At 45.0% G+C, this 280,009-nt stretch overlaps 1 protein-coding gene and 1 pseudogene across 1 annotated transcript; both read left to right on the top strand.

The window, feature by feature from the left end:
- Positions 1–36,652: 36,652 nt before the first annotated feature.
- ZFPM1 (zinc finger protein, FOG family member 1) lies at positions 36,653–203,740 on the top strand. Its single transcript, XM_073605709.1, has 11 exons — positions 36,653–38,636; positions 127,285–127,431; positions 128,609–128,710; positions 134,718–134,819; positions 176,303–176,442; positions 188,121–188,220; positions 188,680–188,889; positions 189,978–190,202; positions 192,712–192,807; positions 198,987–199,136; positions 200,003–203,740. Exons 1-11 carry the CDS (start codon positions 38,597–38,599, stop codon positions 202,255–202,257), a joined length of 3,567 nt encoding a protein of 1,188 aa, XP_073461810.1. The 5' UTR covers positions 36,653–38,596; the 3' UTR covers positions 202,258–203,740.
- Positions 135,160–135,313, top strand: LOC141113057 (U2 spliceosomal RNA; annotated as a pseudogene).
- Positions 203,741–280,009: the final 76,269 nt, after the last annotated feature.

The raw sequence follows: 280,009 nt of genomic DNA, 5'->3' as shown, positions 1-280,009 counted from the left end.
TACACACACACACATAGATATATATACATGCACTCCATGGTTTGGTGTACACACATATAGGATGAGTACTCTATATAACACACCACTCCAGTCATGGGTCTCTGAGAGGATTTGGGGAGATATAACCATTACTATATGGCCGGATGTAACGACTGTCACACACAGGCACAGGGCTGACCGGGTGTACAGCGTCTCCTCACCGTGTCGATGCTCCTCCTCTGTCCTCCTCGGGGTCCAGGCTCCTCCTCCGCTCTCCTCACACTCCGCGCAGTGTGAATAAATGGCGGGCGCTCCACCTGCACTAGGCGTCAGGCCACGCCCCCGGGTCTTCCAGCGCTTCCAATAGCTCTATTACTTACTCCAAGCCCCGCCCTAGAGGCGGCTTCCCGCCCTTTTGTGTGTGGTGAAACAGTTGCTATAGTAACTGCTGTATTTAGGCCTCTGCGGAAGGCCTCTATCCTAGTGAATGCCCTCCCCATCAACTAAGAGCTGAGGGCTCCACTGAAGAGAACCTGTCACTGTTGGGAACAGAAGTTTAAACCAGTCACTGAGGGGAGGCTGTGCTTACCTCACACAGGGCCCGATAAGCCTCAGAAGTCACATGACCACTACATGTCTTTACCAAGTTTACATTTTTTGCACATGTTTGAAATCATTTTTTTCCTAAAAAACTGCATAGAACCCCTGAACATTTTTATTTTTTCTGAAAGCAGAGACACTGGAAAATAAAATAGTTTTTTATGTTGCACAATTATGCGCAGTTATATATCAAACGCATTTTTTTTAACCACTTCAGCCCCGGAAGGTTTTACCCACTTCCTGACCAGGCCATTTTTTTGCGATACGGCACTGCGTCGTTTTGACTGACAATTGCGCGGTCGGTAGACGCTGTACCCAAATAAAATTGATGTCTTTTTTTCCGCCACAAATAAAGCTTTCTTTTGGTGGTATTTGATCGCCTCTGCGCTTTTTATTGTTTGAGCTATAAACAAAAAAAGGCAGACAATTGTATATAAAAAAACAATATTTTTTTGACTTTCTGCTATAAAACATATCAATAGAAAATTCTAAAAATCTAATTTCTTCTCAATTTAGGCCAATTCTGTTACATATTTTTTGTTTAAAATCCCAATAAGCGTATATTGATTGGTTTGCGCAAATGTTATAGCGTCTACCGAACAGGGGATAGATTTAGGAACTTTTTATATTGCTTTTACTACTAGTGGCGGCGATCTGCGATTTATAGCGGGACTGTGACATTGCGGCGGACTATCTGGCACTAAGGCAGGCCACACATGGTCGAATTTCGAAAGAATTTTCTTTTGAAAATTAGAAAATTTGTGCGTTTTGTGATCCCATTGATTTAGAAAATTCGGCCTACCAAGCCTTCAATTTCACCTCATGTTGCTACAGAAAAGAATTTTCGTGGCTGGAAATCTTCTTTTCTTTCAGGGAATTTTCTTTCCTTGCACATGCGCATTTCTTTTTCGATTACATTTCTCTCACAATTCTCCCATCATTGATTAGAAAATCGTTTATTTAAAAAAAAATTCCACCATGTCCGATTACTCAAATTCGATGGCCGCACGAAAATCGGCTGTTGCTGCAGCCCACTAATGGTGCGAAATACAAATGAAAATTCTTAGATAAGATTTTGAAAGAAAATTCTTTCGAAATTTAACCCATGTATGGCCTGCCTAATGCCATGTACACACGAACGGACTTTTCCACAGCAAAGGTCAGACGGAACGAATCCGCCAGACAATTCGATCATGTGTGGGCTTCATCAGACCTTTGCTGTTGAAAAATCAGACGGACTTTAGAAATAGAACATGTTTCAAATCTTTCCGACGGACTTGAGTCCGGTCGAAAAATCAGTTCGTCTGTATGCTAGTCCGACGGACAAAAAACGACGCAAGGGCAGCTATTGGCTACTGGCTATGAACTTTCTTATTCTAGTTCCTTCGTACGTCATCATGTTCAAACGAACAGACTTTGGAACGGACTTTAGCCCGTTCGTGTGTGGGCAAGTCCGGTCGTTCAAAAGTCCGTCGTAACTCTGTCGAAAGACCGTCGGACCTTTGATGCTGAAAAGTCCGCTCATGTGTATGCGGCATTAGTGACACTTTTTGAGGACCAGTGACACCAATACAGTGATCAGTGCTATAAAAATGCACTGTCACTGTATTAATGACCCTGGCAGGGAAGGAGTTAACACCAGGGGCGATCAAAGGGTTAAATATTCCCTAGGGAGGTGCTTACTAACTGTGTGGGGCAGTGTCACACTGAAGGAAAAGAGAGATCTGCGATTCAGCTTAGCTGAATCACAAGATCTCTTTCCGTTCCTGACAGATCCGCCGTTTGCCTCATTTACACAGGCAGGCGACTGATCCGTCTCTCCTGTGAACGATTGGCGGGTCGCGGCAGACATCAAGACCTTCGGACCCGCTGATTGGCTCCCGCTGTGTCACAGCAGGAGCGGCGCGCCCAAAACCACGTGCACAAAATCACTTACTCTGTACGTGATTTTCTGCAGCCGGGCCGCCCAGTATATATGCGGTAGGCGGTCTGGTTAAGGAAAAAAATACACTAAGGGCCAGTTCACACCACATGCAGTCCAGTGCGTTTTTTTCTGCATCAAAAACGCATAGAAAGTAGGTTATATTTTTTTCAATGGCATAGTCCACACCAGTGCTTGCAGTTCCAGTGCGTTCCAGTTCCAGAAAAAAAAGTAGAACATGCTGCATTTTTCCTGCACTGGACTGTATTGGAACACTGTTAGGGCCAGTTCACACCATAGAAAAGCAGTCCGGATGCGTTCCAGGTGCTTTTCTGCATGCGCGTTTTTGATATGTTCCAGTGCTTTTTTTTTCCCCCTCTTTTTTCTTAACCTTAAATAAGGACAAGTGTGTTGCAGTGCATTTTTGGTGCATTTAGGTGCGTTCCATTGCATTCCAGTGCGTTTTTGATGTGTTTTACAGTGTTCCAGTACAGTCCAGTGCAGAAAAAATGCAGCATGTTCTACTTTTTGTTTCTGGAACTGGAACGCACTGGAACTGCAAGCACTGGTGTGAACTATGCCATTGAAAACCATAAAACCTACTTTCCATGCATTTTTGATGCAGAAAAAAACGCACTAGACTGCATGTGGTGTGAACTGGCTCTAAAAAGCATCAAAAACTCACGGGAACGCACCTAAATGCACCAAAAACGCACAGGAACACCCATGTTCTTATTTAAGTTTAAGGGAAAAATGCACTGGACTGCATCAAAAACGCACTGGAACGCATCAAAAACATGCATGCAAAAAAGCATCTGGAGCGCATCTGGACTACGCTTCTATGGTGTGAACTGGCCCTTAAATAAGTTTTCCTGCACACAAACACAATATTAAGATGATGTTGCATCGACTGAATAGCTCCCAAACATGTAAAGATTGAAAATTGCGCACACCTGTGGAGTCGCCAAAAAAACTATACTTTTACAGGTCATCAGTTTACAGTTAACTGTAAAGACTGGCCCTAGAAATGATTGCTCTCACTCCAACATTCGCAGCGATTCCTCACATGTGTGGTGGGATCGCTGTTTACATGTGCGTGTCGGACCTATGTGAGTGTTTACATTTGTACATGCAGGGAATGGGGTGCTTTTACATTTTTATTTTTTTTAATTATTTTATATTCTTTTTTTTTACACTTTTACACTTTTTACATTTACTTTTTTTAAGAAGCCCCCTACGTGACAATTTTTTTTTTAAATTTGTTTAACCACTTCCGGACCAGCCGCTGCAGTTTTACTGTGGCAGGTTGGCTCAGCTGGGCAAATCGACGTTACCTTATGATGCTTTTCCTTTTGGCCACTAGGGGTGCGTGCCGCATGTGCCCGGAGCTGATGCGAGTGCCCGGCGGGCGCGATGACTGCCGGGCACCCGCAATCGCTCGTGACAGAGCGAGAACTGGGATCTGTGTGTGTAAATACACAAATCTCGGTTCTTTCAGGGGAGTAGAGACAGATCGTGTGTTCATACTAAGTATGAACACCGATCTCTCTCTCCTCCTAGACAATCCCACCCCCCCCCTATGGTTAGAACACGCTGAGGGAACACAGTTAACCCCTTGATCGCCCCCTAGTGTTAACCCCTTCCCTGCCAGTGACATTTATACAGTAATCAGTGCATTTTTATAGCAATGATCGCTGTATAGTTGACAATGGTCCCAAAAATGTGTCAAAAGTGTCCAATTTGTCCGCCGCAATATCGCAGTCCCGCAAAATCGCAGATCGCGCCATTACTAGTAAAAAAAAAAAAATAATAAAAATGCCATAAATCTATCCCCTATTTTGTAGACGCTATAACTTTTGCGCAAACCAATCAATATACGTTTATTGTGGGGGTTTTTTACCAAAAATATGTAGAAGAATACATATCGGCCTAAACTGAGGAAAAAATTAGTTTTTTTTAAAAAAAAAGTGGGATATTTATTATAGCAAAAAGTAAAAGATATTGTGTTTTTTTCAAAATTGTCGCTCTTCTTTTGTTTATAGCACAAAAAATTAAAACTGCAGAGGTGATCAAATACCACCAAAAGGAAGCTCTATTTGTGGGGAAAAAAGGACGTCAATTTTGTTTGGGTACAGCGTTGCACGACCGCGCAATTGTCAGTCAAATCGATGCAGTGCCGTATCGCAAAAAATGGCCTGGTCATTGAGCAGCCAAATCTTCCGGGGCTAAAGTGGTTAATTTAAAATAATAAAAAATTTAAAGTCACAGTGTAAAAATATACAAAATTTCAATAAACAAGAAAAAACATTTTTAACGCCCCACCCCTCCATGCTCGTGCGCATAAGCGAACGCATACGTAAGTCGCACCCGCAAATGTAAACAGTGTTCAAACTACACATGTGAGGTATCGCTGCGATCGTTAGAGTGAGAGAAATCATTTTCAACCTCCTCTGTAACTCTAAACTGGTAACCTGTAGACATTTTAAAAGCATCGCCTATGTAGATTTTTAAGTACAGTAGTTTGTCGCCATTCCAAGCAATTTTAAAGCATGACATGTAACATCATCTTCCACATTATACAAAAAAATTGGGCTGACTTTACGGTTTTGTTTTTTTTTAATTCATGAAAGTGTATGTCTTCCAAAAAATTTACATTTGAAAGACCGCTACACAAATACAGTGTGACATATGATAATATATATATAATGGCAATGATCGCCATTTTATTCTCTAGGGGTCTCTGCTAAAATAAATATAAATCATTTTTGGGGGGTTCTAAATAATTTTCTAGAAAAAATACTGATTTTTAACTTGTAAGCAACAAGTGTCAGAAAAAGGATGAAATCAGATGAAAGGTTTAGTGCTGGAAAACACTTTCTGATAGATAAAAAGTGCATTTTATATACAACTATATAGATCAGACCAGAATGAGGGACAAATGAGGAGGAATGAGGGACAGAGGGACATTGCTCCAAATCAAGGACAGTCCCTCGAAATCAGGGACAGTTGGGCGCTATGAGCTAGTATGCGATACTAGCTCATTATACCTTTGTCTTGCGGGGGGGGGGGGGGTGTTCGGAGGTTTACAACCTCTGTAAGTACAATAAACTCTTGGATTGTGAGTAACTTGGTCTGGTCTGCGAGTTTTTTACAAGACAAGCAAAACATTTTAACTCGTTAAATGAGCGAGGTCTTGCAATACGAGTAGCGTCACATCCCAACTGAGTATTAGCCTCGGTTCACAGTGCTGCGACTTGGGATCCGACTTGTGAGACTCCAAGTCGCATGACGTGAAATCCCATGTTAGTCAATGATAGCGGTCTTAATTAGCACTACTGATGTCGCTCCAACTTTAGAAAAAGTTCCTTTTTTACTTCAAGGCGGCTTTTATCTGACTTGTGCCCATAGATTTTAATGGAAGTTGCCTCCAAGTCAGATACTTATCTTAATTGATGAGATTTGGATCTGACATTACAGGAAGATTAACCAGGGATTCCCTGAAGTTGCCTGGCAAAGTTGTGCCGACTTTCAGGTCGCAGCAGTGTGAACCGCCTCTCTTCTCTTTTATACTCTGTAGCTCCTGAAGGTTAATTTGTGTTATTTTTACAGTACACTTTATATTGTTTTGTTGTAATCATGTTATATAAATAAATGGTTGTGGAAGGAATCATCTGATTTTCCATTATTTCTTATGGAACGAATTATGCTTGCAATCCAAGGTCTTACTGTATTTCAGTTTTTGTCCTGAAGGTGGCAGCACTATAATTAGAAATGTCTGCACTCCTCTATTACTCTCTTCTACACCAACCTTTTTAACACTCCATTGAAATAACATTCAGGTCTCAGAGAACCCCTGCTAATAATTATTATATTACACCTCACAGGACATTAACATGAAAGTGTTATTAAACCCACAACAGTAAAATCAGTCTATATATACAGTAAAGCATGCTTGTTATACTCACTGTGGAACCTAAGGGGTTAATCCTCTGCATTATGTAAAAAGGCTGTTTGATCCTGTCTTCTCTGATCATCACCCTTCCACTGTCCCCAATCCATCTCCTGATAAGACAGAGCCATTGGGGTCACTCTGCACATGCTCAGTTTGGTGTGTATCGCTAGAGTTTTTCTTTTTTCTTGGGAGACTGCATGTAATCAGCACAGGGGGATAATCAGCACTTTCCAGACAGAGGTTTTGGGGGTCCTGCAGACTCATAGGATAGTCAGAGGAGAATGAAAACTCCTCCTACAAGCTTTAACTAGTGCTCGGACGGGCACTGATAGAAGTCACAAGACTGCTATATACTGCTGATGAGAAAAGGTATTTTGCAGTATATATTTACTAAAATAATTGCATTTCCATGTTTTCTGTACTGTGGGAGACCAGACATAGTGAATCCAGGGTCCTGGGTTTAGTATCACTTTAAGTTGTGGACAGAAGAATAAAGGAAAGAACAAGGGCTTGTATGTGCAGTTCTCCAGTGTGGAAACACACAGGTGATTACAATGACAAAATAATAGTTTTCCATGTGGCATGTTCACACTACAAAACTGAATTTTTAATTGTGCATCTAACAGGAAGAGGAATTAAAGTGGTACTAAACCTAAAGCCAAAGAAAGGATATAATGCATTACTAATCTTTAGATGTGGTGGCTGCATTTGTTTTCTTTCATTTAGGCTTTTTCCCCTCAGTTTTTTTCCCCCGGTGATCTGGCCAGTAACACACCTCCTGTATTAGAGCGCCCCCGCTCTGGATGAATGAGCACAGGGGGCACCTTTGAACAGCAAAATTGTCAGTCTGGGGGGAGGGGAGTGTTAGACCTACTAGCAGATTTGGATACACTAAAAAATAATTAAGCCAAACTCCATCCAACACTTTATAAGAGATTACAGCAAACAGCTTTTTTTCATTTTAGGATACAGGCTCATCGTGGCTCCCGTAACTGGATTTAATGCTCACTCAGGACACGCTATAGACGCTGTAGACGATCCCAGGAGATTTGATCTCCCATGAGCACACCATTCCTTGCCTTGATGTAAGTGTTGGATATTTTGTACTACTGCATATTAAATATTGCACTCAGAGGTGCTTTTCTGTTTCTTTCTATGTTGATATCCAGAGTTGGCTTCACTCCTGAGAAAAGCTGTGCCCTTAGTGTATGTCTTACTTCCAAGATACCATTCCACACCATCATCATCATCTCCAAAGAAACATCATTGTAATTTTAATTGGACATTTTAACACTTACCCTTGGACTTTTCTTATAATTTACTTTTTTGCCCTGTTTTTATTGTTGTCTTTTAAACTTGCATCCTGAGCGCTAGCATTTGTCTGCTGTTACTGATAATGGGGTACTTTGACGCAGTAGTGGGCTTAGCACTATATGGCCATATGGTGAGACCAAATCCCCATATTTTTGAATATGTTCAGGTGTTTTAAACAGCCTTGCAGGATTCAATGTCATTTTTGTATGTGTGCGCTATAATCTATTTTGTTCTGTTTGTCGGTCTTATAGCAGCACCATCTTGAAAGTAAACGCATTTTTAGGGTGTGCCCCCCAAGTCTGTTGTTTGTATTAGGGGGATAAAATGTAATAAAATGTAGGTTCACCTTCAGCAAGATTTAAAAAAAACCCTATGTAATTCCATTTCTTCTTAATAGTACATACCAGCACTCCTCCTTTTGCAAATGCTGTACCTCCTCATTACATATGCAGCTGTAGGTGTGGGGGGGGGGTCCTCCACACAGAAATTGCTGGCCCCTCAATCCCCCTCTGTTCTGCACGGGCTGGTCATTATAATTGTGTGCCCCCTAGTGTCCACTCTGGGCTATTCAAACTGTGCAGGTGCACAGTGCGCACTTCCCTTTTCCAGCTGAGCTCAGTAGCCGCCTCTCTGGGCCATTCAAATTGTGTGTACCTGAGCTCAGCTGGAGGAGGAGAGAGCACATGCGGAGCAGTGTAAAAGGCCCAGAAAGGCCACTAGTGAACTCAGCTGGAGAGGGAGAGCACGCACCTGTGCTGTTTAAAGAGCCCAAAAAGGCAGCTACTGGGCTTATCTGGAGATGGAGAGAGCGCAATTGCGCAGTTTGAATGACCAAGAGAGCCCGCTCATACCTCCCAACTTTTTGAAATGGAAATGAGGGACACCAATTAGCAAAAGTATTTAGGAATAGGACACACCACCTGCCACACCGGCACACCCCCTTAAAGGAGAATTATACAAAAAAAAATTAGGCTAGGAGGAGCTCTACCCAAAAGGGGAAGCTCCGCTTGTTTGCACTCTCCCCCCCCCCCCCCCCCTCCACTGCCACATTTGGCACTTTTTGGAGGGAAAGGGGAGAGCAGGTCCTTGGTTTTGATAGGTACCCGCTCCCACTTCTGGGTACGATCGGTGATCTACAACATTTCCAGACCCACTTCCTTCCCCCCACTGTCTTCTGGGACACATACAGGTCCCAGGAGAAGGTGGGACCATTCAGAAAGCACAGTGCGACTCGTGCATGCGCAGTTGGAAACCGCTGCGAAGTCTGAAGGCTTCACTGCTAGTTTGTCTTACTTGCAAAGCCGGCACCTGCACCCGAAGCCGACTGACGAATCGGCTAGGGGTGCTGACATTGTGGGATCCCTGGACCAGTGGCTTCACTAGAGGGGGCAGAGGGGGCCATGGCCCCACCAACATTATACTGCGCCCCCTCATGTGCCCCCAAATTAAAATGCCTTTTTTTGTGTAGCGGGTGCCACCCTCCGTTAGCTGCTGCAGACACAGGGCAGCAGCACTGAAACTGACAAAAACTTGTGAAGGGACACAGACAGAACCACACCCACCCCTCCTTTTCTGCCGCCTGGCAATGCCCGCTCCTATTGGCCGCATTCAGGGCCAATGGGAAACTAACACCTAGAGGATTATGGGACATGTAGTCCCCCGGATACCAGTGGACCAAGGACGATTCCCTGGGAGTCTACTGCAGCCCCCAGCATGCAGAGCGGGAGGGGGTAGAGGGACCATGAGACTGTCGGGTGGAGGGAGCCAGAGAGAAAGTGCCAGTGATTCTTTTATCCTCCAAGGTAAGAACTTACCTGGGGGCAGTGTGAAGGCTTCCATAGAGGGACAGGACCTTATCACTGGTGTGACTGTGTAACTCTTCCACCTGGCTGCTCCACCCTGTCCTCCCCTCCACCTGGCTGCTCCACCCTGTCCTCCCCTCCACCTGGCTGCTCCACCCTGTCCTCCCCTCCATCTGGCTGCATTCATCCTGTCTGCCCCTCCACCTGGCTTATTTCATCATGTCCTCCCCTCAACCTGGCTGCTCCACCCTGTCCTCCACTCCACCTGGCTGCTCCACCCTGTCCTCCCCTCCACCTGGCTTGCATTCATCCTCTCCTCCCCTCCACCTGGCTGCTCCACTCTGTCCTCCCCTCCACCTGGCTGCTCCATAGAGTTGCCACCTTATCCCTTTAAACCCGAACACCTTTGGAATACACAGGTTCTGAGGCTAATTAAATGCAGATAAGGCACCAAGTGAGTTTAATTACCACCTTAATCAGCCACAGAACCTGTGTATTATTTAATATGTGTTCGGGTCTAAAGGGATGAGGTGGCAACCATACTGCTCCACTCTGTCCTCCCGTCCACCTTTTTCAAGGTACTGTGTATATGTATATACGTGTGTGTGTACATATACTATATTTTATAGTTGGCACTCTTACTTTTGTCCCTGTCCCTCCATGTGCCCCCCCTAAATATGGAAACTGGAGACGCCACTGCCCTGGACAGGTAAGTGTCCTTATATTAAAGTTAGCAACTACACTGCTACAGTATTTGTAGCAGATGATGACTTTTAATTTTTTTTACAGACTTTAACCCACAAGTTTTTTTTTTTTTTTTCTACCACTACTATTCCTTTATACAGGCATTTGAAATTTACAAATGCAGCAATTTAGAATTTTAATGAAAGGTTTAGCACTGGGAATCAATATTTCAAAGAAAAATGCATTTCATATACAACTATATAGATAAGACCAAACTGAAGAGGAAAGAGGGACTTTGATCAAAATCAGGCACAGTCCCTCGAAATCAGGGACAGTTGGGAGCTATGCCCGCTACTGAGCTCAACTGGAGCAGGAGAGAGCGCACGTGCACAGTTTGATAAGTCCAGAGAGACAGAGCTGAAGATGGAGAGCGCACACGTGCAAAAGTCTGGAGGGGCCACTAGGGGGCTCACAGTGGTAATGTCCAGCCCATCCTGCAAACGACAGGACACAGGGGGATCTAGGGGCCAGCAGTGTGTGTGTGATGGGAGCAAGTGCAGCATTAGAAACAGGAAAAGCTCTGGTATGTAGGATTTAAAAGATATGGCATTGTATTGGGGATTTTTGCAAAACCTTGGAAGAAGGTGAACTAACACTTCATAGCTCCCAACTATCCCTGATTTTGAGGGACTGTCCATGTTTTGGAACAAAGTCCCTCTGTCCCTCATTCCTCCTCATTTGTCCCTCATTTTGGTCTGATGCATATACCTGTATATAAAACATATCCCCCAACATTTTGAGATGGGAATGAGGGACATCTATCAACAAATGTATGTAGGCATAGGATACGCCCCCGCCACACCCTATTAAAGGAGAATTAACCAAAAAAAAGATTAATTAAATTCACAAGCACTTTTTTCCACTACTATTCCTTTATATTGGCTTGTAAAATGTACAAATGCAGCAATTTAGAAATTGGATGAAAGGTTTAGCACTGGGAAACACTTTTTGAAAGATTAAAAAGTGCATTTTATATACAACTATATGGATCAGACCGAAATGAGGGACAAATGAGGTGGAATGAGGGACAGAGGGACATTGTTCCAAATCAGGGACAGTCCCTCGAAATCAGGGACAGTTGGGAGCTATGTATAAAGTGCACTATTTATCTATCAAAAAGTGTTTCCCAGTGCTAAACCTTTCATCCAATTTCTAAATTGTTGCATTTGTACATTTCAAAAGCCAATATAAAGGAATAGAAGTGTTTAAAAAAAAAAAAAAGCAGTTGTGGTTTTAACTAATAATAATTTTTGTCTAATTCTCCTTTTAAGGGGTGTGGTGGGAGGTGTGTCCTATGCCTACATACTTTTGCTAATAGGTGTCCCTCAATCCCATATTAAAAAGTTGTGAGGTATGACACTTTAACAATTTGTCTCATGCCTGCCATAGGCCACTCTACAAGTAATGTAATCATCTGGAGAATAAATAAGCCTGTGAGTAGAGACAGAGCAATGCTCTGCAGGAAGACTAGTAAAAAATATTTTGCAGACCTTAAAGGGGTGCACCATGAAAGAATAAAAATTTGAGTTTCATGACAGCGAAAGTTCACAGTTTGATAACTTCAGGCAGGGGACTCGACGTCTATTTCTTCTATCTCTCATTGCCCAGGCAGCAGCTGCGGTAAGAACGGTTGAGGCCGCAGCTGGCTTTTATACTTGACAGCCTGAAAAGGAATTAAGTCCTCTGCGCGATGCACACACCAACCAACCATAACATTCCTCAACCAGCTCCACTCCGTTCTCTAGCAATATCAGCTCAGACTAATTGGCTCCCGGTACAAGTCTGCGAAATTATGTAAGAGGTGTCAGGGAGAGCACAATAGGCGCTGCGGTTCCAGCCGTATTATCTCCTCCCTGCAGACCTGCGACTCATTTTTTTTTCTGCAAAAACGCAGTATTTATTTCCTCCTCTGCGAACAATAGCCATGCAGATAGGAGTGCAGGAGGAAAAAAAAAGAAAAACACAGCAGTGGGATTAACTGTTGCCACAAAGAAGCAATATATCTTAATAGGCCTTTGCATCCCATTCATCGTAGGGAAAAGTCATTAGCGCAAGCACTCAAACAAGAAAAAAATAAACGAATGGAATCAGCATAGTGTACCTATTATCATAAGAAAAAAAAAAAAATCACAAAGTGGAGTTTTCTTCAGTCACGTTCTATTTCGTATCCTGGCGGCACTTACGCATTTTTCCATTAAACAGTCTGGCCACGCCTGACACTTAAGGATCTGTCTCTAGAGACAACACTCTAATATGATGGATTGTAATTTTGTTTTTCTTGTGATATCGTGAAGTTCTGGATTCACTTACTCTTCTTATTGTATGAAACTATGGGGTTGATTTACTAAAGGCAAATCCACTTTGCACTACAAGTGCACTTAGAAATGCTATCGCTTTAGATCTGAGAGGAAGATCTGAAATGAGGGGAAGCTCTGCTGATATCATCATCCAATCTTGTACAAGCAAAAATGCTGTTTTTTTATTCTCCTTGCATGTCCCCCTCGGATCTACAGCGACTGCACTTCCTGTGCACTTGTAGTGCAAAGTGGATTTGCCTTAAGTAAATAAACTTCCCAGACTATGTCATGTGTGCAATTCCCATACATACTTACATTTTGTATGTTTTATAATTGACAACTTGCTGGCTCTGTTGCTTATGTTTTAATGACAATTAAGCTTTTGTGAAAAAAAAAAGGCTGGCCACAGGACCCAAACAGAATTTGGTACAAACAGTTCAACCAAAAGGGGTTGATTTACTAAAGGCAAAAATACTGCACTTTGCAAAGTGCAGTTACACGCTGCAAGTGCATTTGCTCCAGAGCTTAGTAAATGAGGTAATGATTCACTTTGCAAAGAATACCCAATCATGTGCAAGGAAATTAAAACAAAACAGCATTTTTGCTTGTACGTGATTGGATGATGGAAGTCAGCAGAGCTTCTGCTCATTTACTAAGATCTGGAGCAACTGCAAAGTGCCCAGTCTATTTGCCTTTAGTAAAACAACCCCTTTGGGTATGTGCGTGTGGCCAGTTTTTGCTGGATCTATCATCGGCCTGTGATCAATTGCTGCACCGAGGGAACCATGGAGTGCAATGTATAATAGCGATTACTGGCCAATGAAAAGTCGATGCTCTAAAGCTGTGCAATTGATTCCTGCATGTAAAGCAATTGCATACCTCCCAATGTTCTAAGATGGGAATGAGGGACACCTATTAGCAAAAGTATGTAGGCATAGGAAACACACCCTGCCACACCCCCTTTAACCTCCCTGATGGTATTCCTGAGTGTGGCTCGGGGTTAAATTTCAGCACCATTAGCGGTAACCCCGAGCCACACACGGGATTGCATTGCAGGATCCTGCGATGTCCCCCCCGCTGTGTCCGTGGGCTGTGTCCTCTGCCCCAATGTCCTATGTGCAGGGCTCCGTTCCATGTGAGCGCCACGATGCACGGGGGCGGAGTCTGGCGGCAAATTCAAAAAAGTGATAATTCATAACACATACAGTACACTGTAATCTTCCAGATTACATTATTGTATGAAATCATTTCACATCCCTTTTGTTCCCAGTGCTTTGTCCAATGCCCTGCATGCAGTTTTATATAATATATACTATTCTTTCTGCCTGGAAACTGGAGATTGTCCATAGCAACCAGAAAGTGTTCCTTTACGTCAAAAGTGGTTTTAGACCAGCTAGAAAACAGCGATAGTAAATTGGAACACCTGCAGAATTGAGCGATAGTGAATCGTGGGGACATTTATTTTATCATTATTATATTATTATTTTTTATAATTATAATTTATGATTTTGTGTTTCAAACTTCATCATAGCCTGGGGATATACTAGACTCTTGGTGGACAGATCTAAGTGTGTTAATGCTCAGGCCTACAATATAAAATGCCAAATTTCTATGCAAAATAATTGTACCGATTTGAGACACAAAAATCTGAAATAATCATACAAAAAAAGAATTAAAAAAGAATTGTACAAAAAAAAAAACCAATTGCTTAAATCCACAAGTGCTTTTTCACCACTACTATTCCTTTATATTGGCTTTTGGAATGTACAAATGCAGTAGTTTAGAAATTGGATGAAAGGTTTAGCACTGTGAAACACTTTTTGATAGATAATTAGTGCATTTTATATAAACTATATAGAGGGACAGAGGGATTTTGTTTTTCGATTTAGGGACAGTCCCTCGAAATCGATATTCATGGGCAGGTGCAGTTAGCCTTCCCACCTGTAGATGGCCTTGTGTGTAGATGGACTCCTGTACAAGTACTCACCTTATGTTGCACTTTTGAATTTGTGTGTATATGGGGGTGACAGGTCTTCTTTATGGAGACATCAGAGGTCTATTAGACCCCCATTTTCTCTCTTGCCCACCAATGCAGCTAATCAAGCCAGGTTGTGCTTGATTAGTGGAATCCTAAGCTACCGTAGCCAAAGAATAACAGCTGTGAACCCAGAAGTGTCATAATAAATGTTGCTTCCAGGTTCATCAGTTCGGGGAGGATCAGGAAATGGATGTTCCCCTAACACCTCCTGCTCTCGCTGTGTCTCATGATCCCAGGCTCCCCAGAGAAACAAGAGATCTTGGGAACCCATAGGCTTGGAGGAGGGAGGGTCCACCTTCAGAGCCACCTGAATCACTTTTATCTGAAAACTCTTAGCCAACTCTAAAAAGAAATATCAGGCTCACAACTGCAGCAGGCAGTTATGAGATGCTTTAAAGTGATTGTAAACCCTCCCTAGTGACTTTTAACTATAGGTAAGCCTAAAATAAGGCTTAGCTATAGGTAGTGGAAATATCTCCTAAACGTGCGCCGTTTAGGAGATATTTCACTTATAGTGCGCGGATGATGTAATCAGTGCATGCGCTGTTAAGAAACGGAACCCGATGCAGTTTCTTCCCCCAGCATGTGCCGTTACTGATAGCTCCCGCGCGCATGCGCAGGAGTGACGTCGCGCAGCTCCGGCCAGTCACAGAGCCGGAGTCCGCGGCCCCCGTAAGGAAGAGCAGCAAAGATGGATGCAGCCTGCACAGGGGACAGCGATGGATTCGTTTGCAGGTAAGTGTCACATAATGGGATAGTATGCGATGCATACTAGCTCATTATGGTTTTAATTTGCAGGGAGCAAAAGAGGCAGTAAAACCCATCAGGTATTACTTCCTCTTTTAACCCCTTGTATACCCGTCTGTTTATAAATGTACATTGATAGAGATAAACCTGTGTGTAGCCACCCCTTGATAGTTTGCCAGTTCTGAGCATTTCTAAACATGAGGAGCAAAAAGGAAATATGACTATAGAGGAAGAATAGGGGTAACAAAGAATATAGTGTGTCCTAAACAAATTGGAGTTTTATGTTTTACTTTACCAATATTGTAACATAGTTCCATAAATTGTTTGTATCAGAACTTATCAGCACTGTTTTTCTTGTTACAGCGTACTGTGCGGTTTCTTATGTTGAATACAATATATGATTTGTTAACTAAGTGGAACTAAAAGAATTTATTTAGAAAAGTAAAAGACAGTTGGGAGTTATACTCACCCTTATGTAAATCTCTGCAGATAAAATACAATTTTACGGATGTCTTCTACTCAAAGAACAAAGTCAGGAGGACCACAGAAGAGTAGAAATCGAGATTTGATGTAAATCTGTGGGCCTGCTATTGCTCTACAGGCAACCATCAGACAAAGGAATCAGCTGACTCGGCAGGAAGCAATTGCTGCTCTTGTGTACATTGATCTGATGTATCAGTGATAATTCCAAGAACAAGCAAATCTCTGATCATTCATTGAAAATGCCGCTGGTTGCTTCAACTTGAGTTAGTAAAGATACTTAATGTATAGATAGTGGGAGGGCAGAGTTTGCATTTGAGAAAATCTCTATCCACATACAACATATAGAACAGACACTTAACACAATGTAGATGGCTAGTCCAGGACAGGTTACTGTATTCTCTTCTGACATATTGCAGAACTCCACTTGGACTCTGCTCCTGGCCTCTCTACCTCTCTGATTTCCTCCGGGATATCTCACCTTCAGCATGACCCTCATAAGGTAGAAAATACTCTGCTCCTGACCTCTGTACCTTTCTGATCACCAACAGGATATTATACCCTATATTACCAAAAGTATTGGGACACCTGCCTTTACACGCACAAGAACTTTAATGGCATCCCAGTCTCAGTCCGTAGGGTTCAATATTGAGTTGGCCCACCCTTTGCAGCTATAACAGCTTCAACTCTTCTGGGAAGGCCATCCACAAGGTTTAGGGGTGTGTCTATGGGAATGTTTGACCATTCTTCCAGGAGCGCATTTGTGAGGTCAGGCACTGATGTGGACAGGAAGGCCTTGCTCACAGTCTCTGCTCTAATTCATCCCACTGGTGTTCTGTCCGGTTGAGATCAGGACTCTGTGCAGGCCAGTCAAGTTCCTCCACCCCAAACTCGCTCATCCATGTCTTTATGGACCTTGCTTTGTGCTAGTGTACCTCCAAAATGACTCTTCATGAGGTAGAAAATAATCTTTCCCTGGCCTTCTCTCTACCTCTCTGATTACACCCAACACCAGGATATCACACCTTCAACATGACCCTTCATAAGGTAGAAAATACTCTGCTCCTGACCTTCTCTCCACCTTTCTGATTACACTCACCTCTAGGATATCACATCTCCAACATGACCCTCTGTAGGATGCTAGAAATTACTCTGAGCAGAATACTGTGCAGGAAGAGTCTGACATTTCTGAAATACCATCCTGCAGGCTTATTCCTGATCAGTAACTCACTAGGTATTGTAGCAAAAGAATGACAGCCCCCGGGTCATAGATCTTATAAGAGGAGCTCCAGTCTGTTAAAAAAAAAAAAAGAAAAGAAAAGTCAGCAGCTACAAATACATTAGCTGCTGACTTTTAATATAAGGACGCTTACGTGTCCAGGGGTCCCACGATGTCGGCACCCCTAGCCGATTCGTCAGTCAGCTTCGGGTGCAGGCTCTGGCATCTGTAGAAAGGGAAACAGGAAGTGAAGCCTCGCGACTTTACAGCCTGTTTCCTACTGTGAATGCGCAAGTCTCGCTGTGTTTCTGAATGGTCCAGCTGTCTTCTGGGACCTCTGTGTGTCCCAAAAGGCAGCGGGGAAAGGAGGAGGGGCTGGAAATGACGTTGATCACAGTGTGGCGATCTTAGCAGGAAGTGGGAGCGGGTACCAGTCAAAACCAGATACCCACTCCCCCCCTCCCCACCACAAAGTGCCAAATGTGGCTGTTGAGGGGAGGAGGGTGTGAACAAGTGGAGCTTTTTCTTTTGGGTGGAGCTCCGCTTTAAGCTCAAGTGACCAATGGCAGCCTTCAGCCTGTTTCACACAGGCTTTAGTTTGTTAAAAGCAGTGTGAACAGCAAGCTTTTACAAAACATTTGCTGAGCTTTCAGAAAGCTTTGAAAGTACCATGCAGCTCCATTTTGTAAATATTGAACACAGAACTTAATGGAAGTGCTGATTGCCACTTTAAACAAGCAGCTAGCAGACGTCAACGCTACTTGAAGCTTATTAAAAACCGTTCTGAAGCCTGCTAGCAGCTTGTTTATAGTGACAATACGCACTCCCATTAAGATCTGTGTACAACATTTCCAAACAGAAGTTGAAGGGTGCTGTAGAGGCTTATGCCGTGTACACACGAGCGGACTTCTCGTCGGACTGAACTCCAAAGAACTTTTCAACTGAGTTCCGACGAAACGGTCTTGCCTACACACGATCCAACCAAAGTCCGATCGTTTCGAACGTGATGACGTACAACCGGACTAGAAAAGGAAGTTCAATAGCTGCTCTTGCGTCATTTTCGGTCTGTCGAACTAGCATACAGACGAACGTTTTTTTCGATAGCAATCAAGTCCGTCGGAAAGATTTGAAACATGTTCTATTTCTAAGGTCCGTCAGATTTTTCGACAGAAAACGTCCGATGAAGCCCACACATGATCGGAATGTCAGACTGATTCGTTCTGTTGCACCTTTTCTGCCGGAAAGTCCGCTCGTGTGTACGCGGCATTAGAAAAAGTTGCTTGAAGCTTGCTGAAAGTTTTATAAAAGCTTGCTGTTCACACTGCTCTTATACAAGCTGAATCCCATGTGAAACAGGCCTTAAAGTTGCATTGTTTACACTGTGGTTGTAATGGACCTGTGAAGCTTTGTCTTTCTTTTTTTTTTGGGGGGGAAAATGTACAACATACTGCACCAGATCCCTAAAGTCTTCAAATTGGTAATCCTAAATACAGGCATATTTTTAAAGGCTTGTAGTTCTCACAGATGGCCTGTTGATGTCGCTGTTACTCTTAGTGTAAGTGCAGCTTCCCTTGCAAAAAAAGTAGCAATTTAATTACTTTTGCAATTTACTATATGAATATACTGTCAGTTTATACATATTTAGCTTTTAGTATAGCAAAAAGCCGCCCCTCTTTTGTAGACAATTCCCTTTCCAATTTTTCTCTTCAAACCTCTCTTTTTAATCTAATGTACTGTATACACTTCTGTAAATAAATGCTTTATATGTCAAATGTGTTTCACTCAGTATTTTGTATTTGATGTTTTCAAACACAATGATAAATAAATTGGTTATTGGTCAAAGAAACATCAATGGATTTTACCAGTCTGTTATCGCTCATTATTTGAATTTAATGTATTCATTACAGATATTCTGTAGAGCCAACAATTTATGCAGCACTTTACATATTGTACACTCACACCAGTCCCTGTCTCAAAGAGCTTACATTCTAAGGCTACATATACATTTATTTTACTTTTTTATTACAGGTACAATCTTACAATCTAAGGTCCCTAACTCACATTCATACATACACATACTAAGGACAATTCAGACGGGAACCAATTAACTTACAAGCATGTTGGCATTTTGTGAATGCATGCAGAACCGTACCGCATTTTTTATCGTAGGGCAGCCCATTGATTTAATTTCCACATGTAACAAATGCTGCAAAGTAGCTCATGCACCATTTAGCTATATGCATTTTATGAAAATGGCACATTCTTTTAGTTTGTCAAACACCTGTCTTTTTTTGCCATGTCATTAACATTGAATGGCAGGTGCCTTTCACGCATTTCACACGGGTTGACAAAAAGCTAATGTGTGAATGCAGCCAAAGTTTCCTATCTCACATGCATACATACACTATATTACCAATAGTATTGGGACACCTGCCTTTACATGCACATGAACTTTTTTTTTTTAATTTACAAATGTAATTACGCACATGAAGTTTAATGGCATCCCAGTCTTATGCTGGCCATACACTATACAAAAATCGGCCTTAAAATCATTCGTATAGACACTTCGTTCGGTTTTCAGCAAGTTAATGGGCACAAATCGATAATCGTTTGTGACGTTTTTGTGGGGAAAAAAACGAACGGCAAGTTTGGAAAATTTCTCCCGAACGTACAATAAATTGCAAGGTTAATGTGTTTCCCGTCCGAACTGTCTGCACTAGGTATATGTAGAAAAACAAACAAAAAATTATTTATTTATGTCCACTGAACGATTTATCAGTCATTACATGATGACACGATCGTTTGCGGTCACGGTCGAACGTTCGTTTTTCGAAAATGTGTTCGGCTGATTTTTCGTATAGTGTATGGCCAGCATTAGTCTGTATTATTATTATTATTATACAGGATTTATATAGCGCCAACAGTTTGCACAGCGCTTTACAACACGAGGGCAGACAGTACACTTCAATGCAGGAGGGATCAGAGGGCCCTGCTCGTTAGAGCTTACAATCTAGAAGGGAGGATCAAGTGGAAACAAAAGGTAATAACTGTGGGGGATGAGCTGATAGAGAAAATGAAAATACAGTTGTTAGGTGTGGGTAGGATAGGCTTCTCTGAAGAGAAGGGTTTTCAGGGATTGTCTAAAAGCTAATACAGTAGGAGATGATGGAACAAATTGGGGTAGGGAGTTCCATAGGACTGGGGAGTCTTTGGAAAAGTCCTGGAGGCGAGCATGGGAGGAGGTGACAAGGGAGCTAGAGAGCAGGAGGTCTTGAGGGGAATGAAGAGAACGAGTGGTTGGTAATTAGAGACTAAGCTAGTGATGTAGCTGGGGGCTAAATTGTGAATGGTTTTGTAAGTAGTTGTTAGTATTTTGAATTGAATTAGTTTGGTGAGCGGAAGCCAGGGGAGGGATTGACAGAGAGGGGTAGCAGACACAGAGCGATTGGTAAGGTGGATGAGTCTGGCAGCCGCATTCATGATGGATTGAAGAGGTGATAGACTATGTAGTGGTAAGCCAATGAGAAGGGAGTTGCAGTAGTCGAGGCGAGAGATTGCCATCGAGTGAATTAAGAGCTTTGTTGTGTCATTGGTTAGAAAGGGGCATATTTTGGAGATGTTGCGGAGGTTGAGGCGGCAAGATTTGGACAGTGATTGGACATGGTGTTTAAAGGAGAGTTCAGAGTCCAGGACTACACCTAGAACCTTGACATGTGGGGATGGGCTTATAGTTGTGCCACTGATTTTGACAGAGAGATCAGGGGAAGGGGCATATGGGGGAGGAAAAATTATAAGTTCGGTTTTGGATAAATTTAGTTTGAGGAAGTGGTGTGACATCCAGACTGATATATCTGATAGTAAATTAGTGATATGTGAAGAGACAGAGGGAGTGAGCTGAGGGGTAGAGAAATAGATTTGGGTGTCGTCAGCGTAGAGGTGGTATTGGAAGCCATGGGAGGCTATCAGCTGACCCAGGGAGGAGGTGTAGATTGAAAATAGGAGGGGTCCAAGAACAGAACCTTGGGGGACCCCAACAGAGAAAGGGAGAGGAGGAAGTAGAGTTGTAAGAAACGCTAAAAGTGCGGTTGGATAAGTAGGAAGAGAACCAGCGAAGAGTACAGTCAGGTAGACCAAAGGCATGGAGTTTTTTGAGGAGAAGGGGGTGGTCAACCGTATCAAAGGCAGCAGAGAGGTCCAGGAGTAGGAGTACAGAACAGTGTCGATTTGGTTTTGGCCATTAGTAGATTGTTTGTTAGTTTTATGCTGCGTACACACAGTTGGAATTTCCGACAACAAATGTTCGATGTGAGCTTGTTGTCGGAAACTCTGACCGTGTGTAGGCTCCATCGGACATTTGCTGCCGTAATTTCCAACAGCAAAAATTTGAGAGCTGGATCTCAAATTTTCCGAGAACAAAATCCGTTGTCGGAAATTCCAATCGTGTGTTCACAATTCCGACGCACAAAATTCCACGCATGCTCGGAATCAAGCAGAAGAGCCGCACTGGCTATTGAACTTCATTTTTCTCGGCTCGTCGTACATGTTGTACGTCACCGCGTTCTTGATGTTTGGAATTTCCGACAACATTTGTGTGACCGTGTTTATGCAAGAAAAGTTTGAGCCAACATCCGTCGGAAATAAATCCACAATTTTGTTGTCGGAATGTCCGATCGTGTGTATGCGGCATCAGGAGAGCAGTTTCTGTGGAGTGTTGAGGACGAAATCCAGACTGAAGGGGATCAAGAAGGCAATTATCAGTGAGGTGGTCGCTCAGTCGGTTGTAGACCAGACGCTTCAGTATTGAGTTGGCCCACCCTTTGCAGCTATAACAGCTTCAACTCTTCTGGGAAGGCCGTCCACAAGGTTTAGGAGTGTGTCTATGGGAATGTTTGACCATTCTTCCAGAAGGACATCTGTGAGGTCAGGCACTGTTGTTGGACGAGAAGGCCTGGCTTGCAGTCTCTGCTCTAATTCATCCCAAAGGTATTCTATTGGGTTTAGTTCAGGTCAGGACTCTGTGCAGGCCAGTCAGGTTCCTCCATCCCAAACTCGCTCATCCATATCCGTATTAAACCTACCAGCTTGTTTTTGGAGTGTGGAAGGAAAGCGGAGTACCCAGAGGAAACCCATGCAAGTACAAGTAGAACATGCAAAGTCCATGCAGATATTGTCCCTATCACAGGCAGTGCAGGGTTGTCCAATGCTTAAAGCGGAGTTCCACCCAAAAGTGGAACTTCCGCTTTAAGCACTCCTGGCCCCCTTACATGCCACATTTGGCATGTAACTTTTTTGGGGGGGGAGTGGGTACCTGGTTTTGACAGGTACTTCCTGTCCCACTTCCTCTTTCCGTCTTCTGGCCGCCTAGGCGACTCCTCCTCTCCCCCAGGCGCCCCTCCCTCTCTGCAATCTTCTGGGACATGTCACAGGTCACAAAAGATTGCCTGGCCACTAGGAGAGCGCAGTGCGACTCGCACATGCAGAGTTCGTGTCCATCTGTGAAGCCACAAGCTGTCACAGCCGGGCGCCCACAGTTGCAATGACAGTGCCGCGGAGAGGAGGGGGAGAGGAGCGAGGCTCCATGCAGCCGCATCGCTGGACCGTGGGACAGGTGAGTGTCTGTTTATTAAAAGTCAGCAGCTACACTTTTTGTAGCTGCTGACTTTTAATAAACTGAAAAAAAATGGAACTCTGCTTTTAGGACTTTAAGCTGAAGTCACAGAACTTTGACATGTGGACATGTATCTTTATTTGTAGTTATGTGACAGTAATCTTTAAATCTCATTGGATGCAACTGAAGATAACTCTTATGCCCCGTACACATGGTCGGATTTTCCAGCGGAAAATGTGTGATAGGACCTTGTTGTCGGAAATTCCGACCGTGTGTAGGCTCCATCACACATTTTCCATCGGATTTTCCGTCACAAAGTTTGAGAGCAGGATATAAAATTTTCCGACAACAAAATCCATTTTTTGTTGTCGGAAATTCCGATCGTGTGTACACAAATCCGACGGACAAAGTACCACGCATGCTCAGAATAAATAAAGAGATGAAAGCTATTGGCCACTGCCCAGTTTATAGTCCCGACGTACGTGTTTTACGTCACCACGTTTAGAACGATCGGATTTTCCGACAACTTTGTGTGACCGTGTGTATGCAAGACAAGTTTGAGCCAACATCTGTTGGAAAAAATCCTAGGATTTTGTTGTCGGAATGTCCGAACAAAGTCCGACCGTGTGTATGGGGCATTACTTTCTTTCTTTTGTAGGGATCCATATCCCTGTGTATTAGATGAACTGAGGCTTTTGTTCTGAAAGGTGTCCTACTTATGTTGGATGGTATACTTTTGTGTTCTGTAGAAGTCCTAAAGGGTAAAACTGACAGCTTGTTATGATTTCGATTACAAAAATGTTGTGTCAACAATTCTCTTAAAGGTCACACTTTCCAGTTGAGCATTTCGTATGAATGTGTCTTTGTGTGACTCTCCTTCACTCTCCATAGGGCGAGGTCACCTATCACTGCATGGAATGCTCGGAATGGGCACAAATATGGGGCCTCCCACCGCAACCCCATGGGCACCTGTATGGAAAAGGAAGTGTTGACCAGACTTGGGAGTGATCTTCCCTACACACAATTTTGCAAAGGAGTAAAATTCCAAAAATTAAACTACACAAGCAATGGCCCCAGATAGTGTCAGACTGTTGGCAGCTGTGTATTTTTTATGCCTTGTATTGAACTGCATGAGGTTATAATTTTTTTTTTTTTTTTTGTAGTATGCTGACATCTAATGGCAGTTTTGGACTCCTCAGCTGTTTTTGGTAACTTCCTCTGTCCTCCTCTCTTGTTTGGGGATGGTTAGTTTAGCCTTAGCCATTTCTTCTATGCTCACTCAGTCAGTTATTCAGACATGGGGCTTAGGAAAATCATTGCACTCCCTTCACTTTACAAGACTGGAAAAATATCCATTGTACTGCAATGAGTAAAAATGGCGTTGGATTCAACTTCTGTGTCTTATTGAAGAGTTATGCTCATAGCTCCCAACTGTCCCTGATTTAGAGGGATTGTCCCTAATTTCGAGCAATGTCCCTCTGTCCCTCTTTCCTCCTTATTTGTCCCTCATTTTGCTCTGATCTATATAATTGTATATAAAATGCACTTTTTATCTTTCAAAGAGTGTTTCCCAGTGCTAAACCTTTCATCCAAAATCTAAATGGCTGCATGTGTAAATTTCAAAAGCCAATATAAAGGAATAGTAGTGGTAAAAAAAAAGCCCTTGTGGGTTTAAAAAATCTTTTTTTTAAAGCTAATTCTCCTTTAAGGGTGTTTGGCGGGGGCGTTTCTTATGCCTACATGCTTTTGCTGGTAGGTGTCCCTCATTCCCATCTCAAAAAGTTGGGAGGTGTGGTGCTGCTTGTGGATAGTACCAAGTCAGCATATGACAATACTGTCTGGGCAGACTGGGTCTAAGGAGGTATGTCAATCATAAAGTGGCATTTGAGACAGAACAATAATCAGTTGACTATTTTAACAAATTGCCGACCAGCCGCCGTCATTATACTGCGACAGGTGGGCACGATCCCACGAGCCGACGTATAGCTACGACGGCTCGCGGGATTGTGCCGACCTGTTGCAGTATAATGACCGCGGCTGGTTGGCAAGTGGTTAAGATAGTCATAGCTATACATCGGCTCCTTTAAGCGGTATAGCAGGCGCGCGCATGCGCCCACTGCACTGCGGGGGTGCCGATGCTTGTGACCGGCGGTTGCGATCGTGGGCACAAGAGGCAGAACAGGGACGTGTGTGTGTAAACACACAAATCCCTGTTCTGTTCTGAGAGGAGATGCAGATCATTCGTTCCTAATAGCTAGGAACCACGATCTGTCATCTCCTATAGTCAGTCCCCTCCCCCCACAGTTAGAACACACAGTCAGGGAACACAGTTAACTCCTTGATCACCCCCCTAGTGTTAACCCATTCCCTGTCAGTGACATTTATACAGTAATCAGTGCATTTTTATAGCTGTATAATTGTCAATCGTCCCAAAAATGTGTCAAAAGTGTCCAATGTGTCCGCCATGTCGCAGTCATGATAAAAATCGCAGATCGCCGCCTTTACTAGTAAAAAAAAAAATAATAATAAAAAAGCCATAAATCTATCCCCTATTTTGTAGACACTATAACTTTTGCGCAAACCAATCAATATACGCTTATTGTAATTTTTATTACCAAAAATATGTAGAAGAATACGTATCGGCCTAAATTGAGAAAAAAAAATATTTATTATAGCAAAAAGTACAAAATATTGTGTTTTTTTTTTTTTTTTTTTTCTTCTAAATTGTCGCTCTATTTTTTGTTTATAGCGCAAAAAATAAAAACCGCAGAGATGATCAAATGACACCAGAAAAAAGCTCTATTTGTGGGGAAAAAAAAAGGACTTCAATTTTGTTTGGGTACAGCGTTGCACGGCCGCGCAATTGTCAGTTAAAGTGACGCAGTGCCGTATTACAAAAAGTGAAGTGGTTAAAGTCTAACTCTGGGCACAATCAAAAAATATCAGCGTGTTGAATAAACAGACCCATGAAGAGAACAGCTGGTGAATAAAAAAAAGGATCAAAAAATTTCAGCCAAAAACGTACTTTTGTAGTGACGTTCTCCTAAGACACACAAACGTGTCTTTATAAGATGTTGGTTTAGATAATTTACCCGTCTGTGTACAATCACGGATCTTTATCTTATGTGTATAGGTATGTGGGAGTTTGTGATCAGAGACTGGTTTATTTATTTATTGTGTATGATTTCTCATAGCAACTAAGTTGAATCAAACAAGAAACTTGAGAATAAAAGTGTGACTGTGATATAGGTCAGCAGATACAATCAGTTTTCAGATGCTAATGCTAACTGTAATTGTTATCTCCATTGTGTCTTGATAGGAAGAGATATCAGTGGTGGAAGATGCTGCAGAATTATTATTATTATTATACAGTATTTATATAGCGCCAACAGTTTACGTAGCGCTTTACAACTTGAGGGTAGACAGTACAAATACAATACAATTTGATACAGTAGGAATCAGAGGGCCCTGCTCCTTAGAGCTTACAATCTAAGATCCGACACTTCCAGGAGTGTCAATCTCTGGTCCTCCATGGCTCCTCCCACTGACCCCTACATCATAACAGGACACAGTAGTGATGCTATGCTTTTTTTTTTTTTTTTTTTTTTTTTTTATTTACAGCTATACATATAAAGCTGACAATTTAAAAAAGAATTCCAGACTAAACCTAACCTAATACCTATGCTGATTAACCTGTGTAAAAAAGATGTATATATTTACCTATTGTCGGCCTGCTCCATTCTGGTCATGTGATCCCCTGTGTCAGCCAGCAGCGGCTGCATGGGAGAGGAGAGAGCACTCAAAATTGGCTAGCATTTATGGGAGTGGCTTCAATAGCCCATCTGTTGTTGGCGTGTCCTCCTCTCCCCTGCAGTTGCTGCTGGCTGACACAGATGAGCCGGATCATGTGACTGGACCAGAGTGGGCTAAAAACGGGTAAGTATTTTTCTTTCTTACACAGGCTAGTCAGCATAGAGCTGAGTGGGAGGAGGAGATGTTTTTAGGACTAGCAAGGTCTAGACTGGAAAGAAAAGATGTAAGAAAGCCCACTACGGCCCAGTCACATGATCCGGCCAGGGGCGGATCCAGAGTCTAGTCTCGGGAGGGGCACTGCCAGAAAATCAGCAATGTCCGCCGGCCACCCTCGATCGCTCCCCACAGAGATAGAACGGTGGTCTGCCTATGTAAATGAGGCAGACTGCCATTCTGTCAGAGATGAACAGAGTGATCTTGTGTTCTTCTAACCAGGAACATGGAGCACTCTGTTCATCTAGTGAATCCATCCCCACACAGTAGCAAGAACCCCCTAGGGATACACTAAGGGCACTTTAATACTGGGGTGTTGGGGGCGTCGGCAGTTAAGTGCCGCTATTTTTAGCGGCGTTTACTGTCGTTTTAGCAGCACTTTTAGGTCACTAGCGGGGAGCTTTTAACCCCCGCTAGCGCCCGAAAAAGTTTTAAAAGCGCCGCAAAGTGCCCTCAAAGCGCCCGCAAAGCGGCGTTTGATTTCAATGGGCGCTTTAGGAACGTTGTATACACCGCCCCTAAAGCGCCTCAAAGATGCGGCTTGCAGGCCTTTTTTTAACTTCCCGCAAGCGCACCGCTCTAGTGTGAAAACACTCGGGCTTTCACATTGGAGTGAGAGGAGAGGCTCTCTACAGGAGCTTTGCAGGCGCTACTTTTAGCGCTATAGCGCCTGTAAATCACCTCAGTGTGAAAGGGGTCTTAACCCTTTGATCATCCCTGATGTTAACCCCTTCCCTGCCAGTGTCATTAGTACAATAACAGTGCATATTTTTTAGCACTGATCACTGTATTAGTGTCACTGGTCCCTAAAAAGTGTTAAAAATGTCAGGTGTCCGAATGTCTGCCGCAATGTCCCAGTCCCGCTAAGAATCGCTGATTGCCGCCATTACTAGTAAAAAATAAAAACAATTTGTAGATGCTATAACTTTTGCGCAAACTATCCAACTATACATCAATATACGTTTATTGCGATTTTTTTTTTTTTACCAAAAATATGTGGAAGAATATATATCAGCCTAAACTGATGAAGAAATTGGTTTATTAAAAAAAACTTTGGGATATTTATTATAGCAAAAAGTACAAAATATTGTTTTTTTTTCAAAATTGTGGGTTTTCTTTTGTTTATAACAAAAAAAAAATAAAAACACAGAGGTGATTAAATGCCACCAAAAGAAAGCTCTTTTTGTGGGGAAAAAAAGGATATCAATTTTGTTTGGGTAAAGCATCGCACGACCGTGCAATTGTCAGTTAAAGCAACGCAGTGCCGTCTCGCAAAAAATGGCCTGGTCATTAAGGGGGTAAATCCTTCCAGGGCTGAAGTGGTTAAAATGGAACAAATGACAATACTAAAGAGCAGTTTTTTTTTTTCTTCATAAATAATTGGCATACATGTATTCTGTGATTTTACACAATCCATTACTTTTTGTACTCACTTTTCCTATACTTTGATGCTCTGGTGGGGGGAGGGGCTTTCAATGACCAAGAGAGATAAATAGGATTGAAGGCAGCATCACCATCACTTCACAAGACACACAGCCATTGCAGCCTTCATGTCGTCTTCATCCTGTCAGTGTCCTCATGTTCACGCTGCGTTGGAGACTTGGAGAAGATCATGGAGGGAGGAGGTGGGTGGAGCCAACCCTCTCACACTAGGCGCGGAGGAGTTAAAAGGCTCTGAATGCGGTGCCTCGTTCTCCTCCCCCTCAGCAGCGGCTGGGACGTGACTGACGGTGATCTGACGTCAGCATTAGAGAGGCAAGGCCAGCGGCACGGCCCCACCTACCTACCTCCGAGTCCTCCCTCCATCTTCTCCAGGCTCCAGCGCGGCATGAAGAGAACCGGGTCTCTTTCTCTTGCCGCCGCCGCTGCTGATGTGAGAGAGACTCGGCCCGGGACGGGAGTTATTAATGTTTTCGGGAGGGGCAATTGCCCCGTTGCCCCCCCCCTGGATCCGCCCCTGGATCCGGCTCACCTGTGTCAGCCAGCAGCAACTGCAGGGGAGAGGAAGAAGCGCGAGCAATGGATGGGCTATTGAAGTCACTCCCATAAATCCCAGCCAATTTTGAGTGCTCTCTCCTCTCCCATGCAGCCGCTGCTGGCTGACACAGGGGATCACCTGACCAGAATGGAGCGGGCTGAAAATAGGTAAGTATATACATCTTTCTTACACAGGTTAGTCAGCATAGGTGCTGAGTGGGAGGAGGAGACAATTTTAGGACTAGCAAGGTTTAACCACTTCAGCCCTGGAAGATTTTACCCCCTTCCTGACCAGAGCACTTTTTGTGATTCGGCACTACGTCACTTTAATCGACAATTGCACCCAAACAAAATTGATGTCTTTTTTTTCCCCACAAATAGAGCTTTCTTTTGGTGGTATTTGATCACCTCTGCTAGTTTTAATTTTTTTCTCTATAAACAAAAAAAGAGCGACAATTTTGAAAAAAAAGCAATATTTTTTACTTTTTGCTATAATAAATATCCCCCAAAATTATATAAAAAAAACTTTTTTTTTTTTCAGTTTAGGCCGATATGTATTCTTTAACATATGTTTTTGGTATAAAAAATCGCAATAAGCATATATTGATTGGTTTGCGCAAAAGTTATAGGGGATAGTTTTATGGCATTTCTATTATTTTTTTTTTATTAGTAATGGCGGTGATCTGCGATTTTTATCATGACTGCAACATTATGGCGGACACATAGGACACTTTTGACACTTTCTTGGGACTATTTATACAGCGATCAGTGCTATAAAAATGCACTGATTACTGTGTAAGTGACACTGGCAGGGAAGGGGTTAAACACTAGGGGGCGATCAAGGGGTTAAGTGTGTCCTAGGGAGTGATTCTAACTGTGGGGGGGATGGGCTACCACTCACATGACAGTGATCACTGCTCCCGATGACATGGAGCAGTGATCTCTGTCATGTCACAAGGCAGAACGGGGAAATGCCTTGTTTACATAGGCATCTCTCGTTCTGCGGCTCCGTGACACGATTGCCGGGAGACCGGCGGACATCGAGTCCGCGGGTCCCGCAGGCACGGTCACGTTGTACACGCCAGTGGTGATTTAATCCAGTGACCTGGAAATAAATGCTTCCAGAAAGGTCAGGACCTGCTGGATCTTTGGTGTTTTCTTTGCGAGGAGACTTTTATTGTAATGTTTCATTTTTAGCTTAAAGTGGTTCCGTTCTAAAGGCCAAATGTTTTTTACCTTCATGCAGTCTGTGAAAAAAGTAAAATCTGTTTGTTTATTTATTTTTTTAATGGATTGCTTGAGTCTCTGTTAGATATACAGTAGGTAGCCAGTAAGTGATTGATTGAAAACCGCAGTGCTCACCCAAAACCCATATATACTTTTTTTGGCTGGACCAGCCTTTTAAAGTAGAATTATAGTAAAATCTTTTTATTTTTATTTTGGATAGAGTAACGGAGGGTTATAATCCCATCATATAATCACATTATATCATCTTTTTACAAAACAGATTACATGTCTTTACAAAGACTTTAACTAGGGCTTATTTTCGGGGTAGGGCTTATATTGCAGCCATCCTCGAAAATCTGTGTAGGTGAAGCTCAGATTAATCTAACTGTCCCTGGCCTTTCATTCATTGGATTTTGGTTCTTTCAACCACAGAGGCTCAACATCACATGTGGGCGTTACCTAGGGCAGTCTGCATGCAAATGCAGCCTGCCTAGGAACACCCACTCTTCCAAACTGACACCCACCCATCAAAATTAGGACATCTGCATAACTCCTCCCAAGAGCCAGCCCACTGCTTGCATCAGGATTGAGGGCTCCTGAGGGGAGTACTGATTCAGGGTGCTAAGATGATTTAAGGAAGCTATATAGACAGGAAAAGGATTTGGGTGGGATTTTAGGGGTGCCAAGCAATGAAATTACTGACAATACATCAAAATGTAAAAAATATAACAAAATTTATTACACAAAGATTTAAAAAATATATATATATTGGCTGTACATATATTACGCAGAGATACACATCTAGTCAAATGATGGAACAAATGGTCACTCAACACTAACATGGAGTGACATATCCCGACATGTTTCGCCTTTTAGGGCTTCCACAGGGGATGTTTGAGAGGTAGATGTGGTACTGCGACTTGATGTTGAGCCAAATAGAGAAGACGGACACTAGGCCGCACACAGAAAGGCTGGCCAAGAAGAGCCCAGGGACAGGGCCAAAAGGCCGGTCTCTGTAGATGACAGAACTGGGTCCATGAGGAGGCCAAGGGTGCCTAGATTATAGGGTGTTATCTCATGAGGAGAGATGTCTCAGCGTGGCAGAACCATCCAGTCACTAGAGATAACACCCTATAATCTAGGCACCCTTGGCCTCCTCATAGACCCAGTTCTGTCATCTACAGAGACTGGCCTTTTGGCCCTGTCCCTGGGCTCTTCTTGGCCAGCCTTTCTGTGTGCGGCCTAGTGTCCGTCTTCTCCATTTGGCTCAACAACAAGTTGCAGTACCACATCTACCTCTCAATAAACATTCCCTGAGGAAGCCCTAAAAGGCGAAACATGTCGGGATATGTCACTCCATGTTAGTGTTGAGTGACCATTTGTTCCATCATTTGACTAGATGTGTATCTCTGTCTGCGTAATATATGTACAGCCAATATATATATATATATATGTAATATATGTACAGCCAATATATATATTTTTTTTAAATCTTTGTGTAATAAATTTTGTTATATTTTTTACATTTTGATGTATTGTCAGTAATTTCATTGCTTGGCACCCCTAAAATCCCACCAAAATCCTCTCCGGGTACAGGTTAGAAAATCTTGCTTGGTCACGGGACCAGCTGATCTCCTGTCGCATTTCCGCACCCATCACACTCTGTATGTGCAAAATGAACATGGCTAACTTTGTGTTGGCAAGCAATTTCCTGAGGTTGGTTGGGTTGGTTGAATCACGGCAGATTGCCCATCCTCCGTTGATTTATTAATGTACCTTTAATTAACGAAATAGGAACTGGGAGGGCGTATAAAGCAGATGGGAGATACGATCTCCAGAGAGATAAGATCTTCTCATGCAAAGTTTTCTGAAGCTGTTTCATCAGCAACCAGAAGATGTCATGAATCAGGCCCACATACACAACAACAGTGCAGAAGGAGATAAGATCTCCCGGAGATAACATCAGACATTGCAAGAGCATGACGCTGCATGTGACAAACAAATTCTTAATGTACTAATAGGCACCTTCTCCTCTTATATACATCAAATCATGTTTTAGAATGTGATGGCAGAGTAATAATAATGCAAGGAGCTTATTATGGGCCGGTCACACACCTGTGTGTCACTGACTGATATATTTACAGTATATACATATAAATGGGATGTCCCGTAGTTGGGGACTCAGACAGTTGCAGAGGAGCCTTGACGGGGCAGCGTGGATTTATGTGTATTTCCAAAAAACTCTGCTTAGAACTTGAAATATTGAAAAGTTTTAAGAATGAGTCCACTTTTCTTTATTGTTCCCTTCCCTTGACCTTACCTAACCTAATCTACCCTCCTCGATCTGATGGCTGAGGTTTTGCTGTTTGTTTATGTAAGTCTTCACTATCTGGGCCACATCTGCATTAGTGCCTCATAGATACTGTATATATAAGCCGTGTCCCAAGGCCAGAGACATTTGGAAGTGATCCCATAGAACTCTATGCCAGGAAAGTGAGGACTTGTGGCACTGGATGTAAACAAACAGCACTAGATGGAAACAATCAGCACTGGAAATAAACAAGCAGCATTGGATGTAAAAAAAAAAGCAGCACTAGATATAAACAAACCAAACTGGGTGTAAACAAGCAGCACTGGATGTAAACAAACAACAATGGATGTAAACCAGCAGAAATGGAACAAGCAGCACTGGAAACAAAACAGCAATGGATGTAAACTAGCAGCAATGGATTTAAACACAGGATGTAAACAAGCAGCACTAAATGTAAACAAACAGTGGATAAAAAAAAGCAGCAATCGTTGATGTAAGTGAACAGCGGAACTGCAGCCCTCAGATGGAGACAAGTATGCATCTCTGGAGGGGAGAGTGGGTTAGGTTAGCGCTGGATGTCAACAAGCAGCAATTGATGTAAGAAAACAGCACTGAATCCAAACAAGCAGCCAATAGATGTCAACCAGCAGCATTAGATGTAAAAAAACAACACTGGGTGCAAACAAGCAGCGATAGATGTGTATGAATAGTGGAACTGCAGCCTTTAGATCGAGGCAAGTATGCATCTCCGGGGGGGGGGGGGAAGAATGGGTTAGCACTGGATGTAAACAAGCAGCACTGGATGCCACCAAGCAGCACTTGTTGTAAATACAATTAATGCAAACAAGCAGCAATGAATGTAAACCAGCAGCACTGAATGTAAACAAGCAGCACTGGGTGCAAACAAGCAGCACTGGATGTAAACAAGCAGCACTGAATGTAAACAAAGATCACTGGATCCAAACAAGCAACAATGGATGTGTATGAATATCAGGACTGCAGCCCTCAGATTGAGGCAAGTATGCATCTCTGGAGGGGAGGATGGATTAGGCTAGCATTTGATGCCACCAAGCAGCACTGGTTGTAAATAAGTAGCAATTAATGCAAACAAGCAGCAATGGATATAAAACAGCAGCACTTAATATAAACAAACAGTACTGGATGCAAACAGGCAGCAATGGATGTATATGAACAGCGGAACTGCAGCCCTCAAATCAAGGCAAGTATAAATCTCCAGAGGGGATGATGGGTTAGGTTAGTTGCTGATGCCATTTTTTCACTGATTATATATTCAAGACCCCCCCCCCCCCCGACAATTGTTTGCATTAATATGAAAATCCATCACATGCATTAATTAAATATTGTCAGTCTAACCAAAAACACTCCCTTATACCAAATTCTTGCTCCTCTTGCCAGTAACAGCTCCTGACTTCCACCCAACCCCACATTCTCCCTGTTGGACTGTATGCTAATTATTTATTTAAGGTACTTATATAGCGCCGTCAATTTATGCAGTGCTTTACATATACATTGTTCATTCACATTGGTCCCTACCCTCAAGGAGCTTACAATCTAAGGTCCCTAATTCACATTCATATACTAGGGCCAATTTAGACAGAAGCCAATTAACCTACCAGCATGTCTTTGGAGTGTGGGAGGAAACCGGAGTACCCGGAGGAAACCCACGCAGGCACAGGGACAACATACAAACTCCAGGCAGGTAGTGCTGTGGTTGGGATTCGAACCAGCGACCCTTTTTACTGCTAGGTGAGAGTGCTACCCACTACACCACTGTGCCGCCCAATAAATGATGAGATTTGCAGCAGATAAAGAGAGACATCCCCTAATGCTCCAGGAAGAGAAACTTCAGGAATGGATGATTAGAGCCGTAGAAGAAAAATATGTAAGCCCATTCACTAAAATCTCATAGAAACTCAATATCGTGACATCACTGCCCCACCACTCCACATCGCCCAATCAGAGAATTCCTTATATCGATTGAAAAGAAAAAAGCGTTCTGTGAATAGCGGAAGTGCCAAATGAGCGCCCCCCTGTGGTCAGTGTGTAGTGGGGCAGCCGATCAGCTCAGAACCCAGAACATTGCATCAATCACTGTAGTAGCGGCATCTACTGCAGTGATGGTCAGCTTGCCCAGCGCTCCCTCAGGTATGAGATCACAGATATAAGAGAGAAGAGCTGGCAACTCCAAAGTCCTTGATGCAAAAATTGATTGGCTACATATGAGCATTAAAAGCCAACACTGACGCGTTTCGTGGTGAGCCTTGGTTTTATCATGAGATTTACAGACTTACACTGTGACTATACAATACAGATCATATCCGGTGTTCAACTTTAACACATTCATATCATTTCAAAAGTTATTTTCAATCCTTTTAAGTCTGCAGCTTTCTTTAAAATTATCCCTGGTGAACCTGCCATGAAGGTCCTTATTGAGGCACTTCCTGTTATAGGGTGTCAACACTCTGTCCGTCTCCTATTCCCCTTAATACATTTGTTATGTTTGTACTTCTCGAATCTCTGTGTGCTTTGTGTATTTAATCCAGATCTGTGCAGTAATCCGGTGTGAGACTTCCTGTAAACAAAGACCGCTCACTGCTGCTCTCTCACCTTGACTGGTCTGGTCTCCGCCCCCTCCTGTAGTTTTCTGTAGTGGGTGGGGCCTGCTGGGTCCCTCCCACACCTCTGCTCAGGCTATGTACAGCACAGTGGTGATGGCACAGATACTTTTAAAAGGTAACATTTAGGTTTGTAGAAGCATTTGGTGACCCAGAAAATGGATTTTAACCACTTCCGGACCGCCGCGCGCCGATATATGTCCTAACTTTGAAGAGGAATATCGTTGTTATGGCAGCAGCTAGCTGCCATAACCCCGGTTTCATTCTTCTTCGGCCGGCGGTCCGCTTTCCGATAAGAGTGGTCTCTGCGGCGGACTCGCCGCAAGATCAGTTTTATCGGTGGCGGGAGAGGGCTCCGGTGCCCTCCGCTGCTTACCGGAGCCGTCGGCAGCGGCGGAGGCGATCAGATGTTACCCCTTGCTGGGTATGGAGATGAGGGAGGGGAAGATGGCCCCCACCCGTCTCCATAACATTGCAGGGCGGAAGCGACGTCAAAACGTCACTTCCGCCCATAGCTCTTACAGGGCCATTTTTTTTTTAAATGACAATTTTTTTTTTTTATTGCATTTTAGTGTAAATATGAGATCGGAGGTCTTTTTGACCCCAGATCTCATATTTAAGAGGTCCTGTCATGCTTTTTTTCTATTACAAGGGATGCTTACATTCCTTGCAATAGGAATAAAAGTGACACAATTTTATTTATTTTTTTAAAAAACAGTGTAAAAAATTAAAAATAAAAGGTAAAATAAATAAGAAAAAATATATATTTTTTTAAATGCGCCGAGCTCGCGTGCAGAAGCGAACGCATACGTGAGTAGCGCCCATATATAAAAAAGGCTTTCAAACCACACATGTGAGGTATCGTTGCAATCGGTAGAGCGAGAGCAATAATTCCAGCCCCAGACCTCTTCTGTAACTCAAAACATTCAACCTATAGAATTTTTTTAAATGCCGCCTATGGAGATTTTTAAGGGTAAAAGTTTGTCGCCATTCCACGAGCGGGCGCAATTTAGAACTGTGACATGTTGGGTGTCAATTTACTCGGTGTAATATTATCTTTCACAATATAAAAAAAAATTGGGCTAACTTTACTGTTATCTTATTTTTTAATTAAAAAAAAGTGTATTTTTTCCAAAAAAAAGTGCGCTTGTAAGACGAAAATACAGTGTGATAGAAAGTATTGCAACGACCGCCATTTTATTCTCTAGGGTGTTAGAAAAAAAAAGTATAATGTTTGGGGGTTCTAAGTAATTTTCTAGCAAAAAAACAAACAAACAGTTTTTAACTTGTAAACAACAAATCTCAAATAGAGGCTCGGTCCTTAAGTGGTTAAATTATTGTACCTGGATCAAATGAAGATGAATTTCCAGGGCAGTGCATGCTGGGACTTGTAGTTCCATAACCTGCAGCTAATCCATTGATCTTTGTGTACACACTGCCTCTCAGTCATCAAGTTTGGACACAGTGGGACCCTGTATAAAAAAACGCCCCCCCTGTTGACACGCCCTTTAGGGGCGTGTAATATGAAAGTCCTCTATTCCCGTCCATACTGCGTGCGTCGTGACGTCGCAGAGGGCGGTAGCAGCGGGTATAGGGGCGTCAGTGGGCGGTGCCCGTGTCTCCGCCTCCTTTCCCTCCGGCGGCCACGCCCCGTTTGGAATGTTGCTCTCCGGCCGCTTTGATACATTTTCAGGTTCCATTGAGAAAGTGAGGATCCCGGAACCCCGCCCACCTTGTGTGCCCAGGATCCCGGAGCCCCGCCCACCCTTGAGCCCGGAGCTGTACTCCTTACTGCCCGGCTAAAGAGCGGAGAGCCTGGAAGAGCGGGCTGGAGGTTTCTGGGCACACCGATCCCACACTGGATGATGGGAGGGCACCCAGACTGGCAGCGCTAATCACAACCAGGAGGGCGACGTTGCGACTCTCCCGGAGACAAGGGAGGGCACCGAGCCTGGCAGGGTCTGTCACTGGAGAGGGGCACAGAGAGAGCACCTACCCCCTACAGGACCTGATCATAGAAGGCTGCGCACCTACCTCCTGCAGGACCTGATCAACCAGGACTAGGCACCTACCCCCTACAGGACCTGATCACCCAGGACTGGGCACCTACCCCCTAAAGGACCTGATCACCCAGGGCTGGGCACCTACCCCCTACAGGACCTGATCGCCCAGGAGTGGGCACCTACCCCCTACAGGACCTGATCACCCAGGACTAGGCACCTACCTCCTAAAGGACCTGATCACCCAGGACTGGGCACCTACCCCCTACAGGACCTGATCACCCAGGACTGGGCACCTACCCCCTACAGGACCTGATCACCCAGGACTAGGCACCTACCCCCTACAGGACCTGATCACCCAGGACTAGGCACCTACCTCCTAAAGTACCTGATCACCCAGGACTGGGCACCTACCCCCTACAGGACCTGATCACCCAGGACTGGGCACCTACCCCCTACAGGTCTTGATCACCCAGGACTAGGCACCTACCCCCTACAGGACCTGATCACCCAGGACTAGGCACCTACCTCCTAAAGTACCTGATCACCCAGGACTGGGCACCTACCCCCTACAGGACCTGATCACCCAGGACTGGGCACCTACCCCCTACAGGACCTGATCACCCAGGACTGGGCACCTATCTCCCAAAGGACCTGATCACCCAGGGCTGGGCACCAACCCCCAAAAGGACCAGATAATTCAGGTCTGCCCTGCTACAATATTCAATCATTGAGGACTGAGCACATAAGGGACTCCTATCGGATCTGATCATATGGACTGGACACACACTGGGCATCTACCCCATACAGAATCTGATCATTAAGGACTCGACAGCAACCCCCTGCAGGATCTGATCACAGGGGACATCTCCCCCCCCCCCCCCCCTTCCAACAGTATCTGATCATAGGGGACTGGGCATCTACTCCCTGCAAGATCTGGTCACAGGGTATCTACTCCGCGCAGGGGACTGGGCACATAGTAGACATCCATTCCCATACAAGATCTGGGCAGACACTGGACATCTACCCCCTGTAGGATCTAATCACAGAGGACTAGACATCTTCTTCCTGCAGGATCCCTTCTCAGAAGACTGGGCATCGAATCACACAGGACCCAGCATCTACCCTCTGTAGGATCTGATTATAGAGGACTGGGTATCTACCCTGGAAAAAAAGCTGACAAAACCAGAGAGTGCTGCTGGGATTATTACCCTTATCATCTACTACAGACAGAGGTACCTTCCATGGATGGTACCACTAAATGGCAGAGAAGATCTCATACCCCTAAATGAAAGAGAAGATAGCTCCGGCATAGCCTGGTGTAGGCTCTCAATAATCCCTTACCCCTGGTGGAGTCTGTGGACATTAATTACTGATCAGCAATTTTTCCTGCTGGAGGTTTTTGGAGAGTAATCACCACCCGAAAGAGTCTGGCAGTTGCCCCTGCAGGAGACGGGGGAATTTTCCCTTCGACAGGAGGAATTGCTCATGGCTGGAAGCTCACTGCCGATGACATATGCTATTGCTGTGGTTTGCTGACAGGGGTTCCACCCCAGTTTGTATATCAGATTGGGGGAGCCTGCCTCTGGAAACCTCTGCTGCCCTGTTTATGCTGAACCACCCTCTCCCTTGAACCTCTGAACGGACTGCAACGCTACTGAGGGCATGAGGAGAACCTGAGCGCCCTCCCTGCCACCCTGACTGCCCACCACAGAGAGATGTCCAGAAGAAAACAGCGTAATCCCAGGCAGATTAAACGTAAGTCAATCTTGACCGCCAATGAGCTGTGATAAAGTTCTTTTTAGATTTAGAGAACTACAAGTCCCAGCATCTCAGGGAATGTTCGGGCTAGTAGTTCTTTAATAGCAAGTGACACTGGATGCCCATTTGTGCGTTTGGGAATGTCACCAACACAGTGGTGCTGATTAATATTGTATTACTGCTTTGTTTACAAGTTTTATGACTCTCTACGGGAGTATTATAAACTTTTCCTGTTAGCGGACATGAAACTGTAGAATTCCAAGGTGGTTCCAGTCAACTTGGATGCCCAGTCCAGGCTGGCACTGGGAGAGTGACAATCCATTTTGATTCTGGAGTCCTACAGAAGGATATCCCCTGCTGTGTGGAGGCATTGATCAACTCCACATCCCAGGAGAAGGAAATGCTGATTCTTGCCCTCAGGTCGTCTACAGATCTGGCCTGTGACACTCTACTTACAAGATCATTAGTGGTCTCACAATTTGTTTTAGGGCAGTCAGTGTCTGGGGACGGTCATAGGGCCCTGGGGCGTGATGCTTCGTGCCAAGTTCGTTGACTGCTTGAGCCATCAGTACAAGCTTTGAACGTTGGCTGATGGTTTTGTTGGGTTGGGATGACCACACATGAGACATTGGTCAGGCCAATGAAGCGATCTATCAAACATTTGAGATAGAGTCAAAAAAATGACCCAACAGATTGAAAACTTCTCTCTGTCAACAGTCAAATTTGATTATTTGTATCAATTTCAAGGGATTGTGTGTTGAGCTTGGGAGGCAGGATGCCACTTTGGGTTGAACTTGGTATCCTATATGAACTCGGTCACCTGAAACCAGTAACCCCAAGTGATCATATGATTAGAATTTTTGATTGATGGCTTGCTGTCATTTTGATGGTTTGATAATCAGCCTCCTTCAACATTGTATCATGTAAGTAGACCCTAAAGGCCGTGATTTCTATGTAACTGTATCAACAACCCTTTTTTTTTTTTTTTTTTACTCCTCTGTTTCCTACCCTTATATTAAAGGGTGTCAACCATAGGGGAGTGCTCTCTGGGGGTTAATTTCCTATTATACTATGGAAATACCCTAAATCCTAGACACACACATACAGTATGGTGAACTGGATAGGCTGGTGGCTTTTTTTAACCTTATCAGCTATATAACTATAAAAGTTTAATTGTGAAGTTCCTGAGATTTTAACTTTAATAACAGTACTGCATAGGGGTGCAGTAACCCCTAACAGCCAATCACAGATCAGTTTTCTGGTGATCCGTGTAGTTAAAGAATTAATGTTGAGCAGTGATTGGCTGCTCGGGTTGATCGGCTAAAACTGGAGAGTTCAAAATCTGGTGAAGCTGTGCATGGTAGCCAGTCGGCCTCTAACCTCAGCTTGTTCGTTTTAAGCTTTGACGAAAAAAAAAAAAAAATGGAAGCTGTACCAGATTTTGCAATCTCCAGCTTTAGTAAATCAACCTCTGTGCTGTACTGCACATGATCGCTCTTTGTACTGTGTTGTATATGATGTCAACCTATAAAAATAGCCCTTAGAATCTGGTGTACTAAAGCGCCATTGGCTCGCACTGCTAAGGAGAAATGCTAATCTAGAACTTTCATAACTGGTACGCTCTTCAGACCTCGATTTTTATCGTTCAGAATCAAGATGGCGGACTCAAAGAAAGTTTGTGCTTTGCAATGTTTGCTCTCGGTTGCATGGAGATGTGGATGAAAGCTGAGGATTTGTTATGGAGAATGAATGAATGAATGAATGAATGGCCCGTTTTAAATGTTTTATCTTTTGTCAGCCGTGCCTAAATTTTTGTTGCTGATTTGCATTATATCTGGCCTTAGAAATGTTTATCATCGCTCACACTTTTCAGTGTGTTGACATGAGGTGTAGTAGTCTATAAAAAAAAAAAAAAAAAAAAAAGTGGCAAATATTTTCTTACTTTTCAAAAACGAGAACCCTAAATTGTATAAACCCTAATACTTCCACTTTTAAGTGTTTCTAATACCAAGAGCAAACTTTTTTTTTTTTTTTTTTTTTTTCTTAACTATATGTTGCTTGTTACCAGTCTTTAGATTTGGTGGCTGCATTTTTTCCCCTGTATTTTTACCTGGTGATGCCAGTAACATACTTCCTGTCCTGTGGTGACAACACTCACTTCACCGCATCAATGGAGGAGCACATTGTCACGCTAGGCCCAGGGTCTCCAAATTTTCTAAAGAAAGGGCCGGTTTAATGTCCTTCAGACTTAAGGGAGGGCCGGACTGAGGCGTCCCCCCTGGTGTCAGTGGGAGTAAACAATGCGCCATCGTTTGGCCAGTGGGAGTAAACAATGCGCCATCGTTTGGCCAGTGGGAGTAAACAATGCGCCATCGTGGGCCAGTGGGAGTAAACAATGCGCCATCGTGGGCCAGTGGGAGTAAACAATGCGCCATCGTGGGCCAGTGGGAGTAAACAATGCACCATCGTTTGTCAGTAGCAGTAAACGATGCGCCATCGTCGGCCAGTGGGAGTAAACAATGTGCCATCATTGGTGTCAGTGGGAGGGAGAGTGCCCCATCATTGGTGTCAGTGGCAGAAATTAAGCCCCACTATTTGGGTCAGTGGGGAGAATGGTGCCTTTTACCAGACTGAAGAATAGTGCCTCAAGGGCCAGATGAATCTGATGAAGATAAGCAAAGGGTCACATCTGGCCCCAGGGCTGCAGTTTGGAGACCACTGCCTCAGGCTGTTCTGATTTGGACTACATCCACATCTGCTCATCTCCACTTCGTAGGAGGGGTTTGTAGTTCACTGAAGATATCTGGAAAAACTGATAACCTTGTTTAAGATATCTGTTCAGAGTACAGCAAGTGACAAGGACCCTGAAATTCTGGCAGGATCAACAGATTTTTTTTTTTTGTACTTCCTGAAATTGTTCTTAGCCTAAAGCCCCATACACACTATCAGATTTTCTGATGATTTTTTCCTTCAGATTTACCAAAACCATATAATATGAGGTCAAACCTTAGGAGTTTCAATTTGTATGCAATCAGGCAGGCCCTTGCACTACATGGTTTTGGTAAATCTGAAGACAAAAATCAGCAGAAAATCTGATAGTGTGTATGGGGCTTTAGAGAAAACAATGCAGCGACCACATCCAAGGCCTGGAAAGCTGCAGTATATTACGTTAATGTTCTTGGGTTATATATTTTTTTTAAACCCACTGCTGATCAAATCTTTGGTGCTAGGTAGCCATGACATGTTATTATTTAAAGTAAAAGTCAGCCTCTTAAGGAAAACAATAAAAAAATGCACCAATATTGCTTAATAAAAAAAAAAAAAAAAAAAAATGTGCATTTGTTTTTTTTAATTTCAGCCTTTACCCTAAGTTCACATCTATGCGGCTCTGGTTAATGCCATTTTTCCGGTGCGTTTTGCGTTGCATTTTTAAACCAGTGTTTTTGAATGCAGTTTTCATGTGTTTTGCATTTATTATTATTATTTTTTTTTCTTTAACAAACTGTGAATAGCTGGTTGTTAAGGAGCGGGCCGGGAAGCCGGACGCCATGTCCTTAACAACCAATGAGTCATGGGGGTTCCCTGCTCACAGCTGAATGTAAAAAATAAAAAGAATTGCCAGCAATCAAAAAATCGTGGGAAAAAAATGGCGTGGCCCCCCACCAAAAGAATGGCACGGGATCCCCCACAAACTCCATGCCAGACCCTTATCCGAGCATGCAGCCTGGCAAGCCAGGAAAGGCAGGGGAAGAGGGAGCACCCTATTCACCAAACAAGTGTAAAAAGTGAGTAAAAACACAACACAAGTTTTCGACAATTCCTTTATTTAAAGGGGTTGTAAAGGTAAATTTTTTTTTTTTTTTTTAAAATAACAAACATGTTATACTTACCTTCACTGTGCAGCTCGTTCTGCACAGAGTGGCCCCGAACCTGCTCTTCTGGGGTCCCTCGGCGGCTGTTTCAGCTCCTCCCCGCAAGCATTAACCACCTTAATGCGAGCTCCCTCGCATGGTGGTGAGTGCTTGCGGGCGCGCTCCCGTGATACAGCCGGCGGCTATAGCCGCTCGCTGTATCACTCGGCCCCGCCCCCCGGCGCGCCGCGTCATCGGATGTGATTGACAGCAGCGCGAGCCAATGGCTGCGCTGCTTTCAATCCATCCACTGCAGCCAATCAGCGACCAGGCTGAGCTGCAATGAAGATGACGAGAACGAGCAGCGAAGATTCGAGGCGTCAGGTAAGTAAAACGGGGGGCTGGGGGCGGCGGTATTGTCAAAAGTTTTTTCACCTTAATGCATAGAATGCATTAAGGTGATAAAATTTTTACCTTTACAACCCCTTTAACAAATAAAAAAAAAAAAAAAAAAAAAAAAAAGTCCCCTCCCCCGGTGTCAATCGTGACGCACACTACCGCCGCCCCGGAAAAGAAAAAAAAAGCTCAGTTTGCGCCGGAGGCCTGCCTGCTTTGCTGTCTGATAGTTCTCAAATGGCTAAAGAGCAGGGCCACCTCGCGGTGTCACTCGGTGGCCCCGCCCCCTTGCGACGTCAGTGGGCCAGTATGCATTGGTCTACGACATCACAGGGGGGCCTAAAACGCACCGGCTGGAAAACGCAGAGATGTGCAAGTGTACCATAGGCATGATTTATGAGTTTGCGGGTTTGCAAAATTTTTACTTTATTTTGCTTTATAGACTTTGTAAGATGGTTCTAAAGCAAAAAAAAAAGCAAACAAAACAAATGCACATTTATTTATTTATTTATTTATTTATTTATTTTTAATTTTAATAGGTGGACTTGGACTTTAGTGATAAGATGCCGTGAGGGAGCATACTGCTACCTAAATATTTTTTTAACTTAATGCAAAGAATTCATTAAGGTAAAAAATGTTTAGGTAGCGCCCCCCCCCCCCCTTCTTAACCTTTTATTCTTACCTTTGCCCCCACTTGATCCAGCGCTGTGCCCGTCTGTAGCGGCTCTCCCCGGTCTCACAGGCTCTTGCTGCTGTCAGTCAAACCTGTGAGGAGGAGTGGGGGGTGGGGCCACGCTATGCTGTCTGTCTATGGGCGTAGGCAGCGCAACTTGGGATCGAGCCTGCAGAAGCGGCTTCCTATGGTGGCATACCAAGAGCACCGACTGGGTACCGGAGAAGAGGAGGTTCGGGGGCCCCTCTTTGCATTTCCATTGCACGGATGAACCTGTCTGTTATTTAAAAAAAATTGAGATTACAATCACTTTAATTCATTGCAGCCTCAATCAGTGGACCATGGGTGAAATGATATGGCTCCTGCAGACTATTCTTCTAGCTGCAGGTTGTGCCAAGGTACAAACCTTCAGTTACAGGGCTGGAGGAGGTATCCATAGACTACAAGTGTGGTGATGTCATTGAACTTGTGCTCCATTGAGAACTACAAGTCTCTGTGATGTCCTTCAAAGAAATGTGGGAACAAATTAATAAGGCTATTAGCAGCGGGGTTTATCAACCCAATTCAGCCACTTGGATTAAAGGTTTTGTGCCTTATCAATGGCCAGATCTGTAAAAGATGTTTGCTAATTGGGTGGATAAAGGCCAGTACACGCACGATCAGAAAATCTTTTGCAGCGATTGTACGATAATCTGATTTTAAGTACATAGCTTTCAAGAGCCGATCACGTCAATTAGTGCGAAATTATCCGATGGGACAAGCAGTAAAATTTTTCTCGTACAACACCAGATTGTAAGATTTTCTTTTAATCAGTTGTTGTCGTTCAAAAATACAATATAATACAATACATTACATCACTTCCGAATTTTTATTCTGTCGTCTGAGAATTTTTGTAAGTTTAGTAACCTCTTAATTTTTGATATGGGACTAGCATGCAAAAAAAAAAAAAAAAAAAAAAACGGAAGATCATTCATCCGATAATCTCATTGTGTGCACCAGGCATTAGGCCAACAAACCTGAGACCAGCCATTTCAATAAGTTAACAGTTGTTGGAGTTAATCCATCCCTTTGGCTGTGGACACCTTCCAAATGTTTTTTTAATTTTTCCAACTGATCATTATTTTGTGGTAAGGTCAGGTCGGAACTTTGTGTCAAGGTGATATGTGTGCAAATGCTTGTGCTATGGCAGGGGTGAACAAATTTATGTGGAAATCAGGGGCCAGTAGAATTTTGTTTGTTTTTTTTAGGAGTCAGCACTACTGACCACAACAACTAGAGATAAGCTCAGATGTTAGGCACCAGCTGTAACTTTGAAGGAGCATTGGCTACATTGTTCCTGGGATCTGTTCCGTCAATGTTGCGGTCAAGAAAAACAAAATCTTTGGTGTTGAAGGCGATGTCCTCCATCTTTGGTCAGCTGTACTAATTTAACCCAGAGCTGTACAAATCACAACCAGTTCTCAAAAGAATTTGTAGCCAGCACCAAGCTTTGTTGACTCTTTTCAGTTGCTGTTGGAAGAACATGTCACCTTGTGTACCATAATTGGGTTCTACACTGGCGTGTGTAGATCTACATGAACTTTCCTATCTCTCTATTGATCCATATACTGTATGTCACAGGCTGGCCCATGAGTGTCCAACCTGGGAAGGAACCGCTTCTTGTGAGGACAATATCTCAGAACTTGCACATAGTTCTACATAAACTTTCATATCTCTGTATTGATCCAAATGTGTCAGGGCAGGCCAATTTTTGTCTAGCCAGGGAAAAAAAATCAAGATGGGTACCCAGTGCTCTTCTTATGAACACAGTTTCTTGGAGCGTGCACATAGTTCACCACAAACTTTCTTTTCTCTGTATGGATCTATATGTGTCCTCAGGCAGGCCCAAGTGTGTCCAACCTAGGAAAGAACCAAAAGTGCCCAGTGCTCTTATGAACACAGTTTTTTGGAGCATGTACATAGTTCACCATGAACCTTCCTGTCTCTGTATTGATCTACAGTATATGTGTCACAGACAGGCCCATGTGTGTCCAACCTAGGAAAGAACCAAGAGTGCCCAGTGCTCTTCTTGTGAGGGCAGCATCTTAAAACTTACACATAGTTCTACAGGAACTTTCCTGTCTCTGTATTAATTCATATGAGTCACAGGTAGGCCAGTGTGGGTCCAACTGGGAAGGAACCAAGATATGTGCCTGGTACTCTTCTTGTGAGGACATTATCTTCAAAACTTTTACCCTCTCTTCTGTTGTCTGCTCCTGTTGTTGGGGGAGAAGCAGCAAGCTTCAAGACTGATTGAAGCATTAGGGTACAGTTGAGCATGCGTCTGCCTACACTGTGTTGGGAGATCTTGTGACAGTAGGTGCAGTAATGTAAAGGAGCACTCTGCCAAAGCAGTTTTGCAAAGAGAAGCCTAGTCGCGATGGATTTTTGCTTTTTCATAACCCTCATCTTTGCTCTTTTTGTTTTAAATTTACCTGCAATTGCTTTATTTGGCACGCACTGTGCAGAGGCTTTTCATGTAGCATTGCACGAGGGCTTATTCTATAGGAAACCAAAAAATAGCCCAACCAGCTTCTACATAGTTTCTGTCCTCCTTGTGAGTTATCATAGGCTTATCTATGCATCAGACTCCTTGTTTTGTGCCCAGAGGGCCGTCTGTGAACCTTCAGACACTTTTTCCAGATTTGGTAGACGATCAGCTGCTTTCTGTCATGTGCAGTTCTTTGTCATGTGCTCCTCGGTAATGGCATTTCAGTTCCCTGTAAGTTCAAGCTAATTTCTGAAAATGCGACTGTATTTGCAGTGATGATGTGATCAACCCTAATGATAGTGATCTATCTGCAGTTCGTAAGAAAAGCTTACAGGAGCTTTTGATGAAGGTGCCAAGCAGGTACACATTCTATAGAGTATAACCAGGCTAATATACAGTATGTTGATTCTGGCAAGCACAATGATAGTATCCCATTTATTGAATGAGAATACCTTCTGCTCACTGTGCAGCTGCATAAGGCCCATTGGTAATTGGGAGCTCCATATAATTTATAAGAGACTCAGTGGCCCTTTGGTGACTGTCTACCACTGGAGGTTGGCTTAATGGCCATTGGGAATGCACACCCTTTTTACACGTGTATGGGAGCCTTATTGTCCTCTTGCAATGGTTATTAGCATTTCAATAGATCATTTGCTGGGATACCTATATTGTGCTCTAATTATTAATACAATGATAACTAAAGGAAGTGTTAATGGTGGGTAAGCGGCCTAAGATAAAGACAGGTGGCATGTCTCACTTGCTTGGTCTTGCCGGATTAGACAATGTTTATCTCACTGCAGTGCTTCAGTATCCTATGACATTGCCTGGCATGCACCAAAACCAGTTTATAGGGCCACCCTGGGCCTATGCATCAATCTAGACAAACTTTTCAGTACAGAGGAACCCAGAATCATTGTTGAAAATGACTATATCTACAATTCTTGGTACATTAGTGTGACGGACAGTGGGCAGAATGCTCCTTACACTTGTAGACATGGGGAAAAAATACCCCCTTACAGATAGCTAAAAAGACCAGTGGTGTCAATGGGAATTTATCTGAGAGGCAGAGATTGCTCAAGGAACCAGTAGCAACCTCCTGGAGGAACCAAAGAGTCCAATGGAACCCTAATTGAGAAACCTTGATCTAGAGTTCTAGACTGATATTGGCCTCTCTCTATAGCCTGTGCATATGTGAATGAGCACTTAATCATTTCCTGAAGTGCTGAGCTGCATAATTATATTGGGTCCTCAATCATTGAGTTAATAAACCAGCCGTTATCATCTAGGGTTCCTCCAAAGGTTGCCAGGGGTTCATTGCGCTATGGCTGATTGACCTTGCATCTGCTGGTGCCTGCATAGTTCCATATCTAGTGCCATATGTATAGTAGATTCAGCAGCATAATACCAATGATCTTTTTAGCTTTCAGTAAGGGTAGCGTTGTGACCACCACTGTAAAGGGTGCATTCTTCACACTGACAACCAATGTAAGGGTCACTCTCTTCCTATTGTCCCCCAATAAATTGATTTTAGCAGGAGTTCCCTGAGACTTAAACCTTATTATTAAGGGTTCCTCTAGGGTAAAAAGGTTGAGAAGGGCTGGATTAAACCATTGAGTTCTTGGTAAACCTTGGATCAGAAATGCCGTGAAATAGTCCAGTACGTTTATAAATTTGCAAAAGCGGTCAGAAACGACGTTTCCTGAAAAAAAATCTTGCTACCGCCTTTTGCGAACAAGACCCCAGAATTTTATTCCTTTTTGCTTTTGGACACGGCACAAGAAAAAAAAAAAAGCTTCCAATCTCCTGGAATATTACATGTACACATGGTCACATGTAGGGCTTATCTTCCCAGCCCAGATATGTGGAGGAGATGGAGGCCGCCTGGACTCCTCCAGCTCATTATTCGCCTCGCTTTTATGCAGATTATTTTGATAGAGGTGGTGGTGGTGGTGGGGGGGATGGGGTGTCGAAAGGTGAGAAGCTGCATCGTTTCTGAAGGCAGCAGCTCCCACCCAGATGCAGAGTGGGATAACAAGCGAGCTCTGATCGCCGGCCAGATAAGCTTTAAAATATTCCATTATGCAGTCAGGTCCTGATAGAATCGCTGTGTCGGGACAGGCCTCAATGCAGATCCTTATCTGCTGTGACTCTAGCATTCATTGTATTAAAAGGATCACGTGTGCAGGAAAGTATTTCTTTTAGAGATCTCACAGCTGCCGTGATCTTATCTTGCCCCCCCCACTAGATATTACTTTGCAGCTAGCAGACATATAAGCTTTTTTTTTTTTTCTAATGATCCTGAACTGAGATAAAAAAAAAAAAAAAAACGCCAAAATTAACCGACTCCTTTCATGGAGAGCAGATGGCAAAGCAGAATTGCGCTTATAGTGAGATGGAAAGCCTTGATAAGGGTTGGCGAGATATATCGAAGGGTCTTCTCTTTTTTTTTTTTTTCGGCCGGGGTTGGAGGTGGTGGGGGCCACCTGTGTCTCCCAGAACTTTCCGTCAGTGTTGGCGGGCACTCGGAGCGCGCTGTTTGCTCGGAAGAGATCTAGGCTGCTGATTGCGAGGCGATTTAGGGTTGTCAGAAATAGCTGGCTGATAAAACTGGTTTATCTGACGGGGGAAGTAATTGCAATCCTCCAGTTCCATCTACCTGTCTGGGTTTTTCCAGAAGCGATTATTAAATTGATAAATCTGAATCTCTATCTCTCGTCCTATTTTTCTTCCTCTGTCTCTCTGTTCCGTATCTCCTCTTCCCACTTTCCAAATCCCTCGACCCACTTCCTTCCCGTCAGCTTCCTCTCCCATTAATCCTTTCGTTGCTGTATTGTCTGAGATGGAACGCGGGAGAAGCTTCAGAGTTCCAAGTTGTGACTTACAATTGTTTTATATTGTGGAGCGTGGGATTAGCAATGAGCCGGGTCTGCCGGTCAGTGGCTTTCTAGCTGTAGGGGAACTACAACTCCCAGCTAGCCCTGGGTAGCTAAAGCTGACTAACCATTGCCCTCCACATCCAACCTTACTGTATTTCACTCCTCCTCCACCTTCCCTTTCACAATTTTGGATTTAGTGTTCCCTATTGCCTATTTTTGGGGAACACATCCCTTGCAGTTCCTGGGTTCTGGCTTAGGCAAGAATTATGTATCGGCTGCCTGTGGCCTCCTGGGATACTTTAGGTCACACATCCCAGGAAGTGTCAGGGTACTCTACAGCGCATGGGTTCCAGGGTTTTCATTTTGGGGTCTGCAATTTCTTTATGGTTCTTGCAGCCAGCCCCTTCCTGATGTGTCACTGCACATGCGTGGCATTGGGTGGCTGGTTGCAGGAGCCCAGAAGAGACAGTCGGCCCCCTGATGAAGTGCCTTGACGCACATGTGTCACCATGTGGCTGGCTGCAAGAACCTAGAAGAGACAGCTGGTCCCCTAATGACATGCCAAGGCACATGCATGTCATGGGTGGCTGGCTGCAGGAACCCAGAAGAGACAGCGGGTCCCCTGATGAAGTGCCTTTGCACACATGTGTCACCATGTGGGTGGCTGCAAGAACCCAGAAGAGACAGCTGAAGCCTTAATAACGTGCCGAGGCACATGCATGTCATGGTTGTTAGGCTGCAGAAACCCAGACAAGACAGATGGCCCCCTGATGATGTGCCTTTGCGCACATTCGCCATCACGTGGGTGGCTGCAAGAACCTGGAAGAGAGAGCTGGCTACCTGATGACGAACTGAGGCACATGCATGTCATGGGTGGCAGGCTGTAGGAACCCAGGCGAGACAACTGGTCCCCTGATGACACGCCTCAACACAAGAGCTGCAAGAACCTGAAATGGACGGCCGGCCCCCTGACGACATGCCAGTGTGCATGTACATCATTGAGTAGCCATCTGCAGGAAAACAGAAGAGACGGGCAGTCCTCTGATGAAGCGTGTGTCATCAGGGGGCCAGCTGCAAGACCCGGCTGAGGAGGCCAGCTTCCTGATGACGTGCATGTGGTGCAGAGGGTGGGGTTGGCTTGTGTCTGCAAGAACTTGAAAGAGACATCCAACTGCCATGAGATGCGCCAATGCTGGCACATTGGGTTCTTACAGCCACCCAATCAGAAGAGACAATCAGCCTCCTGAATAACTGTCTTGGTGCACATGCGTCCACAGGGGGCAGCTGCAGGAACTCAGAAGATACAGCCAGCTGTGACATCAGAAAGGAAGGTGACGGCACAGGAAAGAAAAGTTTTAAATAAATTTTGACTTGATAAACAAGCGATGTCTTGACATACAAGTAGCGTCATGTCACAACTGAGTATAAACATGCACACTGGATGTTTTTGGACGTTTTTACAGCTGCTGTTTTTGGCTTCAGACGTTTTCTACAGTCAATAAACTCTCCAGCATGTTATCCTATGTGTCCATGCACACATAGGCTGTTATCAACTGTTTTTGGCAGGGGCGTTTTTTTGGCTGTAAAAAGAACCCAAAACTAGTGGGTTCTGAGAGGTGTTTCTCAGCTGTAAAAACTCTCTAATGTCAAAAAACGTCGATAAATGTTCAAAAACGGGGCTCACCAGCGTTTTTTAACCTCTTTGATCCATTGGGGAAAAAAAAAGCTCTAACGCTGAAAAACGCTAAAGAACGCTATTGCAAAAACGTTGCAAAACCTGAAAAATTCACTGCAAAGCTACTGGCGTTTTTATAACGTTAATATAACGTCCAGTGTGCATGAGGCTGAAAATAGAAGAGAGGCGCCTCCTAAGTGTAGCAATATGATTACGTTTAATGAAGGTACAACATTTAGCCACTCGCATGGTTGATGATTAAAACAGGCGCATCTAAGTATGCAGGCATCCGGCGTAAAGCTGTTCACATAGACCATAGAGGCGCCTTTCTTCTCTTTTATACTCTGGAGCTCCTGCTGGATTTTGCTTCTAATCCCCTTGTGGAGGCTGCCATTTGTGGATGGACATTTTATGGTTACACAACTTGGTCACATTGCTATAATCTTTTTATATGGATTATAAACTGAAAGACCTAAGAATAAATGGTTGTGGAACGATTCATCTAAGTTTCCATTATTTCCTATGTGGAAATTCGCTTTGATATACAAGTGCTTTGGATTACAAGCATGTTTCCGGGGGAAAACTATGTTTTAAAATTTGCTCCTTCTTTCCTTCTTATCCCTGGTGATCCTGCCATAAAGGGTCTGGGTTCAGGCACTTCCTGTGATAGTGTGACAACGCTCTATCCCTGTCTCCCAAATTGTGCTCCTGTGTTTGCTTTGTGTGGGGGCAGAATGTTTAAATCAATCTTAACCTATTGAAGGTATCATCCCTTTTATAGTATATGCAAAGGCTACAGAGAAAATTGGAATTTGTGTATACCTCCTTAGGTGTAATACAAACAGATGTTATAATCAATCATGTATAAAATTTTAACATTTTATGAAGCATATAGAAAATATTAAAAAGTTGTTAAAATCATGTACACAAGTTAGCCATCCAAGGTTATTGTTCATATGGCCTTAAGATCCGTCTAACAGGTCGATGTGTTTCGCGGGAGGCCCCGCTTCATCAGGACCTAGGATCTTAAAACATGGGTACTGTAATAAATTTACATGATCATTAAAGAGGAAGTAAAGCCTAAAAAAAAAAAAAAATACACCCTGCAAGGCAAAGTCATAATGAGCTACTATGCATAGCATAGTAGCTCATTATGAATAACGTAACTCAGATCGAAGCCCCCGAAGCGACCCTCGTTCGCCTCCTCCGCCATCTATCCCGGAGTGACTTCCGGGCATCGCGGCTCCGGCGCTGTGACTGGCCGGCGGCGCGATGACATCTCTCAGGCGCATGCGCGCGGGTGCCGTCAGTGACGGTATGTTCGCCTTCACTAACGCCATGGTCAGTGCGCCTGCGCCGTTGTCTATGGCGCGCATGCGCCGTTGACAGTGGTGCCCGGTTTTTGTAAAATATCTCCTTAACCGTGTAGGTTAAGGAGATATTTCTTGCACCTACAGGTAAGCCTTAATCTAGGCTTACCTGTAGGTTAAAGTGGTCCCAGAGGGTTTACAACCACTTTAAACAACTTCTCACAAAGACATGTCATATATTACATATCCTATGTCAATCAAATATGGAGCAATATTCATATATGCCATACCCATTCTGAGTATCGAATGGGATGGAATATCAATAAAATCATACATGTGTGTGTGTATATATGACATAGTGAGATTGAAAAGTATGTATCCATGTATCACCTTTGATTGTACTCATAGGGAACTTGGTGGTATGAGGCTGCCAGGCCTGTGGGGAGAAAGCAAATCTCAAAAAACCGCTCCACATCCAATAAAAGGATTACAGTGGATATAAAAAGTCTGCACACCCCTGTTAAAATGTCAGGTTTCTGTGATGTAAAATAAGAGACAAAGATAAATAATTTCAGGACTTTATCCACCTTTTTAATGTGACCTATAAACTGTACAACTCAATTGAAAAACAAACTTAAATCTTTTGGGGGGGGGGAGTTAAAATATAAAAAAACTCAAATAATGTGGTTACATAAGTATGCACACCCTCTTTTATAACTGGGGATGTAACTGTGGTCGGAATTAGGCAATCACATTCAAACTCATGTTAAAGTCAGTACACACCTGCCAAAGTGCCTCTGATTAACCCCAAATAAAGTTCAGCTGTTCTAGTAGGTCTTTCCTGACATTTTCTTAGTTGCATCCTAGAGCAAAAGCCATGGTCCGCAGAGAGCTTCCAAAGCATCAGAGGGATCTCATTGTTAAAAGGTATCAGTCAGGAGAAGGGTACAAAAGAATTTGCAAGGCTTTAGATGTACCATGGAACACAGTGAAGACAGTCATCATCAAGTGGAGAAAATATGGCACAACAGTGACCTTACCAAGAACTGGACGTCCCTCCAAAATTGATGAAAAGACGAGAAGAAAACTGGTCAGGGAGGCTGCCAAGAGGCCTACAGCAACATTAAAGGAGCTGCAGGAATATCTGGCAAGTACTGGCTGTGTGGTACATGTGACAACAATCTCCCGTATTCTTCATATGTCTGGGCTATGGGGTAGAGGGGCAAGATGGAAGCCTTTTCTTATAAAGAAAAACATCCAAGGTAGAGGGAATTATGAACAGTTCCAAATACCAGTCAATATTTGCACAAAACCTTCAGGCTTCTGCTAGAAAGCTGAACATGAAGAGGAACTTCATCTTTCAGCATAACAATAGCCCAAAGCATACATCCAAATCAACAAAGAATTGGCTTCACCAGAAGAAGATTAAAGTTTTGGAATGGCCCAGCCTGAGCTCAGACCTGAATCCAATTGAAAATCTGTGGGGTTATCTGAAGAGGGCTGTGCACAGGAGATGCCCTCGTAATCTGACAGATTTGGAGTGTTTTTGGTAAGAAGAGCGGGCAAATATTGCCAAGTCAAGGTGTGCCATGCTGATAGACCCATACCCAAAAAGACTGAGGGCTGTGATAAAATCAAAAGGTGCTTCAACAAAGTATTCGTTTAAGGGTGTGCACACTTATATAACCATATTTATTTTTATTTTTTTTATTTTTACTTCCCTCCACCTAAAAGATTTCAGTTTGTTGTTCAATTGAGTTGTGCAGTTTATAGGTCACATTAAAGGTGGGAAAAGTTCTGAAATTATTTATCTTTGTCTCATTTTTTTACATCACAGAAACCTGACGAAATTTTAACAGGGGTGTGTAGACTTTTTATAACCACTGTATGTGTGTGTGTGTATGTGTATATATATATATATATATATATATATATATATATATATATATATATATATATATATATATATATATATGTGTAATGAAGTCCATTGTTTAGAAAACACTAGGACGGATAAAAAAAAGGGTGTGTGTGTGTGTGGGGGGGGGGGGGGGGGTAGAGAAAAGAAAGAAGAGAGGGGATAAGGGAAAAAAGCAAGAGGGAGGGGCTGGTGTTAAGACCCAAGGTCCTGATGAAGTGGGGCCTCCCGTGAAATGCGTCGACCTGTTAGATGGATCTCAAGGTCATATCAACAATAACCTTGGATTGGTAACTTGTATACATGATTTTAACAAATTTTTCAATATTTGCTATATGCGTAATAATAAAATGTTCACATTTTATACATGTATCGTCTGTTGGTGTAATTCAAAGTCCCATTTTCTCTGTAGCCTTTCTGGGCTGTCTCAGTGCACATTACTCAGGCATGGTCCAATGTTGTCACCATCAGGAAACCTGCTATGAGGAATGCAATACTACAATCGATGGAATGCATGTAGGGAAGTGGATACAAAAAGGCTGCAGGAGATCAGTGGTATGTAATTAGGGATGAAAAAAAGTGAAAATAAGTATTTGTATAAAAAAAAAAAAAAAAAAAAAAAAAAAAATGACAATCCTTTTTGATATATATAGTGAAATGGTAAACAATAACTGTGTTAACAATTGCTACGTTAAAAAAAGGAATAACTGTTTAAAATTAAAATTATGTGCAAGTCGTTAGGCCTCAGAAATGTTTTGGAGCACATCTAGGTAAGTATGCTTACTTATGGTTCTAGCAAAGTTAGGAACCACAAAAATACATCCTGTGTTTCCTTTTAAAAATGAAAGCAGTATAAGTACCTAAAGATGCTGTTTTTTTCATCCTCCTGTAATCCACTGTACAGCAAAGCTCAGACTGGGAGGGGCATTCAGATGGGCTTCATGAAAATGCACTGACAAGGCACATGCTGGTAGCAGGAGAGATCAGAGGGATGGCCTTGTCAGTCTGCTGTCCTCCTTCACTGTCCAGTCTAAAGGCAGGGCATGGAAAGAAGATATTGCTATATTCCGTTACTGTAAGTGGGGATCATCCACCTCACTGTGCTGTTTGTCAATCTCAAATAGTATGTGAAAGGATGGGAGTGCCACAAGTGCGGAATAAGTCCAGCAAAAGTTTATATTTCACAAAAGGATAGCGAAAAAATATGACAAACGCGTTTCGGGGCTTAAACTCCCCCTTTGCCAGGGCTGAAATATTGGCAATAAAAAAAGAAGGTTGCTGGATACATAATGACAAAGACGTCATCTTCTTTCATGGTGTGTAAATCTCAAGACTGGATGGACAGAAATACAAATTCGTTGGTATGTACAATGCCCCCCCCCCCCCCCCCCCGCCCCGCACCCATATGTATTTAATCTCCAGTGCTAGTCAGTAAAGGGTTATGGAGGCTCCCACTCCTGTGACGTTGCCCGGTTGCCATGCTGTCTGCTGCTGGTGAGTTTCAGAGGCTCGGCCGGTGGAACACAATACTGATCTGGAATGAGATAAGCGATGGGCAGGAAGCGCAGCGTGTGGGTTTCAGCCCAGCTGGTACCGCATGTGGGCACGGTGAGCTATAGTGCTGGAGATGCGCCCACTTTGTATTGTTACTGCTCTGATACTAAGAATTCCCCTAATTGTGTGAAAATGACGTGGCGTAAACCCTTTCTACCAGCTGGGCGTTACAAAAGGTCAGAGCGTCTCGCCAACCGTCAGTGCTGGTGGCATGCTGGGCATTCGGCTGCTTCATTTGTTTCCACTTATGAAGGCTGAGCTTTGCAGCACTTGTCCATCCCTTCTCCATCACCTAGTACAATACCGGAGCCCCCCATACCCAATTTGTAGGGGTCTCCCAGATTTATTGATCGAGGTGACATTTGTATTCTGAGTACCCAGGGTGTAGTGACCCTCCCCCATCCCTGTATACCATAAGGAGGGTGCCAACACCATTTGGAACCTGCAGTTCTGCACAATCCGTGCCACTGCCCCACCCACATCCTGCCATCTGGGCTGCTAGTGATCATCCCCACAGTGGAGATGCGCATTTAGTTTTAGGGTAATGTAGTCCTGTGGACTGGCTGAAATTTTTAATTGCAAAAAGTCAGAAAATTAAGTCCTGCGAAGATCACTTCAGGCTGGCCCTCTTTTGCAGGTATAGCTATATAAAACATTACAAATATGTGCTTATACGGTTTAAAATCCAGTAATACATTGTTTAACCTCGCTCTGCACATGCTCAGTTGTTCTCTATTCTCTGCACTGTGCCGAAAATCGGAGCCACTAGAGGCCAATCTGCTGACAGCCTAATGATTTACTGCTGTTCAGGGGCTCTGAGCTTCAACAAAATGGCAGCCTCCGGCACGAAGAAGCAGTGACAATACTGGAGGCAATTTACAGTACATGAAGAAGTAAGGTAAACTAATGCTCAAAAAACTAAAACTAATAGGTCAACAGAAGCCGCTTACATATGCAAGTGTTACCACACAGCCAAAAATAATAATAATGAATAAATTATGTGGTGCTAACTAACCTGTGTACAAATAGTATCAACTCACAGAAATGAGTCACCACAAGGTGCCGAAAATCGGAGCCACTAAAGGCCGATCTGCTGACAGCCTAATGATTTACTGCTGTTCAGGGGCTCTTAGCGTCAAGAAAATGGCAGCCTCCGGCACAAAGAAGCCGGGACAATGCTGGAGGCAATTTACAGTTCACACTATTTTTGGTAGCATAATTATTAATGTGGAATGTATGCTCCTCGCTAAAGAACATCATTTTCTTTTATCAAGTTCTTATGGGTAAAGTTTCCCTTTTAACCACTTGCCGACCGCCTAACTGTAAATATACGCCATGTTTTTGACATTAAATACCGTTGTTGTGGCAGCAGCTAAAATTGATCCCAGCAGCGGATTCGCAGCGAGATCACTTTTATAGGCAGTGGGAGAGATGCCCCCTTCCCGCCCCTTTCTGGTCGTTTCTGAGCTTACTGGAGCCGCCGGTCAGCCCGGAACTGATCCGATGTGGCCGATGGCTAGACAGAAAATCGAGTGAGGGCAAGTTAGCCCCCACTCAGCTCTATGCCCTTGGAGGACCGGAGCGACCTCCGACGTCACTTCTGGTTCTCGGGCTTAAAGGCATGAATTTTTTTTTTTTTTTCTTATAAGTGTTTCAGTGTTTTTTTTTTTTTTTTCTTTTGCTTTTAAGGGTTATTGAGGGATCTGGGGTCTTTTTGACCCCAGATATCTCAATAAAGAGGACCTGTTATGTTTATTTATATTACAAGGGATGTTTACAGTGATCAAAAAAAAGAAAAGGACAGTGTAAATTAAAAAAAAAAAAAAGCGTCAATTCTCCGGGCTTGTGCGCAAAGTCGAACGCATACGTAAGTCATGTCCGCATATGTAAACTGTGTTCAAACCACACATGTGAGGTATCACCACGATCATTAGGGCGAGAGCAATAACTCTATCACAGGACCTCCTCTGTAATTCTAGACAGGTAACCTGTAAAAAATTTTGATGCATGCGCAATTTTAAAGCATGACATGTTAGGTATCTATTTACTCGGCGTAAAAAAATCATCGTTCACCTTTATACAAAAAAATTGGGTTAACTTTGCTGTTTTTTATTTTATTTTTTTTTGTTTTTTTTAATTCATTAAAGTGTATATTTTCCCCCAAAAAATTATGTTTGAAAGACCGCTGCGCAAATACAGTGTGACATAAAATATTGCAGCAACTCTCTAAAGTTTGGGGGTTCTACGTAATTTTCTAGCAAAAAAATACATATTTTTACTTTTCTAAAGAACAGATGTCAGAAAAAGGCCTGGTCTTTAACCACTTAAAGTGAAGTTTAAAGTTTGAAACAATATCTGTATGTATTCTCTTCCTTGCCTAGATGCTGACATGCCGTTTAAAAAAATTTAAATCGCCGTAATTACCTTTTTATTTTTCTATTCTTCTTTGCACTTCCTGGTTCTCCTCCCGTGGGAGTAGGCGTGTTTCTAGCCTCTCCCAGACTCCTGGGAGCTAGTCTCAGGCTTCCCAGGATGCCACTGAGCATGTGCAGGAACGAGCGGTGAATGCTGGGAGCACAGCATTCACCACATCCAGGAAATAAATGCTTGTGGGCTTCAAATGCCCACAATGAAGATGGAAACCGCCTGCAGTGAATAATATAAGTTATTCTTTCTGACGAAATCTGACACAGGCGGACATATTACACACAATATGTGAGTATGTAATGTTGAGAAGAAAAGTTTGTGAATGAACTCAAAAAAAAAAAAAACGATAGATAGGTGGACCCCCGCTTTAAGGATCGGAAGGAGTTACCCCCTTCCTGACCAGGCCATTTTTTTGCGATTCAGCACTGCGTCGCTTTAACTGAGAATTGCGCGGTCGTGCGATGTTGTACCCGAACAAAATTTATGTCCTTTTTTCCCCACAAGTAGAGCTTTCTTTTGGTGGTTTTTATTTTTTGAGCTATATACAAAAAAGAGCGACAATTTTGAAAAAAAACAATACTTTTTGCTATAATATCCAAAAAACAAAAAAAAAAAAAAAAAAAAAATGTCTTCATCAGTTTAGGCCAATATGTGTTCTTCTACATATTTTTGGTAAAAGTATATTTATTGGTTTGCGCAAAAGTTATAGCTACAAAATAAGGGATAGATTTATGGCATTTTTATTATTTATATTTTACTAGTAATGGTGGCGAGCTGCATTTTTTTTTTTTTTTTATTACGGGACTGCGACATTGCGACGGACAGATCAGACACTTGACACTTTTTTGGGACCATTGACCTTTATATAGCGATCAGTGCTAAATATAGCCACTGATTACTGTATAAATGTCACTGGCAGGGAAGGGATTAACACTAGGGGGGGCGATCAAGGGGTTAACTGTTCCCTAGGGAGGTGTTTCTAACTGTGGGTGGAGTGTAGTGACTGGGAGAGGAGAGAGATCGCTGTTCCTGATCACTAGGAACAGCAGATCTCGCTCTATTCCCCTGTCAGAACTGGGATTTGTTTGTTTACATACACAAATCCCCGTTCTGGCTCTCTGTGGAACGATCGAGGGTGGCCGGCGGACATCGACCAGTATAATGAGGGCGGCTGGTCGGCAAGCGGTTAAGTAAACCCAACATGGATGGCATTTAATCTGCTCTACGCACTGTGTATTGTCAGCATTTATTCTATAAAATCCTTGTTTCTACTTTTTGTTACATCTGTGGTACTGATCTCCTGCAGCCTCTTTACAGCTACTTCTTGTCTACATACACTCTAGTGATGGATGCATGGCATTTCCTAGGGTGGGTTTCCTGATGGTGACAATAGTGGACCACGGCTGCGTAGTGTGCGTGTTTAAAGCAGCAACTTGTGACGGGGGTGACGCACAGTTGGGAGACAGGGACAGAGTGTTGTCACCCCATACCAGGAAATGACCTCCATGGCAGATTTAAAAAAACGATTTAAAAGGCCTTTTGGAAACGGCATAAAATCCTGAACCCAGGACCCCGGCGAGTCGAGGAGGTGCTTCTGACCACCAAGCCGTGTGCTGCCCCGCCGGCCGCCCTTTGCTGTAGACATTCTATAATCGGCGTCTTCAGATGGCGCACAGCTGTTCCTGACGTGTTTTATCCTAATCTTTACTGTCGTCCTTATAAGATTGCACAATTCATGGTTGATGCATCCGTAGCAATTTAATAATGAGGTGTGGGATAACGACTCGAAATGTTCTCCATAGAGGACGCTGTTGGCTTCTCGACAACTGGCTGGAATCTGGATTTTATTTGGATAAATGAGCCAACTTCATAGCTGAAAGTGTATGATATAACTTTTATATCTGGAGAGCGGTGATGTCACTCTTGTATAATATATTTTCTATCTGAAGAGTGGTGATGTCACTATTGTATAATATAACTTTTATATCTGGGGAGCGGTGATGTCACTCCTGTATGATTTAACTTTTAGACCCCTTTCACACTGGGGCGGTTTTCAGGCGGTATTGCGCTAAAAATACCGCCTGAAAACCGCCCCTAAACAGCCGCCCCTGTTTGTTCAGTGTGAAAGCCCGAGGGCTTTCACACTGAAGCGGTGCGGTGGCAGGACGGTGAAAAAAGTCCTGCAAACCGCTTCTTTGGAGCGGGGAAGGAGCGGTGTATTCACCGCTCCTTCCCCGCTCCTGCCCATTGAAATCAATGGGACAGCGCGGCTATACCGCAGTAATACCGCGGCTATAGCCGCGCTGTACGAGGTTTTTAACCCTTTTTCGGCCGCCAGCGGGGGGTTAAAACCGCACCGCTAGCGGCCGAATACCGCTGCAAGAACGACGGTACAGCAGCGCTAAAAATAGCGCTGTTGTACCGCCGACGCCCCCACCGCCCCAGTGTGAAAGGGGCCTTATATCTGGAGAGCGGTGATGTCACTCCTGTATAATATAACTTTTATATCTGGGGAGCTGTGATGTCACTCATGCATAATATAACATTTATATCTGGAGAGCGGTGATGTCACTCCTGTATAATATAACTTTTATATCTGGGGAGCTGTGATGTCACTCATGCATAATATAACATTTATATCTGGAGAGCGGTGATGTCACTCCTGTATAATATATCTGGGGAGATACTTTGGAATGCGGTCAGGCGCTCTCAGCTGTGATTGGTCCTCTCGCTGGGTTTTTTTTTCCTAGGAGCGGCTCCTGTGCGTTGGTCAGAGATCTGTGAGATGAGAGTCGGCTCCGTTTTCCAGACGCTCCTCCTGTTTTCAGTTTGATGCTACTGATTATCGCTGGGAACTGATGGCAATTGGAGATTTCAGTTTTGAAGAAGATAACTATTTCTATATGAAGAATTTTCTTCCCAGTTATCCCCAATAACAAAAAAATATTTGAAACTGCTGACACACCGAAGCTGCCATCTGGTCAAGCTGCCATCTGAGAGAATAAAATGGTCAGCGATGTAAATGGAATTTAATTTTATTTTTCCTCTTATTTTCTTGGACATGCTTTTGAACTGTATGCTTACATACAAGACACAGTGGGGGAGATTTACTGCACTGCCGGCTTCTCTCCTCTCCCGCTAACAGCTGCTACAGGCACACAGGGGGATGTTTCAGGATGGAGAGCGGGGGGGATGGGCCGGGCCGGGAAATATGTCATTTTCTGGTCCCTTCCTTTTCTGAATGAACACCCTGAACGTTCGGTACCAATCACTCCTGTGCCCATTTATCACGGAAGCATAGTAAACTAAATTTACTATGCTTCAGTTTGTAAATGAGCAGGGAACCTCAGTGTGCTTTCTATTCATTCATCTGTACAGCTGAGGTTGCAGAGGTAATAAAAAATCTATGTCCTCGGTCACTTTTGGCCGTGGGGGCCCTGTCAGGCTGTATGGGGCCCCATGATTTTTAACAGCAGCCCTGTGCATTTTTCATCTAGTGTCCCTCCCCCCTACTGAATGTTTTTTAATGTTAAAGCCTCTCGCTGATGTTGTCCTCTTCTTATTCCTGTGGGTGCCTCCTTGCCAAAGCTGTGTGCTATGGGGACACCCATGCGGGCGCACGCCCAAGCAGAGCTGTGTGCATCCATAGACACACACAGCTTGACTCAAGTGAATGACAGCAGCAGGAGTGTATGCTGTCAGGGGGAATGGGGAACAGTTAGTGGGGAGTTTTTCAAACTTAAAGGGGTTGTAAAGGAAGAAGATTTTTTTATCTTAATGCATTCTATGCATTAAGATAAAAAGCCTTCTGTGTGCAGTGTACAGCAGCCCCCCTAACACTTACCTGAGCCCCATCTCTGTCCAGCGATGTCCACGAGTGTCTCAGCCATCCGAGATTCTCCCTCCTGATTGGCTGAGACATGGCAGCAGCCCCATTGGCTGTCGCTGCTGTCAATCAGTCAGCTAGCCAATCGGAGGAGAGAGGCGGCAGGGCCGGGGGTCCGTGCCTGAATGGACAAAGGGAGCTGTGACTCGGCTCGGGTGCCCCCCATAGCAAGTTGCTTGCTGTGGGGGAGCTGAACAGGAGGGAGGGGCCAGGATCACAAAAGAGGGACCCAAGAAGAGGAGAATCCGGACTGCTCTGTGCAAATCCACTGCACAGAGCAGGTAAGTATAATATGTTTGTTATTTTTATGGGGAAAAAAACAAGACTTTATAATCACTTTTAAAGGGGTTGTAAACCATCAAGGTTTTTCACCTTCGTGCATTCTATGCATGAAGGTGAAAAACCTTTTGTAGTGCAGCAGCCCCCCTAGAGCCCCCCTTTTTACTTACCTGTCTTAGGTCCTCAGTGGCTGGATTGATAGCAGCGGGAGCATTGGCTCTCGCTGCTGTCAATCAAAGCCAGTGAAATGGGAGCCGGTGGGCGGGGCTGAGTCCTACTGTCTATGTCAATGGACGCAGCAGCAGGACTCGGGGAGCGCGCCCGCACGAGTGCCCTCAGGGAATGCGGGTCTCTGTGGGGGCACTCGAGAAGAGGAGGAGCTAGGAGCGCTGCTGGGGGACTCCAGAAGAGGAGGATTGGGGCCCCTCTGTGCAAAACCCTTGCACAGAGGAGGTAATTATGACATGTTTGTTATTTAAAAAACAAAAAATAAAACAACTCCTTTTAATGCAAAGAATGCATTAAGGTAAAAAACAGACTTTAGAACCACCTGCTTGTAAAAAAAAGCGGAGCATCCCTTTAAAGCACAACTGAAAACCTCTGCATGAGAATGTAAACATGTTTAAAGGGGTTGTAAAGGTAAAAATTTTTTCACCCTTAATGCATTCTATGCATTAAGGTGAAAAAACTTTTGACAATACCGCCGCCCCCAGCCCCCCCGTTTTACTTACCTGACACCTCGAATCTCCGCTGCTTGTTCCCGTCATCTCTATTGCAGCTCAGCCTGGTCGCTGATTGGCTGCAGTGGATGGATTGAAAGCAGTGCAGCCATTGGCTCGCGCTGCTGTCAATCACATCCGATGACGCGGCGCGCCTGGGGGGGGGCCGAGTGAAACAGTGAGCGGCTATAGCCGCCGGCTGTATCACGGGAGCGCGCCCGCAAGAACTAACCACCATGCGAGGGAGCTCGCATTAAGGTGGATAGTTCTTGCGGGGAGGAGCTGAAACAGCCGCCGAGGGACCCCAGAAGAGCAGGTTCGGGGCCACTCTGTGCAGAACGAGCTGCATAGTGGAAGTAAGTATAACATGTTAGTTATTTTTAAAAATAAATAAAATTACCTTTACAACCCCTTTAAATCCAGATACACAAGCCTCATTAAGCGAACAGAAAAACTTCCCTGACCGAGCTAAATCCTCCTTCATTGATGTCTCTCGCGCTCCCCTTCCCGGGCACTGCAGCTCACAGTGGGAGGGGTTTCGGCAAAGGCAGTGCTGTCAATCCAGAAAGCAGTGGGCAGAACTAGGTGTGGCCAATTGTTGACTGGTAGACCTTTGAAAGCCACGCCCCCTGCAACATAATTTCCTTGCATAGCCTACATGGGGTAGAGTTGCCACCTCATCCCTTTAAACCGGAACACCTTTGAATTACACAGGTTCTGAGGCTAATTAAATGCAGATAAGGCACCAAGTGAGTTTAAGTACCACCTTAATCAGCCACAGAACCCGCATAATTAAGATGTGTTCGGGTTTAAAGGGATGAGGTGGAAAATAAAATAAATAAAAATAAACCATACATGGGGGTGACAACTCTGAATTCAGGAGCAGTGCAGCATCGTTGTCATCTCAACACAGGAAGATGCATTAGGTGGACTGCACTGGCAAGATCAACAGGTATGTGTGGGGTATTGGTGAGGGACTAAGAGAAAACTGTAAGGCCCCATTCGCACCTGAGCATTTCATATTATGAAACTGCAAAACGCTTAGGCTAGGTTTATACCTTGCATTTCATGCATGCATGGATTTGCATGTTTTCGTTTCAGTGGACTGTCCTGCTTGTGGCAAACTTGGGGTTTGCTTGTTTCTTTAACTGTGGGTTTTGATGCATGCAAAAACGCATGTCTGTCTGCCTGCCATGTTTGGGATGCAATTAACAAATTAACAATGAATGGCACCACAAACACGACATGCATTTTGTGCACGAAAAAACGTACACTTTTGTGGGAATGCACCTAATGCTTGGTTGTGAATGCCGCCTGAATGGGGCATTATGGTGTGAACGAGCCCTGAGGCTGGGTTCATAGTGATGCGGTGTGGGAACCATAGCAATTCCTGTTCGGGTTCCCTCCACGCATCAGAATCAGAGGCCGTTCACACTGCGCTCTGCGAAACCGCTGCGGGTGTCAATATAAAGTTAAAGCGGAGTTCCACCGAAAAGTGCAACTTCCGCTTTAAGCACCCCTTGCCCCCTTACATGCCACATGACAGGTACCCAGCTCCCACTTCCGCTCTCGCCGCCTCCCCCTCCCTCCCTCCCTGCAATCTTCTGGGACATGTCACAGGTCTCAGAAGTTTGCCCGGCTACTGAGAAGGCGCAGCGCGACTCGCGCAGTGCGCACCCAGCTGTGGAGCCACAAGCTGTCACAGCCGGGTGTCCACACTTGCAATGCCGGCGCTCCGGGGGGCCGCATCGCTGGACTGTGGGACAGGGGGGTGTCTGTTTATTGTAAGGCTCCATGCACACTGAAGCTAATAAACTGACTTTTTTGGGAGTTTGGGCGTTTTTTTTTTTTTTTAACAGCTCATAAACTCCCCTCTATGTTATCCTATGTGTCCATTCACACATGGACATTTATGGATGTTTATCAGCAGTGGAGTTTATGGGCTGTTTTCTGAACGCCATAAAAGCGCGTTCAGAAGTCGTTCTTCTGACCACAAAAAACGCTAAACGCTGATAAATGCTCAAAAACTTGGCTCACCAGCGTTTAACGTTTTGGTCCATTGAAAAAAAAATGTAAAAAAAAAACAAAAAATGCGGAAAAACGCCAAAAACCGTTAATAAAGGCTGTTGCAAAAACGTTGAAAGACTCACTGCAAAGCTACTGCCGTTTTTATAGCGTTATTCTAACGTCCAGTGTGCATACACTTTTTTTTTGTAGCTGCTGACTTTTAATAAACTTAAAAACGAGTGGATCTCCCCTTTAATGACACCCCCAAATCGGTTCGCAGAATGCAGTGCGAACTGTGGAATCAGATTGCATGGGTCTGAACACTCATGTGATCTGATTCCAGTGCGGAAAAAAAAAAAAAAGGGTCCTGCACCTTTTTGGTGCGGATCCAGCGTGAATTGAGCCATACATAATGTACTACTCAATTCGCACCGCACTGAATGTACATGTCATTTTGTACAGGAATCCGGTGCAACTCCTCTTCAAATGACATGCGCTACACCACGTCAGTGTGAGCCCAGCCTGAATGAGTCCCGGTATCAGCCTCTTGTAGTAGTCCCTGTACAGTAGAGTTCAGACTGAGTGAGGGAGAAGCAGCACAAGGAGCGAATCAGTTCATATGCTGACAAAGCACAGGCTGATAGGAGAAGAGAACGAGTGTGACAGAGTGACAGAGAGATGAGCTCACCAGTCTGCTGCTTCTCCTTTCACTGTCCAGTCACAGTCTAGCAGAGGGACCTATGAGTGTTACTGAACTGCAGCGCTCAGCTTTATCGTTGGTGAGGCGACCTATACATAGATGAACCCCCTGCGACCCACGGTCCGAGCCGCCATGTAAACATCTCTACCTCTCCGCTGTATCTTCCTGCTTCCTCGATGTTGAAGATCTGTGTGTCTGATAAGTGATGCGCCCTCCACCTGAAAATCTCGTAGTTTCACCTGCATGCTGTGCCGCGCCCCTGATGTCACGCTTTGTGTAACGGGCGCTGTGCGATATGTACGGGCCATGCGTTCTCAGCCATCATAAAATCAGAATTCCCCTTTGAGAAGAGAGACAGTGACCTCACCCGGGACTTTCACCTGTTGTCTCCTCTGTATGTGAGAAGTTTTAGTACATTGTATGTCGGCGGTGTAGGTGAAGGCGCTCTCAGGTGAAACGGACGCGCCTCAATACCCGAGGGGTGCAAATCTCCAACTGTGCGGTAAGTGCGGACTCCTTCTTCTCCCGCATCCTGCTATTGGTTGCTGCTAGTAACAGATGGACCAATTGGGGAACTGTATATGGGATGTGCTAGACTTTGTCTCCAGTCTAGATTTGCTTATTGGAAAATCTGTTGAAGGTAGATGGCTGAGAGCGCCTGTATTCCTTCTGTGGTGCCAGTTGAGCAAAGGATTAGGAAATGACAGGTTTGCTTTAAAAGAGTAAAAACTCCTAAAACCGTCTGGTTATGTGCGTTCTGGATTTTTTTTTTTTTTTTGGAAGTATATCTAAAGTCTGAACTTTATTCTGAAAGTTTAAAGCAGTATTAAACCCAAAAGCAAACATTTTATTGCAGCTTACCAATTCTTAGATGTGATGGCTGCATTCGTTTTTCTTTTTTTTTTTTTTTTTTTTTTTTTAGGTGTTCTTTCTTCTATTTTCATCTGGCGATCCAGCCAGTAAGCCTGTTTTTTTTTTTTTTTAAAGAACATACTCTCCAGCAGAATGTATCAGTTATAGAGACGAGACAAACCATTTAGCACTAGCAGGGGTTCTTACAATGATCAGCTTTTATTTGTGTACAACCTTTATCCGAAAGGAGAAAAAAAACTGTTTGCTCTAACTGCTTATAAAGTATTAGCTGCAGTTTGGCTTAAATTTGTTAATGTTTCTAAATCTGCTAGTACATCTAACACTTCCCTCCCCCCCAGACTGGCAATGCTGCTACCCAAATGTGCCCCCTGTGCTCCCTCATCTATAGCAGTGGACTCTAAACTGTGGCCTGGGGGGCTAGATGTGGCCCTTTGATTACCTTTTATCTGACCCTTGAAGCGCTCTTCCTCCCACTGACACCAACAATGGGGCACTAGAACTACCACTGACCCCAACAATGGGGATCTATTGAAGGGACACTATTCCTTCCACGGACACCATGATGTGGCACTAGTCCTTCCCCTGATACCAACAATGGGTCAATAATCCGCTCATTATTACCAATGATGGGTCATTGTTTAATCCCTTTTGACACTGGGGCATTTTCTATTCCCACTGACCACAGTCTGGCCCCCTCAAAGTCTGAAGGACAGTAAACTGGGCCTCCTAATTGGCTAACTGAGTCTGATTGCCTTTGGCTCCCACTGCTGTGTCTCAGCCAATCAGGAGGGAGAGTCCCGGACGGCAGAGGCACTCATGGACATCGCTGGATAGAGGGGGGGCTGCTGCAGACATAAGGCTTTTTCTATGCATTAAGATAAAAAACTTCTGCCTTTACAACCACTTTAAAGTGTAAGTAAAACCCCCTATTTTTCTCCGCCAAGGAAGCTGCCATCTTTGCCTCTGTTTAATCTACAACTGCCACGATGCTGCACATGTGATCAGTTATGACACCAGCCATTGGATGGTTTGACAGTTTGGTTGAGAGCACAACCAATGGGAGTGTTACATTTCCAGCATGTGCCGTATACGAAACTGGTTTTATGGATAGGTTTACTTCCGCTTTAAGCTGGCCATACGTTGTTCAGTGTTTGTTTGTTTTTTTTGTGAGAAAAAACACGTCACCGATTTCCCCATATACACAATCAAGGTGGATGGGAGAATCATTCCTGCTGAGCTATTGTATTCTGACGTTGGGGAGACTCCTCTGCTGTCAGAATACACTTGATCAGTGCTGCAGCCTGCTGCCTGCTGCACCGATTGAGCAGCTTTTGACTGACAGGGTGGTTGAAAAAAAGTAGTGGGAACCTAGGATAAGGTCTGGTTCACGTGTGCGTGGTGTGTTTTTGGCACATCACATTTTTAGGCTCATTTTAGATGAAAGTTCATCAAAGATACAGCATACAGGATTGTGATTCGCTTTCACCAAAGCGCCCGTTCTGATAAAGTTCAATGGCAGCCGCCTAAAAATGTGTGCAAAATGTGACACACAAAAAAAAAAAAAAAAATGCACTGCACACATATCAACTGGCCCTAAATGTGGCCTACACAATATGGGTTGATGCGCCTAAAAAATGCACATACCAGGGTCCTTACACTTTGCAAGTTGCGGTGACTTGTACAATATGCAATAAAGTATGTGACACCTGTGCTGTAGTGTGTATTGCATTACAACTAAAGCATAAGGAGACGAGGGACGCCGCACACCACGAGCTCAACAGGTGAAAAGAAATGTGAACAGCCTCAGCCTTGAGCTTCTTCTGAGCTCCGTCTCCGATGCATTTCGCTCTGCCCATCAGGGCTCAACCTCCCGCCCTATAGCCCGAAAGACAGTTACAACGCAGGCTCGCGTTGTTTATGGATGTCCTCCGGTGATCGCGCTTCCCGCACGCCCCCTGCAGCATGCATCGGCACAGATCCTTTGGACACAGCTGATCACAGATCAGGGTAAAGAGCCAATCACAGCTGATCACAGATCGGGGTAAAGAGCCAATCACAGCTGATCACAGATCGGAGTAAAGAGCCAATCACAGCTGATCACAGATCGGGGTAAAGAGCCAATCACAGCTGATAACCGGCAAATCCTGTTTACACTGTGATCGGCAGTCCTGTAGCGCTGTCGGCGTGAGGAGAGATGAGCCAATAACCGGCAAATCCACGAAGGGGACATCTACACTGATTATCAGGGCACTGATCATTAGTACAGTGCCCACAAGTGCTGGCCATCTGTGCCTCCTCAATTACTTCTTTAGAAAATTTTATAACCTAAACTAAGAAACAATTTATTATTTATTTATTTTTTTTTTCAAACTTTTCAGTCTTTTTTTTTTGTTTGTTTAGAAAAAAATAAAAAAACACATCAGTAATTAAATACCACCAAAAAAAAAACTCTGTCTCAAAAAAATTATAATTTTTTTTTTTTTGGGGTACAGTGTTGCATGACCGCGCAATGGTCATTCAAAGTGACAGCATTGAAATATGAGAATTGACCTGGGCAGAAAGGGGGTGAAAGTGCCCGGCAGGCAAGAGGTTAATTATAGAGATCCTGCACCCTTGTATATTGCTGTGATTTACCAGAGCACCTTGAGCGGCACTGGTATAGTGAGCATTACAACTAAAGCTGGCCATACACCATACAATTTTCTTATTCAATTTTCTTTAGATTTACCTTCAACTATGTAGTATAAGGGCCTGCCTGATTGCATACTCATTGAAAGTGTTTAGATGAAGGAAAGTTAGTACAAGAAAATTGTATAATGTATGGCCAGCCTAAAGCTGCTCGTGGGGGGTTTTGGTGCGTTTTTAACGCCTAGGGCTGCCCATTAACTTAAGTAAGTTTCACTACATGTGAAAAACACCCCAAAGTATCTCCAGAACTTTTTCACATGTGGAGTGCCAGTAGGCAGCGAAACGTGGCAAAACGCGCCTGTTACCTACCTTCGGGGTGCCGTTTAACAGGTAATGCCACCGCAAGCGGCGCCTGCGATTGCATTGGCATCTGTGCCAATCTGTGCCTCCTCAGTGCCCATCAGTGCAGCCTCATCAGCGCACATCAGCGAAGGAGAAAAATTACTTCTTTAGAAAATTTTATAACATAAAGTGGCGCCTGCAATTGCATTGGCATCTGTGCCATTGCATTGCGTTTCGGAGCAGGACAACCTACTTTTTTTTTTTTTTTTTGTCGTGCGTTTTAAGAGAATTGCAGATATGATTACAGCCTAAAGGGTCCTGCACAACTTTTAGGTGCGTCAGGGTGGGTTCATTGTGAATGAGCCCCCCCCCGCCCATAACGCACCTACTTTACCGCACCAGACGGTTCCTGGTAGTCCAGGTCAGACTGGAGTCCCTACCAAGTGGAACAGAAGAGGAAACATGGCGGGGCGTGTGAACGCACAGGGGAGTCGGCAGGCCTGTTTTTCCTCTCTGCTCTCCACTAGATGGAAATAGCAGATAAGAGCCGTGGGCTGATCTGCTCCCTGATAGCGATCTTCCAGGCTGATAACAGCCCCTTATCTGCAGCCAGCAGACGAGGATTCAGCTTATAATAACAAACACTGAATAGAGGCAAAGACACTGGGGCTCCATTCTGCTGGGTCACTGCCTGGCCATGATTGATGCCAGCCTGTCTGCAGGGTGGGGGATGGGGGGCTGTATGTGTATGGGGAAGGGGGGGGGGCCCAGCCCCCCCCCCCCCCCCCCCCCGGCCACCTACCCATCCCCCATTATCAGTCTCATCCTTTAATGAAACCATGGCGCGGCGCCTTTTAATCAGTGCGACTTCTTTTCTCCATTGTGCGCCGTCGCTGCATCGTCGGTCACATTAAAGGAACACTCCTGATTTTGGAGATCAGATTTATAATTAATGGGAGTGGCAGATCTATGAAATCCTAACTTCAGCCGGAGAAAATTGAGTTCTGTCCGCGATACTTTTTTTATTTGCACTAGCATACAATTATTCAGGACAAGCTTTTTGGGGGTACGTCCCCCTTTCTTCAATCACCTCAAGTATAACTTCAGCCAGAAATAAAATAGAATCATCAATGGAGTTTATTTACAAAAAAAATATATATATCTATATATATAGATATATATATCTATCTATATATCTATCTATATCTATCTATCTATCTATCTATCTATCTATCTATCTATCTATCTATCTATCTATCTATCTATCTATCTATCTATATAGATATAGATATAGATATCTATCTATATATATATATATATCTATCTATCTATATAGATATATATATATATATATATATATATATATATATATATATATATATATAGATATAGATATATATATTATATTTTTTAATTGCAACTGGTGTATAAATAGTTAAATTTCCCCCATTACAGCAGCACTCAGCCTGGGAGAGAGAGGGGCAGCTGTGGGAGCCAAAGCGGGTGTCCTGCAAGGCTTGAAAGAGCAAAGAGATGACCTCATCAGTCCTCCGCTGCTCCCCTTCTTCTTTTTTTTTTTTTTTTTTAAATCTCCATCACAGGCTGGGGACGGGGAGCCGACCGAGCTTCGTTGCTTAAATGTAGGACAGAAAAGTGAGATCACCAGGCTGTGCTACGTGGCATGGTGGTGTAAATCTTAGGACTGCCTGGCAAGTGATTGGTCTTATGCCGTGTACACACGGGCGGACTTTTTGGCAACAAAGGTCCGATAGTCCGACATGAACTTATGACGGACTTGTGAACGAACGGACTTGCCTACACATGATCACACCAAAGTCCGACGGATTCGTACGTGATGACGTACGACCGGACTAAAACAAGCTGATAGCCAGTAGCCAATAGCTGCCCTAGCGTCGGTTTTCGTCCGTCAAACTAGCACACAGACGAGCGGATTTCTGGATAGGAACTGGGTCCGGCAAGGTTCAGCCTGCCCATACACGGTTCCTGCAGAACCAGCCGAGATTCAAACCGTGTATGGCCTGCCTAAGCTGCCGTTTAGCCTGCAAAGAGGTCTCGAGGAATGTGGGATCTGTTTGTGCTTTACGGCAGGGGTACCTGGTGGATCTCATGACTTGCCTCCAATTTCCTGCAACCCCATAGGTGAGTGATCCAGCATCTTGACCAATCAGCCAGCTGGTACGTACATTATACCATGTCTATGGTCACCTGAAAGGACAAATTGGGGTAGATTTACTAAAACTGGAGAGTGCAAAATCTGGTGCAGCTCTGCATGGGAGCCAATCGGCTTCTAGGTTTTTTTTTGTTTTTTTTTGTCAAAGATTTATTGAGCAAGTTGAAGTTAGAAGCTGATTGCTTGAAAAAAGACAGATCCACCCAGACCCAATGTCACTTTAAATGTTTCATATTTCCATTAGATTTTCTGAAAAGGTCTGTAAAAATGCTCCCTTTTAATGGTCGCTGGTATTTCAGGATGTCACCTTCCCTGCCGGGAAAGAAATTTTATGTTTTCTTTTGCCAAGAAGCATAATAGCTTTGAGGGTCATTATGAGCCAATGAGAGTGGGGGAGGGGAATACTATTAAAGTGTTCTAAACCCACAACAGTAAAATCAGTCTGTATATGCAGTAAAGCGTGCTTGTTATACTTACTGTGGAACCTAAGGGGTTAATCCTCTGCATTGTGTAAAAAGGCTGTTTGATCCTGTCTTCTCTGATCCTCGCCTTCTTCCACTGTCCCCTAACCATCTACAGATAGCACAGAGCCTTGGGGGCACTCCACACATGCTCAGTTTGGTGTGTATTGCTAGAGTTTTTTTTTTTTTTTTTTCTTGGCAGAGTGCATGTGATCAGCACAGGGCCAATCAGCACTGTGCAGACAGAGGGTCAGGGGTCCTGCAGCCTTATAGGACAATCAGGGGAGAATAAAAACTCCTCCTACAAGCTTTAACCAGACACTGATAGAAGTCACAAGACTGCTATATACTGCTGATGAGAAAAAGGTATTTAGCAGTTTATATTCACTAAAATAATTGCATTTCCATGTTCTGTGTACTGTGGGAGACCAGATATAGTGAATGCAGGGTCCGGGGTTTAGTAACACTTTAAATGTGGGTCACTTCTTCCTCCACTGTGTGTGTCGGGGGGGCTCCTTTAAGCCACAAATTGAATTACTGGTCAGTCTTCCCCGATGTTCTCAAATTATCACCCGGCCAAAAATCCTGCCAGAAAGTGTTTTTGGATGGGAGCCCGGTGCATTCAGATGACATTTGCAGACCGCGTCGTACCTTCCCAGAGTTCCCCCCCTGCTGGGGGGGGGGGGGGGGTCAGTGGGCTGGAGAGCCGTCCGTCCGTCTGTCGGAGTGTCTCTTGTTGTTCATTATCTGAGTGAATTTATTTTAAGTCATCAACCTTGAAAATGATATTTGAGGAACATTGCGTGTCCGCCTGCTGAGCTTTATTTCATGACCGCCCAATCGGGTCCCTTCTCTAATGGGGACAGACCGTTCTACGTCTCAGTAAATATCTCTCCTTGAACTTCAGTCTGGTGACTTTGCCTAGCCCGAGATGAGGTCATCAGTCTGCTGCAGGCAGGAAGAAGCATTTCCTCAGTCTCTCCCCCCCCCCGATCAGGCTGTACATTGTAACTTTGTAGAAAGTCACAAGGTGAGAGACTGCGGCAGGGGCTGATCTGTGTCAGACGTTTGTAAACACAGCCAAGAACTGTCACCAGCATTTACATGATTGTGTTATCCCTGAGGCGGCTTCTCAGTCCAGGATGTAGATCAGGGATATGCAATTAGCGGACCTCCATCATGCCTCTACATCTGGGTGTCATGTTTGTGGCTGTCAGTCTTGCTATGCCTCATGGGAATTGTAGTTCTGCAACAGCATATTGGAGGTCTGCTAATTGCATATCCCTGATGTAGATGGTTACCCTGGATGATTACTGAACAGAAATGGTGAGAAATGCAGATGAAGACATTGGGGTTCATTTACTAAAGGCAAATCCACTCTGCACTACAAGTGCACTTGGAAATACAGTCACTGTAGATCTGAGGGGAAGATCTGAAATGAGGGGAACCTCTGCTGATTTTATCATCCAATCATGTGCAAGCTAAAATGCTGTTTTTTATTTTCCTCGCATGTCCCCCTCAGATCTACAGAGACTGCATTTCCAAGTGCACTTGTAGTGCAAAGTGGATTTGCCTTTTATAAATAACCCCCACTGTCAGGAGTACTGTGGTCTCTGTCAGAGGTCATAAGTACCTGAGCTTCTCAAAATGTGAATTGGAAGATGCAGCAAGTCAGATCGAGCCTCATTTCCTGGCTGAAGGACGTCCAGAATCATCTGGCTCTTTCCTCCCCAGCCCTGCTGTCCCTGGCCTGCCCCCTTCATTCACTAGATGGCAGTTCTTTCACCCATGGAGGCTCAGCATCACTTTGTAGGCCATCTGCATGCAAATACAGCCTGCTTAGGAACACCCACTTATCCCGACTGACCCACCCATCAAGACATTTTAATATTTGCATAACTCCTCCCAAGTGCCAGCCCACTGCTTGCATCAGGACTGAGGGCTCTTCGGCTGCGATCACACCTGAGTGTAGCGTCTTTTGAGTGCTTTTCCAGTGTGTTTTTGTGCTGTACTTGCGCGTCTGTATGCAGCGTTTTTGGGCTTTGGCGTTTATTTTTTTTTTTTAGCCAATAGCGAAAACTATTATCTGTTACATCATTTGTTGCTAGGTATTTCAGCTTTTTTAGCTTTTACATTAGCTTTTATTTCTTCTTTTATTAATATTATTATTATTATTCATTTTATTAGAATGTTTTTTCATTAGGGGTAAGGGGTTCGAGTTCAGTTCAGTTTAGGTTAAGATTAGGAGTTGGGGTTAGGGTTATTTATTATTATTATTTTATTTTATATTATATGAATAATAATAATGAATAAATACATGTAAAATAAATACACAAATAATCATAAATAAAAAATAAATTCAATAAATGAATACTAAGTAACAATAAATATTTAACCCTTAACTTTAACCCTTACCCCTTAAAAAAATAAAATAATAATAAATAACTAAACACCTTAACCCCAACACAAAATAAATTATTATTATTATTATTATTATTATTATTATTCATATATTTTTTGTTCGCGTTTGGGTGTTTATTGTTGTTTTACTACTAATAATAATAATGTATTTAATATTTTTTAAGGTTAGAGGTTATTTATTAGTGTATTATTACATATTATTAATGTATTTTACTTATTTTTGATGGCTTTTAGTTATTTGTGTATTTATTTTACATGTATTTATTCATATATTATTACTATTTTATTTTTTTAATTTTAAATTTGAGCAGAAAATAACGCAAAAACGCACGAATATGCACAAAAACACGCAAATGGCGCGTTTCCATTAATTTCTATAAGAATAGAAACGTGCCAAAAATGCCCAAATCTGCGCGACAAATTGATCCACCAGTCATGATCTTGCCTGCATTGCATAGGGAATCATAGAGTCCCAGTGATGTCCAAAATAAGGTATGTAATGACAAGCGGAATTTCAAAATATCAATATTATATTGATGATGGGGGGGAGGAAACAACCAGGGAAGGGAAATATAAGCAGATTAAACAGTTTAAAGCAAACCTCCACCCAAAAATAACGAAATGGGGAAAAAATAGCCCGTTTAAAATAAAATAACAATAACTGTTTTTGTTGCAATATTCAGAGATTTCTCTTGCAGTACTTATTTCTGCCACTAGATGTCCTCAGTCTGTTGGTCAGCATCACTCAGCCCACATTCTCTGAGCCCACAAGCCCTGGTCCTGCCCTTGGAGAAGCAGCAGAGTGATGAGCTCCTCTCTCTGTCACTCTGCTCTCTCCTCCTATTAGTATGCTTCTTAAAGCGGAGGTCCGCCCGCCCCTTTATAAATTAAGTCAGCAGCTACAAATACTGTAGCTGCTGACTTTTAACATTCGGACACTTCCCTGTCCTGGAGTCCAGCGATGTAAACATCGGCTGGTCGGGTGCTGCCGCCGCCATCGCTGGTAAGGGGCACCAGGCAGTGTAGCCTTTCTGCTTCATGGCCGGGTCCCTACTGCGCATGCACGCTGCGCTCTCTCACTGGCCAAGTAGAAGGGGAGGGAGGAGGAGGAGGGGGGGCAAGCTGCTGACATACTTCACCGCGACCCGGTTTCCCGGAAGTGGGGACATGGTACTTGTAAAAAACAGGTACCCGCTCCCCCCTCCCCCCAAAAGGTGCCAAATATGGCATCAGATGGGGGGGGGGGGGGGGATCGGATAGGAGGGAGTTCCAGTTTTGGGTTGAACTCTGCTTTAATTAGCACTGCACTTGAATGGCTCCTTGTGCCGCCTCTTCAGTCTGAGCTCTGCTGTACATGGAGCTGATACAGGTCACATTCAGGTACCTACACTGCTTCTATATAAAAGATATAATTTATATAAAATGTATTAATGATTACAGAGTTGCAATCATTTTTATATCTGCCCCAGATCTGGGACCGTTCCTCTGCCATCCATCCGGCGGTCCTCTCTTCTATAGGCGCCATGGCGCTGGCAGCGAGCCGGGTTAACGTTTGCCGGATCAGCACAAATAGGTATAAAAATAATCTCGTCTCTAAATACACTGGATGCTTATTCAGCCCGCGCCGCCTCGCGTCCCTCCGGCTCGAATCGGCCTCGGCGATAAGGCGGAAAGTTGAACTGGCCCCATTACCGCGCCGCGATGGTTGAATTGATAAGGCCTCGATAATGGCGCAGATAAGGCCGGGCCGGCTCAGCCAATGGCGGCTCGCCTCCCCCCCCCATTAACATTCCCCACCAGCGATGGGCCTGGGAGCTGCCGATCGCTCCCATTTCCACTCCTCCGCCAGATAAGGCTGGAAACACTGACTTCATAGGCCGCTGATTAAAGTGTCTGGCGCTCCGATAATGTGCAGATAAATTATGTTTTTTCAAAGAGAGGTAAAGGGAAGGGAGGGGGGGAAAAGGACAGTTTTTTTTTTTTTTTTTTTTTTTTTTTTTTTCTTTTCTTTTTATTTTCCATTTTGTCGGATCCACATATATTATATGGCTCCCCCCTCCCCCGCACAGAAAATGCTGAATGTGACATCGACTCCATCATACGATATTACATATCTACAGAACAATGTATCCGGAGAGCTCCAGATTTATTATCTTCATCCAGACAGCTTAAAAGAGAACTCCACTACGGCTAAAAAGGAGATTTCGTTTTAAGAAAGAGCTGGCAGAGAAACCATTAATAACGAGCGATAAAATGATTGCTGTGCCCAGAAATATTTCAATTTTGGTGGAGTCGTTTTTCCGTCTTAGAGACCCTATTAGTGAGGACTGCATGGAGTTCCCAGGTCTATACATCTGCTGTGCCCATTATGAGGGGTTCCCACCATCCCTGTGCTGAGTTCCTGGGTCTGTCTACCCGCTGTGCCCATTATGAGGGGTTCCCACCATCCCTGTGCTGAGTTCCTCGGTCTGTCCACCTGCTGTGCCCATTATGAGGGGTTCCCACCATCTCTGTACTGAGTACCCAGGTCTGTCCACCTGCTGTGCCCATTATGAGGGGTTCCCACCATCCCTGTGCTGAGTTCCTCGGTCTGTCCACCCGCTGTGCCCATTATGAGAAGTTCTCACCATCCCTACTAGATTTTTTTTTTTTTCTTCTATATTATGGTGATTTTTAACAGTAGCGGATGGGGACACCCAAAACTCCCTGGTGGACAGGAACAGAGTCAGGAATTCGAAGAAGGAGATCGTTCTCGATGACGTAGAAGATGACTGACTGATCCCCACCAGACTCCACCTAAAGATAAAAATCTCATTTATAAGCGGACTGACCCTTTGACTATTCTTGTATAAGGAACTAAAACAAGAACAGAAGCTTTTGTACTGCCGTAATCCCTCTCAATCTATAGAATATGATATCACTTGTGTGGTCTCTAATCTGATATCAGTCTTGCACAGTTGTACCGGCTCTTCTCCTGGACTGAAATCCCTTACTCTGATTTCACTGCACACTGTGAGCTTCTCACAATGTGCATTGGAAGCTGCTTGCTAGAGCCTGCCTCATTTCCTAGCTGGAAGATACCCAGCATCATCTGACCTTTTTTTTCCCAGCCTTGCCTGTCTCTGGCCCGCCCTTTCATTCATTGGATTTCAGTTCTTTTGATCATGGAGGCTCAGCATCACATGTGGGCGGGGTGCATGCAAATGAACCTGCCTAAGAACGCCCAATCCTCCGGACTGACAGCCACCCAGCAAAGCATTTTGATATTTGCATAACTCCTCCCAAGAGCCAGCCCACTGCTTACATCAGGACCGAGGGCTCTTGAGAGGAGTACTGAGGCCGGGGGCTGGGATGTTTTCAGGATGTTATGTACAGCCCCCTGCCAGCCCCTCCCACCAGCCATGAGCTGCCTGCATTGCGTAGAGAAGCTCAGAGGCCCAGTGATGACATCAGTTGGTGTAAAATAAGGTAAGTACCATAGCTTATATCATTCATGTGATCATCTGAATGTTACTTTCCTTTACGTTATCATCTGTTTTGGACATAGCTAAGTTCTGCACAACCATATGGTGCTCTACAACCTTTGTATACTCTTGGATGTACTTTGTATCTTGATTATGTGCTTATGTTTCGCTGTTGAATGTAAACTCTGTTTATATTATTTGTATGCTTAAAACGTGAATAAAATAAGATTATTTAAAAATATAAGGTATGTAATGAGAACAGAAAGGTTTTATTTAAAATAATAATTGCTTTTCAGCCTTTAGGCTAAGATCAAGTAGTATAGTATATTATATTATATTATATATATATATATATATATATATATATATATATATATATATATATATATATAAAATGTGTATGTGTATATATATATATATATATATATATATATATATATATATATGTATGTGTATATATATATATATATATATATATATATATATATATATATATATATATATATATATATATATATATAATATATGTGTGTGTGTGTATGTATGTATGTATATGTGTGTGTGTGTGTGTGTGTGTGTATATATTTTTTTTTTATACATATTAGTATTCTTATCCGTGTCCAGTAGGGGTGCTCAACCGTCATTCTGGCCTTTTGGTAGGAATGGTTGGCTGTAAACTATCTCTGCTGGTATGATGGTGGGTTCCCGATGGGCAAGGAATCTGAATGAGCATGCATCACATAAGGTCTGGGTCGGTAGTACTTCCCTGGTGTGTGTGTGTGTGTGTGTGTGTGGGGGGGGGGGGGTTGAAGGGCCCAGTGCTTCCTGATTTGAATGGTACTACCTGGTCTGAACATGGGCTGGGAGGGCAGAGAACGCGCGGTGCTGTGCACCCTGGGAGTTGGCTGCTCTTAAGCCTAAGAGCTCTGAGGATGGGGAGCTTGTGTCTCCCGAATACACGTCAGTTTCCAACCGCAGAGAAATGTCATCCCTAATACTGGAGTTGTACATGACGTGTGGTTTTTCCATCCAGGTCGCGGGCGGCTTTGTTGGCTTCCCCACTGCTTCTCTTACCATCCAATCCGGTTGCTTTTCCTCCCGGCAAATCAGGTCTTAAGAGCCACGTCCTAATTGGCTGGGAGGAGAAGCAGGAAGACAATAGCGAATATTAATTCGCTAATGTCACACAAGTGTGTGGGCTCGGCGGGGCGCGGTGCTCTGCGCCCCGAGCCCACCCATTTTGAAGCCAATTAGAGCCTCAGGCTCTGATCACGTGCTTCTAAAAAAAACCCCCAAAAAACCCAAACCCCATAGAAATCCATGCGTCCGGCGCCCTGCATGGAGATTAGGGGCCAGGCGCATGGAGATTAGGGGGGAGGCACCCCTGCACCCTATGTGAGCGGCCGCCACTGGTTTTTAAATAAAATTTTGAAGGTGTCTATGGTGGGGCACTAGTTGTTTGCATCCTCCTTTTTATCTGTTTTTAGTGATTTGGAGTTTCCCCACTCAAGGAGAGCAGCATCGCTACAAATACCATCCTAACTAGAGTGAGCGCTGAGGCTAGATTGTCTTTTGCTCTTAAAGCGAAGTTCCACTCAAAAGTGGAACTTCTGCTTATCTGTCTCTCCCCCTCTCTGGTGCCACATTTGGCACCTTTTTGGGGCGGTGGGGGGGGTACGTCAACAGAGTGTAAGCTCCTCTGGTACATGTGACTGGCTCAATGTTGTCTGTACAGCACTATGGAATTTGTTAGAGCTATATAAATGCATAATATTAGTGTGTGACTCTGAGGGGACATTAAAGTGTAAGCTCCTCTGGTACAAAGATGAATGTGATGGGTTCAGTGTTCTCTGTACAGCACTGCGGTATATGTCAGAGCTATATAAACGTATAATAATAGTGTGTGACTGGTGGGGACATGGAGTGGAAACTTCTTTGGTACAGAGATGGATGTAACGGACATCTTGTTCTCTGTACAGCACTGCGGTATATGTCAGAGCTATAATATTTCCATTTATACATTTCAAAGCTCCTGTTGGCCGCACTGTTTTTCAGTGTAAGAAGCTCCCACCAGGATTGCTCCTCATCCGCCCAAGCTTTTTATTATGCGTGGAGTGATGGCGGTTCTTGTCATGATGGATAGTTGAGGCCGCAGTGCGTTCCCGACTCTTCTTCCATCTTCGTCCTGCATGTGAGCGCTGTCAGCTGTGCCGGAGGCTCCTGTTTTTTCCCTCATTTATAATGTAATGTTTGCCTATGTCAAATTCAGATAGAGCGTCAGAGGCAGGTCTTCTATCTGAGGGAGGGGGCTGTGTGTTGGGTGAAAGCACTGCTGGAGGACTCTGCTCCTTCCTCTGACTCTCCTCTCCTGAAATACTCTGCACTGCTGGAGGACTCTGCTCCTTCCTCTGACTCTCCTCTCTTGAAATACTCTGCACTGCTGGAGGACTCTGCTCCTTCCTCTGACTCTCCTCTCCTGAAATACTCTGCACTGCTGGAGGACTCTGCTCCTTCCTCTGACTCTCCTCTCCTGAAATACTCTGCTCTGCTGGAGGACTCTGCTCCTTCCTCTGACTCTCCTCTCTTGAAATACTCTGCACTGCTGGAGGACTCTGCTTCTTCCTTTGACTCTCCTCTCCTGAAACACTCTGCTCTGCTGGAGGACTCTGCTCCTTCCTCTGACTCTCCTCTCCTCTCCTGAAATACTCTGCATTGCTGGAGGACTCTGCTCCTTCCTCTGACTCTCCTCTCTTGAAATACTCTGCACTGCTGGAGGACTCTGCTTCTTCCTCTGACTCTCCTCTCTTGAAACACTCTGCTCTGCTGGAGGACTCTGCTTCTTCCTCTGACTCTCCTCTCCTGAAACACTCTGCTCTGCTGGAGGACTCTGCTCCTTCCTCTGACTCTCCTCTCCTGAAATACTCGGCACTGCTGGAGAACTCTGCTCCTTCTTCTATCTAACTTTCCTCTCCTGAAATACTCTGCTCTGCTGGAGGACTCTGCTCCTTCCTCTGACTCTCCTCTCCTGAAATACTCTGCTCTGCTGGAGGACTCTGCTCCTTCTTCTGACTCTCCTCTCCTGAAATACTCTGCCCTGCTGGAGGACTCTGCTCCTTCTATCTAACTCTCCTCTCCTGAAATACTCTGCTCTGCTGGAGGACTCTGCTCCTTCCTCTGACTCTCCTCTCCTGAAATACTCTGCCCTGCTGGAGGACTCTGCTCCTTCCTCTGACTCTCCTCTCCTGAAATACTCTGCTCTGCTGGAGGACTCTGCTCCTTCCTCTGACTCTCCTCTCCTGAAATACTCTGCCCTGCTGGAGGACTCTGCTCCTTCCTCTGACTCTCCTCTCCTGAAATACTCTGCTCTGCTGGAGGACTCTGCTCCTTCCTCTGACTCTCCTCTCCTGAAATACTCTGCTCTGCTGGAGGACTCTGCTCCTTCCTCTGACTCTCCTCTCCTGAAATACTCTGCTCTGCTGGAGGACTCTGCTCCTTCCTCTGACTCTCCTCTCCTGAAATACTCTGCTCTGCTGGAGGACTCTGTCATCTCTTGATATACCAAAACAAAAAAAAAAAGCCGTAATCTTCCTTAAAAAAACACCTGACAGTCATCAGCCCCCCCCCCCCCCGTTTCACTTACCTGAACCCCTTCATTCAGTCGGTAGGGACGCGCTGTCTCTCTCTCCTCGGGCTTCCAGCTCTTGATTGGATAGATTGATAGCAGCGCAGCCATTGGCTCCCGCTGCTGTCAATCAAATTCAATGACGCAGGCACCGGGGGGCGGGGCCAAGTCCTGCATTCGGCCTCTATGGACACCAAATGCTGGACTTGGGAGCGTGCCCGCAAGGTAATCCCCTGGAGAGCACTTCTCCCAGGGGGTTATCTAATGTGGGGAGGAGCCGCGAGAGCCGACGGGGGACCCTTGAAGAGAAGGTTCCGGGCCACTCTGTGCAAAATGAGCTGCACAGTGAAGGTAAGTATGATATGTTTGTTATTTGAAAAAAGATTAAAAAATTACCCTTACAATCACTTTAATGTCTTACAATGTTTTTTACACGTGGTTTATGAGGGTGTTTAGTACCCACTTGCATTTTAGCTCCCCCCCCCCGATTGGAAAGGAAATGTAGTGAAAGTCGATATCTGGTTATAAATAGGTACAACACTTTTATAATAACCCGAACCTCATACTCCGCCATTACCTGCTGGTCGGGCAGCAGCTGGGGTGCGCAGCGTGTTTTTCTTAATGTCGTCAATGCGCCTTTGTTTCTGCTAATCTTATCAGCACGCTTGTGATACCGACATTACTGGCTGTTTCTGCTGATACAAACGTTGTGTGCAGCGAGGACTTCCTCCTCCTGGAATGACATATTTCCTACCAGAGACACAGTGGGTCTGTAGCGCTCACATAGGCCTGTGTGCTGCACAATGCTCCCCTTTTGCCACCTCAAATAAAGCTTCCTTATAACCGAATCCACGTCTACAGACTCCAATCCTTTTTCGCTGCCTTTATTCAAAACTGAGTTGGCGGTGGCGGCAGGATGTACGAATGATGATTTTAATCTACAAGTGTGTGGCGACCATCAGGCAGGATTGAATACAGTGAGGTTCCTTCGCAATTCCTTGGTGAGGTTGTCATTTGAAAGTGCGAATGTGTTACACTTGTGCGTTGTGGAGACACGCACATTAGCACGTGTTGCTACAACGCTTGGCAGCGCACCTGCTGGAATGCTTGACCAGCCCATGCCTACTGCCCCCGTCCAGCCCATGCCTAGTGCCCCCGTCCAGCCCATGCCTAGTGCCCCGTCCAGCCCATGCCTAGTGCCCCGTCCAGCCCATGCCTAGTGCCCCGTCCAGCCCATGCCTAGCGCCCCCGTCCAGCCCATGCCTAGCGCCCCCGTCCAGCCCATGCCTAGCGCCCCCGTCCAGCCCATGCCTAGCGCCCCCGTCCAGCCCATGCCTAGCGCCCCCGTCCAGCCCATGCCTAGTGCCCCCGTCCAGCCCATGCCTAGTGCCCCCGTCCAGCCCATGCCTAGTGCCCCAGTCCAGCCCATGCCTAGTGCCCCCGTCCAGCCCATGCCTAGTGCCCCGTCCAGCCCATGCCTAGCGCCCCCGTCCAGCCCATGCCTAGCGCCCCCGTCCAGCCCATGCCTAGCGCCCCCATCCAGCCCATGCCTAGCGCCCCCGTCCAGCCCATGCCTAGTGCCCCCGTCCAGCCCATGCCTAGTGCCCCCGTCCAGCCCATGCCTAGTGCCCCAGTCCAGCCCATTCCTACTGCCCCAGTCCAGCCCATTCCTACTGCCCCCGTCCAGCCCATTCCTACTGCCCCCGTCCAGCCCATTCCTACTGCCCCCGTCCAGCCCATGCCTAGTGCCCCCGTCCAGCCCATGCCTAGTGCCCCCGTCCAGCCCATGCCTAGTGCCCCCGTCCAGCCCATGCCTAGTGCCCCCGTCCAGCCCATGCCTAGTGCCCCCGTCCAGCCCATGCCTAGTGCCCCCGTCCAGCCCATGCCTAGTGCCCCCGTCCAGCCCATGCCTAGTGCCCCCGTCCAGCCCATGTCTAGTGCCCCCGTCCAGCCCATGCCTAATGCTTAGAGCAATGCCCGGTAATGCGTGCATAACAAGCATTAACACACATACATTAAATTATGAAGATCCAGATTTCATATTGAAGATTACTTCATGGCAGAGTCGGATAGATGCTGTTTGGCAAGTAAATGCACCGGTGGGTTGTGAATGCATTTTCAAAGCACATTTATTCTCTCAAAGGATGTTTAGTGGTGAATGACCGGCACAAAAATCTTTCACTGCTTTTATGATATCTAGAAATGTCGTTCTGACTTATTACCCTGAATAAGTCCATGGGCTGGTCACGTGATCAGTGCCAAGGCGTTGGTCATCTGGTCTCTACCAAAGAGATCTTTGTTCATGCCCGGATGTCTGATGATGGCTCCTTCAGGATTCGGTGCTTTGGCGTTGGTCATGTGGTCATATGCTCAAGAGACAACTCCAAGGATTCAATGGCACAGATCTTACAGATTCATGTGCAACATAGATACTGCCCCAAGGCCGTCTTCTTGCTCACTAACTGACCCTGGGTGCCAGTTTAATAGGGTCCATTCATCCCCCCATGCGCTAATTTCACATGAAACACACTGCAACGTTGAGCTTTTTTAAAAATCTTTTAAAAGCTTCAAACCAAGCCACATAAATCTCCACCAGACCCTGTCCCTATTCCTTCAACTGGTTTTTACCCAAAATGGGGCTTAGTCATAGACCTCAAAGTTGAAGCCCCATTGAGGTGAAACACGTTGGTATAGTAGGGTTATGGTCTGGCATTGAGCAATGTGCTTTGGCTTGCGCTGTATTTATTAAATTGGCAATAAAGCATTTTGAAGATGTGAAGGAAAAAAACAAAAACATGGCAAAGATGTTTTGTGGGTGATTTGTAACAAAAACCAATGAGGATGGTGAAGGTAAACCCTTAAGTTGACCCGATGTCAAACCGCAGCCACAAGCCTACCATACCGGTGACCCTCAGGATGTGGTCATTTCTTCCATTCCACCAACACTATTCTTGCGGCACTGCTGTGTGATTAGTAATACGGACAGATGTATAATTGGGTCACAAAGTTCACATCGTGGTATTGGGGGTTTTGCTGAGATTTGGGAGGCAGTGATGATCATTTCACTCTGAATCACTGCTGGGTATTGCAACATCCCCCGGCCTGAAAACCTCAATTGTCTCCTGTCTCCTCTTCCAGGAAGACGGATTAAAAAAAAAAAACATGAACTTGGCTCAGACTTGTTTGTATCCACTCCAACCCTATCACGCACTTCTAGGAGTTAGGCCGGCCAAAGACGGGGAGATGTTTCCCTTAAAACTCTGGGGAGGGGTGGGTATTATGTGCACATTTAACAGATGACCTGTTCTAGTGCCAGGACCTGTCACCACCACATATAGGGGCTTCTGTGCTCTTCTTCAGGGTCCATGGAATCTATCGCCACCACATACAGGGGCTTCTGTGTGCTTCTTCAGGGTCCATGGAATCTATCGCCACCACATACAGGGGCTTCTGTGTGCTTCTTCAGGGCTGCTAGTATCTGCCACCGCCACATACAGAAGCTCCTGTGCACCTTCTCAGGGCCATGAAGATCTGCCGCCATCACATATGGGAACCTCTGTGTGCTTCTTGAGGGACACCGAGATCTACTGCCACCACATACAGGGGCTTCTGTGTGCTTCTTCAGGGCTGCTAGGATCTGCCACCACCACATACAGTCACTCCTAGTGCGCTTCCTCAGGGCTGTGGAGATCTTCCGCCACCACATATGGGAACCTCTGTGTGCTTCTTGAGGGCCACTGAAATCTGCCGCCTCCACATACAGGGGCTTCTGTGTGCTTCTTCAGGGCTTCCAGGATCTACCAACACCACATACAGGAGCTCCTGTGCACTTCTGTAAGGCTGCTGCGATCTGTTGCCACCTCATATAGGAGCTCCTTTGCACATCTTCAGGGCCGCTGGGATTTATCGTCACCACATACAGGAGCTCCTGTGCTTTTTGTTTAATTCTTCAGCCCTGATGAAAGGGATTTTGGCCCCCTGAAACGTGTTTGGCTTTTTTCCTGACTTTTTGTGACATAATCAGAAGAGAGAAGGTTCGACCTTATCCGAATAGAACTCAACAAGCATTTCTGTCTACCTGAGGGACTAATATTTATGCGCTAAAATGGGTGGAGGAGTGGGTGTTCCTAGGCAGGCTGTATTTGCATGCAAACCTACCTTGGTAACCCCCACATGTAGTGCTCGAGCCTTTATGAATAAAAGCGTGGAAATCCAATGAATGGACATCTGGACATCTTCCAGCCAGGAAATGAGGCGGGGCTCTATCTGACTTGCTGCAGCTTCTAATGCACATTGTGAGAAGCTCACAGTGTGCAGTGAAATCAGAGTTAGCCATGTCAGCACAGGAGAGGAGCCTGCACAAGACTGCAAGGAAGAGCAGATGTCAGATTTAAAGTGGAGTTTTCAGTAACTTTACAAGCCTCCATTATGGCATTTCCAACATGTCACAATATACAATAACGATATAATTTTTCAGAAAAGCTCCACCTCTTCTCGTTAAAAAGCCATCCTTGAGCTCCAGTCAGTGACTTTACCCCGGCTGTGATGATGTCATCAGTCTGCTGCAGGCAGAAGAAAACATTTCCTCAGTCCCCGTCCCCCCCCGCAGTGATCACACTGTACATTGTAACTTTGCAGCAAGTCACAAGGTGAGAGACTGCAGCAGGCACTGATCTGTATCAGGTATTTGTGAGCACAGCGAAGAACTGCACAGGCCCCGGGATTTGCATGATTGTGGCATCTCTGAGCTGGCATCTCTGTGGCGTGACAATAATGTAGGGATACCTTCTTATGAAAATGTTGGTTTCCTAATTTTAGTACTTTCCGCGTCCCTTATTGGAAGTAAGCATGCAGCAAGTAAAGTCAGCACCTTATCTGTAGTGATCTGCGTCATCTTCCGGCGAGTCGCACCATCCCGAAACGGTCGCTAGAGCCAGGCTGGCTTTTCCGGGGAGGCAGATTCATTGCCCTTTTCGGCCTGTCGCCACTCGATAAATCCTCTTCTCTGCAGCCCGTCTTGTGAGACGATAGCATCTCCTGGCGGCTAATGTTACCGTCTTCATGAATATAAGTCATTGTGCGCTATCACCGCCTCGCCTCACCTCCGCGCCGGGTCCTGACTGTCTGCACCTAAATAATACATGTAAATCTGGACGTTGCCATGTTTATGTGCGAGACGTAGCTGACCTTTTAATTGTGTGGATGGCCAGTGCCAAGTGCCCACCGACCGATTTCGTGTACTTTGGGCGTTCAGAGATTTTCATAAGATTCAATGTACAGCCAAACGGGTGAAATTAGTTTATTAGTTTATGAGCTCTCTCGTCTCCTCCTCACATGCTCGTCTCCAGGATTTCTCCAGAGCCTCTCCCATCCTCTGGAACTCGCTTCCTCCACCTGTCCGGCTATCCCCTACTCTTGCTACCTTCAGGCGATCCCTGAAAACTCATCTCCTCAGGGAAGCCTATCACATCTCCAACTAATCTCCTACCACTTCCATCAGCTCATTCCCTACAGTTACAACATTTTGTACCACCTGCCCCACCCTATTAGATTGTAAGCTCTTCTGAGCAGGGCCCTCTTAAACCTCTTGTATTTTATTGTATTATAATTGTATTGTCTCCCTTTTATATTGTAAAGCGCTGCGTAAACTGTTGGCGCTATATAAATCCTGTATTATAATAATAATATTAGGAGCTAATTCAGAGCGCCACACGGCAACACAGATCGCATAATGTGTACCGAACGCTGTTGTGGGCTGCACTGCCTTGTAACATTATTTATTTTTATCGTTTAATGTTATCTCTATAGTGGCGGCTGGTGGTTTTTTGTTTGAGGGGGGGCAGCAAACAACCAAACCCCCCACGCCCCCGCAGCACCTCAAACCCACACCCTCGTTGGATCGGGCAGCGGCAGGGATCGAGGCATTGGCGGGCAGCGGCTCCTGTGTCTTTTCCTTTTTGCTTCTCTGCGGGCATCCCTCCTCCTAGGCATCTAATAGGATTGCCTGTCCTTTCAGCCAGTCGGGTGACGGGTATCAGACCGGCTTCCCGATTGGCCGAGAGGAGGATCAGTGTTGCAACAGCGAATATTTATTCGCTGTTGCAACACCTGGTTGGGCTCACTGCACCAGGAGCCCACCCTAATTTGAAGCCTGTTAAAGCCTCTGGCTCTAATCAGGTGCTTAAAAAAAAAAACACCCCGCCGCTGTAATTCATGCTCCCGGTGTCCTGAAAGGGAATGGATGCATGAATAGGGGGTGGTGGCCGTGGACTGGATAGAGAATGGTGGTGGCGGCTGTGGATAGAGGAGGCAGGGCGTGGGCACCTCTTATGGATGGGCCACCACTGTACCTCTATATACATCGTAACACGTGATAAATTGTACGCCTGCATCCTTTTATCGCCAGGATTTATTGCAGGGCCCATACAAAGCAAGAGTCTCTGGTCATCTCCTAGGTCTACAGAACCCCTCCCTACTGTAATATGGAGAGGAGGAGAGAAGGAGGTATTCTGTAGTCCTGTCCTAGGGTGACAGTGCTGCTCCTCTGTAGATATGAGAGGTGGTTCTGGCTGGAGCAAATTTGATCATGCTTTATTGGGGTTTTTGCCTTCCTCTGGATCAACTGTGGGTATAGGATTGTATGTGTGTGTTTATGTATGTGTGTGTGTGTGTATATATATATAGATATATATATCTATATATCTCTCTATCTATCATTTTATTTTTATTTTTTTCCCTTCTTTTGGTTGAACTGGATGGACTTCAACCAGACTAACTATGTAACTAACTATATAGTACCGTGAGGGAGCATTGTCACCAGATAAGAGAATAGGAAGGCAGGATCACCAGGTGAAAATAAAGGAGAAAAAATGCCTGAAAAAACTGTAACTGTCTAGTGAGTGTGGTGGGGGTCCCATGGTGGAAACCATAATGTTGCTGTCTGACAGCGTGCGTGCGGTTGTGGGGTCTCAGGGGTCAGCGGGCTGTGGTTTGGGTATCAAGAGTTAGTGGATTTGGCTGGGTTCATGAATATGGGGAAAGCCTCCCGGGTGGTTTGGCGGTCCCTTTGGTGTCATCTCTGCAGGTTGGGGGGGCTATGGTTGTTATTACTGTTTGGATGAAAGGGGTGACTGGGTATAATCGTTACAAGGAAAGTCCAGGGGTGCTTGGTGCAGGTGTGGGGAGGCTACAATTGTCACCGTTGGTCAGAAGGGTCTCTGAATGGATCTGAGGTTAGTGAGTATGTTTGGCTGAGGTCATGGGTTGGGAGAAAGTCTTTGGGTGGCTTTGAGGGCCCTTGGTATCATCAGTGTGGGGCTGGAGGTGATTGTTGTCATCATTGGTTTGGCAAAAGGGCATTAATGGGTAACATTAACGCAGAGAGAGAGAGTCTGGGGATCCTTGTTGGTGTTGGTGCTGCGTAGAGGAGAGGGCCAGAAATGTCTTTGGTCGATTGAAAGGGGCTCTTAATGGATCAGGTGTTAGTGGGTTTGGTTGGGGTCATTGGTGTTTGGGTGGCTTTGGAGCCTCTCGATGTTACCGTTATTGTTGGGGAGGGATATGGTTGTTGTCACTGGTTGGGCGAAAGGGTTTAATGGGTGTCTTCAATATTGGAAAAGTCTGTGGGTCCTTGGTTATATTGGTGTAGAGTGGGGGAGACATAATTGTTGGTTGGGAGGAAGGGGCTCTGCATGTTTCCGAGGTTAGTGAGTTAGTTTCATTGGGGTCATTGGCTTGAAGAGAATCTTTAAGTGGCTTTGGGGTCCCTTGGTGTTATCATTGCAGGGTGGGGTCCATGGTTATCATTACTGGTTGGGTGAAAGCAGTTTATGTGTATCTTCAATATAGAGAAAGTTTGGGGGTCCTTGGTGTTACTGGTTAGGGTGGGTGAGGGGGCATAGTTGTTGGTTGGGAGGAAGGGGCTTTGCATTGCTCAGGGGTTAGTAGGTATCATTAGTTGTTGGGTAATTAATGGGTATCATTGGTTAGGGGGGTTATGGGATGTCATTGGTCTGTAAATGTCCGGTTTCGTGGGGGTCACAGTATGCTGGGTTATCCACACATGACGTCCCTCCACATTGGGCTGCCTACCAGGACTGAGTACTGGAGATTTTCTTTTATATCTTTCTAATATAGTGATTTGTTCTGACCTGAACGCACCGCGCTTAGCTCTTTATCAACCGAATAGCGCTCATTATGTTATATACCCCTCTTCCCGCTAAGATCTCCTGGCTTCCCATGAACAAGATCATTCCCATGATGGACCGCCATCTTGCATCCGTGGGCACCATTAGGGTCTTTGGCCCTCCTCTCTGGGGCCAATTGCCCCGACTGTTGCCGCTCATTTTATGGCTTGGTGATGTGGCACTTTTTAACCCCATCCGTGCCAAAGTCTCTTGGGCGTACCAGTCACAGGCTGCAGCGTGGAAACTCGCTATTATCTATCACCCTTCCAATTAATCTTGCACTTATCACAGGACGATCGTTGCTTGTTATTTGCACCTCCATATCACGAGTGGAGTAAAGTTCAGCTGTAGCGTTCAGGTCCATTCCCCCTGACGGGGGCTCTCAGGGGGGGGGGGGGGGGGATTGGAAGGGGAAGGAGATAAAAAGCTGAGATAAGGGTGGGGGCTGTTTGGTGTAGGAGTTCTATCAATGTTATCTATCTCCCTGTTCTCACTCTTGCAGTGCTGCTGTTGTTTTTACCTTATCTCACTCCACCAAAATGCCAGGAACAGAGAATAGCCACTCCGATAATTCATGGAGCCCGTGATAACATGTTAACAATAAATTAAGAAATATGCAGCTGTTGGGTTTTTTTTTTTTTTTTTTTTTTTTTTTTTTCAATTTTTTTTTTTTTGTTTTTTTTACCCCTCCCCTTCTTTCCCTTTTCTCTCTCTCTCCTCTTTGTTTGCTGTGAAATTCAGGCCGAGTGTTTTATTAAATGTAAATTTAATGGATTGTGTTCTTAAAATGGTTCTTTTTTTTTCAGTTATATAGCTCTGATATATACTGTAGTGTGGTACAGAGAACACTGAGCCAGTCACTCAAGTCTGTGTACCAGAGGAGCTTACACGCTAATGCTCCCCCCACGGTCACATACTTTTATTATTATACTGACATATACCTCAGTACTGTGCAGAGATCACTGAGCCGGTCCCATCAGTCTCTGTAACAGAAGAGCTTACACTCTAATGTCCTCCCAGTCACACACTATTAATATACATTATATAGCCCTTATATATACCACAGTGCTGTACAGAGAAAAGTGAGCCAGTCACATCAGTGTCTGCAACAGAGAAGCTTACACTCTAATGTCCCATCACAGTCATGCAATGGTATTATTAAACATCATAGCTCTGACATATACCGCAGTGCATTACAGAGAACACTGAGCCGTTCACAATAATCTCTGGACCAGAGGAGCTTGCACTCTAATGTCCTCCCATGATCACACGCTATTATTATTCTTATATTCTATTCCTTTTAGGTAGGGAAATGTCAGACTTTTTGGGCATCTAATCGTTGGAAGAAGAATTGGGAATCCCTTGAAATCTCTGCACTTAAAGAGACTTTTGTCCCAATAATTCAGCGCTTCGGCATGTTGTGTCCATGAATTGCGCTGTTTCTGGGTTGTACTCACTGGTATTAATTCATTATTCTATTTTCTATTAGTACATTGGGTCAAATCTACATTCGTTTTACACTGCAGTGACGAGGAACATTGAAGGAGAAGGATGGAAACTTTCTTGAATGGACAAAGTTCTGTGAATGCGGTTTCTACTCGGGAAGAATCATACTGATTGTAATGTGTACCTCGAAATCAAATGTAGAATTCAAAACATTGGCATGGCAATTGAATGAAAATTTTGAGATTTAATGGGAAAATTTATTGTGTGTGTTTTTCTGTGTTTGTCTGATAGTATCAAATGCTCTAAAGAGGGATTTTTCCGAATTTTCGTATGAACGTTCAAATAGAATTCTGTTGGTGAATGGCCAACTTGAAAAAGAACTTCACTCCCTTCCCCACCTGCAATTTTTATTTTTCTTCTCTACTTACCTGTCATGCTGCATTGTTCTCCTTTCACATACTCACCTACCTTGTGGATCCAGTGTTGTTACAATATGCTCTGCTGCTCAAGTGTAAGAGCCCAGGTCCTGGGTCGCCATCTTGGTCCTCTTCTTGGTTCAAGCAGCCAAGCTGCGATGATATGTGCCAGCTCCACCTACTGACTGTTCTTTGTCCTATTCCTGAAGCCACCTGGGGTATGCGATGTAGGCATTCCAGGAGGCTGTGAGAGCATGACGAGACTGCTGACGGTGGGGGCGGCATTTTACTTGACCCTAAAATCAGAATCAAAAACCAGTATAGACTGGTCACAGACTCTTACCCCAAAATCCCCATTTTTTTCCAGTGACAAGGTGCTGGTGATTTGCTCATGTGATGCCATCTGGAGGGGGTTTGGAGTAGGGACCACCTTACTTAAACCTCCCCTTTGAAAGCAATCATATGACTAATGCTTTGGCAATTGGTCATGTGACCAGCACTCAGAAGAGCAAGGATCTTTCTTTTCTTTAGCAGACCGGCGATGCCATGAAGTCATAATGACGCCACCATTCAGAATTCTCAATAGCACCCCCATCTATGTGCCAACGCTAGCACTAAAATACATGGTGCTGAAGCAGGGACTTCTTTTTTGTGATCCTTGCATGTAGGGCATGGTCTGTTGTACATGCAACGTGCGGAAACGCATGCGCGCCCTCCTTTGTACCTGCATGGTGTGAATGGAACCTCAAAGCCGTTTATTTGCTGTTGGGAGGGCATGTTGGGCATGCTCAATAGACGATCTTACTACAGCCAATTTTAGACCTACCAGCATGTCTTTGGAGTGTAGGAGAGAAACCAGAAGAAACCCAGGCAAGCACAAGGAGAACATGCGAACTCCATGCAGATTGTATCCTGACCAGGACCCCATTGCTGCATCGCTGACCACTATATGCGCAATCTCTTACATAGTAGTTACATAATTACATATAGTAGTTACATAGTAGGTGAGGTTGAAAAAAGACACAAGTCCAACCTATATGTGTGATTATATGTGAGTATTACATTGTATATCCCTGTATGTTTTGGTCGTTCAGGTGCTTATCTAATAGTTTTTTTGAAACTATCCATGCTCCCCGCTGAAACCACCGCCTGTGGAAGGGAACTCCACATCCTTGCCGCTCTTACAGTAAAGAACCCTCTACGCAGTCTAAGGTTAAACCTCTTTTCTTCTGATCTTAATGAGTGGCCACGTGTCTTATTTAACTCCCTTCCGCGGAAAAGTTTTATCCCTATTGTGGGGTCACCAGTACGGTATTTGTAAATTGAAATCGTATCCCCTCTCAAAAGTCCCTTCTCCAGAGAGAATAAGTTCGGTGCTCGTAACCGTTCTGCATAACTAATCTCCTCCAGTCCTTTTATTAGCTTAGTTACCCTTCTTTGTACTCGCTCCATTTCCAATACATCCTTCCTGAGGACTGGTGATCAGAACTGGACGGCATACTCGAGGTGCGTCCGGACCAGAGTCTTGTAAGAGTCTTGGGAGAATTATCGCTTTATCTCTGGAGTTAATCCCCTTTTTAATGCATGCCAATATTCTATTTGCTTTGTTAGCAGCAGCTTGGCATTGCATGCCATTGCTGAGCCTATCATCTACTATGACCCCCAGGTCCTTTTCCATCCTAGATTCCCCCAGAGGTTCTCCCCCCAGTGAGTAGATTACATTCATATTTTTGCCACTTGGCACCTTCCTGAAGAGTCGTCGGTTGGCACAATGGTGCCGAATTTCCATTTCCATCTCCTCTGAGTTCCATCGATACACCATGTTCCGTGCGTGACGCGACCTTCTCGCTTTTCACATTTTTATATTTTTCCGTTGAGCGGACGTCGCTTCTCTGTCGATCGCTGTCTCCTGTCCAATGTCTTCTTTCTGCCATCCCCTCCCCCTCCCGCGCTCCAGAGCGTGGGCTCACTATTAGTATTAGTAATTGTGTCCCGTGAAGTGTAACAATCTTCTGTAATCTATCAGACTCTTATCTGCTTTATCTGAGAGCCGAGAATGGCCGAGCCTGGAGATGGCGCCATGCTTGGGAGCTGATAAAGTTTCAGAGTTCAAGCAGTGATGAATGTTAAGTGAGTACACGCCAGTTTTACACGGGATATAGTCTTGGCACGGAGTACGTTTTCGTCTGAAACCAATCTGCCAGATATCAGAGGAGCTGTTTTTTCTCAGGCTTCCTACCTCTGTCTCTCCTCTATCTCTGCGCCGCTCCCCCCTTTTCTCAGACGCGCTCTCTCTTTCCGCCTTATCTCGCTATTTTTTTGCCCCTTCGCTATCTTCCTGCTCCGTCAGCGTGTCTCTTTTTCTCTTTTGTCTCTCGCTGTCTCTTCTCGATTGCGGTCTCGACGAACGCACCTTCCCTCGCCGACCATTCACTGAAAGGGACACAGTGTCTGCGGGGAGGAGAAAATACCGCGCGATTGTGCTGCCACCGACACAAATCCGAACCGTTAAAGTAAGCCTGGCGTTGCGGTAAACATAAGTCGTTTAAATAAAAAAAAGTAGTTTAAGACGCAAATATTTTTTTTTTTTCTTTTTTAATTCATTCATTTGAATTTTTAATTACTATTTTTTTAATACGTTGTTGTTATTAACAACAAAGTAGTAAATTAGTAATAATAATAATTTATTTTTTAATAATACATTTCAATATGTACAATTGATAAATTTTATCATATTAAGTGCAGCGTGTTCATCAGTGTGTCAGTGTAACCTTTCTAGTTATTTATTACCTCTCACAGAGATCACAGGACTCCCCCTGACAATGCCTTCATCCTCTTTTCTCTCCAAAAGGACGTTGCCAACTTTGTTCAGGCATCACCCATTGGCATCAATCTACTTCCTGGACTGAAATGCTGATGGGTAGACTTGTTAGTAGCTTTACAAGTCTGTGTGAATAAATGTACATATCATAATAATCATATAATTAAATTGTGTTACAATACACAGCAACAGTACTGTATATTTTTTTTTTCAGAAAAACCCCACCTTTTATTAATAAAAAGTTGTCCTCAAGCTCCAGTCAGTGACTTAGTCTGCTGCAGCAAGGAGAAAGCATTTCCTCAGTCTCCCCTCTCCCAGTGATCAGACTGTACAATGTAACTTTGTAGCAAATCACAAGATAAGAGGTTGCAATAGGGTTTGATCTGGGAACACGGCCAAGAACTGCACAGGCACCATGATTTACATGATTGTGTCATCTCTGAGCCGGTGTTTCGTCACATTCGGCTACCCATCACATTTTGCTACCCGCTGGAGTGCGCATGCGCGACGCCGCCATATGCGTTCCAACACTGTTGTAAGACACTGCTTTGCCACAGGGCCCCTTGCAGGCTTTCTTCGCTCGCCACGCTTTGGGCACGGCCTCAGCATAATTATATTCTGGGGTGTGGCCACAAAATGCTGCGCAAGCGCAGATCGCCGCAGTGTTGGAACGCATATGGCAGCGTCGCGCATGAGCAGTCCAGCGGGTAGCCAAATGTGATGGGTCGCCATGTGTGACGCTACACCGGCATCTCAGTCCATGAAGTAGATGGTGACCCTGGATGATGCCTAAACAAAGGTGGCGCCATCATAATATAATAATAATACTGTGTGATTGTGGGGGGACATTATTAGAGTGTATGGTGCGCTGGTGCAGAGGCTGATGTGACTGGCTCAGGGTTCTTTATGTAGCACTCTGATATATGTCAGAGCCTAAAAATGTATAATGATGTGTGTGACTGGGGGGGGGGGGGGGGGGACATTAGAGTGTAAGCTCCTCTGGTGCACTGCAGAGACTGATGGGGCTGGCTCGGTGTTCTCTGTACAGCACTGTGATCTTCAGTGCTCAGCATAAATGAGTGCACCTCTTTTGAAAAATACGATTTTAATCAATATCTCAATTAGCACAAAAACAATTTCCAAAATTTTGCCAAAAATGAGTTTTATAGAACATTTGTTTAGCTCATTACATGAAAGTAAGTTTAATGCTATAACTTAGATTACAAAGTCTTCAGCTTTACTCAAATTAGTTGATGCAAAAATGAATCCACCCCACAACAAAAACTACTCCATCTAGTATTTTTTTTATGACCTCCATGATTTGTAAGGACAGCACCAGGTCTTCTAGACATGGAATGAACAAGTTGGGGACATATTGCAACATCAATCTTTTTCTATTCTTCAAGCTTTTAGAGCCTGGATGCTGGATGGATAGAGAGTGATGCTCAACTTGTCTTTGCAGAATTCCCCATAGGTGTTCCCCGATTGGGTTCAGATCAGGAGGCATACAATACTTGGCCACTGAATCACTTTCACCCTGTTCTTCTTCAGAAATGTAAATATAAGGGGTTATACCGTGCTAGAGCATGCAATAAACATATACAGCAGCAACAAAAACTTTCAGATATCTCCACAGTGCAAAAAATGTATATAAATAAGTTGCGCTCATATACAGCGTGAGTGAGAATAAAGTGCAAGTGCAACACAAATATAAGTCTAAAAGTAAAGACTCTGCATAAAAAAAACATATTGAGTCCACACACAAAGGATTCCACAGTGTGAGAGGGGGTGATTCCAATGAGGTGATGAACTCAAGGTCACTTCCACCGTCACCAAGGAGATGGGGGGTATCTTGAATAGAAAAAAACCCACTCGATACGTGGGGACTCTTACCGGAACTGGTGGACCCCCTAAAGAGCAAAGTCATATACGCCAGCAGACTTAGCCCTCTGCAGGGTCTATAGGTCCTCCTTGTCACTGGAGCTCTCCGATAGTCACTGGAAGTCCTCCTCAATATCCAACTTAAAAATGGGAAATCACGTCTAAAAAAAGGGTGGGGGAGCACTTTTGTTATTCTGAAGAAATCCATGTGTGTTTGTCCGTGCCTCTTCTTCAGAAATGCAACAGTGGCCTTAGATGTGTGTTTTGGATTGATTGTCATGTTGGGAAAAGTGCACGACGACCAAGGGCACGGAGTGATGGTAGCACCTTCTCTTTCAATATAGAGCAGTACATCTGTGAATTCATGATACCATCAATGAAATGCAGTTCCCCGACACCAGCAGCATTCATGCAGCCCCACAGGAGGACACTGTCACCACCACTGTAGACACCATGTATTTTTATTTGTACTCCTCACATTTGCAATGCCATACAGTTTTGAAGCCATCAGTTCCAAAAACCTGCATCTTGGTCTCCCTCCAGAGTACCCAGTAGTCTTCTTTTTCAGCATGGGCCCTGGCAAATTCTAGGCAGGCTTTTTTGTGAGTTGGCTTTAGGAGAGGCTTCCTTCGTGGACGTCACCCATGCATGCCATTACTCTGCAGTGTACGCCGTATTGTGTCACAGGAAACAACCACCCCAGTTTGGTTTTCTACATCTTTAGCTAACTGCAGTGAATTTGCATTGCGATTTTTTTTTTTTTTTTTTTTTTTTTTTTTCCAACCCCTCTCATCAGAAGACGTTCCTGTTGAGGTGTTAACTTCTGTGGATGGCCTGCAGTCCCATCTTTGTAAAATTTTTGTATCATTTTTGCTACAGTATTCTGACTGATAAGTAAAGCTTTGCTGATCTTCGTGTAGCCTTCACCTTCATTGTGTAAAGAAAATTATTTTCTTTCTCAGGCCTTGTGGCATTTCTCTTCCATGTGGTGCCATTGCTGACAGCATGAAAGGGGAAGGGGAATTCCAGTCGTTTTTGTATTTATTAAAAGTCAGCAGCTACAAAAAGTGTAGCTGCTGAATTTTAATAAACACGCACTCACCTGTCCCAGGATCCAGCGATGCAGCCGCCCAAACCCTCCATTTTCTCCCTCGCGCCGGCATCACAAGCGTGGGCACCTGGCTGTGACAGCTTGCGGCTCCACATTGGGGGGCGCAGTGCACATGCGCGAGTCGCGCTGCACCTCCTCAATGGCCGGGCAAACTTCTGGGATCTGTGACATATCCCAGAAGATTACTGGGAGGGAGGGGGAGAAAAGAACTTCCGCTCGGGCCGCCTAGGTGACTGGAGTGAAAGTGGGTGAAGGTACCTGTCAAAAATCAGGTACCTGCCCCCCCCTCAGAAAAATGACATGCCAAATGCGGCATAGAAGGGGGTGAGGCGTACTTAAAACGGAACTTCCAATTTGGGTGGAACTCCGCCTTAAGTAACACCCTTTTATAATCAACTGTCTGCTGGACACCCGTTTAATGAATAATTAGACTCACCTGTAGTTGAATTCTTGTTAATTAGGATTTTGTTGTCTAAAATTTAGCTTTGCTCCTAATGCCGCGTAGACACGGGCGGACTTTTCGACATCAAAGGTCCGACGGTCTTTCCGACGGACTTCCGACAGACTTTTGAACGAACGGACTTGCCTACACACGATCACACCAAAGTCCAACGGATTTGTACGTGATGACGTACACTGGACTAAAATAAGGAAGTTGATAGCCAGTAGCCAATAGCTGCCCTAACGTCGGTTTTCGTCCGTCGGACTAGCATACAGACGAGCGGATTTTTCGACCGGACTCAAGTCCATCGGAAAGATTTGAAACATGTTCCAAATCTAAAGTCCGTCTGATTTTCGACCGAAAATGTCCACTGCATGTCCGATGAAGCCCACACACGGTCGGATTGCATGACGGATTCGTCCCGTCGTACCTGTCCGGTCAAAAAGTCCGCCCGTGTGTACACGGCATAAGACTTTCATTGAGGTGTATTCATTTTTTCAACATGTTCTTGATTGAATTTGTTGGGCTGCATTCACACCTGAGCGTATCGTTTTCCGGTGTTTTTTCAGGCGTTTTTGCAGCGTTTTTTGTACAGGCATTTTGAGGTTGAAAAGTCACCAATGTAAAAAGCAGTAAAATGCCTGTAATCTGCCTAAAAAGAAGTACTTTTTTGAGCTTCAGGCGACAGAACGCTCAGATGTGAACAGGGGCCAGTTAAATGAATGGGATTTTGCTTGTTGGGTGCTTTGGAACTTTTGAGGTTTATAGAACATTTGTTTAGCTCACTACATGAAAGTAAGGTTAATAATATAATTTAGATTACAAACTTTAGATTACAAGCTGAAAACGCTTAGGTGTGAATGCAGCCTCAGGAAAAATACTTTTTTTGTGTGTGCAAATGAACAAATCTTGGTTGCCATCAATGATCCACATTTGTGGGAGTATTTTGTAGTATAGTGTCCCATAGAAAATGTTGATTCTGAAAGGAAAGTAAAGGTTTTCTGACAAATCTTTTGGGGTGTACTCATTTATGTCAGAGTTCTAAAAATGTATACTGATAATGGTGTGTGACTTGGGGGGTGGGGGGGCATTAGAATGGACTAATATAGGATATAGAACAAGGCCTATAAATATAGATACTTCTAATTCCAGGCCTATTGTTACTATTTACACGTTAGTACCTTTTCGTCTTCCTTTTTGCACTAGTGATTCCCGTCCACACGTGTGAATGAGAACACCTGACATGGAAGGCGATCACGTGTTCGGTGGAGAAGGAAATGTGCCTTGTTACGCCAACCTCTCCCCCACCCGTATTATCCCCATCTGCCATTTACCGTGATAATCTCTAAAATTATTAATGACACCAGGGCGATGGTGTCACCATGGTAACCAGTAGGAAAGGTCAGGAGAAGTTTATCTTATCAGGATAGAAAAGGGTTACTAATTAGAAAGCGCTGTTGTTCGCCGTTAGGGCAAGGCCGACATTATCAGCCTTCCACAGGAGAGACGAATCCAATCTCCGGGGGCTTCCCAGATTTATATGGGGGGACATACAGGGGGGTGCGATGAGGCTGGAGATCGGAAAGGACTGACTCTGCAAACCGAATGTTATAAAATTCGTAAAAGATTATCATGTTTAATTACTTTAGCTCCAACATAGACTGCAGCGCTGTACGGAGAATGCCGTGCCTGTCATATGATGTCTCTGCACCAGAGGAGCTTACACTCTAGTGTCACCCCACAGACACACACTATTATTATTTTTATATGTTTATATAGCTCTAACATATATACCACAGTGCTGTACAGAGATCACTGAGCCAGTCAACATCAGTCTCCACACCAGAGAAGCTTACACTCTAATGTCCCCCCCACAGTCGCACACTATTATTATATTCTTCTTAGGTAGGGACATGTCAGACTCTGGGTATATAATAATTGGAAGAGGAATGGGGATCCCTTGAAATCTCTGCACTCACAGTTTCTGAGTTGCACTCATTGGTATTAATTAATTAGCTCTAAAGCTAGCCATACATGGATCGATATTTGGCCTCTTCGGCAGGGACTGGCCAATGTATGAGCAGGTTGGTTGCACAGAAGTCTAGTGATCGACTTTTATACAACCAGCCTGTTGAATTTTCCCCGTTCGATCAGCGCCACTGGCTTTAGCTGGCGGTGCGGATCAGTGAATTCTGATGGCGGGGACGTCTCCCCGCCATCAGAACACAATAGCTCAGATGGATTGATTCCTCCACGCACCTCAAATGTGTGGATGGGGGAGTTGGGTCAGTTCCAACTTGCTCATCCATGTCTTTATGGACCTTGCTTTGTGCACTGGTCAAAATCATTTGGTGGAGGGGAAATTATGGTGTGGGGTTGTTTTTCAGGGGTTGGGCTTGGTCCCTTAGTTCCAGTGAAGGGAACTCTTAAGGCATCAGCATACCAAGACATTTTGGACAATTTCATGCTCCCAACTTTGGGGGAACAGTTTGGGGTCGGCCCCTTCCTGTTCCAACATGACTGCGCACCAGTGCACAAAGCAAGGTCCATAAAGACATGGATGAGCGAGTTTGGGGTGGATTAACTTGACTGGCCTGCACAGAGTCCTGACCTCAACCCGATAGAACACCTTTGGGATGAATTCGAGTGGAGACTGCGAGCCAGGCCTTCTCATCCAACATCAGTGCCTGACCTTACAAATGTGCTTCTGGAAGAATGGTCAAACGTTCCCATAGGCACACTCCTAAACCTTGTGTACAGCCTTCCCAGAAGAGCTGAAGCTGTTATAGCTGCAAAGGGTGGGCCATCTCCATATTGAACCCTACGGACTAAGACTGGGATGCCATTAAAGTTCATGTGCGTGTAAAGGCAGGCATCCCAATACTTTTGGCAATATAGTATAAACCACAATGCTGTACAGAGAACACTGAGCCAGTCACATCAGTCTCTGCACCAGTGGAGCTACTCCACCAGGTGGTGCTGTTTTGCAAGGTGCTGTTGGCTCACTCTGCTTTGCTCTCAGTTGGAGGAAACATCAAGCCTGGGCCTGTCCTCCAGGCTTCTCCCCCAACCACCATGCAGTAGGTGGGGGGAGACGAAGGTGGAGGCTCTCCAGAGGCACTGAGGCCTACTCCATGTGCTCAAGCTGCAATGGATCCTGGGCCTATCCCTATGCAAGAGGAATCCATACCAGTCTTCCAGGATAGAGTGGTGAACAGACTTCGCTGCATTGCTAAGGAGGAACAGAAACTTGCTGTCGTGAAAGAAGAGCTCAGGAAAAAGAAATCCCTGCACAGTAAGTCTGGAAACAGTAAGAGGGAAGTCTCCAAGCTGAAGTCTCTGGAAGAGGCATTGAAAAAGCAGGAGAAGTTGGTCGCCTCTCTGAAGGAGAGCAGCGGTGTGTTCAGAGAAAAGTGTGAGAATGAGGAGAGATTCCAACAGATGAAGGAAAGTGCCTGTGCTAGTACCAGCCAGAGGGTGGATGCCAGAGCAACGGCGACATTATGGATGGAGGGTAAGGAAGTGGCTTCACATGGTGGCCCCAGTACTACCCCTGTCTCAGGATCTGTCATGTCCGAGTCAGTATCTGCCCCCCTCCCCAGCAGCCTGGGTCATCTCAGGAGGAGGTTGAGGAAATTGGTGGATTGCTGCAGGCCGTAACAGAAATGGAATCTCCCTTGAGTGGCACCGACTCATCAGATGAGGAGCATGATAAAGGAGTGCTTGCCGAAAATCTCTCTGTGTGTGGAGGACTTTCCTGAGATTGCACCTGCCAACAGATCCTTGCAATCAGCAGGTAATGCAGGATTAACTGGCTGTGAGGAGTCTCACATGAACACTAATGCCGCGTACACACGGTCGGACTTTTCGTCTACAAAAGTCCGACAGCCTGTCCGACAGACTTCCTGCGGACTTTCGGCGGACTTGCAGCAGACTTTCTAACGAACGGACCGACGGATTCGTACGTGATGACGTACACCGGACTAAAATAAGGAAGTTCATAGCCAGTAGCCAATAGCTGCCCTAGCATGGGTTTTTGTCCGTCGGACTAGCACACAGACGAGCGGATTTCGGGGTCCGTCGTAGTTACGACGTAAAGATTTGAAGCATGTTTCAAATCTAAAGTCCGTCGGATTTGAGGCTGAAAAAGTCTGCTGAAAGTCCGGAGAAGCCCACACACGATCGGATTACCAGCCAGCTTTAGTCCGTCGGCGTCCGTTGGACTTTTGTAGACGAAAAGTCCGACCGTGTGTACGCGGCATAACAGTGCAGAGCAGGATTGTTGCATGAACATTGAAACTGCAGAGCAGGAGGGCCGTATGAACGCTGAAACAGCTGGTGTTTTTTCTAAACAGAAGACTTTAATTGAAGACGGGACTGCTGGTATCTGTGGTACTTCTGGGACTATGGTGAGCGGGACTGTTGTGGTGGGGAATTTACCAAACCAGATTTCAGAGGTTCCTATGCAACCAATTAATGTGCCATCTGCCCCAGTTAGGAATTATACTAAGGCTGTGTTGGGATAAAGTCATGCAGCTAGTGGAAGGGAGCCAGTTGTGCGACTTTCGCCTAACGCACCCTCTTCCATTAAACGCAGGAATGTGGTACAGCTCAGGTGGGAAGGAGGAGGTATTCCACCTATCGGGAGGGTGGTTGTGGATACGATCCTGGAATTTAAGGCGGAGGATATTTATGCTCTCTATCAGTTCGGCTGGTTCCTTTGAATATGATTTGTCATTTGTGCGTCCAGAATCGCTGGATCTGTTTTGGGAGCGGTTTGAGCATGTATATGGGGGGCCAGCTGGACTGGTAGGGGCTTGTCCCCAAAGTTCTCTCACAACAGCCCTTGATTAAGAACGTGACTATCCTGACTAGGAATGAGTCTATACCCCCTGAGGATTTATGGGTCTGGTTGAGGAGGTTTGGTGAAACTTTGTGTCCCCTAAAAAAAGATTGTGGATGATAGAGGAATCTGGATGGGTGGGTGGACAGTGTCAATTAGGTTGAGTGTGTGTGGGAATGTGGTCCAGCATTTGCCCTCCTCTGCCTTTATTGGTAGAGATAGGATTACTGTCTTCTACCCTGGTCAACCTAAGCTGTGCCATAAATGTGGAGTCAAGGGACATTTCTCCTCTAACTGTCCAGATCTGAAGTGCTCATTGTGCCAGGAACTGGGGCATCTGGCAAGGGACTGTAACATCATTAAATATAACCTATGTTATAAGGTTTGTCAACCTTTTATAGCCGGTGCCCTGAGGCTTTGCACAATAAGCCAGAGTTGGTGGAGGAATTTTTCCATCTGGATAGAGAAGAGTCTGGGTTGGCAGAGGTTGTACCAGGGGATCCTAGTGTCTCTGTCAGAATCTGTGTCTGTGAGGCCCTCTGTGGTGTCAGTGTCTCCCCAGTCTGTGGTTTCCCAGTCAGTGTCAGAAAGTGTGGTTGTCAAGTCTGTATCTGCACCTATTGTTTCTCCTAGTGTAGTGAAGGCAGTGGAGGGTGCTGGACCAGCGTGTATGGTGGTGCCAACCCCTCCTCCTTGGCATGGCAGAAGTGCGGCTGGAGGTCGGCATACACTGAGGGGTGGAGTGAGGGATGGATTGGATGATGGTGGAGGGGGAGGTGGGAAGGGAATGAGGGTGGCTGGTGCAGAATGCAAGGTGAATGATGTGGAAGTCGGGGTAAATGATGTGGGGGGAGGGGTTAATGGGGGAGTTTTGGAATCGCATCCTGATGGCGATTAAATCTCAAAATATTTTTTTAGCCTGGGTTGTGTTTAAGTTGAGGTTCGGGGTTTGTAGTCTCTTTTTTGTTGTCATTAAAATATGTTTCTTTCTATGTTATCTTGTCGGGAAACGTTTTTCTTTTACTTGCTGATGTAAGCACGCTTGTTTTTGTTTAGTTGTTTTTTTGTGTGTAAATTATGTTTTTATTAATAAACTGCATGTTTGTATGATTTTTTAATAAACAAAAATTTCCACTTTAATGTCCCCCTACAGTCACAAATTATAATTATACATTTATATAGCTCTGATACATACCACAGTGTTGTACAGAGAACAATGAGCCATTCCCATCAGCCTCTGCACCAGAGGAGCTTACACTCTAATGCCCCCCACAGTCACATATTATTATTATTATTATTATTATACGTTTTATATAGCTCTGACATATACAGTAGTGCTGTATAGAGAACACTGAGCCAATCTCTCTGCACCAGAGGAGCTTACACTCTAATATCCCACCACAGTCACACACTATCATTATTATGCAGTTAGATGAAATTAAATGCACTCCTGTATTTCATTGGTCGGCAATCTTTTAAGAATAAATCCGGTAATCCAGTAGTGCAGTGAGATGATTTAACAGGAGACCAGCGTGTTTAATCTAAGCTCATCCCGTTTGGAATTCTGTCTCCTTGTTTTCGCCGCCTTTTATTCTGATGTCTGAAAGCCGACATGTGGACGGGCTAATTGTTATGGATTTATATACATGGTGCGGGTGAAGATCAGTGGAAGCTCGGCGTCCCCGGTGTTCCTCCATTAATTCTTCAGACAGAAAAGAGATTTTTTGTTTTATAGGAGAGTTTTTAAGGTGGAAATGATCGTATTTAACTATTTAAGGTGGATATCTTTATTTCCATGGTGTATATATATTTTTAAAATATAGAAAAGGGAAAAACATTTAAATAAGTGTTGTAAATCCAAGAAAGTTCTATTTCAATAAAAGAAAAAAAAAAAAACAAATTTCCTTATGGGGACCTGCTAGCAACTTTATGGATTTGCATAAATAATTTCCTGAAGTCGCAATATAAAGGAACGGTATCATTTCTCAGAAGAACTCCACCTTTTATCATTAAAAAGTCGTCCTTGAGCTCCAGTCAGTGACTTTGCCTAGGCTGATGAGTGAGTGATCAGTCTGTTGCAGGCAGGAGGAAGCATTTTCTCAGTCTCTCCGCATCCACAAGTGATTTTGAGTTCATACTGGGATCTTTTTCGGGGGAATGTCACCAGAAAAACTGATTTGTGGTGCTGGAATTTTTCCACCATTGGCTTTTCATTAAACATTCATCCTTGAGCTCCAGTCAGTGACTTTGCCTAGGCTGTGATGTCATCTGTCTGCTGCAGGCAGGAGGAAGCATTCCCCCAGTCTCCCCTCCACCAGTGATCAAATTGTACATTGTAACTGAAACTGGGGAGCTTAAAGCGGTAGTAAATTGCTGAAAAAAAAAACAGACCCTGCAAGACAATAGCATAATTTGCTAGTATACCAGCACATTATGAAATGATTACGTTAGAACGAAGCTCTCGCAGCGCGCCCGGTCACAGCTGAGGGAGCTGACATGTTCCCTTGGCGTTTACTTCCGGGACCGCTGGCTCTGGCGCTGTGAGTGGTCGGAGCCGCGATGACGTCACACCCTTCGTTCCGGCAGGATACGCCGACTGACGTCAGGTGCAGGTTTAGGAGATATTCTTTTTACCTACAGGTAAGCCTTGTTATAGGCTTACCTGTAGGTAAAAATCACCAAGCAGGCAATACAACTACTTTAAAGTGGAGCTATCATTTACTTTTCAAGTGTCAATTTATGCATTTCTAACAGCAGCAACAGTATAACTTTTCAGGAAAGCTCCACTTTCCATCATTAAAGGGCTGTTCTTGGGAACTATGCCTTGGCTAAGATGATGTCATCAGTCTGCTGCAGATAGGAGGAGGAATTTCCCTAGTCTCCTCTTTCCCAGTATTCGGATTGCAACATTGTAACTTTTGTAACTGGAACTGACTGTCCCTCAAACTGCAACTTTGTAGTTTTAAATCAAGGCACAAGATAAGGCTTCATCAGGGGCTGATCTGTGTCCGATATTTGTGAACACAGCCAAGAATGGCACAAGCACCATTTTTTGCATGACTGTGTCACCTCTGAACCAGCATTTCAGTCTAGGAAGTTGATGACCCTGGATGATGACTGAACAAAAATGGTGCTGAAGCAGATGAAGGCATTGTCTGGGGGGGGGGAGTCCTGTAAAATCTCTGTGAGAGGTAATAAATACCTGGAAGGGTTGCACTGATGCAGTGCTTAGTATATGATAATATGTTATGACAGGTCCCCTTTAAGTTTAATGAAACATTTCCCGTTGGTCATATAACACTCTTGCCGGCGTTTCCTTCTCTCTGATCTTGTGCCCCGTCATTGAGCATTCTCGGAAGTGATCTTTTTTTTTTTTTTTTATGGCCCTTTTTTTTTTATTTATTTTTTTATTTATTGTTTTATTTAGGGTGGAAGTGATCTCTTTTATAGTTGTGTTTTGGGTGTGGAAGTGATCCTTTTATAGTCTCAGTAATTCCGCGTTTATCCAGCGAGCGGGGAAAGTCTTGTAATTTGCACGCCCCGTGCCAGGAGGACTCGGTGTCTGCGGCAGGTTAAGCCCCAGTTGCGGTCTCTTTACTGATAAGAAATAAAACCAGTTCTATGCGCTTTACGAGCGCTGACCAGATCTGTTGGGAGATAAGACGCGGCGGCCGGAGGGAGGGAGGGAGGTATTACCGCGTTTAGTGTCCTGGCTACAGATCTCCGGATATAATTACCTTTCTGAGCCTCGGGCCGCTTTAATTATCCCTGTGCTGGTGCATGAAGCCGATTGTCAGATGATTCATTCATTGATGGCGATTTGGTCGCCTCTCAATGGGCAGATTGCCTTCCCCCCTTCAAATTAGACAGATCTGCCCAATCTTGTCTCAGATCTGCACCAACTTTAATTTTCTATCCCGATTACCCATTTCTCTTAATTCTCATTGATTTGTATCTTTTGAGGTTTTCAACTTCCAAGTGCTTAAATCTGACCTCCGGCCTTCCCTTCAGCCTTGCACAGTTGTCCCGGCTCCTCTCCTGGACTAAAATGGCTTTCTCTGATTTCACTACTTTGGAAGCTACATCAAGTCAGAGCCCTCCTCATTTCGTGTCTGGAGGACATCCAGGATCATCTATTCTATAGTGTCATAGGTTAAGTGCTTTCACATATAGTTCCCAATGAGGGTCCTTTTCAATATGTTCAATATAAGTTCCAAAACATGGGATCCAACCCGTGTAATTTTCACACACAAGAGATCCTATAGAGGTCCTCCACCATGCGCAAAGCACACACTGACCCTTGCCATCAGTAGTGGACCATCTTATACAATGGTCAAACACGTTGAGTTAACCCAGCTCCAAGCCACAAGATCCACAGGATCGCCGGATGTCCTTAACCTCACTGACAGGAGGGACTCCAATGGAGAAATGGACCTCAACTCATGCAGGGTTACGAAGATAAGGAGCACTTCATTGTGCAGTATTACTGATACTCGAAAGATTTATTAAAAATAATCTGATATACTCACAAATATAGCTGTACAACTCACATAGCAATCTTTAGAAGCAGCAAGGTTCCAGCCATAAAGATGGCCGACTTTCACAGTGCTGCAACGTCACATGACCAAGCTCCACCCAATGCGTTTTGTCATACAGACGTCATCAGGGACATCGATTCTAGCCTGTTCTTCCCCAGCCTGATTCCCCTTTCATTCATTGGATTTCAGGTCTTTCAATAATAGAGGTTTAGCATCATACGTGGGCAGTAGAAAATGCAGATACAGTCTGCCTAGGAATGCCCACTTCTCCTCCACAGTGAGACCCACCCATCAAGGCATTTTGATGTCTGCATAACTCCTCCCACTGCCTGAATCGGGACTGAGGAGAGTACTGAGGCAGGGTGCTAGGATGTTTTTAGGAAGCGATGTACAGTACATCACCCTGATGGCCCCACCCACCAGCCATGATCTGCTTGCATTGCAGAGACCCAGAGAGGCACAGAGAGACCCAGTGATGACATCACTGAGACTAAAATGAGGTATGTCATGAAAACCAAAAGGTTTTATTTAAAAATGTGATTAGCTTGTTGATGGGGGCAGGGGAACCAGGGATGGCAAAATATCAGCAGATTAAAGTAATTCTAAAGGCAATAATAACAATTTACAAACCTGTTATACTTCCGTGCTCTGTGAAATGGTTTTTGCACAGAGCAGCCCCAAATCTATTCTTTTTTGGGTCCCTAACTGATGGTCCTGGCTCCTCCCCTTGTCGACTGCCCCCAATAGCAAGCCTCTTGTTATGGGGGCACTCGAGCAGGCTTGCTCCCGAGCCGTGCTTCTCTGAATGGACATTGTCCATTCACACACAGAGTGTGGCGCGACCCCGCCCCCGCTCTCTCCCCATTGACTCAATGGCTGCGATTGACAACAGCAGGAGCCATTGGCTTTCGCTGCTGTGTGAGCCAATGAGGAGAGAGAGAGACCTGGGAAAGCCGCTGCTCTCATGCACTTTGCTAGATTGAGATTGGGTTTGATTATGGGGGGGTGCTTTGCCCATAAGGTTTTTTTTTTACCCTCCTGCATAGAATACATTAAGGTAAAAAAAAAAAAAATTCTGCCTTTAGAACCACTTTAACCTCTTCACGCAGGTCGAACGCATATATGCGGCTTCTCGGCGTGTGGGCCTTCACACAGAGCGGCTGCGTATATGCGGCCCTGTGTAAAACACTTACCGTGCTGAGAGCGCTCTCCCAGCATGGTAGCCGGTGGTTACCGGAAAGCTCCTGATGCATACTAGTGATCCAGAGCTTTCCGATCATGTGACCGCTGTGACAGCCAATCAGAGCAGTCATTTGACTCAAATGCGCTCCGCCTCCTGGCATTTAGAACCCCTAAAGTGTCGGGAGGCGGCCGGTGGGAAGGGATTAAACTTCATCTCACAGTGGTGTAGTGGGTAGCACTTTTGCCTAGCAGTAAAATGGTTTGCTGGTTCGAATCCTAACCACAACACTACCTGCCTGGTTGATTTTGCCTGTCTTGGTGACACCACAGGAAGCCAGGGGAATGCTCCCGTCTTGTTGGACACAGAATAACACAGATTCAGCTTGTATTTTGCACTTTTTTTATTGCTTATTCCCAGTAACATTTAGTTACTTTTTATTGTTTGTAACTCATGGGAATAAATGTGAAACACGGCCAAGGTTTCCCCTCGTGCTGGAAAACATCCCCGCTCATCCCATTAATATTCTCCCGATTTTCTTTGCACAGCTCACAACACCGGGTCCCCAAATGTCAGGCCTGTGCGGTGCGCTGTCTGACCTTGTCCACCTGGGAGGATTGTGTATATAGCTCAGGAAGATTGCTCTCCATCATCCAGTTAAGAAGATTCAGTCGGCAGTTCAAACGCTGCCCTCTCGGCTCTGTTTGCGGAGAGTTCTTTACTTGGAGATAACACTTTCTCTCCCCCAGATTCTTAATTGCAAAGTGATTGATAAACATCAGACCCTGACTGTGCAAGAGGCAAAGTCCTCTCTGAGCTCCTGAGAGTTTGATGGAAAGCATCTGGCCGCCCATGGGCTCTCTGCGCCTGCGTTTTTTTATGTGAAGATGAATTTGGGGTCACGGCCTGCGGAGACAAGAGAGAAGGGGGCTTATCTGCTCCCTGTGCAGTCACTTTGTGGGGGGAACAAGACCTTCCATTCCGCAGAGTTCATTAATCCCCAGAGCAAGGCAACAGACTCTGAGAGGCCCATTCACACGGCCGAGATTTGTTGCGGTGCATGAACGCACAGTATAGTGTGTAATACTTCGTATTTCTTTAAGGGCGTCTATTTATTATGAATGAGCTACCGGTGCAACACAACAAATCTAAAAAGTGCATGACGTTATTTTTTTGTAATGTAGTGCACGTTGATGTACCACAGTGCATTGCACTTTACTGCATTGAAGTGCTACTCACAATAAAGAGATGGTGTGTTGCATCAACACATGTTACCATGTGTGCTTTTAATGTGTATTGCCACAACCCATGTGTGAATGGGCCCTTAGAGAAGGGGCTTTGGAGCTGAGGCTTTATGAAGCGCCACCCTGGGTGGGGTTGGACTCTGCATCATGACACCCAATGGAGCCCCACTTTAGTTCAGTAGAAACCGGCCGGCATTAGTCGGTTCAATAGAAACTGGCCGGCGTTTGACCTGTGTGTATGGCAGCCGGACCGACAAGGCTCATGAACAAAAAAGGTCTGCCGTCCGGCTCCTACTCAGAGCTTTCAGCCAATTGTCATTGGGGAGATTTTCCTTCACTTCCTATCCTTGAAACACATCAGGAAGTAAGAGGAAATATCTCCATAAAGAAGGGAAATCTCTTCCTTGAGACCTGTGACCAGAACAAAGGTCTCTATTTGAGGATTTTTCCTTCCTTCCTGTAAATTTTCCACTCTTTCTGTCTTGGTGACACAAGGACAAATAGAAAGGGGAAATCACCCCTTGCGGGGACACAGACCGCAATAATAACGTATCACTTGACCACTAATACAGGCATAATAATCTGTAAACTGCTTCTGCTTGAAATCTTTTCTTGAAGCTATATTTTAAGTACAGTAGATACTTTTTGCTGCATTGTTTTAAGCCCCGATAAAGGGCAAATTTGGCCCTTTTTGTACTCTGCTGTCATTACCTTTGATAGTAATGAAGCACTATGGACTCTTGAGCAGAAGGTTTGATGCTCTTAGTTCTATACAAGCAGTAAAACCCTGACGGGTTAAAACCCTTCCATACTCCATCCAAAACTAGAAACAGAAAAGTTTTGAAATGGGATATCTTTTTTAATTTCAAGTTCACCTTGCAGTTGTGTACATGGGGGAAGTTTTATATCTGTTCATAACAGATGCACGCTTTGCTTTCTTCTTAGTAGTACAGTGCAGTGATTGGTTGTGCTTCGCTGTTCCCCTCTACATAGTGTAAGTGTCCACTCAGATATTTGGGTAGAACACACTGTGTAAGTGGACAAAAGACTACAAGATAAGGACAGTCAGTGGGTGAGCACAATCGCCAAGCAGCCGTTTACAAAGATGGCCAACCGACCGAGAAGGTAAAGACAAGTAAAAAGATCAAGAGTACTGATTTCATATCAGACGGTGGTCATCAATAGCAATCCCCATATTTCCTTCAAGGGATAAGTACACATGGTGACCAAAAGTTGGTAGACACCTAACCATTACACCTATATTCCAAACACCATGACTATTAATATGGAGTTGCCCCTCTCCCCTTTGTGGCTTTCTTTGTGGCTATAGCGGCCTCCATTTTTCTGGGAACACTTTCTGCAAGAGTTTGGAGGCTGTCTGTGGAAATGTGTTACCATTTGTGAGATCAATTATCTGTGTTGGATGAGAAGACCTGTCACAATTTGGCGTTCCATTTCATCTCAAAGGTGCTCGGTAGAATTGAGGTTAGGGCCCTGTACACTCATATTTCTTTATACCAAACTTGTCAAACCATGTCAATATGGAGACCACTGGTCAAGACATGTCATTGTAGTGACAGCTGGTCAAGCCATGTCTTTGCGGAGACAATTGGTCAAGCCATGTCTTTGCGGAGACAATTGGTCAAGCCATGTCTTTGCGGAGGCAACTGGTCAGGCCGTGTCTTTGGGGAGGCAACTGGTCAGGCTGTGTCTTTGGGGAGGCAACTGGTCAGGCCGTGTTTTTGGGGAGGCAACTGGTCAGGCCGTGTCTTTGGGAAGGCAACTGGTCAAGCCGTGTCTTTGGGGAGGCAACTGGTCAAGCCGTGTTTTTGGGGGAGGCAACTGGTCAAGCCGTGTTTTTGGGGGAGGCAACTGGTCAAGCCGTGACTTTGGGGAGGCAACTGATCAAGCATTGTCTTTGGGGAGGCAACTGGTCAAGCCGTGTCTTTGGGGAGGCAACTGGTCAGGCCGTGTCTTTGGGGAGGTAACTGGTCAAGCCGTGTCTTTGTGGAGACAAATATACACTTCCAAATGTGTTTATAAGCTAATATTTGTGAAATGAGATTTCATACCTTTTGTGCTCCATTTTATGCCCATGGTTTTGGAATAGTATTTTCAACAAACTCCTGTAGGAGTGATGGTATAGAGTCCACCAACTCTAACAATCAAAAATGCTCAAATCAGCAGTGGCTCACAATCCACAATAACTGAATTAGATGAGAATAATGATACAATCATTTCATGGATCCATCTAATCAATACATTCATGGCCAGCCAATGTTGTGCTTCTGCTATAGTAGAAGAGAATCCTGGGAGTTATGGTCCCTTAGCAATCCGAGGCCTTAACCTGACCTTGAGTAGTATTTGGTGGCTGTGATGAAGGTGCAGAGAAGTGGGGTGCTGAGGATAAGTGGAGCAGAACTTAGAGGGAAGGGGTCATTGCCGCCCCCCGCCCATGCTCCATCCTCCCATGATCTGCAGGCTGGTGGGAAAGTTGGGATGTGTTACTATTTTCTATCTGTTATCGTCTCCCCTTATCACTGTGCTCTTGTCTGCATGCCTGTGCTCTGATACGGCCCCGCTCTATCACTTGCCAGCCTTGAATTCTTTCTCTTTAAACCACTTTTTTTTTTTTTTAATTTACTGGATAAACGAGGAGCATTTCAGAAACGGTTTATTATTTCACTGTTGAAAGAAGTTAATACAGCCTTCAAATTGGGCGAAGCGCTTAAACAATCGCTTGGAATCCTTTTGTCCTTTGAACCGTGGATTCCCCCCACGTTCTTTGTGCCTCCTGTCTCCTCTCCCCGAGCCCTCAACCCGCCGCCGCTGTCCTCTGTCAGCGCGGTTATCAGATTTAACTCCTCGGTGACCAGACTGGTGCAGGTGCAGCGCTGCCCGATTTTAACGTAGATAGGTTGGTCACCCATCTATATCGTCCCTTCCTAAGGTCAAAAGCCTGCAAGTCATCATGCCTAGAGACAGCTGGCCCTCCTGGATTCATGAATTAGGCCAATAATTAGGAAGCTAACTGGGTCCCTTTGTTGCGTACAGTAGAGCATAGCACCTGCTTAGAGCACAGATATAGATATCTAGATATAGATATTCTATCAATGTCCTTGGATCTGCCAATATCCAATGCATGCAAATTTCACTAAAATAAGAAACATTAATTGTCTAGACCAGGGGTCTCCAAACATTTCGAACAGAGTCAGTTTACTGTACTTCAGGCTTTAGGGGGGCTGGATTGTGGTCAGTGAGGATAGAAAATGTCCCAGGCCCAGCATCAGTTAAAATAAACATGGCCCTGGGGTTTGTGGTCAGGAGTGCCCCATCATTGGTGTTATTGAAAGAAATAGTGGTTTCGTGGCAGGAATATTGTCTCATATAATTGGCAAGAATAGTGCCCCAAGGGCTGGATAAAGGCTAGGAAAGGACCGTAGTTTGGAGACTCCTGGTCTAGACTATCCCATAGGCCAATAAGTTTGTTGAATCAACCAGTTGGTTAGATCATGGCGAGGAGTTGATGGACAAATCAGCTGTGCTAAGCTGGTTGGCCTAGACCTAACGTTTTCATTCGGTTGGTAAAATTGTCATTTTGTTGAAGCCAATGTGAGATCTTCATTGGCTTCCCTTAGCAAAGAGGTCACTGTTCCTTAAATGGCGACATATGATAACTTGGGGACTTTCCATACTGCTAATGTAAGGAGGAATGTTTCTTCCACTGTCTGAACTCCATCTTGAAGGTCATTTTTATGAACAAGATGACTTTGTCGACAGATCTCACCACAGACCATTCCAATACCATGACAGAAGAGCGAATACTGCCGATTTTGTCTTTTTTTTCCCCAGGGACCAGTAAAGGCCCATATAGTAAGTTAACTAGACCATTAGGGCCATTTTAGACCTTTTGAGCCTGTGTATTTAAACAGCATAGAAATAGGACGTCAGTTTCACAGGTGAGTTTGAGTTTACACGTGGGATCTTTTTTGGGTAAATGTCGCCAGAAAAATTGATTTGTGGTGCTGGAATTTTTCCACAATTGGTCTGTCATTAAAAATTCATTTTTGAGCTTTAGTCAGTGATTTTTTCCTAGGCTAATTAATACCTGGAAGGGGTACACTGACTCATTACTTTGCACGCTGAATTTAAATTGGACCGATCTCCCTTATGAAGGATTACTCCCGAGTCTGGAATGCCTTGGCAGTTGGTAGGAGCAGAGTGTGGTGTGACAGTTACAAAGTGAAAATTTTCAGGCTCTAATGAGTTAATGGGGTCTTATCTCCTGGAATGAGGTCCCAGGATTCCGGTACTTTAGCGGGAATTGGGGGGGTTTGTTCCATGTCACCCCGTTACAATGAGCAGATAATAGGCAGTGATTTTGTTTAATGGCCTTGGCAATGCTGATTGGGGGGGGGTTGTTCATCTCCCCCCTCTCCGCATTTCACTGGCCAGATGAGTAATTCCGTTTTTAAACCATGAAAAAGGACGCTGATGAAATTCTGCTATCAGCGACAAACCAATATGCAAAATATCTCTCGGCAAATCAAATGGCTATTATGTTTTCATTCCCATCCCAGCGCATTTGCTTAATGAAGAAGAGACAGATCGCGCTGCCGGAGGATGTCTGCAGGAGGTGATAAGTGCTAGCCATCCACGTGTATGGAGTCCGCCACAGGCCTACTGTCTGCCCCCATCCCTCCCCCCGCTGCCTCTCAGACCCCTGCGCTCCACCAGCCGCCATGTCTGGAATATCGGCCGCCATTCGTGTGTTCTGACTTTTTTTGAGTTTCCTTTAAGCTTTTTTCTTTTTTTTTTATTTAATTTTTTTTATATTTCTTCTGCAATTTTCCCTTCTTATCCTGTACAAAAAAAAAGGGTCATTTAGGGGCCAGGCAATGCTGGCGGGAGTTCCGACTGGAACTTTTAGCGCCTTTTATACCAGCCTGTTGCGGTGCGCCACTGTACGGCTACCAACACATCACAAAGGGACTAAAACTGATCTTACACCATAGAATCCCTAGTGGTCCTGCCTTCCTTGTTCAGGCACTTCCTGTTATAGGGTGACAACTCTCTGTCCCTTTTTCCAATTGTGCTCCTGTGTTGTCACCCTGTCACATGGTATTGGAGGCTACAAGTGGTAGTTTCAACACATTACCCAGGCATGGACCACCATTGTCAGGAAGCCAGTGTGGAGCGAACAGCAGAACAAGGGCACGTAGACCCCACAATGCTTGGGATGTGCGTTATGGTGCCCTGTACCACTAATGCCTTGCCAGCTTCTATATATGTGTGGTGCGGTTCATTTAGGCTGCATTTACACCTGAGCGGTTTAATTTGCGTTTTTTAAAGCTTCAGCAGAAGCGCTTCAGTGGTGCCCGTTTTCACCTGAGCGCAGTGTTGCTGGAAGCTAGTTGGAAAAAGTACAGGAGCTTCCTTTGGGGTGGGGTTGTGCATTTTGGCCCCAATAGACTATAACTGCAGCACCTGAAAAATGTAAAAGAAAAAAGTATAGAAAATGACCAAGGACGCTCACCTGAAGTGTGAATGGGGCATGTCATGCGTCAATGTGCATTAGGTAAAATATATACAGTGGGTATAGAAAAGAATCACACCCCTTTCAAAATAGTCACACTTTGTTGCTTTTCAGCTTGAAATGAAAACAGACACAGTTTTTGTTTTATCGAGCTATAGTTACTCTTTTAACATCCAAGTGAAAGATCTAACACCAACATGTCAGAAAAAAAAAAATTCAAAAACCGAATCAGAGTTGGAAAAAGGATCACCCCCTTGTGTCAGTATTTTGTTGAACCACACTTTTGCTTTAATTACAGCCTTTAGTCTCCATTCACACCTGAGTGTAGCAATTTACTGGCGTTTTTTAGACCTTTTTAGTGTTTTTGCAGCTTTTTACAAGAGGTTTAGAAGTGTATTACAAGCGTTTTACAGCTTCAGGCATTTTTGTTTAGCCAATAGAAAGCACTAGGGGGAGGAGAGGGGAAGGAAATTAGGGGTCGAGAGCTGCTATTTGAGCAGAAAACACTCCTAGAACGCTCGTAAAATGCTCAATTTAGGTGTTTTCTATTGAAGTCTATGGGGCGACAGAACGCTCATATGTGAACAGGGGTCATTGAAATGAATGGGATTTGGCTTGTTGTGCGTTTTTTAGAGCTACTCGCTTCAAACATAAAATCGCTCAGGTGTGAATGGGGCCTCAGTCTGTTGGCGGTATCTAGAATTTGCAAAATTTGCCCGCTCTTCTTTGCAGAACTGCTCAACTTCAGTTAAATTTGATGGTGATCGTTTTTGGACTGCAGTCTTCACTCAACAGATTTTCAATGGGGTTTAAGTCTGGGCTCTGACTAAGCCATGCAAGGACATTCACCTAGGGCAGTGATGGTGAACCTTGGCACCCCAGATGTTTTGGAACTACATTTCCCATGATGCTCAACTACACTGCAGAGTGCATGAGCATCATGGGAAATGTAGTTCCAAAACATCTGGGGTGCCAAGGTTTGCCTTCACTGCCCTAGGGGAATCTCCTTACAGTGTCTGTATAGAAATCAAAGCCGGGCGTAAGTTGTGGATGGTTTTGGAAGAGCGGCATTTCCTCAGCACCTTTTTAGGAAGGAGCTGCAACCTCTACTTCCTCTGCCGCTTTAACTGCCAGGCACATGTGCGGTAATTTGAATGGTATCATACATATCTTCCGTCTTGGTGCTGCTGATCTCCTACAACCTCTTCCAGCCACTTCATGACTGCATGCTGTCGCTCTCGCGTTGTCTTCACATCTCTGGACCAGCTTCTAGACAGTGATAACTGTGGACCGCATGTAAGGTCTCCACAAGTGACAGGGTGACAACACAGGAGCGCATTTTGGAGACAGTGACAGTGTAGTCACCCTAAAACAGGAAGTGACCTTCATGGCAGGACCAGCGGGGATTGATTTAATGAAAGCTGCAGATTTAAAAGACCCCCCCCCCCCCCAATTAATAGTAATTGGATTTTGTTGCACGTTAAGCACAGGCACTCAGCTTGGGAGGGTGTTGGGTATAACATTTGCATTTCTTATGTCTGAGAATAAACGCTTATGCTAATTGGTTGTAGCCGTTTCAGATATTTCATCTGTTTATCTTGCTTCCAATGAGTCCATTCCATAGCAGTGTTGGATTGTCAGCTCTTTGGGCCAGCAATGTCAGTGACAAGAGAACCGAGGGGGGTGTGTGTGTGTGGGGGGGGGGTTGGATGAGATTTAGGTCACAAATCACCATATTTCCTTTTAAATCTTTTTTATATATTTTTTTTTTTCCGTCTGCCAGAAGACTAAATTCGTTGCATTGATCTCGGGCTGAATGGCTGGCGTTTGATCTCAGATGCTTATCAGAGAGAGAATTTAAAGTTAGCTGAAAAGATCCTTTGTTCCTTAACCGGGGCGCTTCCATTAGCCTGCGAGGGCAGTTTTCATGCATGCTGTTCCCGCGGCGGAATCGAGACGGGGTGTGAAAATGTTGCTTTTGTCAAATGCTAATTAACCCGTCCGCTTCTCGGATGGTCCTGCTGCGCTACATAGTAGAGCCGCGCTCTGCTGCAAGCGTAACGCCGACTGCGATTAGAATGGGGCGTTGCTGGGATCCACCACGACTCGGCCAACCGCGCAACGATGGCGAAAGATTAGCTGGTTTCAGCCTCTGAGAAACGAATAGGAGGCTGGTCGTGGCGGAATTTTCCAGCATTTCTGCGTACGATGAATTCTTCTGTTTTGGATCGTTCTCCTCGTCGTGGATTAGCGTTTCATATGCGTTTTTTTTATTTTGACGAATTATTTTCACGAATGCCTGTCAGTGCTCCGTGTGTTGCAGTGGATAGTGTCGTTCGCATGGTTTGCGTTGCATCACGTCAAAATATATCTGACCTGTAGTGATCGGTTGGCGTTACCGTTCCTCAAACGCCTGCATTCATGTGAATGTAAACATGCTACAAACCTGGTCAAGATGCGTATAGAAAGCATCGCTAGCCGAGATGATAGTACAAGAATCCATGCAATAGAAAACCAACACAGAGGAGGCATCTAAAACGCGTTATTTAATGCAGTGCAAACGCGTAAAAAATGCATGCAAAATGCATGTTAACATTATAGGCCTGATAATGTAAGCATATTGAGACGAGCCCTAGGTTCATACTTGTGGTTGTGGGGCGGTAAAATCTTGTGGTTGAGCCGTGTTTTCACCCACCCCCATATCAAACACTCTCTAAAGAGCTATTCTAATGTGGACCAAAGCAAGTGTGAATGGGCCCTTAGAGTTTTATTGCTGTCCTCCAGGGTATCTGTGGGTATGAGGTTCTGTATATGGCAACTTTCTATTTATTTCTTCTTTTTTTTTTCTTTCTTTCTATTGCTTGAACTACATGGACTTTTTTTTTTTTTTTTTTTAATGTGTCTTCGTTTTTAATTAATCGTAACTTTGTAACAATTCTGATCACAATATTCATCTGATGCTCCAATCTGATATATATATATATGGGCTCTGTACGGCCAACTAAGGTATTCGTAATGGGGACAGCAGATTCCAGCATTGGTTGTTGGCTGCGCAGGGGGCGGAGTAATGGGCATCGTGAAGGTTGGGTAGAGTTTTATTCTCACTTTCCCCATAGCACTGGGAAATCAGTATTCTATTTCATGTTGGCTGAATCGCTGTGTCACCTAAGTCGGATACAATGGAATGAAAACTGCCCAATCACATCAAGGCAAATAATTAGGACTTTTTTTTTTTTTTTACTTTTTTTTTTTCTTAGACTGGATTGATTTTTATCATTTTTATTTGGAAATGTTTATAAACTACTGCAGGGCAATTCCTTTATTGTGGGAGGGGCAGAGGCACAAACTACTTGGGGAAATTTCACCATTATGGGAGGGGCAGAGACACAAACTACAGCAGGGAAATCTCGCCATTGTGGGAGGGGCAGAGACACAAACTAGTGGAGGGAAATCTCACCATTGTGGGAGGGGCAGAGACAAACTACTGAAGGGAAATCTCACCATTATGGGAGGGGCAGAGACACAAACTACAACAGGGAAATCTCGCCATTGTGGTAGGGGCAGAGACACAAACTAATGGATTGAAATCTCACCATTGTGGGAGGGGCAGAGACACAAACTACAGCAGGGAAATCTCGCCATTGTGGGAGGGGCAGAGACCAGAGGCGGCTCTCTAATTAGGCAAATTAGGCGATCACCTTAGGCCTCGCACTCACAGGGGCCCCGCGATCACCTAATTTGCCTGACCCGAGTGTGAGTGGCAGGGAACATCTCCCGGTCAGTGTCCCCAAGCTAGCGGGATGAGCGAGCTACTATTGAACACTACAGCGCTGCTATATGACCAGTGCCGCGCCAACCTGAAGTCTCCTCTCTCTGCCTCCCTCGGCACTCTCCAGCACCCCCTCTCTGTGTCCTCGAGGCTCCAGCGCTGACTTGGGACAGATTATAGAGGCGGAGCTGTCAGCCGCTGCTGAACCCAGGAGGGATGGATGCAAAAACGGACATGCAGGAGTTCGTTTTGTCAGGTGTGGAGGGAGGTGAGCTGGCAGCTTTATGGGAGCACTTGCAACTTGTATGCAGGATTGCAGGGACTTGAGATAGGTGAGGAAGGGGGCAGTGAGAGCAGTGTCTGCAGCACAGTAGGAGGCCAGTCCTGGTGCTGTGCTGCTAACTTCAGTTGCTCTATGCATGCCACTGCAAAGTGGTCTCTGCGGTGCTGGAGCAATAAATTAGGGGACATTCACACCATATACCATTTATATCATCTGCATCCCTCTCATGTCATACTACCCACTGCCATACACTTCGCACTCCTCTCATGTACATACTACCCCCCACATACACTCCGCACCCCTCTCATATACATACTACCCTCCCAAATACACTCCGCGCCCCTCTCATATACATACTACCCCCCACATACACTCCGCACTCCTCTCATGTACATACTACCCTCCACCATACACTCTACACCCCTCTCATATACATACTACCCTCCACCATACACTCTGCACCCCTCTCATGTGCATACTACCCTCCACCATACACTCTGCACCCCTCTCATGTGCATACTACCCTCCACCATACACTCTGCACCCCTCTCATGTACATACTACCCGCTGTCATACCCTCCATTTTCCTCTCCTACACATGTTTACCACAATTGTACAGTGCCATCATAATAGCATCATGGACAACGTAATGCACTGGTCCCTACTAGGGAGATGGTGACCTGTGGCATACACAGCGCACCGCAGAAAACAGTGAGTGTGGCTAAATTATGCTACATATTGGGCACGGCTTTTTGGTCTGATTAGAAATTTTAGTCTGATTTTTTAAATTTTTTTTTACAATTTTTTTTTAAAACAAAAATTTAATTTTCCGGTGAGAGTTTTTTGGTTTCTTTGGTGAGATATCAGGGGTCTAAACAGACCCCTGAAGTGTCACTTTTGACACAGAGGACACACATTCCCCAGTCCCTTTCTCTGTAGCCTCAGCTGCCCTGCAAATGAATGAACAGGAGACAAAGGCAAAGTTATTATTTTATCGCTTTAATTTTTTTTCACATTATGGGAGTGAGTGGGACCTCACGTCTAAGTTTTGCCTAAGGCCTCACAAAGCCTAGAGCCGCCTCTGGCAGAGACACAAACTACAGCAGGGAAATCTCGCCATTATGGGAGGAGAAGGCTAAATAAAACAGATGTGGGACTTCTTGCTGAAGCTGGCCATACATAACCAATATCCAAATCTACATATTCGAGGTGGATGCAAAATCCTCCCCGCTGTGTCATTGTATTCTGGCAGCTGGACTCCTCTGCCATCAGAATACACTGATCAGTGCTGCAGCTGATTGGCTGCATGTGCTGATCAAGTGAAAATTTCCCAATAAGCCAGTTCATGAGAAGTTTTATTGATAGATTGACATCTTGTGAACGGCAATGGCCATACGTGGATTGAAATTCTGCCGGTTCAGCAGGAACCAGCCGAATTTCGGTCCATGTAGGGCCAGCTTATAAGTGCGCAAATGTATGTAAGGTTAAAACACTGAACACCAATGCCAAATCTTCACCCCAACTGTGACCCACAGTGGTGGGACCATAATGGTTTGAGTACCCTTCCTTGCACCACGACCTAATAGGCTCATAAGGGTTGAGGAAGCATGAATTCCAGCCTGTAACGGGTGAACATAAAATCGCAGCCTTTCATGCAGAGATCCTTCTCATTCCTAACGGCTCACAAACTTTTTTTTTTTCCTGCATCGGTTGGATTTTCCGAGAAGGCGTTTGAATCCCCTCTGATCATGTGACCGGAGCCGCAAAGGGTTAATTTTATCAGACACCCAGAAGCCGTGCAGGCGTGAACGAAGGAATTAGCTTAACGACGTTACATTTACAAGAGGAGAGAAGCGATTTGTTAGCCGCTGATTGTTTCTGAGCATTATCAGCACAGACTTTAATTGTGCTGGAACTGAAATTAGCAGAATTAGAAAATTCACCCGCGCTGGTTCCGGCGGTTCCTTTCTCCACGCTCATTGTTGTTCGCTATGTATAGATTATAAGGCCTTTGTTCTCACTGCGTAAATATACATGCCTGAAGTCAGGGAGCCTCTGAGGTCTGCTGGCAACCGCGCGCCCGTCCCTGTCATGTCCCAAAAACCTTTGCTGAATGCCACTTTTTTTTTTTTTTTTTTTTTATAGCGCAGCCGCCGCTCCTGACTCCAGCCTGCACTCGCTGAGGTTTTGGGTGTAAAATATGATTGATATCGATCGAAGTGAGTAGAATTGTGTCTTCGTTAGGGCCGAAACAACAAATCGATTAATCGACAACGAATCGATTATGAAAATAGTTGTCAACTATTTTCATAATCGATTAATTGGCCAGCCGATTAGTTGGCCTGCATACAGAATGCATTATTTGTTCACATATCAGGTATTACAGTGCAGCACACATACACAGCTCAGTACACCGTCCATACATGTCAGTAAGTGCCTGAGAACTTGTGAAATGTGTGAGGAGCAATGCCTCATGGGACATGTAGTCCTGGGCAGGAAGTGAGTGGTTCTAAAGTCAGAAGTTTTTTTTTTACCTTGCTATAGGGGGCACTCTATACTATACTTTGCAGCTTGTTACAGGGGCACTCTGAAGGAGCCAGAAGCGTCAAAGGCATTACAATTACATTTAAAGTTAAACTTTTACCAGTATTGTGCATTATATTTAAAATGATAATACAGTAAAACCTTTGTTTGAGGGTAACTTGGTTTAAGAGCGTTTTGCAAGACAAGCAACATTTTGTAAGAAATTTTGACTTTATATACAAGTAGAGTCATGTAACTGAGTATAAAAGAGAAGAGAGGCGCCTCTAAGTGTATCAATATGATTACATTTAATGAAGGTACAACATTTAGCAAAATATTGCTACATTTTGCTTCTAATCCCCTTGTGGAGGCTTCCATTTGTTGATGGACATGTTATGGTTACACAACCTGGTCACATTGCTATAATCTTTTTATATGGACTATAAACTGAAGGACCTAGGAATAAATGGTTGTGGAACGAATCAGCTGATTTTCCATTATTTCTTATGGGGAAATTTGCTTTGATATACGAGTGCTTTGGATTACAAGCATGTTTCCGGAACAAATTATGCTCGCAATCCAAGGTTTTACTTTATCCATGAAAAACAAAAGTCTCAGCTTTTAGTACTACTTTAATATAAAATATATTTCTATCTCCCTTTAACCCTTCATATAGCTTCACGTCTGACTCCTAGTTATAATGCCCATATATCCCAGTTATTATTATATATGATATAAGTAATATATATTATTACTTTTACTGTTTCACAGTATAAATGAGCCCTTATAGTAGAGATTATCTGCTCTTTTTGTAGTATAAATGGCTCATTTTAGTTTTTTAACCCCCCAGTTTTTTTTAGTTTTTTAACCCCCCATTATGACAGATGACACAAAAAAAAGCATGCTGCTGTCACTAAACGTCTTAGACCTGGTTCACACCTATGCGTTTTTTGGTGCTTTTTGCAGAAACGCACTACAGTCCATTTAACATGGTTTCCTATGGGACACATTCACATCTATATGTAGCAATAACTCTCGGTGGAGCTGCTGGTTTGAGCGGGCTTGTTACCTTCACTCTCGATACCTCTGTTTCACCGGCACCGGGTCTAGGGTTTCGTTGAGTTTACCTCTGGACGATATAAGCACCAAACACTTGAGTAGATTTTCCAATGCTTTAATAAAACGAACAAGGGAAGTAGCGGGAAAGAGGTAGTAGGAAAGCTGCAGGGAAGCTCAAATACCTTTCTGTTGTATTTCTTCAGAACATTCTTTGTGATTGAACACTTGTAATTGAATAGTCCCTCTTTCGTAGGATTCAATCTTTGCCCACTTGGATAGACATCTCTCACTTGCCTCACAGTCAGTACGTAGCATGAACAAAAGTCTCTGCCACAGACTTATCTGGAATAAAACCCGTACGATCCTCTGCCACAGGATGTATTGGTTTGTGATGAATGTCATATACAGTACTTGAACCTTTAAGCCAACCCGGCAGTACTATACTGTAAGATTACTTCGGAATACATCCTCCAACCGAGTCACCAGGCCCCTCTCCAGACCAGCACTCTCCATGATCCTTCCATGACGGGTCCTCCCCTGGGATCTTCTCGGTTGTCCAGCTTCTTCTCTCAGGATAGACAGCTCAGGACCATTCCTCGGCTACTGTGGTAGGCCCCAGACAGGCTTCTGGGCCCACCCACACGCCGCAGCGACGCGGGCCTCCGAAACGGAGGACCACGAGGTGGTATTCCTAGTACATACCTGTCGGCCAGGAGGGCCATCAGGTGGCTGAAAATGAACCCTAAAACATGGCGTCTGTCCCATAAATACCCTCTCCCAGAATGCAACTCGGAGGACCACCTCCACCGAGTTATCTCGGGGACAGAGGAGCACTCATACGCTTCTACATGTTGCTTTTCCAACACCAGCCGATGGTGACAACGACACCCACCGGCACAGTGTGGAACTGCATGCAATGTCAGCCAAGCTGGAACCGAGACAAATCTAACTTCCTATAATAAGCGACCCACTAAATTTACCTATCAGCGGTAGATAAAAAATCTACCAGCGCTACATATGCTTTTTTCAGCCGCTGCGTAATTGGAAAAGGTCAAGGAAGTTTTTCAACGCCAAACAGTGCTCTTTTTGGTTCAATATACTTCAATGGAGAAGCTGCAGAAAATCATGTAGTGCGTTTTTACAGCAATTTGCTTTTTATTTATCTGCCCAACAACAAATTGGCCCCCCAAAAAATTAAAAAAAGGAAAAACGCAAATTGCAGAAAAATCGTGTGTGCAAAAAGCACAGCAAAAAGCACCGTGGAAACGAATCAAATGCAAAATGCATAGGTGTGAACCGAGCCTTATGCTGGCCACACATGTATCGATTTTCGGACGGGAATATTAAAATGAAAAAATATTTTTTAGATCGCTGAATGAAAGAATGTCATTTGAAAATTTCACTAGATTTTAACATTCCGTTTTAAAATGAATGTAATTTCTGAACAAAAACCACATACACTGTCTGAAAATTCCTTTGACCAAGAAGTTTTCTATTCTGCTCCTTTGAATTTTCCCATCAGTGTGGTCGAAAACGAATGTCAATTTGACCCCACTAACGATTAGAAAATCGAACGAATGTTATTAAAATGACATTGTTTTTGTATGGCCAGCATATAATATATTATAGTTCTGTCTGAAAATTGGCAAAACAGTCTTTAGTTATTCTTTCTTTAAATAAAAAATTTGATCTCCAAGTCTGATGATATTTACCAGATTCAACCTCTAATAGTATATACAGTATATCTCCTATACAGTATATCTCCTAATAGTATATACAGTATATCTCTTCTTATAGTATATACAGTATATCTCCTATACAGTATATCTCCTCTAATAGCATATACAGTATATCTCCTCTAGTAGTATATCCCCTCTAATAGTATATACAGTATACCGCTTCTAATAGTATATACAGTATATCTCTTCTAATAGTATATACAGTATATCTCCTCTAATAGTATATACAGTATATCTCCTCTAATAATATATCTCCTCTAATAGTATATACAGTATATCTCCTCTAATAGTATATCTCCTCTAATAGTATATACAGTATATCTCCTCTAATAGTATATCTCTTCTAATAGTATATACAGTATATCTCCTCTAATAGTATATACAGTATATCTCCTCTAATAGTATATACAGTATATCTCCTCTAATAGTATATACAGTATATCTCCTCTAATATATCTCCTCTAATAGTATATACAGTATATCTCCTCTAATAGTATATCTCTTCTAATAGTATATACAGTATATCTCTTCTAATAGTATATACAGTATATCTCTTCTAATAGTATATACGGTATATCTCTTCTATCTGTTATTCTCAGAGTGGATTAAGAGATTTTACTCCCTAACCATATAGTTGGTTATTTATATTTACCACTGCATAGAGATATTTAAGAATAAATTGCCTTTTATTTTTTAAATTTTACATATTAACTGAATTATACACTACGCTTTTTTTTATGGTTATTATCCGATGAATCGGTTAATCGAAATAATAGGCCAACTAATAGATCATGAAAATAATCATTAGTTGCAGCCCTAGTCTTCGTGCGGAATCTGTCCATTACAATGGCAAGGTCTGATCTTTTGACTGTTCATTCTATCGCAGTGTGATGGAAACAGGTGGACACATTGTATTGCTTTTCCTTTTAAAAAATATATAAATTCATACCATTACAGAGTAATGAGCAGTGGAAAATAAATGCTGGGAGAATCATCCAATTAAATATTTGTAGAAAGCTTTAAATGTCAGAATCGCTGAACTCTGCCTTTAACAATTCAATATGGCATCCCACAGAGAATTTATTAAGACATTGTTGAGAGTGACGGGGGCATCAAATATTGGAGGAAATCTCACCATTGTGGGAGGGGCAGAGACACAAACCACTACAGGAAATCTCACCATTGTGGGAGGGGCAGAGACACAAACTACTGGAGGGAAATCTCACCATTGTGGGAGGGGCAGAGACACAAACCACTACAGGAAATCTTACCATTGTGGGAGGGAACAGAGTTTGAAACTACTGCAGGAAATCTCACAATTGTGGGAGGAGCAGAGGCACAAACTACTGTGGGGAAATCTCACCATATTATAAATTGCAGGTCATTTTGGGTCCCAAAAATTGAATTTCCACTTTAAGGGAGGTGACCCCCTGACGTGCCACATTTTGCACGTCATTTTTTTGGGGGGAGGGGCGGATACCCTCTTTTTTTCCAGCTCCCACTTCCTTCGTGCACCGCAGCACTGGAAGGGATATCGCCTCTCCCCACTCCCTCTCGGCAATCATCTGGGACACATCACAGGTCCCAGATGATTGCCCGGCCAGTCACGGTGCGCGGCTCGCACATGCTCAGTGGGTGCCCAGCTGTGAAGGCACAGCCGGGCGCCCACAGTTACAATGATGGTACCGAAGAGAGGAGGGGGAGACGAGCGGGGCTTCATCGATGGACCCAGGGACAAGTAAGTGTCCGATTAGTGAAGGTCAGCAGCTGCAGTATTTGTAGCTGCTGACTATTCATTTTTTTTTTTTTAAAGCATAACTCCTCTTTAAGTAAATGAAAACCCTAACAATAAACTTCTATTATTTGCTCCCTGCAGATATACTATTGAAAATGCATTCTTATATCTGTTCGATAAGTGCAAGAAATACCAGTTGATCCTGCCAGAAATCCCAAGGGGGGGAGATGTGGAGGGGTTAAAGAAATGGGGAGAAGGGGCTATGGAAATGAGCAGGGGATGAGATGAGGAGGAGGAGGGCTTAGGGAAATAAGGAGGAGTTATGGAAATGAGGAGGGGTATGTAGATAAGGGAGAGGGTTTATAGAAATAGGGAGGTGAAATTGATGAGGACGAGGTGCGTGGGGGATGGAATAAGGAGGAAGGGCTATTAAAATGGAAGGGGGGGAGAATGAGCAGGGGAGATGAGGGGGAGGGGTTATGGAAATAGGGAGGAGGGGTATGGAGATGAAGAGGGAGGAGATGAGGGGGAGGGGTTATGGAAATAGGGAGGAGGGGTATGGAGATGAAGAGGGAGGAGATGAGGGGGAGGGGTTATGGAAATAGGGAGGAGGGGTATGGAGATGAAGAGGGAGGAGATGGGGGGAGGGTTTATAGAAATAGGGAGGGGAAATTGATGAGGAGAAGGTGGAGGGGGATAAGGAGGAAGGGCTATTAAAATGGAGGGGGGGGCAATTAGGAGTAGAGACGGGAGGAGAAGAGGAGCATTCTGTGTTCTTTGTAACATGTCAGAAATAAGGTTGGCAGGGCTGACACCACATATTTAGGAATTCGGAGCTGTGTTTTCCTTTTCAAAGAAGAACATTGGCGTACACCATATTTCTGGCACATCAACAGTTCTTGTTCAGTACTTTCAGTACTTGCAACCTGTGTAAAGGGATAAAACCTGGGGGAATGTGCATGTATTGCAGAGATCTGCTAAATTTTGGTTTTTTTTCTTTTGCCCTGACATACAATTTATACACACTTACAATTCTACTCTTTTAATATAAAATTGTTTTTTTTATTTTTTTTTTTTATTATTATTTTAGGTTCACTCGGTGAAATGGAAGAGACGGAGGAAAGTTTGGCATTCGATTTGAACTCTTCTGAAAAGGATGGCTCCATTTCTGACATGGAAGAATTAGCAGACTGTGATTCTTCGAGCCCATCTTACAGCGACGTACCGGAAGGAGAAGGTATCTCTGCCACTCTCGGGGTAAATTGGTTGCGAAGGGGGGAAATCTCACCATTGTGGGAGGGGCAGAGACACAAACTACTGCAGGGAAATCTCACCGTTGTGGGAGGGGCAGAGACACAAACTACTGCAGGGAAATCTCACCGTTGTGGGAGGGGCAGAGACACAAACTACTGCAGGAAATCTCCCCATTGTGGGAGGGGCAGAGACACAAACTACTGCAGGGAAATCTCACCATTGTGGGAGGGGCAGAGACACAAACTACTGCAGGGAAATCTCACCGTTGTGGGAGGGGCAGAGACACAAACTACTGCAGGGAAATCTCACCGTTGTGGGAGGGGCAGAGACACAAACTACTGCAGGGAAATCTCACCGTTGTGGGAGGGGCAGAGACACAAACTACTGCAGGAAATCTCCCCATTGTGGGAGGGGCAGAGACACAAACTACTGCAGGGAAATCTCACCATTGTGGGAGGGGCAGAGACACAAACTACTGCAGGGAAATCTCACCGTTGTGGGAGGGGCAGAGACACAAACTACTGCAGGGAAATCTCACCGTTGTGGGAGGGGCAGAGACACAAACTACTGCAGGGAAATCTCACCGTTGTGGGAGGGGCAGAGACACAAACTACTACAGGAAATCTCACCATTGTGGGAGGAGCAGAGACACAAACTAAGCAGGGAAATCTCACCATTTTGGAATGAGCAAAGACATAAGCTGCTGCAGTGAAATCTCACCCATGTGGGAGGAGCAGAGACACAAACTACTGCTGGTAAATCTCACTGTTGTGGGAGGGGCCGAGACAAACTACTGCAGGGAAAAAAACATAGTTGTGGGAGGGGCAGAGACAGACTTTTCCAGGTAAAGGTGGGGAGGGTGAGAAATGAGGATGATCTGCACAAAACAAATACAGGACAATTGTAACATTTACGTACATAGAGAAGATTCTGGTAAATGTTACACCATATATCTCTATGTACACTGCCATGGTATAAATGATCATTATATTGTTTTATGGCGTTCTGTTGGACGTTTCCTATGAAGCCACTGTGTTTACTGCTTTGTGTTTCTCAGAGATGGCTGGTTGTCTCTGACTATGGAGAAAATTCCCCTTTCTTACAATTGCTGAGTTCACTGAGACAAATCCTCACTCAGGTATTCCTACCTTCATTACCAGGAGAGCCGAGCAGCTCTGTGCCGCAGGCTTCCGATCAGGAGACGGGTGAAGCGGAACCATTGGAGAACCTGCGTGAAGAGGCCACGCCCCCCTGCAGCTCAGGTACACACGCTTAATAATTCTGTATATTCTTAATAATTCTGTATTATTCTTCAGGACCTGAAAGCAAGTGGAGATCACTGGAGAAGCGGTGTAGCACTCTGTAGTGATTTCCAGATTCTAGAGCCATACTACAGGTATGATATGTAGATGGCTACATTGGTCCAAGCTGCAAAAATTTAACTATGTAAGGCAGGTCATACATTGATCCTTCTTCTTCTCTCTCTCTTTTTTTTTTTTTTTTTTTTCAACCAGTGGGTTAAAAAAAAAAAAAAAATTAAATGTCCCCTCCCACACATTCGACGTGGATGGGGGAATCTTTCCCGCTGTGGTATTGTATTCTGACATCAAGGAGTCTTTCCTGCCACCAGAATACAATGATCTGTGTTGCTGGCTATAGCCGCTGGCACTGATCGTTCAGGAAAAACCCGACAGGCTGGTTGTACACAAGTACAACCAACCTGCTCATGCGTGGATCAAAATTCGACCCCTGCTGAACCAGTCAAATTTCAATCCCTGTATGGCTGGCTTGAAAGTATCCATACCTGAACCCCCCCCCCAGCTCACCGCACACAATATATCCAAATATGATCTGATGGAAGTCCTGGAAGTATTACATAGTAGCTCCAGGATTTCTATCCAAAAATTCACATTTTCTATTCTAATCTGTCACTGCTGGTACTTGTAGTTCCTTCCTGGGAAAATGGATTTCTCCCCTCCCCCAAATGCTGACTGTCAAGTCATAGGAAGCGATAATGCTGATAGCGAGCGATAAGGGACCTGCCCTAGTGACGCTGCATTACAAGTGCTTTGTCCACGTTACTAATAATGCTCTCAGTGACTTGGCAGGTATCTGATTAGGATAATACAGACTGTAACTCTACAGTCAGACCTATGAGCAAAGGATTCAGCTGCTGAAAATGAACCATGGAGTGGCTTCATGAATAAGTTCCTGATATCACAGTTATTTAGTAACAGTATTATTTTACATTAAAGAGCCATCACTGAGCTCCAGTCAGTGACTTTGCCTAGGCTGAGATAATGTCATCAGTCTGCTGCAGGCAGGGGGAAGCATTTCCTTGGTCTCCTTTCCCCCCAGTGATCAGTCTGAAACATACACTATATTACCAAAACTATTGGGACGCCTGCCTTTACACTACATGAATTTTAAGGTAACATAAGGTGAGCCAATAAGATCATTCACTAATTTCTACCAAAATTAGATTTCCTTTTGGATAGATGGAGATAACATTCCCGGTCTCCTGACTATCCTACTCTTTTATGCTGGCCATAGTCTGTAGGGTTCAACAGTACTGAGTTGGCCCACCCTCTGCAGCTATAACAGCTTCAACTCTTCTGGGAAGGCTGTCCACAAGGTTTATGAGTGTGTCTATGGGAATGTTTGCCCATTCTTCTGGAAGGGCGTTTGTGATGCCAAGCACTGATTTTGGACAAGAAGGCCTGGCTCGCAGTCTCCGCTCTAATTCGTCCCAAAGGTTTTCTATGGGGTTAAGGTCAGGACTCTGTGCAGGGCAGTCAAGTTCCTCCACCTCAAACTCCCTCATCCATGTCTTTATGGACCTTGCTTTGTGGACTGGTCCAAATCTTTTGGTGGAGGGGGGATTATGGTGTGGGGTTGGGTTTGGCTCCTTAGTTTCAGTGAAGGGAACTCTTAAGGCGCCGGCATACCAAGATATTTTATATTTCAATGTTTTTATTGAAAAACATAACAAAGTACAAAATAGTCAGTCACATAAGCAGATTAATATCAAATTGTCAAAGCATTATATTCCAATACAGCAGTAGATACATTCCCATCATCCATTCTCCACCCATTGCGGCAACTAGAAACAAAAAGTGTGACAAAAACCAAAAATCTGTGGGATCCAACCATAGCCCCTCAATCATGAGCCAGGTAATCCCTATGTGAGGGAACGGTACAGACACCCGGAGTCTTGGGAGGTCCCAGATAAGGTCCCTGGGACAGTCCCAAGTCTCATGGTCATAAAAAGTCTCATACGAGGTCAGTTGTATTGTGCTAAAGTTTCCAGAAATGAAAGAAAAGAACCAAACAAAAAGAAAAAAAAGAAGAGAAGAAAGGAAGAAATAAGAGAGAGTGAACTGGAGAGGGAAGGAGAGGGTCATCCTGGGATACGCTATGGGGTTGAAATATAGTCAATCCATGGATCCCATATCTTATTAAATTTCTTGACTTTATTACAGAGAATATGAGTGAGTTTATCATTGATCATAATCAAATGAAGTTTATTCTTAACCTGGTCAAGAGGGATTATTGACTGTTTCCAATGTCTTGCAATTGTAATTCTCGCCGCCAGTAATATATATTTAATTAATTTCACTGATTGTTTGGGTATTTCATCAGGCAATTTGTGAAAGAGGGCAGCTTCAGGAGATCTACGAATGTTTACCCCCGTCACTGAATTGATTAAATTGAAAATTGGAATCCAAAATCTGGTTACGAGGGGGCACTGCCACCAAGTATGGTGCATCGTCCCCAACTGACCACAGCGTCGGAAAATACCAAGATATTTTAGACAATTTCATGCTACCAACTTTGTGGGAACAGTTTGGGGATGGCCCCTTCCTGTTCCACCATGACTGCGCTCCAGTGCACAAAGCAAGGTCCATAAAGGCAAGGATGAGCGCGTTTGGGGTGGAGAAACTTGACTGGCCTGCACAGAGTCCTGACCTCAACCTGATAGATCACCTTTGGGATGAACTAAAACCTTGTGGACAGCCTTCCCAGAAGGATTGAAGCTGTTAAAGCTGCAAAGGGTGGGCCAGCTCAATATTGAACCCTACAGACTAAGACTGGGATGCCATTAAAGTTCATGTGCGTGTAAAGATAGGCATTCCAATACTTTTGGTAATATAGTGTATTCAAATTGTAGAAAGTCAGAAGGTTGAGAGGTTGGAGAAGGAACTGATCTTGTGAACACAGCCAAGAACTGCACAGGCACCGGGATTGACATGATTGTGTCATCTCCAAGCCAACATCTCAGTCCAGAAAGTAGATGGTGGCCTTGGGGGATGTCTGAACAAAGATGGCACCATCGTTCTAGAGAGAAAAAATGAGGGACTTGACAGGGGGAATACTGTGGTCTACGTGAAAGGTAATAAGTACCTGGAAGGGTTACACAGACACATTATTTATCTTGCTGACATGGAATTATATATCTGATGCTAGGAACACTTTAACCAAACTTTATGTCAGAGTGAAAACTTTTTGAGTGGTTGGTTAAATGTATTCCCTGTTCAGAGTGCAGCGGTGTCCTCCAATGGGTGGCGATTGGACACGGCTCATTGTTTTTCCCTGGAAAGTGCCTATTGGGGTGCGGTTTTAATTCCCATTGATTTTGATGTTAATCATCCTCCCGGGGCGGCTATTAATAATCCTGACGTCGTCTTTTTTATGGGTCGTATCGATCTCGGCTCTTGCTGGTTATCATGGCCGGGCTGTATGCAAACATGCACTTTGTGCAGTAATCGCAGGCACTGTCATAGGCTGATAGGCTTATCACACCATCTTCAACTGCTGTTAATGGGGAGAATTATTATCAGCCAGTTGCTAGGAAAAAGACCTGGACTGATTAACCACCGAGCTGCCGGACAGGATTGCTCCTCCTCCTCATCCCATCACCGACGATGATCTGTGGTCAGTGGAGCCGTTCGTCTATATAGAGGACTTCAAAAACACCCAAAAAGTTATATCGGTAATCTTGGCAAATTTCTGTATTAGCTAAAGTAAAGGGGCCATACATGCTTTGATATTGACAGATTTCTTTTCTGATTGGAATAATCGATCAATAGTTGACAACCCATATGATTGATATGACACACAGAGGGTAGTGGATTTTGAACAAGAGTTTAAAGATATGATCATAAGATCAATCACATCTCTGTTTTCACCATAAAATCTCTCAATCTAATCAATCAAAATATGATTGTATTCATGACCAAGGCATCTCAGTGCTGCCAATTGATACAATATGATTGATAAACTTCTGTCCTGGTCAAGCATTTCAGTTTGAACGAATCTGATCTAAATCAAACATAAGGGAACGTTATGCCTATTCGAATGTTTGAATTGCACTTGATTTGGATAATAAAATTGAAACGTGTATGGCCAGCGACCACTAAAGAAGAAAGAAGGTAGCATTAGGTGAGCCAATGAGAACATTCACCAATTTCTACCAAAATTCAATTTCCTTTTGGATGGATGGAGATAACCTTCCCATTGGGTCTCCTGACTATCCTGCTCTGTTATGTTGGCCATACACCACTACGATTTTGTTCAAAAATGTTTCCCTTTTGGAACATTGGTTCGATTTTCTAATAGGTAATGGAGTCAATTTGCCAATCGTTTTCGACCATAGAGTTGGGAAAATCAAAGAATGATGGAAATTTTTTCTTAAACAAAAAAGAAATCATGAATTTCTAACTGTGAATATGCTTTTCATTCGGGAAAATGTTACTTTTTGTAATGTTATATGTTCATCCTGAATTCAAAGTTCAAACCATTAAACTAGCAGAGCCCTCTGATTCCTCTTGTGCCAAATTGTATTGTAACTGTAATGTCTCCCTTCATTTTGTAAAGTGCTTGGCAAACTGTTTGTGCTATATAAATCCCGAATAATAATAATAATAATTGGCATGACAATCAAAACTTTTTGGGGTTTTCCTTAAAAAATGTGTCCAGTCCATCATAGTACGATCCAATGCTCCGACGATCCATTTGAATTTCTTTACCAATATTTGAACAAAAGTCTACTGGAGAATGCCCAGTTTTACTTCGAGGAAATTCTTCAAATGTTGAGTCTGTGGAAGCACAACAGTAGATATGTTGGTAGAGCGCTGGACCCAAAACAGGAGGGTTATTATGGTCTCCTTGTCCTTGAAGGTCCTCGGAGTAGTCTAAGGAGTGTCAGGAGAGTAAGAGCAACACAGATATGTAGTGCACATCTAGTAAGTCTTTATTTCACAAGACAAGAGATCTCAAGAAAAATCCAATGCGTTTCTGGCATCAACACTCCGTTCATCAGGGCTTAGATGGTGATGGCAATTGGGGAGAATACTGATCAACACATTGTAACACAGGGATAAGATATTGCCGTCAGGTGACCCGAATGAGCAGTATCCTGAATGTTGAATGATGAAGGGGGAGTAATAAGCCCCCGAAATTCTCTGAATTTTTTTGTGTTTGAATGAAAAATGAACGCAAAGTTAGGTGAGTTGTGAGAACCTTCAGATTTGTATTATGTTCCTTTTGGATGGAAGCGATTACCCCCCCCCCCCCCCCCACTGGGTTTTCTGACCATCTTACTCTGCTTATTGCAGGAAGTTTTCCCTAAATGTCAAGTCTCTGGAAGGTGTGTTGGTAGAGCACTGGACCCCAATTCAGATCTAGAGTAGCATTCATTCAGAGGTGAATATCTATCAGGTGAAGCCTGAGCCTCCTGTACAGCAGAGATTGTGTGATCAATGCTGTCCTAACAGAACGTGGAGAAGCTGATATATTTCCTAGGAACCAGGAACAGAACTTCAAATCATGGTTGTCCCCTCCCGGCTATGACAGAGGGCAATAAATCTACACACAGACAGCTAAACCAGTTCTTCTTCCTGCATAGAGGGGGATCTGTGACTAGTGGCAATCCTGAGGTCTGAATTCAGCTCTTCTATATTAAAAACTTTACACTTTAGTTTTCCTCATCTGCCTCATTAACGGGGCCCTCTCCCACCCCAGGGCTCCATAGAAGCTGCATGAAATGTTATTGAAAATTTTACTCCCAATGTTGGGTCACTTACACTTCTGCTGTGCCTTTCTACGCGATAGAATAGGATAGAATAGGCAAACGACTCTGGTTGCTCCCTCTTTCTTTTTTTTTCTTCCTGGTTTAATTACATGGTCAGATGGAGAGAGTATGCAGTGACGTTCTTCAATAATATGAGCAGGAAGGTTGTTTAATTATTTATTTCATTTTTATTATAGAGGCCGAGAGCGCGGAGGTGGAAGACAGCGTGAACTACAAAGAGTCAGAGACTGTTGACAGCACAGAGGATGCAGCGGAGCCTCATTCGTGGAGCGGTCCAGGTAGTTTTTTTTTTTTTTTTTGTTTATACGTCAAAAAAAATTATTGACCCAAGCTATGCAAATTATTTCTGATCTTCATATTAGCTTAGGAGAGCTGCCTCCCTGCTTTTAATGCAAATTATATTATGGTGCCTTTGAAAAATTCTCTAATTATTCCATATGGAACATTTTATTCTGTCGGTTTTCTGATTGGGCGTTGACTGTGTGTAGGGGCTCCCATCAGATGGAAGCTAATCAATCTTCATTCACTTTCCAATTGAGATAAGGGATAGAATCATTGCTCCACCCCCAATCATAATAAACATTGCTCCGCCTCCAATCACATTAAACATTGTTGTTAATTGCTTCTCTGCCTTTTGGCGAAGATCAAGTGCAGTATCTGTCCTTATCAGTGTCCAGTAAGGGTGCCTCAACATCATTTTGGCCTATTGGTTGGAATTGGGTGTATATTATCCCTGCTGGTATGATGGGGGCTCTGCAGGTTAATACCGGCTGGAACAGAAACTGGGGCGCCCACAGGCAGTTGGGGCACAGTAGTAATTCCCCTGGGAAAACTGGATGGGCCCAGTTCCTCCTGGTTTGAATGGATCTACCTTGTTTGGCCATGGGCTGGGAAGGCAGAGAGTCTGCAGTGTCTGTGCCCCCTGGGAGTGGTTGCCCTAGGAGTGCTGTTAGTAACCTTCGGGTGTGGGACCCCACTGTGTGAACAGGCACATTATCACAGCACCAAAAACTTTTTATGCACTGCGCCTCGATGGGCTAGGCCTTTTGACTAAGTCCAGCGCAATTTTTGCTACCACTCAGGGCCAAGCCAGTGCACGTTGCACGGTCACTTTTTTTTATTTAATTTATTTTCAGGTTCCTTCCTCCACTGAACCTGGGGGTCTCTCTTGACCTAGTACTCCTGGTTGGCTTGGGCTGGCCATGAGGAGAGGGGTCCGCCAGGCCTTCTGATTAGGCGGATCAAGTTTGTAACCTTGTCCCTGTCGGGAGCCTTGCACCCCAGGGGTTCAGAGAAAGGTCCTACTCCTTCAGGGGGTGGACAAAGCACACCCTTAAGTGCACTTTTTGTGTATTCACATGCTTGTTTTTTATACACTTAAAGGTTTTTCAGCACCACTGTGGCTTAAAAAAACAAACATTTTTTTTTCTTATACGTGTCCTGTAGGGTTGCTATGCTTTCTGACCTTTTGGCAGGAATGGCTGGCTGTATAGTATCCTTGCTGGTATGATGGGTGCTCTGAAGGCTAGTACTGGCTAGAACAGAAACCGGGTTCTTAAAGGAAGTGGGACACAAGACTTATTCCCTCTGGAAGACTGGAGGGTCCCAGTGCCTCCTGATTTGAATGGGGTCTAGCATGTATGGCCATGGGCTGGGAAGGCAGAGAATCTGCGGTGCTGTGTCCCCTGGGAGTTGGTCGCCCCAGGGGTGCTCTTAGTATCACTTTGGTGTGGGAACCCCACTGTGAGAATGAGCACATAGTCATATCACTAATGCTTTTTCTGCACTGTGCCTCTTTGGACTAGGCCTTTTGGGGCACTTTTCATTACCAGGGCTCAGGGCCTAGCCAGTGCACTAGTATGGGCACCTATTTATTTATTTATTTATTTTTTTTTTTTCTCCTTTTGCACTTTTGTCTGTGGTTCTTTTTCTCACTAGGATGGAGGGTGTGGGCCCTCAGGCCTTCCCTGAAATCTAGGGGAGGATGTGTGGCCGGTTCCTTCCTCTCCTGAACCATAGGGTCTCTCTCCAGTAGAGCGCCTCACCTAGAACTCATTGGTCAGCTTCGACTGACCATGAGGAGAGGGGTCCACCAGGCCTTTTAGGGGGTAAGACAGCCAACTAGGGCACGCTATGTAGAATGTCCTACTAGGGTCAATTTTTTTTGTCCACACAAAACTTGGAAAAAACTTCTGCAAAAGTGCACTCCAAAGTGTCAAGTGAGATTCAGGGAGGTGGGAATTTGTGTTACGCTGGCAATAATTGACAGCCAGCCCAGTATAGATTCCGCCTCCAAATATTTCCGCTTGGGGGGCGGGCAGGAATGGAGGAGTTTTGACACCGTGGTGTGCAAACTCTGCTGGTTCCGCTAAAAAGAATCCATTATTACATTTCAATACATTGTTTTAATTAATATAACTAATTTGGCAGTGTTGTCTTTAAAAGAGGGAGGGAGTTATCCTTTAAATAAATCATACAAAAATGCAGAAATCGCTTTTTGATAAAACATTACATTTGTTGGACTTTGTATCTATCACTGTCTCTGTTAGGCTGCATTCACATGTAAGCATTGCATGAACTTGTGTTTTGTTTTTTCCGCACTTTTTTTTTTTGGGGGCTCCCTACGTGCGACAAACAAGCTCCTTAATGTTGATATTCACACGTTATTTTCACTGCATGGTCAGGCATGTTTGTCGTGCATTTTTGACACATGCGAAAATGCGCATTTGCTGGCAGTATTTGAGGTGCCATTAAGGATGAATGGCATCACAAGTGTGATGCACCTTTTTCTGTGAACGGGCGCAAAAACGCACACTTTTGCACCCATTCATGGAACATTTAGATGTGAATGGAGCCTTAAGGTAAAGTTTATATATTTATGAATTATGGGGAGCAGAGGAAAGGGGATTATTGCGGTGCCAGCAGCAACTCTGTACAAAAGGTATATTAAAAAAACGAATTTTATTAAAAACATTAGTATATTTCGCTGAACCACATATAAAAAGGAGCCCTTTACAGTATTCTATTGACCAAAGAAGGATGATGGTAGGTATAACAGCAGGTCAATTCTTCCCTACTAGTTTCGCCAAGGCATTGTCTTCGTCAGGGGAATAGAATATAATAGAAAACAATGTGGCTCCCGGCAGCCCAACGGGGCAAGGCCAGTGCGGTCCAGTATCACAGGGCAATAACCCTTCACTGCCAAGTAGTTGGCTGCAGAGGGCAAAAATGAGGCTTCATAAAAACAAAACCATGAAGATTATTTAGTAGACAGGGGCGCTGTTAAGACCAAAAATGTATGGACAGACCGATTAGGACAGGTGCGCCAATTAATTGATGGAAAGTTGGCCTGGAATATAATGGTACAGCTGCTGATTTATTGGAGTGCTGGTACGATCATTCTATGCAAGGCCTCTGCACGTTGATTGCTTGGACATCTCTGGCTACTTATGTATATTGGCTCTGCTCTTCAACTTTTTTCCAACTCAGTTTTTTGTTGGAATTAATTTTTTGTTTGGAGCCCATTGATTCCCTTGATTGTACCATTATATTCCAGGCCAACTTTCTATCAATTAATCCGCACACCTGTCCTAATCGGTCTGTCCATACATTTCTGGTCTTAGCAGCGCCCCTGTCTACTAAATAATCTTTATGGTTTTGTTTTTATGAAGCCTCCTTTTTGCCCTCTGCAGCCAACTACTTGGCAGTGAAGGGTTATTGCCCTGTGATACTGGACTGCACTGACCTTGCCCCATTGGGCTGCCGGGAGCCACATTGTTTTCTATTATATTCTATTCCCCCGACGAAGCCAATGCCTTGGCGAAACTAGTAGGGAAGATTTGACCTGCTGTTATACCTATCATCATTCTCATCATTCTATACTGTAAAGTGCTCCTTTTTATATGTGGTTCAACGAAATGTACTAATGTTTTTAATTAATTGTAATAAAATTTGTTTTTTTTTTTTTTGTTTTTTTTTTTATATACCTTTTGCACTGTTGCTGGCACCGCAATAATCCCCTTTCCTCTGCTCACCATAATACTTAAATTCTTGGGATGAGGTGCCTTATCTATTGGGACATACTAGCCACTATCTTTGTTTTCTTAAAAATTTATGAGTCGTAGCTTTGCATTCTATTCCAAAGCATCAGAGTCATTCTATCCCAGAGCATCAGAGTTAAATCCTTGTTGGAGGATGGAAGGCTGCAGTGGTAATAGAGTCGGTAAAGGTGGCAGGAGGACACATAGAAGTCATCTGGGGGCATCCTTTACTTTAATTGTCATCACCCGTGCATCCTGTTTATTGTGCACTAATCGGAAATTCAGGGAAGTGTGGCATTGGGACCACCGTGCGTCTTGTTCATTACCTTCGCCCACACACACACACGTGAGCAGCTTATGCAGCAGATCAGTGTGCGTTTCAATATGTGACCCTGCTGCAACTGTACGAGAATGATGCAGCCGCACTGGAATGCTCTGGAATTCTGTTAGATAATAAAAACAGGAAGTGGACTGTCAGATAGGAAGTAGAGGGCACGTACTCGGCGAGATGGGACCCTGAGACGTTCCTGCACAGTGATTGAAGTCATCATTGGATATATGGGGGGGGGGGGGGGGAGTAGGGTGGATTTCAATTGCACAATGCCCAATTCAGCCCCCCTCTGATAGGATCACAATTATTTTACTGACCTGGGCAGGAATATCATCACAAGTCTTGCACAGTTCTACCGGCTCCTCTCCTGGACTGAAATTGCTTACTCTGATTTCACTGCACTGTGAGCTTCTCGCAATGTGCATTAGAAGCTGCAGCACATCAGACAGATCACCCCCAATTTTTTGTATAATAAATAGTTTCCCATAAAATACTGGTTTCACCTTTTTTATTTTTAATTCTTTGTTGCACCTCCGTGCTGCTGATCTCCTGCAGCCTTTTTACAGCCACTTTCCTCTACATGCACTCCAGCGATGGCTGCATGGCATTTCTCAGGACTGGTTTCCAGTTTGTGACAACAGTGGGACTATACTTGTGTAATGTGTGTTGAAACTGCTACTTGTAGTCTCCAATAGAGGAACATGTGACACAATTTGGATAAAAGGACGGCGCACTGTCACACTCTATAACAGAGGTAGGCAACCTTTTGAGCACAGTGTGCCGAAAAATATTTTCAAAGAAATTGAGAATGCCGATTTTATCACAAAAAATGTCAACTTCACACTCTCAATCACAAAAATTATTTTTTATAAAGTAAATGCTGTAAACTACTTGAGTAGTAGTGAGAAATTAACATCCTGCACTCACACTTCAGATCAACCCCAATTCATGCACCTTCACACCTCAGATCCCTGTCCCCCCTGCACATCTGCCCCACCACTGTAACCCCCCTATAAATCTGTCCCACCACTGTAACCCCCCTGCACATCTGCCCCACCACTGTACCACCCTGCTCTTCTGTTCCACCACTGTAACCCCCTTTCTCATCTGCCCCACCAATGTACCTCCCTGCACATATGGTCCACCGCCGTACCCCCAAGCTCTTCTGTCTCACCACTGAACCATCTTCTCATCTGTCCTAACACTGAACTTATCTGCTCATCTGCCCCACCACTGTAACCCCCTTTCTCATCTGCCCCACCAATGTACCTCCTGCACATCTGTCCCACCTCTGTTCCCCCTGCTCATCTGTCCCACCAATGTACCTCCTTTCTCCTCTGCCCCGCCACTGTACCCCCCTGTACATCTGCCCCACTGTTGAACCCCCTTTTCATCTGCCCCAACACTGAACCCCCCGTGCTCATCTTTCCCACCACTGTAACTCCCTTCTCATCTGGCCCAACACTGAACCCCCCTGCTCATCTGCCCCAGCACCGTACCCCCTGCTTTTCTGTCCCATGCTAAACCCCCTTCTGATCCCTCCCACTACTGTACCTCCTGCACATCTGCCCCACCACTGTACCCCCTTGCTCTTCTGTCCCACCACTGTAACCCTGCTGCTCATCTGCCCCATCAATATACCCCTTTTCTCATCTGCCCCACCACTGTACCTCCCTGCACATCTGCTCCACCTACGTATCCCCATGCTCTTCTGTCTCACTACTGAATCACCTTCTCATCTGTCCTAACATTGAACTCATCTGCTCATCTGCCCCACCACCGTAACCCCATTTCTCATCTGCCCCACCAATGTACCCCCCTGTACATCTGCCCCACCTCTGTACCCCCTGCTCATCTGTCCCAAAAATACACCTCCTTTCACATCTGCCCCACTGCCCTACCCCCCCTGCTTTTCTGTCCCAATACTGAACCCCCTTCTCATCTGTCCCAACATTGAACCCCCCTGCTCATCTGTCACACCAATGTACCTACTTTCTCCTCTGCCCCGCTACTGTACCCACCTGTACATCTGCCCGCCACTGTACCCCCTGCTCTTCTGTCCCAGCCACTGTAACCCCCTGCTCATCTGTCCCACCAATGCACCCCCTTTCACATCTGTCCTACCACTGAACCCCCTTCTCATCTGCCCCAAACTGAACCCCCCTGCTCATCTTTCCCACCACTGTAACTTCCTTCTCCTCTGGCCCAACACTGAACCCCCCCCCCCCTGCTCATCTGTCCCACCACTGAACCCCCTTTTCATCTGCCCCAACACTGAACCCCCCCCCCCCCTTGCTCTTCTGTCCCACCACTGTAACCATGCTGCCCATCTGCCCCATCAATGTACTCCTTTTCTCATCTGCCCCACCACTGTATCTGCCTGCACATCTGCTCCACCGACGTATCCCAATGTTCTGTCTCACTACTGAATTGCCTTCTCATCTGTCCTAACACTAAACCCATCTGCTCATCTGCCCCATCAATGTACCTCCTGTACATCTTTCTCACCTCTGTTCACCCCTGCTCTTCTGCCCCACCTTTGTCCCCCCTGCTCATCTGTCCCACCAATACACCTCCTTTCACATCTGCCCCACTGCTCTACCCCCCCCTGCTTTTCTGTCCCACCACTGAACCCCCTTCTCATCTGCCCCACCACTGTAACCCCCTTCTCATTTGGCCCAACATTGAACCCCACTGCTCATCTGTCCCACCACTGTAACCCCCTTCTCATCTGCCCCATCACTGGTACCCCCTGCTCTTCTGTCCCACTGCTGAAGCCCCTTATCATCTTTTTCACTACTGTACCTCCCTGCACATCTGCCCCACCATTATACCCTCTTCTCATCTATGATATGTGTGATATGTAGAGTGGTGAAAGGAAGCAGAGATGAAACACATCTACCTGTCCTGGCACATTCATCCTGCTGATCCAACTCTCACATCCAGCCCACGTGCTTGTATGTGATGTACGGGATGTATGTGATGTACGGGATGTATGTGATGTCACATACAAGCATCTGGAATGGATGTGCAATGATGAGCTCAGGTCAGGGGCATTTTCTGAAAGCAGTGGGCCTGTGTACAGGATTATAAGTTGGGCCCTCGCAGCTGAGAAAAAGTGTGGCGCTCTGCGCCGCAGTAAAAGTTGGGTGTGATTTTCATTGCCCTGAATACCGGCTGTGGCTTAAAGGGACACAGAGTGCCGGGGTTCAGTAGTAAGTGACACAAAGGTTCAGGAATAATTTCAACAAAGTTCCCAGAAACTCAACAATAATTCCACAAACTGTCACCTGATTGTGGTTCTCAATCACAGTGAAATCCCTTCTTTCTGAGATTGGTAGTCATCTTCCTCCAGATGGTGGGCGAGGCTTGCAGGACTGTGATTGGCTTTTTAGCAGTGGCCAATGACAGTCCTCCTCCTCCTGGAAACAACAGAGACCGACCCCCCTAGCAGAACTGCACCCAATCTCTTCCCCATCACAAAATCTGACAATCGCAGCTGCAGAAAAGTTACAGAACCAAACAATGTTTTCCATCTTTTACAATGTGTGGGGGGCGCAGTGCCTCCCCATCAGTGCAGGTGCGGTGTGGGGAATTCTGAAATTGGAATGTATTAGTGTCTCACTGACACTTCCCTGCACTGCTCTGCTGATGGGGAGGGAGTCGAGTGCCGGCAAAAGAGGCTTCACACGTGCCGCGGGTTGCCTGCATCTGCTCTATAAGTAGGTGAAACGGTTGGATGGGGCTTTTCTTTCTGAGAAGAATGTGGAACGTTCATTTGGATGTTTATAAATATTGTACATTGTGCTTGTTCTGAAATCCTTCCAGGAAGGTTTACTCAGAGTTAAAGCGATGCCAACTCCGTGTGTTTCTGGCCTCGGTGTAGGGCTGTTTATTTAGTCTGTAGGCTGTTAAACAGTCGCTCAATGTTGACTCTGGAAATACTCGGACATGATGGGTGATGCCAACTTTGTGTGTTCCGTGGACACTGGATGGCTTCCCGGTGATCAGGCTGAGCTCATGTATGTATAATGACATCACAAATAAAGTCTCCTGTTACTTTCCTTATAAACTAGTGGTTCACCATCTCTGGGAGCTTCCTCCTGCTGCCGGGCTGGATGCTCCCTCCTGCTGCCAGGCTCAGACCCCCCTCCTGCTGCCAGGCTCAGACCCCCCTCCTGCTGCCGGGCCCAGACCTCCCTCCTGCTGCCGGGCTCAGACCCCCCTCCTGCTGCCGGGCCCAGACCTCCCTCCTGCTGCCGGGCCCAGACCTCCCTCCTGCTGCCGGGCCCAGACCTCCCTCCTGCTGCCGGGCCCAGACCCCCCTCCTGCTGCCGTGCCCAGACCCCCCTCCTGCTGCCGGGCCCAGAAGACCTCCCTCCTGCTGCCGGGCCCAGACCCCCCTCCTGCTGCCGGGCTCAGACCCCCCTCCTGCTGCCGGGCCCAGACCCCCCTCCTGCTGCCGGGCCCAGACCTCCCTCCTGTTGCCGGGCCCAGACCTCCCTCCTGCTGCCGGGCCCAGACCCCCCTCCTGCTGCCGGGCTCAGACCCCCCTCCTGCTGCCGGGCCCAGACCTCCCTCCTGCTGCCGGGCCCAGACCCCCCTCCTGTTGCCGGGCCCAGACCTCCCTCCTGCTGCCGGGCCCAGACCTCCCTCCTGCTGCCGGGCCCAGACCCCCCTCCTGCTGCCGGGCCCAGACCCCCCTCCTGCTGCCGGGCCCAGACCTCCCTCCTGTTGCCGGGCCCAGACCTCCCTCCTTCTGCCGGGCCCAGACCTCCCTCCTTCTGCCGGGCCCAGACCCCCCTCCTGCTGCCGGGCCCAGACCCCCCTCCTGCTGCCGGGCCCAGACCCCCCTCCTGCTGCCGGGCCCAGACCCCCCTCCTGCTGCCGGGCCCAGACCTCCCTCCTGCTGCCGGGCCCAGACCTCCCTCCTGCTGCCGGGCCCAGACCCCCCTCCTGCTGCCGGGCCCAGACCCCCCTCCTGCTGCCGGGCCCAGACCTCCCTCCTGCTGCCGGGCCCAGACCTCCCTCCTGCTGCCGGGCCCAGACCTCCCTCCTGCTGCCGGGCCCAGACCTCCCTCCTGCTGCCGGGCCCAGACCTCCCTCCTGCTGCCGGGCCCAGACCTCCCTCCTGCTGCCGGGCCCAGACCTCCCTCCTGCTGCCGGGCCCAGACCTCCCTCCTGCTGCCGGGCCCAGACCTCCCTCCTGCTGCCGGGCCCAGACCTCCCTCCTGCTGCCGGGCCCAGACCTCCCTCCCTCTGCCGGGCCGCAGCTTCCTGCTCTCTGCCATAGCTACTGTTGTCACCCCAGGCTGGGACTGGCCCAATGGAGAATCCTGCAGAGGGCTCCTGGCCCACTGCTTCAAAAAAAAAGTCAAGGTACCACTACTACTTTTTATGAATTAAAGTACTCTGCCTGAAATGATTCTGTTGGGGGGATTGAACTGCACCCAACAAATTGGCAATAGTTCTTTTGCAGCTTTGCTTGTGCACAGAGGGATGTTATTAGAAGAGACTATGACGTGCTATGTGGGATTTTCAGTATTAATCTGCAGTTGGCACTGGCTCCTGTTCTAAGGTAAGTACCACCACTGATACCAGTAATTTGAGGGGCCATTTTCCCCTGGGGTCCATTATTCCACTGACACGGTCATTTGGTAGTTATTCTGTCCTGGGTGTCACTTTCCCACTGACTCTAATAATTTAGGGGGCTATTTGCCTCTAAGGCCACTATTGATTCAGGGACCTTTTGCACTGGTGGTCCCTATCCCACTAATTTTAGTGAATTGATGGCTAGTCTCCCCTAGGGACACTTTTTCACTGACACCAGTGAATTGAGGGACTAGTCTACCCTGAGGGCTGGTATCCCACTGACACCAATGAATTGAGGGGCTAATCTACCCTGGGGTCAATAATCTATTGCACTGACACCAATAATCTTGGGGATTGTTCTTTCCTAGGGGCCACTATTCCACTGATACCATTAAATTTATGGGCTAGTCTGCCCTGGAGCCATTATCATACTGACACCATTGAATTGAGAGGCTATTCTTCCCTGGGGGCCACTATCTCACTGACACCACTGAATTGAGGGGCTATTCTCCCCTGAACATGTCCAGATCTTAGTGCTTCTTTTGTCCCATTTGGCTACATTTTTCTTCATTTGCGGTTTTAGTGACACCCTATGTGTTAAAATGTGAGGGGGTGTCACTAGTTTAGGAAATGAGAGGGAAATAATACAGGAAGTATGGGCAAATCTCCTTGGGGACAGAGATTTTAAACCTTCCTGTGTCTCATTTCAAGCCAAAGCTCAGAAAAATGGAAGCAGCATGACAATATGACTGGGGCGTGTGCAGTAGGCTATACCTCACGTCTCGCATGGAAACGTGATTGGCAGGTTGAGACCAGGCTCCCCTCTGGACTCGATTGATGACTAAACTGACACATGCAAAGTTCAGCAGATTAGCTAATCAGTTCAGTTGATTAATTGCAGATGTGAGATATTGTGCTTTATATTTCCATTGGCATTTTCTGTTCTAAAAACATCTTGGCGAGATACGGCAAATAATCTTATCCACACCCCAGGTAAACAGGTAAGATGATGGACTTACAAAGACAAGAAAGTCATATGACCGGCCCTGACTGATTAGGGCCGCTATCAGATCCCCCATGGCCAGTCAGAGGATCTGCCCTTCCATTGCCAATCCGGTCAAGGTCGGCCTGCCTGAAAGCTGTATTTCAGTTATGGGTGTATTCTAGGGGGGGTAAGTCCTTCCATGGACATTTAATATATACCAATTCTCAGGGCTGGATGCGGCATTTTGCTTGCCCCTCGTGTACTGTTGCTCCCACAGACACGGCAGATGAGGTACCGTTCCTTTCACTGATGCCAACAATGGGACACGATTCCTTCCACCGAGCCCAACAATTGGGCATCATTCCTCCCACTGACACCAAGAATGGGGTGCCATTCTTTCCACTGACACCAAGAATGGGACATCATTTATTCCACTGACACCAACAGTGGGGTGCCATTCCTTTTCATAACACCAACTATTGGGCACCACACCTCCCACTGACACCAGCTTTTGGGCACCATACTTCTCACTGACACCAGCTTTTGGGCACCATACTTCTCACTGACACCAGCTTTTGGGCACCATACTTCTCACTGACACCAGCTATTGGGCACCACACCTCCCACTGACACCAGCTATTGGGCACCATACCTCCCACTGACACCAACTATTGGGCACCACACCTCCCACTGACACCAGCTATTGGGCACCATACCTCCCACTGACACCAACTATTGGGCACCAACAATGGGGTGCCATTCCTTCCACTGGCACCATTCCTTTCCATGACACCAACAGTGGCACACTATTTTATGAACCAACACCAACAATGAGGCAGGATTCCTCCTCCTACTGACTACATGCGCTATGTAATTTTTTTTCACTCCCACCGACCACAAAGGTTTGGACATTGTCCACTGACACAAGGCATTTTTTGCTCCTGTTGAAACCCCCCCAAGTTTTGAAGTAAACTGGCCCTTTGTTTAACAAGTTTGGAGACGCTTGCTGTAAGCCATGGGGATATCCACTTTGGGTAAGGCTCCCGTCCAGTGCTAGAGTCTGCTATTGTCCATTTCCTCCTCCTACTGACTACATGTGCTATGTGCTCTCTGCTGCATAGGCGCCTCGCTCATGACGTAACATGATTGTGGACATTTAGGACAGGGCACTTTTTTGGAGGTGATGTGGATTCCTCAAACAAGTAAAGATTTTCCTTTTACAGTGAAGAAAAGGAATGAAAGTAGCATGGTGGAAAATCTCTGCATGTAATGAAAGACATAAGAAGGATGAGAGTGGCAAAAAACTTGAATTAGTCCAGTATAAATTTTGTTTTTCACAACATTACATAAATATTTCAACATGCTTCAGGGCTCAAAGCTGCCCCTTTGTCAGGGTTCCAAATGGTACTGGATAGCAATTGATGGAGGAGGTTTGAGCCCCCAAAACGTGTTCGCTTATTAACTTATTGTCATGAAATATAAAATTTATACTGAACTCCTTCAAGTCTTTTGGCACCCTCATTCTTATATCCTTCAGACCACTCAAGGGAATTTCTGGAACAACCCAGTTGGCAGAAAGCTGCCTCTCAAATTTTAGATTCTGTCTCTTCATCTTTGCCTTTTTGGAGGTCTAGTGCTTCACTAACACATTTTATCTATGTGCATGCAATGAGGAATACTCCTTATGGAAGTGCCTGCTCACTATCACTTGGGTTCACGTTGCTTGCACGGTCTTACACTGCCTCTCTTGCACATGGAAATAGAAGATATGTAAGGGCTTCTTGGTGGTGGGAGCCATTGTTGCCTTCCAGTTAGATTGGTTTCCACAAACATGTTTCAGGATTCAAAGTCCCTCTTCATCTGGTCTTCAATGCTGACAGTAAGTTCAAAATGGTACTGGACAACAGTTGATGGAGTTTTGAGCCCGATAAACATGTTGGCCTATTGACCTCTTGTCGTGAAAAAATAACATTTATATTGAACTCATTCAAGTCTTTTGACGATCTCATCCTTTTTATGCCCTTCAGACCACTCCAGGAACCCTCTGAGACACCCCAGTTGACAGAGAGCTGCCCCATAAAGCTAGAATCTCGTTATCTCTGCCTACTCTGAGGTCTGGTGCTCCACCAACACCTGTTCTGTTAATCTGCATGCAATGTGGTATACTACTTCTGGAAGAGACTGTTCTTTATCACTGGAGCTCACTTTGCTTACAGGGTCTTGTACTGCCTCTCCTGTCTTCCTGAACATTTGAAACTAGAAGGTCTTTGATTGATTGCTTTGGATGCTAAAGTCTCTTCTTTCCAGTTAGCGTAAGGGCCTCTTTCTGGCCAAACATTGACATCTCCTCTGAAGGGCTTCTTGTTCAGTGGGAGCCATTGTTGCCTTCCAGTTGGATTGTTTTCCACAAACCCCTTGGCGGATAAGTTAACAGCCACCCCCCCCCCCTCCTCCATTGTCTGCCCTGTGCTCCTGCCTTGCATTGAGCCGCTGTTGAATAATTTAGTCTCAGATCTCTATCTGGCTCCCGTAGTGTTCTCCTACGAGCACTGGATCCCCCGCTGTTTGCACTGCACAGCTTGTAGAACATGGCCGGGAGTTCAGGAAATGTTGTCTTCAGTGACATCTGTGGGGAGAGAGCCGTATTAAATGGCAGCCGCTGAATCTACGTCGTCTGCTGCGCTCTCCTTACCCTGACTCTCTGTGCAACTTTAAGTGGTCCTGTCATCAGATATATTTCAGCATCATGCCAACGAAGACACAGATCAGCCCCCGCTGCATCCTCCCACCTTATGACTTGCTAAAAAGTTAAATGTACAGCACAGACTGATCACTGCGGGAGAGGAGACTGAGGAAATGCTTCCTCCTGCCTGCAGCAGACTGATGACATCATCTCAGCCTAGGCAAAATCACTGACTGCTGGAACTCAAGGACAGTTTTTTTAAATGATACAAGTTGGAGCGTTTCTGAACAATTTTACTTTTAATTTATATGTCGTAGGTAGATTTTTCTGGTGCGTGTGTGACAGTGACTAACTTACCACCAGTGAGTGTTGGTGAAAGTCACATTTACTACTATATATATATATATATATATATATATATATATATATATATATATATATATATATATATACACACACACAGGCATTGCCAAAAGTATTGGGACACCTGGCTTTACACCAACATGAACTTTAATGGCATCCTAGTCTTCGTCCGTAGGTTTAGGAGTGTGTCTATGGGAATGTTTGACCATTCTTCCAGAAGAGCATTTGTGAGGTCAGGCACTGATGTTGGATAGATAGAAGGCCTGGCTCGCAGTCTCCACTCTTATTCATCCCAAAGGTGTTCTGTTGGGTTGAGGTCAGGACCATTCAAGTTCCTGCACCCCAAACTCGCTCATCCGTGTCTTTATGGACCTTGCTTTGTGCACTGGTGCGCAGTCATGTTTGAAAAGGAAGGGGTCATCCCCAAACTGTTCCCACAAAGTTGGGAGTATGAAATTGCCCAAAATGTCTTGATATGCTGACACCTTGAGAGTTTCCTTCGCTGGAACTAAAGGGCCAAGCCCAACCCCCTGAAAAACAACCCCCCACCATAATCCCCCCTCCCCCCACACCATAATTCCCCCCCCCCCCCCCCACCAAATGATTTGAAGGGGTGGCCCAATACTTTTGACAATATAGTGTGGATGGGCGAATTTGGGGTGGAGGAACTCGACTAGCCTGCACAGAGTCCTGACCTCAACCTAAAAGAACACCTTTGGGATGAATTAGAGCGGAGACTGCGAGCCAGGCCTTCTCTTCCACATCAGTGCCTGACCTCCCAAATGCGCTTCTGGAAGAATGGTCAAACATTCCCATAGACACACTCCTAAACCTTGTGGACATCCTTTTCAGAAATGTTGCAGCTGTTATAGCTGCAAAGGGTGGGCCAACTCAATATTGAACCCTACGGACTAAGACTGGGATGCCAATAAAGTTTATGTGTGTGTAAAGACAGGCGTCCCAATACTTTTGGCATCATAGTGTATGACTGTTATAATTACTGTGTAATACTTTCAGATATTTATTACCTCTCACAGAGGCCACAGTACTCCCCCTGGCAATGCCTTCATCTGCTTTTCTCTCTAGAAGGATGGTACCATCTTTGTCCAGGCATCATCCAGGGTCACCATCTACTTCCTGGTCTGAGATGCTAACTCAGAGATGAGAGAATTGTTTAAATCCTGGTGTCTGGTGTCAGGTCCTGGCTGTGTTCACAAATGTCTGACACAGACCAGCTCCTGGCTGCAGCCTTTCACCTTTCTACAAAGTTACAGTGTACTGTCTGATCACTGGGGTAGGGGAGAATGAGAAAATGGTTCCTTCTGCCTGCGGCAGGCTGATGACATCATCTCATCCTAGGCAAAGTCACTGACTGGAGCTCCAGGAGGGCTTTTTATAAAAGGTGGAGCTTTTCTGAGAAACGATACGGATGCTGCATATTGTGACACGCCGGGGGTTTATTGTGCTTGTAAAGTTACATAGACGTCCACTTTAAGATCTACCTGGAAGTCTGCAGCTTATGTGTTTAATGAAGTGTTGAAGAGAACCTGTCATTTTGCTGCAAGCAAATTTTTATAGAGAACGGTAAGGAGCACAGGTGGGATTTTTCTCTTTTGGGAGTTTGGGACTTGGGCAGAAATTGGCAGTACTCTACAGAGCAGTAATGATTCTCAGAAGCATTATTTATTCTGTGATTTTCTACTTTTTGAAAAGAAATCTCTGCAATAGTCCAATCCTTCATCTTTTTCTTATGAACAATAAAACATTAATTCCAGGAGGGAGCAGAGAGTCGAGGTGGGGGGGGGGGTCTCTGTGGTACGGTTGAGTCCCCCCCGTGGTGAGATAGCGTCCGGGAATGTGAAAGAGGCCAGTAGCACAAATGGGCCATTTATCACCCAGCTGCGGTCCTTCACTGCTGCGAACCTTTATTGCAGATCTGACCTACATGACTGATCGAGCCCGGGACAGGCTGGCAGTTTACAGCGAACGTGCCAGCTCTAGGGCTCAGAGACTGAAGACCGCTATTCTTCGCGGGGCACAGGAAAGTAGGGGGAGGCGCGCGCTGCTGGCCAAAACCAACCTGGACTCCGTGCCAACTCTTTTTCAGATCCTGGGCACAGCTAACAGAGCGTTTAGTGGCGGCGTGGGCAGGGAAGAGGGTTAAGTCACACACTTTGTAATGGGTTTAGGTGGGTTAGACTGGCATCCAAGCCGTGTTCTGTAAATAAAGAGCATTGCGCCAGAACTCTGTGCGCTGGGATTTCATGCCATTGGCTGAGCGCAGAATGGCAGCATTGTGCTATAAAGGGAAATAACACTGGAAGCAGCTAGTAACATTAAGCCCTGTACACACGATCGGACATTGATCGGGCATTCCGACAACAAAATCCATGGATTTTTTCCGATGGATGTTGGCTCCCAAATTCCCAAATGCAGCAAAATGCGTGGTTTTAAAATAAAAACATTAGGCCTATTTAACACGGGACGGAATCAGTTTTTATCTAGTTTTGTTCAGCGGGGGATCCGTCCGAGCAGAGGATGACCGGTCTGTGTCCGATCCAGTTATGCAGAGCAGACAGGGACACAGCCCACTCTGCTCCATGGGCAGTCCGATGTAAACGGAGAGCCCTGTCCGTTTACACCTGACTGCCCTCTGATTCAAACCCGCGAGACAGAGGGGAACGATCCACCCCCCCCCTTTTTTTCTTTTCTTTTTGCTGAATTGGATCGAAATGGAGGTAGCTGGGGTGTAAACGGAAATAAGTCAGTTTACATTTGACTACCATAGAGAAGAATAGAGTGTCCGATCAGTCTGCCTGAAAAATAGACAGGCAGCCACGATTAAGACCACTCATGTGAAGGGTTAAGCTCGACTTTTAAAAAGGTGCATGAGCTACTATGTCAGATTTGTCAAGTGACTGGGATGCCTTTTTAAAAAAAAAACATTTAATTCCTTTATTTTCAAAAAGTTGCAGTTTACAGTCAGGTAAACAAAAGAGGAAAACGCATTATTTATCAAATGACAACCAAGAGGGTGACACCATTTAGATCCGAAAGCCAACAGGCTAGGTAAGAGATAGTATATATGAGTACATATAATAATACCAACATTAACCTGATCATCATTGTACAGGGAATATACGGCATACGAGGTGGTGGCGGCATGGAAGACCCAGAACAAATACTTGTACACTTAAAACTGTATAAAACATAACAGTATATCGGCAAGCCGGACATCCCAATGGCCGTCCGACATGGAACAGTGACATACGGAAAATGCATCAAAGGATATTCAAATATCTGAAGAAATAACGTGCTCACGGCTGAGCCAGGTATACGGGGGGGGGGACATTAGAGAAGTGAAAGAGTAAGGGGCCAGGTGTCCCTTGGTAGAAGAAAAAGTACAGATGCAGAACAAGAGATAAATAGACAGATAGAGCCTCTCGCCCAGGTACTCCAGACCACGTCCAGGAGATCAGCCAGGCTTCGAGACCTCCTGAAGATAAGCTTCAGTGTATATGAAATGCTGCCAAGGTCTCCAGGTGTCACGAAAGATCTCCTCCCGGTTGTTCAAGTTAGCTGTGAGTTCCTCCGTATCCCTTAGTCCATTGACTTTGGAAAACCACAGGGACTTCCACGGCGGGTTCTCAGATCTCCAACACTAAGGGGATGCATGCCTTAGTCACACTTTTTTTGTGCTTGTGCACGAATCGCTAAAATTGCATGCAGGCAAAAATGTTAATGTTTTATTATTATTATTATTATTCAGGATTTATATAGCGCCAACAGTTTGTGTAGCGCTTTACAAAGTGAAGGCAGACATTACAGTTACAATAAAATTATACAATTTGGTACAGGAGGAATCAGAGGGCCCTACTCGTTAGAGCTTACAATCTAAGAGGGAGGGTCAAGTGATACAAAAGGTAATAATTGTGGGGGATGAGCTGATGTCAAAAGTAAAAACACAGTGAGTAAAGAGAAGGGTTATCAGGGATCGTCTAAAGATGGATAGATTCGGAGTTAGATTTGGGGTATGGAGTTCCATAAGATGGTAGAAGCTCGGGAGAAGTCCTGGAGGCCAGCATTGGAGGAGGTGACGAGGGAGCTATAAAGCAGGTCTTGAGAGGTACTAAGGGAACGATTAGGTTGGTATTTTGAGACTAGACTAAAGTTGTGGATGGCTTTGTAAGTTGTTAGCACTTTGAATTTATTTTGTTGGGTGAGCGGAACCCAGTGGAGTGATTGGCAGAGAGGAGTGGCAGACACTGAGCGGTTGGTAAGGTGGATTAGTCTGGCAGCATCATTCATGATGGACTTGAAGGGGTGATAGCTTATGTAAAGGTAAGCCAGTGAGGAGGGAGTTGTAGTAGTCAAGGCGAGGGATAACCAGGGAGTGAATTAGTAACTTTGTGGTGTCGGTTGGTTAGAAAGGGGCGCATTCTGGAGATGTATTTTATTGTGGGTTATTATATTGAGCTGTTTTACTAACTGGTAAGAATCGGCCAACATTCATAATTTATGCATGACAGCTTTCAGTCAATTTTTCAAATTTTTTTTTGCACATTTTGCCATTTTTTTATCACCAGCAAACGCACGTTTTTGACGCATTTTTTATGTGTTTTCAAGCATGCAACATTTTTCCTTTGGCCAATGGAAAGCCATATCATCGGTGACATTATATGTCATCATTGTCCTAGTATCGGCTTTCCATTGGGTGTTGTGGTCTCTTGTGCTATCAGAGCTCTTGAGCCATGTCCGCCATGCCAGTTTCTTTCCAGGCTTTATGCCGCTTGCCACGGTTTTTTGTAACAGCCATCAATGAGGGTTGTAGGGATCTTGTGAACCCTCACCAGGCAGAGGATGGACACTCCATTTTTTTCACAGGCATGGGGTTGCTAGGAAGGAGAAGGAGACCAATATTTAGGCGCTAAAATGCTTGTTATTGGGCGCACTCATAGGGGCTAAAAACATGCAATTTGCCAAAAAAGCTACATTTATTTTTTTTTTGCTCGACACCCAGGTATGAACGGGCACCACTGAATATGATGAGAATTTTCATGTTGGGCACTGTTGCACTTAGGGAAACGTGCAGTAAATTGTTTAAATGTACTTAGAGGCCTAGCGGCCACAGTGCTGTGAAAAGGCACAATCATCCATGACATTTAGTTACAGTTGACCAAGCAAATGTATGTTGGTCATTAATATAATCCACCATAACTGAGGAGATGACCTTCCATCTGCTCTACTCGCCTAGGGTAGGCTTGAGATTTACATTGGGCCAATAAATCCAGGCTGGTAACGATATCCTCCAATACAAGATGGCGGTCTTAATAAATGTGCGCTTCCAAGTTCGGTCTTCTAAGACATATCGAGCAAATTTTTAGCATTTAGTAACAGAGATTTCATAATTTCACTTCTTTTCTTGCATGTCTGTTATTCTACAGACACGATTGAACCTGGTGCATTTACACTTCTTTATTGTTTCGATATTATTAGATGTGTTCTGCATTAAAGTTAAATAAAAGCTCCGTAGGGCTGCAGGATCCACCACGAGGAGTTTGAGAAGTGATGTCCTAGGCCAACGCTGGATTGGGTGCCGTCTGCAAAACGTCCGCAGTCCTCCAGGCTAGTTTCTTCCATCGGAAGAAGCGGGCGCTCCAGGCACGTCCGGGGTTAATTTCATAATGTCACATTCAGCAAGACAAGTCGAGGCTGGGAATACAAAAAAAAAAAATAACTGAATTTTTATCTTTGGAATGACCTTGTTTGCTGGAGGGGTTTGACTGCTTAAAATTCTGATATGCAAATGTCTGATAAGTATAATCTATAATCCTCAACCAGCATTTACAGATGGAGGCCACTTTAATTTCCTCGTATAAACTGATGAGCAAACGGTTCTCTGAAACCCCCAACCTCTCACCCCACCTTTAGCGACACTTATCGAGAAATTTCAACGCTCGCTCACTGCGTGCGACAAGACAATTGATTGCTACTTTATTTCTGCATGCATTCAAATTGCTAAAGGGCAGCTCTGGGCCAAACAGCCGCAGAGACGCACACAGGAAGTGTCATTCTGATCCTGCATGCTCTGTGCCATTGCCCCGCCTCCTCTGGAACTTCTTGATAATGGTGATGCCCACCTACGTTCCTCCCCTTCCTGTTTATCGTCCAATAAATCAGCTTCATTTAAAAAGGACCTGTCAGCATGTGTACAAGTGCATGAAAAATCAGATATCACAATATACATTAGCAGTATCATTTATCAGAAAAGTTCTACCTTTTATCATCCTTCAGCTCCCCTCAATGACTTTGCCCAGGCTGAGATGATGTCATCAGTCTGCTGCAGACGGGAGGAAGTATTTCCTCAGTCTCTCCTCCCCCAGTGATCAGACTGCAACTTTGTAGCTTTGTAGCAAGTCACAAGATGAGAGGCTGCAGCACTGGCTGATCTGTGTCAGATATTAGTGAACACAGCCAAGAACTACACAGGCACCAGGATTTACATGATTGTGTCATTTCTGAGCCAGCATCTAAGTCCAGGATGTAGATGGTGACCCTGAATGATGCCTAAGCAATGATGGTGCCATCCTTATTTAAAGAAAAGCAGATAAAGGGAAGAGGCTGTGATCTCTGTGGGAGTTCCATGCTGTTGGTGACAGCAGTGAACCATGTCTGTGTAATGTGTGTTTTGATGGCCACTTGTAGCCTGTGTTAGAATTCTGTGTGACAGGGTGACCATACAGAAGCTTAATTGGGAAACAGGGACAGAGTGTTGTCACCCTATAACAGGAAGTGCCTGAACAAGGACCTTCATGGCAGGATCACCAGGGATAATTTTAATAAAAGCTGCAGTTTTATAACAATTAAACATGACTTTTAAAGCCCTCTACTTGTGAGTTGGTTGTACGGCGTCCTCTCTACTGGTGAGGTGGTTGTACGGCGTCCTCTCTACTGGTGAGGTGGTTGTACGGCGTCCTCTCTACTGGTGAGGTGGTTGTACGGCGTCCTCTCTACTGGTGAGTTGGTTGTACGGCGTCCTCTCTACTGGTGAGGTGGTTGTACGGCATCCTCTTTACTGGTGAGGTGGTTGTATGGCGTCCTGTCTACTGGTGAGGTGGATGTATGGCGTCCTGTCTACTGGTGAGGTGGTTGTATGGCGTCCTCTCTACTGGTGAGGTGGTTGTACGGCGTCCTCTCTACTAGTGAGGTGGTTGTACGGCGTCTGCTCTACTGGTGAGGTAGTTGTATGGCATCCTCTTTACTGGTGAGGTGGTTGTATGGCATCCTACTGGTGAGGTAGTTGTATGGCGTCCTGTCTACTGGTGAGGTAGTTGTATGGCGTCCTGTCTACTGGTGAGGTGGTTGTATGGCGTCCTGTCTACTGGTGAGGTGGTTGTATGGTGTCCTGTCTACTGGTGAGGTGGTTGTATGGTGTCCTGTCTACTGGTGAGGTGGTTGTATGGTGTCCTCTCTACTGGTGAGGTGGTTGTATGGTATCCTCTCTACTAGTGAGGTGGTTGTACGGCGTCTGCTCTACTGGTGAGGTAGTTGTAGTTCATCCTCTCTACTGGTGAGGTAGTTGTATGGCATCCTCTTTACTGGTGAGGTGGTTGTATGGTGTCCTCCCTACTGTTGAGGTTGTTGTATGGCATCCGCTCTACTGGTAAGGTGGTTGTATGGTGTCCTCTTTACTGGTGAGGTGGTTGTTTGGTGTCCTCCCTACTGTTGAGGTGGTTGTACGGCGTCCTCTCTACTGGTGGGGTGGTTGTATGGCGTCCTCTCTACTGGTGGGGTGGTTGTATGGCGTCCTCTCTACTGGTGAGGTGGTTGTATGGCGTCCTCTCTACTGGTGAGGTGGTTGTATGGCGTCCTCTCTACTGGTGAGGTGGTTGTATGGCGTTCTCTGTACTGGTGAGGTGGTTGTATGGCGTTCTCTACTGGTGAGGTGGTTGTATGGTGTCCTCTCTACTGGTGAGGTGGTTGTATGGCATCCTCTCTACTAGTGAGGTGGTTGTACGGCGTCTGCTCTACTGGTGAGGTAGTTGTAGTTCATCCTCTCTACTGGTGAGGTAGTTGTATGGCATCCTCTTTACTGGTGAGGTGGTTGTATGGTGTCCTCCCTACTGTTGAGGTTGTTGTATGGCATCCGCTCTACTGGTAAGGTGGTTGTATGGTGTCCTCTTTACTGGTGAGGTGGTTGTTTGGTGTCCTCCCTACTGTTGAGGTGGTTGTACGGCGTCCTCTCTACTGGTGGGGTGGTTGTATGGCGTCCTCTCTACTGGTGAGGTGGTTGTATGGCGTCCTCTCTACTGGTGAGGTGGTTGTATGGCGTTCTCTGTACTGGTGAGGTGGTTGTATGGCGTTCTCTACTGGTGAGGTGGTTGTATGGCGTTCTCTACTGGTGAGGTGGTTGTATGGCATCCTCTCTACTGGTGAGATGGTTGTATGGCATCCCTCACAACTTGCCACCATTTTTTTTTTTTCACAAGCTTTGTTCTTCCTCTGTTTTAAGTCCAGCTGAGAACAGATGGCAGATCTGCACCAGTATGACCAGTGGCCTGCTTTCCTTGCAGTGGAAGATATTCCCTAGTAGCTCACACATCACACATATGTATGCACACGGCTCCAGATTTATTGTTGGTAAAAATATACAAAAAGACTCGTAGTCATCCACCTGGCAAATATACGTTTTTCGGGACTGTGAGATTTGCTAATTGGCGCTTGGTCCCCATCCTTGTCTACAAGGCCTTGGTGACTATCTAAAACCTTTCCAAGTTTCAATTGAGTTCTTCTCTCTTCATCTGGGCCTGGTGTCACCAGGAGAGAGAGTGTGAGAAAATCTTCCCAATGGGATCACAGGCGCAAATGAGAAAAATTATAAAATTTAAGAGCACATGCACACTTCTAACCCACGGTAACATATAACATACTGTGCGTTATGGTCCCATTCATTTTGAATGGCACTAAGGAAATGCAGCTGCTTTGTAGCACTCCACAACACTCATAACTGAGGTGTGTTAGAAAAAAATTGGGTCATGTGTGATTCTTAAGCACCTTAGGGTGCATTGGCGTCCCATTTTGTGTGTTAAAACAATATAAAAAATAACTGGAGTTAAGCTTTAATAAGGTCTGTTACCTGGAACAATTATAGAAGTAAGGAACCCTGACCTATGTCTGCATGCTTGTTCCAGGGCTGTGACTTGCAGCTATTGAAGTACCAGACAGCTAGCATTTTTAGGAGGCCAGCAGTGGCAGAGCCCATGACAGGTACTCTTAAATCTTAAGTCTGCAGTGGACACACCTCTCCTGAGTTGGAATTCTGTGTGTGGCAGGTTGATGATGGGAAATAAGAAAACCTGAGTATGAAGAAAGGTATCCCTATGACCGCACATCCCTGTCATCACAGGTGCAATGGTAAGTGGCAACCTCAACCCGGACTTTGGCCAGGCCACTTCTCCAACGCGTTTCGCTCCGCCCCTCAGAGCTTAGTCATAGGGCAAATAGGAAAACCTGACTGTTTAAAGCTGAGCCACGGGCAAAAAAAACCTTCATTGAAATATATTAGTTGGAAGGCACAAAGGATATAAATTCTTTTTGTGTGACCCCAATGTCTTTGCAAACCCAGATATTGCCTTAAAAAAGTGGTGTTGATATTGACATGCCTGTACAGAGAGCAGAGATGTGGGAGGGCCCCAGCAGGCTCCACCCACTACAGAAAACTACAGAAGGGGCGGAGACGAGACCAGTCACCCTGCACAACGAAGGAGAGCAGGAGTGAGTGGTCTTTATTATAGGAAGCTCCTGCACACCAAGATTCAAGAAGAATGCACATGACTACCTTATTTTTTATCCCGGAGTTCCGCTTTAAACATTTTGCGTTGAATGAGATTGCTGCCCGCGATGTCTTATCGTCTGATTCCGCATCGCCTTCTTAGTTTTGACTACGGACCTCGAGCCGGGTCAGCGCGCCCCACCGACCTGCACAGATGTACAGTACTCCAATCACATATTTCTCAGCCCAGTTATCTGGCGATAAAAATGCAACGGGTGGGACGGGGGGGGGGATGGAATTTCGGCCAGTAATGGTCACATCCCCCTCCCTCACACCCTTCCTGGTCCACTCTATCAAAGCCCTCCATGTTGTTTTTTATTTCAGTTTAATTTCAAAGCTCCTTCATTAAAAGTGATGAAAAGTTGTTTCGGTTAATGTTTATCTCCTCCAGTGCTCCTCGCTCCCTAATCTCCTAAGGCCGGGAGTTTGGGTGAAAACCTCAAGGTTTCGCTATCAGTGGACCCAGAAGTCCTCATCTCGACAGCACAGCGCGTTCTGATGGACAGGGGAGGGAGAGATGGCGCTGATAAGGCGACTTTTTTGGTATGTGTGGGCGGTGAAAATAATTCAAGCTATTTTCTCTTTATCGGGTGAGAGTGGAACTTGCTTTGACGGCAGATAGAAATATTTGTTTTAGATTAACACTCCCTATCCTAAAGAAAAGGGGAAGGAAGAGTTTAAAGGAGAACCTCAGCTGCCTGATGTGTAATATATACTGTATATAAAAAAGAGGATTGTCACACAATGTGTCCCGGCTTTGCCTTTTGACTTTCTACAATGTACAGTCTGATCACTGGGGGAGGGGAGACTGAGCTTCTCCCTGCCTGCAGCAAACTGACAACATCATCATATCATTAATGATAAAAGATCAAAGTGTTACTAAACCCAGGACTCTGCATTCACTATATCTGGTCTCCCACAGTACACAGAAAATGCAATTATTGTAATAAATATAAACTGCTAAATGCTTTTTCTCATCAGCGGTATATAACAGTCTTGTGACTTCTATCAGTGTCTGGTTAAAGCTTGTAGGAGGAGTTTTGATTCTCCTCCTGACTGTCCTATGAGGCTGCAGGACCCCTGGCAATACACACGAAGCTGAGCATGTGCAGAGTTCCCCAAGGCTATCAGGAGATGGATTAGGGACAGTGAAAGAAAGGGAGGATCAAAGAGGATGGGATCAAACATCCTTTTTTCACAATGCAGAGGATTCCTAGATAGTAAGCTCTAACGAGCAGGGCCCTCTGATTCCTTTTGTATTGAATTGTATTGTACTTGTACTGTCTGCCCTCATGTTGTAAAGCACTGCGTAAACTGTCAGCTCTATATAAATCCTGTATAATAATAATAATTAACCCCTTAGGTTCCACAGAGAGTATAACAAGCATGCTTTACAGCATATACAGACTGATTTTACTGTTGTGGGTTTAGTAACACTTTATTTAAAAATATACAATTTCTGGTTATTGTGGTTCGTCAGAAATGTATTCATGGAGACTTGTAAATGCTCCACTTTTAAATAGAACACTATTTTAGTTACAATGTACAGTCTGATCATTGGGGAAGGGGAGACTGAGGAAATGCTTTCTCCTGTCTGCAGCAGACTGATGACCTCATCTCAGCCTAGACAAAGTCACTGTTTGGAGATCAAGGATGGCTTTTTAATGATAAAAGGTGGTTTTTCTGGGAAGTGATTGCTGTATATTGTGAAATATTAGGAATTTATTCATGCAGACATATAAAGATCCTGAGAGGTCCACTTAAGGTTATCAAGATGACTTTTTGCCTTTCACCCTTCAAAAAGCTATGGCAGAGCATTTTCTTGAATACTCTCCTCCCTGCTCTTGTTGTAGAATCGCTGGCTCTGTATAAAGGTGCGGGGTGGCTTACAGGCATCCCCAGCAACGTCACTGCGCTGGGAGTGTTCCCTTTAACCACTCGCTACCCAGGCCAATTCTGACATTCCTCTCCTACATGTAAAAATCATCGTTTTTTTTTGCTAGAAAATTACATAGAACCCCCAAATATAATATATGTTTTTTTTAGCAGAGACCCTAGAGAATAAAATGGCGGTCGTTGCAACTTTTTATCTCGCACGGTATTTACGCAGCAATTTTTCAAATGGGTTTTTTTTTGGAGGGGGGGGGGGGGGAGTAAACAGTAAAGTTAGCCAAATGTTTATGTATAATGTGACAGATGATGTTATGCTGAGTAAATAGATCCCTAACATGTCACGCTTCAAAATTGCACACGCTCGCGGAATGGCGCCAAACTTCGGTACTTGAAAATCCTAGTGCTAGAATTCTAACGATGGCAGCGATATCTCACATGTGTGGTTTGAACGCCGTTTTCATATGCGGGCGCGACTTGAGTAATGCGCTTGCTTCTGCGAGTGAGCACGCGGGGGCACAGTCAAATTTTTTTTATTGTTCATTTTACATACATTTTTCTAGTTTCATGCTTTCTTTTTACATTTTTTTTTGATCACTTTTATTCCTATTTCAAGGAATGTAAACATCCCTTGTAATAGGAATATGGCATGACAGGTCCTCTTTACAGTATGATATGGGGTCAGTAAGACCCCGCATCTCACCTCCAGGCTGGAAAGCTGAAAGCAAAAACGAAAAAAATCTCAGCTTCCCAGCCGAGGCGGTGGCATTTTTTTCAAATGCAGAGGCCAGGCATGAAGTCATAACATCGCGCCCGGCGTTGTGCTGCAGTGCTCATGTGCGGACATGGAGCATGTTGATTGCAGGAGAGAGCAGAGAAATGAGCTCATTGGTGTGCTGCTTCTCCTTTCTCTGTATAGTCACAAGATGGAGGTGGGGAAATGACCTGTAAGTGAAAGGGAAACTGCAGAAAACATCAGGTCTCCTGCCCTGCCAGCCAGGACTGGGCTGTGTGGTAGCCCTGTGGAATTCTTAGCTTTGGATGGACAAAAATACAAAACCTCTGACAGGTAAAACTTCTCTGTGTATTTAGCTGCTGGCCAGAATTCAGCTTTAAAGTGCTTCTAAAGTCTGAAGGTTTTTTACTTTCATGCATTCTATGTAAACCCCCCCCCCCCAGCCCCCCTAATACATACCTGAGCTCCCTCTCGATCCAGCGATGTGCATGAGAGCATCTGCTGATGCTCATTGGCTGAGACATTGGCTCCCGCTGCTGTCAATCACAGCCAGACAGCCAATGAGGAGAGAGAGGGGGGGGGCTGAACCTTTGTGACTGGTGGCTGAACAATTCCATCATATATAATGACACAACTTCCCGATGTCCTTTTATAACCAAATCTGCCTGTCGCTCCTCCTTCCCCAGATGTCCCTTTTTATTTTTATTTTTTAAGAAATACATTTTTTTTGTTACCTTTCTTTTTAAAAAAGTTTTACATAAAGCCTTTCTATTTTCATTACATACCTTATTTAACATCCAGTGACATCGTCACTGGATCTCTGTGCTTCTCTATGCAATGCAGGCAGATCATGGCTGGCGGGAGGAGCCAACAAAGGGTTCATAGTTACCTGAAAACATCACACCCCCCCCCCGGCCTCAGTACTCCTCTCAAGCACCCTCAGCCCTGATGCGAGCAGTGGGAGGAGTTATGCAAATATCAATATGCCTTGATTGGTGGGTGTCAGTGTGGCGGAGTGGGCGTTGCTAGGCAGGCTGTATTTGCATAGGTAACGCCCATATGTGATACTGAGCCTCTGTGATTGAAAGCACTGAAATCCAATGAATGAACGGGGCGGGCCAGAGACGGGCACCCCGGGGAGGAAAGATTTAGATGATGATGGATGTTTTCCATTTAGAAAACGAGGCTGCCTCTATCTGAATTGCTGAAACTTCTAATGCACATTGTGAGAAGCCCACAGTGTGCAGTGACATCAGAGTACCTTTGAACTGTATAAAGCACGCATCTAAGATGCAGCGGGCAGGATTTTTTTTTTTTTCAGTGCAGAGGTGTGATCAGGATCTGAGCAGTGACAGGTTCTCTTTAATCAGAGATGCTCATTTTACAAGTTTGTCATCCGAGCGTTGAGAGAATTTCAGTGCCCCCCCCCCAATATCCCATCCCCCACTGTCACTCCGATGACGGCCTTCCATGACAATGTGAAGTACATATCGGGCTCGGTGGTGACATCAGCCGATGTGGTTCCCACTTTCCGGCCGGGGATATCAGGACGGCTCATCGTATCTGGCGAGGAGCTAATCGTTCAGCACTGCGCTTCCTTCTCCCGCCACGGTTTCCTGGGAATATGAGTCGCGCTATCCTTGGACGGCCTGGTCCCCCCCGCTATCTCCTCTGCTTCCTGCACACAAGTCCTCTCTGTCACTGAGGACTCTGCCGGCCCAGGCCATGCTTCCAGGACAGGGGACCCATTTCTGCCTTCCATCCATTCTGTCAAATTCCTATACAGAAAAAGATTTTTTCAATAAATTTCATCAATATAGCTTTGCAAAGTGTTTGTGCTTTTTTTTTTTTTTTTCAGTGTAAGAAGTAGCAACATAACCATAAAAAGAAAAATTTAAAATCGAAAAAAAAAGTAAAAACCAGGAAAAGATAAAAGACTAGAAAGGTAAAAAAAAAAAAGAAAAAAATAGAAAAAAAAAGAATAAATAATAGTAAAACAGGAATAGAAATACAAAAACAAAAAAAAAAAACAAAACATGCTCAAAGATGTATTTGTGTTTTTACCATTAGTTTGATTATGCATTTTATTTGTCAGGTCTCTTTCTTCACATAACAACCTAAACACCTAACAATAAAATGCACAAAAAATAAGAAAGCCAGAAATACATTTTTATGTACCCTTTTTTTATTTTATTAATTTTCTTTTTATTCTTTTACTTATTTATTTTTGTAAATAATCCCCCCCCCACACTCTTTATTACTGTGAAAAAAAGTAAAATGCCTAAAGTAACAAGGAATAGGACAAAAATGGAAAAATTGAAAAAAAAAAATTAAAACCGCACACGAGATTATTTTTATTTTGTGTGATTCATTTATTTTAAATGTAATGTAATCTTTTTTTCATTCTTTATTGTATTTTTTGTAAAAAAAAAAAATATAGATATATCTATATCTATATAGATATAGATATAGATATATCTATATCTATATAGATATATCTATATCTATATATATATATCTAATATACATACACACACACAGTGCCTTGAAAAAAGTATTCATACCCCTTGTAATTTTCCACTTTTTGTCATTATACAACCAAAAACATAAATGTATTTTATGTGATAGACCAACACAATGTGGCACATAATTGTGAAGTGGAAAGAAAATGATTTACAACATTTTTTACAAATCAATATGTGAAAAGTGTGGGGTACATTTGTATTCAGCCCCCCGAGTCAATACTTTGTAGAACCACCTTTTGCTGCAATTACAGCTGCAAGTCTTTTTGGGGATGTCTCTACCAGCTTTGCACATCTAGAGAGTGACATTTCTGTCCATTCTTCTTTGCAAAATATCTCAAGCTCTGTCATATTGGATGGAGAGCGTCTGTGAACAGCAATTTTCAAGTCTTGCCACAGATTCTCAATTGGATTTAGGTCTGGACTTTGACTGGGCCATTCTAACACAAAAATATGCTTTGATCTAAACCATTCCATTGTAGCTCTGGCTGTATGTTTAGGGTTGTTGTCCTGCTGGAAGGTGAACCTCTGCCCCAGTCTCAAGTCTTTAGCAGACTCTAACAGGTTTTCTTCTAAAATTGTCCTGTATTTGGCTCCATCCACCTTCCCATCAACTCTGACCAGCTTACCTGTCCCTGCTGAAGAAAAGCATCCCCACAACATGATGCTGCCACCACCATGTTTCACGGTGGTGATGGTATGTTCAGGGTGATGTGCAGTGTTAGTTTTCTGCCACGTATAGCGTTTTGCTTTTAAGCCAAAAAGTTTAATTTTGGTCTCATCTGACCAGAGCACCTTCTTCCACATGTTTGCTGTGTCCCCCACATGGTTCCTCACAAACTGCAAACGGGACTTCTTATGGTTTTCTTTTAACAATGGCTTTCTTCTTGCCACTCTTCCATAAAGGTCAGATTTGTAGAGAGCACGACTAATAGTTGTCCTGTGGACAGATTCTCCCACCTGAGCTGTGGATCTCTGCAGCTCCTCCAGAGTTACCATGGACCTCTTGTCTGCTTCTCTAATGAATGTTCTCCTTGCCCGGCCTGTCAGTTTAGGTGGACGGCCATGCCTTGGTAGGTTTGCAGTTGTGCCATACTCTTTCCATTTTCAGATGATGGATTGAACAGAGCTCCGTGAGATGTTCAAAGCGTGAGATATTTTTTTATAACCTAACCCTGCTTTAAACGTCTCCACATCTTTATCCCTGTCTTGTCTGGTGTGTTCCTTGGTCTTCATGATGCTGTTTGTTCACTAAGGTTCTCTAACAAACCTCTGAGGGCTTCACAGAACAGCTGTATTTATACCGAGATTAAATTACACACAGGTGGACTCTTTACTTATTAGGTGACTTCTGAATTAAATTGGTTCCACTAAATTTTAGTTAGGGGTATCATAGTAAAGGGGGCTGAATACAAATGTACCCCACACTTTTCACATATTTATTTGTAAAAAAGATTGAAAACCATTTATCATTTTCCTTCCACTTCACAATTATGTGTCACTTTGTGTTGGTCGATCACATAAAATGGCATTAAAATACATTTACGTTTTTGGTTGTAACATGACAAAATGTGGACATTATCAAGTGGTATGAATACTTTTTCAAGGCACTGTGTTATCTATCTATCTATCTATCTATCTATCTATCTATCTATCTATCTATCTATCTATCTATCTATCTATCTATCTATCTATCTATCTCTCTATCTATCTATCTATCTCTCTATCTATCTATCTCTCTATAAATATATATATCTATCTACAGTGAGGACGGAAAGTATTCAGACCGCCTTAAATTTTTCACTTTTTCACAATTTTTTTTGTAACCTTGGCCAGATCTGTGCCTTGCCACAATTCTGTCTCTGAGCTCTTCAGACAGTTCCTTTTGACCTCATGATTCTCATTTGCTCTGACATGCACTGTGAGCTGTAAGGTCTTATATAGACAGGTGTGTGGCTTTCCTAATCAAGTCCAATCAGTATAATCAAACACAGCTGGACTCAAATGAAGGTGTAGAACCATCTCAAGGATGATCAGAAGAAATGGACAGAACCTGAGTTAAATATATGAGTGTCACAGCAAAGGGTCTGAATACTTAGGACCATGTGATATTTCAGTTATATATATATATATATATATATATATATATATATATTATTATTAATTATAATATATATATATATAAATTATTAATTATAATATATATATATATATATATATATATATATATATATATATTAATTATAATATATATATATATAAATATAAATTAATTATAATAAATATATATATATGTATATCTTCTATATTTTGTACAATAAAAAAAATTCAGCAGAATTAAGCGATATAGCTTATTCCTAGTCAGCAGTGACTGGGTCTGTTTCTTCCATGACATTTTTATATTTATTTTGTTAACTTGAGTATATTGATGATAAAGCGTATTCCGTGACAGGTTTGCTTTATAATATCAGCGGGGTGGGGCAGAGGGGATAGAGTGGGGGAAAGGGTTCATTACAGTCAGCCAAATTCCTGCCCAGTATGACCCGGGAAGAGTCCTGAGCCTCTCTCAGCCTAACATGGGGGTACACATAGAACACTCACGTCACCCCTCTTCATTTCTGCATAATTTGGGGAACAATGTTGTCAATATCTGTGAGCAGGATTTGCAACTGCTTCACTTATCAAGATTCGATTCCCACAATAAGCAGAGAGTATAGAATCTATATGATTCATCATGTTTTTGTGTTTTTTTTTTTAACCAGCGGGCAACATTTTGCATAATGTGTTTGTGGCGGAGTTTCTCTGGGGGTGGTGAGCTATCATAGCGATTAGCGCAGGTCACAGTTCATTACTGATAAACATTTCAGTTTGTGCTGTGTCAAAAAAAATCAATAAGTGTGAGCTGTGGCAATGTGATCACAGCCAGACCGGTTTTCCTCCCATTGATGTAACGTGGGTCCTTATCGCAACCGGCACAAACTCATGCCCTCCATCTACTTTTGCTCTCCCCCCTGCAGGGGTGGAAGAAATAGTACATCAAATAACAGCAGGTGTCTTCACACACGAGCGTCTGGAAATGATCACAGGGTCGTCCAGAAAACCTGAAATGCAATTTAAGAAAAAAAAAAATTGAATTACTTTTTGTAATATGTTCTTACATTACCGGATATCATAGCAGCATGGAGGCTGAATGTTCAGCACCGGGGTTGAGGGATCAGCTCTCACCAGGGACAATAGATGCATGGAGTTTGTATGTTCTGCTTATACGTGTGGTATACGGGTAAGCTAATTAGATTCCACCCCAAATTGCCTCAAGTTCTTGTATGTACATAGTGGACATAAGAGTGCAAGCTCATCTGGTGTAGAGACTAATGTGGCTGACTCAGTGTTCTCTGTACAGCACTGCAGTATATGTCAGAGCTATACAGTGTGGCACATTAGAGTGTAAGATCCTCTGGTACAGAGACTGATGTGTCTTGCTTGGTGTTCTCTGTACAGCACTATGGCGTATGTCAGAGCTATATAAAAGTATAATAGTTTTGGAAACTAGAGCGTAAGCTTCTCTGGTGTGGAGACTGATGTGACTGTCTCAGTGTTCTCTGTACAGCACTGTGGTATATGTCAGAGCTATATATATAAAAAAAATATATATATATTATAGTGTGTGACTGTAGAGGATATTTGAGTGTAAGCTCTTCTGGTACAGAGATTGATGTGACTGGCTCAGTTTTCTCTGTACAGCACTATGGTATACAGCTATGAGTAAGCACTAACGTTAGTGCGAAATGTCAGCTCTTTTCCTGTCTGCTGTTACCTATGAATTTGATATGAACCTTCTAAATAAACAAGGCAAATCTACGAGTGCGGCTGTCCAGAATTCATTCCTGTTTATAGAACTATGGTATATGTTGGAGCTATTTAAATGTATAATAGTTTGGGACATTAGAGTGTAAGCTCCTCTGGTCCAGAGACTGATGTGACTGGCTCAGTGTTCTCTGTATAGCAGTGTGGTATACGTCCGAGCTATATAAATGTATACTAACAATAATGTGTAATTGTGGGAGGGACAATAGAGTGTAAGTTCATCTGGTACAGAAACTGATGTGACTGGCTCAGTATTCTCTGTACAGCACTGTGATATATGTCAGGGCTATATAAATGTATAATGGTAATAATCGTGTGTGACAGCAGGGGGACATTATTACGTAGCGCTTTACAACTTGACATTAGAGTGTAAGCTCCTCTGGTGCAGAGACTGATGTGACTGGCTCAGTGTTCTCTGTACAGTACTTCGGTATATGTCAGATCTATCCAAAAGTATAATGGTGTTTAAATCTGGGGTGACATTAGAGTGTTAGCTCCTCTGGTGAAGACACTGATATGTAGGATCTGCCAGAGCTTTGTAAATAGAATACCTTAAAGAATATACGGGATATTAACAATATGCAGCCAAGGAGTTGAAGAAGGACTGCTTTCACCTGATGCCTCTCACCTGGTATTTAACTTATGATAGGACCTCTTTGCCCTACAATGCAGACCTATGGCGGTAGCCATGGTAAGTGCGATGGGGTTGCCCCTATAGCCGGCTCTTCCTGGCGCGGGGCCCAGCACGATCCAAGCTCCATTCATGTCGCTCAGGCTCTGTAATTGGGCTGTTAGTTCTCTACCTGTTCACATTGTTTCCCTGTGGCCGGCCGGTTAATTACCTGATAGAGAATTCCGGAGTTTTTTTCAAGAATGAGAATCTCTCCAGTGAACCAGTGGCAGCCCCTGAAAACAAGACTCCTGGGAATCTCCCGGGCAATTACCTCTTCGCTATTAACTCCTGCGTTGCTGCAAGGAAGGGGAGCCATCTCCGTACACCAGATCACATTCCTACTCCTCTGATTCCTAGAAATTTCTGTACAGTCAGAAAAAGTAACGTTCAGAAAGAGCGATTCTCTCAGTTGGAGACAGGAGGTGGTAGCTCTGTAAGCCGGCTGTCATCACTGGGTTTGTTAGATGATTGTCACCGAAGAGGGCTAGGGCAGCCAAAAATAAAAATACAATTAAAGGGCCATAACCACAGTGTAGAAGTTTCCCAGGATCTTGCCCTCTTGAAACCTATTGTAAAGCTCGACAAGAATTCCAGAATCCCGCGCTGGTAGCAAAGAGATCTGAATCTTTCACTCTGACACCCTAGAGGGAATCTCTGAGCCTGCCAGGATCCCATACTCCAATACCCTAGAGGTAATCTATGCAACTCACAGAATCCCACCCTCCAGTACCCCAGAGTGATTCATAGAGAGTTCCAGAATCCCACACTCAGGTACAGTATAGTCAGTCTCTAAGACTCCCAGTATTCCACACTCTAGTACTCCAGAGTAATTCTCAGAGTTTTCTAAAGTCCCACACTTGTGTACCCTTGAGTAAATGTCAGATCCTACCAGAATCCCACACTCCGTTTCCCCAGAATGAATCGCTGAGACTTACAAGAATCTCACTCTCCGATACACTAGAATAAAACTCAAAATTCCACACTTTGGTACAGAGTGAATCTCTGAGACTCCCAGAGTCTTGCATTCCAGCACCCAGAGTAAACCTCTGAGCCTGCCAGAATCCCACACATAATCAGAGTAAATCTCAAACTCATAGAAAACCATGCTCCAATACCCTGGACTTAATCTTAGTTCTAGAATCCCACTTTGGTACCCTGGTGGAAACTCACTGAAGACAATTTTCAACTAGCCCAGAGTAATTTGTTGAGAGTTCCAGAATCCCACACTCCAGTACGCAAGGGTGAATCTCTGGGACTCCCAATATCCCACACACTGGTACACCAGAGTAAATCTTTGAGCCTGCTAAATGTCAGATCCTACCGGAATCCCACACTCTTACCCCAGTTCAAATCGCTGCAACTCCAAGAATCTCACTGTCCAGTACCCTAGAGTGAAAATCGAGAGAATCTCACACTCTGGTACCCTTAGAATGGACCTCTGATATTCCTAGAATCTTACATTCTGTTACTCAGAATAAACATTTGAGCCTGCCAGTATCCCACACTCCGGTACCCTAGAGTGAATCTCTGAGACTGCCACAATCCCACTCTCTGTTATATTAGAGTGAATCTTAGACTCCTATAATTGCACACTCAGTGCCCTCAAGTGAATCTACTCACTCATTGGTATTAACTAGCTCTAAAGCTTGGCTATACATGGTTTGAAATTTGCCTGTTTCAGCAGGAACTGTTCGAGTTTCGATCCATGTATGAGCAGGCTTATTGTACGATCTACTGATCAACTTTTGTACAACTGTCCTTTCACATTTTTTCCGCTTGATCAGCATTGCCATTTATAACCAGCAGCAATGATTAGTGTATTCTGATGGCAGGGAAGTCTCCCCACTGACAGAATGCAATAGCTCATCGGGGAGGATTCCCCCATCCACATCGGTTGTGCAGATGGGGGAATCGGTTCAGTCTTTCGACTGCTTAAGGCTCACAGAATCCCACATTCAATACCCTAGAGCAGTGGTCTCCAAACTACGGTCCTTTGCTTGCCGTTATCAGGCCCCTGGTGCATTATTCCTCCAACGCACAATGATGGGGTATCATTTCTCTCGCTGACACCATCAATGGGGCTTTATTCCTTCAACTGACACATTAATTGGGTGTTATTCCTTCAACTGACACCAATGATGAGATGCCATTCCTCCCACTGACACCATCAACGGGACTTTATTCTTCTAACTGACACCAATGATGGGGTACCATTCCTCTCACTGACACCAATGATGGGGCACCATTCCTCCCACTGATACCATCAATGGGGCTTTATTCCTTTCACTGACACCAATGATGGGGCACCATTCCTCCCACTGACACCATCAATGGGGCTTTATTTCTCCAACTGATACCAATGATGGGGTACCATTCCTCCCACTGACACCATAAATGAGTCTTTATTCCTCCAACTGACACCAATAATTGGGTACTGTTCCTCTCACTGACACCAGTTATGGGGCACCATTTCTCCCATTGACACCATTAATAGAGCTTTATTCCTTCAACTAACACCAATGATGGGGTACCATTCCTCTCACTGCCACCAATGATGAGGCACCATTCCTCCCACTGACACCATCAATGGGGCTTTATTCTTCCAACGGACATCAATGATGGGGTACCATTCCTCTCACTGGGCATCAATGATGGGGCACGATTCCTCCTACTGACACCATTAATAGAGCTTTATTCCTCCAACTGACACCAATGATAAGACTCCATTCCCCCATTGACACCATTAGTGAGACACCAATTCTCCAACTGACACCAATAATGGGACACTATTCCTCCCTCTAATATTAATGATGGGATATCATTTTTTGACACTGACGCTGGGGATGTTTTCTACTCCCACTGGCCACAGTCCGGCCCCCCCCTAAAGCCCGAAGGACAATAAACTGGCCCTTCACTTAGAAAGTTTGGAGACCCTTGGCCTAGAGTGACTCACTGAGCCTGCCAGAATCCCACATTCTGGTACCCTAGAGTTGGTGTCAATGAGACAACCAATGATCTACTCCAAAACCCTATAAGGTCAATACTTGTCTTGGTTTTGCATTGTGTCTGTATAGCTGAATGCCCATGTATATCTATAGCACGCATGTTCCATAGTTGATACAGCTGCAGTGTGTGTATGATATTTAATATATATTATCTCCTCCTAATATGGATTAGGCAACTTTTTCTTACAAACAGGATTGATTACTATGATTATGTTTACTTCAGTATTTGCATGGTTGTATAAGATAAAAAAAAAAAAAGTGCAATAAAAAGTCAAAGCCAATAAAAGAAAAGAAAACAAAAAAAACCTAGGAGGGAGGATTGCCCCCTAGTGGCTGAATGTGTCATTGCAGCCTCCTCATCCCTTGTTTGTGTGTCTCTCAGCATTTGATTAATATTGATCTCTATAGTTGTTACAACAATGACCTATTGTCTAAGGAGTTGCTCAGACCTCCCCTCAGCGTCCCCTGGCTGGTGGGGTCTGCGGACGTCATCATTACTGCGATGAGCCTCTGGTGACCTCTCCCCACTAATAGTTCTAAAGCTGTTATGATTTCATTTCAGAAGGCCTTTTATCAGACAAACAGCCCCAGTTACCTGCAACATTTACTTAATGATCCCACTGATAGGAAATAGTCTGATAATGCGCAGACCAGCTGGCTGGCGTCAGCCAATCAGATGGCGGCCTGCGATGAGAGATTAGATTACGGGGGACTGTATTTGTTAGAGTGTTGGTGTCACCGGGAACCAACAATATTGATACAGAGATAGGCTGAGAATGGACTTTGCCTTCTGTGATAATCGGGGTAAAAAAGATTACTTTTAACTATTAGCACACTGACTGCTCTTAATATTAATGACTGCAAGGTCAGAAGGCTTCTGGCTGGGAACAGGTGATCTCAGCCTGGAAAAAACAAAACAAAAAGAGCTCTGATGAAGCAGAACGATGATTAAGGTGGATGTACGCAGCCCCCTTGTCCCTTTACGGTGGGGTCCAATGGTTTACATCAAAACACCAAGCTTGGTTATGGCCGTGCTAGCCAAAGCTGTTATCTAGAATTTTAAAGTGCATCTCTTAGCAATGTTAAGTCTGCCTGAATAACTTCCTGATCTCGTAATATACAGAAAAGCTCCACATTTTATCATTAAAAACGAGGCATCCTTGAGACGGTGACTTTGCCTAGGCTGATATGATGTCATCAGTGTGCCGCAGGTAGGTGGAAACATTTCCTCGGTCACCTCTCCTCCAGTGATCAGACTGCAACATTGTAACTTTGTAGAGTGTCACAGGGTGAGAGGCTGCAGTAAACACTGCTTTAACCTCTGACGTTTGCTTTAAACTTTGCCAATGTTGATGGCTAGATTCTGCGATCTGACAGTTGGAGTTGCATGTGCATACTAGAAGAAGTCTTCCCTGGGAAATCAGGACTCTGGAACATTCATTGGGGGTTATTTACTAAAGCTGGAGAGTGCAAAATCTGGTGCAGCTCTGAATAGAAACCAAAAAGCTTCCAGGTTTTATTGCCAAAGCTTAATTGAACAAGTTGAGGTTAGAAGCTGATTGGCTACCATGCACAGCTGCACCAGATTTAATAAATCTACCCCAGTGTTTTTGTAACTGAGCCGTTAGAGCCATGTGGCCCTGATTGGTTTACGAAACTTGCCCCATACAAACATTAAATCACCTCAGTGTCTCCCATAATTGCTGACTTCCTATATTTCCCGGCCCCATCTCTGCAACTAAGAAGGGCTTCCTTTGTGTTTTCCTCTTGGCTGCCAGGAATGTTGATTCCAAGACATTGGAAGTCAACCTTTGTCCCAGTGATGAAAGAGGGGAATGCTGAAATGACCCACCTACAACGCAACACAAGGGATTGATGGCTTAATAGGTAATCCGCCCGGACCATCTAGTTTGTTTTCTTGGGTACTCCACAAGCCGTTATTTCCTGAGCTGTTCTACCATGCTTGGACACTAGGGGGAGGCATGCCCCCCTGACCCAGATGCCCAATGACATCCCTGTCTTTCTTTTTGGTCTCTGTTTCTTACCTTTCCTTTCTTCCCTTATTGCTCTATTTTATTGTATAATTAACTTCTGCCTCAGACATTCTCAACCAAGGTTCCTCCAGTGGTTGCTAGAGGTTTCTTCAGCCATGGCTAATTGACCTCCAATTTGATGGTGCTTCCATAGTTTCAGGGTCAATACCACTTAGCAAAGCCAGCAGCATGACACCAATTATCTTTTTAACCCTTGTAAGGGTGGCATTCTTCCTACTGACCACCAATGTAAGAGGCATTTTTGTCATTGAACCCTGATGAATTGGTTTACTCTAAGGGTTTCCCAAAGCCTTGGGAAAGGCAGCTCTATCTTCTCTTCCATGACCACACACCAAGACGCTGGAAGGGTCCCTACATATTAACACCCGGTGGATTTGGTTTGTATTATACTATGTCTTTGATCAAGGGTATGGATCACCCATTTTCAACCAGGGTTCCTCCATAGGTTGCCAGGGCTTCCTTAAGCTGTGGCTGGTTGACCTCCTATTCGATGGTGTCTCCATACTTTCAGGACCAACATTGCTAGGCAAAGCTATCAGCATGATGGAAATTATCTTTTAGCTCTCTGTAAGTGTGGCATTCTTCCTGCTGACCACCAATGTAAGAGGCATTTTTGCAATTGACCCTTTATAAATTGGTTTAATCTAGGTGTTCCCCAAAACCTTAAAACTATCTTGGGTAAAAAAGGTTTAGAAAGGCTGCTTTATCTTCTGTTCCATGACCACACACCGATAAACCCTTGAAAAAATGAAGATTAAACACGTGTCTGTGCTTTCCTCACCTATAGCCAAAGGTCAACTTCAACAAATTTTTTTGTGTTATACGCGTCAACAATCATACAAAGGGTCCCATATTTTACACCATTTTGACTTGGCTTGCTTTATACTACGTCTTTGATCAAGAGTGTAGATCATCCATTCTCAACCAGGGTTCCTCCAGAGGCTGATAGGAGGTCAATCAAGCAACAGCTCAAGTAACCCCTATCTGATGGTGCAAGCATAAATCTGGAGCCAAAACCACTTGGTATAGCAAACAGCAGGACACTAGTGGTATTTTTTAGTGGTCTGTAATCACCACTGTAACAGGCACTGTTTCTACTGACCTCCTGATTAATTCATTTTAGAAAGGGTTCCCTGAGAAAATTTATTTCAGTGGTTCATTTGAGGTGGAAAGGCTGGTGTAGATGCTTAGGGACCTATTGTTTGACATGTGTTTTGTCCCCCGACCATCAGTGTATGACATTCTTTTCTGTGATTGTATTAAACAAAATCATTATTCTTTAAAGAGATTGTAAACTTCAGACATGAAATAAGAACAAAGCCTTATCCTCTATAGTTTGTACTTGTCTCAACCCAGAGCACTAAGGCCCCTTTCAAACGATCGGACCGTTCAGGTCCGCCTGTCAGTTTTGACGGCGGACCTGAACGGGCGCTCCATGTTAGCCTATGGAGCGACGGATGTCAGCGGAGACATGTCCGCTGACATCCGACCCGGTCCGATCCGCTAAAAGCAGACGGATGGCCCTACGTCCAGGTCCGTCGCTGGCGGATCGGATCGGGTGAGATCTGATGAAAACGGACATGCTGTCCGTTTTCATCCGATCCCTCCATAGGCGGCAGCGGCGCCTGACAAGCCCCTCCCCGCTCAGTGAGCAGAGAGGGACCTGTCATCCACCGGCTCAGCGGAGATCAACGGACTGATCTCCCACTGAGCCGGCGGGCCGAGTCGGGTTCCGTAGAAACAGAGTCCGCCTCGCGTCAAAGGGGCCTTAGTGTCATTTCTGTCTTCTGCTGCATTCCTCTGTTATCAGCATGAGTCACTTCTGACAGGTTTTCCTGACACCAAGAGAAAAATGGTGACAGGGGAGGGAACTTCAGCTGATTGGCAGCCTCTGTTCTGTTCCTGTATGCTGTGTGAAGGAGGGTGTGTCTCTCTCCTCCAATCAGCTCTCAGAGCTCTCCGCCCCCTTATTTTTAGAGTTGAGAGATCCTGTGAAAATTCTACACTTTGGATGGATGTAGGGGAAAGACGGCTGGAGATAAGCAGGTACAACTAGTGTAGGAGGATTTGTCTCATCTTTGTGTATCACCTGAAGCCAGTCACTTCACTAGGTATATGTGAGGGTTTACAACCACTTTAAAGAAAACTGAATCACTGATGGGCCCATAAAATGAGCAGCAAGTGCCCTTTAACTGCTCGTGCCCTACATGCACCTATTGATACCCGTGCTCTCTCCCTGGGAACGTAACTGCTGTGGTTGCTACTGTGCTGTGTCCCTGTTTGTTAGTTTGTCCTTCCAGCTTCCACAGCGGTCTTATCAGTTCCTGTGTGTGTTTTCCTTGGTGGGGTCTGATACAGAGAAGATAGATGGATGTTATGACATGGAAAGTGTCAGCCCAGGAGCCTTATCAGTTGAACATAAGTGCCCTGACCTCTCTGCTCCCATGTAGGCCTTTATGCTAACAAACAATTCCGATGATTGTCGAATCAAACATGGCTGCAGGTGGCAGCTAATCCCATCCTCTAGAAGCAGGAGGACGGTGTTGGAAGAGCGGCCAATGGGAGCCCTCCGTGTAGACAGGCATTGATTTTGGTGAATGCAGATGTGAACTAGAAAGTGATTATAAGCTCTGGGCGCTGATCAAATACGCAGCAAGTTTTAGGCAGTCACAGGTAGCTTGCTGGTACAATCAAAACTGTTTGAAAGTACAAAAGCAGCCATCCATTAAAGCTGAAGTTTTATCAACTTATATTTTGTCTTCCCTAGTTCCTCCTTTCCCACCCATCAACATGGTAATGATAATTTTGAATCCTTAATGTTTTCATTACATAACTTATTTTAGTCTCAGTGATATCACTAGGCCTCTCTGCTTCTCTATGCAATGCAGGCAGACTGTGGTGTTGTCACTCTGTCACAAGGGCTTCCAATGGAGACTATAAGTGACAGTTTAAGCACATTTTACATAGGCATGGTCCACTGTTGTTACCATAATGCCATGCAGTCATCGCTGGACGCATGGAGATATGAATTGGCTGCAAAAGAACAGCATCACCGAGATGTAACAAAGAATAGAAATGGGGAAAACAAATCTAAATTCTCTCTGGTTATCAATAAACCTTAAATCCCTAATCACAAGTATTCTAGAGTCATTGAAAATGTTGATAAGTTTCCATATTCTCTTTTTCTGCAGATGAACTGGTTTTGGAAAATCCGTCGCCCAGTGGAGTAAGCCGGGTCCGGGCCCAGACTGAACTACCCAAGGGGTTAACCTGGGGCCCCTACAGAGGAACCTTTTCAGGCTCTACCTCTTCCCCAGACCAGTCAGAAGTGGTAAGTGGATATACCATGTTTTGGTGTTTGGTGATAGGGTGGTGGGTGGATGGGTAGAATCTAGACAAGGACAGTTGTGGAGAAGAGAGGGATGGAGGATTTGAGTCTTTAAGAGGGAAAGTTTTTGAGGAGAGAGGCGAGAGAGTTTGGGTCTGTAAGAGGGACAGCTGTGGAGGGGTTTGAGTCTATACGAGGGATAGTTGTGAAAAGAAAGGGTGATGGAAGGGTTTGGGTCTACAAGAGGTCAGTTCTGGAGGGGAGAGGGACAGCAGAGTTTGGGTCTATAAGAGGACAGTTCTAGACGGGAGAGGGATGGAGGGGTTTGGGTCTTTAAGAGGGAAAGTTTTGGAGGAGAGAGGGGTGAGAGAGTTTGGGTCTATAAGAAGGACAGGTGTGGAGGAGAGAGGGACAAGAGAGTTTGGGTCTATAAGAGGGACAAGTGTGGATGAGAAAGCGATGGAGGGACAGTTGTGGAGGGGAGAGGGATGGAGGGGTTTGGATCTATAAGAAGAACAGTTGTGGAGGGGAGGGGGATGGAGGGGTTGGATCTATAAGAAGAACAGTTGTGGAGGGGAGAGGGATGGAGGGGTTTGGGTCTATAAGAAGAACAGTTGTGGAGGGGAGGGAGATGGAGGGGTTTGGGTCTATAAGAAGAACAGTTGTGGAGGGGAGGGAGATGGAGGGGTTTGGGTCTATAAGAACAGTTGTGGAGGGGAGGGAGATGGAGGGGTTTGGGTCTATAACAAGAACAGTTGTGGAGGGGAGAGGGATGGAGGGGTTTGGGTCTATAAGAAGAACAGTTGTGGAGGGGGAGGGGGATGGAGGGGTTTGGGTCTATAAGAAGAACAGTTGTGGAGGGGAGAGGGATGGAGGGGTTTGGGTCTATAAGAGGGACAGTTGTGAAGGGAAGAGGGACAGCAGAGTTTGGGCCTATAAGAGGACAGTTCTAGAGGGGAGAGGGATGGAGGGGTTTGGGTCTTTAAGAGGACAGTTTTGTAGGAGAGAGAGATGGAGGGGTTTTAGTCTGTAAGAGGACAATTGTAGAAGGGAGAGGGACAGCAAAGTTTGGCTCTATAAGAGGACAGTCGTGGAGGGGAGAGGAATGGCATTGTTTGGGTCTATAAGAGGACAGTTGTGAAGGAGAGAGGGATGGAGGGGTTTGGGTCTAAAAGAAGACAGTTGTGAAGGAGAGAGGGATAGCAGAGTTTCTGTCTATAAGAGGACAGTTGTAGAAGGGAGAGGGATAGAGGGGTTTGGGTCTAAAAGAAGACAGTTGTGAAGGAGAGAGGGATAGCAGAGTTTGGGTCTATAAGAGGACAGTTGTAGAAGGGAGAGGGATGGAGGGGTTTGGGTCTAAAAGAAGGATGATCCAAAAATGGCTAAATCTGAGTTTCTGTATTTAACAGCATGAGAAAGGCAATGGATGGGGGTGGGGGGAGCGGGGTCGTTATCTGCTGCGCTTTAAGGTTAACGCTGGAAATATTAGACGAAAGCAAGCTGGGTTTGTGATAACGATAGAGGGCCGTTATCTCTGCGGAATGAAATCCTTCATTAACCCCTTATCTCCCCCGTTTGGGGTGTTATGATCTTGTGGCGCCACTCGTCCAGACACAAGACAGGCCAATGATTGATTCTGCTCAGATAGTGGCCTGCCTTCCTCCAATACTTCATTTATTGTCTAAATATTTTTGCTGGTGTTTTCAGTGCTCGCCCTGAACGTTATCGGGTGTCTTGATGGTTTGCAGCCCTGCTCATCTCTGCCTGGCTCCCCATTCTGATATCAGGGCAGCGCCAGGAGGGGCAGGATGCAAATGGTCATCCTTAGCACTTCAGACATCCTCTCCACTTCCTTCTCCCTCCCCACTCTTGGCTCTAAATCCCTTTCTTCACTAATTGTCACATCCTCCTCTGTGCTCCAGGCCTATCCTCCAAGTCATTCTGCTGGGCGCCTTTCCACCCAACTCTACACTGCTGGTGGGTGGATTGTGGTCTGATCACATGCATGATTTTCCATCAGGCTATTGCATCATCTTCCAGATTAAATGGTTATCTGTAATTGATAAAAGTACAGATGTATTCATTTATACCGCAGATCTGTATAAAGAACACTGAGCCAGTCTGTGCCCCAGAGGAGCTTACACTCTAATGCCCCCACAGTCACACACTATTATTATTATTATACATTTACACCAATCAGCCATAACTTTATAACCACCCACCTAATATTGAGTAGGTCCCCCTTCTGCTGCCAAAACAGCCCTGACCCGTCTAGGTATGGAAGCCACTAGACCTGTGAAGGTACACTGTGGTATCTGGCACCAAACGTTAGTAGTATTTCCTTTAAGTCCTGTAAGTTGCAAGGTGAGGCCTCCATGGGTCGGACTTGTTTTTCCAAAACATCCCACAGATGCTTGATTGGATTGAAATCTGGAGAATTTGGAGGCCAAATCAACACCTCAAACTCATTGTTGTGTTTTTCAAACCATTCTTCAACCTTTTTTGCAGTGTGGCAGGGAGCATTATTCTGTTGAAAGAGGCCACTGCCATCAGGGAATACCATTTTCATAAAGGGGTGGACTTGGTCAGCAACAATGTTTAAGTAGGTGGTACATGTCAAAGTAACATCCACATGAATGACAGGGCACAAGGTTTCCCAGAAGAACATTGCGCAAAGCATCACACTGTCTTCTCCCCACACTGCATCCTGGTGCCATCTCTTCCCCGGGTAAGTGGCACCCAGCCAGCCACATAATGTAAAAGAAAACATGATTCATCAGACCAGGCCACCACCTTCTATTTCTCCGTGGTCCAGTTCTGATGGTCACATTGCCATTGTAGGTGGTTTTGGCTTCGGACACGGGTCAGCTTCGGCAGCCTAATCGGTCTGTGGCTATTTTTTCTGCTTTCAACACATCAACTCCAGGAACAACAGGTTTACTTGCTACCTTATATATCCCACGGACTTTCAGATGCTATTGTAATCAGATAATTAACGTTTTTCACTTTGCCTGTCAGTGGTCATAAAGTTATGGCTGATCAGTGTATATAGCTCTGAAATATACTGCAGCGCTGTACAGAGGTCACTAAGCCAGTCACATCAGTCTCTCCACCAGTGAAGCTTACACTCTAATACCCCCCCCAAGTCATACACTAATATTTTACATTTATATAGCTCTGACATATACCGCAGCGTTGTACAGAGAACAGTAACATCAGTCTCTGCACCAGAGGAGCTTACGCTTTAATGTCACCAGCACAGTCCCTCCTCCATGCCTCCCTCTGCCCATACACAGAGCAGGGGTGTGGGTCAGGCAGAGATGTAGTGCCCCAGCCTTCTACTCCATGCCGATCTGTGGCTGCTCTGGAAGCTGTGCCAGGATTTAAAGCAGCCTTCCCCGGATAAGCGGTGCAGCGGATGCAGTCTAGATAGAGTTTCTGATGGTATCAGTAGAGTTCAGAGCAGACACTGACCTCTTTGTTCCTGGGGAAAACAACACATCTTGTTACAGACCTGCCGGAGGAGGGGGGAGGCGAGTCTGTATACTGTATGCGGTATATACCTCTGTGCTGTATACTGTATTCCCTGTACACAGTATATACTCCTGTGCTGTATACTGCAATCCCTGTAGGCAGTATATACCCCAGTGCTGTTTACGGTATTCCCTGTACACAGTATATACCCCAGTGTTGTATTCCCTGTATAGAGTATATACCCCAGTACTGTATACTGTACTCCCTGTATGTGGGATATACCTCTGTGCTGTATACTGTACTTGGTATATACTGCTGTGCTGTATACTGTACTCCCTGTACACAGTATATACCCCAGTGCTGTTTACTGTATTCCCTGTACACAGTATATACCCCAGTGTTGTATACTGTACTCCCTGTATATGGTATATACTCTACTCGGTATATACCCCTGTGCTGTAAATCATACTCCCTGTACTGGATATATACCCCTGCCCTCTATACCGTACTCTCTGTATGCAGTATATACCCCCCGTGTTGTATACTGTACTCACTGTACGCAGTATATACCCCCATGCTCTGTGCCGCACCTTGTATACCCATGAGCTCTGTGCCTCACCTTGTATACCCCCTCGCTCTGTGCCTCACCTTGTATACCCCCTCGCTCTGTGCCTCACCTTGTATACCCCCGCGCTCTGTGCCGCACCTTGTATACCCCCGCGCTCTGTGCCTCACCTTGTATACCCCCTCGCTCTGTGCCTCACCTTGTATACCCCCGCGCTCTGTCCTGCACCTTGTATACCCCCGCGCTCTGTGCCGCACCTTGTATACCCCCGCGCTCTGTGCCGCACCTTGTATACCCCCGCGCTCTGTGCCGCACCTTGTATACCCCCGCGCTCTGTGCCGCACCTTGTATACCCCCGCGCTCTGTGCCGCACCTTGTATACCCCCTCACTCTGTGCCGCACCTTGTATACCCCCACGCTCTGTCCCTCACCTTGTATACCCCCGCGCTCTGTGCCGCACCTTGTATACCCCCGCGCTCTGTGCCTCACCTTGTATACCCCCGCGCTCTGTGCCTCACCTTGTATACCCCTGCGCTCTGTGCCGCACCTTGTATACCCCGCGCTCTGTGCCTCACCTTGTATACCCCTGCGCTCTGTGCCGCACCTTGTATACCCCGCGCTCAGTGCCGCACCTTGTATACCACTGCGCTCTGTGCCGCACCTTGTATACCCCGCGCTCTGTGCCGCACCTTGTATACCCCGCGCTCTGTGCCGCACCTTGTATACACCCGCGCTCTGTGCCGCACCTTGTATACCCCTGCGCTCTGTGCCTCACCTTGTATACCCCTGCGCTCTGTGCCGCACCTTGTATACCCCGCGCTCTGTGCCTCACCTTGTATACCCCTGCGCTCTGTGCCGCACCTTGTATACCCCGCGCTCTGTGCCGCACCTTGTATACCCCGCGCTCTGTGCCTCACCTTGTATACCCCCGCGCTCTGTGCCTCACCTTGTATACCCCCGCGCTCTGTGCCGCACCTTGTATACACCCGCGCTCTGTGCCGCACCTTGTATACACCCGCGCTCTGTGCCGCACCTTGTATACCCCCGCGCTCTGTGCCGCACCTTGTATACCCCCGCGCTCTGTGCCGCACCTTGTATACCCCCTCACTCTGTGCCGCACCTTGTATACCCCCACGCTCTGTCCCTCACCTTGTATACCCCCGCGCTCTGTGCCGCACCTTGTATACCCCCGCGCTCTGTGCCTCACCTTGTATACCCCCGCGCTCTGTGCCTCACCTTGTATACCCCTGCGCTCTGTGCCGCACCTTGTATACCCCGCGCTCTGTGCCTCACCTTGTATACCCCTGCGCTCTGTGCCGCACCTTGTATACCCCGCGCTCAGTGCCGCACCTTGTATACCACTGCGCTCTGTGCCGCACCTTGTATACCCCGCGCTCTGTGCCGCACCTTGTATACCCCGCGCTCTGTGCCGCACCTTGTATACACCCGCGCTCTGTGCCGCACCTTGTATACCCCTGCGCTCTGTGCCTCACCTTGTATACCCCTGCGCTCTGTGCCGCACCTTGTATACCCCGCGCTCTGTGCCTCACCTTGTATACCCCTGCGCTCTGTGCCGCACCTTGTATACCCCGCGCTCTGTGCCGCACCTTGTATACCCCGCGCTCTGTGCCTCACCTTGTATACCCCCGCGCTCTGTGCCTCACCTTGTATACCCCCGCGCTCTGTGCCGCACCTTGTATACACCCGCGCTCTGTGCCGCACCTTGTATACACCCGCGCTCTGTGCCGCACCTTGTATACACCCGCGCTCTGTGCCGCACCTTGTATACCCCCGCGCTCTGTGCCGCACCTTGTATACCCCCGCGCTCTGTGCCGCACCTTGTATACCCCCGCGCTCTGTGCCGCACCTTGTATACCCCCGCGCTCTGTGCCGCACCTTGTATACCCCCTCACTCTGTATAGGGCTCCCCATACACACTAAAGCTCGGTGGTAAATCGCTGTTCCCAGTGACTTTCCCTTTTTCACGTTCGATAAACTATCAGCAGCTCAGCTTTGTTTGCATCCAAAAACTGAAATAAACAAATAAAGGTCGAAGATTTGTCCAGTCTCTCCTCCTGTGCAGCATGCAGTGGACACAAAGTTTTTCAGGGTGTCTGGTCTGTGACTTCAATAGGGCCCCCCCTGTTGGCGGTACATTGTTTGTAATGAGCCCCTAAGCTGAACCATTCCTCTAATACAAAAATACTGTCTTAAAAACAAAAAATTAGTCAAACATTGTCAGCCTGACCCCACCTTCCCTTGCATTCTCCCAGAATAGTTTAGGTGCATTTATCCAATCTCATGTGCGATCGCAGCAAGCGTCCAAAAAACATGTCTGCCTTTCTATTCAGGTTTGCTCTTCACACCTGCGGGGGGTTTATTTGGCTGTGTATAGCCTGGAGGCTCATTCACACCAGCCACGCAAGAACAGCACAATTTGCCTTATGTCCTACAGCTTAGTTCACATCAACGCAGCACTGAAAAAAAAAAAAGTTCTATTTTTGCACACCATGTTCTATTTTTATACAATATTTTCGGCCGCTCTTTAACACATTGCAGTGACACAAAGAATTAAAATAGAAGTTAGGGGGAAAAAAAAACGCACAGCAGCATACATTCACATTGCACAAGTGTTAGATCTTGCCAGAAAGAAAATGTTTCCCCATTAGCACCAGTAATAACCCCATCAGGAAAGCGGCGAAAATGCGCTTTTGTCAGCCAGAACCGCCACCTTGAAGATGCGACTCACATGTTTGGTTTTTTTTTTTTTTTTTGCTTAATTGCGGCCGGGTGATGTCATGGCGGCCGTGCTGCGCTCTGAGTGGCCCCGGGAGAAGGTGAAGCATCCAGGCAGAGCTTGTGTGTGTGTGTGACAATGAGCGACGTTTTCTGCATCATCAGCAAAGCCCGGCATTTATTATCGCTCCGGGAACACGCGGCCCCCATCGCCGCGATAAGCCGGAGCTGAGTAGCGCCAACTCTCCCCCGTTCGAGGGTCTTAGAAATATTGGAAGGAATAATTAGATTTCATATCGTTACTGACGCAGCCATCTGAGGATCAGCCAGATTAATTTCTTCTTCTCTGCGCTCATTAATATTCATTAGGGACTCGGAGAGGCTGAGCATTTCCAGCGATGAAACGCCGGGGCCTGCTGCAGCCACTCTGTTTATTCCCATTTCAGAAACTAAATCCAGGCGTGTGCGTTCACCTTCCCGGTGCCTTCGAGGAATAATCAGCAGTGGAAAAAGAGCACTTTTTTTTTTCACGCGTTTTGTTTACTGCACCCACAGGTTTTGTTACATAACAATAATCCTTACATTGACCAATGCAGAAGAAACAACTTTGATATTCTAATGAATGACCTTACCTATCTATAGTGAACCATGTGCAGGCTTTTGAAGTATATACAGTATACAAGCATTCAATAGGTAAAAGTAGGACGATCTACACCCCCCCCCCCCCCCCCCCCCCCGATAATTCTTGTATTTCCCATTGGCTGTAATAGTAAAAAGATACAGTGTATGTTGTCACAGTTAAAGTGGTAATAAGAATGTCCATCCATCCACTGCAGCCAATCAAAAGGGAGCTTTGCGGTAACCTCCAGAATTCTGATTGCTGGAGATCCATTCGATTTTATATGTGACTTGGCATTGCAAATAAAGAGCACCTGTCCTCTTGGGACCCATTCACACCTAGCTGTATTGAGAAGTCATGCAAAATTGAGGCAGCTGTTTTTCCTGGAATTTTTGTTCTAGCACAGAGATGGGCGGGAGGCACGAGGCATCAGTACCTCTGAAATAAATGTGCTGTATCTTTCTAATTTGTAGCAGCAGGCGCTTGTTAGCAAAGACAGGGTCTCTTTAGCGCTGTCAGGCGAACATTGACCGCCATGCAGCAGTGGGTTCTGGGAATTGCTGGCGTGGGCACATTTCGGTGGGCATTTCAGCCGCCGTCTGCAAATCGCAGTGTCAAGCCCCCAAGCAAAGCACAGCCTTCTAATATTTCTGCAAATAACACTCGATGCAAGGATAACGATGCTGAATCCTCCCTCTCTGCTGAGGCAGGATCGCCACCTAGTGGCCGGCCTGGGGAACTGCTGAACAGCCAGTCCAGTCTGTGTATTCTTATTTGTCATAGATGGTGGAAAGTTTTTTATTGGTGAGGATGGTGTTGAGGTGATTCCGCCTTGCACCAATAAATTATTCCCACTTACCAGCGGGGTTTCTGTTATTAAATCTGACCTCGGGCCTTCCCTTCAGTCTTGCACGGTTGTACAGGTTGTCTCATGGAATGAAATGGCTTACTCTGATTTCACTGCACACTGTGAGCTTCTCACATTGTGCATTAGAAGATGTAGCAGATCAGATAGAGACTACCTCATTTCCTGGCTGGAGGCTGTCCAGCATCATCTAGTCTTTTCCTCCCCAGCGTGACCTGTTCATTGAATTTCAGTTCTTTCACGAAGGCTCAGCATCACATGCGGGTATAATCCAAGTCAACCTTCCTTGGAGTATCCAACTCCTCCAGACTGGCACCCACCAGTAAAGGCATTTTGATATTTGTAGAACTCCTCCCAAGGACCAGCCCACCGCTTGTATCAGGGCTGAGGGCTCTTGAGAGGAGTACTGAGGTCGGGGGCTGTGATCCAAGAAAGAGTTGATAGAGGAAAGCTCAAAGACACTGCATCCCATGACTTAGAAATAGAACACAAGAAAAATGCTCACACCAGGAGCTGAGATTTTTAAGGTGCCAATAACCCAATTTCATAGATGGATATTAAAATGAATACATTTTTATTATATTGATTTAAAAAAGAGGTAAACCTAGCAAAAAGTATGTATACACATAATATGAACAAGAACACATTTAAAAATACTGGATCAAGTCATTTTGGATGTTGACAAGCATGACCGATGGTTGATGATTATGGGGTGATAATCCCGACATGTTTCGCCAATAAATTTGGCTTCCTCAGGGGATATTTATTACTATACATTATTGATGCATGTAATCATCCAAAAAGAGAAGTAAGATTCCGAGATCCATGTATAAACGTTCGGCAAACAAATAGACGGAGACAAACCAAATGGCTGTGGGATGAGGAACTCATGTGCTGGCCGCAGGAGGGGGAAATCGGATCCTTAGCCACTGCCAAACTGTTGTTATCCCCCCAATGGAGGGGTCTTCAATCCCCTACCCAAAGGGCCACTTAGCGGAGGGCGATTCCTCCAAAGGTCTTGCCTTGTTTTCACCACCACATCCGTGTGTTTCAGCCTCCCCGCTGATTTGGGGATCTGATTTCCGCCTCCTACGGCCAGCACATGAGTTCCTCATCCCACAGCCGTTTGGTGTGTCTCGCTCTGTTTGTTTGCCGAACATTTATACGTGAATCTCGGGATCTTGCTTCTGTTTTTGGATGATTACATGCATCAATAATGTATAGTGGTGTGATAGTAAGTATCCCCTGAGGAAGCCGGATTTATTGGCGAAACATGTCGGGATTATCACCCCATAGTTATCAACTATCGATCATAGTTGTCAACATCCAAAATGACTTGATCAAGTAATTTTAAATGTGTTCTTGTTTATATTATGTGTATACATACTGTTTGCTATAATAAAAAAATATGAATTATATGAATAAATATGAGTAAAATCTGTCTATGAAATTGGGTTATTGGCATCTTACAAATCCCAGCTTCAGGATGCTGTAATGTTTTTAGGAAGCTACAGTATTTCATAAAAGTGAGTACACCCTCACATTTTTGTAAATATTTTATTCTATCTTTTCATGTGACAACACTGAAGAAATGACACTTTGCTACAATGTAAAGTAGTGAGTGTACAGCTTGTATAACAGTGTAAATTTGCTGTCCCCTCAAAATAACTCAACACACAGCCATTAATGTCTAAACCGCTGGCAACAAAAGTGAGTACACCCCTAAGTGAAAATGTCCAAATTGGGCCCATTAGCTATTTTCCCTCCCTGGTGTCATGTGACTCGTTAGTGATACAAGGTCTCAGGTGTGAATGGGGAGCAGGTGTGTTAAATTTGGTGTTATCGCTCTCACTCTCTCATACTGCTCACTGGACGTTCAACATGACACCTCATGGCAAAGAACTCTCTGAGGATCTGAAAAAAAGAATTGTTGCTCTACATAATGATGGTCTAGGCTATAAGAAGATTGCCAAGACCCTGAAGCTGAGCTGCAGCAAGGTGGTCAAGACCATACAGCGGTTTAACAGGACAGGCTCCACTCAGAACAGGCCTCGCCATGGTCGGCCAAAGAAATTGAGTGCGCGTGCTCAGCGTCATATCCAGAGGTTGTCTTTGGGAAATAGACGTATGAGTGCTGCCAGCATTGCTACAGGGGTTGAAGGGGTGGGGGGTCAGCCTGTCAGTGTTCAGACCATACGCTGCACACTGCATCAAATTGGTCTGCATGACTGTCGTCCCAGAAGGAAGCCTCTTCTAAAGATGATGCATAAGAAAGCCCGCAAACAGTTTGCTGAAGACAAGCAGACTAAGAACATGGATTACTGGAACCATGTCCTGTGGTCTGTGAGACCAAGATAAACTTATTTGGTTCAGATGGTGTCAGGCGTGTGTGGCGGCAACCAGGTGAGGAGTACAAAGACAAGTGTGTCTTGCCTACAGTCAAGCATGGTGGTGGGAGTGTCATGGTCTGGGGCTGCATGAGTGCTGCCGGCACTGGGGGACTACAGATCATTGAGGGAACCATGAATGCCAACATGTACTGTGACATACTGAAGCAAAGCATGATCCCCTCCCTTCAGAGACTGGGCCACAGGGCAGTATTCCAACATGATAACGACCCCAAACACACCTCCAAGACGACCACTGCCTTGCTAAAGAAGCTGAGGGTAAAGGTGATGGACTGGCCAAACATGTCTCCAGAACTAAACACTATTGAGCATCTGTGGGTCATCCTCAAACGGAAGGTGGAGGAGCGCAAGGTCTCTAACATCCTCCAGCTCCGTGATGTCATCATGGAGGAGTGGAAGAGGACTCCAGTGACAACCTGTGAAGCTCTGGTGAACTCCATGCTCAAGAGGGTTAAGGCAGTGCTGGAAAATAATGGTGGCCACACAAAATATTGACACTTTGGGCCCAATTTGGACATTTTCACTTAGGGGTGTACTCACTTTTGTTGCCAGCGGTTTAAACATTAATGGCTGTGTGTTGAGTTATTTTGAGGGGACAGCAAATTTACACTGTTATACAAGCTGTACACTCACTACTTTACATTGTAGCAAAGTGTCATTTCTTCAGAGTTGTCACATTAAAAGATAGAAGAAAATATTTACAAAAATGTGAGGGGTGTACTCACTTTTGTGAGATACTGTATGTACAGCACCCTGCCTGGCCCCCCCTCCACCAGCCATGATCTGCCTGCATTGCATAGGGAAGCACAGAGACGCAGTGATAATCTAAAATAAGGTATGTAATAAAAATGGAAAGGTTTTTTTTTTTTTTAATGTCATTATGTTGATAAGGGGGAAGGCAAAATATAAGCAGATTAAACTTTAGCTTTGAACAGTTTTGGTACAATGGCCCTTTAACATGGAGCCGTCTGAGTGTGGTCACTCCAGATTGTCATGCTCTGTCTGTGTCTGCAGGGTGGCGCTCTCTCCCTGGAGGTGGATGAAGACTGCTGGCTGAAAAATGTGACTTTCGTCCCTTGTGAGTTCGAAGCCAACTCCGTCCTGTACAGGAAAGGTGAGTCCCTGGAGCCTGTGTGCTGGTTCCAAGGTGTGATGACAAGACCTGGCTGAGTGCAGGAAAAACTGAAAGTGGAGCTTTTAAATGAATGCAGCAGATGTAGACCCGATGTAGTCCAGTGCACCAATTCATCCTGCTGCTTTAAACTGAGCCTGGATGCTTGTTTGGGAATACTAGTTCCTTGGCTTGTGGACGTGCACAGTAGATTCCCAGCTCCACCCATTGCAGAGCTGACAGTGCTGAATTACATGAAAAAAAAGGCTGCAGTGCTACAAGAGACACTGTGAACAGCCTACTGAATATGACTATAAAACACACATTATTACAGTCAGTGATGCAGACTTTGTGACTTGCAGTTTTTATTGTGAGCAAAAAAGAAAATGGGAGGAGCCCCCTTTAAATGGGCACTCCGCATCTTCTGACACTTTAAATAACTTTCCATATCCCTCTCTTTAGGGGACCAGATCTGGTGTAAGACATCTCAGGTCATAGAACAAGGTGAAGTGATCCGGGCCTTCCTCATGGCTGAACCCCAAGCCATCCCTAACTTCAGCATAAAGGAGGAACCCGGAGAGACCTCACAGGCGGTTGTCACCCAACCCGAGTTCCAGCTCCTCCCGCAGCAAGCTGGCATGGCGGCCATCCTGGCCACTGCGGTGGTTAACAGTAAGTAGCAAGTTAAAGTGGACCAGTCATTAACCGGTTCATTTCACCTTTCATTTGCAGATGAATGAAACCATGTTACTTTGTATCTCTCTATTTCTCCTCTGAGCAATGTTTATAAACAATGTTACTTTATTTCTTTATCTTCAGCCTAAGCAATGTTTGTAAATTGTGTTACAATGTTACTTTGTATCCCTTGTCTGAGCAATATTTAGAAACAATGTTACTTTGTATCTCCTATCTGAACAATGTTTATAAACAATGTTACTTTGTATCTCTATCTCCCCTCTGAGCAATGTTTATAAACAATGTTACTTTATCTTTTTCTTCTACATTGTAAGCTCTAACGAGCAGGGCCCTCTAATCCCTCCTGTATTGATTTGTATTGTAAGTGTACTGTCTGCCCTCATTGTAAAGCGTTGCGCAAACTGTTGGCGCTATATAAATCCTGTATAATAATAATAATCTCTATCTCCAGCCTCAGCAATGTTTGTAAACAGTGTTACTTTGTGTCTCTATAAATATTGCTCAGACAGGAGATAGAGAGATACAAAGTAACATTGTAACACTATTTACAAACATTGCTCAGACTGGAGATAAAAAGATGCAAAGTAACATGGTTTATAAACATTGCTCAGACAGTATACAAAGTTTCATTGTATATAAATATTGCTCAGACAGGAGACAGTGAGATACAAAGTTACATTGTTTAAAAAGATTGCTCTGACGGGAGATAAACAGTGTGACTTTGTATATCCCTATCTCCAGTCTGAGCGATGTTTATAAACCATGTTATTTTGCTTCTCTTTATATCCCAACTAATCAATGTTTATAAACAATGTTACTTTGTATCTATCTCCCACCTGAACAATGTTTATAGACAATGTTACTTTGTTTCTCTCTCTGTCTGAACAGTGTATATAAACAATGTTACTTTATGTAAAAGGATGATTTCTACTAAAACACAGAGCCATTATTTCTTTGTATTGTACTGGGGAAGCTCTATTATCTAGCATGCAGAACATTTGCTGAGAATATGAACCAACATGGTATATCACAATTCCAAATCTCTTCTTTTTCCTGTATTTCAGAGGACATATTTCCCTGCAAGGATTGCGGAATCTGGTACCGCAGCGAGCGCAATCTGCAGGCTCATCTCATGTACTACTGCGCCAGCCGTCAGAGCTCCACCTCCCCCACCTTGGACGAGAAGCCGAAAGATTCCTACCCCAACGAGCGGGTCTGTCCCTTCCCGCAGTGCAAGAAGAGCTGCCCCAGTGCCAGCTCCCTGGAGATTCACATGAGGAGCCACAGTGGTGAGTGGAGGCTTGGACGGGGATATCCATAATGCTTGTAGCCGGTCTGGGTTGGGGGTTTGACCACCATAATATTCTTTTATTTTTTATTTTTTTTTAGGGGGTGGGGGTCTATGGGGAGCCACTGTTTTTTTCCTTCATTTTCAATTAACTATTGCATGGCTCATCTTACATTATTACTCCTACTTGACATAACTCCTCCCCAACACATTTCACTCCCAATTAGGGCATCATCACTGGGATGGTAAACTGAGTGAAACACGTCAAAGGAGGAGTAATGACAGATGGGAGTAATGTAAGAGGAGCCATGCAGGGGTTCTAAAGTTAATTGAAACTGAGGAAAGAAAACAGCGGTGTGTGGCCAGGGCCTCTCAGCTCCAGAGTTGTCCTTATGGAAAGAAACAAGACAAATTGATCAACTATATTGTTTTTTCATTGCCAAGGCTGGAGATTTATAAATTTAAAGTAAACTCACAACTGTAAAATCAGTCTGTATATGCAGTCAAGTATTCCTGTTATACTCATTATGGAACCTAAGGGGTTAATCCTCTGCATTGTGTAAAAGCTGTTTGATTTTGTCTTCTCTGATCCTCCCCTTCTTCCACAGTCCCCAAACCATCTCCTGCTAGAACAGAACCCTGGGGGCACTCTGCACATGCTCAGTTTGGTGTGTATTTTTAGAGTTTTTTTTGTCTTGGGAGAGTGCATGTGATCAGCACAGGGCCAATCAGCACTGTCCAGACAGAGGGTCAGGGGTCCTGCAGCCTCATGGGACAATTGGGGGCGAATTAAAACTCCTACAAGCTTTAACCAGACACTGATAGAAGTCACAAGACTGCTATATACTGCTGATGAGACAAGGCATTTAGCAGTTTAGATTTACTAAAATAATTGCACTTTCATGTTCGGTGGGGGACCAGATATAGTGAATACAGGGTCCTGGGTTTAGTAACATTTTAACCACTTCCCGACCGGCGCACGCAGATGTACATCGGCAGAATGGCACAGCTGGGCAAATGGGCGTACCCGTACGTCCCTTTAAATTTGCCGCCATCGCGTGCGCACCGCCGGCCGGGAGCTTGGTGAGTCGGGTCGCGGGTCCCGCGGACTCAAACACCGCAGGGATACCCACGATCACCTCACCGAGAGCACGAACGGGGAGATGCTAATGTAAACAAGCATCTCCCCGTTCTGCCTAGTGACAGTGTTACTGATCTCTGCTCCCTGTGATTGGGAGCAGAGATCAGTGACGTGTCACACGTAGCCACGCCCCCCACAGTTAGTAACACGCCCCAGGACATACTTAACCCCTCCCTAGCCCCCTAGTGGTTAACCCCTTCACTGCCAGTGTCATTTACACAGTAATCAGTGCATTTGTATAGCACTGATTGCTGTATAAATGACAATGGTCCCAAAAATGTGTAAAAAATGTCCGATTTGTCCACCATAATGTCGCAGTCACAATAAAAATCGCTGATCGCCGCCATTACTAGTAAAAAAAAAAAATTAATAATAAAAATACCATAAAACTATCCCCTATTTTTTAAACACTATAACTTTTGCGCAAACCAATCAATAAACGCTTATTGCGATTTTTGATTTTTTTTTTTACCAGAAACATGTAGAAGAATACGTATCAGCCAAAGTGAGGAAAAAAAAGTTTTTTTAAATATTTTTGGGGGAAATTTATTATAGCAAAAAGTAAAAAATAATGCGTTTTTTTTCAAAATTGTCGCTATTTTTTTGTTTAAAGCGCAAAAAAATAAAAACCGCAGAGGCGATCAAATACCACCAAAAGAAAGCTCTATTTGTGGGGAAAAAAGGACGTCAATTTTGTTTGGGAGCAATGCCGCGCGACCGCGCAATGGTCAGTTAAAGCGACGTAGTGCCGAATCGCAAAAAGTGCTCTGGTCAGGAAGGGGGTAAATTCTTCCGGGGCTGAAGTGGTTAAGGCGGATTAATTAATATAAACCCCACAGTGACTGGTTCTCTTTAATATTAGGGCTAGAGATTTGTGTTCCCCATATTAGTGCCCTTTCAACACACTTTGTATATATACACCCTCCTGTCAGTCAGCCCCGCCATCAGGAAATGATACTTCGTAGCACAGGGGGGAGTCTGGATCTGCACTGTGGTTAATAGTGATCAGTTAACCCTTTGTTATTCCAGCACCTATCTGTCCTCTGTGGCTCACCCCAGCAGCAGATGAGCCCTGTATGCCAATATTCGAGGCCTCTTCCATAGATCAGTTCAGGAGAGTTGTCCGTTTTTATAGAAACATTTTTGGCACTTGAGACAGGCATTTCATCTCCCATCTCTTGGATTTCATACGATGTTCCACTCTCTGCGTTCAAAGTCTCCCCTTCAGATGAATCGCAGCGCAGGCTGTTATCTCCCCATCTTAATCAGAGCGCGCACGCTTCTCTCTGTGAGCAAAAGTGGCGACTATTGCTTTGTGATAACGAGGCGCCCAGGGGTGGCGCTAACGGCTTGTCTTATCTCCCCACAGGAGAACGACCGTTTGTGTGCTTGATCTGCCTGTCCGCCTTCACCACCAAGGCCAACTGTGAGCGCCACCTGAAGGTCCACACCGACACCTTGAATGGTACGGTCAGAATCGATCATTTTTGATTTGCTGGGTCAATGCTTCATTTATCACTACATAGTGTGGGTACCTGTGGGCCACCTTCTGCAAATTATTGGTCTAGACCCGTGTTTCTCAATGCCGGTCCTTAGTGGCTCCAAAATGGTTCATGTTATTTATGACTTTTAGATAGACGCACAACTTTTGTTGAATAGTTTGAAGAAGTACAATAATTATTACTGCTGCCAGTGTGTTAATGAGAGCTGTTGGTGGCCACCAAGTACGGATTTGGAGAAACACTGCTCTAGGCCAGCAGTTGGCTGCCCCCAAGTGAATAGTTGGCATATTTTAAAGGGATTGTCTACATTTTTGATCAAACTGGCCTACCGTTCCTTCAGTCATTAACTTCAGCCTATGATACAGATGTTTAATGAAAGGCATGGAAAGTTTACACAGCATGCCCACACTTTTCCCTGCAGAGTTCCTTCCAGTTATACCCCTGCAGGTTTGTGTTTAATCTGTAAACCTCTACCACAAGGCAGTGCTGGAGCAACTAACCACTGACTGGTAGGGGTTACAAAAAAAAGACACAGCCAAGAGGCGCTGAGGGCCTATAAATCGGAGAAAGAAAATATTCTACAAGCCCACTGGCTCTTGTGGGGCGCTTATGTGAAGCAAGGCTATCCTTCAATGGGACCCCAGAATGTTCTACAAGCTCACTGCCTCTCATGAGGCTGCGTATATATGATAAGCAAGGCTATCCTTTGGTGTTGACCCAGAATGTGACGTAAAAACACAACAGGAGCGCCAGACCGAATGTGAGAGTCCAAGTAGCTTTAATGATCCATCTACATAAAACAGCCAATGTGTTTAGGGGATCAAAACACTTCATCTGGTTTATAACATAGATTTTGATCTTGTGTACTTATATACTATGATTTTTTTTTTTTTACGTAAGTAAGTGTTCTAAGTAAGAACTTTATTGAAAAACAATATTCACATGTCAGTATCACAAAACATTGCAGGGTAAAAAAAAAAAGACGGTACAAAAATATTCTCAGTATACATTGTTAACATATGTTTGTATAGAGGGATACCAGTCAACTGTATCCAACAGGGCTACTAGAAAAAGAAAAAGAGGTTATCAGATATTTACTAGGAGAACACTCTCACCCGGACCAGTGAGTCTTGGATAGACACTGGAGGATCCCCAATTGGTGGGGGGGGGGGGGGGGGTGGGGGGGGGGGGCGGAGGGGAGCAAGGTAGAGCAGAGAGGACATGGAGGAGGGGGGGGGCGACCGATGACAACCAGGCTAAGGTCCACCTGGCCCAGTATTGTAGATAAACCTAAGGGTCCGCTTCCGGGCCTGGAGGAGAAATCTCCAGCTGTAAAGCGCCCCAGGAATCTATACAGGAGGACCATATTTTGTCAAACTTACTCTGACATTTCCTGTTGATAAACATAAATTATTCAGGGTATTCCACCAGGTGTTGACGGTGGGTGGCACTTCAGCCTTCCACTTCAGTAAAATTTCTCTCCGAGCATAGTACATGGACTATATTATGAACAATTTGGCATATTTTCTCACCGTGGGGTCGGTGATCACATTCAACAACATGACCTCTGGAGTTAGTGGGAGTGTTGTCCCCGCAACCTGGTTAACATCCCCCCAAACCTGTTCCCAGAAGCTCTGCAGAAGGGGGCAGGACCACACCATATGTATAAAGGAAGCCTCCAGGTCTCCACGTCGTGGGCCGGACGAGGATCTATACGGGTAAATAGAGCTTACTATACGCCACGCAGATTGGTAACATGGGAGGAAACGCAGCTTTCCCAGTCTTCATCAGAGAGGGATGGGATATCCTGTTGCTATTTCATACAGACCTTAGTTAATTTAAAAGATGGGGACACCCAGAGATGGAAATACAGTGTTGACAAGGGGCTTATCAGGACTTTAGTTGACAACAACCGCTCCATTGGATCTGACTTGAGGGCGATACCACTGGGGAATTGGTGTTGAAAGGCGTGTTTCACCTGCAAATATCTGAAGAACATCCAGTTGGGAAGATTATACACTGCCTTATGTTCTGGAAACGTACTCAACCTACCCCCTGTCACTAGGTGCTTCAGCCCTACTATGCCTCTAGTAGCCCACACCTGAGGGTTGGGAACGCTCCGCATATGATGGAGATTGGGGTTGCCCCACAGAGGAGTGTGGGGAGAAAAGGTCTCCGAAGTGAGATGTGACGCCCTAGCTCGATGCCAGGCTCTTATTGTTGTGCGCATTAAAGTTGTTAATTCAGGGTGGGCCCTAACCCCGCAGAACACTAGGTTGCTGAGTGTAGCGTATGACCCCTGGATCGCTTCCTCCAAGGTCACCGCCAGATTGTCCTTGGGCTGCGAGAACCACCAGCGGTCCGTCACTAGGACGGCCGCCCAGTAATATTGTTGGAAACTGGGGAGGGCTAGTCCACCTTGTCCTACCGATAGCTGCAGTGTGGATATTGCCAGTCTAGGCACCCTACCTAGCCAGGTAAAGGAGATGACTATGGACTTTAGTCTTTTAAAGCACGACGCTGGGGGGCAAGAGTGGGCAGTTTCTAAATAAATACAGAAATTTAGAAAGAAAAATCATTTTTATTTTATTGCCAACCGGAGTAAAGGGGAGTGACTTCCAGTCCATACAGCGCTGCGAGAACGACGTCAGCAGGGGTATCAGGTTGAGGTCCAAGTACCCAGTGACCGGTCCGCCCATGCATATCCCCAGGTATTTAAATTTGTCCACCCAGACTAGCGGGCTCTGCATACGTGGTCTAGACTGTGAGGAATTCAAGGGATATATGAGGGATTTATCCCAGTTAATCCTAATACGATCCGAAGAGATCAATTATCTGTAGGGCCGCTGGGAGGGAAGAGGAGACATCCCTCAAATACAGGATAGTGTCATCTGCATATAAGGATATTTTCTCCTCCACCACCCCCACTTGGATTCCCTTGACCACAAACTCAGCTCGTATCTATGCGCACCCGAGCCCTGGTAGGGGCATACATCAGACGCAGCACTTTATTAAAACAGGCCCAAACCCAGAGGTACTCCCATTTAACCGAGTCAAATGCTTTTTCAGCATCCAGGGATGCCACTGCCCCCAGGCTGTCCTCCGCAGCTCTGTCCATATGCGTCAGTAGTCTGCGTATGTATATGTCTGTCCCTCTGCCTGGCATAAACCCAGACTGGTCTGGGTGGATTAAAGCCGTGATCACAGAATTCAATCTGTCGGCCAGTACTTTAGCAAGTATTTTTAAATCAAAATTTAACAGAGAAATTGGCCGGTAGGATGAGCACAATTCAGGGTTTTTGTCAGGCTTAGAGAGGACCACTGCTTCGTACATAGACTGGGGCAGCTCGCCACACTCGAAGGCTTTTATAAGCACCTCTCGGTATGTAGGCAGGAGATCATCAGCGTACTGTCTAAAAAAAATTCCGCCGGGTACCCATCCAGGCCCGGCATCTTTTTGCCCTGCAGAGACTAGACCGCCGTTTTCATCTCTTTGAGGGTCAGGGGGCTGTCTAGCCTCTCCCTAGAGGAATCTGTAAGACATGGTAGATCCACCTGGTCTAAAGACTCGTGCATTTCTCCTTCTGTATACAACACCCTGGAGCTATACATTTCCTGATAGTATGAGGCAAACCGGGCGTTATTCTGCATTGGATCTGTTAGGATGTCCCCAGTGGAGGATTGAATATGGGAAATAGACACCAGAGAGGAGTGCTCCCGCGACAACCAGGCCAACAGATGACCACTCCTCTCCCCCTGTTCGAAAATCCTCTGGCTCTAGTGGAGCAGATGGATTTTAGTAGTGGAGATACGAATAAGGGACACATCCTGCAGGGCTGCCCCGAAGGGAGGAATAGACCTGGGGATCACGATCCCTAACATAAACAGCCTCCAAGGCCATAGCCTTAGCTTCGGCCTCCTGTAGTTCTTTGCGAGCCCTCCTTCGGACCTTCCCAATGTGTTCCTGAAAACTACCCCTCATACAGGCCTTAAATGCATCCCAAGTGACAGGAATAGGGACAGAGCGATCCTGCGAGTTCCAGAACGTGATCATATTCGCCTTGCATGGCATGTCTACCCTCGAGTCAGATAACCAGAATCTAGAGAAACGCAACAGGCCTTCTGATGAAAAGCATGACAGCCCTAGTTGTAGGGAGATAGGTGCATGGTCAGATATACCCCTAGGCATAATAGTAACATCGTATCCTGCAGAGGACAGACCCCCCCGGAGTACACCAGATCAATCCTGGAGAATGTTCTGTAGGTTGCAGAGTGGCAGGTATACACCCTCAGCTTGGGGTGTCTCCACCGCCAGACATCCGTGAAATTAAAGGCTTCTGCCCAGGCCGTCAATTAAGTAGCAGAGCCGGATGTCTGGGATAATCTGTCCATCACAGGATCCGTGACCATATTACAGTCCCCAAATATCAAGATATTATCAGTGGCATACTGCAAGAGCCTGAATACCAGCTGGTACAAGAAGGCAACTGAGGCAGGAGGGGGTACATACAATCCCACAATAACAATTTCCAGAGTCATTATATTAGCATGAATGATGACATCGCCACCCCCAGGATCTATATCCAGTGCCAGCAGACAAAAGGGCAAAGATTTGTGGATCAATATCCTAACTCCTCACGAGAGGTTTATTATATGTGGAGTGATATGAGTGAACAACCCAGGGCCTTCTAAGACTCAGAAATCTCCCCCCAGTCAGGTGAGTCTCCTGGAGTATACAGATATGGGGAGACTGTCGCTGCAGAAACTGAAACACCAGTGATCTTTTTATTTTTGAGTTTAAGCCCCTGGTTTTCCAGGACACTATTTTACAGATAGACATAGGGTCTTACAATCAAATCTATATGAGGAAGAATTACGGAGAGAACCTTGGCCACAGATGCCACAAGTTGGCCACCCACCACACCACCATACAATAGCGGGGCTATAAGTTTCCCCAGACAGAACAGTAGACATATATTGCAGAAGGGATACTGACACATACTAGCATGTATATGGAAAAACAGCACTATAAACAAGAATAAAATTAACCCCCCCAACCTCCCCACCCCGCCAACCCCCACCCCAACTGGAGGAGGCCCCCAGGGAAGCCGCTGCTAAGGTTGGAATGGCAGGATTTACCGCTGGGCGTGTCCCGGAGCCTCGGCTGTGCACCCTAGACCGATCCACAGCCCAATTACAGCATCAGGAAAGAAGCAGGATATATCGATCGGACTCCAAGAGCTCAGTTACAGAGCGTCCTCTCCCGTCGCCATCTTGGACACGCCCCATATACTATGAATTTTAGTATTAATTGTTTGACAATTAGTTTATTTATCATTTATATCTATTTCATAATTGGGAATGTTTTGAACCCCCAAAACGCATTGACTGTTTTATGTGACCATGAGATGACATTACAGCTACTTGGACTGTTATCGCCATTTGATCTGTTGTACTAGTATGACATGGGGGGGGGATGGTTGTTGCTAAGTCAAGGCAAACTAACTTCAGAAAGTGACATTTGGGGGCTTCAGCAGTGAGCAGCTATATGTATACAAAATAATTTTATGGTGCCTGTTGATAAATGGTAGGACCTTGTATCCCCAGTACACAATCACTTCAGTAACATATAATACACATGTGCAACAGCCACCCCTAGGGGGAGCTCTTGCTCTGGTGATGCTGGGAGTGGGCATTTATCGCAGAAATAGGGTTTACATGCACCAAGTTATCTCATTTGGCCACTAGAGGGAGCTTTTACAAATGTGTACATGCCTTGGGGAAAAAAAAAAACACGGAACAGCAGGAATGAAAAAGAATACATTGTGAAAGTCACTTTAGAAATTAATTTTAGGTCGACAGATTTTTCACCGGTTGAATCTTCCAGTCGCAGTCAATGGCTAGCCAACATGCCTATCAGTTGAGCTTAGACTAATGACTCAAAGGGTTGGTCTAGCCATGTATTCTGTGACTTTGAAATGACCATTTTGTCCAAACTTAACCTCTCTCAGCTCTTCTATGGTAGTTATTGAGCTGAGTGCTGCAAATAACTGATCAGTTTCACTCTCTAATGAAAATCTTTAGACCCAGCTGGTTAGAACGCAGTGAGATATTCCTAATTTACCTTTGATTCTGCTCTTAGGTGTGTGCCATGGGTGCGGCTTCATCTCCACCACCCGAGACATTCTGTATAGCCACCTGGTAACCAATCACATGATCTGCCAGCCTGGGTCAAAGGTCGACGTGTACCCAGTCGTGAAAACGCTGCCTGCAGCCAAGCCATCAAACTCCGGTAGGTTTTACTGTTGAAAACTGCCCCTTAATATTGTGAATGCCAATAGCCTCCACTTTTTTTGTGCCAGGTGTATGCACAGTCTAGTAGGCACCAGAGCCTGACCACAGTGCGCTTCACTCTAACTGACCTGGGAGCTGTAACCATTACTCACCTATGCTGGCACAGAGCACTGGAGTGGGAGGGGAGGAAACTCTTTCCCACTCACACAAGGGGTATATTAGGGCATTTTAAAGAGAAATTTGTTTAAAAAAAATAATCCTAACATACGGCAGTACCAAATGATAAAAAGGAAAGGTGTGAGATGTCAGTTGGGCTCTGTACAGGGAATAATACTGAGCAAAACACTTTGCACACCTCGCCCTTTCCTGTAGTTGATCTTTTCCCCATTATTGACATTCTATGCCTCTTTCTGTACCATGTCTTTGTGTGTAGGTGGCCATCTTTGCAGAGGCAGGGCTTTGCTTCCTCATGTCAGAGCCTCTAGCAAGGAGAACATCGAGCAGCACAGTAGTCCACGCTCCCTCCAAATCTGATGGGACCAGCAGTCAAGAGGCTGCAGTGCCTTAGATGATCTCATACCTAAGATATACAGCTATGAGGCCACAGAACAGGATAAAACAGGATTGCCCAGGCACCCTCACATACCAGAAAGTGTACTGATATTTTTCAGGAGAAATTTCAGGCAAAGGTAGATTTTTCAGGGTGCTGGTTAGATACAAATAACATTTCTAAATGTTCTTTATACCATAAGCCTAACTTTCTTAGGTTAGGTCGGCTTGGCCCAGTTTAATGTTCTCCATGGTTGTTTAATTATATAGTTTGTTCCTTGTTACTCATATTGGTTCTTTTTTTTTTTTTCACAGGGGTAAATCAGATCTCCAGCCTTCTGAAGTGCAGCTTATGTGGATTTTTGGCAGACAGCCTTGCCAGTCTCCAACAGCATGCAATCATGCACGCTACTGCCTCTCTCCCAGGCCTCTCTCGGTCCTCCAAGTCTCCATCTGATGCAGAGAAGGAGCTGTCTCCCGATAGCTTGAAAAATGGAGATGCTAAATCGCCAGTCTCCTCTTCCTCAGTTATGGAGGATGCTCCTCTGAAAGTCCACATTAAAGAGGAACCAGATGCCCCAAGACCAGTCAGCGAAGCTGTTTCCACCAGCCCTGAGGCCAGAGATGAATCTGCTCTGGTTCCCTCTCCAGCTGTTAAAATTAAGACTGAGATCTCCAGTCCCACCCCGGGGTCAAGCCCGGTCCCCAATGAATTGGGAGCAGCCGCTGGCGGGGGGTCAATCATAGTGCCTCAGTATGTGTTTGGACACGAGGCAGCTCCCGCTATCGTCCCACAAGCCTCAGAGATCCTTGCCAAGATGTCCGAGTTGGTACACAGCCGCCTGAAACAAGGACAAGCCATCAGTTCTGTTGGCTTTTCGGGAACTCCGGCACCCAAAGGCGCTACTTGTTACGAGTGCGAGATTACGTTTAATAACATCAACAATTATTATGTGCACAAAAGACTTTACTGCTCTGGGCGGCACGTGTCAGATGAAAATCCAGGCAGCGGGCGCAAGGTGAAGGTGCACCCAGTGCGAGCCGCCATAGCTCCCGCAATGTCAGCGGTTGATGAGCAGCGAGTGAGTCCACAACAACAAGAAGACACTGCAGGGGAAAGCAGCACCTCAACTGTACAGATAAAAGTGGAGGAGGGTGCCGGAACAGAAAACGAAGCATCCGGCAGTGGCCACGCTAGTGAGGGGAGCCAGAGCCCTGGTCTTCTGGAAGACGCAGAGGAAGACCTAACTCGTACTGTTTGTGAGGCTTGCAACATCCGTTTCAGCAAACATGAGACTTATGTAGTGCACAAGCGCTTCTACTGCGCGTCACGTCACGATCCTCCTCTGCGGCGCAGCGGAGTGATCACCAAGGCCGGGCCTCCGTACACACCACAGCCTGCTCCACGAACGCGGAAACGCCGAAAGCTGTATGAAATTCATGGTGTATCTCCTGCAGACCTAACTTCTCCGGCGTTGCTCCCGCTGACCCGGGTGGAGGCTCTTCCTCTCATGCCAGGGCTGATAGCAGCACCAACCGTACCCTCACCCAGCTCCAGCCCAGATGCGGCAGAGGGGCCCATCGATCTAAGTAAGAAGCCACGCCTTTCTGTGGAGTCTTCGTTGCCGCTGCCAGCTGCTGCAGCGGTCGTCCCTCTGACAGATTACCACGAGTGCACGGCTTGTCAGATCAGCTTCAACAGCTTGGAAAGCTATCTGGCTCACAAGAAGTTCTCCTGCCCGGTGGCCCCTTTACAACAGAAAGCTTTGCAGCAACTTCAGAAAATTAAATCCCCTCTCAATGCCTCAGGGAAGATCGGAGAGGATGGTGTGAGGGTCAAAGTAGAGCGGAGAGCAACTCTGAGTCCAGGATCTGGGAGCGACTCTATCCAGCCAGTTGCACTTCCTTACATCGCTGTTCCTGACACAAAACCACTACAGCAGTACACCACCAGCTCAGTTGAGGCTTCCCCGTCTGCTACCACCACCTGTCCCTATTGCCCTCCTAATGTGGTTATCAGAGGAGACCTTCTCGAACATTTCCGAAGCGTTCATGGTCTGCTGTTGGCCAAACCCACCCCAGGTCACCGTTTACAAACAGCGTTCATGGAGTTGCTCCTGCCTGCTCGGGTTCAGCAGAGCAGCTCCTCTGAGAATAGCTTGCCTAGCCCACCCACCTCATCCACTTCTCCCCTGCAAGGCCAAGGGCTGCCAAGAGACACTGCAAACTGTAAAGATGCTGTCACCTCATCCTCTTCTTCATCCTCCTCTAATGGCAGCCCTGTTTCAAGCACCACTCCGCGGCCAGTGCTCACCAGCACCCCGAGGCCTCTGTTGCCAAGCTCTCCAGCTCTTCCTCTAAACCCTTTGGCTGAAACCAGGGTGCCTACACACTCTATTCTTCCTGGGGATAAACCCATGCAGCCTCCTAAAGCCAGTCTGTCTTCTGCTCTGCCCAACGGAAATCACAGGTACTGTCGACTTTGCAACATCAAGTTCAGCAGCCTTTCCACATTCATAGCCCACAAAAAGTACTATTGTTCTTCCCACGCAGCTGAACATGTCAAATAGCATTGGGGAACATTTTTTTTTTTTTGCAAGAAGTCGTTTTTAAAGCACTAAGCAGGCTGAGCAGTTCGAAGGACCATTTTGTTTCTGTGTGGTTTGTACTGTCTATGAGAAGCCAATGAGAAACATTGTTCCAGTGTGAAAAGGACGCTGCCCGAAACATGGGCTAGTCTGCTGCCACTGCTATGAGATGATGAAACTGGACACCATGACTATAACAATCGCTGTTGGGGCCCAGAACCCATCAGGAGAACCTGTGGAGGTCACTAGGACCCACCAGTTGACCCTTTTGGTAGGTTTTCCTCTCCTAGGGTTACATTCTTGAACACACCAACTACTTTGTAAATGGCTGAAGATTTGCACTACGAAAAGGAGTGCAAAAAAACTCTTCTAAACGTTATTTAGCAAAATTCTGATTTATCAAGCACAATTTAAAAAAAAAAAAAACTGTTACACAAAATGAAAAACTTTGAAGGCGACTGACTGTCTTTGTTACAGGGCTGGGGAAGGGATAACTTTTTTAGTAAGTTATTTTTGACTCGTATTTAAAACCTCATCTTCTGTTGCTTTTTTTTTTTTTTTTTTTTGTTATTTTGTAGCAAAACCATCACAAATGTGGAAAAAAGGTTTGACAGTTTCCAGCAAAAATTTTAATGGACCATATAAAAAAAAATGCAGGTTTTCATTTTTAAGCTTCAAGTTGACATTGAAGCCCAAATGTTGGCCCAGATGGAGGAATTCGAATGCAAATTCTCAGGGCTGAACACCAGACTGTGTTGAGGAAGTCAAAGCGTTTCGCAGCAAGACACTTTTTCTCTTGGATCTCGAGGGCAAAAGGGCAACGCGGGTTCCTAATGTTTGGCTGTCAGCGTATCTGTGGAAAGTCTCACGCATTTGTTGCTGCTCTAAAACTTTAAGCTAGTTTTATTTTTTGGGAACTTGCCGCCAAACTCTAAACCTTTTATCCTCTTAACAGGTGTTGCCCATAAGAAAAGATAGAGTGATTTAAAAAAATTTTATAAACCTAAACTTTCAGGTGAAAAAAAAAAATGTTGCTCCCCGACACGTATGCAGAAATGGTTTTGTCCCTGAGGCAGCGACAATAGTCTTCTGTGGCTAATAGAATTGTGGGAATTTTGGATCATAACATCTTCTTGAAAGGTGTAGGGCACTTAATGATAACCAGAGGACGCTATAGATGAGAAGGAAGAGAGAAGCACTATCTAATCCAAACACCTTTTTACAGTTGCGACTTCAGGTCCCCCCAAGGCAAATATTTTTTCTAACGGCTGTATTTTTTACATGGCATTATATATGACCAAAACTGGAAAACCAACTGTGTTTAAGAAAATAGTCCTTAAAGTATATTTATATATTAATATAGATACGGAGAGCACTGATTCACAAATAAAACAAAAACACACATCGCTGGTGACTAACAAGTGTGTATAATTGTGTATATAATAAAGCCGGTGTTTAATAACTGTTCATGTTGTGACGTTTCTGCCTGAACAGCTACAGATCATCATGTTATCTGCTGATGAAGACGTGTTTAGGTCCTATAAATATATGCCTGTAGGCATTATAAAGTCAGAGGAAACTAGGGTTCCTGGGTATGGCCATCATATGGTCGCTCTAGAACAGGGGTCTCCAAACTCTCTAAACAAAGGGCTGGTTTATTGTCCTTCAGATTTTAGGGGGGCCGGAGAGGCTAGTGAAAGTAGAAAATGCCCCAATATCAGTGGGAGTAAAAAAAATTTCATAGTGCCTGTAGTTAGTAGAAGGAGGAATAGTGCCCCGTCATTGGTATTAGTGGGAGGAATAGTGCCTAATTTTTAAAGTGGAGGGCCACCCTAAAATAAAAAATAGCATAAAAAATCGTCAAAAAAAAAAAAAAAAACATTTGAAAAAAAAAAAAATATTAATTTACCTGAAACCCTTGTTGCTAGGCAGTCTTCCTAATCTGCCTCTTCCTACTCCGCGGCACTTCCTCCTCTTCGGTGACCGGCCCCGTTGCCTTCTGGGAACTGTTTGTGTCCCAGGAAGCAACGGGGCCATTCACAAAGCACTGTGCAACTCGCGCATGCGCAGTAGGAAATGGGCAGTAAAGCCACAAGGCTCCACTGCCTGTTTCCCTTCGTTAAGATGGAGGCGCCGGCGGCCGATCCGATGGATGGATCGGCGAAGGGGGGCCGACATCGCGGGCTCGCTGGACAGATAAGTGTCCTTATTAAAAGTCAGCAGCTACAGTGTTTGTAGCTGCTGACTTTTAAAAAAAAAAAAAAACATATAGCGGCCGGAACCCCGCTTTAATATCAGTGGGAGGGAAAAATGCCCCATTGCTGGTTTCAGTGGGATGGAAAAATGCCCCATTATTGGTGTCGGTGAGAGGAATGGGTCCCCTTTGTTGATGTCAGTGGAGGGAATAGTGCCCTGAGGGCCCGATAAAGGCTAGCAAGGGGCCGCATTCGGCCCACAGGTTTGGAGACCACTGCTCTAGAACAAAATGTTGTTACAGATGCCGATCGACATCTGAGGCTTATGGTGAGGTGGATTTTGAAGATCTTATGGGCTCTATGTACCAGTCTAGAGGGTAAGAGCGCTTGATACGCAGGCGTGTATTGTAATGCTTATTGAATGTATACAGTCAATGTTTAATGACAAACCACACAGCCCTGAAGAAGAGGGAGCCCCTTCCTTGAAATGTGTTGGCTGTATTGATGTCAAATGTTTATTCAATAAAATACAGCCAATAATTAATTACAAACCAATATGGTCCTAAAGATGAAAGAGTGCCTTTCTCAAAATATGTTGGCTGTATCTCATTCAATAACTTGTATTGTATAAAATATTTATTGAATAAAATACAGCCAGTGGTTAAAGCGGAACTTCACTTTCTCAATCAACATTGACTATTTTTAATCCTCATGCCTCTAGCATTAGTAAATAGATAGGAAAGTATATCATATTTACTTGTTGTAAACTATTTTCTGTATGCTTCTTCCCTGTTTTCTTGATTAGGCAAATTATGTCATACATCCCAGGAGGGGAGGGTTTTTTTTCAGCTAAGCACACCCACCTGCCTGCATACTTGAGATAAGGGTAGATGGATTCTAGGAAGTAAATGCTACATGAATCATCTGCCATGGCCAGAAATGCTAGGGGATGTGTTTCAAAGTGATTTTGCAACAATATAAAGCATGGAGACATAGTTGGATGGGGGAGTTTGCTTTGAATATAAAAAATGAATTTAACAGCATTTTTGCTTTGTGGTTCTCAGATGCAGTGTAGTTCCGCTTTAATTACAAACCATATGGCCCTGAAGAAGCGCGAGCCTTTTCCTCGAAACACGTTGACTGTATTTCATTTAATAGCTTCTATTGATATGAAATGTTTATTGAATAAATATACAGCCAAATGTTTAATTACAAACTATACAGCCCTGAAGAAGGAGGTGGCCCTTCCTCACAATGTGTTGGAAATATTACATTCAATAGCCTTTACTGATATGAAAGAACAACCAACGCTTTTTATAGAAGGTCTTTCCCCTTCCTCAGGGATGTATTGCTTTGAGGCTGAAAAAAATTGAGAGGTGTCATTCCCTTGATGCCTATTTGACTCAATATTAATAGCATTCGAGTCCACATAACTTGGTAAGCGCTTTTAAACCATCTGAGTTGGTGGCGGCTTACACACCAGGGTGACTTCTTGGTTGGATTGGCATGGTTCCCTTCTATTAATATTGAAGTTTAACACACTGTGACTTCCATATTTAAGGATCCCTTTGCGGATGTCACATATGGACTCTTTTTATCACTTTAATTTACATTTACTGGTTAAGTGTGGATATTTCTATTTGGATATTATCGTTGGATACACATTTTTTCATCATTTGCATTTTTGGTACGCACTTTGTAACCCCTTTTTATGATTGCACAACGGCCTGTCAGGTTGTGGTGCTTGCAGCTGTTCAATTTAAAGGTTAATAGCGCTGTACACTATTAGAGATTATCACTTTTAAGGAATCTGAACAGAATGAATTGTATGGCCCAAAAAAAGTGGAGGCCCTTCCTCAAAATGCATTGGCTGCATTTCATATCGATACACACTATTGATAATAAAACAGCCAACACATTTCAGGCTGGGTTCACACTTTGTGCGGACGCGGCTCACAGCAGGGGTCCGGTGCGTCCCTGTTCTCCATTTCAGGGATGAATTAGGCCCAAATGTTTTGCCTGAATTTGGATCTGAAACGGAGCCAAAGACGCACAGGCCCCTGTGCAATTCAGCTCTGTTGAGAGCTAGGCGCACTCTCCTGTCATGCGATATGGATGTGGTGAAATCCGCATTCCAATTCGCACTAGTGTGAACCCAGCCTTAAGGAAAGGCCTCCTCTTCATTAGGGCCGCTTGGTTTGTAATAAATCCAGACAAAAGAACCTAAAATGCCTGTTTTGGGGCTGAAAAAAAGCTGACGTGTCGGGTATCCATGTGGAAATGTATGGGCTGGCCACTTTCATTCCCACATGGATACCCAGACTCCTCCATTTTTTTTTTCAGCCTCAAAGCAGGGATTTAATGAATTTCTTCCAGATTAATTGCAAACCAAACGAGGAGGCCCTTCCTTGAAACACAATGACTATTTTATTCAGTAGCTTGTTGTACTGATATGAATTGTCACAATTTATTTGGGCAAGATTTATTAAAACTGCCTGCTTTAAGGCTGAAAAAACGGAGTTGTCACTGCATTCACATGGGTCTGCCACTTTCTTTTCCAGGTGGATATTCTGACATATTTTTCAGCCTTGAAGCAGGCATTTTAATGTTTGTTTGGATTAATCACAAACCATACAGCCCTGAAGAAGGGGGAGTCCCTTTCTCGAAACATGTTGGCTGTATTTTATTTAATTAACATTTCATTTCAATTCAAACTGATAAATACTTGTCAGAGTATCCAAGTGTAAATAAAAATTTCCGATCTATGCATTTCCATGTGGTTGCGCCAACAGCTTTTATAAGCCTCAAAGTAGGCATTTTAACAAATCTTGTCTAGATGGCCCTGAAAGAGACATGTTGGCTACATTTTATTTAATAAATATTTCCTATCAGTACAGGCTAATGAATTAAATACAGTGAACATGTTTCGAGGAAGGGTCTCCCCCTTTTTCAGGGCTGTATGGTTTTAAAATTATTAGGAACAAGATTAATTAAAAAGGCTGCTTTGAGGCTGAAAAGAGTTGAGGTGTCGGGGTATTCATGTGGAAATGCATGGGCTGGTCATTTTCATTCACACATGGATACACAGACACCTCACTTTCCTGCCTCAAAGCAGCCATTTTATTAAATCTTGTCTGTATTAATTACAAACCATCCACTCCCAAAGTAGATGGAAACCCTTCATCAAAAAATGTTGGCTGTGTTTCATTCAGTAAACATTTCCTATTCATATAAACAATTGAATTAAATACAGCCGACACGTTTCAAGGAAGAGGCTCCCCTTTTCTTCACGCCTGTTTGGTTTGGGGCCATTTGGCTATTGAATTGGCTGTCAAATTGGGAGCTGTGGCTATGTGCATGCAGCCGCTGCATCCCAATTGATATGAATGGGAGTGCCTGCACGGAGATGCATGCCACACCTGTGCGGCAAACACTGCCCACATGGGTGTGCGCTTTATTGCGCCCATGTGATTGAGGCCTTCAGCCCTACTCACACTTTTGTTCCTCACTGTTGTGTAAAGGCAGCCCATTTGTCCCGACGCAGTGCACCACAACACATGGCAGCGCATTACTGCATTGCCTTAAGTTGGGGTTCCTCTAAAATGGATTGGCACAGCAATATGTTAATGCACCTAACAGTAGCACACGGTAACGCAAAGCTGTATTTAAGTCCTTAATGTGATAGTACAAAAATATGGGGGAACACAAATATTTAAAAAAACAGGAAATTAAAAGCCAATTTCCTTCAATACATCCCCACCCCCCAAAAAAAAAAATTCCACATCTATTAAATAAGAATCTATTGCATCTCTGAACGGATCCAAGGCGGTTTCAATAATAAATACGCATAAACAAACAGGGATAAAATCCGAGTACACATGGCATTGGTTTGTTCATGATATTTAGCCAACCTGCAGTTCTTCTTTAACTGGTGCCTGTCAAAATGTAAAATTCTTGCATGAGAAACCTCTGACAGAAGCTTGCCATTATCTCTCTTACACATTGATTTTGTGACAGTTGCACTAGGATTCAGTTTCAGTAAGCTACTGTCCCCCCCAGGAGATTGTCAGCTTCCATCAGAGGCTTGTGGCAGGGTTTTTCTTGAAGGGGATTAGTCCAAAACCTGTTAAAGAAATGATTTGCAGGTTTTGTCCTGAGGATGGTAGACAGCCTACTTGCCATGACTTTCCTGGACATGGCCACAAGGTGGCAGCAGAGATCTTTACTCTCCATGTAGACTAAGGCTCGGTTCACACTGGGGCGACTTGTCAGGCGACCTAGTCGCCTGACAAGTCGCCTCCCGTTCTGTGCTATGGAACCGTTCTAATTGGAGCGACGCAAGTCGCTCCGACTTAGAAAAAGGTTCCTGTATTACTTTGGGGGCGACTTGGGGCGACTTGCATAGACTTCTATGCAGAAGTCGTCTCGCAAGTCGCCCCGCAGTCGTTTGCAGGTCGCCTCGCTGAGGCGACCTGCAAGTCGTGCCGCCCATGTGTGAACCGAGCCTAACATGGGAAGCAAAAAAAAAGACAAATTGATACAAAATGTATAAAATATCCTCCATTAATATTTACATCTATGGGCGCCAGTCCATCATCCCAGCAAGCTCCGTGCAGCGCTACCTGCCGCCAAGTAGAGCAGAAATATAAAAACCTAAGGTTATGTGAATTTTTTTTAAAGCTGAAACAGCATCCAAGTTAAGGATTTGAGTGATGAATCCCCCTACGGCATGGGGGAACCACTGCCAGATGGAACAATCGTGTGCTTTTTTTTCTTCCAAATAATGCATTACAAAAACAATTAATTTAAGTCTATAAGCTACCGGCTAAAGGACTGTTTACACTTGCAGTTAGGGTGCAGTAAAGCTAAGAGTTTTAGCTGCATTTTTACTGCCCCCTACTTGCTACCCCTATGCTGAAAATGTAGCCCCAGGAAGGTGGAGGGGAGAGGTAGGATATACACAAACAATGGCAAAATTGGCCCTTCTGTCTTGTTTGGCGGGCAGTGCATGGGGCTGTTGCTTCAACTGTGCACAATGCATGCGGCTGCAGCACAATGGTGCAGGCTTTTAGGGAATAAAGGAGGTGGTGAAGTGGCAACAAAATGCCTTCTCACTGCCTGTGTAAGGACCTGAAAATTGATCCACCGTGGATTGCTCTTCACAGGGCTATAAAGAATACAGTATAAAGAATAATGAAAGCTATAAAATAGAAAGTAAGAGCGTCCTAAATGTTTTCTGCAACAGCTCTCCTTTAAGTGACTTAATATTTACAATATATTATTATTATACAGGATTTATATAGTACCAACAGTTTACGCAGCGCTTTATAATGTGAGGGCAGACAGTACAGTTACAATACAATTAAATACAGGAGGAATCAGAGGACCCCGCTCATCAGAGCTTATAATCTAGGAGGGAGGATCAAGTGATACAAAAGGTAATAACTGTAGGTGATGATCTGATGTAGAAAAATAAAAATACAGTTGTTAGGTGTAGACAGAATAGGCTTCTCTGAAGAGATGGGATTTCAGGCATTGTCTAAAAGCAAACAGAGTTGGAGATAGTCGGACAGATTGGGGTGGGGATTTCCATAGGATAGGAGAGGCTCTGCAAAAGTCCTGAAGGTGAGCATGGGAGGTGCTAAAAAGGGAACTAGAAAGCAGGAGGTCTTTTGGGAGGAACAAAGAGGGCAATTTGGCTGATATTTTGAGAATAGGTTTGTGATGTAGCTGGGGGCCGAGTTGTGGATGGCTCTGTAAGTTACGAATTGTATTTGTTGGGTGAGCGGAAGCTAGTGGAGGGATTGGCAGAGAGGAGTTACAGACACTGAACGGTTGGTAAAGTGGATGAGTCTGGCAGCAGCATTCATGATGGACTGAAGGAGGGGATAGCCTATGTAAAGGAAAACCAATGAGAAGGGAGTTGCAGGAGTCGAGGCAAGAGATGACCAGGGAGTGAAATAAAAGCTTTGTTATGTCATTGGTTAGAAAGGAGCTTATTTTAGAGATGTTGCGGAGGTTGAGGTGGCAAAGGTTTCTATGAAGAATTTTTAGGCGGTTGGAGAGAGGGAAGGTGGAAAAGAGTGGGCTAGGATTCCCACTCCCCTTCCATCCACTGGGTCTGGGGGAGTGACTTCAGAGAAGGCCACCATGGGAGAGTGCAGCAGAAGAAGTGTTGGATTCATGAAGCCATGTTTCAGTAATGGGGAGTAAATTAAATGGGTTGGTGATAAAGAGGTCGTGGAGAGAGGGCAGCAGGAGAAGCAGTGTCTGATTCATGAAGCCAGGTTTCAGTCATGGTGAGTAGAATAAATGAGTTAGCGATAAAAAGGTCGTGGAGAGCAGTGAGTTTGTTACACACAAAGCGGGCATTCCAAAGAGCGCAAGAGAAGGGGAGTCTGGTCTTGGGAAGAAGAGGAATGGAAGCTAAATTGTGTGGATTGTGGCTGCTGCCAGAGCGTGCAGGGTAATGGGTGCATTGGGCACAGTTAAATGATGGAGGCCCAGGGTTTGGGGATTTATCACCAAAGGTTAGAAGAAGGGTGAGAGAGGTAATATGGAAGTGCGATTTATAGGAAGGGACTTGCCCCAGTGTCCTGGCAGTTTTATTAGCGTGTGGATTTAGAATTTTCAAGAGTTGGTGAGTGCAGCAAGGAGAGGACAGAAGTGAGGGAGTTATATAAGCTGTGGGGTGGAGACGAGGGGTGAAGGAAAGAGTTGAAGGAGAGAGGACGCGACTGTCAGAAGGAACGGTAGAGAGCGCATGTTACAGAGTGGATGGAAAGCCTAAGGCAGTGATGGCGAACAATGGCACCCCAGATGTTTTGGAACTACATTTCCCATGACGCTCTACTACACTGCCGAGTGCATGAGCATCATAGGAAATATAGTTCCAAAACATCTGGGGTGCCAAGGTTCGCCATCACTGGCCTAGGGGATAAACAAGGTTGTCTGCTTTCTGTGTGTTGTTTTTCAAAGTATTTTACCTGTGTATTTTTGCTTCGTGCAATCGCTGAAGTGCATATTTGGAAATGGTCCCACCTAAATAAATAACCCCTACTTCTAGCAATAACCCCAGCAGCAAATGAGCCCCTTGAAAATTTGTATGTATAGGTGTATATAGATAGAGTCAAAAGTATGAGCCCCTCCATTCCAAATAATGGAGATTAGTTATTTCCAGTGTCTTTGTTTAGGCTGAGATGTTATCAGTCTGCTGCAAGCAGGAGGAAGCATTTCTTCAGTCTCCTCTCTCCCAGTGATCAGACTGCAACATTCTACTGTTGTAGCAAGTCACAAGGTGAGAAACTGCAGCAGGAGCTGATCTGTATCAGACATTTGTAAACACAACCAATAACTGCACAGGCATTAGAATTTACATGACTGTCATCCTCGAGCCCGGCATCTTAGTCCAGGAAGTAGATGTTGACCGGGGATGATGGCTGAATAAAGATTGTGTCGACCTGGAGAAAAAAAGCAAACAAAAGCATTGCCGGGGGAGTACTGTGATCTCTGTGAGAAGTAATAAGTACCTGGAAGGGATACACTGACACATTTACTGAGTGTACTGCACCCAGCATGATCAAACGATATTGATTCAGCCTACGGCAAAACAAAAGGAATACATAAATTGAAACCCTCCATTCAGGTGATCCAGAGGAAGGCAAAATAAAAACCTTACAAAACCTTGTAAAAACCTTACAAAACATAGTCCAATTTGCTCCAACTGTTGGGCAGAGCGCTTTTTCTGTCAGACACCTTTATACAGTATCTCACAAAAGTGAGTACACCCCTCACATTTTTGTAAATATTTTATTCTATCTTTTCATGTGACAACACTGAAGACATGACACTTTGCTACAATGTAAAGTAGTGAGTGTACAGCTTGTATAACAGTGTAAATTTGCTGTCCCCTCAAAATAACTCAACACAGCCATTAATGTCTAAACCGCTGGCAACAAAAGTGAGTACACCCCCTAAGTGAAAATGTCCAAATTGGGCCCAAAGTGTCAATATTTTGTGTGGCCACCATTATTTTTCAGCACTGCCTTAACCCTCTTGGACATGGAGTTCACCAGAGCTTCACAGGTTGCCACTGGAGTCCTCTTCCACTCCTCCATGATGACATCACGGAGCTGGTGGATGTTAGAGACCTTGCGCTCCTCCACCTTCTATTTGAGGATGCCCCACAGATGCTCAATAGGGTTTAGGTCTGGAGACATGCTTAGCCAGTCGATCACCTTTACCCTCAGCTTCTTTAGCAAGGCAGTGGTCGTCTTGGAGGTGTGTTTGGGGTCTTTATCATGTTGGAATACTGCCCTGTGGCCCAGTCTCTGAAGGGAGGGGATCATGCTCTGTTTCAGTTTGTCACAGTACATGTTGGCATTCATGGTTCCCTCAATGAACTGTAGCTCCCTAGTGCCGGCAGCACTCATGCAGCCCCCGACCATGACACTCCCACCACCATGCTTGACTGTAGGCAAGACACACTTGTCTTTGTACTCCTCACCTGGTTGCCGCCACACACGCTTGACACCATCTGAACCAAATAAGTTTATCTTGGTCTCCTCAGACCACAAGACATGGTTCCATGTCTTTTAGTCTGCTTGTTTTCAGCTTTCTTGTGCATCATCTTTAGAAGAGGCTTCCTTCTGAGACAACAACAATGCAGACCAATTTGATGCAGTGTGTGGCCTATGTCTGAGCACTGACAGGCCGACCCCACCACCCCTTCAACCTCTGCTGCAATGCTGGCAGCACTCATATGTCTATTTCCCAAAGACAACCTCTGGATATGGCTACCGTGCTGCAGCTCAGTTTCAGGGTCTTGGCAATCCTATAGCCTAGGCCATCTTTATGTAAAGCAACAATTCTTTTTTTCAGATCTTCAGAGAGTTCTTTGCCATGAGGTGCCATGTTGAATTTCCAGTGACCAGTATGAGAGAGTGAGAGCGATAACGCCAAATTTACCACACCTGAGACCCAGTCACATGACACCGGTGAGGGAAAATGGCTAATTGGACCCAATTTGGACATTTTTACTTAGGGGTGTACTTACTTTTGTTGCCAGCAGTTTAGACATTAATGGCTGTGTGTTGAGTTATTTTGAGGGGACAGCAAATTTACACTGTTATACAAGCTGTACACTCACTACTTTACATTGTAGCAAAGTGTCATTTCTTCAGTGTTGTCACATGAAAAGATATAGGAAAATATTTACTAAAATGTGAGGGGTGTACTCACTTTTGTGAGATACTGTACATAAATCCAAAGCTTTTTAGGTTAAAACAGAACTCCTTGCACAAAAACATTCATCTATATATCTTCTTGAACAGCCACAAAGGATATAAATCCACTTTGTGTGCACCAATGCTTTGCAATCCCAGATATTACTTTGTAAAAGGTAGCAGTGCCATCATCACTGTGCTGTACATAGCCTGTGCAGAGAGCAGAGCTGTGGGAGGGGCTCAACAGGCCCCACCCACTACAGGAAAACTACAGGAGGGGGCAGAGACAAGACCAGGCCCTCTGCAGAAGGAGAGAGCAGCAATTGACTAGTCTTTATTACAGGAACGTTTACACTGGATTACAGCACAGATCTGGAAGACTCAGGGAAGAATACACATGATGAATATATTTAGACAATATTTACTCATCACAAGTTCAGTTTTAAAAAGGACTTCTCATTGGCTGGTGTTTGCGGCACACTCTTTGCACTATGCTGTAAATGCAGCCAAATTACATGACTATTGAAATTACCGCCATCCAGACTGATAGATCTTTCAACAAAACAAAGACTCTGGGGTGCAGTAACTGTGTACTAAACAGAGAAGACACACCAATTACACCTCGCCTGACTCTGTCTGTTCTTGCGGACTGTTAATTAGAAACTGCAAAGCTGGCAGACACTCAATCTGAAGCTACATCTTGGCAGTCATCTATGTACCACTGCCCACATGTTTCAATATGATTGTTCTGATTGATTCTCTACCAGTCCTTGCGGTCGCTGCATTCATTTTCTTTACCTTTATTTTGGTGATCCTGCCAGTGACACACTGTCCTAGGGTGACAACGCTCACTCCCCGTACTGTATCTATGGAACAGCGGTGCATGCTGGGTCGGGGACGTCACAAGGGGCGATGGCACCAGGTGACGTTGCTGGGTGGCCCCGCCCCCTACCCATTTAGAACTGTCAAAACGGCGGAGCAGGCAGACGGCAGGAGTGTTTCTCATGAGTGGAGTTTTTTTTTTGCCGGGTCCGGCCGTGGCGGTGGGCGTCGCGATTGACAATGGATCTACATAGCGGGACAGTTTTTTAACTTTTTTAATAAAGAAATTGTCAAAAACTTTTGTACTGACTTTATTGACTTTTACACTTTTCTGGTGAATGGGTAGGGGTACTATGTACCCCATACTCATTCACATGGGGGGAAGGATCTTGGAGCGCCCTTGTTAAATTTAATACGTTTTTGTTTTCAGGTTTAGGGGTCCTTTAACCCTTTTACTACCATCGCCCTATGCCATACTTCCTTAGTCGTGGTGGAGTTTTACACGCAGCTGCAGCCACTGGGAGTGCATGCAGGGGCGTAACTACCACCATAGCAACCCATGCGGGCGCTATGGGGCCCGCAGCCGAGTGGGGCCCAGTGAGGATAAGAGCCCCGCGGCACAGTGTCCCAGCCAGGGGAAGAGAGAGGAAAGGAAGAGGCGAGCTGCCCGATGTAAGAGCTTTCATTAGAACTTCCAGTGTTCCCGGGGCTCACGTCACATAGCTCCACCTTTCGGCCCGGTGCCTTTGATAGACAGAACGGCGATCCAATGCGGGACATGTGACGTCATCAAAGGCGTCGGGCCAAGAGGTGGGGCTATGTGACGATGAGCCCTGGGAAGACGGGAAATTCAAATGAAAGCTATTACAGCGGGCAATCCCGCTCTCTGCTGATCCAGGTGGCTTGCCTCTTCCTCTGCATAGGTGGGGCTGTATTGGGCACAGGCAGACCAGGCTGTATTGGGCACAGATCACGCTGCATTGGGCACAGGTCACGCTTTATGTGGCACAGGTCACGCTGCATTGACACTAGGGCAGCTGTGGGGGGGGGGGGGCTGTTTGCAGGGGGGCCCCATACAACATTTTGCTATGGGGCCCTGCTATTTCTAGTTACGCCCCTGAATGCATGTAATTTAGACAAGCCGACTCTCAGCTGTCAGATGGAAGCAATCTGGCGGCTGCGCAGGATCGCTTCCACACACACCCTCCCCTCCCGTAATACAGGTTACCTACTGCCACGCACGCCAAAGTGAGATTGAGAATTCTAGATCCATTTTTCATGGTGACCTCTAAACTGATGACCTGTAGGGTTTTCAAAGCAATACCTACAGGAAATATACAATACCAAAGTTTGCGGCTGTTTCGCAGATGTACACAATTTTAAGCCTTGACACATTGGGTATCTATTCGGCGCAACCTAATGTTTTACCAAAAATTTGGTAATATATTGTGTTTGAGCCCTAAAATGAACATCAGTGTATTTTCTACTGAAATGGCTTAGGCAAGGAAAGCGTCAGAGAAAGAGCTCATAGGAGTTTCTAAGTTTACTTTTCAGTTGTTTTCAATGTATTGGCTTCACATTAAAAGATCTTTGAGCTGAACTCCCGACAAGCAGCTAAGTAAACATTTGGTAACTATTTTCTAACGAATTTGTATCTCTGTCCATCCAGATCTGTGATCCAGGCATCTTGCCGGACAGCACAGACACCTGACTTCTACGGTGGGGTCAGGAACACCTCCCCAGCCTGTTGATTGGAAGGGAACAGCAGCACACTGATGAGAGTCACCCTTGCTGCCCAATCAGTAAGCTGGGATGTGTTCTTGACCACGCTGTTGGAGGCTGGATGGCACGGTGTAAACTCATGGCTACCCAGGAGAAGGAAGGCTAGGGCCCAATGGTTGAGAACTACTGCTTTAGAGGACCCCGTACTCTTATAGAGCTACTAAGGATATTTCATTAAATCCCACCACCACTTTCAGTTGACAGATGACAGATCAGGGTATAGCACCTTAAATCTACTTATTCTTGGTCTCTCACCATTTTATCTGGCACTCCTGTTGTGTTTTTACGTTTTGAGAAATAAAAACACGACTAGGTGACAAACCTTCTTTCGCCAATTTATGGGAAAAAAAATGTTTTGGTTATACACACTTTAATGATTTTTTGATCCATGGGAACATGCAAAAATAATTGAATGAAAAACTTACTGGAAAACTGGAAATTTCATTCATAATTTGGATTGATTTAAAAAGAAGTAAATTATGAGCATAGATGTGGAGCATCACCACGAGCCATAGGAAAAAAAGATGCAACCGAGTTGATGGTCTGGAGAAAAAATTTTAGCTAGTTTTTCGACCAGTTTTCTATTAAAAAATAGATTTACAAAAGCAACACTTCAAGATGCTTCCTTAACTGGCGAACACAATACCTGCAATCAGTGAAAACAGATACAGCAAAGACACAAATCATTTATATGCCCTGCTGCTCATTAACTATAATTGCGCTGCCATGGTAACCAAGTCCCAGCATTTCTGAAGTTACGAAATTAGAAGAACCATTTGAGCAGTTGCTGGTGGCAACATCAATACTTTTCATTCATAACAATGTGTGACAATAAGCAAGGCGATAATTTACAGGCTGGTATCTGACACCAAGAAAAAAAAGCAAGAGAACAGTTGTAGAATAGAGATGGGTGGAAGGTGTTTTGACTATGAAAGGACAGTTGCGGAGGAGAGAGGGACAGAAGGGGTTTGGCTCTATAAGAGGACAGTTGTGGAGGAGAGATGGATGGAGGAGTTTTGATCTATGAAAGGACAGTTGTGGATGAAAGAGGAATGGAGGTGTTTGGGTCCAGAAGAGGGACAGTTGTGGAGAAGAAAAGGACAGAGAGGTTTGGGTTTATAAGAGGACATTTGTGGAAGAGAGATGGATGGAGGGGTTCGGGTCTATAAGTAGAAAGTTGCGGAGGAGTTCGGGTCTATGAAAGGACAGTTATGGAGGAGAGCAGGATGGATGGAGGAGCTTGAGCTATAAAAGGACAGTTGTGGGGAGAGGGGGATGGAGGGGCTTGCGTCTATGAAAGAACAGTTGGGAAGGAGAGAGGAATGGAGGTATATGGGTCTATAAGAGGGACAGTTACTCTAGGTTCAAACCATTTTTTAGTGCAGTTTGCAGAAACGCACTACAGTCAATTTAGCATGGTTTCCTATGGTACAAGTTGACATCCATGTGTTTTGCGGCCAGTGCATTTTTGGAAAGGGTCGGGGCCTTTTTTCCCGCGATTTGCAGGTAATAGACATAAATGGAACTGCACCAGAAACGCAAGTATTGTGTTTCTGATGCAATTTTTGATGTGTTTTGTGGTTTTTATTTTAACACTGTATATAGCTGGTTGCTAAGCAGGGGGCCGGGAAGCCGGCTGCTGCATCCAAAAAAAAAAAAAAACGGCGTGGGGTCCCCCCCATCAATACCAGGCCCTTCGGGTCTAGTATTGATTCAGAGAGAACCACCCCCCGCAAAAAAAAAAAAAAAAATGGCATGCCCCCCCCCCCCCCCCAAAATCCATACCAAACCCTTATCCGTGCATGCCACCCGGTAAGTCAGGAAAGGGACAAGCGAGCACCCCCCCTTCCTGAATTATACCAGGCCGCATGCCCTCAACATGGGGGTGATGGGTGCAAAACCTTGACTCCATGCTGATGGGGAAAAGGGCCTCTTCCCGACAACCCTGGCTGGTGGTCGTCGAGGTCTGCCCCTAGATCTGGGTGTCAGGTACACTATTCCTCTACCTTTCCTGACCTGCTGGGCGGCATAAACTGCATGCAAAAATGCATAAAAACTAGGGTTTAAAAACACGTAATGTGCCTTAAAAACGCATCAAGTGCAGCTGCATAGATGTGAACCTAGACTTACGGAGGAGAGAAGGCCGGAGGGATTTGGGTGTATAGGAGGGAATGTTGAGGAGGAGTTTGAGTCTATAAGAGGACAGTTGTGGAGGGCAGAGGGACAGAGGGGTTTTGTTCTGTAGGAGGGACAGTTTTGGAGGGGACATGGATGGAGGAGTTTGGGTCTAAGAAAGGACAGTTGTGGAGGAGAGAGGGATGGAGGGGTTTGGATCTATAGGAGGGACAGTTGTGAAGGAGAGTGGGATGGAGGAGCTTGGGCTATGAAAGCTCAGTTGTGGAAGAGAGAGGGATGGAGGGGTTCAGGTGTATAAGAGGGATAGCTGTGGAATAAAGAAAGTGGATCCAGACAAGGGGCAGTTGTGAGGAAAATAGGAATAGGAGGGTTTGTGACCAGAAAAGGGATTGCTGGGAGCTCTTGAACATGAAGAAAAGACAGTAAGAATATCTTTCATGTTACAGGATGCTTAACACCACTTATTTGTGTTGCTGGGTGTAACACCTTCATGTTTGCAAAGCACTGTAGATCAGAATAAACTAGACCGCGGTGAAATTCTGGAGATCCAAGAAGAGTCCAATAGAGAGTATACAGTACAATCTTTCTCTAATTAGCTTGTGTCTGGGAGAATAATTCAAATTATTCTGCCTCGGCCGTTAGAGATACAATTCTACAGCGAGGGAGAATCAAAGACAGACAGGCCATAAGAGACCCTGGATGAATATTTCTGCATTTCTCTTCAAAGGCCTTTATCTGCGGTGCCCAGTTTCTTCCTTCATCTCCCCTCTGTAAGAACTGAACTTGTCAGTTCTTTAGTGAAAAGAGGACACAAAACTTAATTTCTGATGGATGACCTTCAAAAGCAGCAGATTGTCAACTGCTGAAAAACCACAGGTCTCAGTGTGCCTGTCCAAGCTATATCAGCAAGGAGGACCAAAGAGGAATTATTGTGGATTCTGACAATTGTCCCATGGTCTTAGTTCCCCAGCAGATGATCAGAACATGGTAAGTTCATACACATGGGCATGAAGAGCAACACTAATCCACTTCAAGGCAATCAGAAGTCAAGGTTGATGGATGGAAAGGATTATACGAAGATGCAAATCCTCGTCATGTTTTGCAATGTAACGCAGACTGGGAAGCAACTGGCATTAGAAGTACTTTCAGGAACCGTCTGAAAATTGCTCAGTGGGTGGACCTGTTAGCGGACTGCTGCCCGATATCCCTTGATTGAAAAATCGAAAAGAACCCGGGCGGAAACTTGTCCACAGAATAGGATTTGCATCCAATCAGATGCAGATGCTGTTTGGGTATTTTGACATCCTGGCAATCGAATCATTATCATGTAATCAAAACCACTGATGTCCTAGCATTTTTGTGGCATCAAAAAAATAAATAAAAAAGGAGGAGAATATGAGTGGAAGGCCTGGTTTTTAAACTGCACCAAGTGGAACCTTTACAGTTCTAAGAAACGAAAGGTCATTTGAGAAGCTGGGAAATGGTCTATCCAGGGCTGCCATGTCATTGGAATTTGTCCTACTTGTCCTCAAGGATCGCCGTCAGTCTTTCGTTAATGAGTGTACCGTGAACCCTCTTTTTAACCTCTTCAAAGCTGCGAAGCGGTGTCTTCCATGATCGCGCTATAGTTTGCTTAGTCGCCATAAAAATGTGAGTAATTAAGGTGCATTCCCGCAAAGTCTCATCTGCGATAGGCTTATGTGAAAGTGCTTCCCATGGGTCTTTCAGTAAATTAATATGGAGAACTGTATTGACCAATGTGTATACCCTAATCCATAACCCCCCTGACCTTGGGACAGGTCCACCATACACAGTATGTTTCATATCGCCAAAATCTGGGCAACCTCGGAAGCAGTTGGACGGGTATGATGGTGGACATTTCGTGGTCCTAGCTGGGGTAAAACCATTAAAGTGGTTGTAAACCCTAGGACAAAAAAAAACCAAAAACCTGCAAGACAAAGGCATAATGAGCTAGAATGCATAGCATACTAGCTCATTATGAATTACTTACCTGAGATCGAAGCCCCTGCAGCTGTCCTCGTACACTGCTCCGGCGGCCATCATCGCTCCCGGAGTTACTTCCGGGTATCACGGTCACCGGCGCTGTGATTGGCCGGAGCCGCAATGACATCACTCTCGCTTATGCGCACGGGAGCCGCCGGTAACGGCACACTCACTGAAGCAACGGCACATACACTTCACTGCGCATGTGCCGATGCCATTGGCACATGCAAACACAGGGGATATCTCCTAAACCGTTCAGGTTTAGGAGATATCCAGGGTAGCTACAGGTAAGCCTTATTATAGGCTTACCTGTAGCAAAAAGTGTGTTTTAAGGGTTTACAACCACTTTAATGAGACATAACTTTGAAAGAATTTTTAAGAGCCAGGGCATTGCCAGAAGATTTAAACGTGGCCCCCACATTTTACACCATTCGCCTGGTTGTGGAGCAGAACCAAGGTCTGCTGTCCATTTATCACAGTACATAGGGATTTGCGGTCCAGTAATGTTCAATATAGAAGTATATAACAAAGGGATCAGGCCCTGAGTAGTGGGGCTGGTTCAACATCTGGTCTCAAAGGCAGTGGACAATAATGGGTGTTCATGATGTTTTGTAAGAGACTCCATAAAGTAATGAATTAGTGTGTGTTTGTGCATATATATATATATATATATATATATATATATATATATATATATCGAAAACGTTCCAATTCTGGAAGCTCGTAAGAGTCCTAGAGGTATTGGTACGAGCAGACTCCTCTGGGTGTAAGCGGTGAGACCTTTTTGCTTCCACCATTGAAAGCTGCGGGTATTCTCTAGCCCACGAGGAAACAGAGGGCAGTTAAGCAGTGGTAAAAGAGGGAGGTGGGGAGATATCAGGTGTGCGGAATATTTTATGGAAAAGGGTATGGGCCAAAATCAGGTTTAGAGATGTAGGGTGGTGCACAGGAGGAATCCAGGGTATGAATGAAAGAGGAATTGGATCGACATCCAGAACATCTCTAAGGGTCCATAAAGGTACAGAGTTATCCGCGTGGAGTTGAGTGATTGGAGCGATCTGGGCAGCTTTGTAATAGTTAGCAATGTTGGGAACTCTCAACCCTCCCCTGACTTTTGGAGTATACAGAAGGGATCTATTAAGCTGTGGTCTGACATTACCCCAAATAAATTTTAAGATACGGCATTGTAAAATACAAATGATATGGGAGGGAACGGGGATAGGAAGAACCCTAAAAGAATATAGTACTTTGGGCAGGAGGGACATTTTGATGGCGTGGATACGACCCATCCATGAAATTTGGGGAACATCTCAAATGTCCAGCAAGTGTTTCAGAAAATAAATAAGAGGGGGGTAATTAGTGGCATATAGAGAATGGAAAGAAGAGGTAAGACAAACCCCCAAGTACGGTAGCGAGGACGTCCATTGGAATAGGAATTGAGCTTGCAAAGAGTCCTTAAGGAAATCAGGCAAGGAAACATTTAAGGCTAGAGATTTGGACAGATTGATATGAAGACCTGAAAAAGTTGCAAAGTTGCCCATGAGGAAGAGAAAATTTGGTAAAGTAGTCTGCGGAGGGGAGACGTACATAAGCATATCATCTGCAAACATTGTCAACTTGTGGGTTACTCCAGCCAACTCCATCCCCTTTATATATAGATTAGCATGTATTTAGGCGACTAGAGGTTCCAGTGCAATGACAAACAAGAGCGGGGGCAAGGGACGGCCTGCCTTGTGCCTCTTGCGATGGATAAGGTGGAGGACTTGTAGCCCATTTATTTCACCGAAGTGGAAGGGGAGCTATATAGAGAGTCAGACGAAGACAAGAACCTGTCGCCCAGCCCTCTATGGTGAAACAATGCTCATAGATAGGTCCAATAAAGAGTTTCAAAGGCCTTGCGAAGGTCTAGAGAGAGCAGCATAAGCTGCTGGGACCTTTGATGTGCAAAGTGAGTAAGAAGAATCGTACATCGGATGTTTGTCGTTGCCTCTTGTAAGGGAACAAAGTCTACCTGATCCTTATGGATTAGGGCGTGAATGACCTTATTCAGTCAAGATGCGAGGATTGAGGGTTCTAGTCAATAATTTGAGGTCAATGTTCAGAAGAGATATTGGGCAAAAGTTAGCCCAAGGCTGTGTGTCCTGATCCGGCTTTGGTATCATTACTATGTTGGATCTTAGAAGGTCGGGGGTAAGGCTAGCTCCATCCATAAGGCTATTGAACATGTAAATAAGGGTTACAACTACTCTATCAGGTAGCTTCTGTTAAGAAAAAGGGCTGTGAAGCCATCCGGGCCTGGGCATTCATGGGCCCTCAGTTCCTTAATGGCCTGACGCACCTCTAGCTCTGTAATAGGCGCACCTAAGGTGTCGCTTTGTGTGTCCGATAGTGACGAAAGAGGGGAGTCGGCTAAGAAAGTGTTAATGTCTACAGAAAAACAGGTATCCAGAGCTGAATATAGTTTAGACAGATGATGTTGTAATTCGTCAAGCATCTTGACCGGATTAGCAGTCCGTACCTGGGACCTAGTTTTAAGTGAAAAGGCCTAGCGCCTGGGAGCAAAGGGTTTAAGTTTATTGGCCAACATTGAGCCTATCTTGTTATTGTTAGCATCCAATTTTTGTTTGGTCCATCGGAGATGGCGTTCCACTTTATCCATCAAACATAGGTCAAGATCTGCTCAAAGGCACTCAACCCTGTCCTGGTTTAGTCAAGAGGGATCTTGTTTCAAAAGAGCTGTAGCTGCATCCAGCTCCTATTCTAGATGTGTTATGTGAGCTAACCTCTCCTTTCGTTTAGACGCCTGTTGTATCAAATGACCGCGAATGACCTCCTTTTATGCTTCCCACAAAGTAACGGAGGAATGAACAGAGCCTGTGTTAAGAGTGAAATACTCAGCTGATCTAGTGTGAAGCTCCTCCACTACTTCAGAGCGAGACAGAAGAGAGTCATTAAGACACCAGGATGTCAATGGGGGTTTAAGCAAAAGAGACCTACGTGTGACCAAGATAGGATCATGGTCTGACCAAGGTACCGTCAGGATAGAGGCAGTTGTAGCTTTAGGAAGGAATTGTTTTTGAGTAAACACATGGTTGATGCGGGAGTAACTTGTATGTGGGTGGGAAAAGAGAGAATAGTCTCTTGCTATTGGATGAAGCTCCCTCCAGATGTCCACAAGGCCCTGTTTATCCAAAAGGTCGCGGTATGCCTTAGAGAAGCTGTCTGACTGTGATGGACCAGGACCGGAGCGATAAAGTCTAGGTTTGAGGACCAAGTTAGAATCCACGTGCAAAAGCAGTGTGCCTTCCAAATGAGAATAGGATTACAGCAATCAAATTAGACAGAAAAGGAAGCTGTCTCTCATTTGGTGCTTAATAAGTACAAATCGTTACCTCCGTGTCCATAAAAGTACTGAACAACAAAAGATAGCGACCCTGTGGATCTGCAATGGACCTGTGACATGTGAAGGGGAGCCATTTATGGAACGCCGACACAACTCCACACCTTTAATCCGAGGCCGAGGCATGAAATATTTGTGGGTAGCAAACATCAAAATAGCTTGGAACCGATAAGGAGGCAAAATGTGTCTCTTGCAAGCATGCAATGTCTATTTTTCGAGAGTGGAGGAACCGGAAGACCTTGGACCTCTTCTGAGGAGAAAGGACTTCACTTTCTAATTAAAGTTTTACTTTAACCCTATTTCATGCAGTGTGCTTTTTATATGTAACGTATTTAAATGTTATTAGTGTACTATTGCTATAAATGTTATGTTTTACATTTTTTCTTTCTTTGAAAAACAGTTAAATAATAGCGCCAATAAGAGACCTTTTTTTGATACAAGAACAAGTCCGGGATAGAGAAATGAGCTTCCGTGACCCCCCGGAGCCATTTAAAGACCATTGCACCCTTAAAACCACCTTAAAGGAGTTGTAAAGGCAGAAGGTTTTTTTTATCTTAATGCATTCTATGCATTAAGATAAAAAAAAAAAACTTCTGTGTGTAGCAGCCTCGCCAGCACCCCCTAATTACTTACCTGAGCCTCATCTCTCTCCAGCGATATCCACAAGTGTCTTAGCCATCTTTCCACCTGATTGGCTGAGACACAGCAGTGGCGCCATTGGCTCCCGAAGCTGTAAATCGAAGTTAGTTAGCCAAACAGAAGGGAGAGGGGCTGCGTGTTTGAATAGACACAGGGAGCTGTGACACAGCTTGGGTGCCCCCATAGCAAGCAACTTGCTGTGGGGGCACTCGACAGGGGCCAGGAGCAGCGAAGAGGGACCAGAGAAGAGGAGGATCCAGGGGACATGCAAGGAAAATAAAAAACAGCATTTCAGCTTGCATGTGATGGGATAATAAAATCAGCAGAGCTTCCCCTCATTTCAGATCTACCCCTCAGATTTACAATGACTGCACTTCCATGTGCACTTTCAGTACAATTTCAAGTGCACTTTGCACTTGTAGTGCAAAGTGGATTTGCCTTTCGTAAATAACCCCCATTGTGTTTTATGTATGTATTTGACTATGCTCATTGTTTTTTCTTCCTATTCACCCTTTATTTATGACAATTGTCGTGGAGAGATTGGCTATACGCTATACATAATCAATCTCACCTGCGCTAACACGTGCCCTTTCAGCATAATGCATCTCTAAATAATCCATGTCTCCCCCTTTCCCCAGTAAACAGACATGACCATACTTACGTCATCATCTCAGCATCACTGGCACCGAGCAGTTCACTGGTTTCTTTTATTCAACAACAACAAAAGAAATGACAACACAGGAAATGACGGCCCTAACAGCCAATCGCCTCCTCCGTGCAAAATGACATCACAGGAAATGACACTAAAGGGGAGGGCATCCATAGGAGTGGGAGGGAGAAGTGTACATGTCTCATCGCCTTGAGGTATGTACACTGCCCCCTCCACCCAGCCACATGCATGCACATCCACCATCTTTGTCAGCATGGATCCCACTCAATACTGCTCAGAGTAATCAGTATCTAGTAAGATCATTCTACTTGTTCTTATAGGCATGAGAAGATATGCAGGGACTTTGCTACTGGTGTTGTCAATATACGGTACGAGTATATTAACAAGGCAGATATTAATGTCCTCTTATTAAAGCAGATATGTATCCAAAAGGGATAGCGTAGCCACAAAGAGATATAATAATATGTTTCTCTAGTTATGCGGACTTCGTTTCTCTAATGTGCATAGATATTTGAAGGCAAGAAGTTCAGCGCATTGTGCTTGATACTTACAAGCCGACACACACACACACACACACACACACATCTCCAAGCCCATGAGAAGGTTTTCATACTGACGGTTTTACCGCTGGTCCCGATTCAACCCAAGTGTGCTCTGCTATAGCGCTCCTTGGTTAAATCAGACACAGGGAGACAGATGACAATCTATAAAACACACATCCTAGAATAAAATGTCCACATGGAGGCCATGTAATAAAAAATTCCACAACACAATTAATATGAAAACTATTCTTACAAATAAGAATGTATGATATACTAGATTTGTCCAAGGAGAAATGGAAGAGACATTCTCCTTTTTAGGGTGCCCGCTTGAGGAACTTCATACATGAAAATTCAATTATTTTATTTATTTTATTTTAATTTCAGTTACTTATATAGCGCCATCAATTTACGCAGCGCTTTACATATACATTGCACATTCACATCAGTCCCTACCCTCAAGGAGCTTACAATCTAAGGTCCCTAACTCACATTTATACATACTAGGGACAATTTAGACAGGATCCAATTAACCTACCAGCATGTCTTTGGAGTGTGGGAGGAAACCGGAGTACCCGGAGGAAACCAACGCAGGCACAGGGAGAACATGCAAACTCCAGGCAAGTAGTGTTGTGGTTGGGAACCAGCGACCCTTCTTACTGCTAGGCGAAAGTGCTATCCACTACACCACTGTAAACTTAGAACCTCTATATGTGCACAGAAAGGATGCTATACAAAACCCATTCTTTATTATTTCATGTTTAAACACATTGGGGTTTATTTACTAAAGCTGGAAAGTGCAAAATCAGGCGCACTGCTGCATAGAAACCAATCAGCTTCCAGGTTTTATTGCCAAAGCTTAATTGAACAAGTTGAGGTTAGAAACTGGCTACCATGCACAGCTGCACCAGATTTTAGTAAGTCTACCCCATTGTGTTTTACAGTATGTATTTGTTTGACTATAATATGCTCATTGTTTTTTTCTTCCCATACATCTTTCACTTATGCATATTTTTTTGAAAACTATTATTATAAACAAAGAATGTAGATTTACCCCTGGCAGTAATGGAAATTTAATTAAAATTCAGAATGCAATACTTTTTAAAAAATGGGATTCTGGAATCAGGCTGCAGTCAAGTCATGTGACCAATCCTTTTGTGTGGGCTCCCATTTGGGGGTCTGGTGCTCAGGCAGTGTTGACTAGTTAATGTCTTTGCCTGATCTGACAACCTTCCTGTCAGTAGAGCGCATAGCATTCGTCACGTGACTCAACAGCAGACTGATATTTTAATAACCTCTACGCGTACTAATGGAACTTTTGCTGCATTAAAGGGGAAGTATGGGAATCCTGTCTTTTCCCCTTTTACACTTACCTATGTGGATGCAGCATCGGTCCGATGCGTCTCAGCGTCTCTGCACTGAGAACCGAGCGATCGAACATCGCTGATGGCTCAGTTCTCTCGGCTCCCCGAGCAGAGAGCTGCTGACTGTCAATCAGCGGCTCTCCTGCTCTGCTCCTCCATGTTCACTGGAGCGCTGAGCTTTGGAGGGGCGGGGAGCGGCTATCTCGGCGGCTCGCTGAGAGGGCTATCAGTCCAGGCACCTGGCGGAACTTCAGACCTCTCTCTGCTGAAAATGAATTGCACTCCTGTGACCCATAGGAGAAGTCCAGCCAAACGAGCTCAGGCTGGATTTCTCCTTTAACACTTATTAGTGCCCACTGGTTAAATATTTCAGTGAAATTTAATTTAGGAGCTTAGGTAAGGAGATATAATGTGCATTACACACCAGGGACTCTTTTCTTAGTGTTGTCTGCAGCCCAGTTCTAACCAGTAACAGGGAAGTATTGCTGCCACGGGAGAAACATTATGATCAGTGGTTTTCTTTGACTGTTACACTAAAAATAATGGAGGCAAAAGAAATGCTGCTCTGCTCAGGCTGTTAGCTCACCAGTGATGCAGGAGAAGTGGCAAGGAGGAGGATTTACAGTGAGCGACAGTCTAAAAACCTCATAGACACAGAGCTTTATCATGTAATTATTTAGAGAAGTTGTGATGTTAATGGTATCCACTGTAAGTCATTCCTAAATTGCTTTGAATGTTAAAATTGGCAGATAAAATTTTTTAAGAGGCCCTAAATTACCATCTCACATCTTATTATACACCAGTCATTTTATGAACGAGTGTGTCCCCATGGCTTGTAACCCTAAAACCTGCAATCAGGAGTGAGAGGCTCCGTGATTGCAGCTCATTACTGAAAATTTCTAAAAATAAGGATTATTTCTACAGCTTCACCACCCAGAGGAGACCATGTAATAGGCGGGAAAAGTACAAAGTGTACTAATCAATGCCAAGTCTCTAGAGACAAAATCTGAATGGGGGAGCAAAACTGGACTCATTTCTAAGATGAAAAATGGGCCATAAACTTTAAGTAACAGATACAAGCTTTTCATAGCCTCCAGTCATAATTCAATTATTTCAGAGACCACAACTAAAGCAGAACGACAAAAGGAGAGGGTTAAGGGACTTTTGGGAAGCCAAAACCTGGTGAGGTTACGTATTTCCATCCCTATGGGACTTTATATGAAAACAGGACCCGGTAGGGTCTTGTATTTCCATCCCTTATATATCAAGAACGGGGGAGCAAGGAGGATGGCACTTTGAATGAAGCATATGATAGCAAAAAGGTAATTAGCTGAATAAAGGAATTTTATTGCTTTACATGACTTGTAAGCATACATATAAAATCATGAAGGTAAAAAGGTATACACAGTTACAACAGTAGCCATAAGATAACATAACCCTCATTGTAATAGATTGTACAAGATAAATCAATCATAAAGCAAAGTAGTAGCAAAAATTGGTTCGATAGAACTGTAATAAAATTCCATAATGCAGCACAACAATATTGGATAAACATGTAGTTACAAGGTAGTGCCTGCAGGACCCAAGGCCTCACTGAGCCTGTGAGCGTAAAAGTTGTATGGTAACTTGAAATATGGGTGTAGAGAGATTGAAGCACGGCATTAATTAGCTCTACGCGTTTCGTGGCTGATACGCCACTCGTCAGGAGCATGCGCGTGGTAGTCTAGAATTAAAATGATGTAAAAATTATTAATATTCATAAGGGCATAAGTCGAGGTAAAGTAAGACCTCGAATGGCACCAAAGTGCATACTTACTCATACAGTTGGTTGGTTACTGGTGTGGGGGCGGGGTGCCAGGTAGCATCGGAAAACACCTGGCATGCTACCTGGCACCCCGCCCCCACACCAGTAACCAACCAACTGTATGAGTAAGTATGCAGTTTAGTGCCATTCAAGGTCTTACTTTACCTCGACTTATGCCCTTATGAATATCAATCATTTTTACATCATTTTCATTCTAGACTACCACGCGCATGCTCCTGACGAGTGGCGTATCAGCCACGAAACGCGTAGAGCTAATTAATGCCGTGCTTCAATCTCTCTACACCCATATTTCAAGTTACCATACAACTTTTACCTTCACAGGCTCAGTGAGGCCTTGGGTCCTGCAGGCACTACCTTGTAACCACATGTTTATCCAATATTGTTGTGCTGCATTATGGAATTTTATTACAGTTCTATCGAACCAATTTTTGCTACTACTTTGCTTTATGATTGATTTATCTTGTACAATCTATTACAATGAGGGTTATGTTATCTTATGGCTACTGTTGTAACTGTGTATACCTTTTTACCTTCATGATTTTATATGTATGCTTACAAGTCATGTAAAGCAATAAAATTCCTTTATTCAGCTAATTACCTTTTTGCTATCATATGCTTCATTCAAAGTCCCATCCTCCTTGCTCCCCCGTTCTTCACAACTAAAGCAGGGTAGACACATACCAAATTTCATGTGTGTACCTCTGTCTGTTCAACAGAAGCTGGTCTAACGACGACTTCTGTCAAACAGTCATACTGGAAAACCAACATTCCATCAGCACTTGCAGTGCTGATCATTGTATCCTGACAGGGGGAGTCCCTGCTGTGAGAATACAAGGACACAGTGGGAGGATCCCCGCATCAAAATCGCTTGCGTTGATCTGTGATTTTTCTTTTTTCCTTCAAACCAGTGGTTGAAAGAAAAAACATTCAACGTGTATACCCAGCTTTAGCCTTTAAAGGGCCCTAATTCCTCCATTGCTCTCCTCCACAATTATCCTCTGATAGACCTAAATCCCTCCCTCTCCTCCACAATTGACCTCTTATAGACCTAAATCCCTCAAAACTGCCTCTTTTATAGACCAATTTCCCCTGTCCCTCTTAACTCCACAAATATCCCTTTTATTGACCCAAATCTCTCTATCCCTCTCTCCTTCAAAACTGTCCTTTTATGCTGCGTACACACGAGCAGAATTTCCAACAGAAAAAGTCCAATGGGAGCTTGCCATTGTATATTCCAACCGTGTGTATGCCCCATCGGACTTTTTACTTTGAAAATTCAGACGGACTTGTTCTATATTTTTCCAACGAAACAAATTTCTATCGGGAAAACTGCTCGTCTGTATGCTGTTCCGACGTACCAAAAATGACGCATGCTCTGAAGCAAGTACGAGACGTTGTACGTGTTGTCCCGTCGTACGTGTTGTACGTCACCGCGTTCTTGGCGGTCGGAATTTGGTGTGACCATGTGTATGCAAGACAGCTTGAGCGGAATTCCGTCAGAAAAACCTTCAGAGTTTATTCCAACAGCAAAACCGGTCATGTGTATAGGGCATTATAGATCCAATTCCTAACCCCTCAGTCCCTCTTTTCCACAAATGCCCCTTTTATAGACCCAACCACTGTTCCTTGTCAACTCCACAAATAACCCTCTTATAGACCCAAACCCTTCTATTCCTCATCTCGAAAACTGACCTCTTATAGAACCAAACACCTCAACTCAGCAAATTTCCCTCTTATAGATCCAAACCCCTCCATGCATCTCAACTCCACAAATTTCCCTCTTATAGACCCAAACCCTTCTGTCCCTCATCTCGAAAACTGACCTCTTATGGAACCAAACACCTCAATGCATCTCAACTACACAAATTACCCTCTTATAGACCCAAACCTCTCCATGCATCTCCACTCCACAAATTTCCCTCTTATAGACCCAAACCCCTCCATGCATCTCAACTCCACAAATTACCCTCTTATAGACCCAAACCCTTCTGTCCCTCATCTCGAAAACTGACCACTTATAGAACCCAAACACCTCAATGCATCTCAGCTCCATAAATTTCCCTCTTATAGATCCAAACCCTTCTGTCCCTCATCTCGAAAACTGACCTCTTAAAGAACCAAACACCTCAACGCATCTCAGCTCCACAAATTTCCCTCTTATAGACTCAAACCCCTCCATGCATCTCCACTCCACACATTTCCCTCTTATAGACTCAAACCCCTCCATGCATCTCAACGCCACAAATTTCCCTCTTATAGACCCAAACTCCTCCATGCATCTCAACTCCACAAATTTCCCTCTTATAGACCCAAACCACTCTGCCCCGCTCTCCTTCACAACTGCTAACTTGTTTCTTGGTTTGCCTAAACCAGCTGTGCTGTGCAAAAAAGCAAACCATTACACTCCTATTGTTGAACTTTCTATCCCCCACTTCCTCATTGAGTCAAGCATAGAAACAAGTGTTTAAAGAGAAGGTCCAGCACCCCCACCAAAAAATTTAAAGTCAGCAACTACAACTACTGTAACTGCTAAATTGTAATATTAGGACACTTACCTGTCCAGGGATCCCGCGATGTCGGCACCCCAGCCGATTTTCCAATCAGCTCGCGAGTGCTGTCGCTGCTATTCGTTGTATGGGAAACCACCAGTGAAGACTTGTGGCTTCACAGCCAGTTTCCTACTGCGCATGCTCGAAGCTCGCTGCGCTTTCTGAATGGCCCAGCGGCGGGGGAAGGAGCAGGGGGGCCAAACTTCAGAGGGACCTTGGATATATAAGTGGTTCTCCCCTCCTGGGTTTTGGGCGTGAGCGTGCGCCACCGGTGATTTTACACATCAGGAGCTGATCAGCGGGTCTCGCAGACCCGATGTCTGCCGGCACCCTCTGATCGTTCAGTACACTGACAGAACCGGAATCTGCCCAAACAGGGAATATGGCCTTCAGCATTAATCCTGTGATTGGATCCTGTGTTCCTATGAAGCAGAAACACAGATCCATGCCTTCCACTAGTAAAAGCACCTCCCCCACCACACTGTAACATTAGCTAGGTACACAGTTAACCCTTTGATCGCCCCTGATGTTAACCCCTTCCCTGCCAGTGTCATTAGTACAGTGACAGTGCATATTTTTTAGCACTGATCACAGTAGTAACGTCACTGGTCCCCCAAAAAATGTCGGTGTCTGATTTGTCCGCTGTAATGTCGCAGTCTCGCTATAAGTCGCTGATTGCCATTACTAGTCAAAAAATAAAGAAAGAAAAAATAAATAAATAGATCCCATTGTTTGTAGACATTATAACTTTTGCGCAAACCAATCAATATATGCTTATTGGAATTGTTTTACAAAAAATATCTAGTAGAATACATATTGGCTTAAATTGATGAACAAATTTGATTTTTTTTTATTTTATTGAATGTGTTTTAGAGCAGAAGGTAAAAAATATTGTTTATTTTTCAAGATTGTCACATAGTTACATAGTTACATAGTAGGTGAGGTTGAAAAAAGACACAAGTCCATCAAGTCCAACCTATGTGTGTGATTATATGTCAGTATTGCATTGTATATCCCTGTATGTAGTGGTCATTCAGGTGCTTATCTAATAGCTCCCCGCTGAGACCACCGCCTGTGGAAGGGAATTCCACATCCTTGCCGCTCTTACAGTAAAGAACCCTCTACGTAGTTTAAGGTTAAACCTCTTTTCTTCTAATTTTAATGAGTGGCCACGAGTCTTGTTAAACTCTCTTCTGTGAAAAAGTTTTATCCCTATTGTGGGGTCACCAGTACAGTATTTGTACATTGAAATCATATCCCCTCTCAAGCGTCTCTTCTCCAGAGAGAATAAGTTCAGTGCTCGCAACCTTTCCTCATAACTAAGATCCTCCAGACCCTTTATTAGCTTTGTTGCCCTTCTTTGTACTCGCTCCATTTCCAATACATTCTTCCTGAGGACTGGTGCCCAGAACTGGACAGCATACTCTAGTTGCAGCTGGACCAGAGTCTTGTAGAGCGGGAGAATTATCGTTTTATCTCTGGAGTTGATCCCCCTTTTAATGCATGCCAATATTCTGTTTGCTTTGTTAGCAGCAGCTTGGCATTGCCTGCCATTGCTGAGCCTATCATCTACTAGGGCCCCCAGGTCCTTTTCCATCCTAGATTCCCCCAGAGGTTCTCCCCCCCAGTGTATAGATTGCATTCATATTTTTGCCATCCAAATGCATTATTTTACATTTTTCTACATTGAACCTCATTTGCCATGTAGTGGCCCACCCCATTAATTTGTTCAGGTCTTTTTGCAAGGTTTCCACATCCTGCGGAGAAATTATTGCCCTGCTTAGCTTAGTATCGCCTGCAAATACAGAGATTGAACTGTTTATCCCATCCTCCAGATCGTTTATGAACAAATTAAATAGGATTGGTCCCAGCACAGAACCCTGGGGGACCCCACTACCCACCCCTGACCATTCCGAGTACTCCCCATTTATCACCACCCTCTGAACTCGCCCTTGTAGCCAGTTTTCAATCCATGTACTCACCCTATGGTCCATGCCAACGGACCTTATCTTGTACAGTAAACGTTTATGGGGAACTGTGTCAAATGCTTTTGCAAAATCCAGATACATCACGTCTACGGGCCTTCCTTTATCTAGATGGCAACTCACCTCCTCATAGAAGGTTAATAGATTGGTTTGGCAAGAACGATTCTTCATGAATCCATGCTGATTACTGCTAATGATACCGTTCTTATTACTAAAATCTTGTATATAGTCCCACTCCCTTATCATCCCCTCCAAGAGTTTACATACTATTGATGTTAGGCTAATTGGTCTGTAATTCCCAGGGATGTATTTTGGGCCCTTTTTAAATATTGGTGCTACATTGGCTTTTCTCCAATCAGCTGGTACCATTCCAGTCAGTAGACTATCTGTAAAAATTAGGAACAACGGTCTGGCAATCACTTGACTGAGTTCCCTAAGTACCCTCGGATGCAAGCCATCTGGTCCCGGTGATTTATTAATGTTAAGTTTCTCAAGTCTAATTTTAATTCCGTCCTCTGTTAACCATGGAGGTGCTTTCTGTGTTGTGTCATGAGGATAAACACTGCAGATAAACACTGTCAGTCGTTCTTTGTTTATAGCGCAAAAAATAAAGACCGCAGAGGTGATCAAATACCACCAAAAGAAGCTCTATTTGTGGGAAAAAAAAGGGCATCAATTCTATTTGGGTACAGTGCCACATGACTGCGCAATTGTCAGTTAAAGAGACATGGTGCCATATCGCAAAAAATGGCCTGGTAATGAAGGGGGGGGTAAATCTTCTGATGGTGAAGTGGATATTGGCAGTCCACAAAGGCATTATTGGTCATATTGGCAGTATGGCAAGCAGTACTGACAAAGCTGAATGGAGCAGTCACATATCAATTCAAACCTTTTACACCTCTGAAAAAAAAAAAAAACTATAAAACTATAAAAAGGCCTAACTCAGGCATGTCCAAAGTCCGGCCTGCGTTCCGATTTCAAACAGTCCCACTGGTAATTTGGATATATTTATCTTTTTTTTGGCCCCCAATGAATCCCCAAGCGCCGCGGGGGCCACAAAAGATATACAGTGGAACCTCGGATTGCGAGTAACGCGGTTAACGAGCGCTTCGCGATACGAGTACTGTATTTTTAAAAATTGTAACTTGGTTTGCGAGTGTTGTCTCACAAAACGAGCACGGTTCAGGCCAAAGCATGCGCAATACCACGTTTGGCCTGAGGTGGGAGGGCGCCAGAGCCAAGTGGCGCCGATCGCTGCCCGTTCGGAAATGCACGGGAAGGCCTGAGGACAGCTCGGCTGACCTCGGCAAACCTCGGGAACGGAGTCTTTCCAAGGTTTGCCGAGGTCAGCCAAGGTGTCCTCGGGCCTTTCCGGCCGTTTCCGAGGCTCTACGGCACCCCCCCACTTCTGGCCACATGCGGTATTGCATGCCATTGAAGTCAATGCGGAATGAATTATTTTCGTGTCCATTGACTTCAGTGGGGAAACTCGCTTTGATATGCGAGTACTTTGGATTACGAGCAATCTCCTGGAACGGATTATGCTCGTAATCCGAGGTTCCACTGTATACTGTATTTATCGGTGCCTCAGAGGGGACAGGGAGGGGGGGGGACGAGTGCCGACAGATTACATACAGGAGAATCTCCTGTTTACTCAGCGGCCTCTAATAGAAAGTCCCGTCTCCTGAGCTGCCATTGGACGACTGTTCTGTCTATCATAGGAGGCGGGATTTTGTATTAAAGAGGCCGCCGAGAAAACAGATTCTCCTGTATGTAATCGGTTGGCGCTCGTCCTTCCCCCTCCCCGTCCCCTCCAAGGCTGCAGATGGGCATGGATCAGGATGCACTGATGGCACTGGTGAGGCTGCATTCATGGCAATCGGGAGGCTGCATTCATGGCAATGGTGAGGCTGCATTCATGGCAATAGCGAGGCTGCATTGATGGGCACTGTCCTTTATTTTGCTTCACAGTTCTTTATTTAAAATTAAAGTTTTTTTCCAGAAACTTCCCTCTTAAAGTGAAGGTGCGTGTTATATGACAATGAATACAAAATAACACGCCCGAGCTCATCCTTAGTCCTGATCGGCGCTCGGGGATTCATTGGGGGCCACAAAAGATATATATATATATATATATATATATATATATACACAGTGTATCCAAATAACACGCTCGAGCTCATCTCTTCACCACACACAGCCACAAAGGCAGGAGAATTCTTGTTGGGCAGTGTATTGGCGCTCGGACAAACACACTTACACTGAATTTTAATGGTTCAAAGATTGTCAGGCAAAACGGTCAAGCCCTCACGCATGTTCACTTCATGAAATCTGGCCCTCTTTGAAAAAAGTTTGGACACCCCTGTCCTAACTGTTACTTTTGTGCAATTGGAAAGTCATCAGCGGGAGCTCCAATCACAGAGTCTAGTATTGTCTGCTGACACATTAGAGATGTAAAACTCATTTCTTCTGCCAGTGACATTCCGTGTCATCTTTGCCATTGTGCCAGCATGCTGTATTAATCCCATCTGCAACATTATGCCAGCCTGTTGTAATCCCATCTGTAAGCCTCTGCCAGTCTATTATATTGGAATGTCAGGGAGCTGTGCCAGGCTCCTGCGTCACTGTGCAATAAAGGGACTTGCATGGTGCCAGCCACTGACATTTGCATCATTCAGTGAATTATATGCTATGGAGCAGAATTATAAAGCAGAGAATTTGACATTCAACAAAAATTCTCTGCAGGTGAATCCTCCAGGTCCATGTGTTTTAAATGACAGTGACTGACTCACCACCAGAGAATGTTTGGTGAAAGTCACATTCACGGCTTTATAAATACTCCTATGTGTTCCAGTACTGACTACACATGCAACAACTCCACTTTGCTTCCCTAAAGAATGGCACCATCTTTGTTCAGGCATCATTCAAGGTCATCATGTACTTCCTGGACTGAGGTGTCGTTTCAGAGATGAAACAATCATGTAAATACTGGTGCCTGGGCAGTGTTCACAAATGTCTGACACAGATCAGCGCCTGCTGCAGCCTCTCACCGTGTAATTTGCTACAAGGTTACAATGTACAGTCTTGATCACTAGGGGAGGGGAAACTGAGGAAATGCTTCCTCCTGCCGGTAACAGACTTATGACATCATCTCAACCTAGCCACAGTCATGGATGGGAGCTCAAGGATGGCTTAATAAATGGGGATACTGTTGCTGTATGTTGTAATATATCAGGAATTTATTTATGGAGGATTGAAAGGTTCGCTCCCAGATGGTGAGCCAGGTCTTCTCATCCAACTTCAGTATCTGACCTCACAATTGAGCACAGTCCCACAGACACCCTCCAAAATGGAGAGGAAAGTCTTCCCACAAAAGTGGAAATTGGAATAGCCCATACATTTGGAATGGTACAGCATGCAAAGTAAATTCATATAAAGATGGTTTGACCAGTTTGGTGTGGATCAGTGTTTCTCAACCTTTTTTCGATTGAGGTACCCTTGAAAATGTTGCAAAATCTTGGGGCACCCCATTCTAAAATGGAGAAAAACTAAACTAACAGTTTTACATAATGTAGCAACATTCACACATGTAGGACACCCAACATTCAAGATGATTTTTCTTCCAAAGCAAATACACCTTTGCATACTGGTACTGACTAGTGTTCCAATGTTTCCCGTTTCCCTCCCTCGTTCAGCTACTGTGACCCCAGTGCTGACAGAGAAGGGCAGGAGAGGGCAGTGCAGTGCAGAGGTGCCCAACGTTCTCCTTCTCAACCAATTACATCATAGGTTGTTAGGACCCTGAGGGCTAGAAGGTTGTAATGGTGCTGACTTGTATACAATTTTTGAGGAATTGTAGGCATTTTGCCAAGGCACCCCTGAAGGTGCCTGGGCACCCTGGTTGAAAAAGGCTGGTGTGGAGGAACTGGAGTCTCCAGCACAGAGCCCTGACCTCAACCCTACTACCGCGATTCCCCAAAAATAAGACCAGGTCTTATATTAATTTTGTCTACAAAAAACACACTAGGGCTTATTTTCAGGGGATGTCTTATTTATATACAGTATGTATAACGACGATCTTAAAGTAGTTGTAACCCTAAAAAAAATACCCTGTTCCTTTAAAGCACAGTGCTTGTGTGGTGTCATTTACCCCTCTCTATGGTATGTTCTTAAAATCCTGGAATAAAACAATAAAATATTTTTTTTAGTTCCTGTGTCCCCTGTCTTCTCTCCTCTCCCCCTGTCAGGTCAGGAGTCATTATTTGACATCATTTTAAAAACATCTTGGTTAAAGTCCTTTTAAAATTTATGTAATCTGTTTTATTAAAAAAAAAAAAAAAATCACACTGGTATAAGGTACCAACAAAGTCTGGGGAATGCCCAAGAAAAGGACAAAAGGTCATGGAGAATTCCTTTTTACAGCTCCCCTGGGCACTCACTGCTCTTCTCTGCTCTGAGATCCCTGCTGACGTCAGCCCGCTCCGCGCACTGAAGAGGGAGGGGCCGTAGACGTCAGTCGGGAGATGAAGAGAAGGAGGAAGACCCAAGATTCCCGCTGACGTCAAGTCGCTCCGCGCACTGAAGAGGGAGGGGCTGCAGACATCACCTGGGAGGAGAAGAGAAGGGGGGAGACCCGAGATCCCCGCTGGCACCAGGCCGCTCCGTGCACTGAAGAGGGAGGAGCCGCAGACGTCAGCCAGGGGGAGAGAAGAAGTCTTCTGGTGGGTCAGCAGTGGCTGTAAATAAAGTATTTTCTAATACAGTCACAAGGGGAGACATACTGCACCCCGTACCGGTATGATCGTCCTACAAAATGGACCATAGTTTTTTCATGCACTTTACTAGGGCTTATTTTCGGGGTAGGGCTTATATTGCACCCCCCCCCCCATTTCACGCTAGGTCTTATATTCGGGATAGGGCTTATTTTTGGGGAAACACGGTAAACAGCTTTGGGATGAATTTGATCAATTATGAGCCAGGCTTCTTATCCAATAGGATGTCTAACAAGTTTATATAGGTGTCATGGTCAGGTGTCCATAACCTTTGGTCAAACAGTGTATAGTATGGATTATGCAATTACAAATATAGTGGTACTTTGGTCAGTTTGACAAACAACATGGTTTGACCAGTTTGCTGAGGAGGAACCCAAGTGTCCTGCACAGAGCCCTGACCTCAACTCTACTGAAAATCTTTGGGATGAATTGGAAAGCCAATCACAAGCCTGATCTTTTCATTCAGCATCAGTATTTGACCTCACAAATGGACAACATTCCTGCAGACACACCCTCCAAAATTTTGTTGAAAGTCTTCCTAGAAGACAAAGGGATGGTATACTGTAGATACAAACAAACAGAGGGTCAACACCATATTAATGGCCAAGGATTTCCCATGGAAAATCCAACAAGCTCATGTAGTTGTGGTGGTCAGGTGTCCACCAACGTGGTCATCTACTGTTGAGGTGTTTTAATTTTCCTCTCATCTCAAACTTGTGACAAAGGGCTTTCAATTCAATTAGTAAAGTCTAAAGCATCAGCCGGTTCAGCAGGGACTGGCCGAATTTTGATACATGCATGGACAGGGGAGGTTGTACAGAAGTTGATCTACCCTTCGACTTCTGTACAACCACCCTGTCTGGTTTTCCCTGCTCAATCAGCGCTGCAGTCTATAATCGGCAGCACTGATCAGTGAATTCCGTCCACGGGGAAGCTTCCCCACTGTTATGCCGTGTACACAAGATCGGACATTCCGACAACAAAATCCATGTTTTTTTTTCGACGGATGTTGGCTCAAACTTGTCTTGCATACACACGGTCACACAAATCTTGTCGGAAATTCCGAACGCTAAGAACGCGGTGACGTACAACACGTACGACGAGCCGAGAAAAATGAAGTTCAATAGCCAGTGTGGCTCTTCTGCTTGTGTCCGAGTATGCATGGAACTTTGTGCGTCGGAATTGTGTACACGGATTTTGTTATCGGAAAATTTGAGATCCAGATCTCAAATTTTGTTTGTTGGAAATTCCGATGGAAAATGACCGATAGAGCCTACACACGGTCGGAATTTCCAACAACAAGCTCCCATCGAACATTTCCCGTCGGAAAATCCAACCGTGTGTACACGGCATTAGAATTCAAAAGCTCAGCAGGGAGGGTTCCCCCATCCACATTCTGAGTGTGTGGATGGGGGAATTGAGTTTTTTTCATTCAACTCACTGGACCAAAAAAAAAAGAATTCCATTATGAGCTGCTTTAAGTTGTTTCCACCATACAGCAAGCCTGCTGATTGCATGAAAACATAGAAAAAGAGCACCTGCAAATGTTAAACAGAACACAAGCAGCAATATCACAAAGTCAAATACTTTTGGTTAAACCTTGTAGTAATAATACAAGACAAAAAAAACAGTTCCCCTTGGATTTGGACTTTACCCGCACTTAGATAAGTATGCAAGAGTATTAAAGTACAAAATAGGAAACAATGTATACATGCAGTGGCATTGTTAGGTGGGTGCGGGGGGTGCGGACCGCACCCGGGTGACACCCGCCAGAGGGGTGACACCCATAGGTAGCGGCACGCACCGCTAACACTGCCCGCTGCCCTGATCTGCTCCACCGGACTTGCGCTGTGTCCCTCAGCACAGCGGACTGAAGCCGCCTCCCCCTCCTCTCTGTTTACATCCACACAGGAGGAGGAGGAGCCAGAGGGACACACACGGCTGTGTGTATCATCCGCGCTGTTCTGAGGTCTGTAAACTCTATGTATATGTGGGTGCAGGGGGTGTCTATACTAATGGGGGCTCTGCACTGAGGGGGGGTGTCTATACTAATGGGGGGCTCTGCACTGAGGGGGGTGTCTATACTAATGGGGGGCTCTGCACTGAGGGGGGGTGTCTATACTAATGGGGGGCTCTGCACTGAGGGGGGTGTCTATACTAATGGGGGGCTCTGCACTGAGGGGGGTGTCTGTACTAATGGGGGCCTACACTGAGGGGGGTGTCTATACTAATGGGGGGCTCTGCACTGAGGGGAGGGTGTCTATACTAATGGGGGCTCTGCACTGAGGGGGTGTCTATACTAATGGGGGGCTCGGCACTGAGGGGGGGTGTCTATACTAATGGGGGCTCTACACTGAGGGGGGTGTCTATACTAATGGGGGGCTCTGCACTGAGGGGGGGTGTCTATACTAATGGGGGCTCTGCACTGAGGGGGTGTCTATACTAATGGGGGGCTCTGCACTGAGTGGGGGTGTCTATACTAATGGGGGCTCTACACTGAGGGGGGTGTCTATACTAATAGGGGGCTTGGCACTGAGGGGGGGTGTCTTTACTAAAGGGGGCTCTGCACTGAGGGGGTGTCTATACTAATGGGGGGCTCTGCACTGAGGGGGGATTCTATACTAATTGGGCCTTTGCCCTGAGGGGGGATTCTATACTAATGGGGGGCTCTGCACTGAGGGGGGATTCTATACTAATGGGGGCTCTGCACTGAGGGGGGATTCTATACTAATGGGGGCTCTGCACTGAGAGGGGGATTCCATACTGATGGGGGTCAGCACTGAGGGGGGTGTATGTACTGATGGTGGGGTCTGCACTGAGGTGGGAGGTTGATACTGATGGAGGGGGGTCTGCAGACTCTGCACTGAGGGAGGGTGTCTGTACTGATGGGGGGGTCTGCAATAAGGGAGGGGAGTCTGTACTGAGGGAGGGGGTCAGTACTTAGTGGGGGTCTATACTGAGGAAAGGTGGTCTGCACTGAGCGGGGGGCTATATTGATGGAAGGGGGTCTGTACTGAGGGAGGGGGGCTATATTGATGGAGTGGGGTCTGTAGTTAGTGGGGGGGGTCTGTACTGAGGTAGTTGGTGGAGGAGGGGGTGACACCAATTTTTTCGGCACCGGGTGACACCAACCCTAGTGACGCCACTGTATACATGTGCTCATGTGCACTCTGCCAGCTCAAAAAGATAGAAGTGGGCAATTAAAATGCTCCCTAAAATGGGGAGTCCATGCATGAGAGTTCAAGATGTAGCACGAAGTGTGTAGATGGTCACGGGTTAAGCTGACTCGGGGCGGCTGCCTGCTCAAAACGAGATATAAGGGGCTCTGTAGACAGTAAAAACCACAAAGGAGAGCAACCCCATCTAAGTGCAGCATATTGGAAACATTTTAATGTAGGACAGATGATTTAAAACTCACAAGATCGTAGATATCACAGTGCTTTTGAGGAGATATAAAAGGTTCATCCACTCCTGGGGGAAGGCGGTAGGCTGGCAGAAGTGGAGGCTGCTGATGTTCCTGGCTGCGCTGGTGGCTCCCAACGCTTCCTGGTTCTCAGAGACGACTCAGGGGCGGCCAGATGCGTCACTTCCGGATGATGAGGGAGTGGGGAGGAGCGCACGTTCGGAGCATGCATTCTCTAGCCTGATGAAGGAGCACGCATGCTCCGAACGCTCGCTCCTCCCCACTCTCTCATCACCTGGAGGTGACACATCTGGCCGCCCCTGAGTCGTCTCTGAGACCCAGGAAGTGTTGGGAGCCACCAGCGCAGCCAGGAACATCAGCAACCTCCACACCTGCGAGCCTACCGCCTTCCCCCAGGAGAGGCTGAACCTTTTATATCTCCTCAAAAGCGCTGTGATATCTACGATCTTGTGAGTTTTAAATCGTCTGTCCTACATTAAAATGTTTCCAATATGCTGCACTTAGATGGCGGTGCTCTCCTTTGTGTTTTTTAAGAGTATTAAAGTACAAAATACATTTATTGATAGTACATAGTTAAAAAGAAGAACATGGACACAAAATAACACAAAGCCAGTACAATCTGAAATAACACAATAGGATTCCTTTACTATACAACAATGCGGGGCAATGCTGCAGCAGCAAAAACGTCAGACCGATAGTGTCTCATAAAAGAAGTGCCAGGCCTAAAGTCATTGTGAGCTTGTTCTTCAAGGACGGAGCTGCGTTCAGCAGAGTGTGGATTTATAAACATATTTTGCTCCCAGCAGGATACAGATGAACACTGTAAAATGCTGAGATCGGAACAAGCCCCAAGGCCTTATCCCTCATCCCACAAGCTGCTGGATATTACCAATGCCCGCTGACTATGCATGCTTTGCTCACAGGGCCGTAATCATCACACGGCCCCATGAAACATGATTACCTTCAGCTCTTTGCCTAGTTTGGAGTTCATTTTCAGCATCGCACCCCCCTCCCACGCCTTTCTCAAGTCCAGCATCTGATGATTCTCTACATGGTCCATCACCCAGCGGCCCTCAATGTAGATGTGAGGGAGTGAATGAAACACTAGATGGTGATGTTGAAGAGGAGGAGAGCTTGTACAGGACACGGAAATACATGCGACTATTCAAAAATGTTGCAGCACACCTACCAAAAATCGACTTTTGTTGAAGGAGCCGGGTGCAAAATTGTCAAAGATTGACTGCATCCAATCAGATGCCATCTCCCACTCTGCCTGCTATTAGGTAATCCCTAAAAACTCCTCTTTTTAGGGAAGCCTATCTCGACTCCACCCAACAGCCGAACTTTCTTCATCAACTCGTTCCCTCACTTTTATTACCTTCTGTATAATTTGCCTCCCCCCCTTCCCCCGTTTTAGATAGTAAACGCTCATAAACAGGGCCCACCTAAAGACCCATACACACAATGAGAATGTCGGACTAAAAAAACGCATTTGGAGCGATCGCCTGATAATCTATTCATTAGTACACAGCTTTCAATAGCCGATCATGACAGAAAACATCCGAAGAGACAAGCAGGAACATTTTTCTTGTACAATAACAGAATGAACGATTTTCATGTAATTAGTATGGTATTTGTACCAGTGTTTATTCCATCGATGAAAAAATTTGTCACAATTTTCGTCAGCGGCATGTTTCCAGTGATGAAAACTAAACAAAAATGACCCCACATTTTCATCAATTGACAAAAACTATGACGAAAATCAATACCCATTTTCGTCAACAAATGAAAACGAAAATGGGAGGGAGGCACGTTTACCCACGTGAACTCCTGGTTTCCTTGGAGCTCCAACTATAAATCCAGTGTTTCCCCTCCCAGCAAGCAAGGTAGCAACCGTAGCATGCTTAGTGGTGTGGCGTGCTTAGCACTGTGTGCATCACAGGCCCCCCGACCATCCAGAGCACTGTGTGCATCACAGGCCCCCCGACTGTCCAGAGCACTGTGTGCATCACAGGCCCCCTGACTGTCCAGAGCACTGTGTGCATCACAGGCCCCCCGACTGTCCAGAGCACTGTGTGCATCACAGGCCCCCCGACTGTCCAGAGCACTGTGTGCATCACAGGCCCCCTGACTGTCCAGAGCACTGTGTGCATCACAGGCCCCCTGACTGTCCAGAGCACTGTGTGCATCACAGGCCCCCCGACTGTCCAGAGCACTGTGTGCATCACAGGCCCCCCGACCATCCAGAGCACTGTGTGCATTACAGGCCACCTCAGACCGCCGTCCAGAACAGAGCACTGTGTGCAATAAAAGCCTCTTTAGACCACTGTCCAGAGCACAGTGTGTATTACAGGCCTCCTCAGACCACTGTCCAGACCAGAGCACTGTGTGCCACTTTAGACCACTGTCCAGAGCACTGTGTGCATTACAAGCCTCCTCAGACCACTGTCCAGACCAGAGCACTGTGTGCATTACAGACCTGCTCAGACCATCCAGAGCAGCGTTCAGCATTTACAGGCCCCCTGACTGTCCAGAGCACTATGCATTACAGGCCTCCTCAGACCACCATCTAGAGCACCATATGAATTACAGGCCTCAGACCACCGTCCAGAGCGTGATATTAATATTAGATTTTTTTTTTTACTCCGGGAGTATATAAATGAGTTTGCAAATTCTAGAGAAATGTTAAATTATGCTAAAATTATTTCAGTAGACTAAAATGTACTGCAGATTTGAGTTGACTAAATACGACTAAAACAATTTAGAGGACTAAAATACAACTAAAACTAAAATGGCATTTTATTCAAAAGACTGATTAAAACTAAATTGAAATTTGATGCCAAAATTATCACCGATTTGTAAGAAAAATATAGTGTGACCAAGACCACGCATGCTCGAAAAACAAAAGAGTACATTACAATACATGTCATCACTTCCGAAGTTGTATTCTGTCTTACTAGAATTTTTGTAACTTTAGTAACCTATTGGTTTTCGATACGAGAAGAGCATGCAAAAAAAAAACAAAAAACGAAAAACAGATGATCATTCGTCTGATATTCTCATTGTGTGTACTAGGCTTAACACTCTTGTCTTAAATTGCATTGTAACTGTACTGCTTTTCTTTATATTTTATATGTTTTAGGTAACTAGAGACTGCTAAAGACCACTGTTATGTTACAAAAGAAACTGCTACTAAGTTGCAAGAGATTGTAGCCCAGTTATGCTAAGAACTGCTAAAAAGGATATGATGTTACAAAAGCTGTTGGAAATGGCTACTAAAGCAGCCGATACATGCTTCATTTTTTCCCCCTTCAACCAGCAGACTAAACAGAAAAAAATGACCCGATTCCCCCATCCACACAATCGATGTGGATGAGGAAATCCTTCCTGTGGAGTTATTGACAGGAGGGAGACTTCCTTGCCATCAGAATACACTGATCGGTGCTGCTGGCTACAGCTGGTGGCACTGATTAATTGGGAAAACCCCAACAGGCTGGTTGTACACAGGTCGATCGATGGATCAACTTGTATACAACCAGGGTGCCCATACATGGATCGAAATTCGGATGTTCCCTGCTGAACCAGCTGAATTTCGGTCCATGTATTGGATTGTAGCCCTGTTAATAGGGACTGTGGTGTTATAAGGGTCTGTTAGAAATGGCTATGAAGTCATGGGAGTCTACAGCCCTGTTATTAGAGACTGCTAAAGACTACTGTGATGCTACAAGAGGCAGATAAAAACTGTTATTAAGAGACTGTAGCTATGTCATTAGGGACTGCGAAAGTCAGGGTCTGCAGCCCTGTATTAAACACTGGACTGCTGTGATGTTAAGAAGGACATTTAGAAAGCACTACTAAGTTACCAGAAACTGCAGCCCTGTTATTAGGGACTGCTAAGACATTGCAAAGTTATGCCGCGTACACACGAGCGGACTTTACAGCAGACTTTGCCCGGCGGACTTTTTCTACGTACTTTACGACGGACTTTCTGAATGAACGGACTTGCCTACACACAACCCACCAAAGTCCGTCGAATTCGTACGTGATGACGTACGACCGGACTAAAATAAGGAAGTTCATAGCCAGTAGCCATTAGCTGCCCTAGCGTGGCTAGACGGCGGACTTTTCGACCGGACTCGATTTCAACGGATTAATTTAAAACATGTTTCAAATCTAAGTCGTCCAACTTTTGAGAAAACAAAGTCCGCTGGAGCCCACACACGATCGAATTGTCCGACCAAATTCCGTCCGCTGGGCAAAGTCTGCCGTAAAGTCCGCTCGTGTGTACGCGGCATTAGAGTGTAACATGCATAAAGAGTTTAAGAGATATAAACCTAAAAGGTATTGGAAAAGAAAAATCTCTGCATTTCTACTACTGATTACTCAGCAATGACAATAGTGATATGAAACATTAAAGCAAAACCGGCATTGTTTTATTCTACTCTGTTACTTTGCAATCCTTCTCCACACACATGGCCCTGGGATTGGAAGGACTGTTAATGTTACATCAGATCTTCTGTGAACATCTGTCGGCATCCTGAGCTCATACAAATGACTTTCCTCAGCTAACAAGATTATATTCACTGTCAGCCTTCATAAGGAGTGTCATTTTTTACTACATACTCATGAATAATACAAGAGGACCGTCACATGCCTTCTTTTAGCGTCCACGTGTATATTCAACTAAAAGCCATCTGATGATCTGTCCTCATCGCTGTTGAATACATGGAGCTGTAGAAGCTGCTGCTTTAAAAAAAATGGACCATCTGACATGATGTTTATAAACATTGCTTAGACAGGAGATAGAGAGATACAAAGTACAATTGTTTATAAACATTGTTCAGGCAGAGAGATATAAAGTTACATTGTTTATAAAAATTGATTAGGTGAGAGGTACAGAGATACAAAGTGTCATTGTTTATAAACATTGTTCAAACGGGAGACGGAGAAATACAAAGTAACATTGTTTATAAACATTGATCAGACAGGACATAGAGAAATACAAAGTACACTTGTTTATAAACATTGATCAGATGAAAGGTACAGAGATACAAAGTACCATTGTTTATAAACATTGTTCAAACAGGAGATAGAGAGATACAAAGTAACATTGTTTATAAACATTGGTCAGACGGGAGGTACAGAGATAGAAATCTAAGGCTGGGTTCACACCTATGCGAACTGGATGCGTTTTTCATCACATCCAATTCGCATAACAGCAGAATGTGACCGGCTCTCTATGGAGCTGGTTCACATGTCTCCGGGGCGGCTGCGGAGCGCACTGCACAGAAACGCTGTGCGTCTTTTCCTCCGTTTCAGGGCCGAATTCAGGCAAAGATTCTGCCCTCCTTCGTCCCTGAAATGAAGAACAGGGACTGATAGCGTTGCCATGCGATCCGTGGCCGGTTTAGGTGTGAACCGGGCCTAAAGCCCCGTACACACGATCTGATTTTTCGGCAACAAAACCGTGGATTTTTTTCCGAAGGATGTTGGCTCAAACTTGTCTTGCATACACGCGGTCACACAAATGTTGGCCCAAAATTCCGAACGTGAGAACGCGGTGACGTACAATAGCCATTGCGGCTCCTTCTGCTTGATTCCGAGTATGCGTGAACTTTTGTGTGAGGGACTTGTGTACACACGATCGGAAATTCCAACAACAAGTTTTGTTGGTGGAAAATTTGAGAACCTGCTCTCAAACATTTGTGGGCGGAAATTCCGACAGCAAATGTTCGATGGAGCATACACACAGTCGGACTTTCCAACAACAAGCTCACATCCAACATTTGTTGTCCGAAAATCCGATCGTGTGTAGGGAGCATAACAGTTTCTTAAACATTCATCTGGCTGGAGATAGAGAGATGCAAAGTCCAGTATCTTGACACTGCCAAGTCAACTATGTACTCCAGGCCATGTTCCAGGATCACAGCATCAATAAGGCTTTAAGGCTCTGTTTCCACTAGTGCGACTTTTCATGCGACTTGGGACTGAAAAGTCGCATGACAAATTGTTTCCCATGATTTCCAATGAGTACCGTTCATATCTGTGCGACTTCAAGTCGCAGCGACTTCAAAGTAGTCCCTGCACTACTTTGGTCCCACTTTGATGCGACTTGAGGTCCATAGATACAGGCATTGCTTCAAATCGCGGTAAAAAGTCGCGGTAAAATCGCGGTAAAAAATTGCGGCAAAATCGCGCGACTTTGGGGACGCACTAGTGGAAACATAGCCTAAAGCGGTATTAAACCAAAAAGTAAACATTTCTTATATTGCAGCTTACCATTTTTTAGATGTGATAGCTGCATTAGTTTTCTTTTCTAGGCTTTTTTCTATTTTCATCTGGTGATCCAGCCAGTAAGCTTGTTGTTTTTAAAAAGAACAAGCTCTCCAGCAGCAATGTATCAGTTACAGGGATGAAACAAACTATTTAGCATTGTGATAGGTGCTTACAATAATCAGCTTTTTTTTTTTTTTATTTATGTAAAATCTTTGCTGTCACTGATTATAAAGTATTAGTTTAGTATTGTTAGTGTATTTAAATCTGCTGGTACATCTAATGCCCTGTACACACGATCGTCGGAATAAACTCAGAAGGTTTTTCCAATGGAATTCCGCTCAAGCTGTCTTGCATACACACGGTCACACCAAATTCCGACCGTCCAGAACGCGGTGACGTACAACACGTATGACGGGACTAGAAAACGGAAGATTAATAGCCAGTAGCCAATAGCTCCCGTCTCGTACTTGCTTCAGAGCATGCTTCGTTTTTGGTACGTCGGAACAGCATACAGACAAGCAGGTTTTCCCGATAGTAATTAGTCCCGTCGGAAAAATTTAGAACATGTTCTCTATCTAAGTCCGTCTGAATTTTTGACGGAAAAAGTCCGATGGGGCATACACACGGTGGGAATATACGAAGTAAAGCTCCCATCGGACTTTTTCTGACGGACATTCAGCTTGTGTGTATGCGGCATAACACTCCCACCCCTAGACTGACAATGCTGCTCTCCAAAAGTGCCCCCTGTACTCCTCAACCCAAAGTGGAGAGAGGGGCCCCAGGTGCATGAGGGGCCCCTGCAGTCCCCAAGCAGTGGGGATCACATGTGGATAAAATGGGTGAATGCCCAATATGCAGCATAATTGATCTACACACACTGTTTACCGTGGTACACATGGCTGCCTTTCTCTCTCTGGTAGGGGGCCCAGTGCATTACTTTGCCCAGGGGCTCATGATACTGTTAAGGTGGCACTGAGTGGGGGCATTCTAATACAGGAGGTGTGTTACTGACCAGATCACCAGGTGAAAACAGAGGGACAAAGCCTAAGAAAAAAAAATGAATGCAGCCACCACATCAAATGATTGGTAGGCTGCAATATATTACTTTTTTGGCTTTGGGTTTACTACGGTTTTAATTTCAGGAATGGGGGCTGCGAGAGGGAAGTCCTTGCTTATTTATAGGCTAGGTCTGGACAAAGCCAACCCATAAATTGGGTGCAATTGGCAGTTCCTGCATAGAAGCATGGTATGGGCAGGACCAACCTGTAAAGTGGGTGTGATTTTTGTCTACCCACCAAAAAGGTGGGACCGTGGACATGGTTAACAGTGTCTTGGGAACCTTGACCATGATGTTGGTGTGTATGCAATGAGAACACCTGTTCTGGTGAAAATTGTAAGAAGGGATTTCTTCTCTCTGGAATATTCTCCTCTCAGCTCCTGTTGTGTCTCTGGACAACAAATGAAGAAAAATTTCTACAATGGCACCACAAAAAAAAAGAAAAAAATCAAATAGACAGGGGTTCTAACAATTCCCTACACAAAAAAAAAAAGTTTTGGTCTTAGATAAACTTTAGTCCCTAAATATGTAGAACACCCTAAATTCAATGTTTCTTCTCCAGCCATGTCTCCAACATTTACATTCATTCAACTACTGTGTGTATAGGTAGAACCTTGTACTCTTGTGTGTGCCCACTGTGATTTGAACCAAGAAAAAAAAAATCATCTCCTATGAAGCAATGGGAGTGCAGCTGGCTCTGCGTCTTCTCGGCATGATTTTGTGCAGTGATGAAGAACACACATGATTTGTGAAGGTGTCAGGTATGGGACAGACACACTAGTTGGTCCATATTGCAAGGAAAGAAGGCTAAGGACAAGAATGTGGATGTGCGAACTTTAATCAATGTCTTGTGTATATTTTTTTTATATTTAGATCAGTTCTGTAGAGGAATGGAGGCCCTGACGTCATCTTTGATATTACAATTCTTTACACTCAGAGAACACCGATCTCCCTGTGTTATTAAGCTGCTTGAATCCTATTTTGGGCTACTGTGGTCAACCCTTTGTGAATACACTGTGCTGTGTAAGACATAATCCGGCTCTCGGTAAAATCGATAGGTGCCATGGCAACCAGGGCTGTGTCAGGTGACCAGCAGAGCATTGTAGAGAGCACAAAATTACCTGAAATATACACAATACCCCCCCAAAGAGGAGCAAATTAACCTTCCTTCTTCATTGCATGATGCCTCTTCCTTGTACAGCAACTGCAGGAGAACCAAAAGACCCAGCATGCCCTGCCTATACCAGGAAGGGGGGACTTTACAAAATCTGACATGTTAAAAAGAAAAATATGACAAATGTGTAGCCAAAGGGGGCAAATACAGCACTTTAGGGGGCTGAAGCAATGTCAAGAATGAGACGCACAATGTGATGAAGGGACACCAAAAATGAGACATGCTGTAGAGATAGCTGAAGGGGAAACTACAGATGAGACCTAGAGGAAAATGGGCACCAAAAATAAGACACAGCAGGAACTGAAGGAGACACCAATAATGGGACTCACAGGGAGCTGAATGACACCAAGAATGAAATACATAGGATATTGAAGGACACCAAGGATGAGACACACAGGTAGCTGATGGGACACCAAAAATGATACAGGCAGGAAATTGAACAGACATCAAGAATGAGATACACAGGGTGATGAAGGGGAAATTAAGAATAAGAAACACATTGAGCTGAAGGACACCATGACTGAGACACACAGTGAACCAAAGGTCTCCAAAAATGATTCACACAGGGAGCTGAAAGACACCAAGAATGAGACACACAGGGAGCTGAAAGACATCAAGAATGAGACACACAGGGAGCTGAAAGACACCAAGAATGAGACGCACAGGGAGCTGAAAGACACCAAGAATGAGACACACAGGGAGCTGAAAGACACCAAGAATGAGACACACAGGGAGCTGAAAGACACCAAGAATGAGACACACAGGGAGCTGAAAGACACCAAGAATGAGACACACAGGGAGCTGAAGGACACCAAGAATGAGACCCACAGTGAAGCAAAGGACACCAAGAATGAGACACACGGGGAGCTGAAGGACAACAAGAATGAGACCCACAGTGATCCAAAGGACACCAAAAATGAGACACACTTTTAAGCAAAAGACACCAAGAATGAGTCACACAGTGAACCAAAGGACACCAGGAATGAGATACACAGGAAGCTGAAGGAACATCAAGAATAAGACACACAGGGAGCTGAAGGACTAAGAAAAGAAAAAAGGCGTGTCCACGTATGCACAGTCCAGGGACATGGAATCATCCATTACTCATAGACATTGCATAGCATATGCAGAGGGTTGATTCCTAGTGGTGGTGTTATCAGTGCCCATCAGTGCAGCCTCATCAGCGCACATCAGTAAAGGAGAAAAATTACTGTCAGAAACTAAGAAAAACTATTTTTTTCAAAATTTGGTCTTTTTTTTTTTTTTAGTAAAAAATAAAAAACCCAAAAGTGGTTAAATACCACCAAAAGAAAGCTATATTTGTGAAGAAAAAGATAAAAATTTCACATGGTTACGGTGTACCATGACCGCGCAATTGTCATTCAAAGTGTGACCGCGCTGAAAGCTGAAAAATGGCCTGGGCAGGAAGGGGGTGAAAGTGCCCTATATTGCCTATATTGAGGTGATTGACACATGCATTCATTTATTTATCTCCTTAGTGAATTGACTTTTAAGAGGAGCTCCAGCCCACCCAACAAAAGTAAAAATCAGCAGCTATGAATACTATAGCTGTTGACTGTTAATATTAGGACACTCACATGTCCAGGGATCCCGTGATGTCGGCACCCCAGCCGATTTTCCAATCGGTTCTCAGGTGCTGCTGCCATTCGCTGTAAGGGAAACCGGCAGTGAAGCCTTGGGGCTTCACAGCTGGTTCTCTACTGTGCATGCGCAAAGCGCACTGCGCTTTGTGAATGGTCCAGTGGCGGGGGAAGGAGGAGGGGGGGCTGAACTTCAGAGGGATCTCGCCGCGGTGAGGTCTCCTGGAAGTGGGGATGGGTACCTGTCAAAAAGGAAAGAAGCAAACTAGCGGAGCTTCTCCTTTTGGGTGGAGCTCCGCTTTAATGAGGTTTTAGGAGTTATTTCCCTTATGTTTTTGATTTGTGAGGTAAATAACTCATGAGGTGATAGTGAACTGACATTTTTAGCATCTCATGAGATAAATGTAGAATATGTGTCACACAATTCAATTAACTCATGAGATATTCTTTAGTAAAGCGGGAGCTGGAGGACACCAAGAATGAGACACACAGTGAACCAAAAGACACCAAGAATGAGTCACACAGTGAAACAAAGGACCCCAAGAATGAGTCACACAGTGAAACAAAGGACCCCAAGAATGAGACACACAGGGAGCTGAAGGACACCAAGAATGAGACACACAGGGAGCTGAAGGACACCAAGAATGAGACCCACAGTGAACCTAAGGATACCAAGAATGAGACACACCGGTAGCTGAAGGACACCAAGAATGGGATACACATGGAACTGAAGGACACCAAGAATGGGACACATAGCGAACCAAAGGACTCCAAGGAATGAGACATACAGGGAGCTGAAGGACACCAAGAATGAGACCCACAGTGAACCAAAGGACACCAAGAATGAGACACGCAGGTAGCTGAAGGACACCAAGAATGAGAAACACAAGGAGCCAAAGAACACTGAGCATAAGGCGCGCAGCTAAATGAAGCAAGACACACAGGTACGCAAACATAACCGACGTGGACAATGTGCATTATCATGCTTGTTAAGTACAATGTAAAACGCATTGCTCTGTACATTAAAAATGGCATCAGCGCACTTTAGTTGAACCAAATCTTATACTCATCCCTAGTTGTTATGCTAGCCATGACTTAATAAAGTTGGCACCATTATAGAGAAACTGTCTGGAGTTTTTATACTTCTGTGTAATTGGGGAATTACTGCCGGATATGTACTCATGTCTGGAGACAAATTAGTGAGTTCCAGTCAGACTGGGCTGAATCGCTCCCAGGTGCGTATTGTGTTTCTGCCCCATAGTTATGGAATCTCTGTGAGATCTGATGTGCCATGCCACAGATGAGAAGAGCCCCGACAAACACAGAAAGTGTTAAAGTGGAACTTAACTGTATCTGGGTGCCACAAATTGAAAATGCAATTCAATTCATTTTTAGTATTCAGAGCAAACTCACCCATCCATCCATGCCTCTATATTTTATTTTGTAGAGAAATCACTTAAAAAAAAAAACACTCCCCCAGCATTTCTAGCCATTTGCTTCTTGGAATCCATCTGCCATTATATCAGGCATTGCAGGCAGGAGGGTGTGATTAGCTGAGAAAGCCCCTCCTGTAGATAAAAAAAAATGCCCATGGTGATTTCTGGAAGGTATGACATGATTATGGCCTAGGCCAGAAACCAGAAAACAACTGAAGAAATGTAAAAAAAAGGTTAAAACAAATAAATTTGACATACCTTCCTATCTATTTACTAATGCTAACAGCATAAGGAATAAAAATAGTTCATGTTGATTGAGAGAGTTTAGCTTCACTTTAATATTCCTGTATGTGTTCCTGCTACATAACATCTCTGGTCACGATGAAGTTAATATTGGCTGTGTCTGATCGGTGGTGCTGAGAGTAATGACCCTATATGGCCCAGCAGTGGCTCACAGCGCCGCACGCAGTTCATCATTATAAGTGCACTTCCACTGGCTCAGCTGTGCAGTCAGTGAGAGGGTAATTGGATATTAGCGGAGGGTCAGTACTTCTTGAAATATCATTTCTTAGCCTGGTGACTGGACTTTTCCCCCTCGGCCAGGAGGGCCGTTCCCGGAACTGGCTCTATAACTCCCACTGCCACATTCTCAACAGCATTAATCCCTTTCCACCCGGGAGGATTATCCGACTGTACATTATCACATCTACTGCTGATTAGAGGCAGTTTGTAGAAGCGGCTGCAGAATTTCAAATGGATTCAGTACCGATTTTCTTTGACTTTCCTCAATTCTGTGCTGAAATAACATTTCCAGACACAAGAAGACGACGCAAAGCTGATGTCCAGATGGCAGTTTGTGGCCACAAAAGACCTCCAAAGAATGTCTGTGACCATGCCTATCCTGACATTTGGGGACCCAGAACAATGACACACTTTCACTTGGGGATCCAGAACATTCACACACTGACACTTGGTTCCAGAACAATGACACACTGACACTCAAGTGACCCAGAACACACTGACACTTAAAGGGGTTGTAAACCCTCATGTTTTTTCACCTTAATGCATCGTATGCATTAAGGTGAAAAAACTTCTGTCAGTCACCGGCCCCCCAGCCCCCCGTTTTACTTACCTGAACCCCGTAATTCCCAAGCCGGAGATGCCCTGTCCCTCTCTGCACGGGGTCCCGGGTCTTGATTGGATAGATTGATAGAAGCACAGCAATTGGCTCCTGCTGCGGGGCCAAGTCCAGCATCTGTGTCTATGGACGAGAAAATTGAGTACTGTCTGTGATACTTTTTTTATTTGCACTAACGTCCTGAAAAATTGTATGTTAGTGCAAATAAAAAAAGTATCACGGACAGTACTCAATTTTCTCTGTCACAATTGCACTAATACGGCTACAACAAATCAAGTATGTCTATGGACGCAAATGCTGGACTCGGAAGCGCGCCCTCAAGGTAACCCCCTGGGAGATCGCTTCTCCTAGGGGGTTATCTGAAGTGAGGAGGAGCCGCGAGAGCCGCCGGGGACCCCAGAAGTTGAGGATCAGGGCCACTCTGTGCAAAATAAACTGCACAGTGGAGGTAAACAAGCCTTTACAATCACTTTAAACAATGATACACTTTCACTTGGGGAACTAGAACAATCACACACTGACACTTGCGAGTTCCAAAACAATGCCAATATCACATTTGGGGGTCCCAAAACAATAACACACTGACACTTGGGGGGCAGAGAACAAAGACACGCTGACACTTGGGTCAGAGAACAATGACACTTGGGTCAGAAAACAATGAAACTTTGAGGTTGATTTACTAAAGGCAAAAAGACTGTAGACTGCGGTTGCTCCAGAGCTTAATAAATGAGCAGAAACTCTGCTGACTTCCAACATCCAAAAATCATGTGCAGAAAGAGGGAGAGAGAGAGAGAGAGGAGACAGAGGGGACACAGAGAGAAGAGAGAGAGAAAGAGAGAGAGAGAGAGAACAGAAAGAGAGAGAGAGAGAGAGAGAGAGAGAGAGAGAGAAGACAGAGAGAGAGAAGACAGTGAGAGGGGGAGAGAGAGAGAGAGAGAAGACAGAGAGAGGGGACAGAGAGAGAGGACAGAGAGAGGGAAGACAGAGAGAGAGAGAGAGAGAGAGAGAGAGAGAGAGAGAGAGAGAGAGAGAGAGAGAAGACAGTGAGAGGGGGAGAGAGAGAGAGAGAGAAGACAGAGAGAGGGGACAGAGAGAGGGGACAGAGAGAGAGAGAGAGAACAGAGAGAAAAGACAGAGAGAGGGGACAGAGAGAAGACAGAGAGAGGGAACAGAGAGAGAGGAGAGAGAGAAGACAGAGAGAGAGAAGATAGAGAGAAGACAGAGAGAGAAGACAGAGAGAGAGAGAAGACAGAGAGAGATAACAGAGATAGAGAGGACAGAGAGAGAGAGGACAGAGAGAGAGAGACAGAGAGAGAGAGACAGAGAGAAAAGACAGAGCGAGAGAAAGGTAAGGGGACGGAGAGGGGACAGAGGGGACAGAGAGAGGGAGAGAGAGAGGACAGAGAGAGAGAGGAGAGAGAGAGAGAGAGAGAGAGAGAGAGAGAGAGAGAGAGGGGGGAGACACTTTTGTGACAAGCTGAGACTTGGGGATCCCAGAACAATGACACACTGACACTTGGGGATCCCAGAACAATGACACACTGACACTTGGAGATCCCAGAACAATGACACACTGACACTTGGGGATCCCAGGAACAATGACACACTGACACTTGGGGATCCCTGGAACAAGGACACACTGACACGAACAAGGACACACTGACACGAACAAGGACACACTGACACTTGGGGATCCCGGGAACAAGGACACACTGACACTTGGGGATCCCTGGAACAAGGACACACTGACACTTGGGGATCCCAGAACAATGACACACTGACACTTGGGGATCCCAGGAACAAGGACACACTGACACTTGGGGATCTCTGGAACAAGGACACACTGACACTTGGGGATCCCGGGAACAAGGACACACTGACACTTGGGGATCTCTGGAACAAGGACACACTGACACTTGGGGATCCCGGGAACAAGGACACACTGACACTTGGGGATCCCGGGAACAAGGACACACTGACACTTGGGGATCCCAGGAACAATGACACACTGACCACTTGGAGCTCCAGAACAATGACATACTGACACTTGGGGGTCCCAGAACAATGACACACTGACACTTGGGGATCCCAGAACAATGACACACTGACACTTGGGGATCCCTGGAACAAGGACGCACTGACACTTGGGGATCCCTGGAACAAGGACACACTGACACTTGGGGATCCTGGAACAAGGACACACTGACACTTGGGGATCCTGGAACAAGGACACACTGACACTTGGGGATCCTGGAACAAGGACACACTGACACTTGGGGATCCCGGGAACAATGACACACTGACACTTGGGGATCCCAGGAACAAGGACACACTGACACTTGGGGATCCCAGGAACAAGGACACACTGACACTTGGGGATCCCAGGAACAAGGACACACTGACACTTGGGGATCCCTGGAATAAGGACACACTGACACTTGGGGATCCCGGGAGAGAGAGAGAGAGAGAGAGAGAGAGAGAGAGAGAGAGAGAGAGAGAGAGAGGACAGAGAGAGAGAGGAGGGAGAGAGAGAGAGAGAGAGAGAGAGAGAGAGAGGGGGGAGACACTTTTGTGACAAGCTGAGACTTGGGGATCCCAGAACAATGACACACTGACACTTGGGGATCCCAGAACAATGACACACTGACACTTGGAGATCCCAGAACAATGACACACTGACACTTGGGGATCCCAGGAACAATGACACACTGACACTTGGGGATCCCTGGAACAAGGACACACTGACACGAACAAGGACACACTGACACTTGGGGATCCCGGGAACAAGGACACACTGACACTTGGGGATCCCTGGAACAAGGACACACTGACAGGAACAAGGACACACTGACACTTGGAGCTCCAGAACAATGACATACTGGACACTTGGGGGTCCCAGAACAATGACACACTGACACTGGGGATCCCAGAACAATGACACACTGACACTTGGGGATCCCTGGAACAAGGACAAACTGACACTTGGGGATCCTGGAACAAGGATACACTGACACTTGGGGGATCCCTGGAAAAAGGACACACTGACACTTGGGGATCCTGGAACAAGGACACACTGACACTTGGATATTCGGGGGAACAAGGACACAAAGACACTTGGGGATCCCAGGAACAATGACACACTGACCACTTGGAGCTCCAGAACAATGACATACTGACACTTGGGGGTCCCAGAACAATGACACACTGACACTTGGGGATCCCAGAACAATGACACACTGACACTTGGGGATCCCTGGAACAAGGACACACTGACACTTGGGGATCCCTGGAACAAGGACACACTGACACTTGGGGATCCTGGAACAAGGACACACTGACACTTGGGGATCCTGGAACAAGGACACACTGACACTTGGGGATCCTGGAACAAGGACACACTGACACTTGGGGATCCCCGGGGAACAATGACACACTGACACTTGGGGGATCCCAGGAACAAGGACACACTGACACTTGGGGATCCCAGGAACAAGGACACACTGACACTTGGGGATCCCAGGAACAAGGACACACTGACACTTGGGGATCCGGGAACAATGACACACTGACACTCGGGGATCCCAGAACAATGACACACTGACACTTGGGGATCCCAGGAACAAGGACACACTGACACTTGGGGATCCCTGGAATAAGGACACACTGACACTTGGGGATCCCGGGAGAGAGAGAGAGAGAGAGAGAGAGAGAGAGAGAGAGAGAGAGAGGAGAGAGAGAGGACAGAGAGAGAGAGGAGGGAGAGAGAGAGAGAGAGAGAGAGAGAGAGAGAGAGAGAGGGGGGGAGACACTTTTGTGACAAGCTGAGACTTGGGGATCCCTGGAACAAGGACACACTGACACGAACAAGGACACACTGACACGAACAAGGACACACTGACACTTGGGGATCCCGGGAACAAGGACACACTGACACTTGGGGATCCCTGGAACAAGGACACACTGACAGGAACAAGGACACACTGACACTTGGAGCTCCAGAACAATGACATACTGACACTTGGGGGTCCCAGAACAATGACACACTGACACTTGGGGATCCCAGAACAATGACACACTGACACTTGGGGATCCCTGGAACAAGGACAAACTGACACTTGGGGATCCTGGAACAAGGATACACTGACACTTGGGGATCCCTGGAACAAGGACACACTGACACTTGGGGATCCTGGAACAAGGACACACTGACACTTGGATATTCCGGGAACAAGGACACACTGACACTTGGGGATCCCAGGAACAATGACACACTGACCACTTGGAGCTCCAGAACAATGACATACTGACACTTGGGGGTCCCAGAACAATGACACACTGACACTTGGGGATCCCAGAACAATGACACACTGACACTTGGGGATCCCTGGAACAAGGACACACTGACACTTGGGGATCCCTGGAACAAGGACACACTGACACTTGGGGATCCTGGAACAAGGACACACTGACACTTGGGGATCCTGGAACAAGGACACACTGACACTTGGGGATCCTGGAACAAGGACACACTGACACTTGGGGATCCCGGGAACAATGACACACTGACACTTGGGGATCCCAGGAACAAGGACACACTGACACTTGGGGATCCCAGGAACAAGGACACACTGACACTTGGGGATCCCAGGAACAAGGACACACTGACACTTGGGGATCCCGGGAACAATGACACACTGACACTCGGGGATCCCAGAACAATGACACACTGACACTTGGGGATCCCAGGAACAAGGACACACTGACACTTGGGGATCCCTGGAACAAGGACACACTGACACTTGGGGATCCCGGGAACAAGGACACACTGACACTTGGGGATCCCAGGAACAATGACACACTGACACTTGGGGATCCCAGGAACAATGACACACTGACCACTTGGAGCTCCAGAACAATGACATACTGACACTTGGGGGTCCCAGGACAACAACACACTAATACTTGAGAGCTCCAGAACAATAACACACACACAGTTGAAGGTTGAAGAACAAGGACATACTGACCCTAAGGATACACTAACACTTGGGTCAGAGAACAATGACACATTGACATTTGGGGATCCAGAACAATGGCATGCTGACACATGGTGGTCCAAAAAAGACAAGCAACTAATCAATATTAAAATTATGATTCTGGAGCTCAATGGGCAGGAAACCTTTTAGATATCTGACAAGTGCAATGTGTGGATGGGAAGGTGATTGGTGGTCACAAAATTTTGTGTTGGTGGCATCACATTCCCTCAGATTGATTACAAGTCACTTTTCTGGAACAAAGCGGCAGATTAAAATTTGTCCAAACCAGCCAGAGAACTCCCCATAGAGTTTAATTTTAGACGTGACTAATCAGATAAGGGAACAATCATAGCAGCCTGCCGGCTCTCCATTGAATTAGAGGCTAATTAACAATCCCTTGCCAACCAAAGGAAAATGCCAGTTACAGTGGGCAATGTATGGGTGACTCACAGATTCAGTCATGTTACTTATTACAGATATCTGTATACAGGTAGAACACACACCAGTCATATACAGCAAGCAGACACTGCAGTTGGGTTGGGACTAGAAGTATCAGCAAAACTCATCATGGAACGGGCTAATAGGTGAAAAGCTGCTAAGACATAAAACAGTAACCCCTTCAAAACCGTAAGAGATTTCATTCCCATACCAATACTCCTTTAATTTTTTCCCATTTTCCTTATTCTGGCTCCCCCCTTTTTTCCTTTCTCTTATCCCTCGTAGCACCAAGAAATCCTCTCTCAAGGTTAAACTATGATGACTTATGCCGCGTACACACGAGCGGACTTTACGGCAGACTTTGTCCGGCGTACTTTTCGACGGACTTTACGACGGACTTTCCGAATGAACGGACTTGCCTACACACAATCAACCAAGTCCGACAGATTCGTACGTGATGACGTACGACCGGACTAAAATAAGGAAGTTCATAGCCAGTAGCCAATAGCTGCCCTAGCGTCGGTTTTTGTTCGTCGGACTAGCATACAGACGAGCGGACTTTTCGACCAGACTTGAGTCCGTCGGACAGATTTGAACCATGTTTCAAATCTAAGTCCGTCAAACTTTTGAGAAAACAAAGTCCACTGGAGCCCACACACGATCGAATTGTCAGACGAAATCCGGTACACAGGACCAAGTATGCCGTAAAGTCCGATCGTGTGTACGCGGCATTACTGTTATACTATTGTTGGTAACTGATTGCATTACATGCAAATCAATTCAAGAATAAGAGAACCCTTCTCGTTATTACTATGTTACTCGGTACACATGTCGGATTCTCTAAAGTGTCGGTAGTGTCGGTAGTAATTGTCGTCTCTTTGTCTTGTTATCACTATTGTTTTAGTTTCCTTTTTTGGTTTTGAAACTTACATAATGTCACTGTCATGATAATTTTTGCGTTGTAAACAATAAAAATGTATTGAATGTAAAAAACAAAAGAGAGAAGAGAAAGAAAGATGGAGAGCATGCACTGCAAGGGCTAAATGCTCGTTGTTGGCTGGGATACCAGTAAAAGACATTTTAACTTACTTTGTCCTTTCCGCTCACCGTCACACACACTCTGGTGCTCCAGATTGTTGTTGGGACTGATGGTCCTGCATAGTACATAATGGCGTCACAGATATAACCGCAGGCGGTAGTGCAGAAAGGAAGAGGCTGCGTGGACCGGTTACACAGAAGCAGGGGTCTGTGAAAGCAAGGCATAAGTAATTAAAGAGGTTGTCAACCTTCCTGTATTATTTGTACCTATAGGTAAACATAGAATAAGGCTTACCTATAGGTATGTAAGTATCTCCTAAATGTGCGCCGTAGTTACCGTATACTGCGCCGATGAGGCACATGTGCTCTGAAGGCATGGCCACTTGTGGCATTTCTTCAGAAATCAATGCCGCGACCGGCGGCTCCTGTGCGCATGCGCGGGATTGATGTCAAACGGCTCCGGCCAGTCACACTGCTGGAGTCTGCGGCCCTTGAAGGAAGACGGGCGAAGATGGAAGCGGCCTGCAGCGGGGCCGACACAGGCTTTGTTTACAGGTAAGTGTCACATAACGTGCTAGTATGCGATGCATACTAGCACATTATGCCTTTACTTTTCAGGGGGAAAAAATGGAGTGTACTTCCTCTTTAAATGTGCTTTTTACTTATATCCTAGGCTAAAATTGGTATTTAATCCTTGCAGTGCAGGAGGAGCCCAAATGCAATTTATTTCTCCAGAGTACGGCATTAAATTATTTATTGTAAAGGAGAGAGAAGAGAGCAAGAGGAGAGATTGGAGAGAGAGAGAGAGAGGAAAAGAAATCGAGAGAAAGAGAGAGAGCGAGCGAAAGAAATCGAGAGGGAGAGAGAGAGAGAGAGAGAGAGAGAGAGAGAGAGAGAGAGAAAGGACAGAGAGAGAGAGGACAGAGAGAGAGGACAGAGAGAGAGAGAGAGAGAGAGAGAGAGAGAAAGGACAGAGAGAGAGAGAGAGAGGTGAGAGATGGGAGAGGTGAAAGCAAAGAGAGAAAATAAATATAAAGAAGCAACAGAGAGGAGAGAGAGAGAGGGGGGGGGGGGGATAGAGAGAGAGAGAGAGAGAGAGAGAGAGGACAGAGAGAGAGGACAGAGGACAGAGAGAGAGGACAGAGAGAGAGGACAGAGAGAGAGGACAGAGAGAGAGGACATACAACTCAAAAACAACTTGTCCATCCCAAACTCTCAACAATATGGCCTGACAAAATCTCAAATAAAAAACAATGATTCCAAAGAAAAACATGTTGGAGAATGGAGAAATGAGCTAACAAACTCCAAAAAACTAACTGTTTACCAGTCATTGCAGAGAGACTACAAACTGGCCCCGTACCTGGAGGTGCTACAAGACCCCAAAGACAGACAGACCCTGAGCCTGTACAGACTGAGCGCCCACAGCCTGGAAATCGAATTAGGACAGCACAGACAGACCTACAGGCCCAGGGAGAGTAGACTGTGCCAGCAATGTGACCAGGGGGTCCTGGAGGATGACAACCACTTCCTGCTACATTGCCCACTGATTGATCATCAGTGAGGGACACTCACTTCCAGAGTCTCTCCACTCTCATCCCAGACTTCAATTCTATAGAAGAGAAGAGGAAACTCCAATTTCTACTGGGAGAAGAGGAGCCAACGGTAAAAATTGCTGCCCAATATGTGACAGCGTGTCACCGACTGAGAGGGACATGAAAGACTGAGGACTTAAAAATCCTTTACACGGACTTATGCCCATTCCCCTTTATATTACCCATTAACCCCCCCCCCCCCCCCCGCCTCCTTTTTCTTATAGAAACTCAACTGCTTTGGCAATGCTAACATATATGTGGTCCTGCCAATAAAGCTTATTTGAATTTGAATTTGAGAGGGGGGGAGAGAGAGGGGGGGGGGGAGAGAGGGGGACAGAGAGAGAGGGGGGGGCAGAGAGAGAGGGGGCAGAGAGAGAGAGAGAGAGAGGGGGGCAGAGAGAGAGGGGGCAGAGAGAGCGAGAGAGAGGACAGAGAGAGAGAGAGCAGAGAGAGGGAGAGAGAGGGAGAGGACAGAGAGAGAGGGGGGCAGAGAGAGAGAGGGGCAGAGAGAGAGAGGGGGCAGAGAGAGAGAGGGCGGCAGAGAGAGAGAGGGGCAGAGAGAGAGAGGGCAGAGAGAGAGAGGGCAGAGAGAGAGAGAGAGGGGGCAGAGAGAGGGAGAGAGAGAGGACAGAGAAAGAGGATAGAGAGGGAGGGGACAGAGAGAGGGGGTGGACCGAGAGGACAAAGAGAGGGGGGTAGAGAGAGAGGACGGAGAGAGGGGGGAGAGAGAGGGGTGAGAGAGAGAGGACAGGGGGGCAGAGAGAGGACAAAGAGAAAGGGGGGGCAGAGAGAGAGGACAAAGAGAGAGGGAGGATGGAGAGAGAGAGAGGACAAAGAGAGAGGGGGGATAGAGAGAGAGAGAGGACACAGAGAGAGGGGGCAGAGAGAGAGTGAGAGAGGACAGAGAGAGAGAGGAGGTAGAGAGAGAGAGAGGACACAGAGAGAGAACAGAGAGAGAGAGAGAGAACAGACACAGAGAGAGGACAGACAGAGAGAGAGGACAGACACAGAGAGAGGAGAGAGGACAGAGAGAGGAGAGAGGACAGAGAGAGGAGAGAGGACAGAGAGAGAGGACAGAGAGAGAGGACAGACACAGAGAGAGAGGACAAAGAGAGAGAGGGGGGAGAGAGGGGGAGAGAGAGGACAGAGAGAGGGGGGGGAGTGGGAGAGGGGGAGAGAGAGGACAGAGAGAGAGAGAGAGAGAGAGAGAGAGAGAGAGAGAGAGAGAGAGGGGAGAGAGAGAATATCTGAATGATGCCTGCAGCTACAGGCATCATTCAGATATCATGTTTTACAGCCGGCGATTCTGTGCACCGTAAGAAGAATAATAGCGGCAGTTCAGCTGCTTGATGGTTTTTTACGATGTCCCCTCCCACCGCCCTCTGTGCTTCTCCCGACTCACCCGTAAGATCGGCGAGCCGGAGAAGGAATCCGCCGCCGGACGTTGATCATAGAGATTTCCGGTGACCAGATTGTCCCCAGTCATCGCTATGATCTTAGGAGGCCCGGGTGTGACGTTATGACGTCACGTCCGGCCAGCGGAAGTAAACAAAGCCGAGAACTTGGCTGGAAAGAGACAGATTTTTTTTTTTTTTTTTTTTGGATCTCGGATCTGGGGTCTTATAGACTCCAGATCTCTCCATAAAGAAGACCTGTCATGCACCATTCCTATTACAAGGAATTTTTATATTCCTTGTAATAAGAATAAAAGTCATTTAAAAAAAATGTAAAGAGAAAGCGTAAAAATAAAAAATAATTAAAGTAAAATAAACAATAAAACAAAAAAAAAGTTTTAAGTGCCCCTGTCCCCGTGTGCTTGCACACAGAAATGAACACATACGCAAGTCACACCCACATATGTAAACGGCGTTCAAATCACACATGTAAAAGCAGCACACATAGTACACAAAACACTGGTTAGGCACACATTTAACCCTTTGATTGGCCTAGCTGTTTAACCCTTTCCCAGCCAGTGTCATTAGTAAAATGACGGTGCATACTTTTAACACTGATCACTATATTAGTGTCACTGGTTCCCAAAAAGTGTCAGTGTTCTGATCGTCTGCCGCAATATCCTAGCCACCGCTATAAAATCGCTGATCGCCGCCATTAGTAGTATAAAATAGATAAAAATTCCAGTATATACACCATAGTTTGTAGACACTAAAATATACGGTTATTGGAATTTTTTTTACTAAAAATATGTAGCATACACACAGTATCTCACAAAAGTGAGTACACCCCTCACATTTTTGTAAATATTTTATTCTATCTTTTCATGTGACAACACTGAAGAAATGACACTTTGCTACAATGTAAAGTAGTGAGTGTACAGCTTGTATAACAGTGTAAATTTGCTGTCCCCTCAAAATAACTCAACACACAGCCATTAATGTTTAAACCACTGGCAACAAAAGTGAGTACACCCCTAAGTGAAAATGTACAAATTGGGCCCAAAGTGTCAATATTTTGTGTGGCCACCATTATTTTCCAGCACTCTGGTCACTCAGCTGCGAATGAATATTCGTTTTCCTAACACTAAACCGCCTCTCCGCCAATCAGGTGCTCAGGTCTGTTACCTGTCACCTGATTGGCTGAAATGACAGGCGCCGCCATTGGACGCCTATCAGGAGGAGGACGGGAGATGAGGACGGCAGGAGACGCACGAAGGACCCCGGGAGTGGGCGGAAGTCACACTGGGAGCATTCAAGGGCACACTGGCAGCATTTAACAGGCACACTGGCAGCATATGATGGGCACACTGGCAGCGTTTAATGGCACAGTGGCAGTGTTTGATGGGCACAGTGGCAGCGTTTGATGGGCACAGTGGCAGCATTTGATGGGCACAGTGGCAGCATTTGATGGCACAGTGGCAGCCTTTGATGGGCACAGTGGCAGCACTTGATGGCACAGTGGCAGCGTTTGTTGGGCACAGTGGATGCAATTGATGATTTTGTTTCAAAATTTTTTTGCGCCCAACCCCCCCCCCCCCCCCCCAAAAAAAAATTTTGAGCACCAGCCGCCACTGCTCACAGATGCTCAATAGGTTTTAGGTCTGGAGATATGCTTAGCCAGTCCATCACCTTTACCCTCACAGCTTCTTTTGCAAGGCTGTGGTTGTCTTGGAGGTGTGTTTGGGGTCGTTATCATGTTGGAATACTGCCCTGTGACCCAATCCCCGAAGGGAGGGGATCTTGCTCTGCTTCAGTATGTCACAGCACATGTTGGCATTCATGATTCTCTCAATGAACTGTAGCTCCCCAGTGCCGGAGCACTCATGCAGCCCCAGACCATGACACTCCCACCACCATGCTTGACTGTAGGCAAGACACACTTGTCTTTGTACTCCTCACCTGGTTGCCGCCACACACGCTTGACACCATCTGAACCAAGTAAGTTTATTTTGGTCTCATCAGACCACAGGACATGGTTCCAGTAATCCATTTCCTTAGTCTGCGTGTCTTCAGCAAACTGTTTGCAGGCTTTCTTGTGCATCATCTTTAGAAGAGGCTTCCTTCTGGGACAACAGCCATGCAGACCAATTTGATGCAGTGTGCGGCGTATGGTCTGAGCACTGACAGGCTGACCTCCCACCCCTTCAACCTCTGCAACAATGCTGGCAGCACTCATACATCTATTTCCCAAAGACAACCTCTGGATATGACGCTGAGCATGTGCACTCAACTTCTTTGGTTGACCATGGCGAAGCCTGTTCTAAGTGGAACCTGTCCTGTTAAACCGTGCTGCAGCTCAGTTTCAGGGTCCTGGCAATCTTCTCATAGTTTAGGCCATCTTTATGTAAAGCAACAATTCTTTTTTTCAGATTCTCAGAGAGTTCTTTGCCATGAGGTGCCATGTTGAACTTCAAGTGACCAGAATGAGAGAGTGAGAGCGATAACACCAAATTTAACACACCTGCTCCACATTCACACCTGAAACCTTGTAACATTAACGAGTCACATGACACCAGGGAGGGAGAATGGCTAATTGGGCCCAATTTGGACATTTTCACTTAGGGGTGTACTCACTTTTGTTGCCAGCGGTTTAGACATTAATGGCTGTGTGTTGAGTTATTTTGAGGGGACAGCAAATTTACACTGTTATACAAGCTGTACACTCACTACTTTACATTGTAAGAAAGTGTAATTTCTTCAGTGTTGTCACATGAAAAGAATAAAATATTTACAAAAATGTGAGGGGTGTACTCACTTTTGTGAGATACTGTATTAGTCTAAATTTATGAAGAAAATTTGACTATTTTTTTATTGGATAGATTTTATGGCAGAAAGTAAAAAATATTTTTTTTTCCCCCAAATTTGTCGATCTATTTATGTTTATAGCACAAAAAAATAAAAACCGCAGAGGTGATCAAATACCACCAAAAAGAAGCTCTGTTTGTAGGGAAAAACAGGCATAGATTTCATTTATGGAAAGCATTGCATGACCACACAATTGTCAGTTACAGCAACGCAGTGCCATATCACAAATAATGGCCTAGTCATGAAGGGGGGGGGGGGGGTAAATCTTCCGGAGGTCAAGTGGTTATATGAGGTGTGTGTGTGGGGTGATGGGGGCGGGGTGCTTTAAAAATTTAGTTTTAATTGTTTTTATTTTATTTATCCAATTCTTTTTATTTTTTTCACTTTTATTTTTATTACCTTTATTGCGATCATAAGGAGGCTAACAAGCCCCCTATGTGATGGCATGGGCAGGTGAGAGGTGCTCTTAATGGAGACATTGGGCCTCATTAGACTCCCAATGTCTCCCCTGGCCTCCAATGCAGCCATTCAAACACAGATTGTGCTTGAATAGCTGCATCCTCAGCTACTGTAAGAGAGGCATGACAGTTGAGACTCTGGAAGTGACATAAAACATTTTGCATCTAGGGTCATTAGTAGTATCAGGTATCAGGGAACAGATGTTTCTTCTGCTCTTACTGGGGAAGCAGTTTCCTGCAGTCCTGGGCTCCCTGGAAGCAACATTTGTGAGCCTCATAAAACTGATTGGGTGGCTCTAGATCACCTTCATTGTAAAGCCCTTTGCCGTCTCTTAAAGCCAATACAAAGCTCACAACTGCAGCAGCGGCTGTGAGATTGACCTAACCATTTGTCTACCATTCCATGTATAAACATGCATTGCCAGTCCAGTAATTGGGCTGAGAGGAGCATGCTGGGAAAAGGAGATCACTGGTTTGATGGAGGCAGGAGGAAGCATTTATTCAGTCTCCTCTCCCCCCATTGATCAATTATCAGGTGTAAAGTAACATTATAACTTTCTAGCCAGTCACAAAGTGAGATGTCACAGCAAGGGGTTGGTCTAAATGAGGAAATGAGGAAATGTACATAAAGGCACCAGGATTTATTTAATTGTTTCATCTCTCAGTCAGATTCTCAGTCCAGGATGACGATGGCTGACCCTGGATGATGCCTGAACAAAGATGGTGCTGTGCTTCTGGAGAGAAAAGCAGATGAAGTCATTGGGGGTTATTTACGAAAGGCAAATACACTTTGCACTACAAGTGCAAACTACAAGTGCAAAGTGCATTTGAAATTGCACTGAAAGTGCACTCGGAAGTGCAGTCGCTGTAAATCTGAGGGGTAGATCTGAAATGAGGGGAAGCTCTGCTGATTTTATCATCCTATCATGTGCAAGCTAAAATGCTCTTTTTTATTTTCCTTGCATGTCCCCCTCGGATCTACAGCGACTGCACTTCCAAGTGCAATTTCAAGTGCACTTTGCACTTGTAGTTTGCACTTGTAGTGCAAAGTGGATTTGCCTTTAGTAAATAACCCCCATTGTCTAGGGGAGTGCTGAGATCTCTGGAAGTGTTACCCTGACACATTACACAGCATGCTGCATTTATCTTGTGCTACTAGACCCAGGACCCTGCATTCACTATATCTGGTCTCAGCACACAGCACATGGAAATGCAATCGTTTTAGTAAATATAAGCTGCTAAATACATTTTCTCATCAGGAGTTAGAGCAGTCTTATGACTTCTATAAGTGTCTGGTTAAAGCTTGTAGGAGTATTCATTGTCCAATGATTGTCCTATGAAACGAAGGACCCCTGACCCTCTGTCTGGACAGTGCTGATTGGCCCTGTGCTGATCACATGCATCCTCCCAAGGAAAAAAAAACAAAAACTCATCTCTAGCATTATACACCAAACTGAGCATGTGCAGCTTGCCCCCAAGGCTCTGTTCTATCAGGAAATGATTAGGGGACGATGGAAAAAGGGGAGGATCAGGGAAGACAGATCAAACATCATTTTTACACAATGCAGAGTTAACCCCTTAGGTTTCACAGTGAGTATAACAAGCATGCTTTACTGCATATACAGACTGATTTTACTGTTGTGGGTTTAGTAACACTTTAAGTCTGGGCCCACTTTAAAAGTTTCTATATCTCCAGTTAAACATTTTCCTTCCACAGAGCTGAACTTTATTGACTTCCAAAATAGAAAAAGACAATTAAATTGCATTTTTCCTTGAGTCCAATGTCACATTTTCCAGCTATATGCTCCACTCAACGCTAAGTCGACATCCTTTAAATAAATGCAAATTGTGTGCATGCGGATTTGTAGAATTCTAATCCATGTAAGATTCAGCGAGACGTAAAAGATGACACATACACTGAATGGGGAAGACGTGAACAGATTACCGTGGTCTCTTAATAGTCGGGAGAAGTCCTGTATTGAGGTATTATAGTCACAATCGTTCTACCTACGCTGATGTATTTAAAGGGCTGTTATCCAGAAATTGCAAGCTGGCTTAGGGGTCTATTCATAAAATAAAAAATAAAGACTCAGTTCAGATATGTGCATATTTGTTTTAGCGCACACATCACATCACAGGTAGGGTAGCTCATTCATTCATTCATTCAAATGAGCTACCCCACCCACAAGAAATGGGGGGGGGGGTCCCAACCCCTTTTTTTAAAAATTGCACAAAAGTGATCTGCATGGTGTTGCGGCACCATAGGGTTTGGCGTGCACCACGGCGCTCATGCAGGCGTCAAAAAAGAATTAGATATGATTTTTTTTTCTAAAGTTGAGGCACCCATGTCACCCCCTTACATGCCCCCCCTATATAAACACAGCATAGGACGAGCTTGTGTATGTAACATCAATTGCGTCACACATGTGAGGTATTGCCATTAACGTCAGAGTGAGTGCAATATTTCTAGGGCCATAATTCACAAACTAATAACATGTAAAGGATTTTAAACAATGGTAAATTTAAGGTACCAGAGTCTTTTTTGTGAATTCACGGGCATTCACAATTTTCCGGCTTGACATGTTTGGTATCTGTTTGCACTTTTTTGGGGGTTGCAGCAATTTTTATCAAAAATGCAAATTTTAACGTGTGCAAACAAATTAAAAATTGTCCCAGTAGATGAGTGGTTAAAGCAGAAAAAAACTCAACTTCACAACTTTACCCTTCGGCAAGCTCACAGTACATATGGCGAGGCAAAGGACACAGGAAGTGACAGGACACCAAACTTTGTGACAATCTAAAAAACGGCAAGTTTGAGAAGCCGACACACTGCGAGGATTTAATGTTCAGTTCTTCAGGGCTGATAAACAGAAATAGTAATAGGGCATGAAAACATGAATTAACTTTTCTTATTTACTCCTTTTAAAGCTGGGTACACACGCGAAAATCAGAAGTAAAATGCTGTATGAGGCACGATCGTTCAATATCCTTCTATTATTATTATTATACATGATTTATATAGCACCAACAGTTTGCGCAGCGCTTTACAATGTAGAGGGGGGACAGCACAATTACAGTACAGTTCAATACAGAAGGGTTCAGGAGGGCCCTGATCATGGAGGTTACATTCTAAAAGGGAGGGGGAGGTGGTACAAAAGGTAATAGCTGCTGGGGATGATTTGTTGTGGTTGGCTCAGGTACAGTTCTTAGGTGGGTGTGGGATAGGCTTCCCTGAATAGATTAGTTTTCAGGCATCTCCTAAAGGTGGACAGGGTAGGGGCTGATTGGACATACCGGGGCAGGGTGTTCCAGAGGATGGGAGAGGCTCTAGTGAAGTCCTGTAGGCAAGCATGAGAGGAGGTAACAAGGGAGCCAGAGAGCAGGAGGTCCTGGGAGGAGCAGAGGGGACAATCTGGCCAATATCTGCAGATGAGGTTGTTGAGGTAGCTAGGGGGGGGGGGCAATGTTGTGGATGGCCTTGTATGTTGTGGTTAGTATTTTGAATTTTATATGGTGGGGTAGTGGAATCCAGTGCTGTTGATCTTAATGGTAAAGTCATGGGGAGGGGATTGAGAAGGAGGAAATATAACAAGCTCAGTTTTAGAAAGATTGAGTTTGAGAAAGTGGTGTGACATCCATACCAATATGTCATTCAGTAAGTTTGTGATCAGTGAGGAGATCGAGGGGGCGAGTTGAGGAGTGGAGAGATAGATCTAGGTGTTGGCATAGAGGTGGTATTGGAAGCCATGGGAGGTTATTAGCTGGCCCATGGAAGAGGTATAGTGAGAGAATAGGAGGGGCCCAAGGACGGAGCCTTGGGATACCACAAAAGAAAGAGGAAGAGGAGTGGAGGAGATGGAGTTGTAAGTGACACTGAAAGTGCACTGAGATAGGTAGGAGGAGAACCAGGAAAAAGCAGAATCACGGAGGCCAAGTGAGTGGAGTTTGCTGAGGAGGAGCAGGTGGTCAACTGTGTCGAAGGTAGCAGAGAGGTCTAAGAGTATGAGTATGGAGTACTGGCCATTGGTTTTAGCAGTTAGTAGGTCGTTGGTGAGTTTTAGTAGGGCAGTTTCAGTGGACTGTTGTGGGCGGAAGCCGGACTGTAGGGGATCAAGAAAGTTGTCATTGAGGTAGCAACTCATTTGGTTGTGGACAAGGTATTCGATGAGCTTGGAGGCAAACGGGAGCAGGGAGATGGGTCTTAAGTTAAAACAGATGGGGTCTAGTGAGGGTTTTTTAAGTATGGGGGTGACCAGTGCATGTTTCAGTGGGGAGGGAAAGGTGCCAGAGGAGAGGAAGAGGTTGAAGATGTGGGTTAGGGAATTTAGGATAGAGCAGGAAGGTGGTCGCAGTAATTGTGAGGGGACAGGGTCCAGGGGACAGGTGGTGAGGTGGGCCATGGAGGGGAGTTTCTCAACTTCCTCGGTGGTAACAGCACAGAAGGAGGAGAGTAATGAGTGCGGTGTTGGACCTGATGTGTTCTTATACAAATGAAAATTTCTGAAGGGACAAACGCCAACATTTTTCTAGTAGGTGAACATAACAAATGATTTTCGTTTAATGTATACTGTTTTCGCACGAGAAGGATCAGATATGAAAGACTGCGCATGATCAGAAACAAGCAACAGCCAATAAAAGCTTTTCTCGTACGAGAATTTTCAAACAATTTTTTCCATCCTCGGTATTTGACTTGCTGTGAAACATCGAGGAAAACTGGACGATCGTTCACCCAATTTTCTTATAGTGTGTACCCACCTTTAGTCTGTTAAAGCCCCCCCACCCATTGCAAAAGTTAAATGCTTGTTAAGTCCAGGAGAGTACTAAACAGGTTGTATTACTTTTATATAATAAAAAAATACAGCGCTAAATCTGTATACAGAAAATGCAGCTGCTCGCACTACAATTGACAAAACATTATGATAACATATATATTATAAAAGTGCAAAGAGTTGAAAAACATGATATATCTGATCTAATGTATATCATAATAGGCTATAATGTGCAATATGCAAAATTAAACAGTAAGTTGTTGAAAAGTCCATATCACATATAAAAGAAAGTCCAAAAGGGGAGTAAAAGAATCCCTGTGTAATCACAATGATCAAACGTAGCAGTATCACCATCCGTGAATCACCAGTGTGTGAAAATCCACCACCGAAGGGGATAATGCGCTTACCGAAACACGTGGACCCAGATACCGTAGCACGAGTCAACAGCGCTTATGTGGAACCAGAGTATGGAGTTCAGAAGGCAGCTCTAAGGGTCTCATGTCTTAGCCTCATAACAGGACCACCTTTCACAGTATTGTGATATCCCTGATGAGGTCTTTGGAGATGAAACGCATTGGATTTTCACGCTATTCAGGCCATTACATTCCATAAATGTATTCCCTGCTGGATCTTTTAATAAGGCGTTTTTACCTTGGATATAATGCAAGTGTTCTACCTTTTAAATAAATTCTACAGCTACAGTTTTACACTGTGTGGAGGCTTTTTTTTTTGTTTCTATGGTCCAATGCAATGCATAACACAACACTGTGAATGGTGGCCCTGTCACAAGGCTAAGACAGGAGTCCCTTTTGTTTAACCAGTGGGTAGAATGAAAAAGAATGATCCAATTCCCTCATCCACACACTCAATGTAGATTGGGAAATCCTTCCCGCTGTGGTATTGTATTCTGATAGTGGCGAGCCTTCCCTACCGTCAGAATACAATAATCAGTCTGGTATTTTCTGCATTCACGTAGTCTGGTTGAAAAAAAACCACACATCCATCTAGTTAAAAAAAAACAAAAACAAACACATGCGCACACACACACACACACACACACGCGCGCGTGAAATGACTTCCATATGCACAATACTATACCCACAATTGATCCAGAGGAAGAAAAAAAAAACAAACAAAAAAAGTAATGCAATTTGCTCCAGCGGGGGTGGGGGGGAATCCTTCCTGATCCCCCAGAGGATAGTCAGATATCCTAGATCAACTACCCCTGGTGGTATTGCCTATGACTATTAGTATACAGCTATTGCTTCCTGTGTTTTTTTACTTTTGCCTATTTGGTATACTGACTGTTTTTGACAGGTTGTACTTATATTTTGGATTGCTACGCATAAACTCTGACTTCTGGAGATGCCTTATATCTTTGTTTGTATGAAAAAAAAAATCTTTCCAATAAAAACTTAAGTTGGGAAATAGTATCTAGTAATATTTTGTGCATTTAGGAATGAATCCAGCTAATTTTTAAAACAATCTACTGAGCTGGCCAGAACTAGCTCTTGAGGGAGTCTATTCCATAAAGAAGCCTTTCCGTATGTGGAGGCTCTCTTCCTCCAGATATAAAAACTGATCCCTTGTCCTCTGTAATGACCTGAATATGAATAACTCTACACCAAGTTTATTATGGATCACTTATGTATATGTATACATGGTGATCATATCCCCCTTATGTATGTAACTATACATGGTGACCATATCCCCCCTTATGTATTTATACATGGTGATCATACACCCCCCCCCCCCTTATGTACAGTATTTATACATGGTGGTCACATCCCGCGTATGTATTTATACAGGATGACCATATCCACCCCCCCTTATGTATTTATACATGGTGATCATATCCCCCTTATGTATTTATACTTGTTGATCCTATCCCCCCTAATGTATTTATACATGACGATCATATCTTCCCGTATGTATTTATACAAGATGATCATGTCTCCCCGTATGTATTTATACACGATGATCATGTCTCTCCGTATGTATTTATACAAGATGATCATGTCTCCCCGTATGTATTTATACACGATGATCATGTCTCTCCGTATGTATTTATACATGATGATCATATCTCCCCGTATGTATTTAGACACGGTGATCATATCCCCCCTAATGAGTGAGTGGGGGGCAGAGCAGAGAGCCAGTGATTGACAGTCACCAGCTCTCTGCTCAGGGAGCTCGGAGAACCGAGCGATCAATGGTGTTTGACCATTCGGTTCTCAGTCTTCGATCCAGCATGGGACCAATGCTGCATCCACCTAGGTATGTATGTACCTAGGTATGTATGATTCGGTAAAAAAAAAAACTCTGTACTTCTTTTAGACCTTTTTTGCGCATTTTCAGTTTTGCAGAAACGCACTACAGTCCATTTAACATGGGGTCAGGGCCAGGGACTTTTTGCTGGTTTTTGGTTCCACAGACTTCAATGGATGAAAAGCATGTATTGAAAAATGTATTTAAGTCAGGTACTTATATAGTGCTGTCAATTTACACAGCGCTTTACATATACATTGTAAATTCACATGAGAAAAATGCACCTGCAATATGCAAACTGCAACCTGCATAGATGTGAATAAGGCCTTAAAGGGGCTGTAAACCCCATTTTTTTTAAAAATAACAAATATGTCATACCTCCACTGTGCTGTTCGTTTTGCACAGAGTGGCCCCGATCCTTGACTTCTGGGGTCCCCCGGCGGCTCTGGTAGCTCCTCCCCACATTGAGTGCCCACGTTGGAGAAGGCTCTCCTAAGGTGGACACCCGTGCGGAATGTACACACGGAATGTAGGACTCGGCCCTGCTGCCTGCGTCATTGGACTTGATTGACAGCAGCGGGAGCCAATGAATGCCCTGCTATCAATCTATTCAATCAAGAGCTGAGACAACGGGCAGAGAGGTAGAGCGTGTGTCCGCCGAGGGAACGAACGGGCTCAGGTGAGTAGAATGGGGGGGGGGAGGGGGGATGGGGGGCTGCAGAAGTTTTTTCACCTTAATGCATAGGATGCATTAAGGTGAAAGAACACGAGGGTTTACAACCCCTTTAACTTCTGAAATGTATGTGTAGAGTCAAAAAACTCTTCATCCCTTAAGTGCCGGTTCACACTGGTGTGATGCCAAACATCGCACAGACATCGCATGTAATTCGCAGCGCACTGCCGTTCACATTACATGCAATCTCTGTGTGGTGCGATATCAGCCATAGAGATAGTATGGCTGATATCGCACCGCAGTCGGTGCAAACACGCACAGGACCCTTTTTTCTGTTCGGACCAGAATCGGATCGCATGTGTGTTCACACATATGCGATCCGATTCATGTCCGAACTGTCAGTTCGCAGTGCGATATGCGAGCTGAACTGGGGGTGTCGTTAACAATGTATTGACACTCCCCAGCGATTCGCATATGGCAGTGTGAACTGACATGCGATGCGGGAACACGCAGTGGATTCGCAGTGTTCTCGCATCGCACCAGTGTGAACTTACACATAGAGGACCCATTGTAACAAAAAGAGATACAAAGAGACACAAAGATACACTACTAAACTAAAATGTAACAAACTTGCCTCCATCAGGAAACCTTTCACTATATATAAGAGGATAAAACAAAAACAGCCAGTCTACCACATTAAATCTCTGATTAATTTACTGAGGAGACACATAAAATCTCCTCAATCATTCTTCCTTCAAGATGTTCAGTCCCGACCTCCTGATAGGATTATCTAAAGATAAGAAAAAATAAATAACCACGCAGCCATCTTTCACCTCCGCGCTGCCTGTCATGTCAGTAACATACACAGCAATAAGATTCTGCTTAGATAAGAGCGCATGTGAGGTCACCAACGCCATTCACATCCGCAGCAATCTCCATCCTTCTCCATTATTATTATAGGTCACCCTGCATAATGATGGGGCTGTCTTGTGGAAGAAAATATACTGTATATAATATATATTATATAATGACTAATATGGTATCATAGTAATATATAATATGTATCTATTATATAAACATAATTTAAATACACTGTATATATACACGCACGCATACACACTGTATGTATTATATTTATGACTGTCGACATTGCAGCTGCAGAATTGTTCATCAACGCAGCTGGGGAGAGATTTTCACTGACAATATTTATTTCCGTATTAAAGCGGTAATATAGTCCACCTTGTGATTTTTACCTACAGCTAAACCTATAATAAAGCTTAACTGTAGGTAAAATGAATGTATTTTAAACGGAAACCGTATAGGAGGTACTTACACTAGATGCAGCCAGTGACATCATCGGCACATGCGCTCTGAAGGTTAGGCATACCGTGTCAAACCTTCAGAGCACTGTGCCGGAGCCGAGGGCTCCTGTGCACATGTGCGGGAGGGATGTCATCGCAGCACAGGCCACTCACACAACCGGAGTCCGCAAACCTGGAAGGAAGATGGAAGCCCTGTCAGCAGTGACAGCAAGGTTGAATAAAGACACCAGTCCATCCAGTTCAACCTGAGTGAGTGTGGGTGCGTGCCTACAATTGCCCCTATCCCTGTACATTGTGTCTTATTAAGATGCTCATCTATTATATTATTATTTATTTAAGGTACCCATATAGCGCAGTCAATTTACACAGCGCTCCACACATACATCACACACTCACATCAGTCCCTACCCTCAAGGAGCCCACAATCCAAGGTCCCCAACTCACATTCATATACTAGGGCCAATTTTGGACAGAAGCCAATGAACCTACCAGCATGTCTTTGGAGTGTGGGAGGAAACCGGAGCACCCGGAGGAAACCCACGCAGGCACAGAGAGAACATGCAAACTCCAGGAAAGTAGTGTCATGGTTGGGATTCAAACCAGCGACCCTTTTTACTGCTAGGTGAGAGTGCTACCCACTACACCACCGTGCCGCGCTGTCATCGTTCTAAGGTAAGTATTTCACGATATGCTAGTATGTGATGCATACTAGCACATTATGCAATTTTCTTACAGGAGAAAGTTTTTTTGCTTTTTTTTAGTGCAGCAGTTTACAACCTCTTTATTAGGGATGCGCTTAACCTCCCTGGCGGTTTTCCCAAATGTGGCTCGGGGTTAAAATTCAGTACCATTAGCGGTAACCCCGAGCCACACTAGGGATCGCATTGCAGGATCCTGGGGCGGCGTTACTTACCTTGTCCCCGGGATCCTGCGATGTCACTCGCAGTGTCCGAGGGCTCCGTCCTCCTCCGAAGCCTCTCCGTGCCAGGCTCCATTCCCTGCGAGCGGCGCGACGCACGGGGGCGGAGCCTGGCGGCAAATTAAAAAAAAAGTTAAAATCATAACACATACAGTACTGTAATCTTACAGATTACAGTACTGTATGAAATGATTTCACATCCCTTTTGTCCCCAGTGCTTTGTCCTATGCCCTGCATGCAGTTTTACATGATATACACTGTTCTTTCTGCCTGGAAACTGGAGATTGTCCATAGCAACCAAAAAGTGTCCCTTTACGTCAAAAGTGGCTTTAGACCAGCTAGAAAACAGCGATAGTAAATTAGAACACTTGCAGAATTGAGCGATAGTGAATTGTGGGGAAATTTATTTTATTACTATTTTTTTTTTTTTTTTTAATTATTTATTTTTATTTATTATATTATAATTTATGTTTTTGTGTTTCAAACTTTATCATACCCGGGATGTCTACTAGACTTTGGTTTGGACAGATTTAAGTGTGTTATTGTTAAGATTTACAGACCTACAATATAAAACGCCAAATTTCCATGCAAAATAATGGTACCGCTTTCAGTACCTAAAATCCGAAATAATCATACCGCCAGGGAGGTTAACATTTGATCCAAACTTCAGCTGTTCAGGCATTCATTATTCAGACATTTGGCTTGTTTGGCAGAAGTTGAACATCATATATAGGGGTGATGGGCCTATTTGGTCAACAACGTCACCCAGGAAACCCTGACCCATTTTTTACTTTTAGCAGAGCGGTCCCAGGAGATGTAATTCGAGGTGAGTCAGCGTCAGGGTCCGACGTACCCCAGGACAGTGCCTAGCGCCTAATGCCATTTGCGTGTAGTCATATATCAACAACCAGGGGCGGATCCAGAGTCTAGTCTCAGGAGGGACACTGCCAGAAAATATTTTTTTTTGCGCGCAATTTATCGGGGCAATGGCTGGTGTTAGCACCTTCATCATCACGGCACCATGGTTGTTATGGTGTCAGGATGATTGAAACGCATTATTTCTATTATTAAATTGTAATATAAAATGAAATGGTTCAACTCACCATAATGCAGAATCAGTGGGAGCCCCGAGTGAGTCACTTTCCACGTCGACCTGCCTTCAGATGCTGATTGTCACTTGCCACGACCCTACCATAAGTTGCAGATTGCCACTTACCTGCCACCAGATGCAGATTATCACTTGCCACACATGGCGGATTGTCACTTGCCACGTCACCTGCCACATGGTGCTGATTGTCATTGGCCTGCTAAGGTGCAGATTGTCACTTGCCAGAGTGAAGACAGGCAGCAGAGAGATGATGTAATCTCTCTGCTGCCCGCGGCTGCACAGTGAGGGCGAAACTGCAGTGATGCAGAGTGGTTGGTGAGAGATGATGTCATCTCTCTGCTCCCCGCCCGCCGGCACACTAACTGGGCAGCACCTCCGCTCACCTGCCGACCGGCCTGCCCACTCCCTCACCCGATGACTGCCCTGCCCACCCGCACACTCACCTGCCGACCCCCACTGACTGGCCCGCCCGCTCGTTAACCTACTTGCATGGTCGCTCGGTAAACTCGAAAGGTCACGGTCGCTCGCTCATCCTCTGACTGGCCGGCCCATCACTAATTTCCGGGGGGGGGTGGACATTTGTCCCGTTGCCCCCCCTGGATCCGCCCCTGTCAACAACGAATTCCTGGAGCTCCGGGTAGATTTCTGCTAAAGAGTCAAAAGATTTTAAAAGCCAACCATGCTTAGCGTCTTATGCTCAGTATTCCATGCACTGCGCTATCAGCACCGCATACTCATACCACAACAGCAGTGGGGTTGATTTACTAAAACTGGTGTACACAGAATCTGGTGCAGCTGTGCATAGTAACCAATCAGCATCTAGGTTTAATTGTCAAATCTTAATTGAACAAGCTAAAGTTAGAAGCAGATTGGCTACTATGCACAGCTGCACCAGATTCTGAGTGTACCAGCTTTCGCAAATCCCCCCCCCCACTGACTAAAGGGTCTAGATTAGGGAACTTGTATGCATCCATCAAGCTTTCTCCAAATGTCCAGGTTGGATCTGAACATCTCAGTACACAAGTGTGCAGCTTATTGTATACAAGAGGCTGGCTTTAAGATTTGGTATAAAGTTTAAGGGGCCCCATGCAAACAAACAAACAACAATAAAAAAGTGAGGAACCCCCCACCACCACCACCACCAAAACCTTTATCTGAGCATGCAGCCTGGCTGGCCAGAAAAGGGGGGGGGGGATGAGTGTACATGCCCTCTCCTGAACCATACCAGGCTGTATGACTGTATGAAGGAGATACCTTGCGAAGCACCTTGTCCTCATGATGACTAAGACAAAGACCTCTGCCCACATTCACATTGGGTCATTTTGACAGGTCCACTCGCATGTCAAATCGCCGGCTATTGCCGGCAACGACACCGTCCAAATCGGTGCGATGCCGACTTTGCGGCGCCAAACTGATTCCCAAAAGAAGTTCCTGCACTACTTTTGGTGACTTTGGGGACAATTTCAACAGACATCTGTGCATGAACCCGCACAGGTGTTTCTGAAATCGCTCCCGAATCCGGACTGACATGCAGGTTTGAAATTGTGTGAGTTCAGCCGAACGCGCATGATTGCAAACCCGCATCAGTGTGAACCTAGGCTCTTTCCCACAACCCTGGCTCGGTGGTAATGAGGGTCTGTGGGCAGACAACTTATTAAACTCTGGAAGCCCCCTTTATAGGGGGACCCCAGAAATATATTGGCAGACAACATTTTTTCTTTCAGCAAGGTACCCCCCCCCCCATGTTGAGGGCTTGTGGTCTGGTATGGTTCAAGAGAGGAGGTTACACACTTGTCCCCCTCCTTTCTTGACCTGCCAGGCTGCATGCTTGGATACTTGGACTTT

This window comes from Aquarana catesbeiana, linkage group LG11, assembly GCF_042186555.1.
Source record: "Aquarana catesbeiana isolate 2022-GZ linkage group LG11, ASM4218655v1, whole genome shotgun sequence".
In the NCBI taxonomy this organism is placed as follows: domain Eukaryota; kingdom Metazoa; phylum Chordata; class Amphibia; order Anura; family Ranidae; genus Aquarana; species Aquarana catesbeiana.
The sequence above is the reverse complement of the archived record's forward strand: the minus strand, read 5'-3'. Positions and strand labels throughout refer to the sequence as shown.

What these genes read in the sequence shown, in the direction of transcription:
- ZFPM1 (XM_073605709.1), top strand. Translation starts at nt 38,597, where the DNA reads ATGTCCAGAAGAAAACAGCGTAATCCCAGGCAGATTAAAC. An exon ending in TAATCCCAGGCAGATTAAAC is followed by an intron (nt 38,637 to 127,284) that starts GTAAGTCAATCT and finishes TTATTATTTTAG; the next exon opens with GTTCACTCGGTGAAATGGAA. An exon ending in AGCCAAGCCATCAAACTCCG is followed by an intron (nt 199,137 to 200,002) that starts GTAGGTTTTACT and finishes TTTTTTTCACAG; the next exon opens with GGGTAAATCAGATCTCCAGC.